Source organism: Anastrepha obliqua, chromosome 4, assembly GCF_027943255.1.
Source record: "Anastrepha obliqua isolate idAnaObli1 chromosome 4, idAnaObli1_1.0, whole genome shotgun sequence".
Lineage (NCBI taxonomy): Eukaryota > Metazoa > Arthropoda > Insecta > Diptera > Tephritidae > Anastrepha > Anastrepha obliqua.
The window spans coordinates 78939077-79227434 of NC_072895.1; the positions used below are offsets into that span (position 1 = coordinate 78939077).

The window sequence follows — 288358 nt, forward strand, 5'->3', positions numbered from 1 at the left end:
ATTTTAATGATCGGTGGAATCAGAGGATGTGCGCGCATAAATATTTGGTTGGGAAAAATGCTCTGCTAGCAAACAGAAATATGTAGCTGGCAATGCTCTACAACTTGCACAGTGGCTTCCAAACTATTTCCGCGGAGTGTGTCTTTGCTAATCATAAACTACAACTTTGATTTGGAAGTTTTGGTACAGTACGAAGAAAAACGCTAAAACAGGCGTTTCCACATAAATTAATAACATCAAGGTTTCCACATTTTATATATTATTTTATTTATTTTCTTTGTAGAAATGTAACTTAATAATAAGTACATCAACATTCATTCACTTGAAACTAACGGTATGAGTGTATTTGCAGGTGTGCGGACATGCATGGTTAGCATGGGTCGCCTTGCTTATTTTATGACTGTGTGTGTACGTTTGCTCATTAATATTACATTTAACTAGAGATTAAAAAATAAAATTTAAAAGTCATACGCTCGCATGAAGGGCATGGATTCGCTTATAACTGATACAGATGAATTTTTTCTTTTTGGAAATTTTAAGTTCTTATTATTAATGCTCTACTTAAAAGTAAATAATTAAATTCTAATGATCACATAATTAATGGACATACACTTACTATACATACATATACACATGTCTATTTACGATCTATAAGCTAAACGACTTAACTAATTGCAGATTGCGAATGAGTTCCGCACTTTTGCACTTTTACAGAAGACAATTCTCCAGCGCCACGCTCTCCATTTGCGCTAATAGTTCGACTTGGCCTATTTTAGGATATAAAGCAGGGTTATTTTTACATCGGACGTGAAAATGTGTATGCGTACGTTACTGGAACCAGTTTCAATTCAGCCGAAGCCCATCAGGTATTTGGGCAGGTACGTGATGGACGAAATGAGGCTATAACTAGACGTTGAGGATGCAAGAATATTTGTGTGGGAATATTTATTTGAATTTGTTTTTTTATTTACGATAATTTCAAATGTATATAATTCAAGAGTATATATGTATATGTACATTTTTGTATTCACATTTGTGTTCGTTTTATTTTCAAGCAACCACAAACCCGTTTAAAACGCATTAATTCATCCGATATCGGGTAATTGAATATACTTTTACATCTATAAATCGAGTAAACAAAAAAAAACATAGTAGATATGTATAAGCAAAGCATCCTCACCACGCCCCTTAGCGCGTAAATATGTAAAGTGCATCTGGCACCGTCCACTTCTCAGTGGTTGTGACTTCCTCTGCTGTGTTCTCCTCACTGGAGGGGTGTTTCGTTTTCGTTTTCATTTTCGTTATTGGTGTTATTCGTGCATTTTGTGTGCCAATTGCCGTTACACAAGCAATAATAGCAGTTCCATATTGTGTGATGTGTCGTGTGTATTTTGTCGGTCCAAACACCATTTGTAGGATATTAAAGCATTATAATTAATAAGTGAAATGTGTTAATTTTTGCTAAAATATTTCATATTTTTACTTTTTAAATGGACTTTCTTGCGCTACAAAACAGATAAGCTACGATTTTGATGAGCAAATACTTAAGGGGTAACACCACTGTAGAAATTTCAAAAAATTGATTTTTTTTTATAAGCTTAAAAAATTCTTTGAACCTTTTAAAATACAGAACAAAAAGTTTTATACGTTACCGAAGTTTATTTCATAAATATATTATTTTAAGCTTTTAACAAAGCGTTAGTGACTACTACCTAACGACTTCTCCAAATTTCCAAACTTTAAACGCGTTTTTCTCAAAACACGTTTTCTGAAATTGGCACGCAGCATAACTCAAACAATTTTAAATATTTTTAATCAGGTTTTTCACTACGTCTGTATAATAACCTTCTTAAGAGAAGAGCGTAGGGGATTTTCGATAGATTAATTTAAACGATTGTTATAATTATTTAAGTGCCGTTTTTTTAATCCAAAATAGAGTTTTTTCCTTCAAATGCTTGCTAATTCCACAAAAATAAATATTTTTTAAATCCCCTACGTGTTTCTCTAGCTATTCTTATCTATATTAAGAAAAAAAATGTTTCTTTGTTCCAGATTAAAATTTGCGCCCTCTGTGCTGCGTGCCGCGGAGCTCCTTCAAGAGAAACCACATTACAAAAATGTCTCCAATGCCGCCATTTTGTAAAATTTTTCGATCAAACTTTGTAGTTTTGTATTTTAGTATATAAGTAATAACTTCCCAAATCAGAGTGATTGTTTCCCCTTTCCTTCTATACAAAAAAATTCTTTAAAAATCGTGTTTATTTTACGCGTGTACAGTGGTGTTACCCCTTAAGGTGTAGATGATGGAGGAAATGTTATAAATTAGTTACTACATGAGCTGATTATTGCATAATCTATATGTACGTATGTATGTAGGTACTTAAGCATTCGTTCAATTTATTACATTGGAAATAGCTGCATATGTCGAAGTAACTGCTGAAACACTATAAAATAATCAAAGATCGAGAGTTGCAAATAATATTGTATATGTGTACATGTGTATGTGTACGTATATATGTACAGTGAAGAAAGACAAGCATTGGTTAGTGGCAGACTGAGAACACAAGCCAAAGTTTTTTGAAAGGTTTCCTAAGTGACAGATAAGCAGAGTTAGTATGAATATTCAAAAACGAGTACGACTACTTGGATGTATTCTAGAAACATAAAATTTTACTTGTTTGCCAATATCTAAAACTCTTTTTCCAATACACAAACGTTTAAGAGCCAATCCCAATTACAAAAAACTGACATCAGACGCAACAATTTTCGATTCTTGAAAAAGTTGTGTGTTCACACAAATATATGTACGTACGAGCTTGTTAAACCACGATACAGCCATGACTTCCATGATTTCGACGACCCGTCATCGACCTTCGCCTCGACGTCTTGGCAAAAGTGCCGTCGGTCATGCGAACGCCCACTCTTGCAATCGCACAACATTCGTTTCCGGCATTCCGCATCGCAAACCGGCCGTATAGGTGAGTTTTTCCAGTAATTTCTGCAAAGTATCAGAAGATATTGGAATGGCAAAAATGTAAATATTCTAAAATAAATATCAAATGCAAGTTTCGCTGCGGTCCTAGTTATAATTTTTAAGTGTTTATCCTTAGATCATTGGCTTAAAATTTACGTCAAACATCTCAAATCTTTCATCTCAAGGAGATATCAACTTATTACAAAATATATGTACTAGGCCGGGTCGATTTGTGGGGAGGCAAAAAAATCGCCCATTGCTCTGTGAAAATCATATTCTAGGGATCAAAATAAGAAACTTTGCCGAAGGAACCATACCTCTAAAACGAGTTCTGATGTCCTCCAATTTGGGTCGAACTTTTTAGTTTCTTTTCTCATGTAAAGGCCAAAAATGGTGATATTTTGAAATGATTGTATGGGGAACCCTCCAGGGGGTGTGCCACTGGCATGGGTGGATCGGCCGTCCAAAGTTGTGGGGGTCGTTCACACATTTGGACTCGATTGGAGCACTCTAAATGGGTCAAAGTGGGATTTTTCGTTCGACCCAAATGGGAGGACATCAGAATTCGTTTTAGAGGTATGGTTTCTTCGGAAAAGTTTCTTATTTTGATCCCCAGAATACGATTTTCACAGAGCAATAGGCGATTTTTAAATCGACCCGCCCTAATATGTATTTGATGTCAAATTTCCATTGCGTGAGCAGTGGAGCAATCCCGAGTGCATTCAAGGAAGTTTGACAGATATTTGCTTTATCGATGGGCCCAAGAATGAAATGGGTTCTGGAGCCGGATGGCACTTAAACGATGGTAATAAGTATCGTTACGCTATGGGAGGAATGGCAACTGTTTTCCAAACGAAAACTGAAAGTAGCAGAATGGATAATTAGAGGAGAGGGAACGGTAAACAGATTGGAGTCATTAGTGACAGTCAGACTGCAGCCTGGAGAACGCAAAGCAAACCTTAAAGATTGTTCGAGAATGTAATTAATTCTGTAACTAGACAAGCTTGTATCAAGACACTGCGGTGTTCAAGGAAATGAAATTGCCGATGAATTTGGCCAACTGTGGATCAGCGGTAACCCCACAGGGATGCGCCAGCCAATAATCGGAATCAGTTCTGCAGGAATCATGATAAACGATATGTATATAAAGAGGATTGAACGATTATGTATATAAAGAGGGTTGGCCCGGTCAAGAACGCTGCAGAACTGCCAAGTGTTTTGTGACAAGCCCGAACAGAAAACTGTCGAAGTTTCTTCTAAAAAGACGTTCGATTGATGGTCGGTATTATTACAGGACACAATCCATGGGTTCAGCATATGACCACCATTGGAATCATTAAAGACCCGATTTACCTGTTTTGCTTAGCAAGGCTCTAGCCTGCATTTTTGGTTCCGATGTCATGAGAACGAGTAAAATTCGTTCTCTCAAAATGGAGGATATGTTTAAATTTACCACACAGGTCTAGCTACTTCTATATCTCTATTCTAATCCTATTCTTTTGCTTCTGTTACTTCTCTCCTTTCCTCCTTAACAATTTACCCTTTCAAGCTACAATCGGTTTTTTAACTTGAGTGTTTTAGGAATTACCAAATGTCTCGGTGCTTTTTGGCTCGACTTTCCAAATTTCAATTTGAATTAGAAATTTAGAATCAAATAGAAATAAATTAGCTAATTTCATCAAGAATGACAGCATACAATATTGCGCCATTAAGTGGAAAGAAAGCGGAATTGTAGAAGTGTGCCTACTGGACATGAACAGGATTATGCCTCAATCGATATATAATTAAAGAATAATGTGGTTTTGAGTGTCATATCGGCTTGATTATGAAGAACTTAGGTTCGAACACTCCTTCTGATATTAGCCATCTTTATAGCAAACCTGGCATGTCATTTCCAGCACAAAAAAAGAAAGAAACTATTATTTTCAAAAAAAACTATATATAACTGTAGTTCATGGTAGCTGGAAGCCAGTTCCGAGCCAAATAGTAAGAAATCTCTTTATCTTTAGTGATAATCATGTTGCAAAAAGAGTTTTGGTGCTCTCATTGACATGTGCTGCTCTCCGCCGCCGAATTCGGCAGGAAATGGTTAAAACCTTAAAAAACAAAGAACACTCCGCTTAGATCCCAGGCTAAGGAACTATAATGTTTTCTGTAAAATAATTCATTCATGTGCAATGTGCCATAAGCCACTCAGAGCATGTGCATCTAAAGCTGGAGAAAAATGGAACCAACGCACGGCGCATTGAATCTTCACATAAACGTGACCGAAATGAGATCGGAAACAATAACACACCATATGCCTTTACGAATGAGAGATCGACTGTCGTCACTCGGTATCCGTTTTGCTTAAAAGCAAGTTTGAAAATTTAGAGGCAATTTCACTTAGATTAAATCAGGTGGCGAGTCTTTTTTAGAATAGCTTGTTGAGATTTAAGTGAGCCTAAGTTTGCCACTACTTTTAGCGCCTTATACTTCTACCGCCAACCTATCTAGTATTTGTAGTGACGTTATTTGGTTGACCTATTCTGTCAAGAAGACTAGTCACAAATCTATCACAAAGTAGAAGCAAGATAATCACCTGTCAAACTTACTTATAATACAAATCAAACAATTCTTGATTATTCGCCATCTCGTCAATTAAATTGCTCCAGTCCAACGGCCGGAGTGCCTTCATATTATACGTCGCACGTGTGGTATACAATTTATACCATATAGGATAATCGTACAGGTTTGCTTCCTTCAAATTCATGATCCATGACTCGTGATCTATTACCAGACGAGTGGTAGTGTCATGATCACCATCCACATAGTAGATGCGATAACCCGGATTCAGGTCATAGTAAGGAGAAACCGATGGCCCAATATACGCGATACTAGTGGGATGGCCTATAAGAGGAAATATATTAGATTCCCAAAGTGGTAGAAAAAACATTTTACTCACTGAGGTCATGTGGATCGTAGAACATTTCAAATTCATCAAAGTGGGTGTGTCCATAGAACTGAGCGGTAATAGTGCTCTCGTATCGTGAAATGATGCGATAGAAGTTGCGCGACCATACCTTCAAACAATCTGGATGACCTGGTGGTATGTGACCTATCACATGCACTTTTTCGTTTGAGAACTCAGCACTTTGTAGCTCATAAATGAACCATTGCAGTTCGGTTGCAGGATCTGTGGAGTTTAGTAGCAGCCACCTGGAAAAGAGTGAAGTGAATAAGCAATTAAAGCAAACCGGAAACGAGTAAATTCCTATTAGCACTCACCAATTCTTATTATTGCAATAATTCATATTGAGAGAAATAATACGGAAACCAGGTCGTACCAGCACTGAATAGAAAGCGCCACGTCGCACAGTATGAGAAACGCTCTGCGGCAGCCATCGACGCCATTGCACATCCAACTCGTCATATAGCCACGATATGGAGATATCCACTTGGTTCACATATGGTGGCGGAAAACTATTCACCGGCGCACTTTCGTGATTGCCCAACGCTGGAAAGATAGGCACACCAGGAAACTTCTCAGTCATTTGACGCACTGTTTCTTTAATGATTTCCAAATTCTCTTCTTTGGTTTGATTCCAAACATCGTGTGGTGGCAGATCACCCGTCCACAGTATGTAATCAATGTCCTTGTGCGTATCCGCAATGTGTTCCAACAAGTTGTCCACCGTGCGTTTCGGAGTATCACATTTACGGTAATCACCCCATTTGCCAGCCGCATCGTTTGGATTGGACGGTCGACCACTACTCAGGCGACAACATAATGGCTCGTTGCAATTGGCATTAGAGCCTTCAACATAATGGGGATCGTAATGGGTGTCTGAGATGTGTAGCACCTTGAAGAACGGGGCCGCTTCCTTTGGCATGTCCAACTCTGTGACTAGTGGTTTTGGTACCGGTGGAAATATCACCTCCCACTCGTGGTATGGATTGTATACGTCACCGCAAGCATCTCCTATCACAAAACTGCAAATCTCATCAGGCCCAAGATTGACACGCTGCAGAACGTAAATCACTTCACTGCCGAAAAGTGTGGAGACGCCTTCACAAACACGTGAACTTTGTATATTGAGATTAACACAAAACTCATAAATCAATTTGATAATCTCCGTTTCCGTCTTGCCAGCACGGATGTAGTGCTGTAAGAGGCCAGCACCAGCCTTACATGCGGTGCAAGACACTTTTGACATTACGCTATTCTCGATCTCGAATGCCACTTGCTTAAGGTTGAAAAGTTTCAGCGCCTTGTCGACGAAGGGCGGGAAATTGAGTCCATCCGGAGTGGTGTCATACCAAAGCATGCGAGCCATTGTGTCATTGCGCTTGAGCTGTCGCAATCGCTCCAAGAACACCTCATCGCTCGGACCCGGGTCAGGGTTGGTGCGGTTAGGGAACTTTTGCAGTTCTACATGTGGTGTAATGCTTCGTGGTGCCAAATGTATTTCCCAGTTGTCTTCTGGCAGAGTCCAATTGATTACCTTACGGTTTGTGTTGAAGACAAAGGGAAAGCCTACATTCAAAGAAATTAAAATAAATATCAGTTTCAATCACTAAATAAATATTTAAACTTCTGCTTTACTCCTTTCTAGAGATAGTTACCTTGTGCCACGTGCGTGAGACTCACACTCACCAATATGACCGAGATGAGGACACGCCATCGGGAAGCGTGCCAGCGTTGTGTCATATTGAAAGAACTTTTCTGACTAAAGCGACTAGGCCAAGTTTTCGCACCAATCTGCCGCTAATCTCAAACAAAATTTCAAGGAACTAATTGTTCTATAACGCTGCGTATGTGCGACCTGTAATACGGAGAAACAGAAATAGATCTCTGTTAAAGGGAATTCGTTTTAATAATAAATAAAATTTTAATATTTTTAGAACTGATAACTTTACAGCAAAGCAAAAATTTATAAAAATGTAGTTTTGCCGCTCATTCAATGTAATTACGAAAGTTTAATTGAAAACGCGAAGCAAAGAGCAATTAAAGTTCAAACGAAACTTGCTAAAGCAAGAAGAAGAAGAAGAAGATAATATACATACATACATACGTACATAAAACTAATCAAGCACCAAACGGGTGTTGAGTGCCGTTACACTTGAAAATCAGTTGCAGTTATTACTCAAGCAACGACGCTTCGCCTTTCTTCTAACCTCTTCCTTCCTATCTGCACTCGAGCCACGCTATTGCATAAGCCATCTAAACTATTGGGCTACTACTTATACTCGTACATAGTAGTTTCTGCCCCGTCATCAATTGTAGTTGACCAGGCAACGGAAGAGGCAGATAAACAGCGATTATGCACCAGATAAGCGGCGATGCCACCTCAGCTGCTGGAGCGAAGATGCTAAGGTGAGATTTCCCTAAAGTTTCGGAATATTTTCCAAACTACTTTTTGAGCTGCTTGTCAGCAATGAATTGCATAATTCTGGTGGCAAGCGAAAAGTACTTAAACGGTAAAAATTTATTTGAGAATAGTTGACCTGAATAAAATGGTTGGTTGTGTAAACTTTGTGGGTGTGAAAAGTTGTTTTGAAGGCAAATAATGTTTTTTGAAGAATATTGAGTTGTGTATTTACGTGTGCTTTGATTTGAATATCTTATGTGACATAACCAATTTTTTAATTTGTGAAAGCACCGCAACTTTTTGTGGTGAGGCATCCCAATGAGCATATATAGGGTGTTTTTTGTTTAAGTGTTTAAGAACTTAAAATGATAACACTAAACAGAATAATTCTTGGAATGAAGTTCTTTTTATTATAAGCATTTTTTGGCCGCCGTAGCCGAATGGGTTTGTGTGTGAGTACCATTCGGAATTCAGAGAGAGAACGTAGGTTCGAATCTTGGTGAAACACCAAAATTAAAAGAAAAAGAAAAACATTTTTCTAATAGCGGTCGCCCCTCGGCAGGCAATGGCAAACCTCCGAGTGTATTTCTGCCATGAAAAAGCTCCTCATAAAAAATATCTGCCGTTCGGAGTCGGCTTGAAACTGTAGGTCCCTCCATTTGTGGAACAACATCAAGACGCACGCCACAAATAGGAGGAGGAGCTCGGCCAAACACCCAAAAATGGTGTACGCGCCAATTATTTATTTTTTTTTATTTTTATTTTTTGTTTTTTGAAAATGATATCCGGAATGTCCGCAGCGGCTAGGAGTCGATTGTTAAGCGCGATGTATGGCAAGTAATGCCGTCTTGTTGGAACTCTTTTTTGTTTTTTTTTTTTTTTTTTTTTGTCGGGACAACTAGCAAGTGCAGCACTCAGACATTAATTGAGTCCATTGTACTACACTTGGATTCCCTTTTAATTTTCTTTAAATCTACCCGATCTCCTAAGAAATCTGAGAAGATCTTGTGGTGCCAAGGAGCCAAGATGGTCGCTTCTTAACACATCAGTGCCAAAGACCTCAAACCTGATTCGGGCGAAGGCGGGGCAGACACACAGGAAGTGGTCCGCCGTCTTATCCTCCTCTTCACAAGCTGGGCAGAGTACACTGTCTGAGATGCCCAACCTTTCCATGTGCTTCGCCCACAGAAAGTGGCCCGTCATCAGTCCAACCAGCCGTCTGCACTCCCCTCTGCTTAATGACAGAAGGGTTTGCGACAGTCGATCGGACATGACAGGTAACATCAGTTTTGTCCATCTGCAGCCTCTCTCAGCCTGCCAAGCTCGCTTGTGGGTAGTAGTTACCCATTTGCTAACCGTGGCCGTGATGGCCGCAGAGGGGAGTGGCAAAGTGGGCTCTGGGCCAAAGAAGTTGGCTTCAGAGCCCATCTTAGCTAAGGAGTCAGAGGTCTCGTTACCCGCGATACCCACGTGTCCCGGGACCCATGTTAGCATCAGGCTATTATGTCTACCGACATAGTTCAGCCTGGATTTACAGGACTTCACTACCCCTGATGTGGTTTGAGGGCTGTCTAAGGCCATAAGCGCTGCTTGGCGCTCGCTGCAGACACATATAGATCTGCCTCTCCATCGTTTTTCCACAACAAAGTTCATCGCTTCTTGAACTGCATACACCTCCGCTTGAAACACAGATGCATGCATTCCAAGAGCAAAGTGCAGTTTTGTCCCGCTGGATTCCACGTAGACCCCAGAGCCGGAGCCATGCTCGGTCCTGGAGCCATCCGTAAAAATGCGAAAACAGTGTTTGCCGGGCTCATTTTCTGAGTCTCCCCACAACTGAGCCTCTGGTAGCACTACACTGTATCTCTTTTCAAGTACGACTCTTGATGGCATTGAGTCAAGGGGCATGGAGAGAATCGTTGGATCGATATCCATGCCTTCTCTGTGTTCCAATGCCGGACAAGGGCCGTACCAGTTCCCACTGTGTTTCAGTCTGCAGATGGCCTTCAAGGCCTCTCCTCGGATGAAAGCATCAAGTGGTGGTAAACCAATCAGAGCATCTAGTGCCGGGCCTGAAGTAGTCGGAAATTGTTGGAACTCAATAGCATGCCTCAATAGCGCTCGCCATTCATCTTAACGGCAGCTTCTCCTCCCCGAAAGAAATTAGGGCCGATGATTCCGTCAGTGCACTATGAACTTCGAGAATAGATTTTTTTTTTTTCAAAGTAAATTGCCGCAATTTCGAAGCATTGTTCTGGCGTTAAACGATTCATGACGACTTGCCAAAGCGTACTGAACAGAAATGTCAACACCGTTTGCCATTATCAGCTGTCAAATTATAATTATTGATATCGATACTTCCCATGCAGCCTATATTAGATGCGGTTTTTTGCTAAAGTATTTAAGATCCTCCCTCGGACAGCTGAATATGAAAATAATACGGGAAAAATTAAATAAGATGGATAAAACTGAATGAGCTACACCGGAAACTGCGGTTTAAAATAAACTTCTACTATAGGTATAAGCCCTTCTTGTAGAAGAAAAAAAATATAGCTAACTACTCAGTTTTTTAATACAACTAACCCGAAAGTTATATTACTTACATGGCCTATAGTTACTATTTGACAATTTTTTTACATATTTTCAAATTTGTTTGCTAGGATTTTCCAGATAGTAATAAAAAGATAGGTAATTTAATGTTGATTTTAAAAAAGTAAAACGGTGTCAAACCGTACCACAATTGAACTAGTAAATTGGGTTTAAGTAATGCCATGTTGAGTTGAGCTCAGGTTGGACACACTTTAAGGTTTGCCGAAATTTTTAGGATATTCAAACTTACTGATTTCTCCAAGAAAAAGCGAACACTTTGCAACTTAACGCGTTGCACGTACCGATAGATAGGAAATCGGCATTTTAGCTGTCCACATCGTGCAATCGTTACTCTTGTTTTTACACTTCAGCACTTTTGAACATTTCTTTGTCATCAGTGCCTTACAGAGTAGGTTTACTTTTTCGATTAATACTATATACCCATCCCTATAGAGTTTTGGTTTCAGAATCCCCAGCTGGATGCAATCGCTTAAATATCTGTCCTCGAGCCACTGTACATCCAGCTTTCCAAAATGGTATAACTCTTTAAAATCACGAAAAATTGAAGGTTCAGCGGGGCTTGCAAAGTTTAGTGTCCCTCACAAGCACAACATCTGCTATTGCACTGAGAATCGGTTAATACAACCTTTGACTACCGAGCCGAGTCTAGTACTGACATACATACTTCAGCTTTTTTGAAGGATATGCTTCTTAATTAAAATATGCATCTATTCGAAAAGTATAAGGCTTTGCTCGAAAATATTAAGAATACGGTCAATAGTCGACATGCAACTTCAGCGCATGGTTTTATAGAAATGGGCATAAGCCAGTCGTTTGGACCATATTTTCTGCTAAAACTAAGACATGTAATATAATGTGGGCGGATATTCTATCTATGAGCGGTCGATTATACAGTGGTGGTGGTTCTTTTTCGCGGTACGAAATTAATCGCTTAACGTTTTAACAATATTGGGAAATATTCTAAATTTATTTTAAAAGTCAATGCTATGTAGCTCAAGTAGTCCGTTTATTGATAATAAGTCAAAAATCATCTTTTATAACGAAGCACATTTTCATCTCGGCGGCTAAGTCAGCAAACAAAACTGCTGCATCTGGGCATCGGAAAACCCGCATGTAATCATTGAGAAGACAATGCATCTTCAGTTTGGTGTGGATCTGAGAACCAATGATGCCATCCTATTTTTTCTGAAAATTCTGCTGGAAACGACATTTCGGTCAGCGATGAGTGCTACAGAGGCATGCCAAATGATTTCTTGTGGCCGGAAATTAAATACATGGACTAGGACGATCTTTGGATAGGGCGGAATGCCACACAGCTCATGTCACATCAGCCATATCGGCAATATTAATTGGTCATCCCGGCGGTGGGATTTGACGCCATTCGATTTTTTTGTGGGGTGCCGTGAAGTACGATGAAATGCCCAAATGTAAGCTCTAAGGATAGGATCGATCTTGTGAAATGAGTTTTTTTTTTTTGAAGAATAAGTAAATTCCTGCCTGATGCATTTTAAAAAACTATCAGTGATAACTTTTTTAGAATTGACAAGTTTTTGTTGTAAATATTTAAGGTAAACTGTTTAGCTGCTTGCCGAAGTCCCATTCACTCGATGCACTGTATCGCATCCCTCAGGTAGGATAGACTAAGCACTTCCGTGCAATTTTGATCGACCTAGAGAAGGGTGTGCATACTGTTCGCTTGGTCGCATTAGTTAATTGTTCCTGGAAAAAACAGGCACTGCTTTCATCTCGTATCTGCAGAACCAATAACACAGTCTAACTTGCGTGGCAAGGGTGACACGGAACTTTAAATGAGAGTAAGAACTATATATATATATATATATATAATTGGCGCGTACTCCTTTTCTGGGTGTTTGGCCGAGCTCCTCCTCCTATTTTTAGTATGCATCTTGATGTTGTTCGACAAATGGAGGGGCCTACAGTTTCAAGCCGACTCCGAACGGACCTTTTTCATGGCAGAAATACACTCGGAGGTTTGCCATTGCCTGCCGAGGGGCGACCGCTTTAGAAAAATGTTTTTCTTAATTTTGGTGTTTCACCGGGATTCGAACCAACGTTTTCTCTGTGAATTCCGAATGGTAGTCACGCACCAACCCATTCGGCTACGGCGGCCGCCATCTACAGGTATGTTGCTACATACGTACAGGTCACATTGTTAAGTAAATAATAAATGTTTCTAATAAAGAAGTCACAATAAGAAATATTTCAATAACAAAAAAATTTACAACAGGAGTTGCATACATAAACAATCAAATTTGCATTATTAGAAGCCAGAATGAGTGAATGAACAAAATTAATGTAACAAATGAATCGATAAGCTGACCAACGACAGACAGACCGTAATTAAAATATGCATTTACGTTGCATTTGACAGGCAATGTTATTTGATTGAATTATATTTTGATGGCTTGTTTACTTATTTGTATTTGTAATGTTTATCGGGAGGTGATAAATAAAACAATATTAAGCAGCTGAATCGCAGTTATTGATGTGAAAATAAAAGGAATGGCGAGGTATTAAATAATATCGTCTGAAGCGGAACTGTTGCTATTTTTTATATAAATTTTTTGTTGTCTCTAACAGATTTAAAATGTTTGGCCAATAGAAGTCCAAAAAAGTAAATTGAGTGCAAAACGTTTCAATTGAGTTGCGAGCCTTTACAATTTTTTTTACTGATCACTAAACTTCTGTTAAGGGTGTGAGGTTATTGAGCGCAATAAGACTTGCCCGACACAGGCATTAAATGTTATCACTCACCTGGCTACTATTGATTTGCATCTAAAAAAAGTGGCAGTGTACTCGGCAGTAAAGAACAGAGCGCCAGGCTTGTGAATCAATCTGAAATAATATACTGGGGACAGACGAGCACACGGACTATATGACAGCTACTCTAATCCAGTGAGAAGGAGGTGGTTAGACATACAAAGTATAAATTAACAAGATCGTCTCAGCAAACCTGTTGTCGAGCGAAGATAATATAGGTATCTATTAAATAGACTGAGTTGACACGTAATTAGAATTGTATCAAACAGTGAAAACATGATGGAAGAGAGAGGCGTCCCTATAAACAGCGTTGCCAAAACATTTCGGCGATCGGGGGATAAAGTCGTAGTTTTATAAAAAATTGTCCCTTTCCTTTTTTATTTTTAATTTTAAAAGTATATATCTACAAATTTTATTATGTACTAAATAGTATTACTAGTATACATATACATATGTATTTATAATAAATTAAGTAAGGTGTGTATAAAACTACATATACAAATTTCAATTCTAAATCTTAATTCTTATACTTAGATGGTTTCATATTTTCTGCGAATCGATCCAATTCAGTTTACAACAGAAACATTTATTAACCTATAGGAAGCTTTGTGTAAATATTACACCCTCTAAAGTTCCACTCTATAGCGTATTTCTGTTTTTAGATTTGCTTAAATTCACTTTTGAGAAAATTCGTTCAACATTTGCAGATTAACTGAGAAGGCACAACAAATCTGATACAATTTTTAAGGCCGAACCGAACCGAACATTTTCAAGAGATCAGGTAATAAATTATGCATATAATAATTATTTAATACTCATAATTGAATATTTATAACGTAATTTAGAAATGCATTTTCACCTTGCAAGCCACACCGTCTATCGGCGTACATAAGAGCAGATCTGACTTGCAATACTGAACAATCGCCCACTCGACAAACTCGATGGAGAGGAGATAGACAGGTATTTCAAAGCAATTTTACAACTGAAAACATGGGCTTCGATACGAGCATTCAATAATGTTGCAATTTCTTAGGAGCAGATATTCAATTCGTAATTTAATTAAATATATACAGGGTCGTCGAGGTAAATCCGGAAAACATTTCGAAAGCTCTGGAGCAGTAGCGTTAAGTCTAAAACCGCTGATAAAGGGACATATTTTTAGTGTATTGTTCCCTGATTGGCATGGGAGTGCCGGAGTAAGTGCTAGTGAAACGTTACAAAAAAACGCAAGTTGTTAAACACTGGATGGACCGCGTGGCTGCTGGAAGAGAATGTGTGATTCAGCAGGACTCCGCACCTGCTCACAAGGCAAAGAAGACTCAGGCTTGGCTCCAGCATAACCTACCCTACCACTGGTCACCAGATTTTTGGCCACCTTCAAGCCCAGACTGCAATCCTCTTGATTATTACGTGTGGGGCACAGTTGAAGCAAAAGTTAACGCGAAGCCTCTTAACACTAAGGACGCTCTGAAGACAACCATCGAGGAAGTGATGACCACAATGGACAAAGAGGAGGTAGCTCGCGCATGTGGGTGCTTCAGGTCCCGGGTGGAGCAGGTAATTGCACGAGATGGAGGTTAAATTGAATAATTTTCAAATATGATATGTGTACTCACATTATACAAAGTTAAGTGCAAATAAAATTATTTTTGAGTAAATATCCAATAGTTTTGTTTTTAAGTACAACATTCAGGATTTACCTTTCCAATGTATTCCTGAAAATAATATTGCAATCATGAATAATATTGTATATGTACATCTATAAGTATATTTGTATAACAATTTTTGTGCTATGTTGTAGGCATACATACATACATATTTAGCAAGTAAAGAGCTTTAAAAAAAGCTTTTTCAAAATAAAAATTCTGCAAAATAATTGCAGGAGCAATCATGCGAATGTAATTTCTGATTTCCAAACAATGAATTAATGTTAATTTTCTTAAAATACTTTCTACCTGATCAAACTGCGAAAATCGACTTGTGATTTATTTATTTAAAAATGTATAGGCGTTTGTTGAAAATAAAAACCAAAAAAGTTAGTTCCGAGAAGCTAACATACACACATACATATAGCGCTGCGTCGTATGATGCGAGTGCTCTCCGCGAATTTTGATGTGAATTCTGCCTCCACGGTAAAAAATACAACCAAAATTAAAACCATCGAATCCAGTTTTAGTTTCAGCGAATGAATAAGCTTATTTCTTAATTGCTTATTCATTGTCTACCAAAAGTGTATTTCTTCATTCGTTTTGTTAAACTCTTTTAAATTCGTTTTGATATTTCGCCAAAGGCCATCTGAGTTGTCTTTTGTAAGAGCCTGATAATATGATACTTTATGTATGTATATTAGGGCGGGTCGATTTAAAAATCGCTCATTGCTCTGTGAAAATCGTATTCTAGGGATCAAAATAAGAAACTTTGCCGAAGGAACCATACCTCTAAAACGAATTCTGATGTCCCCCAATTTGGGTCAAACTTTTTAGTTTCTTTTCTCATGTAAAGGCCAAAAATGGTGATATTTTGAAATGATTGTATGGGGAACCCCCTAGGGGAGTTCCAGGGGGTGTACCACTGGCATGGGTGGATCGGCCGTCCAAAGTTAGTGGGGGTCGGTCATACATTTGGACTCGATTGGACCACTCTAAATGGGACAAAGTGGGATTTTCCGTTCGACCCAAATTGGGGGACATCAGAACTCGTTTTAGAGGTATGGTTCCTTCGGCAAAGTTGCTTATTTTGATCCCTAGAATATGATTTTCACAGAGCAATGGGCGATTTTTTTGCCTCCCCACAAATCGACCCGGCCTAATGCATATGTATGTATGCACATATATGACATGCAATTTATGGAAAACTTATACTTGTGCAAATTGCTACCTACATACGCATTGTACATGTATGTGCACTTACATTTCTATCATTTTATTTGTATTCTCGCATCTTTCGAATCTCACAGCTTTATAAGCTTTTAATGTCCGAGCTGTGATTTAACAGCAAGCTGTTGTGGGATTTGTTGTGTAGTGCTAACTTTTCTAGCCTATTAGACTTACCAGCATACCTACATATACTCATATCTGTGCGTATTAATGCAAACATATGATTGCTTTTCGCTGGGGTATTATGGTGTGTAAATATATTTATATGTAAATATTTATGTATATTGCACCCTTGAAAAATTAACACTTAGCCTCTTGAGTTATTTAATGCAATGGGATTTAACTAAAACAGGTTTTTATGAACTTAAATAAGTACGCACATATTGATGCATGTATGTATATACAAAATGTATGTGTGTATATTAGGGTGTCTCATTTAACAAAAAAATGCGATTTTTCCGCCAGAGTTAAAAAAATAGTATCGGTTTTAAGACTTCTCGTCTATGCTGACTAATTTGAAATGATTAAATGTGAAATAATTAATTTTTCTCCTTACAATGAAGTTTACTTTTAACATTAAGAATGTAGCTTGCCGAAATATTTGAGCAATCATTAATTTATTAAAACAAAAAAATCATCTCCATGCAATAGAATACTTTGCCGTCGTATCTTTGGTCTCTGAATTAAAATATCAACCAAAGCTCACACAAATTTATTGCAACTTGTTATATGTAATAATTAGATATTGACATTTGGCTTGTCTTGCGGTATTTCCCACACTTGTGTGTATGTATGTGCATATAACACATTTGCATGCCAGAATTCATTTACTGCAGTTAGTCATGCCATCAAAGCGAACAATTAAAAATCAGTGAATACTTAATTACCACAGTGGCAAATAGGTCACACCAATGCCCTCTTTATCACACACATTCATAATCAGCAGAGCGTAGCATTACGAATTGCCAAACTAAGGTTTTTGAAAAAAGTTGGCACACATTTGGTCGATTTTTCCTAACAAACAAAGAGTGTTTGATCGTCTATCTTAAAGAAGTAACATCTGAGGCACTTTTAAACGTTAGTTGGAAGATTCGTAGGTATTTTATAAATTCATAAATTCCACTACTATCGCATACTTATTTTTTGAACGAGCATACAGAAGACAATTTGTCTTTGTGTGAACAAAATTCAAAACACACGAAAAAATTACTGAATATTAGAATACTACAATTAAGACGCGGTAGTCGAAGGGGTTTGGGTATGACCCCCTTTCGGTAGGGCCGGGTTCACACCCGTCTATAGGTATGCGACACATCATGATAGAAGAGGTCTTTCTGAACCGTTTTCAAATCACTGAATACATTTCTACATGAAAAAGCTATAAAAAATGAAGGTACATTCATAAAAATTAAAAATAAATAAATAAATAAATATGCGATTATATGTATTTGCAATTTAAAAAAAAGCTAAAAATAAAATAAAACAGTAGTTACTTTCGGTAGAAAGATAGCGTGAATGGAGATAGTTAAAAGATTAGAAAGTTATAACTTCCGGATGAAATTCAACTTCTTGAAGCGGGACAAAACTGCACTTTGCTCTTGGAATGTATGCATCTGTGTTTCAAGCGGAGGTGTATGCAGTTCAAGAAGCGATGAACTTTGTTGTGGAAAAGCGATGGAGAGGCAGATATATATGTGTCTGCAGCGACAGCCAAGCTGTGCTTATGGCCTTAGACAGCCCTCCAACCACATCAGGGGTAGTCAAGTCCTGTAAATCCAGGCTGAACTATGTCGCTAGATATAATAGCCTGATGCTAACATGGGTCCCGGGACACGTGGGTATCGCGGGTAACGAGACCTCTGACTCCTTAGCTAAGATGGGCTCTGAGGCCAACTTCTTTGGCTCAGAGCCCGTTTTGCCACTCCCTTCTGCGGCCATCACAGTCACGGTTAGCAAATGCGTAACTTCCACCCACAAGCGAGCTTGGCGGGCTGAGAGAGGCTGCAGATGGACTAAACTGATGTTACCTGTCATGTCCGATCGACTGTCGCAAACCCTTCTGTCATTAAGCAGAGGGAGTGCAGACGGCTGGTTGGACTGATGACGGGCCACTTTCTGTGGGCGAAGCACATGGAAAGGTTGGGCATCTCAGACAGTACTCTGCCCAGCTTGTGAAGAGGAGGATAGAGGACGGTGGACCACTTCCTGTGTGTCTGCCCCGCCTTCGCTCGAATCAGGTTTGAGGTCATCTTGGCTTCTTGGCAACACAAGATCCACTCAGATTTCTTCGGAGATCGGGTAGATTCAAAGAAAATTAAAGGGAATCCAAGTGTAGTACAATGGACTTAATTAATGTCTGAGTGCTGCACTTGCTAGTTGTCCCGACAAAAAAAAACTTTAGTTTTACTTAGTTTTTCGCCACGTCTTCATTAATAAATGTTAGCTGAATAATGGTAACTTTTTTAAAAATTTCCGGAAGAACATGAATGAACTGACAAAATTCACCTTTATATTTTGGTCCTAGATATTTATTTTTATTTACCGATATAACTACTCTTAAATTACTGTCATAATCATTTTTTATTGAGGTTCTGAAACCCAAACACCCAATATAACAATTTGTTTGTGACTACCTTGAAAGAGTTAGATTTGGGAAAATAATGCACACACAATTTTCTTCCGAACGCAATTGCAAATGCTTTCAATATTTTTACTTTCGATGTAAACTAGCACAAAAGAGACCATAGACACTTCTTTAGAGTTGCATTTTCTTATAGGCGAATAACTCAAAATTTGTAATTATTTTGTGAAACCTAAAAGCTACGCGTGCCCTAGGCATTGGAAATTTATGTAAGTATTTGGCCCCTCATATCTGTGTGATATAAAGTGAAGTGAATGAGATAAGGTAATTGGGAAAGCGGATCACATGGAGCCAGTAAAAATCAGCAATCAATATTGGCATAGCAAAGTCCATTCACATGCAGCAATCAGGTTAAGATAAGGTCTCTATAATGCCTCGATTTTAAGTGGTTTTAGATTTGCCATCCTATTAACAATATCCCAGGAAGCAACACAATGTTCGAAAAGAAAATTTCCCAGAAGATTCACGGGCAGTTGAGTATTGCAGCAGTGAGGACGACGATCGATTCGATTGCATTGATTTAGTCTTTTAAATTTAACAATTCTGCAGGATATAGAGGCTGTCCGGAATCTACATATATGGGCCTAATAAAAATGATTTAATAATATCAACAGTTTACAGCAACAAAAAGCCAAAGAACACGACCAACCAATTTCCATGTAAAATCCGTCGCTAAATCCTACTGTCATTTAAATTTTGGTACCTTCATTCTTGCTGTACTGGCAAATTTGGTTTTAAAAATATTACTAATAAGTAGTTTTATAATTAAATGTTTTTATGATAAGTAACTTCTTAGTCGAAAACCAACTGATGATACACAAAAACTTATTCTGCGTTGACCACTTAAAACTTTACTAAGTATCGACATTGCCAAAAATTATATAATATTTTAATTCTTATGTGAATAACTTTTGTATCCATTGGATGATTTTTTGTTTTCATTTACATCTTAAATTTTTGTAGGTATGTTTAGCCGCCGTAGCCGAATGGGTTGGTGCGTGACTACCATTCGGACTTCAGAAAAAACCTAGGTTCGAGTTTCGGTGAAACACCAAATTAAGAAAAAGTTTTTTCTATTTCTACCATAAAAAAGCTCTTCATAAAATTCGTTCGGAGTCGACTTGAAACTGTAGGTCCCTCCCTTTATGGAACAACATCAAGACATATGCCACAAATAGGAGAAGGAGCTTGGCTAAACAGCCAAAAAAGGTATACGCGCCAATTATATATAGAACGATAAAAAAATGGTTTTCAAAAATCATTTACTTTGTATGTTGCTTTTAATTAACTTTGGTATTAACTTGAGGTATTATTTGCTTTGGTCCGTTTGCGAATATTCTTTCCTTCTTTTCCGCAATTCACCCACCATACAAAATTTTCGCAATACTTAAAGAAGCCCTTAAAATTACCATTGAACTGATCGGAAAGTTAGTTTAAAGTCGATAGACAAGCCATTCTTCGATTTTTTGGTTTGTTCTCATAAGCAGTAATTATTATTTGTTTTTTTTTTTTCTTGAGAAAAAATATCGATTATATAATATTTTGTTTGAAATGTTTGTTCGAAAATAATATTTAATATTTCATGACTAAAAACTCCATAAGTAAGACAAGAATTTGCCATTCATTTAATCTTAGTACTGATCGACATAATAAAAGATATAACTGAAGAAAATTTAAGACTTCTTCGAATTTTGGCTTAAACTGTTTCACTTTCCAGAGATTTTTCTTTAAAAAATCTCGGAGAAATCATTAGTTTTGAACAAAAACAAAAACGAAAAAATGTTTACTGTTAAATAAATAAATAATAAGCACCAGTCTGTCTATCTATATTCTTGATTAAACAAATGGAAATTAAGAAAATAGAATACTCGTATTTTTTGAGTGCAAACATCTCAAATAAATTCAAATGAGAAAAAAATATAATAAAAGATAATTAAAAATTAAAAAAAAGTCTCATTGATAAAAAAAGTTGTGCGATCAAAAACTATTAAGTTTCAACTCATATTTTTAAATTCAGAATGATTGCGATTAATGTTATAAATACTTGCATTGTAATCGACTTAGGTGGGGTGTTGCTTTGATTCGGCGCAAGCTCCCCATGGGGCATTACAAAGGGCCATGTACCAAAGTGTATTTTATAGCGGAAAACCATCATAGCCTAACCCCACCTAATCTGTTTCGCTTCTTAACGCGTTTCTTATAGCTGCGATTAAAATGTTATATGCAGCCACTTTAATGCAATTAGTAGTTGTTTTGGGATTTGCCACCTTCTTTCAGTTACTGCACCTTTGAGTATTTACTCCACAAATTACAAACTAATGAAATTAAGTTTATTCACTCATGGCTTGGAAATCGGCTCATTCAACTGGATTGTAGGTATTTAACCAATTTAAACATATTATTATCACAATCGACATCAGGTAGACATGCAAAACACACCGCAATTACAAACTGAATAAACCGCATAAACAGCATCAGCAAGAAACATAGCATAAATACGCAACTTATGCGGGATTATACTTGTATCTACCAATTTGTTAGCTATTGCTGTGTGTGCAAGTAAACTAATATGACTTCGTGCATAGTAGATTAGTAGATACCCGGGATTCATAAGGAAATTTTCGTTTGAAAGATAAGTCCACGGTAGAAAATCGATTTTCTTTCAGTGCGTGTGGGGGCTATTAGCTACTCCGCTCGGTTAATGAAAATCCTTTAAGGCAAAGAAACAACAAATTATAGCTATAGGCTTATAACTGCTCAGCTCGTAGACAACTTGCTTAAAACAGTGCTTCGAATAAAATGTTTATGAGGATTGTATGAAAATTTAGATTATTGTGAATGCTCAATAATCACAACCGCAAATAAAAACGTATTACTTACTAAGTTGCCCATATTTATATTTTATGGTTTCTGTATTTACTAGTTTGCTTATTTATTTACATACCTGCAGGCTCTTCGTGTCTGTACATAGAAAATATTATAAAAAAATAATGGTGGATGATATAAGGATTTTATTATAATAAAAAATATTAGAACCAGTTTTAAAAACTTTGTCTGTAAGATAGTTTAAATTCAGTTATCTCCAGGAAAGATGAACCAAATTTTACGGGTTTTCACTGACAGGTGAAGCGGTTTTCAGAGCAGTTTATAGACTTGCCTACCTTTTATCCAGAAAGTATTTGAAACTACTTCCAAAAATCTTATTCACAATCTTATTCGCTTTGTATCCAAACATGTCGTTTTTAATGTATTTTAGGTTGATGCAAATAAATGAATATATCTCACTGGCCGCCTCTTACATGCATTCGTATTACAAATTATATGGTGAGGAGCACGGGCATATGAGAAAAGAGCCATTTGTGAAGAGCTGAAATATGGAGACAGCTTCGACGTAGTAGAGGGGGTTTAAAAAGGGATTCAACAAAGTAGAGTTTTAAAGTTCTCGCACGCGTTACCTTCAAATTATTGGGAGCATTATACGATACAGCAATCGAAACGTTTCCAGTTTTGACCCAAGTGCACGCGATGGAATATTACAAAAAGAAGAATTGATTTGCATTCAAAGATGTAATTAAGGGTAATCGGACTCCCAAAAAGCGAAATTCTGTGCATCTGTCTTTTTTATAGCAAAAAAATTGACTCAATTCATCAAAATTTGTCAACAAAAATATAAGCTTATTCGAATGCTTGTGAATTTAAATCAAATTAGTTTTATCCTTTTAAAAATTCAGTGCTAATTAGCTTGGCTACACTCAGTAGTTGGGCTGCCAGTTGCGGTCTCAGAGTCAACTCTGACAAAACGAAGTTGATGCTATTCACCAGAAAATACAAGCCTCCACCTCTTAAGCTTCCAAGATTAAACAACCAGTACTTTACTCTCTCATTGGAAGTAAAATATCTTGAGTATCGAGTTAAGAAGGCCAATATAGCCGTCTACGCCTGTAAATCTGTGTTCGGAAAAAATGGGGTCTCAAGCCACGTGTCGTACTTTGGATGTACAACTTAGAGGTTCTGCAAATTTTGACATACGGCTGCCTAGTTTGGTGGGTAGCTCTTCAGAAGGGCTACAACACCACAAAACTAGAGAGAGTGCAGAGAACTGCATGTGAGGGCATCACTGATGCTTGTAGAACAAGTCCCACTGCTGCGCTCAACGTTATTCTGCACTTACTTCCTGTGGATCTGGAGGCTAAATCCATTGCTGCTCAGAGCGCTATTAGGTTGAAAGAGATTGGCCTTTGGAGACAACTTCCTGTAGGACATAGTAGCATCTTGAAGCAGATCTCCCCTTCCTTCTTTGTTCTTCGCACTGATCTCTCCATCCGCAAACTGTGTTTTGAATTTCTTTACGCGCAGGCAAGATTGGAAAGAGGGGAGAGTCGGCTAGGATATAGATACCTGTTTTCACTGACGGATCCAAGATGGAGTCTGGGGTGGGAGCTGGGGTTTACTCTAAATCAGCCAGCATTTCGGTCTCCTTTAAACTACCGGATACAAGCAGCGTTTTTCAAGCAGAGGTCTTCGCGATCCTGCAAGCATGCAAAATGCTTCGGGATCGCTGTTGGGAGGGAGACACTAATATTTTTTCCGATAGTCAAGCTGCGATCAAGGCCCTGTCGTCGTTGTATTGCAGCTCTCTTCTGGTGAACTCCTGTAGGGAGGAACTCAAACGTCTCGAACGTGCAGGAAGCATTTCCCTTATATGGGTTCCTGGGCACAGGAATATAAAGGGAAATGAAATTGCCGATGAGCTTGCCAGGAAGGGGTCGACAGAACCGGTTTCAACTGCCCCCTTCTCAGACATCGGTTACCCCTTGACCGTTGTTAAAGGAAAATTACACAGTTTCTTTCTAAAAAAAGCGCAAGACAGATGGAGGTCTGTCTCATTGAGTGCTATTTCGAAAACCCTATGGCCTCAATACGATAGAAACAGTATGCTTAAGGTGATGGGAGTCCCCCGCCATTCAATTTCCAAACTCATTGCGGTGTTCACTGGTCGCTGGGTGGTCGGTACTCATGCGGAGAAGCTTGGGATTCCGCAACCCCTATTGCAGAAGGGGAGGGGATCCTGCATAGAAAGAGACTGTGGAACACTTTCTCTGTAAATGTCCGGCTCTGGCGGCTAGGCGCTTGAGATTAGCGTGCCCTTTGGGGATGACTTGAAGAAATTCTCCAGCCTAGATCCCTTTTCTCTCCTCCATCAACGGCACTGGATGGATGTAGACGGTTTTTCTCTTCCCTAAATATTTTCACAGGTAGTGGTCCACATTATGGTATCAAAACGGCACGTAAGTGCTACTTGAAGTGTACCTGCTTAGCATACCTACCTAGCTCAAAGACAAGCATCCTCGTCGGTTCGACTCGAAGAAACTACATATGAATTCTCCATACCATTCCACATTTGGTCGCGAATGAGTACCAAAGACTTTCGGCCAAAGGCAACTGGCAATGATGACTGTCTATTGAATGAATAAATTTTTTTTAAATAATTGGCCTATTAAAACAACTGTCAACATTTTTATTTTTTATTTATTGTAACTTTTCGATTTTTTAGTTCACTTCCCAAACTTATCTCAACTACAAGCGCAGTATTGGAAAACTTTAGGCTGAGCGAAATTCCTTATTTTCCTTCAGCGAAATTATAAGTGAAATACTCAAAATAAATAATTGAACGTTATATTGTAAGAACTGTTTAGCGAAGGTGAACCCTCAGCAAATCATTCCTCCGAAGATGTGCAAGAAGTATTTTAGTGGAGGTGTCTTTTATAGCAGTGAACTGCTTAGAGCAGTAAAATCATCAGTCGTCGTCCCAGGCACAAAAAACGAGAGAAGTTAAGGTATGTTCAAAGGGAATTAATGCTGCATTTTTGCTTAAACGATTAGTTTAACAAATTGAGTCAATACTACATACCAATAATTTAAAAAATGTATCGAATTTGGAAAAATCGCATTAGAAAAATATCATATTTTGATTAAACATTTCAAAGAAATCGAACTGGACAAAAATTATGTTGTACAGGCATATATAAATTAATTTGTAACACTAAGCACTTACTTCAGTTGATTATAATTTATTAAGCAAAAAAAAAAGTGAATTAAATTAAATTTTTTACGTTATATTGAATATGCATTGTGTCCATTTCGGATTCCGCATATGTGCAGTTTTCTGCTTGAGCGTAATCGATTACCAATAATTATCTTTATCTTTATCTTATCACATTCATTGAAATTAGAAACAGATCAGATAATTAAAAAAATATTAATGGGGAATTTAATGATTTCATCCGACAAGCAATATTCGATTGTTTCCAAAAAACAAAAACATGTTAATAATTCACAGTTTACAGTTGTGAAATTTCGATAAACTCAAATTATAACTTCCGCGAAAAAGAACTAAAAATCTTCCCCTTAACCTTAATAGAGCAGAGACAAAGGAAAGTGAAACTACCACTACCCAATGAAAGTGTTATTTCCAAATGTGCAGATCTTAATTGCAATTAAATTTCCTTTGCCCCACTCATTTTTATTATATTTTTCGCTTTAATTGCTTGCTATTCGATCGGAGCGCGATAATCAGCCCAGCTCTGAGAGAATTGCAAATTGCGGATGGCTTTAATTTAAATCTAATTATTGCAATTGTTGTCGTTGTATATCGCTGCTGCTGCTATTGCTGCCGACATGTTGTTTTTCGTTGTTGTTATTTTGCGCACTAGCAAATTGCTCCGCTGGTTGCCATTACAATATTGTCAATTGTGTCTGTTTATACAAAGTCAGTTCACGCTGAACAATAACAACGCCAATATCTTCTGAGCTGCATTTAATCGAATAAACGTAATTGGCAGCAATGCCAGCGGCACACTACTCGTACTTAAGCATTGTATTTGTATGTAGTTATAAACAGTTGATGCAGTAACGACAGAGGCGGGGGTGTGTGTCATGTGAGCTGTTACTGCAGCTGAAACGTGCTAGAGGCACTGTGTTTTGTTATTGTAGTTTAGCTTTTGCTCTCGATGCGGCAGGTGGGAGTGTCAGGGAAATCAATACAATCACAAGAACAAGCATAGGTGTAATTTAACGGGAGGTGTTTTTATTTACGAGATGCGAGATACTTACTTCTTGCTGGCTGGACTAGTTGTTGTTGGTAGATTAGCGTACTTACCAGTGTAAACAAAATTTGTAAATAAGAAAATGGAATCGTTTTGATTCCTGGTAAGTGTAACGGAGACAGCTAAATCAAATAGTTGATTGGCGACCATTTCGTCTACGCTAGTTTACAGCCAAAAAAAACCCAAGAATCAGACCATCCAACTCTTATGTAAATTAAGTCGCTGAGTTCGAAAATTCACTTTTTTTCTGTCATATTCTTTTCGAGATATCGGCAAATAACGGTTTTGGATTAAAGAAATAGAGGTAGATCATGAATATCGGGGCAAAAATATGGCAGCTATTTAGGGTATCGGTTAATCGATCAAATAAATTAATTGATTATTTCAAATTAAAGCGGCATAAATCTTCTATACTATAAAGGTGAATGTCTGTACGTTGTCCGCGCATCACTACGAAACGACAACACCAAATGACGTAAAAATTTTTATACATTCATATTTGCACCCAATGAAGGTTATAGGCATGTTTTTATGATGGAACTCCCTTCCCACAGCCCTCAGGCCGCGCCACCACTCTTATTCGTCACTAAAAATCGAATATTTGCTTAAATTTAATATAAAAAATCTTAGTTTTTCCTATTTTCCACTATTTATAGCACAGTCTAGACTTCATAATCCGCATAAGCTGTTCAACTATGACCCAAATGCAAAGTTCAGAAACGGTTTGAGATAGAAAATTAATAAAAATAGTTTTGCTTGATATTTTTCTGATTGGTTGTTTTGATTTTATTCAACGAGGCATAGCAATGGATGCCGGGTATTGTAATATTATGGCTATTAATAAAAAACTATTTTCTATGAAATTATTGTTTGTAATTCTTTTATATACATATCCTAAATCCCTCAAAACTACTCCTACGCGAGCGGGGCCGTGGGTTAAAGCTAGTTTACTATATTGCATTTGTGCCCAATGTTTCATTCCAATTATGTGATTTGAAGATATTTACAAAGTTAAAAAAATAGTTTCATTTTTGTAGAAATATAAAACCTTTCAAGTAATATCTAATAAACATATTTTTGTACGAAAATAATTTTCGATGTTATTAAAAATAATATTTCCAGAAGAATTTTAAGATTTAAATGTAAAAAATCCTCTGATAAATGTAGGGTGTTCTATTAAGGCTTGGGAACTCAAATTGAAATGCTGTTGGAACGAGTGGTATGGTCCATTCGATCAGTCCCATAAATCGATGTTAAGCGCGTTGGAACCAAATGTCGCCGATGTTTAGCTAATTAATTTTTGGAAACAAAAACCACAGTTATCGATATCGATAGTTCTCATGCAGCAAACTACTATTTTTTTAATTTACGGTACTTAAGTACAACTTAACAGGTGTCTAACACAGAATCGAGTTTTGTGATATCATTTGTGGGTTTGCAAACAGCGCAAAGCAAGTGGGTTTGAAAGACTTTTGTAAATGTTATGCGCGCATCAGAAAAATTTGTGATGGAAGAAAAGTTTTTTTTTAATTTTTACGAAAACCTTTTGTAATTTGTTAAATATTTTGAATTTGATACAAAACTCAAAGCTTTTATTTATAAGGTTTTTGTTATTTATTCATATATTGTCATATAGCGTTTGCTTTTTGAACCACCTATTTTTTTGAGAATGGTAACACAAATGAGATGTCAAATGTGTTCATAATTTACTTAAAGGTTTGACATTTACGAAATGGGACGCTATACGCTTGAACAAAATTGGGAAATATTGAAAACCTATTTCCAAAGTGGTGAGCCTTCTTCTTCTTTTCTGATTTTCACATCGGTGGCTACGTCAATAAGCAAAATTGTCGGATTTGGGGCTCAGGAAATCCACACGTTACTGTAGAGAAGCAAATGCATCCACAACGAGTCACTGTTTGGTGCGGGTTGTGGTCTGGCGGTATCATCGGGCCATTTTCTTCGAGGACCATTTTGAGCGAGGAGCCGCGGTTACAGTAAATGGCGAGCGTTACCGTGACATTCTCAACGAGTTGTTTCCAAAAATTGAAGAGGATGATATGGACGACATTTGGTTTCAACAGGACGGTGCAACTTATCACACTGCCAAAGTTACACTCGGACTTTTGACTACCGTTTTTGAAAACCGAAAAATCAGCCGAAATTCCGATAACAATTGGCCGCTCCGGAGCTGTGATTTAAGCCCGTTGGACTATTTTTTGTGGGGAGCCGTTAAGAAAAAATGCTATGCGAACCATCCAGAGACGATTGATGCTTTAAAACACGAAATCGAAGTTGCCATTCATGAAATTCGAGCCCAAACAATCGAAAATGTGCTTAAAAATTGCGTTGATCGAATGGCCTGTAAAGCCAGTCGTGGCAGTCATTTGAACGATATTATTTTTCATTCATAAAAGACAATGTTCAATCTTCAAAATAAAATAAAAAGTTTGAAAAAATATTGATAAGTTTTTTTTATAGCCGATTCAAAAAGCATATTTTACATGACCCACCCTATACTCGCAATTTTATTATCAAAATAATTGTTTCATGGTTGTAACTTTAAGTGCAACTTTGTCAGTTTATAGTCGAAGTAAAATAAAGTAAAATTTCAAGCGTACGTTTTCTTTGCATAATTTTTAAGTGTTAATAAGACAGTGATCCGAAGTAATGATAATATTGCTGCTGTTCAGGCAGGTACTGATAAAGACTGGAATTCCAAGGCGTTCCAAATAATTGGGACTGTCTGTAAGAAAACTTGGCAGGTTCGAAGAAGACGAGATGCCACATACCACGTGAAATAATCGAATTAACGAGGAAAAAGTTTGGCCATTCGGCCAGAAATTGTGACTTGTGAACGGTATCTGAGTGGTGGTGATATATCAAAATTCGGCTACTTTTTGTGGGACTATTTTAAGTCCGCCGTAGCCGAATGGGTTGGTACGTGATTACCATTCGGAATTCACAGAGAGGTCGTTGGTTCGAATCTCGGTGAAAGCAAAATTAATAAAAACATTTTTCTAATAGCGGTCGCCCCTCGGCAGGCAATGGCAAACCTCCGAGTATATTTCTGCCATGAAAAGGCTCCTCATAAAAATATCTGCCGTTCGGAGTCGGCTTGAAACTGTAGGTCCCTCCATTTGTGGAACAACAAGACGCACACCACAAATAGGAGGAGGAGCTCGGACAAACACCTAACAGAAGTGTACGCGCCAATTATTTATTTATTTTTTTTTTTATTTTAAGTCAATATTCTCTCAGAATAAACCAGACACTCGTCATGCTTTGAAAGCCAATATTCAACGCGCTATTGAGAACAAACGACCCCATCTAGTGGGAAAAGTGCTCCAAAATTGGGTTCATCAGATGCGCGCCTACAATAGGAACCGTGGAGGCCATTTAAATGAGTTATATTAAAGACTTAATTGTATCGATTTTGATTCACATTGTATAAAAATCATTGGTGTGTTTTGTTTTTAACACGCTTTTATTAGTTTGTTCAAAGGAAATCATATAAAGCTTTTTCACTAAGCTCCTTTACAAATGTACAACCTTAATAATACATACCTCAGGGAATGTAAAACTTTCCACATAATTTAATTCAATAGCAATTCTACTATATTTATACATGATCATAAGTTGGCTGGTATTTACTATATGAATGTAGGTACGAACACAGGTATGCTTGTATTCACTTAAAAATATATTGTAAAAAGTTCCGTGGTAAAATACAATGAATCAGGCATACACTTTGGCCACAAAACAATTGCAGAGCTTATGGTATTCCAAAGCGAAGAAAAACTGCTCACTTCGTTTTCGTTGTGTGCCTGACGTTTATGACGGCTATTTCTTTCACCGAAATTCACTCGATATAATGTTGGCGTTGTCGCTGCAAATGCTATTGTACCACCAACTAACTAGCTCCGCCGGTTGGAGGCACTAAATACACTTATAAAATTTGCACGGAGAGCTGAAGTTTATAGAAAGACCCAGAAACTTACTATTTGTGCATCGTATCGCATACGTACGTATGTATGTATGTATGTATTTTAAGTACTATTACATGAACAATTAATGTTTTGTTGACATAACAACGCAGCGCTTAAACAATGCCTCTGGAAAAACAATATGAAAACAGGTCGTATATTTTTAATTTAGCTAGTTAAATTGGCCTGGACTGCATTTTTTGTGCCCAACTGAAACTTGGATACACATTTTTAGCAAAGTTTTAACAAAATTAATTGGCTTGATTATACTGATGGTCTTCTGAGACTTGGGTATGAAATTAAAATTAACTTTAGAGCCGAGATAATATTTCTCAAAATAACTTGGTATGTTTAAAATATCATTACTTCTCCGCTCAGCGGTGGGCGTAGCCGAGTGCGTTTTAGTGCGGCAGTAGATCTAGTGTTCAATACGCACTGCCGACTAAATACCAAAAAGATACTAAAAAGTTGTATTGAGTAGAATCAATGCAGAAAGTATTAACTAATCGATGCTCAAAATAATAGGCAGCACCCGATTTTCAAAAGTATCCATACTAAGGCATCAAAAGTACTAAGTGTTATTCAAGCATTTAATTTTCGCTATTAAAAGAAATTAGTTTTTAAAACTTTACCCTGATCTCTTAAGAGCCAGGAATGGACACTTCCTTAATTTAAGTGATATTAGTTCATAAAGCCATACACTATTTTTTTGTCCAATTCTTGTGCTTTAAGTCCACACTGAATGGGTTTTCTCCACTACGTTTGCCGAGATTTTTTGCACATCTTATTTGTTATTCCCAAGCTATCCGAAAATGCGCAAATAAATAATTTCTTAAATCCTATACAACTAAGGTACATAGTAAATTTGTCAAACTCTTTATATAAAAAAAACTCCATGTGGATTGTAATTTTGTAAGTTAATATTCGAGCTTAGGCATGAAGTGAAGTATAAAATATAAATATATGTTTAAGAGAGGCACTATTACTTTTCTACCTTAAATGAATATAGATATGAGTGTAACCGAATACCGCAGACCTTCTAGTTAAGAGAAAATAGTACTGACGTCATATCAGTCCCAATTAGATCTCTATCTAGGAAATTTCTTCTAAATATTATCATTGCAGAACTGCCCTGATCTTAACATTTGCGCCTTTGGAAAGTCCATGCCTAGTAGATGGGTTTAAGGTAGTAGTTTGGTAACTTATTTTGAAAATTTCGAATTTCGGTTTTTTACATATTTTGAAAGTCCGATATATTGGTAATATACTGTACAAATTTTAGACCGAAATTCGAAATATTGAAGAAATTATAGCACATACATGAGAGCGGCTCGTACTTGCGCGCGCTAAGCCGCCAAAACTTTAAACGGGTTTTTCTCAAAATAACGTTTTTCCGGATGGCCGTCGTGAAAACAAATTTTCTATCTAACGGATTGAGCTGAAATTTAGATATGTTTTTCTACACATCAATAGTTCTGGCGGGTAGTAGATTTAATTTATTTCGTCCCAAACTTTCCATTTTTTAGTCCGATTTCCACTTTAAAAAAAGGCAATTTTCTTACGAAGACCGCCATTTTGTTATTTTTTGTCAAAATCATTTGATCTTACTACCCGCCAGAACGACAAGCACACTGATTAATAAGCAATTTGTTTTTTCACAATCACGCCGGCCAGCCGCTGTACCTCTTTTTTTTGCCGCTTGCTGCAGTGTACAAAAATAGTATCAAAACATAAAAAAAAAATTTTTTTGTACACCTTCTGATACCTTTAATAACATATCAGAAAATCAAACCGATTGAATTTTATTTTCCCTTCCAAAAAATGTCCCAAACATGGCCTCAAAAAACGTGTAAGTTACTACCTTAATGGGTAAACATTTTAGATGGCCGTTGCCGCCCTTTTTTTATTAAAAAACTAAGTAGTTTATTAAAATATAGTCATAAGTATTACACAATGGGTATCAAGGCAAATGTTTTTGAGAAAAAACAACACATTTGTTTGCTGGCGTTGCCACCTGCATTTAATTGCAGAAAAATAAATGTATCACATTTCTCAGTGGAATATTAAGATAAACTTATTATACGAAACCAGCTTCAATGAAAACGTATTTCGGTTTTTATTGGTGTTGCCATCTATTTCTTTGGAAATTAATGAATTGATTACAAAATATTAAATAATACATACAGAAAAATTCATATTAATAAGAAAGTTGTTGAGGTTTGAGCAAAATGTGTTGAAAAGAATGAACAAGTCCTTAATTAAAATTATTGGAGTATGGCGTTTCAGGTGAAAAGAGTAAGTAATAGTATAAATGAATTAAAATACGCATTTTAAATGGCGTTGCCAATTAATTTTTAACTCAAAAAGCATTGGAAATGCCTTGTTATGTAAATTCCAGAAGCTGCTTTAGACGAAAACCACAATTAATTTTAGAAATTTATAACCTCCAGAGGTTTCACGTTGGTTGTTCCTAAGTAGCTCAATCGATTTAGACGTATACATTTGGCTTTCCAATTATAAATCAAGAGCTATTGCGTACAGAGAAACACTTGAATAAATTTTAATACATGCACGCTTTAAAAGTAAAAAAGTGGGAACTAAAAACAAAAATTGTTTTCCTTCGTTTTAGGTTTTTAATACTAAAAGCATTTAGTATTTAATTTTATTTCATTTTCCACTTCCCGCGGGCACCAGCCAGTTTACTATAAAAAACTACTGGCCTGATTGATGTTACTAGAAAACTATTGTATATAATTTATACACTTCTGGCTAGTTCTTTCACATTTCTGACTAGTTCTACGTTTTTGTCGCGGTATTCATTACTTTGTAAATGGATCACTAATGCAATTTTACTATTCATAAAGGTCTCTCTACGTTGTTATTCATAAAGGTCTCCCATTTCACTCGAATACTGAATGAGGATTAAGAGAGAAAGTATTGTTGTGTTCTAATAAATTTATTATTGAGTTTATCTATCCACCATCCATTCAATTCAAAAGCAATAATTTTAAGAATTCAAAACCAGTCCATCATCAGCATTGATTGATAGCAACGTTATGGATTTTAAGGTGGGGATTTTATAAAAAAAAATGCGTTAATGACCAAGCCATTTCAGTAGTCAATGGTGACGTAAATCTATAATAATAAATAACTGTCCAGTACACTGCTTTGCAAATACATTGTGTTTCAAAGCGATAGCCATAATCAGACAATTTCAGGCACACGAAACACCTGCGCTAAATCCAAACATTTCATTTTGAAGTCAGATTTTTTCTTGAATAAATATTGTCAAATAAGTATACTAGGAAGTTGGTACATTATTGAGTGAAAATCAGATGGATTCCTTGACCATTTCTCATGTCTTCACAAGGTACTGGAGGCTATCCGCTTAGTTTTTCAATTACAAGTATTAAAAAATATAAGAATAATAATGTTAGGTGTTTGACCGAGCTCCCCCTCCTATTTGTGGTGTGCGTCTTGATGTTGTCCCACAAATGGAGAGACCTACAGTTTTAAGCCGACTCCAAACGGCAAACTTCTTAATTTCCTTTCTTATAAGGAGCTTTTCATGGCAGAAATACACTCGGTGGCTTGCATTGCCTGTCGAGGAGCGACCGCTATTAGAAACAACTTTTTCTATAATTTTGCTGTTGCAAATATTAATTAGAATAGTTTCTGCAATTTTTTATTTCCAATTAAACTTTTTACATCCAACAGAGACCCCCTGTACAACATTCGAAAATGACCTATATAAAATAATTTTTGAGGCGTGTAACTTTCGGCTTAGTTTAGCCATAAAAATGTAAAAGACAAAAAACGAAAAACGGTAAAAGAAATTCGAAGCTTAACGAAACAACAAATTTAAAAATTTTCAACAAAAACGACACGTATTGTCATTCTTGCCATTTTAACTGTTACTGCAGCAACGAGAAGTGGTTGAATCAGATGTTGCACTCATACATTTCAACGAATTACTTTACTTTTTGTTTTCTTAATTCGAAAAAAATATTATTACCCATTTTTATTGTTTCCTCATACCAAAAGCACGTTGCAGTTCGTATATTGCAATTGTTGTATTTCTTATCTCTTTCTACCAAATTGTTTTTAAAACAAACAGAAATTAAAGAAGGGTGCGCTGTTTATTGTGGCCGCCATTGAAACTTTCTTTTCATCAGTGAGGCATGCGACTGACCAACAAATGCTCACTTAACTTATTCTTTCTTCATAAGTGGCTCAAGCAATGTTTTCAGCTGGAAAAAATTTTTTTCATTTTCATAAAATTGGTTCATATACTTTGGTTATACACAGTTACATACATACATATATTCGCGTTAGTTAACAATTAGTGGCCAATTTAATCCAATTTATAAACAAACTCTATTTCCAGAAAGACAAGGATATGGTGAAAGCAGATGACGCACGCCCCTTTCGCTTGGATATGGATTTACATCTCACAGAAATTCTATCACACAAGACCGTTACAAGCGCCGTTGAATTGCTGATACTTACAAAGCGAAAACCTTATTAGTACGGCCGGGTTTTAGTTCTTCTGAGCTATTTAATGAACTAAGCTCTCATTACTAGAGTGAAGCCAATAATAAAAAGCAATACATCTAACTGATACATAAAACTAACAATTTTTTATCCCATTCATAAGAAATGTAATTACGGTGTTAGCGCCATTACGCGCGCGCTATAAGACTTCGTAATATCAAATATTATATGTGAAAGGCGCTTCAGAGCTATTCGAAACTAAACAAGGTTCTAGATAGGTCAACTAACTTGCGTGCAAGTAAAGCGTTTTTCAGTAAGAGCGCTTCAACTTTTTTTTTTAATAAAACACAAACGGTTTGACTTTTTTAACTACAATAATTTTTTTTTACATTTACATTTTGAGCATACATTAACATTTTGAACATATACATTTAAGTATGAAATTCGATTTCTTTTGCATGACCACCGCGTGCAATTCCAGCAATTTCGCGTTCAATATTGGCTCTGAGCTCATAAATCGTCACCGGCTTGTTACTGTAGACCAATGACTTCACATAACTCCAAAGAAAATAGTCTAGAGGCGTCAAATCACACGAGTGCGGCGGCCATTCGACCGGTCCATTTCTGGAAATAATGCGCTCATCGAACTTACTCTTCAACAAATCAATTGTAGCGTGTGCTGTGTGGTTTGTGGCCTCGTCCTGTTCAAACCACATGTCGTCTAAGTCCATACCATTCAATTGCGGCCAAAAATAATCGTTTATCATGTCGCGGTATCGATTTCCATTCACAGTAACGTGGCGATCGTTCTCGTCAACGAAAAAATATGGGCCAATTACGCCGCCGGCATGTAAACCGCACCAAACAGTGATTTTTTCGGGATGCAACGGTGCCTCATGAATCACGTGTGGATTGCTTTCTGCCCAGTAACGCATATTTTGCTTGTTGACAAAGCCATTGAGCCAAAAGTGAGCTTCATCACTGAAGATGATTTTTTGGAAAAAATCTGGACAATTTTCGAGTTGATCTTCAGCCCAATTTACGAATCGACGTCGCTTCAAATGGTCAAACGGCTTCAGTTCTTGTGTCAGCTTGATCTTTTACGGATGTAGGCCAAGATCTTTTCGCAAAATTCGCCACAATGACGACACAGAAAGGCCCAATTGTTGAGAACGTCGTGTGAGCGACACATTTGCGTCTTCTTGAACTGAAGCCCTGGCGGCAGTAATATTTTCAACACTTCGTGCACTTCTTGCTCTCACTGGCACCGGAACATTATGTAGCGAAAACGTAGATACAAATTTTTTCACTGGACGGTCGATTGTCGAACGGGATGGCTTGTTAAATGGACTGTAAAATGGCCGTAATGCTCTTAAAGTAGCAGCAACAGAACGATTATTTTCATAAAAAATTTGTACGATTTGCAATCGTTGCTCAAGTGTGTAGCGTTCCATGATGAAATGTATGCTAATGAAGTTTACAAATGACAAGCGAAAAATAAAAAATATTGCGTCTTTCGCTCTCCCTATCGGAAAAAAGTTGAAGCGCACCTATTGAAAAACGCATTACTTCAAGTTGATGTTAGAAAGTGTAATTTTTTATAATGGGAAGCGGCCTTAATTTCTGCATTACAATATTCTTTTGAAAAATATTATTTTTGTTCGGGAAAAAATGTGAAATAAATTGTAAAAAGATTTTGGGTAAGGATTCTGTGTATTAAAATTCTGTATGTATATTTATTTCGCCCCAATCCTGTATTTTTTTAAAGTAGTTCAAAGAAAAAAATGTATGTTGTGCTTTCAATGAAAAAATGAGTATTTAGTAAAGACTCAAGACTAGTGAAAACATTTGGAAATTACATACATACACTTGCGGGCAAAATAATAGAATCGCTATATTTTGAATAGTTTCTGACTACATTTATTTCATTTTTTTTTTAATTTACATTATTTTTCTCTAAAAATATAGCTCATTTTACAACAAATATCAAATTCAAAGTTTCAAACTTTGTAGAAGATCTATAAAAAATCGCGAAAGTTGATCAATTTTAGCATAATAAAGTTCGAGTTCTCGACCGCATCTTACTTTCGGATAATCCAAGTGTCTCCTCATTTGTTGCGCCACTGTCCAAGCTCCTGCGACCTACAATAGGGTGAGTGTGGTGACAGACTTATGAAGTATGATTTTTGTTCGTCAGCTCCATTGACTTTGCTTCTAAATATGATATAATAAAACATTAAATTTCATTTCAACTATTAGCGCCTGAAGCGCATGAAGTCTCCGGTTCGAAGTATTCTCCACAATAACAGTAGTTTCATAAATTTTAATCATATTTTAGCACAAATTCACTTAATTGGTAACGTGTAAAAAAAATAATCAAAAATGCCATTCAAACTCACAATCAAACAGCAAAAAAGAGACTCGCTCGTATGGATACACTTTCACCTTCGCTTTATGCGGTGCGTCACTGGCAACGTGTTCATAATTTACGATAACACAAACAGCAACAACACTCACATACATACCAAAAAGTCGCTTTATCGGAGAGTATGTTTCTCAACTCTTTCTTTCAGTTACTTACAGATAATTTGAATCAAAGATGGAAATGAAAAAATCGAAGAGGAAGAAGGGCGGGAGTAGGCAATGAAAAGGGAAAATGTGCTAAATGTATTTAATGGTATGAAATACTAAATATAACTGACTGCAGTTACAGCAAACAGTGATAAAGTCGTTAGGCTACTTAGTGCTATAAAAGCAACAACAGAGCTCTGATGGGGGAAGAGGCGAAGAAGAAAATGAAGTTTTCATGTTGGTGTTAAGCGTTAAGCCAGACTCAGACAAGTCGTTGTTGTGGCTATTGAATGTAACAAATTGGTGTCCGATTACACAAGGAGAATTTTTATTAGCTTTTGTATATTACATCGGATGTTGCCGTAAATCATAGTAAAGTTATGAAATTTACATAGGAAAGTAATTACCAAGACCATGATTAAGTGGAAAAATAAAACGAAATGAAAATGAAAGTTTTTGATGCGATAAGCGTTGAAAGAATTTTGGTGTTATGTGGAGACATAGCGAGACACAGCGTGCGCATGTTTGTGCTCCGTGCATTTCTAAATGTGGGAAAGAAGCAAAAAATTCGTTGAGAAAAAAGGTGCCACAAAAAATGGCGGGTGGTGTACACAAGTGAAAGGCAATTGGAAGGTATTTATGTAGAAATTATACAAACATGATCTGAGAAGGTGCTAATTTTGCGAAAATTAGCTAAAATATGCATAGTTATGCTAAAAAATAAAAACGATTTCTAAAAATGAGTATTTTTAGTATTGCTATCTATTTGCCATTAAATGACTTGTAAGGACGGATCTTTTTAGAAGGTAATAATGGCAGTTGGACGAATTGTACAAAGAACTTATAGTGGGTTTTATTTTAATACATGGTAGACCCGTGTAACACTTCTGTAACAAACCTTAAAAAATCCCTCAAGAAAACTTTCTAAGTAATTCTTTTTTAAAGTAATAAAATATTTTAGTTATTTTATACAAAATTAGCATTTCTATGACACACTATTGGTCGAATTAGTGTGCAGATCGCCAATAGGCGCAAGTTTGAGAATGCGCAATTAAATGTAAATGTGCAATGTGTATTGTGATAATATTTTGTGTGGTGTATTATTATGCTACAATTAATAAAATCATTGTTTTAATGCTTTTCAATCCTCATAACATTTGATGTTTTAACTCATTTTGACGGTAATGCCACAGCAAAATATGAGTTATATTACAAAATAATTAATTATTTTTTCAGCAAATGCAATTATTTTTTATATCCCAGATCAATCCTTTCTCATTTTTACAATTTTGGATTCCAAGGGGTTAAAATTTATAAACCTTTGTCGAAACTATCGCAGAGTTGCAGAGAATGTTACACGGAAGTTCCGGTTTTTTAATAAAAATCGCATAAAGTGTAGAGTTGTGCCTGTATTTCAAATACATATATATAAATTCAAAACAGTCACACAGAAAAGAACTTCAAATACCAATAAAAAAAAATACAAGCATATGTACATATATATTAGTTGTTTGGCCAAGCTCTTCTCCGATTTGTGGTGTGCGTCTTGATGTTTTCCATCAATAGAACAGTTTTTCCATGGCAGAAATAAATCGAAAGTTTGCCATTGCTTGTCGAGGGGTGGCCGCTTTTAGAAACAACTTTTTTGTGCTTTGGTGTTTCATGGCCATAGTGAGTTTCGATATCGGACGCTACCAAAAGGTAGTGACGCATAAAGCCATTAGAAATATCTATTAAAGAAAAAAACTTTGTATTTAAAATTGATAAGACATTATAAAAATGATCATAAATTCCATTCTCTGACCACAAATGAATTTGGACTGTACAAAGAAAAACTTACGCAAAAACTATTTTCATACATATGCGCGTTTGTATACATTTTGTAAATGACGAAGAAAATGAGTTGATAAGAAAATGCGAGATTTTTATTTTATGAGCACATTCACCTTTGCGCATAGTCGCGCACACGCACAATAAAGTAACAGTAAAACATTCGAGAGCAAATGCCAAGTTGAACGGCAGCGAATAGCCTGTACATTAACTCATATGTATGTATGTCAATATTCACCATCAATGAGCAGTATAAATATTCAATTCCCAAGTAAATCCAATATAAGAAATGAATTAATCTTTCATCACTTTAATTAATAGTTTACAGTTTTATTTATAATTAATCGGCTCAAGGTAATCACGGAAGTAGACAAATTATATTTTTAATGAACCAAATCTGAAATAGTGGTTGATATTTATTTCCTCCTAGTTTAAAATGGAATATTATAAATTCGTCATTATCGCATTATAAAATTAATGGATATTCAAATGAAAAAAGGAATAAATTATATTCGTATATGTATGCCTGCTAAGCATTCTTTTTCGCCTGTAAATAAAATCATAAAATCAGCTGTTTGGCGATGTCAGTTTAATAAAGTGAGACAATTTTAATCATAGGTATGTTGTATAGCTGATTTCTAGGCGAAAGAAAAACATACAGGATTACCAGGACAATCTACAATAAGAGTAATCCAAACTGTTATAAACAGTGTAGGAGCAGCCCAACAGGGCAGTATTCAATCCAGAAGCATAGTCCTCCTTGCTACTTTAGATGTAAGGAACGCTTTCAATAGCGTAAGATGGGCGGACATAATAAGGAATTACTTACGAGACCGCAAACTCGTTTAGCAAAGCGCAGAGGGTTCTCGTTGTATATACGTCACATCCGGAACGGCACAATGATCAATTATCGGCCCGACTTGTGGAACATTAGTTATGACGAGATACTCAATATAGAAGTGCCCGATAGTACCTTTCTAATCGGATACACAGACGACATCGCAGCCTTGAAGAAGCTCGTGGAAAACTTAACCAAGTAATGATACGAACACAAATATGGCTAGATTCACGTGGCCTCAAATTAGTCATTGAGAAAACGGAGCTAATACTTCTAACTAAAAAGCACAGCCCGTTAGAAGTTAGCATGCAAATATGCTCAAATACGCTGACCACAAAAAAGGTTTTAAAGTACCTAGGCATAACAGAAAGCCGCTAAGATGGCATCCCTACTCAGTAGATGATGGTAAACATAGGAGGTCCAACCCAAACGAAGCGGGAAATAATGATGGCTACCACGCTCTCCGTTCTCTTTTACGCTCTTAGCTCTTACATTGTTGCAACGAGACTGGTGCCCACCTATCGCACAGTATCAGGGCCAGCGGTTCAATACCGATAGACTACTAGCTTTTGAGAGGAAAAAGATATGGGCATTAAAGAAAGAGGGAATGGAAGAAACAAAACTGCAGTGCCCGAAATAAGGGATGGAGCTCTAAAGCTATGGCAAGACAGCTGGATTAACGAAACACGCGGCATATGGGCGGCTAGGCTAATAAAAGACGTCACCACATGATACAGCAGGAACTTTGGTGAGGTCAATTTTTATACAACCAAATGCTTTCGGGGAACGGGTATTTCCAGAAATACTTGTTCAAAATAAGGAAAAGTGAACACCCCACAGGCATATACGGGGATGCTACCGAAGATTACGCTGAGCACAAATTCTTCCAATGCATACGTTGGGAAAAAGAACGTCGAACGTTCCAGTTGGCCACATAACCCCTGAAAATGTAATGCTAAGCAGCAAGGAAACGTGGGAGATCATCAGTGGTTTCGCGGGAAAAATTCTCCTGATGAAAAAGCAGGACCTGGACGTAGGCAGGTAGGAAGATGGAACGCTATTCTGAAGTGCGAGGTGGAATTTTTTACTCTCCGGACATACCATTGCTGCAACCAGAGCTATGATGATGCATCAGGCATTTTAAACTGGCTCATCCAGCAAAAAAAAGTTAAATCATAAGTATGTACTGCAAAATGTTGCTATGAAAATTAGAGATCACATATTTGTGTACGAGTATATACAATACCATAACTTGTTCGATCTTTATTAAACTGAATCATTTTTATAAGAATTTCTTATTTGTCAATATGATTGAATTAATAGAAATAGTAGATTTAAATACTCCTTCGGTTAGTTATGACCTCATTCAACTAAACTTATCTTAACTTAAATAAATTTAATTTAACTTATGAAATTGGAAATCATTACTCAACAAGTCAATCATTTATTTTTATCATCACATTTTTTCATCTGTTTGTTACATCTGTTCAACAGTTATTTAAAAGAAAATTTCTATTTGAAGAATTATACAATCGAAGGTAGAGCAAGGCCGCTTCTCTCACGGCTCGCAATTCACATACGCCAAAACTTCAAAATCTAAAAAAGTTAAGTATTAACTAACCGCTAACATAGAGTTCCCTAAGTATAACAGCTTTGGCTAAATGTTAAGTTAAGTTAAGTTACTTAAATTAAATCTAAACTAGCTGAGCTCTTAATAAGCACCATTTGAAAAAAAAAACACTAGACCTTCCTTGGCAATAAAGATAACAACGAGTTCAGGCGCATTGTTTCAAATACCTTTGAAAAATTCCTCAATTCAATTGATGTATGGGCTTGTTAGTATGTCTAAATAATAGTTTGGGAACTACCATATGAATGTGCTTACGTACATGTTTCAGTGCTTCTATTCAGACTTGTACCTATAAACAAAAGATGAAATGCAAGCTACTGGGTTTTAAATTAGAATCGGTGACAATGCCAAAAGTGTACAAAACGGTAAATAAATGGGTACATACATATAAAGGGTGCTTTCTTAGAGGCGGTTACTATAAATTGAAATTTGCAAAATTGGTTTTAGTGAAAGCTGTTTTGAATGTTTTAGTGGACTTGGCAATTCGTCATGAATTGACCCCCACGGAGCAACATTTGAGCGATGAAATGTTAAGTGAGATAGATATTTTAGACATTGACCTATATTACATTTTTGTGAAAATAGATTTATTTGTATACATTTAAGAAGTAAACTAGATAAATATTTAAATTTAAAATTAACTTTTATTTAAACCCTTGTATAACATTTTTTAAAGTGAAATATCGTGGGTTATTTTAACATTTCTCTATATTTATTTTAGTTTGATAGAATGAAAACCACTTTAATAAAAAATTATGAAAAAAAGTTTACCCCAAAAAAAACTTTTTTAATTACATACATATATCTTAAAAAGCTAAAATGTTCAATGGATAAAAAAAATCAAAGATATTTCACATAACAAATTTCAAAATATTTTCAGCTTACTTTTTGTTACACGAGTATTGAAGCAAATTGTTTGTTTCATTGTTCAAATCATTGAGTACTCGGAAGCTAGTATTTGATGTGTACTGCGAAAAACGTGTGAAAATTGGTCCTCCAGATTACCAAATGCTCGAAATATTATTCAAACATTAATGCCATAAAATTATTTGACAAATCGAGCCGATTCCGTGGGTATTAAAAAAATGTATCTGTGTTTTATTTTCATTTAAGCTTAAGCTTCTCTAAAAGTACCCCTTATACGAGTACATATGTATATAATTATTTACCTAGGCGTATAAATATCTATTGAATGCCGTAGGTATTTACATAAATTGTGCATTAATGAAAGACAAAACAAAAAATTTCTTTGAGTGAATATGTAATTATGTAAATTAACGAATATGGAGCAAATCGGGTTCACTGGTCAACAGAAATTGGAATTGTTAAACCTTAAAAGATAATGTAATATTTTTATAGCGCTACAGTCAAGCCCATTTTTGGATAATGCGTGCGTGGAGTAGGAAAATTGCCGACAATCGTCACGAGGCTTTTGTGATCCTTTTACCTATTGACAAAGTCAGGGATGGGTGTTGTTTGTATACTGGAAATTAAATCAAATCTGCAGCAGGTGGCCTATGAATTGTACTTTTCCTAAAAATGCTTCATAATGCAGGTCTTTTCCGATAAACAAATTAAGATTAACGATTTGGAAGCTAACATTTGAGGCTTTATACAAAAATTTGATCGGATGGTTTTTGTATGACGTTGGAAGCTAATAAGGAAAAATATTGAAACCGATTCATCGATTTTTTATGTGCTCTTTGAAAAAAGTTTTATACCTAAATTTTTAAATTTTAATAATGAGCTGAAGTCGAATGGATTTTGTTAATGGAATGACAAAATCAAGGTTATATACACATTCTTATTTGACCATTATATGCACTCTTCTTCACTCACTCTAATTTAGTGGTGTTATGGGCCTTTCCAAGAGCTACCAATCAAACTAGGCAGCCATATGCCAAATTTGGTAGAACCACTAAGTTGTACATCCACGTGGCCAAATGAGTTGGTGCCTGACTACCATTCGGAATTCACAGAGAGAACGTTGGTTCGAATCTCGGTGAAACACCAAATTTAAGAATAACATTTTTCTAATAGCGGTCGCCCCTCGGCAGGCAATGGCAAACCTCCGAGTGTATTACTTCCATGAAAAAGCTCTTCATAAAAAATATCTGCCGTTCGGAGTCGGCTTGAAATTGTAGGTCCCTCCATTTGTGGAACCACATCAAGACGCACACCACAAATAGGAGGAGGTGCTCGGCCAAACACCCAAAAAGGTTGTACGCGCCAATTATCTATATATAAATTTATATTCTGCATAACATTCTTGGATAAAGACGATGCTAGAAATATTCACATTCGTAGCAGCGGTGACAGCTTCGCCTGCTATATTATGCTGAACAAAATACGCAAGTATTCATTAATAATTTTTTCTTATTTGCATTTATGCAAAACGACTATAACAAAAATGGCTATAAAAAGAAGTCAAACTTCCAAATAAACATCGACTACATCAAAAACAGATCTAGCAATATGTGAAAACGCTTGCCTTGCTACTCTTGTAGAACAAACGTTCTACTGTTTCCGTGGTCAACTATGTATGTACATTAGGATGGAGTATGACTTGATTGCATATGCGACACCTGATGAGAAAATTGTTCATTGCGCACTGAAGGGTTGAAGTCGGGATCGCCTCAATTATTGTTGTGATGGACTGCTTCAATTCAGTCAAATTACTTGGTTTTGCTTTATACACCTCTTGTTTGAGATAACCCCATAAAAAAAAATCTGGTGCAGTGAGGTCAGGTGACCTTGGGGGCCAGCGGAAAGTGGAATTTCTGGATATCAATTTATTTCTAAATTTTCGTTGGAGCTGCTCCATAACCGGTCTGGCTATATGTGCAGTTGCTCCATCTTGCTGGAACCAAATGCTGTTAAAAGGGATACGTCTTCGCCGCAGTTCTGGATAAAAAAACTCCTTCAACATGTTTAAATAACGGTCCCCATTTACAGTCGCTGTTACACCGTTTTCTTCGAAGAAGTATGGCCCGACAATGCACCTTGATGAAACTGCGCACCACACTGTGACTCGTTCTGGGTGCAGTTCCATCTCATGGAGTATTTGCGGATTTGATTGACTCCATATACGGCAATTTTGCTTGTTTACATTGCCGTTTAGATCAAAATGGGCCTCATCAGACATAAACAAGCAATTTATGAAGTTGTTGTCTTCTTCGGCCATTTCAATAATTTTTTGGCAAAATTCCAGGCGAATAGGCAAATCCAGAGGGTTTAATTTGCTTGTGATTTGAACTTTGTACGGAAACAAGTTTAAGTCATCATGAACTATCCGCTGCAATGACCGTCTGCTAACTCCAATTTGCGCCGACAAGTTACGAGTCGAAACTCTTGGATTTGCCTGAATTGACGATGCTACAGCCGCGATTGTGGCTTCGACCCGAACATGGGGATCTCGATGGTACGGTCTGCGTGCGATGCTTCCAGATTCAGCAAACATGTTCACCAGGACTGTTATAAGCTTACATGGCAAATTTCAGCGTGATATGTCACATAGTTTGTTTTCTGTGCTACTGTAAACAAGTCAAGCTCGAGTGTGTTCTTCGAATTTAACGATGGAAATTCAAAGAATTTGTTTGAAATTTTGTTATTCCAACAAAATTTCGGCTTCAGACGCCTTAAAAATGTTGCAGGCAACCTATGGGGACTCTGCTCTATAGCGTGCACGTGTTTTCCAGTGGTACCAATCGTTCAAAGAGTTCCGTACATCGGTTGAAAACTTGCCTCATGAACGTCGTCCAGCAACATCAGTAAACGACGAAAACATCGGAAAAGTAAAGGAAATTGTGCTTGAAAATCGCACAAATCGCAAAATCGGTTAACGCTGAATATTATTTAGACGTTTTAAAGCGTTTGCGCGAGAACATTCGTCTTAAAAGGAAGGAATTGTGGGACAACAAGTAATGGTTCTTGCATCACGATAATGCACCAGCTCACACATCACGTCTTGTTCGCGATTATTTCAACAAACATAATGTTAATATCGTTCCGCAAGCACCGTATTCGCCTGATATGGCTCCATGTAACTTTTTCCTGTTTCCCAAGCTCAAGTTGCCGCTCCGTGGAAAACATTTTCAGACAATTGAAGTCATAAAAGAGAATTCGAAGAACACACTCGAGCTTGACTTGTTTACAGTAGCACAGAAAACAAACTATGTGACATATCACGCTGAAATTTGCCATGTAAGCTTATAACAGTCCTACCAAAAAACAAAAAATTTATTTTTGCCATATGTCATCCGTTTTATTGATACCGTCTCGTTCATATTTGAGTAGAAGGTATTGTGTGAAAGGCCGTCAACCAACTGATTGGACCTTATCAGTGTGGCTTTAGACCTGGAAAGTCTACCATCGACCAAATATACACAATACGCCAAATCTTGGAAAAGACCCATGAAAGGAGAATCGACACACTCCCTCTTTTCGTCGACTTCAAAGCTGCATTCGACAGTACGGAAAGGAGTTACTTGTATGCCGCGATGTCTTAATTTGGTATCCCCGCAAAACTAATACGGCTATGTAAGATGACGTTGCTCAACACCAGCAGCGTCGTCAGAATTGGGAAGGATCTCTCCGAGCCGTTTGATACCAAACGAGGTTTCAGACAGGGTGACTCGCTGTCGGATGAGTTCTTTAACCTGATGTTGGAGAGTATCGTACGAGCCGCAGAAGAGCGTACAATTGTTGGCGTATGCCGATGATATTGACATCATCGGCCTTAACAACCGCGCTGTTAGTTCTGCCTTCTTCAAGCTCGATAAAGAGGCAAAGCGAATGGGTCCGGTAGTGAATGAGGACAAAACGAAGTACCTCCTGTCATCAAACAAACAGTCAGCGCACTCGCGTACCGGCACCCACGTCACTGTTGACAGTTATAATTTCGAGGTTGTAAAAGACTTCGTGTATTTAGGAACCAGCATTAATACCGACGTAGAATATCTCTTGCCAACAAGTGCTACTTTGGACTATGTAAAGTCCACTCTCGACTAACGAAAATACCAGTCTACAAGACTCCGGGCATGATCGTCCTTAAATATGGCGCAGAAGCGTGAACGGTGACAACATCCGATGAGGCGTGCCCTAGAGAAAGATTCTGCGTAAGATTTTTTAGTCTTTGCACATTGGGTCAATGGTACCAGCTGGTGATAGCAGAGGAAGAGGAGGCCTCCTTCGCGTTGAAAAGATCAAGTGGAGAAGGACTTAGCTTCACTTGGTGTGCCCAACGAAGAAGAAACGACTGGCGCCCTTTGTTTAACTCGGCCACAATCGCGTAAGCGGTTATCGCGCCAATTAAGAAGAAGATGGAGTCTTCGTTGCTCGGTACATCCTAGTGATGCCAATCCTGGGTTATCAATCTTATATGTGAACAATTCCACGATTTTCGAAACTTAATTTTTAATTCCTTATGAAGTTTATGGAATGGAGACTACAGTTTCTGCGGCAGTATATTCATAAGTATATACAAAAGCCGTTAGTCCCCCCTTATACGCACCCAAATAGCTTTTCATCATAATCGAATTTAATCCAATATATTCTGCACTTAATCGTCCCACTATGGCATTTTCGTTGTATAACGATTTTTGTTTGCATACTTTTCCCACCTACCTATTTCACAGTTGTAATTAATTTTCTCACAGTACTGTAGTCGTTATTCACAACCGTACACACCCCACACAACTCTTCAAATGAAGTAGAAGCAAATGACCATAAGGCTGTTTTGTGACTTGATGTGAAAAAAACAAGAACATGGAGAGAATGTTGAAATAATGATTCGAAAGTAACCAGACAATTTCTCTGCAGGGTATGTATGTTCAAGAATCTAAAAAAAATAATCTTTTAATTATGTTTGCTTGATTTACCCTACTTGAGGCGATTTTTTACAACGTATTTGCATACAATGTACATATTTGCTTTACTGACTGGATGATCTTCTTATCAGTTGTGATAAGTAAAATATTTTTTGTAAGCAACAACTTAGCTTGACTCATTAGATTGATTTACTGGCACGTTTGCATGTAGGTATGTATGTACATATGTATGTTTGGACATAGTCAATCACAGCAAATGCTATTGTGACGCTTAATCATTTGCAAACGACGACAGTAATAACATTGGGAGATTGGAATAAAATTGTTATTTTCTTAATTGTTTCAGTTCAAAATCAGGTTGAGCGAAAAGATTCCCTGGCACGTTAATGTACATATTTGTGTATATAATTCCGCTTTTCAAACGTGCATATCTCTTAATGTACGGGGGTCGTTTGAATAGTACGTGCGAAAATAAAACCTACTTAATTGTTTGGGATAAACCTTTTTATTTTTCGACATAGTCTCCTTGACTATTTTTTCGGCATAGTCTCCTTTTATACGGGGTGTAGGGCAGATCGCCTCCGCGTGGTACACCCTGGGTACCGCTAAATGATCGTCGGCCTCAACGGCCTTCCTGAACGATACACTCGGAGGGAACACTTCCCGAACTTGTTAAATAGTGACAGCTGTGCATGCCACGGAGAATGTGAAGATCCCGATACCCCAATCGTTGACGACGGAATTGTCGTTCCGCTACCTGACCATGATGAGGTGAGAGTAGCGATAGTGCGGCTAAAGAAGAACAAAGCCGCGGGAACCGATGGACTGCCGGCTGAGCTATTCTAACATGGTGGCGAGTAGCTGGTAAGGTGCATGCATCAGCTTCTATGCAAGATATGGTCGGATGAAAGCATACCTGCCGAATGGAATTTTAATGTGCTCTGCCCAATCTATAAGAAGGGTGATCCTCCAATCTGTGCGAATTATCGCGGGATTAGTCTTCTAAATATCGAATATAAGGTTCTACCGAGCAAATTGTGTGAGACTTGAAGGCTGAAGCTCATCATCAACCAACTGATTGGTCCTTACGAGTGTGGCTTTAGACCTGGAAAGTACACCATCGACCAGATATGCACAATACGTCAAGCCTTGGAAAATACCCATGAAAGCAAAATCGACACACAGCATCTTTTCGTCGACTTCGAAACTGCATTAAGAATACGAAAAGGAGTTACCTATATGCCGTGATGTCTGAATTTGATATCCCTGCAAAACTAATACGGGTATGCAAGATGATGTTGCTCAATACTAGCAGCGCCATCAGAATTGGGAGGTTTCAAAGGAGGTTTCAAACAGGGTAACTCGCTGTCGTATAACTTCTTTACCCTGATGTTGATTACCCAGAGAAAGATTCTGCGAAAGATTGTTTGGTCTTTGCACATTGGGTCAATGGTACCAGCTGGTGGTAGCGGAGGAAGAGGAAGTCCTCCTCTGCATTGGAAAGATCAAGTGCAGTAGGACTTGGCTTCACATGATGTGTCCAACTGGTGCTCGTTAGCACGAGAAAGAAACAACTGGCGCACTTTGTAAAGTCGGTCAATATCGCGTAAGCGGTTATCGCGCCAATTAAGAAGAAGAATACACTCGGAGTTTTGGCATTGCCTGCCGAGGGGCGACCACTAAAACTTTTTCTATCATTTGGTGTTTCATATACGGAGCTTCGAATCTATGCACTTCCAAATGGTAGTCATGCACCACCCGTATTCTCAATATATACTATATTTATATAATTGGCGCGTACACCCTTTTTGGGTGCTTGGCCGAGCTCCTCCTCCTATTTGTGGTGTGCGTCTTGATGTTGTTCCACAAATGGAGGGATCTATAGTTTCAAGCCGACCCCGAACAGCAGATATTTTTATGAGGAGCTTTTTCATGGAAGAAATACACTCGGAGGTTTGCCATTGCCTGCCGAGGGGCAACCGCTATTAGAAAAATGTTTTTCTTAATTTTGGTATTGCACCCGTGGTTTCAATAGTCAGGGTAAAAATGATTTATTTCTTAACAGTTCACAGTTATTGCAGGTTATCTTGAAATAAGGAAATATGGTGCGGATGCAAATAGCCTTGCATACGCTACTGGGCTTATTTCCCTGCATATTAGTTGGTCTATGGCGTCAGTCTTCACTTTTAGATAAAAAAAACTGATGTAGAAATCTAAATGTGATTTTTTTTGCTAGTATATAAATGTGCTTCCCTTTACATTGTCACCATTACATCAGTGTCTGCCAGATATTCATTTGCAGTGATGTGTAAAATTCTTTATCCTACTTGGAAACAAACTGTGTTCCATTACAATAAAATAACTTTACATACGAAGAAGTTTCCAAATGTATGTATGCATAAAATAAATTTTGTGCACTAAACAGCTGATCATAAGCTTGGCAGAACCATCAGAAAATTCAGAAAAGTGCTTAAGCTTTTTGGAACAAAGATAATATTTAGCGAATCAATCGCCTTAGAGAAATCCCGATGGCAAAGAAAAGATGGGTCACCGTTGTCCAACTGCAGCCTTGTCATCAAGTAATTTTTATCATATCCGTAAAGCAGCTATACTTAGGTCTAAATCCAAACTGCGGTGGGGACAATAAATTATATTCCTGGATAAATGATGACATTTGCTTTTCCATCAGCGACTCGCACAACTTTGGAAAGGCTGGTGAAATGCTTACAGAGCTATAATCACTAGAACTTGTAGCATTGCTCTTTTTGGTTACAGAGATGATGATAGCCCTTTTCCACTCTATTTGAAAACATGAAGTTGTGAAGCAGTGCTTCATAATATTGGTTAGAGTGCTTGAAATGATAGCACAAGCTTCACAAATATCCATCGTCTCCAATGGCATTCGACTTGATACCCTTACAGATATCAAAACTTCTGATTCCGATACCCTGAACTGTACTTTAAACGAAAGTGCTAATAAAATTTAGAGCTGGAGAATTATTGCTGCTTTTGCAGGCGCTAGTAAAATAGTCATTAAGGATTTCAGGGCAAATTCACTTCAGACTTACATTTTCCATTTGCATTATATATATATAATTGGCGCGTACACCCTTTTTGGGTGTTTGGCCGAGCTCCTCTTCCTATTTGTGGTGTGCGTCTTGATGTTGTTCCACAAAATGGAGGGACCTACAGTTTCAAGCCGACTCCGAATGGCAGATATTTTTATGAGGAGCTTTTTAATGGCAGAAATACACTCGGTGGTTTGCCATTGCCTGCCGAGGGGCGTCCGCTTTTAGAAAAATGTTTTTCTTAATTTTGGTATTTTCACTGAGATTCGAACCAACGTTCTCTCTGTGAATTGCGAATGGTAGTCACGCACCAACCCATTCGGCCACGGCGGCCGCATTTGCATTATGGTTTTTTAAATTACGCCAAACGCGTGTTCAAAAAATAAGGCGGGCTACGTACATTTAACTTTTGATTATTATTATTTTTTACTCATATGTTGGTTCAGTCGCCTCGCAGATTTGTTCACGGTTTTAGCAATACATCATGTTTGTGTTCGGCGTTTTCTGCTATCGACTTTTGGCTCCTGGACTCTTCCATTGGGATGATTGGGCTTTGGTTTCGATGTTACAACCATGTACTATACCATATAACCATCATAGAAAAATGGCTACCCTATTCTTAGTTTTGAAATGTGACCGGATCTCGTCTGAAAAGTCCGTTCAATAGAATGAAACTGATTATTTTTTCGTGCTTACTCAACTTTACAAAGACTGATCACACAAATCACGGTTGAATTTTAAATATAAAAACAACAATTACCAATATAGATATACATACAAGTATATGTATGCATGTAGGTGTGAAAAATCACTATAAATCATTCCAGCATACAATAAATTATTTAGAAACAATAAGTGAAAGACATAATTAGCAGAAAAATGCTGTTACGAATAGGTGTTAGACAATCACGTTTGCGTACCCGCCACACCAGTCACATGACTAATATTGTTTTAACTCAATCGAATTAAATATTTTATGAAACTATTTTGGTACACAGTAAACAATGATCGTTTAAAGCATTTCGTATTGCAATTCAGAAATTATACCTTGACATGTAAATTGGATTGTCACACCTGCCACCGGGCACCGGAATGAGCTAACATATTTGTTTGCACTATGGATATTCAGAAGTGAAAAGTAAAAGTTGTAGTCGTATATACATAGTACATATATAGTAGTACATAGGCGCACTAATATAATTTGGCATAAGGGATCAGCACAAGAGATCTGACGAAACTTTGTTGATAGTTTGAAAGAAGGTAGGACTAAAATTATCAGAAGAAAGATTGAACTCAAGGGAATCTATGTAATGTGGACAGACTATAGAAGGTATACTTATTTATGAAATCTTTCACTTTATTTATTTATTTATTTATTGATTGCTCTGATTGCTCTTACAGACTAAGCATTAGCTGAACAAATTTAAGCAACTTTATTTTAAAGCTACTTATTTCTAAACTAAAATTTAGATCTTCAACATATTGTTCTTCCACGGATAATCGCATTTTAATTACGGCTAAAACCTCGTTCAGAGATGTTAATTAAAATTTTTGTGTTAACAAAAAACTAGCATAGCCTACAAAAACAGTGGGCCATAAGTATGTGTAAGTACATGTTTTAGTTTTTCAAAATTTGATTATAAACATATGTACATATATGTATGTATATAATTGGCGCATACATCTACTACTAACTTTTTAGGCGAGTTCTTTCTTCAATGTGTGATGTGCGTATTGACTTTGCCCCGCAAATGGAGGACCAAGAGCGGTTTGCCGCCTCTGCATGACAGACAGTTTTCTATGAGAAGCTTTGCAGTTTGCTATTGCTTTGCAGTTTGCTATTGCTTTGCAGTTTGCTATTGCCTGTCGAGATGCGATAATTATACTGTATGGCACTAGCAAAAGAATAACAGGGTTCCGACAATGGATTCTAGTATAGAGGATTAGTGTCTCGGCGATTTGAAAGTTAATGTGAGAATTTTAATTCAAGAGGATGTTCAAATTTTTCACCCATTTGCAATTTATTATGGTAAATCGGCATGTGATCCTTACATATTAGATATTATTCCTAACACATAAATGGCACTAATCTTATTGCATTCACCTCTTTTTCAGTTAGTACTAATCTTAAAACGGCATTAGGTAAATTTTCATGATATTCTATTCAATAGTTCGTGAGTTATTGTGCTAAGAGTGACGCAACTTTTGTTATTTTCAAAACAATGGATCACAAAGAACTTCGCGTTTTAATTTTAAACTGTTCCTTGATGGCGAAAAATACCGTTCAGTCGAAGCAATGGCTTGAAAAGTGTTATGGAGACTCCGCTCCATAAGAAACAACAATAAAACGATGGTCTGCTAACTTCAAACATGGCCGTAGAGACACCGATGATGCACAACGCAGTGGACGTCAAAAATGAGACGGTAATACCAGGAAACATAAAAAAAAATCCACAAAACCGTTTTGAATGGTCGAAAGGTGAAGTTGCGTGAGTTAGCTGGCATCGTAAAGCTTTCTAAGGGACATTGGCTTTATATTGCGTACGTTGTACGTTGATGAGTAAAGCTAATTTTGAAGAAAAAAAATGTGTCTTCTTTGTTAGGCCCGGGGTTTTTAGGCCATGTGTTATGTATGTGTTGTGTTCACCAGTTCAATGGGAAAATAGCGCGTTGTGGAATATTTTAACCCTCTAACTATTCAATAGATCGGTCTTTCTGTCTATTTTGTGGGAGAGGACACAAAATACTCATAACAGAGGAAGATAGCGATTTAAAATGTACAATAAAAATATTTTCCAGAAAATTCTGCTATAAGTCTCTTAATACATCAAAGCACAAAATTCAACATAAATGCCAGAAATAAGTCGAAAACGGAACATGTGAGCATTGGCAAAACTATTCTTAACCCTTAGGGTACATTTGATAGCGGATTTGGACAAATAAATGCATGACGTTCTCATGTGTCATTGAAATGCAATAGTTAACAGGTTCATTCTTGTTTATTTGTTCATGCTCATTCTTGTTCAGCTGCAACAGAGTTCTGGTGAACCTAATTTTAGGTACACAGCCCCCTGATGGCAGAAATAGAGAATATATTTTACGAAAGTGACATTTTAGCAATCCTTTAATTCTTTCAAAAATATCACACACTTCAAAATTATTAAGAATTTGCTTTTTGTTATAGATTAGATTTATTTGTTTTAAGTTTTTTTTTTGTTATATTAATTGCGTAAAGTTACCTAAATATAATCATGAATAATATGTAATAAAAGAGTTCTGGCATAAAATCGACTGCTTTTCATTGCCCAGAAAAGTAAATGCATTCCAAAAACTCAATTTGTATAAAATGAATATGAACATTTACCCACAAATGACATGTCAAATGTGTTCATAATTTACTTAAAGATTTGACATTTACGAAATGGGACGCTATACGTTTGAACAAAATTGGGAAATATTGAAAACCTATTTCCAAAGTGGTGAGTCTTCTTCTTCTTTTCTGATTTTCACATCGGTGGCTACGTCAGTAAGCAAAATTTGGGGCTCAGAAAATCCACACGTTACTGTAGAGAAGCAAATGCATCCACAACGAGTCACTGTTTGGTTCGTTTTTTGATCTGGCGGCATCATCGGGCCATTTTTTTTTCGAAAATGAGCGAGGAGCCGCGGTTACAGTAAATGGCGACCGTTACCGTGACATGCTCAACGAGTTGTTTCCAAAAATAGAAGAGGATGACATGGACGACATTTGGTTTCAACAGGATGGTGCAACTTGTCACACTGCCAAAGTTACACTCGAACTTTTGGCTACCGTTTTTGAAAACCGAAATTCCGATATCAATTGACCGTCTCGGAGCTGTGATTTAAGCCCGTTGGACAATTTTTTCTGGGGAGGCGTTAAGGACAAATGCTATGCGAACCATCCAGAGACGATTGATGCTTTAAAACACGAAATCGAAGTTGCCATTAATGAAATTGGAGCCCAAACAATCGAAAATGTGCTTAAAAATTGCGTTGATCGAATGGCCTACTGTAAAGCCAGTCGTGGCAGTCATTTGAACGATATTATTTTTCATTCATAAATGACAATATTCAATCTTCAAAAAAAAAAAAAAAATTGAAAAAATATTGATAAGTTTTTTTTTATAGTCGATTCAAAAAGCAAATTTTACATGGCCCACCCTGTATGTAAGTTGCAGTACCCATTTTCTGTTTTGACATATTTCTGACTTATTGCATCTTAGGATAAATGAAAACCAATATGCAAATTTAAGTTTCAAAAATTGTTCAGCGCTATTCTAAAATATGTATATTTCATTCCTATCATGAAATGGCATAGTCAAGAAGGTATTCAAATTTATGGCTTATATATGTACGTATTATAGAATCTCAACCGCCGTTCATTTGAATTTACAAATTGGGCCAATACAAAACTTAACAACTATGACGACTAAGGCAAAGAAAACACGTCAATGCAGAAAAAGCTTCAATGCCCATTGACAATTATAAATTCCACACACGTTCTTTTACAAACGAATGATACGTAAATAAGTAACTGGCGTATTCGTGCAATAATTGTACAAAAAAATATAATTTAACGCGAAGAAATCTTATGGAACAAAATTAACAGTGTGAAAAACAGAAGGCAAAACATAAAACGGTAAACGAAACGAAAAGCACAAAGCGCCGGAGACCCACACTTGCGCACGTTGCACGTTATGTTAAGCAATCGACTATCGCGAGCTGTTTGCTAGCCCCGACAGACAATTAAGTAGACGCCAAAGAATGCGATTTCTTTTTCTGTTTACCAGTTTCATTCGCGTCTTCTCTTCACATTTCACTTTACGATACAATAATTTATGACAATTTTGTCACATTGAAGCTCAACAACAGCAAAGCATAGCACAAGTAAATACGAGCATTTTTCAATTTAATTCAATATCAAAATTCGCAGCATTGGCAACACTGCAGTCTATTAAGTGATACATATATTTAGTGGTGAACAGCTGGTCGACTATTAATGCCGTTGAGCGGGTGAAACCACAACTATTTACATGTCACGACAACCAACAGGTAAAAGTGAAAGATAGACACGTTAGCGGCGCAAGGACATTTAGTCTAGACAAAAACAAATAAAAACATAAAAAAATCACCGAATAGCCAAATTCAAAGTAAATGTAAGTTTTGCAAAGGAATTAACGAAGCGCGCCGACTCAAATGCAGCTCGTAGTTTTTACTATTTATTCACCGAATCGTGTGCGAAAGCTGCAAATATTATTGTATTTGATTTTGTAGATGCTTTTGCATTTCTTTCGCATTTGGCCACTTTAAAAAGTTGCTTGAAATTTGTATGGTACGAGTGTTGCATGACATGGCGAACTGCGCATGCGTGCAAGTTGTTTTTATCAAAACTTTACCTTGCATTTGATTAGCTGCGTTTATTTTCGGCTCATTAAAGGAGAATCCACTATTTGGTCGACTGCACCGTGGCTCGAATTTCGCTTTCAAAAATTGCCGTCGCTTCCAAATAAACACGCTATCAAAGGTCACTTTCTATATTCTTGTGTATTTTTTCCAGTGCCTTTTCACTTTGATTATCTCACTTGCTTAAATCACTATTTCTTTCTTTGAGACTTTATGCTAGCCTTTGTTATTGTATTCTAAGACAATTTTATGCAAAACACCTCAAATAAGTGTCACTTGTATTGGATTTTCTCTTTTGTTTCCTCATTCCTACATACATATATTCGCACGAGAGCAGACAAAACGTATTAATTTACACGCTCGCACTGGACAACAAATACGTTTGGCTGCCTCTACCCGTCCAAATCCACTACCACCGTCCACTGCAAACACGTCCGCTTGCTACAAAGTACCGCACTCAACTGACCAAATCTGTTTGACGCGTTTTGCACTCTTGCGAACGAGTAGAAGACCCAAGGAACACAATTGAGCTGCTAGAAGTGAATAGGGAGCTTTGTAGAGATTTAACTTGGAGCTTCGACTCTAGCTTATGATGGAGCTTTACATGAGGGTTATTTAAGTTTGATACATATTTTGTTCGGCTAAGAGTTGAAAGATCACTGAGCTTAGTACAGGGCGAACAACATGGAAGCCAGTTGAATATTTTAAACAATGCAGCTGATCTGCACTTTTCCGATCACTCTAAATTATCAATTTAGATAATAATTATATGAATTTTTGTAATTTATTTTAAGCTGAAAACCTTTGATTGTAGATTTTGACATTATAGGGACCAAAAGAAAAAAACAGAATACATTGATTTTGTTGTTTTTGCTTTAGTGGTACCACCTGTTCAATGTGCTTTGATAGAAATAAATTTTTTTATTCGCATTGTTTCTGAAAGCGAAGTATTTTAATTATGTAAATAGTTAAATTTCATCGATATATCTATACGTCAAAATATTAATAATAATAATTCGGTGTTTACGTTTTATGTTCGTGACTTGTTTTTTTTTGTTCTTATTTTTATTTTGATAGGCGCAACAGTAGTTTTGGTAAAGAAATTTTGTGTAAATTATATATTAAAAGCAAATACGAGATATCTTTTTCACATAATTTTGTAAATTATCTTTTTGTCTATGTGTAATTGTTTATATTATATATCGATTATACTTAGTCCTGCCATAAGTTCTGTTACAAGTTAAGGCAATGATAGATATGAAATTAGTGTACTTCTTTTAATGAAATTTGTCTTATTTAATCACGTAAATATTAAAAAAAAATATTTTTCATTCGAAATGATCGCCATTTGCTTTTGCACGAGCCTTCAAACAAGGTGATTCAGCTGTTGCAGCACGCACGGTTCGCTGCTCAAACCAAAGATTATCTCCAAATTTCTGTGAGGCCAATTCACTGGCCACAAACTGTAGTCCAATAGATTCATGTCTGGGCTTCCAGATAGCCAATCTTCGGCGGCTATGAACCCAGGAATCTGGTTTTCTAGCCACCCCAGAGGGTGGTTTTTGCCATATGGGCTGGAGTGGAATCATGATGGAAGATTTAACGTGCTCCATTGAAGAGAGTACTGCTCAACCACTTCACCACGCCTTTTAAGACATACTCCGGGTACACTTTTGCACTGGTCTTAACCCCTTTTACGCAGAAATGAAGAGATGTAACACCTCTACAAGACAATCCATTCCAATTAACACCCACCAATCCAGTACAGATGCTGGATGGTGGCCACGTTGAAACCTTGTAATAACATTTTTTGCATCTTTAGAAGTTTTAGCATCGATTTTGTCGTTTTTTTTATTAAATATGTGAAAGGATTATTTTCATGGCCGTTGACCGTGTGCCACCAAAGAAGCTGCTTGAAGCGCTGTGTCAAAAGATGATCAGTTGAGCCACGGAAGATTTCCATATGAAGGTCATCTCTAATTAGTCTTGACATGAATCTGGTCGATACATTCATTTCCTTGGACATGGTTTTCTGCTTTCTAAGGGGATTTCTGCAAGTTCTTTCTCGAGCGGCTTTTACGGCTGCACTGGTTCGAACCACCCGAGGACGACCACTTCTTTTTCTGCCTGTCACTTCACACGTTTGGGAGAAACGATTGATCGTGCGGTAAACAAGCGAAATTTGCCACGAAAACGAGTCTAATTTATGAGTAGACAATGCGAACAACGCAAAAATAACAGAACTTTTTTCTGCGAATTTGTTCTTGCCGTATGTATTCTAAAATTTGTCACAGAATTTTATTATATATTATTTTATGCATTTTGTAAAACAAATTCAAGCTGAATAAGTCTTGGGCTAAAAAATAAAAAAAAATAGTTAAATACAAGATTATTACAAACAATTCATTTTAATTTTTAATTAATTTTTTTTGAAATGTTTACTTAAATACATTCCATTCTACTACATCTAATTTACGCTATCAAGTAATCATTTTCTATTAAATGCGACAGTATTTTCATGGAATACATATATAACTTCTGACATATATAAGACTTCTGACAGAAATTTGCATTTGCTTGCCAGTCGTTAGAATTTCTGGAACAAGATCATTTGTTTTTTTCCCCCAGATTGGTATGGTTTTCGAGCCTTTCGGTATGAGCTGCAGCGATTGTTTCACAACGTCTGATACTGATGACATCTTGAGTTCACGATGTAAATCAGAATTCCTCACATGCCATGGTGCGTTTACTGCGCTTTTTATGAACTTGGTTTGAAGTTGTTGAATTTTTTTAAGATGAGTTTGTGTGGCACAGCCCCACAGCTGTATGCCATAAGCCCACACTGGTTTAAATACTTGGTTATAAATTAAAGGTTTGTTTTATATGGAAAGGGGCGAATTTTTTCCAGTAAACCAGTTAAATTTTTTTATTTTGATGTTTAATTCCGCATGTTTTATTTTAACGTGCCTTTTCCAACAGAGTTTGGCATCAAGCGTCATTCCTAAGTACTTCGCAGTATTGGAGTAAGGAATTTGCGTACTTGCAATTCATGCAATTCGTTAGTGCGTTATCGTGGTGAAACAGCACCTTCTTTTTCGCCAAATTCGGCCGTGTTTCCTTGAATTTTCGTGAAAGCGCCCCAATAACTCACTGTAGTATTACCCAGTGATCGTTCTTACTTTTTCTAAAAAATCCATGAGGATGATGCCGTTCGAATTCCAAAAAATCGTCGTTATGACCTTTCCGGTCCTGGTCGCTCCTTATCAAAAACGGTTGTTCGCCCACGTTTAAGTTCGTTGAACCAATATTTAACTGTGGTCATAGATGGCGAAGCGTTCCCATAGACAGCATCCAACTTTGCTTTTATCTCCTTGAATAAAAGCTATCGCACTTGATCCTGAAATATCTGTTGTTTAGATACGAAGTAAATATGTCCGAAATCTTCCTTGGAAGCAAGATTTTAAGCTTATGGAGTAGTTCGTCATGCCATACTTTGTCGAAAGTCTGGGAAACATCGATAAATATGGAAAAGCACACCTTCATCTTTTCGATTGATTCTTCTATCAGTTTGTGATCGTATGCACTTGAGTGCTTTGCTCGAAATCTGAACTGGTGAGTAGCATTATTTGTATTTAATGAAATTAAAAAACGAAATATTGTTTCAAAATTCAAAATTTAACCCATTCTCCACTAAATGATTTTTTAACAGTTAGTCTTAAAATGTGTAATACCTAAAAATTTGGTTTTGCACTTATCCATTTGCAGCGGTCAATTTCGTTTCGGACTTAAAGGCAATTGCCATTCCCTCCTGCCTACCATTGGATACAAAATTTTTATTGTTGTCAAAGAGTGAAATGAAAATGCCATATTTTAATGTAGTCACACAATTTCAATTAAGAATTTTTATGAAATAGATGAGATGAGATAATTGTTATTCCCAAACCTGACAAGGATCCAGCAATAGCATCATCATATAGACCAATTAGCCTACTTCCCACTATGAGTAAGATATTCGAAAAGCTGCTCATTGTGAGAATAAGACCAATTATTGACCAACACAAAGTGATCCGTGACCATCAATTTGGTTTCAGACAAAAACACTCGACAATACAACAAATACACCTAGTATCACTTAAAATATTAAATGAGCTAGACGCGAAGAAATTTTATGTGGACATTTATTTGGACATAGAAAAAGCATTTGACAAGGTTTGGCACAAAAAGGAGTGAGAAAGTTGAATATAAATTTATAATCATCACACATTCTTTAAAAGAGGGAGAAAAAATGATGTTCATAATTACGAGTATAAGCCGATTTCCAAATTATCAATCACCTCTAAATTGAATGCATTGTAAAGGACAATTGCGGTTAAATCTTTAATTAATTTAATTTGTAAATGACCGTTTTACAGTTACTAATCTTGCACATTTTAGCGTATTTTGTATGCCATCGTTTTCTAAAGGACTCCAAGTGATTGCGTTTACATTGACTTCTCTACGGCATTTGACAAAGTGGCGCATAAAATTCTTGTAAACAAGTTGGTTTGCTTGGGCTTTCAGTCCACCTTTCTGCAATGGCTTAAGTCATATTTGATGGACAGACGCTGCGTGATAAAAATTGAAGCAGTTTTATCGAACCACTTTGTTGTTACTTCAGGTGTCGCCCAAGGGAGCATCTTAGGGCCACTTTTTTCGTCGTTTTTATCAATGACAAGGAAATGTTTTACTTTTTCTAATTTCTTGCTCTTCGCAGATGATTCGAAAATTTTCTCATTTGTTGAGGGCTCAGTGAATACTCAGAAGTTTCAACTCGACTTGAACAATCTTCATCGTTGGTTCATGAGATCACGTCCATCTTTGAATATAAAAAATGTTTTCATTTAAAAATTTCGAGGCGTCAGTACATTTTTAAGACATCTTTCACCATCTCTAATAATGTACTACAAAGTGTAACAGAGTTTAACACTTATCCTGTATTCAAAAAAAGTAACGTACGTAACATAAGTGGGTCAATTTTGCCCAATGGACGAATGAATAGATTTTGATTTTATTTCAAGGTTTAAAGTATTTTTTTATTTGATAAATTATAGAATTCAACATTTTTTATTTAAAAAATTAAAAAATTCAGTTAAGTAAGTACAAAAAGGTGTTCTTATGGCGATTTTAAGCAACTAGTACATAAGATAGATGTTTCAGAATGAGTCTTACAAATAAAGTTTTCGCAGCTTCCGCATTTACTGCTATATTTCGTACTATTTAATCGACTTGGACAAATAAAGCAACGACCTCGTTTTAGATTTGTAGGTTTTGGAGTATTTTCAGTAGTTTCTGATGTTTTTTGAGTGTTTATTACGATCATTTTTGCTGCACTGCTTCGAGGGAGTACAGATCTGCGCGAAATTTCCTGTAAAATAAGTTCATTTCCGAGCTCTTCTAGGAACAAACGACGCTTAATTTTTTTATTCTTGTTCCATTCAGTGTTTATTTCTCTAAAAATTACAAAAGCATTGCATGCACTTATATCCAACATATTGTAAAACAAGGACTGTGGCCATCGATTTGTCCTTCGCTTGCAGGTGTATGTCCTAATAACTTGGTCTAGTATATCGACCCCGGATTTAGTTTTGTTGTAAAAATCTATGATTTCTGGTTTTTCAGTGTTGGGATTGATTTCAACATTATTGTGGAGAATACTGAGTGGATATACAGCTCGATTCCTTTTGGGCACATATCCAACTATTGTGGTTTTGTTCTTGTTATCAAAAAAGAAGTGTGAATAATTTTCTGGTTTATTTTTTAACTTTGTAATTTCCACAGGCAAAAACGTTTTATTCTTTCGAACCGTACCAACTAGGGTTATCTTACGTTTCAAAAGTTCAATCTTCAACTCGTGAGATGTAAAAAAATTATCGCACGTGATATTACGACCTTGTATATCCTTCACTAGATCGAGTACAACACGACGCGCCTGCTCTTTCTCAGGCTTACTATTTCGATCTTTACCTCTATACACCTGCAGCGACCATGCAAAGCTTGTTTGGCTATCACACAAGGCCCAAATTTTAATTCCGTATTTTCCAGGCTTCGATGGGATATATTGTTTGAAAGGACAACGTCCGCGAAATGTAACCATTTGTTCATCGACTGTGGTGAATTCTCCAGGATTATACATCTTTTGTATGTTACATTCCCAGCGATTCCAAACATCCCTGATTGGTGCCAGTTTATCTCGCGCTCGCCTCTTATTCCGGTCAGATTTCTTGTCGAGCCTCAGGACTCTGGAGATATTCTGAAATCTGCGTAAAGTCATTGTTGATCTGAAAATCGGACGGCCCTAAAAATCATCCCACAAACTTTCGAGTGCTTCTCCATGTGATCGAAATACACATGCTAGGAGCAAAAGTCCAAAATATACTTCCAAACTAATACTATCTATTTCGACCCAATTATTTTCAAACACTGATTGACCTGAAACAAATCCCCAGGTATTACTTTACATGCAGGTACATACTTCTACTTATATAATTATGTCTTTCAATTGCAAGTGACTAACCTTCTATATTAGTCATCTCAATGATTATTTTCATCACATCGGGCGGCATAAATAACATAAATGAAGATTTTATACCATCGGTCCGAGCAATGGCATACCGTGTAGTACCGGGTGCGGTGGTAATAACATTTTCTGCAGCCCGGCTGCCAGCTCCGCTTGCAACTGATTGATTTGAGAGGATTAGCTTTAATGTTCAACAAAGAAGTCTTCGCAATTTTTACTCTTTTTATGGGTACGAGACTAGAATTCATTATCTAATGCCAGTCGGCTTGATTTCGCTTTATCTAGATCGAATTTTGTAAAAAAAAATTTAGCTACTTAGCATTGCATTTATATTGATTGCTAATATTATAGTTTCCAAATTTGGATTGCTTTTCTTTACAATTTTATCTCTGCGTGATATGCGGTTATTTGCATTTTAAAAATGTACCATCAACTTCAAATGGGTAGTAAATAGCGTTAATTAACTGAAAGATCTAAATAAATCTTTTTGTGCTTTAAAATGAAGGACGAAATATTGAAATGCCATTTTGATTCCTCTATTAGCTAACAGTTACATTTGGCTTCAATATTTTTCAACCAACATGCTAAGCGAGAAGCGAAAATGCTCTAAAGTAAAAAACTATTCCTTATTTTCAATTTATATTGGCTTACTCTATTTATAATACTAATAATAATATTTTCCACTTTACGAAAATATCATATTATTGGGCAGAGAGCAAGCGTGCGACTTGATGCAAGATGCAAGCTTCATAAAATCCCGCTAAGTAAAATTAATCTATATGTACTTATATGTATAATCGGTTTGTGTGAGCCTTACAGAATTAACTATGCCTAAAGCAAATTAGTTTCAATTGAAATGATAAGTTCGGTATCGTGCTAGGAAAGTTTACCTCGCTAGATGGCGCTATGCCTTATCAGTTTTTATCAACGTTACTAATTCCAATCGACTCTAATTGACATGTCACTGCATTTTCTTCGCGAGTGAATATTCTTATCGGAATGAAAATTAATTCTTTTCACATCTAAGTAGAAATCTGAAACGAATAAATTCACGAAATTAAAAAATATATGTATGTATTTCCGCAGTTGAACTATTTGTATTCCAACCGTATAGCAATTTATCGGTAATAATGCCTCATACTTGGAATTTCAGTTTTTAGTGCACACTGTTTACAAAAACGGAACCCATCAATGAAATTATTCAAGAGAGGTAAAATATTATTTATTGAATGCTAATGTATGATGATTCATAAAAAGCCACCGAAACGACAGAGCATCGGTCCCAATACACGGAAAAACCGAAAACAGAATATATAACGGGTGATATTTTAGCTATTATCTTTTTAAACAGTTGGTTTAAACAGCTGACGTACTTTTCGTGTTTTGTTTCACTGTCAAACATCTTCAGTTTGGTCTATAATTTAACCATGAATCGTCTTAGAAACGAACAACGCTTGCAAATCATTGAATTTTATTATAAAATGCGTGTTCTGTTAAGAAAGTTTATCGCGCGCTTCTTCCATTTTATGGTCAATTTAATCGACCCACTGAAGCCGCTATTCGAGCTATTGTGACTAAATTTAAAACCAAATTTACATTATTGAACATCAAACCACCAACAGGCCTACGTAGAGTGCGAACTGAAGAAAATATCGCAGCTGTATAGGCCAGTGTTAATGGGGACCATCAATTATCGATTCGTCGCCGTTCGCAGCAATTCGGCCTATGTTACTCAACAACGTGGAAAATTTTGCGAAAGGATTTAGGTGTGAAGAATTTCAAAATACAGCTGGTGCAAGAATTGAAACCGACCGACCTACCGCAACGTAGAATTTTTGGTAAATGGGCTTTTGGAAAGTTGGCCGAAGATCCACTTTTTTATCGAAAAATTGTGTTCAGCGACGAAGCTCATTTTTGGATCAATGGGTACGTAAATAAGCAGAATTGTCGATTTTGGAGTGAAGATCAGCCAGAAGAATTGCAAGAGCTACCAATGTATCCAGAAAAGGTGACAGTTTGGTGCGGTTTATGGGCTGGAGGTATCATTGGACCGTACTTCTTCAAAGATGCTGCCAATCGTAAGGTAACTGTGAATGGTGAGCGTTACCGTGAAATGATATCCAACTTTTTTTGCCCCAAATACAAGAGCTTGACTTGCATGACATGTGGTTTCAGCAAGACGGTGCCACATGCCACACAGCACGCGTAACAATGGACTTGTTGAGAGGCGAGTTCGGTGAACATTTTATTTCACGTTCGGGACCTGTCAATTGGCCACCCAGATCGTGCGATATAACGCCTTTAGATTATTTTTTGTGGGGCTATGTTAAAGCTCATGTCAACTCAGGCAAGCCTGCTTCAATTAATGCATTGGAAGACAACATTAAAGCATTTATATGTGAGATACCGGCCGAAACATTGGAAAGAGTATGCCAAAATTGGACTAAGCGGATGGACCATTTGAAACGCAGTCGCGGTCAACATTTGCATGAAATAATCTTCAAATATTAAATTATATGGACTGTACTATCGATTTAAATAAAAGTTGCATGCATTTTTCTGAATTTTACTTTTTTACTTTTTTTGAAAAACTTTCCTATAGCTCTTAAAAAATCACCCTTTATATATAATTGGCGTATTTGGCTGAGCTCCTTCTTCTATTTGTGGTGTGCGTCTTGATGTTGTTCCTCAAAATGGAGTGACCTACAGTTTAAAGCTGACTCCAAACGGCAGATATTTTTTCATGAGAAGCTTTTTCATGGCAGAAATACACTCGGAGGTTGGCATGCCGAGGGGCGACCGCTATTAGAAAAAACTTTTTCTTCATTTCGGTCTTTCACCGAGATTCGAACTACGTTCTCTCTGTGAATTCCGAATGGTAGTCACGCACCAACCGATTCGACTACGGCGGACGCCGGAAACAGAATAGAGTTGAGAGAAATAATGAGAGTCAAGAAGAACCCGAAGAACGGGTTGATGTAATGAATAACATCAATGATGTGTAAAATTATGAATAATGGCATTGAAGCGATAATTTGCATTAAAGCGCCTACAGTTTCCCATTCGACCCGCAATGGCCATCAAAAAAGCGCAAGGGCAATCATTCCAAGTTTGTAGATTGAAGCTGGAAAATCCGTGTTTCTCACATGACCAACTATGTGACTTATTGCGGGTTCAGGAGTTTGTCAGGTTTGTTTGTTTATGCATCAGATAATATAACGAAAAATATTGTGCGCCCAAAGACGCGTGTTGGAATAATAAATTAATTTTGTAATAGAATATTATTGATTTGTTGAATAGACTGAGCAATTCCAATTAGTGCATCAAATTCAACAATTAGTTCGAATAAACAATGATTTTACATCTGTTAATGACAGAAAAAAAACGTAATTTTTTATATAGTATGTCCAAGCAACCCCTGGCGAACGTAAGTTAGTTTCATCATAGTAAGTTTTCTGTGTTCGAAAATCTATAGACATCCACCACTCATCATTCCTTCACTTGATTAATTTTTGCCATACTTCACCAAAGCATACATATTACGCAAGTAACTTAAATTTAAATTCAAATGTCTTTCTGTTCGTATTACTATATTATGTTAAAAAACTTCCGATTCTCAAATGTGAAAACTTTTTCTTTTGGTGCAGTAAATGCTTTAAATGTCCCATTGAACTTCCCACCTCTTTTCAGACTTCAAGTAGCTTTATTATCAGCTAGTAGTACAATTACGCCCTTGAGAAAGTGCCGAAGCGATTGACTTGAAAAATATTTTCCTCACAAGTGGCAGTTGAGAGTGCATGAGACACACAGTTAAGGCAATAAAGTTGTTTTCGTTCCCCCACTTACGAAATTCTTACACACACGTATTTACATATTTATGACTTGGCTGCATATCCCAATATTTTTGTAATACTCCGGTGACAAATGTTCGCAACATCGCATGCAACTTTTGTACATTCACTTCATATGTATGTATAATGCATATATATATATCTACAAACGCAAGCATGGTCCTGTGCGTGGCTTACTTATAACTGAAACTATTTCTACTTGTTGTGACTTGCTGAACTATTGCTCCCACAAACAGAATCGTTTTTGCTTTCCCTCCATTTCTTTGCTTTTATTTACGTACATGGTATAGTATATTTGTAAGTGCTCGCGTGTGGTAACTCGCACAGTTTGCAGTTAGCTTCTACTGCCGATAATGTCACATTGCAACACTGGCAATGGCACAAGCAGCAAACAAATGCTGCCAACAAAGGAATTTTGGCTGTACAATTTTTTGAGTCTAATTCGTTTTGTTTCTATGAGTTTTTTATCGGCATTTATGCACAAATACCTTATTAGGGTTGCCCTTATTTGCATATAGTTCCAATTTTCACTTTAAAGTTTTCCGAAAGATGATAAATATAGATTTAATCATATCTGCTTGGCCCTTCTTCCAGATCAAACATTGAAAATAAGTTTGAAGGAACTTTTATCACATTTTATTTTACCGACCCAAATTCACTCCTAAATAGCGGGCATGTGGATTTAAATAGCAAATACACAATCGACCTTATCTATAAGCATATATTCTTCTTCTTCTTAATTGGCGCGATAACCGCTAGTCGTTTCTTTCTCGTGCTAGCCGGCGCCAATTGGACACACCAAGTGAAGCCAAGTCCTTCTCCACCTGATCTTTCCAACGCAGAGGAGGCCTTCCTCTTCCTCTGCTACCGCCAGCTGGTACCGCATCGAATACTTTTAAAGCCGGAGCGTTTGTATCCATTTGGACAACATGACCCAGCCAACGTAGCCGCTGGATCTTTATTCGCTGCGCTATGTCTATGTCGTCGTAAAGCTCAAACAGCTCATCGTTCCATCGTCTGCGATATTCGCCGTTGCAACGTGCAAAGGTCCAAAAATCTTACGCAGAATCTTTCTCTCGAACACTCCAAGCGTCGCTTCATCGGATGTTGTCATCTTTCACGCTTCTGTGCCATACGTTAGAACGGGCATGATGAGAGCCTTGTAGAGCGGTGCTTTTGTTCGTCGAGAGAGGAATTTACTGTTGCCTACTTAGTCCAAAGTAGCACTTGTTGGCAAGAGAGATTCTACGTTGGATTTCAAGGCTGACATTGTTATCGGTGTTAATGCTGGTTCCTAAATAAACGAAGTCTTTTACAACCTCGAAATTATAACTGTCAACAGTGACGTGGGTGCTGATATGCGAGTGCGCCGACTGTTTGTTTGAAGACAGGAAGTACTTCGTTTTGTCCTCGTTCACCACCAGACTCATTCGCTTTACCTCTTTATCCAGTTTGGAGAAGGCAGAACTAACAGCGCGGTTGTTAAGGCCGATGAAGTCAATATCATCGGCATACGCCAACAGTTGTACGCTCTTATAAAATATTGTGCCTGAGCGATTAAGTTCTGCGGCTCGTACGATGCTCTCCAATATCAGGTTAAAGAAGTCACACGACAGCGAGTCACCCTGTCTGAAACCTCGTTTGGTATCAAACGGCTCGGAGAGGTCCTTCCCAATTCTGACGACGCTGCTGGTGTTGAGCAACGTCATCTTGCATAGCCGTATTAGTTTTGCGGGGATACCAAATTAAGACATCGCGGCATACAAGTAACTCCTTTCCATACTGTCGAATGCAGCTTTGAAATCGACGAAAAGAGGGTGCGTGTCGATTCTCCTTTCATGGGTCTTGTCCAAGATTTGGCGTATTGTGCTCCATTGCTCGTGCATGCCGGTTTGTTGGGCAGCACTCTCTGAGAACAGGAGTGAGAGTCGAGTGGCGAATCTTCTGGCTGTCTGTTGTGTTGGCCTCAGAGCCCATCCTAGCTAAGGAGACAGAGTTATCGTTACCCACGATACCCACGTGTCCCGGAACCCATGTTGGCATCAGGCTATTATGTCTAACGACATTGTTCAGCCTGGATTCGCAGGACTCGACTACCCCTGATGTGGTTGCGGGGCTGTCTAAGGCCATGAGCGCAGCTTGGCTGTCGCTGCAGACACATATAGATTTGCCACTTCATCTGTTTTCCACAACAAAGTTCATCGCTTCTTGAACAACATACACCTCCGCTTGAAACACAGATGCATGCATTCCAAGAGCGAAGTGCAGTTTTGTACCGCTGGATTCCACGTAGACCTCAGAGCTGGAGCCATGCTCGGTCCTGGAGCCATCCGTGAAAATGCGAAAACAGTGTTTGCTGGGCTCATTTTCAGAGTTTGACCACAACTGAGCCTCTGGTAGCACTACCAGTACCTGCGCCCATTGTGTTTCAGCCTGCAGATGGCCTTCAAGGCCTATCCTTGATGAAAGCATGAAGTGGTGGTAATGGGAATCGCTCCGGTGTAACAGATGGAGACAGTGCATTGTTACGCTTAGAGGAGAATTCAATGAGAAGAGAAAATAGCTTCACACTTAATTTTTCTTTTTATCTTTTTTATTGAGCATGCCTTTTGAGTCGTCTGTGTAGTGTGGTCTGCTCTGTTCTTACAGAATTACTTACCTACTGTGCTGAAATTTCTGATCATCGTATTCCGGAGATACTTTAAGGAAAATAATATTTTTCGAACACTTTTTGAATACTTTTCGAAACAATATTTGTACCAAGAATGCCAAGTCACACGAACTGGTCGTTTCTCAATCAAATCTACTGGAAATTTCATTTCCATGCCCACAACCAACGCGTAAAATGTATTTATCGAAGCAAGGTGAAGTAGTAGTACCACTCACAGAAAAGTATAGATCTCCTTGTATATAAAACTATTAAAGGAATATGATCTTATATATTACAACAACAAACTTTTATACTATCATAGCCGCTACAGTAAATACATATAACTCTAATCCACAAAACCCTGTATACAGTACAGAACTATTTGTAGGCAACGCATCAACATAACCAAAGTAAGCACATACTCGTACATACATAAAAAGCTCCATAGAGCCTTTGGAGAAGCTCTTTCGCCAGAAACATTCGGGCAACAAATGCTGTGCTCGATAGAATAGTGGAATGCGGCATGCGACTTAGTGGCCGAGACAATGAAAGAGATGAGCCGTCTGCAGCGGCGCGTAATTGCCTTCTCTCTCAGCGACGATAGAAACCGTCAACCCACGGCGAGATGTGGGAAATAAACAAGCTTAAGCTCAAAGTAGAGGTGCCACACCATAACGCCATAACCTTAACCGCAGTATTAACCATAACGATTTTTATGTCATCAATTATTGGTACCTGCTGATATTTACATATACGCCGTAGCCGAATGGGTTGGTGCCTGACTACCATTCGGAATTCACAGAGAGAACGTTGGTTCGAATCTCGGTGAAACACCAAAATTAAGAAAAATATTTTTCTAATAGCGGTCGCCCCTCGGCAGGCAATGGCAAACCTCCGAGTGTATTTCTGCCACGAAAAAGCTCCTCATAAAAATATCTGCCGTTCGGAGTCCGCTTGAAACTGTAGGTCCCTCCACTTGTGGAACAACTTCTAGACGCACACCACAAATAGGAAGAGGAGCTCGGTCAAACACCCAAAAAGAGTGTACGCGCCAATTATATGTATATATATATATCACTTATTTGTGCATTTCGAAATGAAAAAAGTAAAGAAAAGACAACAACAATGCAGCAAATCACAATGCAACACAATGCAGCTGGTTATGGTTTCGGCGAAAAAACCAAAATTCAGACTACAGAATTTGGCATTTCACCTCTAATCGATTACAGTGTTGCCCATATGTTGGTTCCATTAGCAAATTTATGGCGTTATGGTTATAGCACCTCTACTTTGGGCTTTAGTCTGGTTACAGAAGGGCACTTGAGGATAGCGAGCTACCACAACGCCTATCAAAACCAAACTACGTTTACTTTACATACTAGAGCAGAATATTTCTTCTCAGCCGTTTTCTGGGAAACATTAATTTTAAATTTTGCATAAAGCCATTGCACTAGTTTACAAATGTGAAGTTATTATATGATATAAAAACCTAATTTGTACAGAAATTTAGAACCCTATATAAATACTAAAGTATGTTAGGATAACTACTGAAACACTGTTAAGTATACATTTAATTTAGCTTTGTAAAACTTGTGCGATTCTGTGTCTCCGATCAGCTACTCTCAAAAATCAACCTGTTCAAAGAAAGTTGCGAAATTATCAGCTGCAATTATTCAAATATTTATTTATAACAGTAAAGTGCGACGCCAGCATACGTTATTAAAGTTATTAAGCATTAATTTCTATTAATTTGTAATTAATTTTTGTCGCATTTGATGGCATAAATACTTTTATCGTTCGCAACGAATCCAGATAAGGCGATATGCCCATGCAGTACCTGTTGGATATATGTATGTATGTACAATATGTATTTATTGAAATAAAGAGCAACGAATGAACCTTTTTGAGTGACAATCATGCATTATCTCCTAGATTAAGGCAAATATTTTTGGCATTGACAAACACTTTTTGACAACACTGTGCACAAAAAATTTACTTTTCTTGTTATCCAGAAAAAATTCATACGCACGTGAAACTATAGGTTTGGTGGAGGAATGTTGGATACAGTTTCTCATTTGTTTACCAATTTAATATTTGAAAGATCTTTAAAACTGCATACTTTATTTTAGTGGGGAAAAGTTGAACTATTTTTTTTTTACATTTTTATAAAACTGCTTCGTTGACACTAGCTGAGGTGTATTTTCTGTATATTTTTTTATTGTTTTACTGTATATTTTTTTTTTTCAAAATATGATAATTCTTTACAAAATATCATTGATATTTAAGGATACATTTTTTAAAGGACATCACTGCACTATATTTGCCACGGCGGGAAGTAAACTAAAATTGCTTTTCTATAGCTGAATATATTCCCGTACGTTTGATATCCATGTTAATATATGTAATAGAGAGAGAGTATAAGTATTTAAAACCATTTTTTGAAAATTTAGGCCTTTGAAACCCACAAAAAATAAATCAATAGATTCACATGCAACTGAAAGATAACCTTTACTGTCGCACGGTGTAATAGTTTTTGTGTCTATGACGTTGTACAGTATGGTTGTAATTATATATTCAATCACAGTATTTTACCATTTAAATGCTTTTACGGCACGCCAACATTATCACACCCACCAAAAGCAGGCGCTGGGCACTTAATGATGCGATTTTACTTTCGCAGTCGTAACCCGCATTCGAAAACTACATTGCTAGCAGTTCCCTTAATAATGTGGGCAATTTTTAACGTTTCTGCAAGGTAAGTGTAGAGGAAAGGATTCAACATAGAATTAGCTAAATTGAGAATACCAAAACTAAAGTACAACCGATATTTCAAATGTTGTTTGTAAGAGCCATGTATATGCGTAATGATTAAGATCCACGCAGGCAAACGGAGGAGAAGAAAAGTTGAAATTAATATAATAATAATAGTTAACATGCGAATATGGCGAATTTGGCGATTGCTTTTGCTTTTGGTTTGGTCTGAATGCTTGGCAGCACTTGTAGATCTGGGATCACTTTGGCTGGATCTTCCAACATGTGTTTCAAAAGTAACAACACTACCCGAAATGGTTGGAAAGCTGCATTGTCGTTCAACCTCTTTTGCACACTTTTTGTTAACAGATTTTCGATAAACTTCTCCAATTTTTCCGGCCCATTTCGCAAAATACTTTCGCTGTCCTTTATCAACGCTGATGGCGGTGTGACGTCGATTCCACAAATGCTTGGCAATAATTGTATTGATCCACACAAAAGCAATTATTGAGGGTAGGAAAATGATGCAGAAGACAATGAAGTAGTATGTGGCGATAGACTGCTGTAGAAACGATAAAATATATGCGTATGCAAGGGATTAGAAATAGACAATTTTATTAACGTCAGGGTATATGTACATATAGAAATTGTGAGAGTTACATTAAGGGGTTACATGGGTTTCGTTGGTACAAAAAATCGATTTATTTTTTTCTTTGCTTATTAATTTCTACAACATCTCAGGATTATTATCCTAAATTTTCAAGTCGATCCGAATAATAAATTCGGAGATACAGCCTTTGGAATGTGTGCGCTCCAAGCCACTTTTATTGTTACTCAAAACTTTAAACGCGTTTTCCTCGGAACTGTGTTTTCAAAGTTGGTTGTCATATTTAAAAAAAAACAAAATGTCAAACAAATTTGACCGAAATGTTCATTTTTTTGGAAAAATATCTGCCAAAATTCCAATTTTTACTTTTTTTTCTTTCTTTCGTTCAAGCACGAGTTTATGGTCTTAACTAAAACACTTATTTTTGTTTTTTCATTTCTGATGAGCCTGTCAGGAGTTATGCTGGCAACGCGGACGCACCTTTTTTTCGAGGTGTCACCGAAAATGACGTTACAATGGAGGAGTTTTAATTTTTTTTTGTTTAAATTTCAGAAATTATTCTTTAAATATGTATCTATAAGACAGAAAAAAGTTTAAATTAAATAAATAATTTTTTACATAGAAAAAAATATTGAAAATAGGACTTTTTTTATTCGACGAAACCCATGTAACCGCTTAAGATTGACCAAAACATATTTTTTCGCGGGGCTACCCTCAAAATGTGTTCTATGGCTAAATAAATGAATCACCTATTTTTTTATTTTGGTTTTATTTATAATAGTATTTGTTTTTGTAAATTTCCGTAAATTTTGTACACAATTTTGACAGATGGATTTCATTTCATATCCTCAACACAAACGACCAAAAAATGATACCCAATGCTTTATTTAAGGAAATAATATAAATCTAGTAAACTAATAGAGAGTCACTATACCTAAAAGCTTTCTAAGATTAAAAAAAAAATTATTTAAAGACAATTATTTAACAAAAAGTTGTCCTGAAAACCTTCTAAAATTAAAAAAAAAAAACACATTTTTAATTAAAGACAAAAATATATTTCTCGTTTTCTTTTCTAATTTCTTATTTAACAAAAAGTTGTCCTGAAAACCTTCTAAAATTAAAAAAAAAACACATTTTTAATTAAAGACAAAAATATATTTCTCGTTTTCTTTTCTAATTTCTTTGAATATTTGTGAAGAATATTAAAGAATATCAATCAGTAAAATTGTATACCAAATTTACGGAATAGTTACTTTTCCCCATGAGAATTAATTCAAAGTGTTGACGTCATGGGTAAATATTAACTACATTTTTAGAGGTAGGATGAAGAAAAATATTTTTGTTTTTGGCTATCCTAAGCTACATAATAAACACATCCTAAGTAAAAATCAAAAATCACCATTGCTGATAATTTTTTTGGTGACGCGCGGTTTTGTGTCTCATCAGTCATACTAATTAGAGTAATCGATCGAATTTGCTGTGAAAATAACAGTTGCCTTTGCAACTCAGGCATGAGGACAAACAGTGAAAGAGATAAATGCATATTTCCAGCGCAACGGTATCAACCATCACATACCTATCACCGAAAAATGCCACACCACCAGCCCCAAACCAGCCATTGCTTTGCAATTCAAAATTATTCTCACCTTTTGGGATATGCACATCATCACCAGCTCATTCTTGCTCACCAGCGTATATGACAGCGTTCCATTGATGGCCTGTTGTTCCCAAGCAGTTTTTGTAGCTGGTTTGGCAAAAGATGCAATTGTAGTTGCTGTTGCTGCTATTGTTGTGTCTGAATCTGTAATGACTTTTGCCAATGTGCCATTATCGTTGATACCAATGCTTGTTGCAACAGGGCTCTGCCCAGCTGCCGATGTAACATTCTCCACAGTAAGGATGTAAATGGGATATAAATCGTAAACGCGAAACACTGGGTATGAAATACCAATGGATGCTGTCCAAATAATGAGCATGCTGAGCACACTGAAAATGGCATCAGGATTCCAAAAACTAATTACGGCTTTCATAACGGCAAAATAACGATCCAAAGTGATGCCGACAAGAGTCATGGAGCTGACCAAAATAGCGGTGGTGGTGATGAATGGCACCAAATGACACATGCAGGGCCCAAGGAGCTGTAAGTCAGTTGGCGCCAAATGAGATACGATTAGCGGGGCGAGTATTGAATGGGTGATTACTATTGCGTACAAACATACATACATGGCAATAGTTGAAATATTTTTAAATATTGCAGTCAAGTTTCTATTTATTGTTTAGCATTAACGGATCTTAGTTATGAAGGGTTTTTCAATAAGGGCGGGTATGCATGCAGAATGTCAATCGTGGCGTTTGCTGTGTGGCACGTAGCGCCGTCCTGCTGGAACCACATGTCGTCTAGGTCCATATGGTTCAATATGAGCCATAAGAAATTGGAAGGGCTACCACGTCTACCGAAAAATGGGCGCAATGCGCGCAACGTTTGCATTAATGAACACTCATTTTGATAATAAAGTTTTATCATTTGAACGTGCTGTTCAATCGTGTAACTTGCCATGATGATTTGGCATAAACAACTGAATGATAAACAAAAGATTTGACAGATGTCACCAAAACAAAATGGCTGCGACAGGGCGCCAAAATCGACCCGCGCCAATTGAAAAACCCTTTAGTTTAGAGACAATCCATTTTTATTTTGAACTCACCAATTTCACTTACCCAAATTTGCACGAAATGCGATGAAAATTTACTCAAATACACCACTGTGAGGAAAATCGTATTAAACAAATCACTAAGCGCTAATGAGATGAGACAAGCACGGAAGAAGGGGCGTATTTTTCGTCGCAAATTCACACGCAACGAGCCAATGTTACCACAAAGCGAAATCCCCGACAAAGTTGACACAACAATCGTTAATGCAATTCGCTCGGTGTATGTGAGTGCGACCAGGTCTTTCTTCAAAATTCCTGTATAAATCGATTCGGTGGTGTTGTTGTTGTGGTCTTGAGTAGCACTATCACTTCCACTGCTGCCATTAACGCTGAATGGTAGGCTGGTTCGGTAAGTCACAGGCCGGATGAAATTCTGAGTTTCCGCAATGAGAGCCATTTGTTACTCCTAGTCAATTAAAATTTTAGAAATCGATGATTGTTGTTAAACAAATGATTTTGCTAAAATTTGAATATTTGTAACGGGTGGAAAATTCTTGTCCATAACTTATATTTAGTAAACTCCTATCCTAACACTCTTCTGATCTTATAAGCCTTAAATCTTGAGAATCGTGGATCTATTCTAAGGCCTTTATTTACTTTGCCCGTTTTTGTTAGAACGACGACGTATAGAATATAAGGGTGGCGAAATTCCCAGTACCGTTTCTGTATTCTTGGCGAGTATGAAAGAATCAACTGTGAATGAAGCCAGCAAAGAAAATAAACAATTCGTTTTGCACAAGATTCCTTACTCCTGAATGTTTTATTCCTTACTTAACTCCGTTATATGGGGTAAATGCGCGAACTAATTATTCATCTAATGCTCCTTGGCTTTTCTGGTTCAGGGGAACCTTTTTTGACTCTTTCGAGTTCCCTATTTTAATTTTTGAAAATATCGCATGCAATTAGTTTTCAGTTGCTTTGTGCCCATTGTGCTTCGTAAGATTGTAATTTCTTAAACTGAATAAATAAATAGACTTGGATAAAATTTTTGAAGGTACATCGTCCGTGCCAGAGCCGTTGCCAGGGTGAGTTTTCTTTTGCCTGCTCCTACACAATGACAAAATATTATATTTCAATGAAGGTAAGAAAGTTCAAATCAAAATGTCAGAAACATCAAATGCGGTCGCACTAATAATATAACAATTCTCCGCCTTGGCTAAATTGCACTCCGGTACCTAAAGACATTTCATCAGAGTAGAGCCAGGTTTATGTCTGCTGGTAGAACAGGTACCTTCCAGGCTCTACGCCTTCGATAATATGCATTTCTTCCTCAGTGTTTTTAGAGTAAATGGTACGTTGGAAATTCTGCAATAATGTGAAATTTACAAGTTATCGTCTTGTCATCTGTCTGATACTGTAGTAACTGCATGTTTCAAGCTTATGTTGCCTTAAGACTTTTTCTTATCCCTACACCGGTACATATTGTTATGAGGGTTGCTATTCATATATCTGGACTCGGGGTTTCTAGAGTTGTCAAGCGCCATCTGACGTTGCCATTAGAAAGTACGCCATATTTTACCATAAACGCACACAGTGGCTTTAAAAATTCATATCGGCAATCAAAAAATGGAGTTGAAACGTGAACATTTTCGAGCGATTATTTTTCATAATTTTTGATGTGGGTTAACAAGATCAGAATGCAAGGAAGGATTGAGATTGGTATACTGGGAAGGTCGTCTAAAATCATTTGATGTGCTAGAAAATATTGATGCTGTGCGCGGAAGGATTGAACAAGATCCTCACGTCACAGACCGCGAGATTAAGGCATCATTGGACATTCATACGACGAGCATCAATAAGATTATGTACGATCACTTTGTGATAAAAAGAGGAGTTCATGTTGGATCTCACGCAATTAAAAAAAGAGTTCACGTAAAAAATAAACAAAAAGTATCGAAAATTGGTTCAAACGAATGCAAAAGTGTATTGATCTTCATGCAGAATACTGTGAAACACATGAAACCTTTTTCAACCACTAATCGTCCCCTTAGTATAACAATAGCCTATGTGCTCATAGAATATTATTTTTTATTGAATTTTTGGATTCTCCATCGTCGATTTTATATGTGGTTAAAATTTTGTCAAATTCTAGTTCCACAAAGTGGGTCAAAACGTCAGTCAAAAAATAATAAATATTTACAGACATAACGAGATTTAAGTGAGAGCTACTCTCGACAAAAAGTTTGAAATTCATTTTCTCAAAACATCAAAAAATTTATATGCTATTTTAATACTAAGGGGACGTAATGTTCATTTTTCCATTGTTAGGCCAGAAATATAATTCGAAAGCCTCGTACGACTGAGTAAATAATACGATTTAATAAAAACTTCTAATAATAACTTCGACACAAATTCATTTTTACTTCCTCTTTTAGTATAAAGAAGGCACAAATTAATTACTAAAAAGAATATTTCACAAACCAAAAATTTTCATACTTTAACTCAAATATGATTCCGGTCAAAAAATGCACACTTATAATAAATATACACGGAATAAGTAAATTTTGTTGGTAAGTTCCTTCAGTAAATATATTTCCTATTTTACACTTTTGATTTAAAAACTGGGTCAATCAATTAACCTCGAAACTTTATAATGTTTGCAAATTTAGCGTGCACGTACTATGTATGAAAGTAGATTTTTCTCTTTGAAAGCGAGTTGATTATTATTTTGAGGAAATTTGTTGCTGCGAACAAAACTATTCGCTATATATTCAAGCACTACCTCAGCCAAACGACAACACTTAACTGAGATCCTAAATATCGCACTGCAGAGTTTTAGGCGCCATTTAGTTGCAGCTCCAATCTTTTTCCGAGTAATGTTCATTAGTACTGTTGTCACATTATCAGCGGAGTTTTCGAAATGCCATATAAGCGCAATTAACTTCAATTGGAATACGTCACGTTATAATCGATTCTTTGACAGGCTCGCGACTGATATATTATATAAGTACTTTAGCTGCGTGTGTATGTCTTATTGTGTGCAAGGCAATAACGAAAGTACGAAAATTTACGTGGCCGAAAATAAAATTTCGCATACGAGTACAATGAAGTGAAAAGTAGAAAAACCAAAATTTTTCAAAGTGTTGGTAAAAACGAAGTAGAACGTCTAGGCTTCTGTTCTGCTGAAGTCATGATTAGGTTAGGTTAGACAGCCGCCCTTAAAGAGGATTCTCTACTACCTGTGAGTCTTATTTAAGCTAATTGTAATCACATTGGCTGCACACATTTAGTTGTTGTGTTGTCAGGGTAATTTGCAAATCCCCCGATGCATAGAATGTTTCAAAAAAAAAGGTTATTCCTTTCTCTTCTTAATTGGCGCGATAACGGCTTACGCCGAGTTTAATAAAGCGCGTCAGTCGTTTCTTTCTCGTGCTAACTCTCAAACACTCCAAGCATCGCTTCATTGGATGTTGCCATCGTCTACGCTTCTGCGCCATACGTTATGACGGGCATGATGAGAGTCTTGTAGAGTGTTAGTTTTATTCGTCGAGAGAGGACTTTACTGCTCAATTGCCTACTTATTCTAAAGTGGCTCTTGTTGGCAAGAGAGATTCTACGTTAGATTTCAAGGCTGACATTGTTATCGGTGTTAATGCTGGTTCCTAAATAAACCAAGTCTTTTACAACCTCGAAATTATAACTGTCAACAGTGACGTGGGTGCCGATACGCGAGTGCGCTGACTGTTTGTTAGACGACAGGAGGTACTTCGTTTTGTCCTCGTTCACCACCAGACTCATTCGCTTTGACTCCTTATCCAGTCTAAAGAAGGCAGAACTAACAGCGCGGTTGTTAAGGTATCATCGGCATACGTCAGCAATTGTACGCTCTTATAAAATATTGTGCCTGAGCGATTAAGTTCTGCGGCTCGTACGATCCTCTCCAACATCAGGTTAAAGAAGTTACACGACAGGGAGTCATGCTGTCTGAAACCTCGTTGGGTATCAAACGGCTCGGAGAGATCCTTCCCAGCTATCGCTGTTTAGCAGATTCAAGAAGTGTTCCCTCCAAAACTTCAGTATGCTCTGGATGTCAGACACCAGATCTTCGTCTTTGTTCTTGCAAAACGCCCCGGTCTTGAAACCTTCTGTAAGCCACCGAACTTTCTGGTAGAATTTTCGGGCATTGTTCCTATTGGTCAGCATCTCAAGCTCCCCGCACCCACATATTGCGGCCTCTCGTTTCTTCTTTCGGATAGTAGCGATCCCACATGGTTCGTTGCGCCCGATTGCAGCGTGGCTCCACAGGCAGCATCTTTTCTTTCTGCGACAGCATGACATTCCTCGTCGTACCAACTATTTTTTCAGGCTCGCCGGAATCCGATTTCTTAAAATAAATAAACACAAAGCGCCAAAAAATTTTTGAATTGAGTCAAAATTCTAAATTTAATTTAAATTGGAAAATGTAATTTTAGATAAAATTTATAAAGTTTTATTGAAGTCATGTATTAAATAGGAAACGACCAATGATATACGAGGTATGTACTTCTTAACCACAGTCTCCATTCACCGTTGCTGTATTTTGCGAAAAACAAATCGAAAGCATTCAAGGTATATTTGGAGTTTTATGCCTATGCTTATTTGTTATTACCTAATTTGGCAATATACTCGTATATATTATATATACATACATGCATAGACGGAAGCAAGGAAAATATGAAGAAAGCTGTATTTACCACAACATCACAATTGCTAATTGAATGTTCTTCTTCTCTCTCGATGATGAAATGGAACAAACTATTGTGGACAAAAAAAAATCATGTCATTCTAAGCTCCTTATTTTGCGTTTTATTTGCTTTATTTTTTTGTTAAATATATTACGAGGTAGCTCAACTGAAAATTTGTTCACTTCTTGTGGTTTTTACCGCCAAAAATTTAACCAGCGGTTCGTGAAACTTGAAAATTGTTATTTTAATTTATTTTTATTTTTAATTTTAATAATTTTTACATGAACAGACCTATTGTATTTATATATGTATGTATACACAGTTTTTTAAATTTCTTTATTTCAATATTTGCAGTCGAAGGTGCTTAGCTACCAAATCGGGAAAATAATATGCACACTCATGTTTTTGATGCGCCGTAAAATTTCAATCTTATATGGAAGAAATAAAAAATATTTATTATTTATTTATTATGTAAAACTGTGAATATAAAAACCGAGTTTTCGAAAGAAAAAAAATATTTACCACCGATATTATGAAAAAGAAATTAGAAAAAAATGATTACACAAATTAAAAAAGCGCGTTTTTGAAACACTAACCGTTTTTGATCTTCCCCAATAAAACCATCGATTCCAGGTGTTCAGGCATATTAGTTTACTGAATATAGCCAAAATTACATCCAAACAATAACTAATATAGTTAGTGAAACAGAAGTGAGTGAACACTCATATTTCTAATGTACGATGCGTAGTAGCCGATGAGGCAGCCTTTCGAGTTTTCGAGAGAAAGATTCTTCGGATGATTTCAGAAACGTTGGGCGTTGGCGATTGCGGTATATGGAGCAATGAGCTGTATGAGCTTTACATAGTATAGCGAATAAAGATCCAGCAGCTCCGCTGGCTAGGCCATGTCGTCCGAATAGATACATGCGCTCCGTCTTTGAAAGTATTAGATGCTGTATTTGCAGGTCGTAGCAGAAAAAGAGGAAGGCATCCTTAGCGTTGGGCAGATCGAGGGGAGAAGGAGACATCTTCGTTTGGTGGGTCCAAATGGCGCCGATTAGAATGAGGAAGAAACGACTGACGCGCTTTGTTAATCTCGGCCAAAATCGTTTAGGCAGCTATTACGCCTATCAAAAAAAGATAAATGCATTTAATACGCTTTAATACAATTTCGCAAATTGAATTCTGGCCGTTGCACACCCTCAGTCAAAGCTGATGGCTTTTGACCGTTGAACATGATCGCTAGTGTGTACAGCACTTAATAGATTACGTGTTGTTACCGTTATACTGCATACTAAACCAAAATGACCCTCTTTAATTGTTATTGATGCCATCACTGTCACTAATTCATCACATCAAACATTTTGCCAGGCCTCGAAAGGCAGAGGCTCAGTCGCATTTTAATTTTAGGGTAAGGCTGTTAAGTGAATAATTATTAATTTCAAGTTATAATTTATATTTATATATATTTATTTAATTTATAGTAGTAAATTGGGGCAACTGATTTAGTATGTACAATAAAAACAGAAATAATTTTTGGTACAAAATAAAAAGAAATGATCCCTTGTGGAAGTCTGAGCCATAGCGAAAATGTTTTTGTTTTTTTGGTTAGGTTAGGTTTTCAAAATGAAATAAAACGTATATAATTTAATGTTATGGCCAAGAATTTAGCTTTATTATAAAGATAAGGGTTTGCCATTATGTTTTAAAAATGATTTCGGGTAAGTGGCCGCTGCGGCTGGCTCGAATAAATTCCAGCCGAGAGGCCCAATTTTCGACCACTTTTTGCAGCAATTGGGGCCGTATGTCAGCAATAACGCGCCGAATATTCTCTTCCAAGACGTCAATCGTCTCGGGCTTATCTGCGTAGACAAGCGACTTCACATAGCCCCACAAGAAATAGTCCAGCGGTGCTATATCGTACGATCTTGGAGGCCACGCCACAGGTCCACGGCGCGAGATAATGCGCTCACCAAAAGTTTCCTTCAATAAATCGATTGTTGCGTTGGCTGTATGGCATGTAGCGCCGTCTTGTTGGAACCAAAGGTCGTCCACATCAACATCGTCCAATTCAGGCACGAAAAAGTCATTAATCATGGTTCTATAGCGCTCTCCATTGACTGTAACATTATGGCCGGCTTCATTTTTAAAGAAATATGGACCAATGATTCCCTCTGCCCATAGAGCACACCAAACAGTGACTTTTTGAGGATGTAACGGCGTCTCAGTAATGGCTTGTGGATTATGTTCACTCCAAATGCGACAATTTTGCTCATTGACATATCCATTCAACCAAAAGTGAGCTTCATCGCTGAACAAAATTTTCTTCGATGCGTCGCGCGAAGCGAACCATTATTTTCGTAATAAATTTGCACGATTTGCAAACGTTGTTCAGGTGTAAGTCTATTCATTATGAAATGGCAAACCAAACTGAGCATAAATCAAGTGACAGCTGTCAAAAAGACCATCTACGAAAAAAGTAGTGCCAACTTGAAAATCTAACCTCTAAAAAAACACCCTTTATTTTCTACACGGTTGTTTAAATTGTTAAAACATTATTAAAGATATATGTACGCATATGGTGTTTGGCGGAGCTTTGCCTTCGATTTGTGGATGCTGCCTTATTAATGGAGAGACCAGTGGTTGTAGGCCTCCTCTTCCTTGAAGACGGTTGTGAGGCGGTTATGTGACAATGAGTTAAGGTTGTTTGAATTTGGCAGTAAGCTGCATGGATGTTATGTCATTCAGCAAAATATAAGTTAGAAGAAAGTAAGATCTAAGTATTTATAAAGTGCACGGTTACTTTAAGTTAAATTTTTTAATAAAAAAACTGGTTTTTTGAAACGAAGAATGTAGCGAGTTGTAATAACGATATTTCAGACAAGTCGGTTATAAATGAACTCTTTCTCATTCCCGTCTGATATTGCTGTGCCAAAAAAAAAAAATTAATTTCTGCCGCCGATCAAGCCATTTTCTTTCAAGTCCACAACTTTCGTGACCTTGGCGGTTTGATATTCGCCACTTCGGCAATGTGTTTTGCTGTAAACTATCCTTCTTAAAATATTTCTGTCAGCTTGATAAAGCTCTTTCGCACTAGCTGAACCATTCGCGAATCAGCTTCGCTTCACCCACTGGAAGAAAATATCCCTGAAATATCAATTTTTTTTTAAAAACAACTAACTTTTTTTCTTTACTTTTTTAATACAATATTTTAAACTTAAACTTCGCGTCTGATCATCAAATGCTAATTGTCAAACAGCTGATTGTTATTTTGCCAAGTACAGATTGAGATGACAAGTCTGCTACCGCGGCGCTTCGTCACTTGGCGCTTTTGTAGGTGCTTTCAATGGATTTTCAAAAATAAAAATATGCGTAAAACTGCCAAATTACGAAGCAAGCTGCTCGGTGCAAAGACCCCTGTTATTGTTTATTTAACAATTTGACACAAATGTTCGCAAATTTGTTTATCATTTTTATGGAGCTTTGACACTTCTCAATATCTTCTATTCGTACTGCTTTGTTTATGACGTCCGAGCAAGCTTCAGGGCGGAATCTTCTTTTGTATTCGTATAAACAGATTGACGATGACCCTTGACGGCGTAACTACAGACAATTTTTCTTGTCTGCAAATGTCGTATATAGCCAGCTTCAAAAGTATTTTCAAATTGCCAGTGACATAGCAAACAACTGGTTCAGTGTGATATTTCTTAGTGCCTGTTATCGACTGTCGTCCAAGTGTTTATACTCGTACTATGTCATTTTTGGTCAATAATGCATAACAGATTTCTGAATGCCGATGCCAACCTGCTGCTACTTGTCGCCTCCGTGCGTTGGCTGGTCTCCCACACCTACGGCTTTCTTGGGGATTCCTGTTTAGCGCTGTCTTTGCGATGTCATCCCGTCGTTTGCGGGTCTTATAATTAATAATAATTTATAATTTTTGCATATTTGGGAACTAGACAACTACCGTATACAAACAGACAAGCAATGGAGAAGGATATAGATTTCCTTCGATCAAAAATATTTTTTTATTTAGTAAAAAGTTATTCAAAAAGAAGGTTGGATGATTAATTTTGCGCCACCTTTTATTGTCATCATTAATTTAATGATTTCTTTATGACTTTGTCTGGTGAGATTTCCATGTTTCAATTATTTGTCAGATGAGGCAAACAAACAAGTGCGGCCTGAAATCAAAAATTGCGCCAGAAATATGAATTTCCTATTTAATTGTAATCCCAGTAGTTTTACCTCTATTCGTATTGTAAGATAATTTTTCTTTGTATAGTTTTATCCGCTTACATTAAGAAAAGAATTTCCGCAGAGAAAGGTGAAACCGGCAATGTACATAGCTTAGCGGCTTATAACAATTACCCGACGCTTTGAATGGGGTTTAAGGCTTGATATTGTTCATGGGACTAATTACTTTATTACTACTACTATATTTTTTCGTGGACTCATGGATTGGACTAGATGCCATGACCTTCCCTATCCGCCAACCCTATCGATGATTCTAAAAAGAATATAAAATCTTTAGCTATTTTACTCATGAACCATAAAATCGTTTTTGTAGAACTTTTGCAACTTTTCATAGTAAGAAAGAACCAATACAACACCCAGCCTCATTTACACTATACCAACCAATTGGATCCAAATATGACTACTAAAACTTTTTTAAAATATCAATCGCAATAAGTGCATACTTAGATATGCGCAAAATCCCCCCAAAAGTATTTCCATCTACGTCACTGCTTAAAACACATTCGAATTGCATGTTTTGATGTTTCCGGCGAAAATTTACGGAATTAATCACCAAATCTTTTACACCATCACAATGAGTTGACGGTAATTGGAATTTTGTTATTACTGCAAAAGTCGATGTTGCGCTCGTAAACAAATACTCGGATATTGCTGCTGTTGTGTTTGCTTTGATGCAACTCGGACGTGTAGTGAATTTTTGACAGGTAACAAAAGTGTTTTGTTGCGAGTGTCAAAAGTGTAAGTTTCCGAGTTCGGATTTTAAATGTCTATATAAGTTTGTGTTTAAGAATGAAAAACTGCACTTGAACTGAAATAATCTCTATCTCACTTTGAATTATTGATAAAAAATTATAACATTTTTTGTTCACAAGTATGAAAGTGCGTACATAAATATGTTTTTAAATGGGAGGAACTGTACGTACATACACATGTGTGCATCTGTGCATCTGTGCATGTGTGGCTTTGTTGATTTATATGTGTTTGTTGTGAAAATTTTTTAATCACATGGACTGTACTTGCAACCCGCGACAAATAATAGCATTTCAACATTTTTTATTGTTCTTTTAAAATGCATAATTTCTTTATAAAGGCATAGCTCTGGCGCGCAGTGAGAAAAAGTGCAATACCGTCAGGCAAAGATGTGATAAAAAATCAAATTTGACTTTGTTGTCCTAAATTTTAAAAATAAAACGGCATACGAAGAATCTTTCTAATCGAATTAAAAACCGTGGACTTTGGAAAAAAAGTTTGTGAATTTTCTTTTAATTTTTGTATAAATTATAAAAAACTGCGCCATTAATCCGCTTTTGTTCATTTACATAATAAGAGAGTGAAAATCGCTAAGATTTTTACCTAATCTAATTTATCCTATTGCAAAAAATTTCATATGCATGTGTCGTCATTTGTGGAAGAAACAAAACTTGATTTGCCTATTTTGCCATGGCCAGGCAGCTCTCCGATTCGTAAGTCAATTGAGCGTATCTATAGAAGGTTGTGTGATTAGAATAATTGATTTCTTCTTCTTCAATCACCTTTAATTTAGAAATGCCAGCGGAATGACGAAAAGTTGTTGTTGTGTTGTGAATGCGCGAAAAACTATTATAATTTTATCTATTTGTTATTAATTCCATTCTCCTAGGGATATGGAGCACCAAAAATTAAGGCTCAGATCAAGATCTACATAGCAACTCTCCAATCTTCCAATATCCGAATCACCAAAATGATAGAAAGAGTTGTTACCCCGCGGTAGGCAATGGCATCCAGCTGTCGAAATACTAAATAAGGTTTGCCGTTTCATTATATATCGGCTCACGCTTTCCAAATGTTTAATAATTCGTAAGAAATATTTGGATATTCACAAAGGTGCCGTAAGTGGCGTAACCTTTTAAACGGCTAAATGGCTAGTCACATTATAAATTCGCACACAGTTAAAAAATAGTTACTTGGGGCTTCAAGTCCTTTAAATATTTATTTTACTTTGTGATTAAGGCAATACAATAACTACGACGCCTTGTGAATTATCAACTATTATCAAAATGCTGCTCTGTCCATTGTTGGCATTATCACCAAGAAAAACTTCGCATTGTTAGAGCAAATATAATCTTGCCGCGGTGGACTAAACATCAATGCATCGAATGCAAAGATTGACTCACTCGAGCGATGTTAACCGTTTTTGAATAATACTAACCGGTTTAGGTAAGCAGAGCACGACAACATCGATGTATTCTAACTGTGAGTACAGCAAGGCAGCACTTCTTGCCGTAACGCCGGAAGTTGTGAAGGAAAAATTTTATCACTGGGTTACCTCATGGCGAGCCTTCGTCAATTGTTTGCTCTGATCATCTGAGTTGATACCTCTGGATTGTGTTTGCTCAGGCTGCATCAAGTCCTTAGTCTACGATACCAAGCCAATCACTTTGGTTGAGCTCGAAGCCAATATTCCAGATGCTATTGGCGGAATAACTCCGCATATATTGGACCGATAAGCGATAATTAATGGCATGAAGAGGATGAGACGAAGATGATACTTAATAGCATAAACGCAGCTTTTAAAATTGAAACAAAATCTCTTTAGATTTCTTTTTCTATCGTCCTTAACTGGCCACCCTTTATTACTATACATATCCTATTACATAATGATGTACGGAGAGTTTTGCGTTTCCATTCAATTTAAAAGTCATTTAAAGTAATTTATATTTGAAAACCGTTATTCATATGGTATTGTGCCTAGCTCAATGGAATGAAAAGCATCCCCCAAATGTATTAAAAGGCAAAAACATTGATTATTCATCTTAGTTAAATCTTCTTTATTTTGATTGAGTAGAAACACCAAAGTTTCGCATGTAATTGATCGATTATTTTAGTTATTAGCATTTTCGATAGAATGGCGCATGGAATTGTTGCGAATATACAATAAATTTGAATTTTGTGGCTATATTTGTACGCATTTGTGTACATTCAAATATATGTTTATTTATATATGTATACTTGTAATATATCAGCGAATAATATTTTTGTTCAGCTGGCAATTTGCTCTTATAGACTCATATATTTAAGTCAATGCTAGTAAATATCGCAATTCATAGTTTTATATTTGCTTTTAGACGCACATGTGCCAATTTATGAAAACCAATACTTACATTTTATTGTATTTTATTAAATTTTTTTCATCAAACAAATGTCAATATACCGAGTAAGTGTTAGCAAATATATGCAAAAGTTATTGTCAATTTATGCATTGGTAGGATTCCTATTTTCCTAATTTTCACATAAATACATACATACATACATTCCTCACTTTATTGAGCAAATAACTGCGGTTTTACAAACTATTAACCGCATTTTAACACATACAAATGCGTGTATGTATATGTATTAGGGTGCACAACTCTACATATAAGAAAAATAATTGCCTCTGTTTTCCCATCGTAATTATGAAGTTTATTTTATTTGAAGACTCACGCTGAATTATTTCGGAAAACATTAAGATTCACGTGAGGTGGAATGATTTGAAAGTATACCCGAACAACTAATTTTCTGATAAATAAAACTATTAGTTTAAAAAATTTTTTTTTTTAATCTACTCAGATGATAGAAGAGTTTAAGTATAAAAGGTCTGCATAAAAATATTTAAGTATTTCATCAACTAAATAAAAATAATGCTACTTGCGAAAAAGAAAAGACGTGAATGGGTTAGACTCCCAAGAAATAAAAAGGGTGGGAAAATGCCTTTCCAAATCGTGCCGGCAGGTTTTCTTAAACTTGTCTTCCAAAAAGATTAAGTAAAAAATTTAAAAAAAAATCTAATTATTTCGATTTCGTTTAAGTTTACTTCAGAGGCTAGTTTTTAGAAAAATTATTTCCAAAAACTGATTTTATTTAAAAAAAAGTAGATTTTTGCGGTACTTTTAAAACTTTCGAGCTCATGTGAATCTTAATATTTTTGCGAAATATTTTGGTGACGGTCTTAAAATATAATAAGCCTCATAGTCCCAGAAGAAAAACATCATTTTTTTCTGGTGAGACACCCTAATGTACATATATGAAATAGTATGCAAATGTTTTTTGAGCGATTTAGGTGCATTTTTATTGTGATTACATTTAATTAAATATTCAAAAAAAATTTGTTAAAAAATAAATGGGCAACGTAAAACATTCGTAAAATACTCACAACAACACACAATATTTGTAACAAATTTGTTCTGTACTAAAAGAGATAAACTTAACACATCACAATGAAAATCTAACACTAAATTCTTAAACATCTAGTTAAATGATTTTATATAAAAATATGTTTACTTAACTAAGACTTACAAATCAAATTTGAACTAAAGCTTGCAAAGCAGCACTCTGTCTCTGACTCCGCTGTGAACTTACGGTACCTTTTACAAAAAAAGTCGCAAGGAACCTAAAAATTCTTAAAAACCTAATAAGCAAAACATCATAACTAACTTAAGGTTTGATTTATAAGTATGTATATGTTAACATTATTAATAATTTTAATGCTTACTAACTACTTTAATAAATACCCAGTGGAAAAGCAAGAATTGAGGCAACTTTTCAGAAACGGACACTTGAGTTTCATGCGCTTTTATATCCCCAAGTTCGGTATGCATGAACATTTTTTTGTCGATGTTAACATTTTTATTTTTTGAAATTTTTAAATACAATCTAATCTGCAGTGTCGGACAAAATATATCGAGCTGATGCATAATTTTAGTTTCAAATAACCTTGAAGAACATATTAATAAATTCAATAATTCGCATTAAAAAGGGAATAAAAGTAATATTTTGTAAATTTATTAGCAAGGATTGGGTTTTGCTACAAATTTAGTTTTTGTTTAGTTCAGAATTTGTTTCTATAAAAAAAGTATACAAGACTAGGTGCTAAAGGATGTTTGACTGGAGAGTACAGGGTTTGATTGAAAAGTAATGAGCCTTCCCGCGTGGAGCGTCTGCCAAACGATTCAAGCGAATCGGCTGGTGGGGGAAAATGATCTTTGGACCTTCCCCTTCCACTAGAAACCGGTTCCAGTTCGCTGGCAACAGCGGTGCAGTCAACATCACTTCGCGCGTGGAAGCTGTTTTAAAAGTGTGTTAGGATTTTGCAGTGGCGAAAATGCGGCGATCGTTGGAGCAACGTTACTCGATCAAATTTTGCGTAAAGCTAAACAAAACGAGTACCGAAACATTTAGGCTACTCAAGGAGGCTTACGAGAACCAATCTCTGTCCAGTGCCCAAGTAAAACGGTGGCACAAGTCGTTCAAGGAAGGCCGGGAGGACGTCGTAGGCGAACAGCGATCTGGAAGGTCTTCGACGACGCAAATAGACGAAGATGTGAACCGGGTTCGTGAATTTTTGAACACTGACCATCGTGCTAGTCTACGTGAGATCAGTGAAGAGTTAAATTTAACTTATTACAATGTGCGGGAAACCGATCCAAAAAACTGTGACAGCCGAATTGAATGCGATTCCGGCAGTGGAAGGACCGCTACCAGCGATGTATTGACGCTCAAGGGTCCTATTTTGAAGAATATTAGTTGTATAAGCCAAAAGGTTTAATAAAACTGCTTAAAAAAATAAGGCTCATTACTTTTCAATCAAACCCTGTGTTTATTAATAGTTGAAGGCATTTCCTTTGCATAAAATGGGTATAAGACTCGTGCAACTATTCCAACACAAATGCCTAACAGAGCCATTAGAAGCGTTTAAAGGAGTGACTGGGGAGCTGGAGTGTTAAAGTGAATTAGCAAAAATATAAACTTGTAACATTTACGCTCAAATCTAACAAATGCCCAGCTGATTTTATTGACGTAACTATAAACAGAGGTAACAACGTTGTGTGCCTTGGTATACACTTGGATAAGCGTCTTGCCTAGAAGTACACACAATTAAAAAGTTCAAACTTACATTACTTGGTGAACCGAAACTCTTGATTAAAACTAGGCTACAAAGTGCTGTTATACAGTTCCAATATAAAGCCACTACTAACATCGACATCATACTGAGGATGCAATCCAAGATATTAGGAATATAATCAGCAGCACGAGAGAAAGTAGAGAAAAATATCTCAAAGCACCTCTCTTAATACTGAGCTCTTGTATACAATCAGCATTACGCGCTAGAATGAAGAGATCGCACATCGGTCCGTGTATCTTCCACCAAATGTGTCTTGCAAAAACTTCAACGGCCATAATATCTGATGGACGTGATAATGGATGCAGTATAACTTTTGCTCGACGATGTGCGATTTTACTACCCATTTGCCCATTCAGTCCATAGTAGCACTAATCACTGCTAATACTGATTATTTATGTTAGATTTCAAGGCATTGTTACAGTTGCGAATGCTGGCGTGCAAAGCAAACGAAGTCTTCAAAATTCTTACTGTCACCAGCGGTATAAAAGCTAACACACGAATATATCAGGAGATATTTCGGTTTCATTTCGTTCATTTGCTTTTTTATTCACTTGAAGAATTTGGCTTGGTTATTGAAACCGATGATGCGTTATTAAGATCACGTCTAAATTTGGTGTGTTTTCCATTGGTGTCAGTTTATAACTTTGTTAGAAATGCTTATTCGGAATTTTAGGCTTCTTCCAACTATATGTGTCTAAATTTATATTCCTGTTTATATATCAGCTATTTCGGAATATTAATGTTTCTGCAGGTATGCAATTTGACAAATATTTAGAGCCGTGTTTTGGATGATTTTAGTTTTGTATTCCCAATGAAAGAAGTATTGCGTGAGGAAATCGCAGCTTTTCAAGGTTGCGCTTGACCATAATTACATTATTTCTGCGAAAAGTTCCAACTTTTCTATTCTTAACAGTAGTTTGGCAGTGGTGAGGATCTTAATTTTAACTTTGCTATTTCTTCTCAATCGGTTTGGGTTTTATTAATAAATTTAATATGGTCCGTGATTTTTTCGCTTCTCGATAGTTTTATAGACAAGCTGCGCATAATCACTCTCGCACTCTTTGACCACGACTTGCCAAAATAAATGTATTAGCGATGCTCGTGGATAATTTTTAAAGTGGGTTATTTTTTAGTTTTCAGTATTCTCACCCGCGTTTCAACAACCATAATTCTATTATATTACTCTTTTAAACGTTCGAATTCGGATTTCCTGCCTTTACGTCAAGAAAGGAATCGGTTTATCCACCGGATTGTTCCAGGAGTACTTGGTAAACACAGCCACGTTTTCAAGGTAGTCTATTTACTGAGATCAAGGCGTGCAATTTAATATGAGTTAATGAAACCAGAAGAAACCAGAACTGAGAATACAGATGTGTCAAATGCCGTTAACACATATTTGTTGCTATACACAATGGAAATCTATTATATTACATAATCTTACTGCTGGTTGCTATCTACCCTGCAGAAGGATCCGTTTGAAGGAATTTCTAATTGACTCACTTCATAAATCATCTCAAATCCAATGCTTTTTTAGAACGAATCCAAAAATTTATTGAGCAATGGATGAAAGTAGTGGTGAACGATAATACTTTGAATTAAAAAAAATACTGAAACTGGTTTCGATTTTTTTCTTTCTCGATATTAAGTGAACTTGCATACACAGCCTAACTGTTTGTTTGTCCGACGCTGTATATTATATAGATTAACTCCCTTGAACGTTCAAACCGTCTCTGTAATTATTTTTTGTTTGGATTTAGAAGTTACTATCATACCCCGAATGTGGATTTGAGTCAAAGCGATTTTCTAGTGAAATCAAGTTTTCCGTTTAAGAAGTTCTGAATAAATTCGCTTCTTTGCATAATATACACAGATAACTTTTATACTTAGATAAATATATTATATTTATAGTGAAGGGATAATACAATTTTAAATGTTCTTATACGCTGAGGAGTATCAATTCGGTGGCGGCATAGTATTTTGTTATCAATACAACAAGAAATAATATAAAAAAAAACATAAAAGCACATCTATTGTACGTTTGGTACTTATGCATTAGTTATAGAGACATTAGTAACTTTTTTTGTTTTATGCTCAATAATCTTTCCACTGGATGTACGACGCTCCCAAAAATAGGCAACGAATTTTGTTCTCTACCCTCCTTTATTACAGTAGACACTTTTCATCGGCGTAGGCTTAAGTCTTTTAGCGCTTATCTTCTGGTATATACATATATACTTACATGTGGCATATTTTATGTAGATAGGTATGTATTTTACAAGCAAAAAGTTGGCATTTCCAATTGTATTCGTTGAAATTCATTGGCGAATGAATTCAAAATGCCAGAAGCTGCACACAACACAATAATACAATTTGCAATTTGAGGCACGAGCTCTGTTGCTATCTTTTAATGATTTTAGTTAGGTCCTTTCCTAAAATTGATTTCTCTTTTCGAACACTTCGCTGGGAAAATTCTTTAATAATATGCAGTTTGCTCTCGCGACTCAAGTAGATCGTTGCTGCATTGATGGCTCATTGTGATGCGCAGCGATTGGTATGGCAGAGGCTTGCCTTCGCTTAGATTGGCAGTAACGTAGATGAGGTACGTTTCACCTGGTGTCAGATTAAAAATTGTGTGTGTTTCAAGAGTTGAACTGGAAGGAAGACATAAAAGCGACAGTAAGATTTAAATTGAAAACTCATTTAAACTTTATGTATGTACATGTATATATATAAATGCGTGATCAATAATCGTAAAATCTCTGTGAGTTCGCAGAACAAAGAGAAAAAATTGCTAAAAAACTATTTTTGTAAATGTGTGTTCTTCATGAATTCAAATTGTCTCAAAATTTGTTCACTAATTATTAACCATCAGCCTAAACAAATTTGTAACTTAAATATAATTGAAATATTATCAATAAGTGCTGTTTTTCAAGCTTTTAAATTTCTTCGTCGCCTTGTAAATAGACTAACGAATTCATGACTGAAGTATTCACAAGTTTTAATTAATAAAATGGCAAAATTTTGTTTTGCTGTAAAGTTTTGAAATTTGTTTTCGCCATTGAAAAAACAAAAGGTTTCGAATACTGTATTCACAAAATAGAAACTGGAGCAGAGGTAGGTACATTACATGCAAACTTAGGGAACAGATTTCGAGATGTTAATAACAAAAGGCGTGCTGATTAGTGGACAAAACCTAGAATAATTATAAATTATATCTTGAATATATCGTCCCCTTAGTATTAAAATAGCTTATAAATTTTTTGATGTTTCTCTCTCTCTCACTCGAATCTCGTTATGTCTGTAAATATTTATTATTTTTTGACTGACGTTTTGACCCACTTTGTGGAACTAGAATTTGACAAAATTTTGACCACATATAAAATCGACGATGGAGAATCCAAAAATGCAAAAAAAAAATAATAGCCTATGAGCACATAGACTATTGTTATACTAAGGGGACGATATATAATTATAAATTATAAATTACCGATATAGAGAATGACCTTTCAGTCTTTTACAGTTGATAGAGGTAATAAATCATATCAAGGGCCTTATATCAAGAAAAGATATTAAATAATTTCAATGTTTGGTTATCTCTATTCTAGTTCCTGAATTTTTCAAACACACCCCTGCGCACATTTAAACGACTTTCATCAAAGTATAAATTACGATTGAATTCATTATTCCCTGCCAAAAAATTACTCATACGCTCCGTCGCACATAAAGCATTTCATATGGTTATTAAAGTTAGAAATGGAAAATAATTATTATAGTACGGGATCCGGCTGCAGATTTGGTGTAGTCATCGAGTACATGCTGAAATCCACATTTTTACCCACATTTATGATTAGGAGAATACAAATTCACCAAGTTGCCAGTAGAAATGTGGCCGAAAGTATTTTTAATTAAATTATTGTTAATTGATTTTGCGGGAAAAATTTCATTAACCAAGTTTTGAGATAAAATATCGTTCGGTTTACTGCAATAGGTGTAAAGACTTAAAAAAACCGTAGTTGCCGTTGCGCGCTTGGCCGCACCTCTCCGCAGCCAGGTATAAACAGGTATGATTTCGATATATTTATACATCCATAACGTATATTGATCTGTTATAGATCAAAATATAGCTAATTTTTTTCTCATTATTATGATATATGGCAACCTAATTAAATCTGGCCGCAAGTTAGGGTTGCCAGCAGTTAAAGATGGGAAAAATTGAAGGTTGAGTGAGAGGAAGCTAGCGCGTAACATCACTAGTCTAACAAGGATAGCGACATTTTAAGGCTATTGCGCATGCGTCAGATGCTGGTGTTCTCAATCACCAGTTCAAACAATAGCAAGATCGACCAAAGAAATAAATACTCCAAAAGAATAATCATTCTTTCAAAACTACAAATTTTATAAATACAACAAAAAATTAATATTGATCAAAAGTAAAGCCAAGGTTACTATGTAAAAAAAAAATTAGAAAAGAGGTTGACCCACACACACATCCACACATCCACATTTTTAATTTTTTTAACGGGAAGTTAAAAATTCTATTGTGCAAGTACTGTATGAAATAATTTTTGATTTTATTCAATAAATCAATTATTTGGTACATATAGATTAAACATTCTAGTATATGGAAAATTAAAAAAATATATCTTGTAATTCCGTGACTTATTTTTAAAAATCTGAATCATCGGAGCTTTCATTTATACTATCATCGGTGCTATCACTTTCATCGCTGGAAATATCAGAATTGCCGTCATTATTGGAGGATTTGTTTGCAGAATCACACAGAACACTCTCCACTTGCATTTGAGTTGAGTCTCCCAAGAACCATGTAGGTTTTAAGAAACCATTTGATACCAACCATTATTTTCCGCGCTGAACTTGATACAATTTGGCTCAGTAGCATTTAGCCACATCGAATTAACAAAGATCGTCCGCAATAATTTTTGTTTCAAGGATTTCCAGCATGGTGGAATATGAGTTGAGTCGAAACCTTTAATTCTTTTCATAAATTTTTCATTATTTTGTTTTGAAGCGTACATTTTGTTAAATAATAAAAATCTTGCGGCATTCACACTTTGGCACTTTGGAAGTCCATACATAAAATCAAAAATTATTTCATACAGTACTTGCACAATAGAATTTTTAACTTCCCGTTAAAAAAATTAAAAACGTGGATGTGTGGATGTGTGTGTGGGTCAACCTCTTTTCTAATTTTTTTTTTACATAGTAACCTTGGCTTTACTTTTGATCAATATTAATTTTTTGTTGTATTTATAAAATTTGTAGTTTTGAAAGAATGATTATTCTTTTGGAGTATTTATTTCTTTGGTCGATCTTGCTATTGTTTGAACTGGTGATTGAGAACACCAGCATCTGACGCATGCGCAATAGCCTTAAAATGTCGCTATCCTTGTTAGACTAGTGATGTTACGCGCTAGCTTCCTCTCACTCAACCTTCAATTTTTCCCATCTTTAACTGCTGGCAACCCTAACTTGCGGCCAGATTTAATTAGGTTGCCATATATCATAATAATGAGAAAAAAATTAGCTATATTTTGATCTATAACAGATCAATATACGTTATGGATGTATAAATATATCGAAATCATACCTGTTTATACCTGGCTGCGGAGAGGTGCGGCCAAGCGCGCAACGGCAACTACGGTTTTTTTAAGTCTTTACACCTATTGCAGTAAACCGAACGATATTTTATCTCAAAACTTGATTAATGAAATTTTTCCCGCAAAATCAATTAACAATAATTTAATTAAAAATACTTTCGGCCACATTTCTACTGGCAACTTGGTGAATTTTTATTCTCCTAATCATAAATGTGGGTAAAAATGTGGATTTCAGCATGTACTCGATGACTACACCAAATCTGCAGCCGGATCTTAGACTATTATAATCGTAATTTTTCAAAGTTAGACCAGTCATTTATTACGTCACTTTGTCTTATTTATTTTTGTTCTTGCTATCGTTTATTTGCTTAAGAAGTTAGGTTACTAAAGCTGAGGTAATACATAAGTACTTCTTGTTCCTTTCAAATGAACAATAAAATGAACTAAGAATACGAAAAAGATAGTTTATGATGCATGTTGTAGATTATATAAGAGAAGTTCTAGCGTAGAAGCTTGCTTTTGTTTTGTTTGGAGAGCGGCTGAGGGACAAATTCAAAGTTAAGAAGAAAAAATTAAAGGTCGTTCTAAAAGAGTATGTAAAAATATAAGGTATATCGAAAAACCTCATCTGCACTTCCATGCAGAATGTGTTGTTAATATTCAATTAAAAAATCCAAGTCAATTTGTTAAGATTTGTGATAGCTGTGGATTCGGTTGACTAGAAAAGGTGGGCCAAATCTGGTGAATACAGTGGCTGAAGTATGATAACGGTGTGGTTTTTGGCCAAGTAATTAAAATGAAAATACCTATCATAAATTGCTAATTCCTAGGAATATGTTTCTTTTAACTTTCAATGTAAAATTAGATTTTTTTTTCAAAAGAGGTAAAAATAATATTTTCATTTGTTTATAAAGAAATAAGCTTTAAGAAGAAAACTTGTAGCTAAATATGTTTATTATAGCTTTGGCTGTGCAGACCGTTATAATATCAAATGCTGTCAAGTCTATTATTTTGAGGCACCATCGTATGTATATAATTCGTACATATATAATTTTGCGTGTTTTTTTCTAAAAGGTTGTGTAGTATTTTTGAAGGGTATGAAAAGTGGCTATATCGTGTAGGGTTTTTTGAGATAATATTATTATATTTCAATACCCTCTCTCAATCTATATAGTTTGATCTGAGTTGATATTTTTATTTCAATTCTCAAAGTATTCTTTAAGTCGTATTGGCAGTATACTTGTATATTTGTGCGCTTTTGACAAAATGACTTGCCACCGCCTTCTTTTTCTAGTTGTAAAGCACTACCCCCGGGTTCAGTAAGTAAGCATGTTAGAAATGAAGACACTTTTTTTCAAACAATTTTTGTTTATTTTTAAACGTAGTCCCCTTTTAGAAAGACACACTTCTCCCAACGTTCCGGCCATTTTTTCAACTCCTCCAAAAAATAGGATTTGTCAAACTCTCCCCAATACGCCTCTGTCTCAGCGACGACTTCCATGTTTGAATTAAATTTTTTACCGCGAGCCATTTCTTCATGTTAGGGAACAAGAAAAAGCCGCAGGGAGCCAGATCGGTTGAATACGAAGGGTGTGGCAGTAATTAATAACAAAATTCATGCAGTTTGGTGCATTATCGTGGTAAAACAACACCTTCCACCTTTGCTTTTATCTCATCGCATTTTTGCCATCCAAAAACAAAAGGCGAATTACCGAACGATACTGCTCTTTTTCCATCTTAGCGAAAATCACAAAACACGTCTTACCCGAACAGCTGCCAAATCAAAACTAACCTATCAATCAATCCGAAATTTTTGATATGGCATCAGGCGATGCTCATAGCAACCTACCCCAGGAACGCCCTCTCTCATTAAACACGGGAACTTATCGAACCGCCCTCGTAAATTGGACGGCTCCTAAGAAATAATTCAAGTATTAAAAACTCATAGGTGTAGCTTAAGAGGCTATATGTATCAATAAAATTGTTCATCAAAATATATATTTTTTTAAGACAAGTTCCTAAAATCCATACATACACGTATATAGGTAAATATTTACTCGCTAGGAGGAGACTCACCTTTTTGAGCGTTCAATGCATTTAATGGAGTCGAAGAGCGGATGCTGTACCACACTCTTTCCAAAATCGAGGCAGTAGTTCGTGTAATCAACGGAACTGCGATTACGTTGCGGTAAATTGAACACAATTATGCAGTACCTGGATGCCACAAACGCACGCACAAGTAAAGCGATAATGCAACAGCAGCAGCAACAGCAGGAGCCACAAAGCCAAACGAAGTAAAATTAGAGCAGCAATACAATCAGCATATTGCGAACAACATTATGGCAGAAGCAAACCACAGAAACCGCCACCAAAATTAACGCAGCGTACAGGCGCACACACCCGTACGTATGTAGGTAGAGGGAAAGATGTATATCGTTGTCAATGCCACAGTTTACGGTGCATAGTTTTCGGTACCCATACATATGTGTTGTTGTTATTATTGTAAATGTAATGAAAGAGAAAATCAGAAAGCGTATAAATAATAGTTGAGATAACAAAGTGTGTATGTGAAACCGACAGGGTTGTACTGAGGAATTCCCATTGTAGAACAATTAATGCCGGTCGGCTACGGTTAATTAAACAATAAACAAAAGCAATAAAAGTAGCATCGAGGCGCTTTCAACACCAGCAAGACAAGCGCTCCCGAAAACCGGAAGCTGGCAGGCTAAAATGCTGAGTTGTTGAAAGCCGCAACTGAGCTGTATAGGTAAGCTTTCACAGACACGTGTACACACCTCATTGTCCGATTATCCGGCGAACTGTACCACGCAATGGTGGCTAAGGAGCATCGATTGTGCACTTCGAAAACCGTTATATTCTCTGGCAGTTCGGGTAGTTGTTGAAAGATGCCGGTTATTGTAACAGCCAGCTGCAAAGACATAAAAAAAGTATTATACTATGTTGTTTAAGTTTCGATATTGTAGCATGGGCGTTATTTACCCCCACTTTGTTGGCACGTAGCGTCTCGTCTTCATTGCTGGGCGTGAAACGCACAATATACCTTTGACCTTCCTGTACTTCGGAGAGCCGAATATAAGTGGGCCGATATATGCCTGACACATTGCCGATGACTCGGCGTTGGCGGAGTATCTTTGCATCGATTTCGCTGCCACCGCATGGCAGAATGAGATAGCGCAGCTGGAGTGCTGTTGACGGCAAAGCTGAAGCACGGAGTTGCTTATAAATAGCAGGAATGCTTCTAGATGGAATCTAAGCACATATTGCATATATAAAAGAGGGTATTAGAAAATTTAGTCAATATAAATTTAGTTTAAAAACTAAAGATTTAATTTAAAAATTATAAATTATTTTAAAAATTATAAATTTATTTTAAGATTTATAAATTTATTTTAAGATTTATAAATTTAATTTAAAAATTTAAATTCAACACTAAGCCCAAAATTTCGCACTCAGAATATTTAAACACTTTTTCATAGTCAATAAGTCCTTTACAAACAAACCTCGCTTTATATGAAACCATCATTCAAGAGGGAGACCGAAAAAGAACACAACATCCCAGCACACATAAAAAGCTGATATGATTAAAAAAGAAATGAAGATTGGGACAACTACTTCTTACTTGCGATGCACAATGTAAATAGAAGAGGATTTGGCCAATACCAAATGTAATATAAATCAATAAGATGACTAATCTCTGCTCAGAACTGCAAGATTTTCAGCACTGGTATATTTTCATATCAAATTGCATTAAATTATATAATATTAAATTCATACTAAAAATTTCATTCTTGGATTTTTCAAAAAAGTTTCTGTCTGCTTACAGGCTTTAATCGGCTTTTGATTTGATAAAAAACTAAAAAATAATAATCACGCTTTAACCAACACTATATACATAGGTACATTAAGCTTTAGAATTTTGAAAAAAAAAAAAATTAAAAATTTTCCCTATAAACTTGCATTGTTTAATCTGAATTTTCAGAAAAATTTTTGAGAATGCAGTAACACATCTCATGAAATTTTAGTAAATTAAGACCGAATTTTTTGTATGTTTTTTTGTTTTAATTGTTTGTTTTTTGCGGACGACCTTTTATTTATTTCTTATTTACTTATTTATTTCAAGAAGTTAAGAAAGCATAATTTGGAACTGACTACTAAATCAAAGAATAATGAAAGTTTGGGGGAAAACAAATCCGCGACTTTCTCAGGAGATGATTGTACTGGTCGATATCTCGTAACATATAGATCAAACAATTTAAAGCATATGCTCGTTGTCAAAGTGACTCTTCTCACTAAAAAATTCGTTTTCTGTTTTTTGTTTGTTCTATTCAGTTGTGAGTTACAGGGTTCTAACAATAGAAGCCAACAAAGAAAAAATGCGGTACATTTTACAGTTTTTCTTTAATAAAGGTGAAAATGCAAGCCAGACCGCTGAAATTTTGAATGGTGCTTATGGTGCCGATACTATAATAGCTAATTACGTGCAATTTAAGTTTTGTCGGTTCTGTTCAGACATTTTTGATGTTAAATATGCATCTCGCACAGGCAGGCGCGTCCTCGAAAATGTTGATAAAATCACAGAAATGATCGAAGTTTGCCGGCTTGTCAGTAATCGTAGCAGGTAGAGTTCAATAGTACAGAAAATACTTTCTCTGCAACTGATATATCTAAGATTAATACTTGCAGATCTTATTCAAATCGCGAGCACTAAGAAATAGTAGTACTACGAGCATAATATTTGTTGAACTTAGTTAAATAGAAAGCCTTAATAACATTGAATAAAAAAACGAGAGAGCAACAATTAATCTTCTACTTTCTAAAGGCTTTAAAATTTTACTAATCTAATAGACCACCCGTGCACCCGAATACCAGCGCAAAATAAATCAGAGCACACACACTACAAATATGACAAAAGCGCTGGAAGTCAAAGACGAAAGGCAGTTGGACGGCGAGATTTATACCAAACATAGATAAATGGTATGACAGACAGTTCGGAGGGGTGAACTTCCATATTACTCAGATGTTATCTGGGCATGGGCATTTTCGAAAATATCAAAACAAAATAGGGAAAACAGAAACCACTGAATACGTTTACGCAGATACACCTGTTTACGATGAAGATCACACATTTTTCAACTGTGTGAATGGAAATTTGATCGCAAAGCTGTTAAGAGCAGATAACATCGGGAAATTGGCAACTTATTGCCACGTACATAGAGCGAGTTCTGCGTGCCAAAAATTTGACATGAACAGAGATGCTTAATCGACAGGTTAACTTTAAGGGGTTAGGGGTAGTCAGAATTTTCAAAAAATCGATTTTTTTTTGCATTTTCTTAAAGTATAATGTTTTAAAAATACTGTGTAAAAATTTGAAGTGAATCCGACAAATACTTTTCAAGTTATTCAACAATTAACAAAGGGCGCTCGGCCGCTCCGGAGCCGATAGCAAAACTTTAAATGCGTTTTTCTCAAAACTATGTTTTTCAAACTGGTGAACACTGTAACTTAAAAACCGCTACGTAGATTTCAATAAAATTTATACAGCTTTTAAAAAACATAAAAAACTTGTGCCTGATCGAAGGATTTTTTTTTTTCAAAAATTTCGATTTTTTTTTTAACAATTAACTGTTGGTCTTTTTTTCTAAAATCTGGAAAAAATTTTCTGAGGCCGCCATTTTGTTCATTTTGAAAAAAAACAAAAAAGCTTCGATCAGGCACAAGATTATCTATTAATAAAACTAATTTTTCTTGTCCGATTGGTTTTAGATGAATCTGCAAGGACTTGTGATGTTCACCGCAAGGGACTTCTGGAGAAACGGGCTTCACACAAACAGCGATAACTTTTGCAATTATTAATTTTTTTTTTTTGAAATTTTGGTGAAGTCAAGTTAAAACATGATGTTTTTATACTATGTTTTTATTTTTGTTAAATAAATTAATTAAGTAGCAAAACAAAATTCGTGAAAATCATCATTTTTTCGGGCCTCTGACTACCCCTAACCCCTTAACCTACCTATCTAAGCAGAAGATGAGCCAACAGCATGGCGATGGCTTCAAAACTGGCGGCCGTGGATGCAGGGAAAGCAGAAGAGGCAGTCTTTATCTGAACGGCTTCTTAGATCTTCTCTGTCTTCGATGAAATGCTCTCGTAGAAAGGAAGAGGAGGGATGCACACCACTCGACGCAGCAGACGATGGGCGCTGTAAGGGCAAAGGCATTTTAAACCCTACCTTACCGCCACAAACGAAAAATAAAAAATTAATTATTTCTGAAGTGACAGCATGTGTACGTCAGAAAGGGTAAATATAATTTTATGTTCTGTTTTAAAATTGGTAATTGTTACTTAACCAATTTATTTGATAAAACGGTAATGTTTGCCTATCACAGAACTTCTGAGTGGAAAAGGGAACAAAACACCGTTTTATTATTTAATATAGGATCTTGTTTAACGAAAACACTGTACTCTACTCTTTCTCAATTTTTCTTTATGTTCCAAATAGCTCTGTGAAAGATTCGGACGGTTGCTGTTGTTGATCTCAACCAAACTAATTGCATTTCTTGGTATCCAGGCAAAGGAAGTTAAAGCCGAAATGAAGTTTTCTTCTCTGACGACGGTCCAACTTGACGGTTTCGATGATTTTATCAATATTCTCCATGATTACCTTGCCTGAACGCAATCTTTTGAATCAATGCATTGCTGTTGCATTCGATACTCTATTAGGTCTATAAGCAACACAAAATTTCTTGTCTAACTACCTCTTCGACTTTTCACCTTGATCGTAGTGGTGCTGAAGTGTGAATAGTTTTTATCTTTTTTATTTTTTCTTTTCTTTTCTTATAAAAGACAACTGGCTCCAACAAACACAAGCAAACAATTGTTTTAAAGTGTAATACCCGCTTTAAATTTCTGTTTATTAGTCACCGAAACTATGTGCACTTCGTCAGATACGGCTACTGAAGGCATCTAGAAGAAAATATTCAAAACATTTTACTTCATCCAATAATGTATTAAGTAAAAAAGAGGTTGTCTGTAAAGTCGGTTTGCTGACGATAGTTTAACGTGACAACGTCATAAGAAAATGTTGATAGAATGGTTGCAGTTTTCAAAACAAAATTTTAATTTTATTTGTTTGATAGATATTTTGTATGGATATAGAGACGAAACATTTATCAAATTCATGAAAGATATCTTCAATTTCGATTGTGCATCAGACGTTAATAAGTCAACAACACTAAGAGGCACCATCATCGATTTGCCTTTTTCAAGACACTTTACACTCGAAACACTACCTTTCATTTCCTACTTTTTCTATCATCGTAATATTCTCAACAGAGAAATGGTTCATTACCATACACACAGGAAGAAGGCATATGCAAATACAAGTATGTGAATTTATATATGTATATATGCGCATATACATACATATATACGCGCACTTAAGTAGGAGAGAGCAAGATGTCGAACGTTGCCGAACGCGGGGGCCGATTGTGCTTTTTGTCGTCCGTTCCGCGCTCTCGCTTGCAGCTCAAACACATTAGCTTACATTTGCTTACGTACGGAATAGATTCGTATATTTGATATGTTTATATGACTTGTATACATATAGATTTGTTCTTTTTGAAAATTGCGCGAAATTGTATATGTATATGCATGTTTATATACATATATTAGTATACAACATATCTTATAAGGTATATGGTAAATATTACCATACATTTTTTCCTTCATATATAATAAAAAAATTAATAATAATAACATTAAAACAACAGGTATTATTAACAAAATTGGTTTTATTTTAAATTCTTCAAGTAAACCAAATTAATAATAATCAATAAGAAGGTATATGCAAATACAAATACGTGAATTTATATATAATATGTATATATGCGCATATACATACATATATACGCTCACTTAAGTAACGTTTCCGTTCGTTTGCTTTGTTCGTTCCGCGCTTTCGCTTGCAGTTCATTCAAGGTAAGGGCAATGAGCAAGGTAACGACAAATGAGCAAGGTAACGACAAATGAGCAAGGTAACACTAATGAGCAAGGTAACGACACATTTTTTCGTGCGTGCAGCCCGCTAAATCGAATTATAAGACGTTATCACGTCAAAAATTAAGTAACATTTCATTTGTTTGAGAAAATTTTAATCCCTTAGCTGCTATATCATCTATCCCTTTTCTTCATGGATAAACTCAGTATAAGGCAGTCGAAGGGTTAAAAAAACATTCCACAAAATTGTAAGGAGAAAATTACACTGGGCGTGCTGAAGATGAAACACCAAAGCATAAAGATAAAGCAATAATAAATTGTTTACTCTTCGAGTTATATTCAAATACGTACGACGAACTGATGAAAAAATACCGCGTAACTTCTCAATATGTACTCGTGTGTAGTGACGCTTTGATCGATGTGCAAACGACGGTAAAAAACAAGTAGGCATGCTAGCACTTCCCCAGAGCAGTATTTTGCACTGATTTTCAGTGGTACGTATGTGAATATTACTCGAAATTATGTGGATCCCATAATGAAACCTGTAGGGATTATTGAGCATAATTTCAGCTAGTAATATAATACAAAAATTAAAAAAAAATCTGAGGGAAAAAACTATGGAAAAAGAAAAAGTAAAAAAAAAAAAGTTATGAAAATGTTTAATATCTCACTTTAAAAAGTCTTTAGTTTTAAATAAAACTCAAATTATTAAATTCTTTTGGAAAGTGTTTTCTTCTTATTACACTTAAGCCTACAAATAAACTAATTTTGAAAAGAATTTATGACAAGTGCCTTGGCCAGGGCACTTGGAGTCTCTATCAGATTAATAAATAACCTCAAAGTAAATGTAAAACTAATTTATGCATGCTTGGACGAAAATCAGCAATGCATATCTAAATTTTTAACTTTAGTTCCATTAAATTGAGAACAATGAAAACCATATAGCCGGTAACAAACCTATATATCATAATTAACCTCTTTCGGGACTCCTCATTATTTAAGGAAATATTTTCTAGAGGGACATTATATATTTAATTTCGACCGAAACCAATTTTTTGGAAATTCTCAAAATTTATTTATTTAAATTAATTTTATATTCAAGTTTCCTAAAATTTGCGGGTAGCGGTGTGCTCACCTTAAAGCTGAAGACTTGTACGCCATGCAGTCCAGATATTTTCTTCATAGTTAACATATTTGCGCGCAACGAAACTGGATGCGTGCGGTTGAAGTCCACTTGCGTAGAGGCAATGTGGAAAGTGAGATTTTGGCGGCGAGTGTGCACGCCAAACACATCCAAGTAGTACGTATGATTCGGTAGTACACCTCTTAGTAGCTGCTGAGTGTGAGCGCCTGTACAGACAATATTGGTGATGCGTGGATCTATGAAAAAAGAAGAGAATAATGAAGCATTTTCAATTCACTAGCTAGTGACCACGATTGTGTGGCGACTCACCAATTTTCTTAGCACGCTCCGGTGGTTTCAACCAGATGTAATCCATCAAGGAGCCAGGATAGCAGTTGGGCGGTGCACTCACACCTGCTCGCCCTGCTGTACTCGTGAAGTACTCGTTGATGGCGTTGCAGAAATTCAATTGACGCTGGCGAGTGCTCACAACCAAACAGTAATGTACTGCGTGGAAATCGAATTTGCTGCTCAACGACGAGGATGAAGGTAGTGAAGGAAAGTTCATTAATAGCGCATACATATATTACATATGCTGCATTCATTGATTATGCTCACCTCTTGTCCCACTTGACTATCATTTGACGTTTGCGTACCCAGTTTTGGCTGCGTATGCTGATGTGATGCGTGCGATTGAGTAGCGGCCAGCCGGATTGCGGATGTTCAGCATGCGCTTCGATTTTTATGGACCCTCGCTGACGGGCTTGTACAAAAATATCATACTGACCACGTAGCGCACAGGGCAGGATCACAGTGCGTTGATCCGATTTGAGTGAGCGCGATAAATTTACTACGAAGTGAATTTAAAGTAAAGGAATAAAAAATTAACTATACGAAAACGGAAGTCAAATGTTAATGAAAATGAGACACCGAAATGATGAAAGGGCAAACGTGGAATAACGAAAAAGTAGTGTGATGTGTAATATCGAAGTGAATGAATGCAAAAGAGACATGCAAATGAAAGGAAATTGAATTTAGTGCAAAACTGAATGCTAGCAGTGGTGTGCCCGATGGGGCGTATGAGCCGATGGCACTGTTGGTAAAGAACTCGATTTTCTACTCACTCGTTTGGTTGAAGTAAATCTTGCGCACAACCTGCTGCGAGAAATTAATGGTTAGTGGTGCCGATGCATTGATGTACAGCAAAAATCTGAAAATAATGAAGCGAAAGTTGGAATTGTGAAAAAGGAAACGTATTTCTGTGTGATGATAATGAAGAGGATATTAATGAGCGTGGGGTGTACTGTTTTAAAAAAAGTAGTGGAGAATATGCCAATTGCGAGAAATTTAATTGTGTGTTTATGTGCAGTCAACCGTACATATATTAGTAAGCTAGTCTTCCTTTGTTTACTTCCTTGGAACTGAGCAGCGAGAACGTGTTTTTAAGGTAAAATGCGCTGAATTAAAATTTTCAGTTTGTTTATTCAGTGTTGGTTCTAGTTTTTGAGAAATCCTCTAATTGAAAAGAAATATCTTTATTTACATTTTTTTCTACTTCTAACAATCATTGGCCGATTTGATCAATGAAAAGTGAAAAATCAAAAATGAAGCAGCGTTGAACTGTAAATTTTTGTAATGCTTATTCAACCGTAACAGTAGCCGTTTGTAATGCTGAAAAATCTGATATTCGTAAAATTTTCTACTCAAGTTGCGGTAAATATACTGAAGCTCACACATTCGGGCTCTAATCTGATAACAGTTCCATTACACATTTGCTCTTGATCTTGCACATCTTGTCACGCATGATTTTCGGCTCACTCCAAGTCAAAACAATGTTAATAATATTTTAGGGATCAAAATAAGAAACTTTGCCGAAGGAACCATACCTCCAAACGAGTTCTGATGCCCCCCAATTTGGGTCGAACTTTTTAGTTTCTTTTCTATAACTCACCTAAATTAATTTTTTCATTTACATATGTTCTGACTAAATAAATTTCTTAAGAGAAAAAATAGATATTATTATAAATAAATAATAAATATTATTATAAATAAATAAAAATAAAGAAGAAACATAGCCATTTAGCTGATTTTTTCATGTAAAGGGCAAAAATGGTGATATTTTGAAATGGGGGACATCAGAATTCGTTTTAGAGGTATGGTTCTTTCGGCAAAGTTTCTTATTTTGATCCCTAGAATACGATTTTCACAGAGCAATGAGTGATTTTTAAATCGACTAATGTACATACATATACAAAAACCATATGAAAAGACATGCATTACGGTCGTGCCCGTCTATTATTGCAACATACTCAGTACACCTCGGACAGGATTTTATAGACAGGATTATATAGTCCCGAAGGTAATGGAGTAATGGAGTAAGGGATTCTCACTAAACAATTTCGACACTACAGTCTACACAGACGGCTCTAAAATGGATTGTGATGTTGGAGTAGGTATATGTTCTCATAGACCTAAAATTGAAAAATCTGTACGTCTTCCTAATGCCTGCTGTGCCTTCCAGATTGAAGTATTGGCAATTGGGGAAACTTTTCTTTTGTTTGGGATAGCCAAGCTGCAATCCAGGCACTGGATTCAGTTATAACAACTTCTAATCTGGTGGAACAAAGTAGAAAAAGCCTTTCCACCTTGAGTGAAAACCATAATCTGGGTCATGTGATATCGGAACGTTGAAGGTAACGAAAATGCAGATAAACTGGCAAGAAGATTCTTGCATTATCGATATTCATACCATTGAGTGCAATTAAGAATGCATTTTCCACAAAATATCTCCGAATCGCGGATTGTACATGGAGAGACCAGGCAACATGCAAAACTAGCAGAACGTTATGGCTCACCCACAACCTCAAACAAACGTCAGCAGTGATAAACAAGAAACGACGGGACGCCTGGAGACTCATAGCGGTCACATCTGGCTTTTGGTAAGTCGGCATCCCTCGGCAACACCCACTGTCACAGTTGTAAACAACCAAAGAAAAAGGAAACGATTTTGCATTTCCTCTGTGAATACCCTGCCCTATGGAGGGAGAGAACGTCTATCCTCGGCAAACCACTGTTCGCGAGTCTTGCACACGTCTGGCTTAGATGTGAACAACCTAATAAGGTTCTTAAACCGCACAGACAGGATATAGTCATACCATAAATAACTGGTAAACAAGTTGGTACTGAGGATCTGGTAACAAAATGGTTCGGCAGCGCGATGTTGCGACTTTAATATGCAATTAAAAATAAGCTTCAAGAAATGCTATGGTTAGTTCTGCTATATGGCATGGAAATATGGGTGATAAAATTGTTAGACATGAACAGACTTTGAGATTTTGCTTCTTAGGAATTTACTTAATATACCCTGGAACGAACACGTTCCCATTTAATAAGTAATGCGAAGAGTTCACGGTGACAGACAACTACTCAAGTGTTCAAACGTAGAAAAATATTGTATCTGGGCCATATCCTGCGAAACCCGAAATATGAACTGCTGGAACTCATATTGCAGGTCAAAATCGAAGGAAGAAGAGTTATCGGGCTTAAGCAGTTTTCTTGGTTGAGTAACCTAAAGCAGTGGATTGGCTTGCAACATGTTGATTACCTCGTGAAGCAGCTAGAGACCGCCAATTATTTTCAAATATAGATCAAAATTATTGTACTATTAAAAAAAATATTAATAACATATTATTTTTAAATCCTACAATCGTTCACATTCGAATAAAAAAAAGAGGTGTTACCATTTGTGGGACCCGATCAAAGCGTGCACTTCAGATTGTCGCAGCAGGCTGACAAGCATTTGTAAGGGAATGTAGCCGGAAATATATTCCACATGGTAATTGTATTCATCAAGTACCTGTACGAGCATATTTGAAATTTTTATTTATCCAAGTTTCAACTGATTTTTTCTCCAAATTCCTTTTATTATTGAATCTTTTTAAATTAACAGTTACTTCGTTATTAGAAAAACTATTCTCTTTTTCAGCTTCGTATTCTATTTAGGCAGTTCAAAGTACGTAATTGGCTAATGAATCCACGTAAAAAAATGTTCAATTGCTAACAAAATTTAATTAGATGATTTAAATAATTCGGTAAATCTTCAAAAGTTTACAAAAGTAAAATAAAATAAAGTAAAGAACTTAAATAAATTTATGTGCAGCTTTCGAATGGAGGCAGGAGAAACACAAAAAAATATTTGTACGAGTATGTTCATCCTATCCTTGCGAATGTGTCTAACATTTCGTTGAGTGGCTACTTACTATTCTTAGAGAAAGATATAATTTACATTTATTTTAAGTAGCCATCAACTTTATTCCGACGTTTGCATTAGCCTGACCAGTATCAACATTGTTGCCGGAAATTGCTGGCTAAGTAACTTTTTTCATGGGAAAATGAAGTAAAGACTTTTGGATTCTGTTTAACTGTTATTTTAATACTTTAAATTAAATAGAAAGAAAGTAGCCAAAAGTAAGCGTACAATTTCTAAACAACTTTAGACAACTACAAACTCGAGTGATGTTTATTCTTTTGTTTTTATTAATTTTGGTATTTGTAAGTCATTTGCGTGACGACTTTGTGTTTGTTCGCAATTTGTTACCTTTGAGGCGTTGAAAAGTTAGGCGCAACAGAACACGGCTAAATGTCGGCGGGCTTGTTTTAATAAAACACAAACAACAGCAAATCTTCGGTCTGTCATTTGTCCCCTTCTCCACTCTTTGGAGTAAAGTTTGGGTAGTACTCATCACCAAACTGCAGTATGAGGCATATATGTGAAGGCCAACAAATTCAGATCAGTCAGTCTGACATCCTTAACGCAGAAAAGTCATGAATGTATAGTTGAAAAGTGCATTAGCTAAAAGACTTTGGTGGGCAGCCTCCATAGCCTTCACTTCAAACGAAACACGACCAAAGCAAAAAGTCATGAGAGTAAGCTCCACACGACCTTGGGACAAAGTTCGGCGTGAAGCTGGAAGCAGGTGAGTGCCCAATGGGAGTTTTTACTGATATTGAGTGGGCTTTAATTCGGTGTGCTTTGCGGTCAAAAAGCATGTCCTTTACAAGTAATCATAAGGTGGATTCACTTCATACTATTTAGAAGATTGCTGACTTTAGGGGAAAGAACTGGTGTTTATACCATGTCAGAGATGGAGAGAAAACGCTTTCAGGGTGGGGTACCCTCCCCACTCTTATGGCGTTAGATAGTGAACTCCCTTAACCTAAATGCAAAACTTCGTTAGCATCCAAGATTACGCGAATGATATTTCTGCACCAAGGAAGTAAGATTGTTAAACGGTGCACTTTATAGGGTCTTGCCGTCAATCCCAACAATACAACCATGGTCTGCAAGTGCTTCGAAGCGTAACCTAAGCTTTTCCGTGGAAGTGAAATAATATGGGTAATTTTAGATGTAAAGATGATATGTACAACTTACGTTGAGTGAAAGTTGAATCCAGTGTTTAGACTTTTCGGACAGTGTCGAAGAACATTTAGCAAGACATGGTATCACAGACTGGCTATGGTATTCTGGATATACTTAGCTTTGATCAGATAAATCGCACGTATTCTTCTACACAACTGATCCAAGAATTAAGTTAAGACTAAACGCCGTTACAAAATGGAAAAAGCCTCAACTGGTGTGTGTTCCAGGTGGTGTTCAAGATGATACACGTTTGGGTGGAATGTACTTAGATTGGATGGGCTACTCTCTCTTTTCCTCTCCTAACTACTCAAATTTTTTAAAAAGTACGAAAAGTGTGCGGAGAATTTATAAATTCTATACAATAACTACAGGCTTTTAAACCCTTATAAAACAAACATACATACCAAGAGATTTACAGCAACTATTCTGGAGCTCTAAAGCAATTTTTAAACTTGCTGCCTGACTTAACCTAACCTAGCTGCCTGACAAAATACTAATGGTTTTATAATTTTTGTTGTATTTCCTTAGAAACGTCTTATTCTTTTGATCAGAGATTTGCAACAAAGCAGCCCCGTTTGAAGGAAAATACGATGAGCTCCGTCTTGGAGGATTAACAGATAACTCATAGTAAGAGGCTCTTACGATTGCAAAGTTTTGGTACCCCTATATCAATTCAAATAATTTCACAACTTTCCTGCGGAGTCGTCTGCATAAGTAATCGTCCGACAGACGTTTCTTTCTACCTACTCTTTACTTTATCGCTTACTACAAAACAACATCTTGCAGGATGTTCTATTCACCTGCTTCCGTAGCCGTAAAGGGGAAACACATAAGCACTTTGATTTTGCTTCAGGGAATATAAAAGCTAATGTTGTGTAACACTGCAAGTTAAATCATTCGGCTCAAAAACAAAAAACACTGAAATAAACGCAAAGAACCGGCCACTTACCCGGGACAAGTAACTAGTCGTGGTAAGCTTTAAGTAGAAAGTTGTACATCATTAAGTACACCTCCATGCCAGCCAGATGAAGAAATTAACAAAACAAACAGCAAAGAGGCTGATGGCATCATCAATTTTGCAGCAACATTAGTCAATGTACGCAAAGTGCAATAAGGTCTCCACCTACTAGCATAACTTCAAAACCAAAAAGAAACTTTGAAGTGAAACCTATCAGCATACGCTGTCCGCTGCCGTTTTAATGATTCAATTTACACTCGAAACTGGTAAATTTATCTATGTAACTAACATTTCTTCTTCGCCTCATATTATGTTTGTCTTCCTTACATGCGCCCATACATATGTACACACTCGTATGTGCATACATATTTCGAAGCAAAAAAGAGGCACATGAACAACGCAATAAATTGAAATATTATAATTTTATATATAGTTTTGCAACAAATTTGCAAGTTGACGGAGCGTAGAGAACTCAATCATCGGCGTCACTGCACTTTTTATGTACTCGTCTAGTCTCATTATGTCACATTTTACACAGCTAAAGGGTGATTTTTTAAGAGCTATAGGAAAGTTTTTCAAAAAACGCACGTAAAATTAAGAAAAATTCATGAAATTTTTATTTAAATCGATAGTACAGTCCATATAATTTAATGTTTATATTTCATGCAAATGTTGACCGCGACTGCGCTTCAAATGGCCCATCCGCTTAGTCCAATTTTGGCATACTCTTTCCAATGTTTCGGCCGGTATCTCACATATAAATGCTTTAATGTTGTCTTCCAATGCGTTAATTGAAGCAGGCTTGCCTGAGTTGACATGAGCTTTAACATAGCCCCAAAAAATAATCTAAAGGCGTTATATCGCACGATCTGGGTGGCCAATTGACAGGTCCCGAACGTGAAATAAAATGTTCACCGAACTCACCTCTCAACAAGTCCATTGTTACGCGTGCTGTGTGGCATGTGGCACCGTCTTGCTGAAACCACATGCCAAGCAAGTCAAGCTCTTGCATTTTGGGCAAAAAAAAGTTTGATATCATTTCACGGTAACGCTCACCATTCACAGTTACTTTACGATTGGCAGCATCTTTGAAGAAGTACGGTCCAATGATACCTCCAGCCCATAAATCGCACCAAACTGTGACATTTTCTGGGTACATTGGTAGCTCTTGCAATTCTTCTGGCTGATCCTCACTCCAAAATCGACAATTCTGCTTATTTACGTACCCATTGATCCAAAAACGAGCTTCGTAGCTAAACACAATTTTTCGATAAAAAAGTGGATCTTAAACTTTCTTATCAGACACGCATTTTTATAATAAAATTCAATGATTTGCAAGCGTTGTTCGTTTGTAAGATGATTCATGATTAAATTATAGACCAAACTGAAGATGTTTGACAGTGAAACAAAACACCAAACGTGCGTCAGCTGTTTAAACCAACTGTTTAAAAAGATAATAGCTAAAAAATCATCCTTTAGTTACAAGCCTTGTCGGCTGCTTGATGAGTTTGTGCCAAAGAGTTTGATAGGCGCGGAGAATACTCCGTCGTTGGCAAAAGATGCAGAGGATCTAGAATGAATGATGTAACTGTTCGCATGGGATAATAAGTTGAGAGCCATCAGACGGAGTAAAAAAGTGTACTCAGCAAGCCTGTCAAACTGAAGAATTTCAAGAAGTGATTACAGGATAGGCCACACTAAGTTTGTAAAGTACTTTTCGAGAGTTAAGTTTTATTTTCGAAAACTAACTTTCAAGTTAACTTTTTGTACGGGTTATTTATAGCACTTTTCCGCATACTTTTTCAAATTGAATTGTGACTGTGTGAGTGAACTTTTTACTGTTGTGAATAACCAAAATTTATTATTAAAAACGAGAAACGATCGTATTGAAGAGCCTATTTATGCGATACAGAAAATGTTCGGTTGTACAAATCAATTATGATGAAAAAAAAAATGCTGGGAATAAAATTGAACCCAGTGGAACTGCGCACAGAGTCAGTTTCTAGTAATTCAAAAGTTAAGATTATTTTAAACTTATAAAACGAGTTACTACCTTAATGAAATAATTCGACTTGTTGTCTGATGGCCTTCATTGTTTGCAAACTTGTTCGTTCGGTTAGCTTACTAATTGTTCATGAAAGATGCGGATTCCATGATTTTGTATCCTCTGTACAGTTTCCAATGCTAACAAACATTCCTGTGTGGTTTCACGGCATTCGATGTGGATACGCATGATGTACGATCGACTATTTTCTTTAAATGTTTTTACTATTATACTTTTGTTGTCGTAGCGCGCTTAAAGCAGATTTCATGCTGGAATGTGACTGGTTAAATTAGCTACTTCTCTACTTGTGTGTGTGATTTGACCTTTGCTGATTCAGCGACATAAGGAAGTCTGATTGCGAAGTCGGTTGGTCATTGGTATTAAATCCATACTAAATCAAGAGAAACTATTTTTTTTCAAAATGTTGCATACACTTATCAGAAGCTCTCTTTATGTGACCGCCCTCCAAACGTTAGTCTCTGAGGAAGCAAGTTCTTGTTACATTTTTGCACCAATATTGATTTTGCAGTCGTTGGTCTAGGTGAATAAACCAGGCTCTCTTTATATTTAAAAGTCAATATTCAAAGTGCTATTCATGGCGTAGGACCAGATTTAGTGATAAAGCGCTCGAGAACTGGGATCATCAGATTCGTTCCGGCAATAGAAATCGTTGAGGCCATTCGAATGACGTTCCAATCAAAAGTTAATTATATCGATTGTAAACGGTTTTCCAATAATAGATGTTATTCCCGTTGATTGGTTAGTTGGTTAAAGTGGTGATTCTTCCAGAATCCAACTAGCGCTTCCGCACCATTTTGTTGTCACATCCTCGTTACCAACTTGTTTAATGGTTATTTACAGCATGACTATATCCACTCTGTGCGGTTTAAGAACCTTATTAGGTTGTTGACGTCTGAACCAGACAGTTGTTCGAGATTCTCGAACAGCGGGAGGCCCAGGGTTAACATTCTGCCCATCCATAGGGCAGGGCATTCACAGAGGAAGTGGAAGATTGCCTCTTTTTTCTCCGGCTGCTTACAACTGTGACAGTATGTATTATGAGGGATACCCATTTTGGCTGCTTGTTCTCCGATAGACCAAAAGCCAGTTATGACTGCCGTTAGTCTCCAGGCGTCCGGCTGTTTAATTCTTATTAATGTCGACTATTGCTTGAGGTTGTAGGTGGGCCATAACGTTCTGCTTATTTTGCGATTCGTCTGGGCTCTCTATCTACAATCTGCGATTCGAAGGTATTTTTGGGAAATTGCATTCTAGACTGCACCTAATGGTGTGAGTACCGATTCTGCAAGAGCATTGTTCATGGCAGATCCCCCTCTTGCCAGTTCATCTGCTTTTTCGTTACCTTCAATGTTCCGATGTCCCGGGACCCAGATTAAGGTAACTTTATGGTTTTCACTCAAGATGGTGAGGCTACTCCTGCTTTGTTCCACCACTTTAGAGGTTGTAGTAGCCAAACCCAGTGCCTGGATTGCAGTTTGGCTATTCGAATGAATAGCGATATTACCCTTAAAAGAGAAATCTGTGATTAGTAGCCTACAGGCTTCCCCAATTGCCAGTACTTAGGGAGGCGCACAGATTTCTCAATTTTAAGTCTGTGAGAATATATACCAGCTCCAAAACCGCCCATTTTACTGCCATCCATATAGACTGTAGTGTCGAAATTGTTTAGAGAGAATCCCTTATTCCATTCTTCCTTAGATGGAAAGTGAGTGGCAAAATTCCTATTGAATGTTACCGTCGGGACGATGATTAACTGAGTTTGTCGCAATAGTAGACGGGCATGAGCATAAGTTTTTTCTCTCAGCGACCCGCTTCATTTAACCTAAATGCCCTCATGGTTGCTGCCTTCTTAATATGTAGGACAATTGGAATAACGTATGTCAGTGCATTGAGAGCCTCTCTAGGACATGATCGGATTGCACCGACCGTTAATCCACAGGTTGATCTTTGTCGAGTAATTTAGTATTGTACTCTCTCCCTAGAGCTTTCCACCAAACTACCGAACCATACGATAAAATAGGTCATATAACTTCTTCCAAGCATACGTTTACAGGCATATAAAGCAATTTTTGGCTTTCTTACCCGTTCTTCAACATTTAATTTTCAGCTTAGTTTGGAATCCAGAATTACCCCTAAGTACTTTGCGCTGAGTGATAGTAAGAGAGTTTGTCTGTTAATATTTGGTAGGGTAAAAGTTGGTACCTTATATCTGGTGGTGAAAAGCATAAGTTCTATTTTACGGGCGTTTAAACCTAGGCCACAGCCTGTGACCCAAGAGTTAAGCTCGACTAACGCCCTTTGGATGATCCCACTGATCGTATTAGGACACAGTCCTGACGCCATTAACACCACATCATCCTCATCATGTTGGTCTCCTTGCCGCGGGGATGAGGCTTAAGTGTTGGTGTAACTCCCATATCATGGAGGTTGACCCACCAAGACTAAGAGGGAATACGCTATGGGTATTGGCTAGCCACCCATCTGCTAAACGGTGGCGGTGGATTACTGTACCATGCGGAGATTACTCTACCGACGATCCCACTGTTACTCCTTAGCCTGGTATCCTATAATTTCCTTCCCACAGCAACGTCGGCAGCCCCGGACCACATGGTTCAGCCAATGGCTCCTGGTGCCTGCTCTTCTGACACTATCACTGCCCGGGGTAGTACCCACCCCCGGAAGCAAATAAGTGCCTCAGAAAGGTACTATCGTACTAGGCGATCCGCCTTCAGAATCCTGAAGAGACTGAAGCACATCAGACTAGAGGACCTGACTGAGGAACAGTCTGGGGCTGAAGCTTTCATCACCGAACACCGGGAGAAGGCCAAAATAGACTCTGTGAAAGACAAACGCAAACGATCGAGTGAAGGGGCATCGGCTGTAGCCAAAAGAACCAAGATGCTCGCCTCTCAGACGATCAATGTCACGGCAAAGAAGTCCTTCGCGGATAAAGCGAAAGAAATCTACATACGGGCGGTGATTGATCGTAGTTCCCACGATTGTGCGATCTCTCAAGAAAACTGGGACGTGAGAAACAGGAGTCTTTGGAAGGTGGGCCCAGAGGAAGTACTGGAACTGATTAAACTAGGCAACCCTGAGTTACCTACCAGCGATTGGAAGATAGCAAAGATTGGCGAAGTGGATGGCAACAGAAGACTAGCCGTGATAATCCTAAACGAGGAATCATTAGACCCCTCGCCAACAGCAAATGGAAGATAAACTATGGCTTCCAAGCACAAACTCTCCATGTCTACAGACAGGATGTAGCTAGCAAGAACACCTCCACAGAAAATACGACCACATCTGCAGAAGCGAACGAGGTTGTCACAGACAACGATGAGGTGGCATCCAAGTCCGAACTCTTTGAAAGGGTTACCTTAGAGGATATGGGGGAATACTCTGATCTCTCCGCTATGGAGGAGAACGGCAACCGGACAACTAGCAGTGCAGAAACACTAGAATTACTAATGCGGACACACTTTCCAGGTTGTCTCTGCAACGAAGACAGTAGAACTCAACCTATAGTTCACAACGGGAATCCCCCAACAGATTTCATAACGGAGGATAACATAAACTTTGGCATTGACAGCTTCAGACCTTACAAATTGCCAGGTCCAGACGGAATCATCCCCGCTGATCTGCAACATACAAGAGACATGATCGCACTTATACTCGCCTTAATCTTCAAGGCGGCGATACGACTCAATTATTTCCCCAAAAAATGGGCGGAAGTAAAAGCGGTATTCATTTCCGAGAGAGGGAAAATCACACATACGAAACCGAAGGACTTCAGGCCGATTAACCTATCATCCTTTATGTTAAAAGCCCTAGAACGTTTACTAGATATGCATATCAAAGGAGACATTTGCAATAAGCTATCACCGTCCCAACACGCATACAACAAAGGCAAAGCAGTGGAAACAGCGCTCCATGCGCTGGTTGGCACGGTTAAGAAATCACTTCACTATAAGGAAGACAGTGAGGGTTCTTTCTAGACATCGAGGGTGCCTTCAATAATATATTATATATCCGGAGGCTATTACAACATCGCTAACGGAAATGGGTGTAAACAGGGCACTAGTCTCGTTTATAGAACGAATGCTAACTGGGCAAACGATAATCGCAAATCTGGGTGACACATCTACCAAGAAATTCCCGATCAGGGGTACACCCCAAGGTGGGGTAATCTCTCCACTTCTGTGGAACTTTTTTTTTTTTTTTTTTTTTTTTAACTTTTTATTTGTTTATTGAATCTGCCTTTTCAAAGGCCTCACAATAAGTATTCAAATCTTAGAACTAAAAAGAAAAATTTTATTTTATCTCATTTTCTACAATAAAGAATTATCAAATGGCCCTCTACTCATCGGGGTGGTAGGTCATTTCTTCGAAGCCTGGTCGTATGTTGCGTACTCAGGAGTTGACGTGCGAACGGGTTCGGGTGATCTTGCAATTTCAACTGATAGTTTTCACGAACTTTTTTGAATACTTCCTTCACCATCGGTACATCTAGGTCCCTATGGATGTTGCCGTTTCTTATATACCACGGCGCTCCAGTTATGGTTCTTAAAATTTTCGACTGTGCTCTCTGTATAAGATCGATACTGGAACTGCTGGCCGTTCCCCACAATTGGATTCCATAAGTCCAAATTGGTTTCAAAATTGCCTTGTACAAGAGGACTTTACAGTCAAGGCTCAATCTTGATTGCTCATTAATTAGCCAGTGAAGGTTTGAAGCTTTGATTCTCATATTAAGCCGCTTTGCCTCGATGTGGCGTCTCCATGTTAAACGCCTATCTAGGTGAACGCCAAGGTATGTGACGTGATCAGACTGTGGTATGCGTACGTTGTTAAGGGTAACCGAGGGACAGTCTCCTCTTCTAAGCGAAAATGTGACGTGTTTACTTTTTATTTCGTTCACTTTTATTCTCCATTTTTTCAGCCACTTTTCTAAAAGTCTGAGATATTTATTTAGCTCTCTAGATGCCAGAGACGGATCATTTTGAGAACTAAGCACAGCGGTGTCGTCAGCGAATGTAGATATAGTCAAACTATCGCACTCGGGCAGATCAGAAGTATAAATTAAATACAAAATTGGGCCTAGTACACTGCCTTGAGGGACACCAGCTTCAATTTCATATTCATGAGTCACATAATCGTTGCATTTTACTCTGAATTGTCTGTTTGTTAAGTACGATTCCAGAACTTTGTGTGTAATAGGTGGCAAACAGCGTTTTATTTTATGTATGAGACCCTCATGCCAAACTTTGTCAAATGCCTGTGCCACATCTATAAAAATTGCTGAACAGTATTTTTTAAGTTCAAAACATTTTCTTATTTCCGCAGTTAACCGATTTACTTGCTCGATTGTCCCATGTTGTTCTCGAAAACCAAACTGATGTGGAGGGATTATATTACGTTCGTTTAAAAACGGCATCATTTTGTTTCTCAAAACTTTTTCAAATAATTTTGACAAACACGGCAACAAACTGATTGGTCGATAGGACGATGGCACATTTAAGTCTTTGCCCGGCTTAGGAATCATTATTATTAAAGACGTTTTCCAGCTCTTTGGAAAAATGCCTACCTCGATGATTGCATTAAATATTACAGACAGCACAATTATAGCGACTTGCGGTAGATTTTTTATCATTAATGGTGTTATTGCGTCATAACCTGGCGCCTTTTTCACCTTAAGATTCTTGTTAATAACTGCCTGAATATCTTCAGGAGCTATGTTGATTGGTTCTGAGTTTAACGATGCGTTGCCACTACTTTCTTCTAGTATTTGTTCATTTGCAGAAGAATTGGGTTGGAAAACATTACTCAGATGATCGGCGAATAACTGTGGAACTTAACTATCAATAATCTTCTTCAACAACTTGAAAAAATGGGAGGGAAAATAATCTCATATGCCGATGATATTGTTATAGCAATCTCGGGAAAACACCTTCCAACATCTTCAACAATGTCAATCAACTTTTTGGCATGCAAGACCATGCGTTATGTTACATATTCAGCAAAGCAATCAACATTAACATAAACAAATTTTGGGAATAGCGACCGAAATTTTAAAAATAAGAAATTAGAGCCTTTTAAATATATTTTGTGGGATATGCAGATAATTAAACTAAAGCTCTCTTTGACTTTCAAGCTTTTGACTACCTTTCAGCTATGGAGATAGAAAGTTCTGCTTCTTTGAGTTGCTCTGTCGGCTTGGGACCTCGCGAGCATTACAATATCTTCTGTGCATTTGTCCGGATGTTTATAGGCATTTTGCTAGCTATGACGCAGATTGCATTGTCATACACCGTCCTATAAGCACATGCGGACTTCAACTCAGTTCTTCTACTGACCTGCAGTACTTCTTCAAACGATAAAATAAAATGCTATTACGATTGGGGCAAAACTAATAGATACTACACTAATTCGCCATCACCTCTTCCAACATTCAATTTGAAATCAAAAATGTTGATTAGCATTCAAGCGAATGGCAAATAAATTTTGTTAAGTTTGTTAATTTACTCCTTTTACATGTGCACCTACTCCCAAAGACAAATAAATATGTTAATTCAATTAGAGTGTCAAAAAAGAGAGAAAATACTCATTCACAGTACACCGAAATGTGATTCATACCTAAATACCCAATTAAAATAGTTTATAAGTAAGCAAGTGGGCATAGAATTATAGTCATTTGCGGCATGCCACAACATGCAATAGTCACAACAGCGTTGATGCGTCCCTCAACTCTCAGCAATGGTAAGCTTTTTCCGACCATTGCCTGCCATTTGCCAGACCAGGACATTTCCCACCTAACAACGCCATAATTCACCATTCCGTCGTGGTGCTCTGGAGCTGACATTTTTGCTAGTACTGTAATCACATTTCGCTCGTTTTATAATCTCTGAACAGAATTTTTGCAAAATAAATTGCAAATTTCATTGCATTTCTACTTTTCAGTTATAATGAAATAAGAAGAACGCACAAACAACGAGGCTAAACGTATTTGCTTCTTTATCTTGGTAGGTCATTTCCTGGAGGTATTTGCATAAGTTGAGCATTTTATTTGAAGCTGTGTATGTTTTGTTGGAGCAAAGCGGCTGGCCAAGCGAAGCAATCTTAAGCCACTAGGTGTACTTTTGTGTGTGCATACAAACTTATTATGAATATAACAGGTAACTTAGAAGAGAAAAAATTTAAATGGTCTGGGCTTACTATAACAGGAAGACGTTTTGCTTTGAGAATAGAAAATAAGGAACAGAGATTCAATATGGAGGATATTTAATATTTATCAAGGAAGTGAGAAAAATCCAGCAAAAAATCTGCCAATTAATTTATTTTATTTCTTAATAAAGAAAGCAAAATAGTGGCACATTTTTCAAATTTCTGCCCAATGCATACTCATAGTTCGTCTCATTCATTATAAAAATTTAAAAACATCTGAGAAGTTATGAAAACGCCTTGAAGAATGGCATACTACTAGTAGAAGCACCCGAGTGCGAGATCCTGCTTGATCCACCACCCAATGTCACTTTCCGAACGCCAATATTATTGTCCTTTGGCTTGTTTACTGCTACGCCAACGGCAATGTACTTATACAAGCAGCCGTCACATCAACAATTATGTAGCACTAGACTAACAAAAATAATTCCAACAACCGACTCTGCTGAAGTAATTTAATTCCGTAGAATTTCCCTGCCTTCTCTCTCCTCCCCAAAGGAATTCGAGGTAGTCACATAGAGTTTGCGGAAATGAAGTAGACAAACTAAGTATGCGGGCATCCATGCCGTCAAACTACCAAGCTAAGGATATACTTACATACACACATACATATGTACATCATACAATGAAGGAGCGCAGAAGTTATGATTATGTTTTGAAGTGAAAATATTTTGATATGAAATTTTCCAATCAATCGACAATATTTATGCGAACTGCTGGATTATGCTGTGCTTTCATGCTGACAGAGCCGTTTTCCTGCCTTTATACTTGTTCAAGGCGTATGCTAATGAATGGACAACGTTAATAGGAGTTTTGTTCATCCCCAATGTTCCGTTTAACTAACACAAAATTCGTATTTGTATTGCTAGTGGGGGATTTAAATAAGTAAATGTTAGGCGAGCATTGCCTTCTAATTCTACATGCAGCTTTTCGGGAAGAGGTGCGGCTTAGCCCGAAAATATTCCTGTGATATTCAGAGAAATGTGACTGACGCCGCAAATCAATGAGGCAGCTGTGCGCATGAAAAAGTAAAACATGCAGTTGGATAAATTCTGTGGAGGTTTCATATTTCTTATAGAATCGGAAGATAACCCTTGAACATTTGAGCACACACCTCCACAGGATTTTTCATTTCACACAATTTTTTTATTTCACTTTTTAATCGATATACTAGTCCAGCATTGCCATCCAATTAAATAAGTATGTTTGGATGTAAATTGCTTTGGTTATTTGTTAAAATTGTTAAAATTGTTAAATTGTATGTATTGCTGGCACAAAAACTTTTTCAAATGAAGGACTGTCATTGACTTTTGTGTCAGACTTGGTAAATCTTTTACCGAAACGCACCAACTGCCCCACAAAAATTTGGTGATAATTGTTTCTCCTGTAGGCCCGATCTCGATCGAGTAGAGAAACGATTAGTGGGATGAAATACTAGGTCGAGAAATTGCATGGTGACATTAAATAATAGTAAAAGGTCTTTCAAAAGTAAAGCCTAGATGTCAGTGAATAATTCCTAGACTGTAGCTTTTTGTATGTCTTCTCTGACGTTTGGCAGGTTAACAGATCACAAAATCTAAATTTTTTTTCTTCACTCATCTTATAGTAAATCATTTCAAGAATGTTGTGTCAAAATTTTAAGTGGATCGGAGCAGAACTCTCAAAGTTATAGCCTTTGTAGGCACTCTACCTCGAATGCGGAGCATGGATAATTTCTCAGAGTCATTTTTTCAAACGCGTTTTTCCCGAAACGACTTCTTAAAAGTCGATGCCAATCACAACTCCGAAACTATTCAACTGATTCTTTTCAAATTTGGCACACGTTTTCTAAATCAAAAATACCTCCCTCCTACACTGTTTTTTTTCATTTTTTTTTTTTAAGGTTGTTTTTCACTTACAAATATGGCGAAATTTTTCGCCAAAAATGCTCGTTTTACGTTTTTTTGCCACCAAAACTACAAAAATGAAAAAAAAAAATTTTATTAATATAGGGGGGAGCATTACGTCATACTTTAACTGAAAAATTCGACTTTTTTTAGTTTCAGATGATTCTACGACGAATGCCGATTGGCACCGCAGAGCACCTCCAAAAAAACTCTGTCATGGGCTTATTTGTCAATATTTCTTTATTAATATTTTTTAAAAACTTATTGAAAAGATGTACAATAACATGCAACTGATTTTATTAAAGTATCTTTAGCCATATTTCTGTAAAAAATTAAAAAAAAAAGTGTTTTTTTTTAGCGCTAAACCCCCCTTAACACAGTTGTTAAAAGTCGTATTTTGAATGAAAATAGTGAAACCTAAAAGAAGTTAGTTGCTTTTCTTTAAAACAACATATTGGCGCGTCTTATGAAATACCCTTTATATGATCACAGACAACTATGTATTCACAGAAGCTGACAGACAACCAAAAAAATCGAAAATGCTTCTTCATAAACGTCCGATCTGTATTACCTATTCCCATTCCAACCGCCAGGATCGCCAAACAACATTTCGTTTGATGACTGGAAAAAGTATGCAGAGTTATGTATAGGAGGATTTTTGTTTTAAAAAACAATTGGTCACAATGTTAAAATTGTCAAAATATAAACTTATTGGCGTATAATCGTAGACCCGCGTTAAACCTATGTTAAGTTCTACTGGGATTTAATATTTACAACTGGGTTTATTTTCTTCGCAACCATAGTCAGTTTAGTACTATGTTTTGGTAAGAACCAGCTTCGATAAAAATCTTTTTTTTTTTTTTTTTTTTTTTTTTGTTTTTGTATTCATTTTTATTGTAACTAGTTAACAAAAACAAACTAACGACCAATTTTCTTCGGCTTTTGTATAATACAATTAATACGATGGTGCTTTGCACAAAACTTGCAAAGGAGTTGATTACTGCACGAGGTGGTGCGGCTTTTTGCGTTTCAGCCTTACAAACTATTTATGTGGGTCAGTGAGGGCTGAGGCTTCGCTGTTGATATGATGAAATAGCCTTTTTATATGAGATAGGGCATTTTTTTTAATTACGACGGCAACTGGTTCTATGCCGAGATCGCGTTCGAGATCGCTGATGCGTACATACCAGGGCGCGTTAGTACCGCATCGCAAAATTTTATTCTGGAACCTTTGGATTTGAGGTATGTTGCTGGAGCTTGAGCAACCCCATAGTTGTATCCCATACGTCCAAATTGGTTTTAGTATTTGCTTGTAGAGAAGTACTTTATTGTACATGTATAAAGCAGATCTTTTACCCATAAGCCAATACATGTTTCTGAATTTAATATCGAGTTCTTCTCTTTTCTTCTTTACGTGAGAACTTCATCTCAGTTTAGTCTCAAGAGTCATACCCAGGTATTTAGCCGTGTTATGATACGGGACTTGAACTCCATTTATATATAGTGGAAGATGTCTTATTTTATTGTATGTAAAATCAATATGAACGGATTTGGTTTCATTTAGTTTTATACGCCAAGTAACTGTCCACTCATATATTCTGTTTAAATGTTTTTGAAGATTTGCAGTTGACTCAATTTGTGTATTTCCAACTGACAAGATAGCGGTGTCGTCTGCAAACGTTGCTATGACGCAGTTCTGATTGGTAGGCAAATCGGATGTGAAAACTAGATAAAGGATGGGCCGCAGAACGCTACCCTGTGGGGCACCAGCTTTAATTTCTTTCAGGTCAGAATACGTGTCGTCGTATTTAATTCGAAAGAAACGATCGGATAGATAGGATTTTAAAATGTTATAATATTGAATTGGTAATATCTGTTATATTGTATATAATTTTTATAATTTTATATTCAAATATTTTTGTTTTCTGCTAACTTTGAAAATTAAAACCCCCCGGGATTATGAATTCAGTAATACAGGAATTCAACACGACATCTTAGATATAACATGCTCTAACACGATAAGAAAATTGCAAAAACCTTTGTAAAATACTGTACTTCTACAGCCACGGTGAGGCTTGCCGATACGATAAGGATACATCGTTACCACTGGGATGTATACATCTCTATCTCTATCTGCAAACAAAAGTGCCTATCTAAAAATAAATGTGCCTCTGGTCGGCAGTCTTCGTCGAGCCGCGGCGCGTCAAACAAAAAGCATTAAAAATTTTCAAACAATTTAAGAACAAGGAGAATCCCTGCCAATTTGTACAAATAAAGGCTGGTGTGGAAAATTTAAAAAGCGTTTTGCAAATCATGGCATAAGAATTCAAAAAGAATCCGGATCGGCTGAACATGAAGCCGCTAGGACGTATCCAGAAAAAAATTAAAACCATTATAGAAGAGCAAGGGTATACAGCAGATCAAGTTTTCAATGCCGACGAAACTGGGCTTTGGTGGAAAAGAATGCCCAGTAGAACCCTTATATCGAAAAAAGAAAAAACAGCACTCGGATTTAAGTTGTCTAAAGATCGTCTAATGCTCTTTTTGTGCAATAGTGTGTTTTGTTTTTTGTTGAACATACATTTATATTTTGAATAAAAATTAAGTTTTTTATGTAGAATTAAAAAAAAATTTGTTTTTATTAAAACTGTTTTTATAGTTTTTAATATATTTTCGGTTCTTTTCTTCTGACACCGACTATATAGTACGAAGCATAAAGCTCAGATATTTCAAAAGTGCTGGAATGAGAGCCCAAAAATCTGTTTGTAACAAAAACCTTTCTTCGAACAAAGCGTATGGCTTAAAAGTGTTATCAATATTTTATGACAGTAGCCAGAAAATAATTATTGCAAGGTATATATGTATCTATCCTAGCGAAACGTCAATTGCGTTGGATATGTAATTTTTAAAAATTTCACTTAGAACTCAAAGTCATCAGAGGAAGGAAGATATCCAAGAGGAGCCAACATTGAAGACCAAAAAGCTCGAGTTTATAAATCAGAAATTAGTGACATATGAGCATACAGCTAACTGATTTACTAATCAGTGTTTCGTACTTCAATCAAGAATTTAAAAAAGTAGAACTGACCATCCCGATCGCACTGAAATAAAATTAAGGACTTAAATGAAAATAGGTAAGGAAATGCGAAAAGCCAAACGGCAAGCGCTGAGGAGTCCGGAAGGAGACACAGATATGTGGATCCACATGTGAATATGTGCGCCTTTACAAAGAGCTAAAATTGGGAATCGCATCAAATCTTTATTGTTATCTATGAATTGTCGACAATAGTAAAACGTTTATTGCAAGTAGACATAGCAAACTACGCACTCGATTTTTTGCGATTTAAACAGCGACCGAACAAAAATTACGACGGGGAAAAGATGAATGTTATGACACCGACACCATTAGCTGGACGGCTATTAAACTACTAACAGTAACAATTGAAATACTGAGTGCTGATGTTGGTTGTAACTTCTCATTTTGGCGGTCATCGCCACCAAGTGGCTGTGAATGAGTCATATCTGGCGTTGGCTTTGGCTTTATCGCGCCACACTTACCAACAACGCATGAATAACAGCTAAGACAATGAAATGGGCAAACAGCAAAACACCAAAAATTTTGTCATATAAAAGCACTTTCGAATGTTGGAAAGAAGTGGTAACTGCCTTGGCCAAATATTTTGATAGCATTTGTGCAAGAGTTTGTTGTTGGTTGCGTTTAAGCGTTAGCCAGTTTTTGATGACTTAGTTGGGATTCTTCCTGCACACACGCACAAAGGCACACATGCAAGGACATAGCTCGGCCTTATCCGGAGTATACGAAATGGTCGGTGGGATGGTCAAATTGTAGCGCACTTGATTTACGCCTTGAGTATTTTATTTATTTTCTGAAGGACGTGTTTGCGTCTGGGCGGCTATCTTCAACTATTGGCAGTGGTGTCTCAGCTAACTCTTAACTTGTGTTGATGGTCGGAGCGAATGCTTTTGTATGGTCCTTCCTTTGACAATTGCTCGTAAATTTCAATTTAATTACAACAGTGGCAGAATGTGTGGAATAAACGGGAAATGTAATAAGTTAACGCGTTTGTTTTATAAATTCCGCGATTGGCAGACATTTTAGCTTTTTAATGGGGCAGACAGTAGACGATGAAGTCGATGGGTTTGATACAAAGCAGCAAATATTTTCTACTGCCAATTTTCACTCATCACATACAAAGTGGAATGAGCTTTATCTTATTAAAGAAATATTGAAATATTTAGGCTCATTTTTATATAAGAGTAAAAGTTTTAAATTATTTATTTATTTATTTAGACAAAAAAAGAATACAAAATGGTATTAAAACTATTCAAAATACATTAAACTAAAAGAAAGAATTTAGAAGTCTTAAAAAAGCTGTGTTTGAGTTAGAAAAGGCAGCCGGAACAACATTATTAATTTCACGGAGATCTGAGATAGAACGAAAATCGGCGTGATACTGGCGTATTGCATTCTAACATTACAACCATAAAACGGAGAAAAACTTCGTCATTTTATTTGGATAGGGTATGACATTTTGCAGGCGTTTTCCAGGCCCTTTCCATATGTATAATTGGCGTTTCCGCACTTTAGTTCCTCCTTCTATTTGTGGCGTGCGTCTTGCTGTTGTTCCAAAAATGGAGGGGCCTACAGTTTTAAATCGACTTCGAACGGCAGATGGTTTTTTATGATGACCTTTTTCTTAGCAGAAATACACACGGAGGTTTGCCATTGTCTGCCGAGGGGCGACCGCTATTTGAAAAAAACTTGTTAATATCATTTGATATTTCATACACGGAGACTAGAGCCTGGGCTCTTTCAAATGGTAGTCACATACTCATTCTTATATCGTATCACATATAGTTGTGCGCTTTCAACTCAAATGGGCTATGTAACTCAAGAAGAATTTTTGTGCTGTTGCTATCCACATACTTCTCTAAATACCCTAGTGTTATTTTACAGGTCGGATGCAAAAAGAATACAGCTACTATTAATAGCATTGAACATAAACGATAGGCACACGACGAATAGGCAACTTTTAAGAAACTTAAATTTAAGAGCACGGGTCGAGAAGAATATGAGAGTATGAAGTGCGAAAAGTTCGAAGAACGAAAAGAACTTAAGAATAATTTTCTGTTCACGTTCAACCATATTTATACAGGCATCTCCATTTGCGATTTGCTATCGCATTCGAATTGTGAATTTCATGTCATGCGGAACCATTATCGTAGATATAATTTTACGTACAAAGCTCTCCTTGTATTTTCAAACAAAAGAAAGCAATTTAATAAACGAAAAATTCCAAAAAAATTTCGCTAAATCAATCAATCTGTCTTTTTATGCGCTAAAAATGTTACATATATATATGTATATATAATTGGCGCGTACACCCTTTTTGGGTGTTTGGCCGAGCTCCTCCTCCTATTTGGGGTGTGCGTCTTGATGTTGTTCCACAAATGGAGGGGCCTACAGTTTCAAGCCGACTCCGAACGGACCTTTTTCATGGCAGAAATACACTCGGAGGTTTGCCATTGCCTGCCGAGGGGCGAACGCTATTAGAAAAATGTTTTTATTAATTTTGGTTTCACCGAGATTCGAACCAACGTCATCTCTGTGAATTCCGAATGGCAATCACGCACCAACCCATTTGGCTACGGCGGCCGCCATAGGGGATGGAAATTAGATGAAACATTTCATTTTTAAAACGTATCAGAAAACTTTGTTGCATTACGTCTTACAAAGCCTAGGACAGAATACGCCTTTGACGTTATATAGCTAAAACACTACTAAAAGAAAATCATTCACCAATCACTACAGATAATTGAAAATTTGACATTTTGTTATCAGAAAGTACCTGCAAGTGTTCAAGGAGAATCGTGATTTCCAGCTTCATCAAAGATGAAGCCTAAGAGTCACTTGAATCCCAATAAAATAACTGTGTTTTTAATTACAAAGAATTTCAAATCGTCTATATAAAGCAGGAAATTTCCAAAAGAAAAACGACCGTTAATATCATTAATGAAATTTATGAAAAGAAGTGCGCCTGAGACCCCACTTTGTGGCATCGCCGGAAATAGAACGAACAGACAGGAAATAACGCCATGAATTGCACAATACTCAAGAGCGTTGCGAAGAGCGTCTTGGGGAATCGTATCAAAAGCTTTACGAAAGTCGATATATATAAGGTATAATGGCGCTCTGAAATATATTAACCGACTTTTCGAAAGCGTTCGCTAGAGTCAGCCCTACTTAAAAAGTTGAGTTCAATTGGTCTTCATCCTAGCTTGCTTCTGTGGTGATGCGTGAGGTTTGCACCTTATCTCACAGATAGAACTCAATTCATTCGTATAAACAACACAAAATCTGATGCCATCGAAGTTACCTCAGGTATACCTCAAAGTAGCCATCTGGGGTCACTATTGTTCTTAATACTCGTATTTGTTAATGATATTCCAAACGTTTTTGTGACATCACGTTGTCTAATGTATGCAGATTTTCTGAAGATTAACGATCGTGAAGTAGCGTATAGAGGGCATAAAACTTCAACAGGATTTAGCAAGATTGGTAGCTTGGTTTCATAATAACTCCTTACCTCTTAATGTTGGTAAATGCCAGCACCTGTCCTTTAGTAGATGCGATTGATTTTGACTACAAGTTGGGCACTACCATCCTCATAAAAATTTATGAAAAGAATGACCTGGGGTTCATATTTATTTATATTATATCTATTTACATATAGACTTTATGATCGCCAAGTTTAGATCTATGCTTGGCTTTGTTATAAGGAAATCAAAGGAGTTCCTGGATACTTCTACGCTGAAGAATTTGTATTTTTCTCTTGTTAGATCAAATCTCGAATATTGCAGCATTATCTGGGATCCATTCCATATGGATTCATCTTTAAGAAATGAGAAGTTTCAGAAACGTTTTACTAGATTTGTTATTCATTCCCTTCGTTGGCCTTGTAGTTTGCTTGCATATAAATGAGATATCTTTTATTAGAATTGCCAACTTTAGATATGCAAAGCGGCCGCCGTAGCCGAATGGGTTGGAGCGTAACTACCATTCGGAATTCACAAAGAGAACGTAGGTTCGATTCTCGGTGAAACACCAAAATTATGAAAAAGTGTTTTCTAATAGCGGTCGGCCCTCGGCAGGCAATGGCAAACCTCCAAGTGTATTTCTGCCATGAAAAAGCTCCTCATAAAAATATCTGCCGGTCGGAGTCAGCTTGAAACTGTAGGTCCCTCCATTTGTGGAACAACATCAAGACGCACACCAGAAATAGGAGGAGGAGCTGGGCCAAACACCCAAAAAAGGTGTACGGTTATATATATAGCTATGCAAAGAAAAATGTTATCGGTAAGGTTTATAAGAGACAGAGCCACGAATCATATCAAATGCCACATCTTACTGCAGCTAATACTTTTTAATTGCCCTATTCGTAACCTTAGACTCAGCAATATGTTCCATTTACCTTATCATAAGACCAATTTTATTCGTAATGAACCGCTCACACGTTGTATAAGACAGTGTAACCAATTTTATCAAAATTTAGATATTTTCTCTGACTCACGGGAGACATTCAAGTTAGAACTTAATCTGGAGATACTCTTTTTGAATTGTGACTAATTAACTCAACGTATTTTTTACTATATATTATAGTTAATCTGTAGTATTAGTAATCTATTTGTAATCTATTTACTTTAAAAGATGAAAGAATGAGTAAATAAGTAAAATGAATAAATACAATTTTTTTCCACCTAACTTTTACTAGACGTCCTAATCTCTTAGGTTTTTTTTTAGGTAATGGTTACTATACTCAAAAAAAATTATTACAGATTGATTTCAATGTATCTTTTACTACGAGATCAAAAATAGTTCCATTCAAATTTACTTCAGAAAAATTAGTTATATATACATTTTTGCAATTTATATGTGGTATAACCAGGAGCGACCATTTATCTTTACATACATTTTATAATCCAAATACCTTATATCATTTAGCTGTTGATAAAAGAAGAGGCCTCTGACGTCCTTTGCACTTCCTTCTGACCTCCTCAATTTAAAGTGCCACGCCCATACCTGGGACTATCTAGGTTTGAGTTTTAGGTTTTTGTGGCAGTCGGTTTAGAGTAGCCAACTCACTTAGACCATGCAGGTCCGTTGTTGTACCACTGTGTAACACGGGAACCTTACTATTTACTTTTCATGAAACCAGTTAGACCCTCTTATGAACGTTAGATAGGTTTTATCCCAACACTGGGTAGTTCCGTAAGAGAGTCATAATGGTACTTCCATAACAACCTGGCTCTACTCATAGCTAAGGCTGGACAATTACAGAAACAGTGTTCCACTGTTTCTTCCTCCTCCTCGTCTCTAGAACTTCTGCAGTATTCATGCGAAAATATTCCTAGTCTAGAAGGGGCTTACCTAACAGCCAATGACCGGTAACACAAGCCACGCCCTTCGAGATATTCTCTCTTGAGAGGTTAAGAAATTCTTCTGATCTTTTCTTTTCTATTTGCGGCCAAATTAGTCTGGTTGTAAGGCACGTATTTTCTTCTCCATGACCTATTGACCTCTTGGAGAATATTATTTTGTATCCTTAATTTGCAAGCTGCCAAAGGAATTCCAGTATTGCCTCTGTTTTTAAGTAGTGGAATATTAGTACCCTTTCTGGTTAGCTCATCAGCCATGCAATTTCCTTCAATATCTCTACGTCCCAGAACCATTATAAGGACGACCTTGAGGACGGTGCTAATATCATTTAGAGCTGCCAGGCATTCCTGAACAACCTTTGATCGCAGTACCTATAACTGCCTCCATTGATTTGATGCCCACTTGACTATCCGAAAAGCTATTTATCGAAGTTTTTGTTACGGGGTGTATGTTAAGATATACAGTTACCGGGACTATAACTACTCAGAGTATGCACTTATAGTATAGAAGCGTGGCCGAACAGCCGGGTTTCCATAGCACCATGCCATTAAGTCTGAGCGCGGCAGCCACATGTTTTCCTTGGAGCAGCCTAACAGCTCGAGCGCTTTATTACGGGTGGTCCTTAAAGCGCCGGTGATGCATGAAAACGCAGTTCTTTTAGACTTTCAGCAGTTATATAACTTGCCTTTTGAGTTGACGGCCACCACACAAGTATTCAATATAGCAAAATAGGCCGAACTACCGAAGTGTAAAGCCGATGTGCAATCCGACGTTGTTGGTGAACAGACATTCTGTCCGAATGGATAATAAAATCTTTATTTTCTCAACTTTAATTCTCAATCTCCAACGTTCATTGCTATGAATATATATAAGTAGTATAACCTTAAGAAATTTGTAATCGATTTTCTCTTCTGAGTCAATACCCATCATATCTTATATAGGTTTATTGAATGGTTAGCAATTTAGTACAATACATTTAGACAAAACTTTTTCGAAAATTTACATTCTTTCAGTAAAATCCCTTGTTCTTTTCAGCTTGCTTATTTTTAAAATTAGCTACTCTCTGCCTTTGGGATTATGATTCAGGTGATACTACCTAAAGTATTCGCAGTCGAGGCCGTAGTTGAGAATAGGTGGAGCGGAATGAGTTTAAGTATGTACCGTTAGTTAACACCAAGCCTTGTTATTCTGCTCTACTTTCACTTCCGAAAAGTCAGGCATTGAACTACTCAGGTAGTTATTATTGGAAGCTTTGTTACGACGGGACGGCATCGAAGGTCTGCCAATAGGTAAAGCTTGTGGCACCCTCAAGGCTAGCTGAGCACCTGCCCACAACTTGTGAAATTGCTAGCTGCTAATATTTTACAGCTAAAATGCTAATGTGAGGATTCTTCTTCTTCTGGATTTGCACGATAGCAGCTGTGATTTTCACCGAGTTTAACAAAGAGCGCATAATATAATTTTAATAAATTTAACAAATCAAAATATAATTTTCCGTATCTCATGATTGAAAATTAAAAGAATGTCATGCATTTGTTAAATGCAGAAAATGCGCAGTATCTCAGCGGATTTTTTTTTATTAAATGTTTGAAACTTTGATTTGTATGGCATTTGTTGCAGAGTGAACCATAGTTTTATAAAAACTTAATACAATTAAAAAGGCGAAAGGAAAGTAGTCAGAACTGATCTGAATATTTTTTTGGCCATGATATATGTAAATGCTTATACATTAGGCGGGTCGATTTAAAAATCGCTCATTGCTCTGTGAAAATCGTATTCTAGGGATCAAAATAAGAAACTTTGCCAAAGAAACCATAGCTCTAAAACGAATTCTGATGTCCCCCAATTTGGGTCGAACTTTTGGGTAGGGGCAAATTTTGGAAAATCCCACTTTGACAAATTTAGAGTGCTCCAATCGAGTCCAAATGTATGACCGACCCCCGCTAACTTTGGACGGCCGATCCACCCATGCCAGTGGCACACCCCCTGGAACTCCCCTGGTGGGTTCCCCATACAATCATTTTAAAATATCACCATTTTTGGCCTTTACATGAGAAAATAAACAAAAAAGTTCGACCCAAATGGGAGGACATCAGAATTCGTTTTAGAGGTATGGTTCATTCGGCAAAGTTCCTTATTTTGATCGCTAGAATATGATTTTAAAGAACAATGGGCGATTTGTTTGCCTCCCCACAAATCGACCCGGCCTAATATACATATATTGTTATTATTATTATTATTACTACTGGTATTATTCCTATATTTTTCATAAATGGCTTAACTCAATTTGCACATGAATCTCCAACTTGCGCTCATTTGAGAAGGGTATAAAACCTATGATGGCGTTCCAATAATAAATGTGAAGAATTTGTGCTTTATTTGTGTAATGCAGACTTTTTTAGGCCATTTTCGTTTCAGCTCAACCAGCTCCTAAAGTCAACAACATTGCATGCAACACACCGCTACATATAATAGTTGCATGCAACAATGGTAGCAGACGACACAACATTTCTGCAATAAATCTCTCGTTCTGAGCCTTTTCATGACAGTTGAAATTTGCAATGACAATAGTGCGGAAGATGAGAAGGTACGAGAATTGCGCGCTTATAGTACTTCAGCTTTTTAGCCACAGTTTCAGTTGCCAGGCGCTCTTAAATGAGTACCAAGAGACGGCTAGAAGTGTAATATTTTTACGTTCGCAAGTGGAAATGGGACCGGAGCCATGGACTTCTGGCATGTATTGTCTGGAAGAGTTCGTCAAAATAGTCTTCACATCCCGCGAACGTCTCACCCGTTCTTACAATATGCTTTTGACTAATAGCTACAACTTAACCTCACCGGCTTTGGAGATACAGGATGGTTTCGCTAAGATAATTAACGAAGCTATAAGTCGTAGTAAAGAAAAAGGGCGTCGCTTCTTTCAGATTCGCACAATCTTCGACAATAAGCAATATGCGAGGCTGAAGTTCGGTGATAGCGCAGTTATTTACACTGATTACTATATTATTATCGTGGACAGCGTAGATCGGCTCCAGGCGCTTATGAGGGACTACGTTAGTCGTATGGTTTCTTGGAATCCGGGTGCTCGTTTCTTGGTATTGTTCAATAACGCATTAAATCGGCATAGCGAAGACCAGGTCGCGCTGGATATTTTCTCTCTATTGCAAAAGCAATACTATGTCCATCAAATCGGACTGCTATACGCAACTAGTGAGATCGATTATTCATTTTCAGTGATGGACTATTACAACAATGCGAATTGTCGCACCATAAGGATGTCAAAAATCGGCGAGTGCAAAAATGGACAACCACAACCAAATACGGCTGAGATAAAACGGAGGTTGCGAAAATTTGAAAGAGAGATCAGGATAAAAAATTGCACATTCCAAATGTGTGCAGCTATATCGGCGCCTTTTGTGGAGGAGGACTGCCAAACTGGATTAGAGTTGCGTATAGTAGATTTTATGCGTAATCATCTAAACTTCAAGGTAAAGCTGATACTTCCATGCCATATTCTTATTTACTTAAATCAATCTAATATAAATTTGACAGATCAAACAATTATGTGACGAGGAAACCAGAGGAGTGCGAGAAGAGAATGGCACATGGACTGGTCTACTTGGAAAACTGTTCGATCGCGACTGTGATTTCATAATTGGCGGATTCTTTCCCGATAACGAAGTTATTGAAAATTTTTGGGGATCTGACTGTTACCTTTATGATAGTTACACCTGGTTTGTCAAACTTGCTGATCCGAGACCTGCCTGGATGGCGATTTATCACATATTTCAAGACGAAACTTGGCTTTGCTTCATAATTCTGCTGCTTATCACTTGGATATTTTGGTACTTCTTTGTAAACATGCTTCCTGAGCCGCCAAACCACAAAGACTTTTCGCTCACAGGCATTAACGCCATGGCTGTTTCCATATGTGTCGCTGTCGAAGAGCGGCCCGAATGTTTTTCCTCGCGCATTTTCTTTCTTGCCTTGACTATTTACGGCATGAACGTTGTGGCAATTTACACTTCGCAGCTAATTACTGTTTTCACTGACCCTGGATACCTACACCAGATGCACAATCTCCTTGAGGTATTTGACGCGGGTATACCCTTTGGCGGACCAGATGAGAATCAGGACTGGTTTGAAAATGATGAAGATATGTGGATCTTTGAAAATTATAACGACACGGACTTGTTTATACCAAACTCGCATAATCTTCGTACAGTGAAAACCGGCCAGCGCGTTTTACTAGCGAGCCGCATGTATGTGTTGCAAGATCGACTTGCCGATGAAATTTTTGCGTTTCCCCAGAGCGTTTTTTCTAGCCCCCTGCATATAATAATGAAAGTAGGATTTCCATTGTTAACAGATTTCAATTGGCTCATAAGGGCAATGCGAGACCATGGCATATTCCAAAAGATTGATAGTGATTTTCGCTACAACAACACATATCTCAATCGAATAGCGCGAATGAGACCAGAATTCAAAGGTACGCATGACAAGATTTTATATATTTTTTGTTTAAACTTATCTCTCCTTACAGAGTCGGCAATTGTTCTCACAACAGATCACCTAAAAGGATCTTTCTCCATTTTGTTTATGGGCGTCGTTGGTAGCGTATTCTTGTTCATTGGTGAGCTTTTTTACTTCTGGCTTTTGACGCCATATTCGCAGAAATATGCCAAGTGGAAGAGCGCTAACAAAACCGTTTCGAAGAAATCTCTTAAGAAACAAAATAAAAGGAATAAAATCTCAAAAAAGAAACGAGGTTGTTGGCCATTTAGGAACATAACTTTTAAAGCAGAAAGCAGAAATGGTAAAGTGAAGAAAAAGAAAGCTAAAGTTAATAATAGTAAGCGATTCGGTGCAGAAACCTACAAAGTGGATACTATAAGGAGCATTCGATTTACGCCAGTCAAACGCAGGTGTGTCGATTTACATAAATTTTATTGAATTTTTTTATCTAAACTAAGTTATGTTTGCGTGCATCGTAATCAGAAAATGATGGTAATAAATGAATTAATGTGCATATATTTATTAGCATATTTACTAAAAATTTGTATTTCTTCATTGTCAATAAAAATAACATCATTTACTCTCCTATTTAAAGGTCTCATTGATACCACTTCTTTACAGATTTCCAAATTTCGATCTGGATTTGAATGCGCTTACATTGTTTTAGCCTTTCACATCAAATTTCGACTCAACGCCCTAGTAAAATGAATTGACCGGTACACACGTCAAATTTTCGAGAAAATCGATTTTTACCATTCCTCAGCTATAAAAACGAAAACCGGTTTAAGCCCCACGCAGTACAATTATGTGGGTATCAGGCGATAGAAGAAAGCCATTAAATCTCAAATATTTCCACCGACAAAAAATGCATTTTAGGTTAGGTTAGGTTGACCTGGCTGCCTGAAAGCCATCACATAGACCTATTGCTCCTTAGTGTTACCAGGTTGAGCTAGACCTTTATATACAATATCTTTGTAAATGCCCAGAGGGCATTCTAACTTCTCATGTTGTTAAGCTCCTAAGCATTTCAATCTGGTTTTAGCTAACATTTTAATTTTGACTAGTGGTGTGCAAAGCAAAGCTCTTAAAGCCTTACTCTATTTTAAAAAAGTTATATAATTTCATCCGACCATTCCATTTTAAGCGCAACAAAGAAGTGCGAACAATTTGCGAGTATAGTCGGTTCCACCCTTCCCTGAGCTTTTCGAATGCGGCGATATCTTAGTGGTTGCGTTCAGGTTTGCCACTAACTGAATTAATGCCTGTAGCAAAATGCTGAACTTTGAGTAAGGCAAATGTAATTTTAACGGAATTTTACATCCCGATTTAAGATAGTAAAAAGGTATGCGCTATTATTTGTTTTCGATACAACAACATACGTGAAAAAAATACGGATCTCCGCGTCCACATTTGAAATCCATATGAAATATATACAGATATTTATTATTACTCAACCTAATTATGATATAATTTGAACCATCTCAGATAATTATTTAGCGTTGAGTAGTGTAGAAAGGCGTCTGGTCAAGATCGGATTGCAACCACGCGTCTAAATATTTACTATTCGAATTGTTGTCCGTGTGTAATCTGATATCCCTAAGGAAACAAAATTTGCAGTCCTTCAAGATTGGCTTGTGGTATGTACGAAGTGCCCTTCGCTCTCCTTTATGACAATCTTCCAATCTTCCAATCTTGCAAAAACTTTTCGATCTGAGTCAGCATAAAACTGAGTTCACTGAAGGAGAAGCTCGGCTTAAGCTGCTCGATTACAATGAAATTCGTTAAGTTATTCTGGGCTTGTGTGGAAAAGTATTTGAGTTTGTTGGGTGCCGCTAGATGTCGTTAGGGTAGGAATATTTATAGAAATTGTAATTATGATCCGATCTAGTTCACACTCGGAATATAAGCAAACTACTAAACTACTGCAATCTACCTACCGGTTGTGCGCACTACGCTTGTGTAACGTAATATTTGGCATGTACTAAATAGCGAGAATACAGAGGCCTATAAGCTCGTCTTCTCATGCGGGTTGACGAGAAAACGGCATCGATGAGTTTCAAACGAGGTGGGATAACTCTATAAAAGGGCGTTGGGCGCACAAATGCATTCCACATGGAAAAGCGGGCGTTTACCTGAACCAGTACACGAGTGACTTACTTCACCCAAAACATTTGTTCAACATAGTAAACATTCGTTCAACGCAGCAGATTCTGAAGAAATGTCTGGTTTATTGAGGAAGAGGACTTCCATGGTATTTTTTGTATTTGTCAATGTTACCACATTCAGAAACATATTCTGCTATTCTTAACTTTTTGGTTCGAATTTCGAAGCTCCCTACGCTTTTGCATGCTTTTATTGGATATTTCATCTTCTATCGGGATAACTATCACTTTTCCCCCCCTCATACTACAATCTAAGAAAATGGAAATATTCTTTTATTTTTAACCAAAAGTAAAAACCACCGTAATTTGTATGAGCCTGTCGCTAACTATGAGTAAGAACCATCCGCAGAAATATTTTTCCATTACCACTTATGAGTAAAATTTACTTACATCGCTAGTTGCAGCAATGATGCTATTATTAAATTATATGAAAGGTATGGGTTAAATGTTTCAAGGTTAGTATTCTAGGGTTACATAAATCAATCCAATTAGATCTCGCAGCCGACCGCTGTAGCCGAATGGATTGGTGCGAGACTATCATTCGGAGTCCATAGGTTCGAATCTCCGTACATTTTTTCTAATAGCGATCGTAGGCAGGCAATGGCAAACTTCCGAGTGTATTTCTGCCATAAAAAGCCCATTTGGCGTTCGGAGTCGGCTTAAAACTGTAGGTCCCTCCATTTGTGGAACAACATCAAGACACACGCAACAAATAGGAGGAGGAGCTCGACCAAACACCTAAGAGAAGTCTACGCACAATTATTATTATTTTTTTTTTTTACTTAGATCTCGCTGGAGTCGATATATTTATAGAAATTTTATTTACTTATAGTATCAGGGATTCGTTTTGCCTTTTCCAGACTTCAAAACTCTGTAATATTTTATCGATTTCGTTCTCACTTGAATACGATATGTGATTTGAAAGAGCAGTTATGATTATATGACGGGACAGCTCCTCTATACTCGGGCATACTTTTGACATAACCTGAACTATAAAGCCCAAAATCACAAAATCACGAATTGCATGTCGATCTCGATGAAAGTATTCCGTTTAGCCCAAGAGGAAGTGTAATACATCTTTTTCAGGGGATATATGAGAGGGGATTTTTGTAACATAGTTATTGGAATTTTGTAGAAATTTTTTACATATAATAAATATATATACATTTTTCTTATCTAAAACAGGAGATATCCGAATGCGTAGTCAAAGAGGGACAATTCCAGATTATTTTTCTGTCCGTAGGTTTAGCTCCAAAAACAATTAGACTTTCCTATTTATGTAGTTACTAGCAAACCCGGCCCCCTTCGCTGGGCACACTAAAATAGAATAGATATGGTTTAGAACAGAAAATATATGATTTTCATATTATTTATTTCTTTATTCTTTATTCAAGCGCTTTGGCATTAACAATATTTTTTGTTTTTCTATTTGTTTTTGAGTAAATATAAAATATAAATTGAAAATCAGGAAAAAAGAAGATTGTTTTTAAATTTCAAATCAACGCATATGATCATCCATGAATTTTTCGTTTCAATTTATATGTTTTATTAAGCATTGGAGCTTTTTTAACCATTATCCATTTATATTTTTCAAAAAAAAAAAACGAAAAAAATTTTTTTTCCACGAACACATAATTTCATTCGGATTTCACATTAAATTCTCAAATTTCGTAAGAAATTATTCACTGTTCCAAAATCCACTCCAAAAAAATTCACAAACAATTTTTACATGTTGCACTTACTTTTTCCTTATGGCATCCAAATCAGAAAGAAATATTGACACATTGTAACTCACACTGTCAATTTGACAGTTCAGTTCCGCCCCAAGCGTTAAAAAAGTAAGCGACATTATGGCTGGTTCAAAAGAACGATGTACCCGTTGCCAGTGCTCCGAATTACAACCACATTTTACGAAACCCATTTTCAATACTTACTTAACAATGTGCGTAAGTTTGGTTTAATTCGGTGCAAAGACACGGCGGGTCCACGTTTTGGCATATATTTCGAGACCCTAGTCATCAATAGGTATGAAAATTACCCCGTATTAAAGCACTTATCAACAGCTTTCATTTGATACCCATATTGTACATACACAACCAAAGGTTACCCGGGTCCACGTTTTGACCTATATCTCGAGACCCCAGTCACGTAGCGGCATGAAAAATACTTTGTACTAAAGTAGTCACCAACAGCTTTCATTTGATACCCATATTGTACATACACGTCCGAAGGTTACCCGGGTCCACGTTTTGACCTATATCTCGGGACCCTATCTACCAATAGGTATTCAAACTATACGGAAATCATCTTCAATACCTACTTAACAATGTGTGTAAGTTTGGTTTAATTCGGTTCAAAGACACGGCGAGTCCACGTTTTGGCATATATTTCGAGACCCTAGTCATCAATAGGTATGAAAATTACCCCGTATTAAAGCACTTATCAACAGCTTTCATTTGATACCCATATTGTACATACACAACCAAAGGTTACCCGGGTCCACGTTTTGACCTATATCTCGAGACCCCAGTCACGTAGCGGCATGAAAAATACCTTGTACTAAAGTAGTCACCAACAGCTTTCATTTGATACCCATATTGTACATACACGTCCGAAGGTTACCCGGGTCCACGTTTTGACCTATATCTCGGGACCCTATCTACCAATAGGTATTCAAACTATACGGAAATCATCTTCAATACCTACTTAACGATGTGTGTAAGTTTGGTTTAATTCGGTTCAAAGACACGGCGAGTCCACGTTTTGGCATATATTTCGAGACCCTAGTCATCAATAGGTATGAAAATTACCCCGTATTAAAGCACTTATCAACAGCTTTCATTTGATACCCATATTGTACATATACAACCAAAGGTTACCCGGGTCCACGTTTTGACCTATATCTCGAGACCCCAGTCACAGAGCGGCATGAAAAATACTCTGGACTAAAGCATTCACCAACAGCTTCCATTTGATACCCATATTGTACATACACAACCAAAGGTTACTCGGGTCCACGTTTTGACCTATATCTCGAGACCCCAGTCACAGAGCGGCATGAAAAATACTCTGGACTAAAGCATTCACCAACAGCTTCCATTTGATACCCATATTGTACATACACATCCGAAGGTTACTCGGGTCCACGTTTTGACCTATATCTCGAGCCCTATTTCCAAAATAAAATATAATCCATGTTACTCGTGGATGATGTAGCTTTCGAATGGTGAAAGAATTTTTAAAATCGGTCCAGTAGTTTTTGAGCCTATTCGTAACAAACAAACAAACAAAGTTTTCCTCTTTATAATATTAGTATAGATAATAGAATTGTTCCTAGTTTTTGTACAGATTATTTATACACTCGCACTATAATTAAATACATAGTAAATATGGTAGGTGAGGACATGCATATATGCGGCTATAACTTCGCGAAACCATTATTTATCTTTTCCCTCTTTTTCAGAATCTCTAATTTTCTTAAGAGTACTGGTTCATTCTTTCATAAAGTTTGCCGTAATTTGTAAGAATTTGAATGAACGTTCTGACACTGTCCGACCTGCAGAATTTATTCAACAGGCACAAGCAATCACTAATAAGGACCTTTTAAATCAATGAGGGCCCCTGCGAGGAAGCTTCATGTTTCTGAAGATCTTATCCTTCGAATTGTCCATGACAATCACCGGTATAAATCCTACATTAAGCGCACTAAACAGTTTATGGCGAAGTAAGCAGGAAACAGCGAGTTATCCAATCAAAGTGCCTGAGATATACGGTTTTTTTCTGACGAAACAGGTTTTTACCCAAACCAAAATGACAAATGGCTCGGAACATAATACACTAATTCCATCATTGCTCGCAAATGCCGGGCGTCTCTTAACGAGATGGTGAAATATTTCCGCATCCATTTCAAATGGGTGCCAGGGCAAAGTGACATACCAGGGTATTGTAAGGCAGACCAATTATTGTAGGTTAGGTGTAGATTGTAGGTTTACCCCTCTCAACCCCTACATACTGCATGGCGCAAGTAGTATTGTCATGGCAGCCAACATGAGATTGATTGATAGTCTGACATGTAATGCTATAAAAAGATTTTGGTCAAAATATGAAGTCAGGCGCTCAAAGGTGCCACTTAATCGAACAATGAAGAAAGGTTCTATGTTAGTAGCTTTTATCACTGGAGACTATTTCCTAGGTCGGTATGCTCAAAGACTGAACGTACCTCATTTCACCTATTGCAGAAGCTGCAAGAATGAGGAGGAGGAAGGCTCCGGTAGACACCTTCTCTGTTATTGTCCCGCATGGCATGTCACTAGGTTTAGATAATTTAGGTCATCGTTTCTAAATAATACTGATAACCTTATCGATATAAGAGTCAGCCAGATCGATCCACTTTGCACTTAAAGCAAAATGGTTTAGCGTGCAGTAGCAGTCTAAGTGACTTGGTTTATATACCAACTGCCACTTCTAATGCTAATAAGTTTTATTTTCAAGCTATCCTCAAATACCGTACACACCCTATATGAAACGTTTTAAGCCAGAGAGCGAGAAAACAGGTTTGCATACTCAGAGAACAATGGTGGAATTACCGTTTTTTTGAGTTTTAAGGAAAATTCTAATTAGCCTAAAAATTCGTCCATTCCGGTTATGTTGTGCTAACAAGAAATACTTTGCAAGCGGAGTAAAATAAAGTAAAAACAGAAGTTCAAAGTGGCTCCTCAATTATTCGTACTGCGAATTCCAATTACGTAACTCAGATTCTCCCACTCTGAGTATAGAGAAATAGTTTTGTACTTTATCAATAAAAATCTACACACTTACTTGTATTTGCTATAATTCTTCTTCAAATTCCCGATAGTGTCATAAATACGTAAAATGTATATATAACTGAAAAGTCACATCACACCCCTCTCCTTTTCGCCTCATCTAGAACATTGTGCAGCATAATTTTTCGAATGAGGGGGGCATCATGTGCCCTAGAATATGGAATACGTGAACTGAAGCAAATTTGGCAAAAGCGGAAAACCTTTTTACTGTCGACTCAGTTGGAATGCAAATGATGTGGTAGTATTTGGAAACTTGAATCAAAGAAATATGACTGACATTAAGGGCAGCGACAAACAGTTACGGCAGAATTGGAACAAACTTCACGTAATTTAAGATTTTTTACGCTATTTTGTATGTACATACGTCAATTTTAACCCGTAACTAGTAACATTTAGTCGGTCAGACTCCACAAAAATTTCCAATAATTACATTTTTCAAAGCTTTTAATTATTCCTCTGTTTGCAAAAAGTAGTTTTAAGAACTATATTTGAAATGAATTGAGTTACTAGACAAGCAAAAAATTTTGTTTTCTACTAAATGCTATTAAGTTTTGATAAATATAAAACTAAGTCTTGTCAGCCTCCGTATCACCTTTCGTATAAAATGTGTCCGTGGTACTAGTTATGGATTAAGGATGCGTGAGTACTAATAATTTTTTCGGTCATGTTAAAGAGCTAACTCTTTCCAATAAACCGTCCATCATTTGAAAAGGAAAAGAAGAACGTCATAGCGACAAATGTTGGCTAGTCTTTGAGTGGCGTATTAAGAAAACCAATTTTAGTTAACCGTAAATGCTCATCCCATAAGTCTATGTCCCGGTTGGGCAACTGACAACAACAACATTTTACAGAGAATGTTCACTGAAAGAGGCTAGAATTTTGCACTGACTCATTTGTCTTGTATTTTATATGACTATTTGATAAAAAACGGCAGCAAAACTGTGGGCAAAAAGTAAGTAATTTATTTGTCAAACTTCGCGGGATTAAAATTTCGCTCTAGTTATTCTTTGCATGAGTTGGCAGCACTGTTAATAACATCTGGGCCAACTTTCATGTGAATGTCAGTATCAGTAATATATTTACGCTTGATTGAGCAGAGAAGTGCCATCAAATTTTGTTTGCGGAATGAAATTTCGGCTGCGGAAACGCCATCGACGTCAACAGATGACCAACACGTCAATAAAGTGAAGGAGTTAGTGCTCAAAAATCGTCGGTTGACTGTTAAAGACCTTACTGATATGATCGGAATATCAGAAGGATCTGTGAAAACAATTTTGAAAGACCATTTGGGCCTACGAAAAGTCAAATCTCGTTTGGTACCGAAAACTCTCAATTTCTTGGAAAAAAGTCGTCGCGTTGATGTGTGTGAAACAATTCTTTCAGACTATCAGGACAAGCTCAAATGCATCATTACGGGAGATGAGACTTGGATTTATGCTTACGACCAATCAAGTGAATATCGTGCTAAAGGCGAGGCCAGACCGAAAAGAGCACGTCAAAGTCGTTCAAAAATAAAGGTCATGATGACAGTTTTTTTCGATTTTCGTGGTGTGGTGCACTATGAATTCCTTCCACCTGGCCAATGTTATTCCTGATAATAAGGAATATTATTTGAGCGTTATGCGTCGTTTACGTGAAGCAATTCGTCTAAAAAGACCAGAATTATGGGCCAACAACTTTTGGTGTTTGCATCACAATAATGCACCGTCTCACACTGCACTCGTTCTTCGTGACCATTTCGCCAAAAATTCCAGGCATATCGTTCCGCAACCACCGTATTCGCCTGATTTGGCTCCGTGTGACTTCTGCCTATTCCCAAAACTCAAGAGACCACTCCGGGGAACGCGTTTCGAGTCGATTGAGGAGATAAAAGCTGAATCGAAGAAGGGGCTGATGGCTATACCGGAAATGGACTATTTGGCATGTTTCGGGGATTGGAAAAATCGTTGGCATAAGTGTATTTCATCGAGAGGGGATTATTTTGAAGGGGCTGAAATTGATTTACAAGAATAAATAAAGATTTTTCATTTTACAACCAAATTCACCTTACTTTTTGCCCACAGTAGTATTGCTGATGTGGACCCCTGACTATTTCCTGTTTGACTTCCATAAATGAAAAATCTTTTAGAGATTGAAAGAAGTGATGCGACTGTTTTGGGAATAAGGGAATAAATGAGTATCAGTAGATAATGAAAGCGCTTTCACTTATTTGATAAATTCCGAAAAGTGGAAGAATACAGGGAGGGCCATGTAAAATTTGCTTTTTGAATCGGCTATAAAAAAAAACTAATAAATATTTTTTCAAACCTTGTTTTTATTTTGAAGATTGAACATTGTCATTTATGAATGAAAAATAATATCGTTCAAATGACTGCCAGTAGGCCATTCGATCAACCCAATTTTTAAGCACATTTTCGATTGTTTGGGCTCCAATTTCATGAATGGCAACTTAGATTTCGTGTTTTAAAGCATCAATCGTCTCTGGATGGTTCGCATAGCATTTGGCCTTAACGGCTCGCCACAAGAAATAGTCCAACGGGCTTAAATCACAGCTCCGAGGCGGCCAAGTGATATGGGAATTCAAAAACGGTAGCCAAAAGTTCGAGTGTAACTTTGGCAGTGTGACAAGTTGCACCGTCCTGTTGAAACCAAATGTCGTCCATGTCATCCTCTTCAATTTATGGAAACAACTCGTTGAGCATATCACGGTAACGCTCGCCATTTACTGTAAACGCGGCTCCTCGCTCATTTTCGAAAAAAAATGACCCGATGATGCCGCCAGACCAAAAACCGCAGCAAACAGTGACTCGTTGTGGATGCATTTGCTTCTCTACAGTAACGTGTGGATTTTCTGAGCCCCAAATCCGACAATTTTGCTTATTGACGTAGCCACCGATGTGAAAATCAGAAAAGAAGAAGAAGACTCACCACTTTGGAAATAGGTTTTCAATATTTCCCAATTTTGTTCAAGCGTATAGCGTCCCATTTCGTAAATGTCAAACCTTTAAGTAAATTATGAACACATTTGACATGTCATTTGTGTTACCATTCTCAAAAAAATAGGTGGTTCAAAAAGCAAACGCTATATGACCCACCCTGTATAATTAATGTCATTTTCATTGCATACCAAATCATCTTGTAATGACATTCGGTATTATCTTTACAAAAATCGGTAATTAAGTTAAATCTGTTGACCTCTCGCCGGTTTTATGACTATTCTCAAAAGGCCAACAACGAGAGTTTGATGCTTAGAACTTTGTTACTCTGTCAACAGTGACCGCTACAGGAATCTGATTATCGATCTATTTGAGAAGTCTGCCAATAAGCCGCTTAAGAGTTCAAATAGCAGCTCGAGTTTTTTTGTTGGATATAGAATTCAATGCTATACACACAATTTATGCACGATTTGCTAGTAACGAATTGTGGAGAAAAATGGAGTAAGGAATTCCTCAGATAGAACCAAAAACCATAAAATTACTGCCCAAGAGAGTTGCGCTAATAAAATTAACACATGGGCTGAAGAGTCAGGTCTAACACATAGATGGCACTAGTTTTATTGCATTCCCTCTTTTCCGGATAGTACTAACCTTAAAAAGACAGACGTTAAAATTCCATGATATTTTATTCATTAGTTCGTGAGTTTTTGTGCTAAGAGTGAAACAACTTTTGTTATTTTCAAAACAATGGATCAAAAAGAGTTTCGCGTTTTAATTCTGCACTGCTTCTTGATGGGGAAAAAATACCGTTCAAGCGAAGCAATGGCTAGAAAAGTGTTATGGGGACTCCGCTCTGTCAGAAACAACAATAAAAGAATGGTTTGCTGACTTGAACGTGGTCGTAGAGACATCGATGATGCACAACGAATGATCGAAAAGTTAAGTTGCGTGAGTTAGCTAATATCGTAAAGATATCAAAAACGTGTTAGCTTTACAATTCATGAGCATTTGACTATGAGAAATGTGGTTGCCTGGTTTGCTCACTGTTGATCAAAAACAAGAACGTGTTGATGGTTCTGAGTAGTGGAAAAACTAAAAGAATTAAACTTCAAATTGCTCCCACATCCACCGTATTCGCCAGATTTGGCTCCCAGGGACTACTACTAGGCTGTTCGCAAGCCTAAGGAAATGCTCGCCAGTAAGAAATTTCGTTCGATTGAAGGGGTCATTCGCTGAAACTGAGACCAACTTTGAAGCCAAAGATAAATCGTTCTACAAAAGTGGTATTGAAATGTTAGAATGGGACTGGAATGATTGCGTTGTTCTTTATGGAAGTTATGTTGAAGAATAAAGCTAATTCTGAACAAAAAAAAGCGCGTTATCTTTGTTACGCCCGGGACTTTTCAGCCCATGTGTTATGTTATTTAAAGCACTCGGATTAAATTTGTATTTCTTATTTCTATGTCTTATGAAAATAAAGTCCCAAAATGTGTACATATGTACGTAAATAGGCATCCATAGAATGTTTCGATTTGCACCGTATTTATATTTTGAAGCCAGTCTCTCTTGAACGGTTTTATCGATACAAATTACATGAAATTCGAACTTGTGAGCCAAAAAAAAGTTAAATCATTAATTTTATTTTCAAATGGCAACAAAGAAATACCCGACCGATTGTTTTATGGAAAGGATAATAGACTAGATAATAGACAAGAACTGGCTGATGACACAAAAACGCAAGCGACCCTCTAAAATTACGTTGATTCTGTCAAATTGGGAGCCTACTAAAGGTACTGAGTTTTGCGCAACCTTCCGTGTTTTCTCAATCACAGTAATAAATTATATTTTGGGATAAATGGAAACCCGCCGTAGTTGAATGGGATAGTGCGTGACTACAATTTGGGAGAGCGTAGGTTCGGAACTCCGTGTATGAAACATCAAACGTTTTTTCTAATAGCGGTCACCCTCGGCAGCTAATGGCAAATCTCCGAGTGTATTTCTTCCATGAAAAAGCTGTCGTTTGGAGTAGGCCTAGAGGTCCCTCCATTTGTGGAACAACATCAGGACGCACGCCACAAATATGAGGAGGAGCTCAAGCACCTAACAGAAGTGTACGAGTCAATTATTATTATTTTGTTTTAATTTTAAATGGAAACCCAAAGAAAAAGTGGATAAAAACCAAATTGTTGCTCTTGTAAAGGAACGAGCAACACACATACATATGCACTCGTTGTTGCACAATAACCGATCACGATTTGCAATACAAAAGTCAAATGTGGAATGTTTTGTAAACAAATCGTAAACTTAAATTTTACGACTTCATTAGTAGCAACGCTAATCGGGATAGCTTTATTAGGTCTGACTTGAAACGTGCTCTTAAACGTGTTAGCAATCGTGAAGCCCACTCCATTCATGCCTTCAAAAAGTTTATAGAGTAGTAGGTCTTACATGAGCTTATGCACTCACGACCACACAAATGTCGGCTTATTTTGATCTTCATATTGTTGGTTTTGTATTTGTTCTGATCGCCAGTGAAGGCAACTCAAAATACAACTCGAAATCGCCGGTTTGGTAGAGGTCCACAATGGTCGCAATGTGTGACTTCTGCGTGTACTAAACACATACATATATACATGCATGCATACATACACATGCATATAGGTATATAAACAAATATTTCATGTTTGTTGTTATTGAATGCTTACTTTTTTAATGGCAAAAAATCGTGTTATTGTGCGCGGGAAGTTTTTCAATGATCTTGAACGTATTGTACATATTTATACTGGCTTAGACGATGGGCAGCTTAGCGATTCGCCACTCAGGCATTTGTTTTGGTTTTGCAATACGCGCTAAAGCTGCTGCTGCTGCTGCTGTTGCTCTTTTACACCAGCGAAAATCGTGAACTGCGAGTGGTTGAATCTGGTAAAGTGTTATTGTGTCATTTGAGCCGATACAATTAGTGCACAACAAAATTCTATTTGCAATAAAAGATGTGAGAATTATATTTCATATTTTACGCACCAATTCAAACGTACGGTGTGCAACACGAACATACACAGGCAAACATTTTTTGACAAATATACGCCTGAGTTCTTGCTCGAAATATTTATTTGGTTCCTGGAAACCATTGGTGAGGCAAGTAAGCAGGAGGGGACACTAAGAGGCGCAAATGGAATCAGAAAAAAACGTTTTGTAAAGAATTATAAATAAAGAAAAAAGTAACTGGGAACTTGCCCACATATGTACATGCATATGTATGCGTAATTGCTTGTAACAAAGTGCGAATACGAAACGCGGAAATTGTCGCTAAACGCTCGACGTGAATACATTTGTACACACATACATATACACCTATGTAAGTGTTGGGCTGCATGTGATGCACATGCTTTGCCACCATCTCAACTACCACCGCAGATGCTGCGCCCGTGTAGCACAAACTGCACAAACAACATCAAAAGCATCGACATACCGTTAAAATGCGTCGCATTGCATTTTACTTTTGTGTCATTAGTTCTAAAATTTCTTTTAATTCTCTACAATTTTTGTACCACCTTATGTGAATTTTTCATCTTTTATATTGGGCATTCCTTTTATTTTAGCAGCCTTTTCGATGGCAATTACGTGGCAATACTAAAATTACACATCACAGACAGATGGGCGTCAGTGTACTGCATCCACCCGTTGCCTCTTGAAGCGATGTGCTGGCGCTTTTACCCAATAACTACACACATACATATATGTCATAGAATATATGTGTGTGTGAGTGTAATTCTAAATATGTGAATATGCATATTCAATTCTTTTGTTATTATTGTTGTTGGCGCTACTGTTTCGGCCACTCATTAAACTTGCAATTTTATTTGGCGCATTTTTATTATTGGCATCTATTTTATTTTGGTATTTTTCAAATACATACCTACATTCCTACATGAAAATAAAGCGCAATTTTTAAGAGCATATTCGCATTTGCTGATTGTTGTGATTTCATTCACTACGCACTTGATGTGTAAACCTCAGCTGACTATACCACCAGTTACAGTGGTGAAAAGGACGCAAAACGGTATGCTAAATTTTATAAAATATAAAGAGCAACCGAGTAGAGGGGAGGGCCACAAAATACCAACAAATTTGGACAAATGGGGCTGGTGGCGAATATATAGCCTATCCCTCCCAAATGTCAACCTCACCTTCACACGGAACTCCCCGTTTCAAAACTAACGAGGTTTTGACGACCGCGTATAAGCGGTGTATCCTAGCCATCCGTGACAGAGGAAGAGATATTACAAAAAAAGCTGGCAGCACGTCGGGGGAATACGAGGGGTGCCTTTTATATGTCGGGATTTGGCAACCCTGGTGTTGCAATCTGGCAACTGACAGCTGTATCGCAAAGTTTAACATTTTTTGGCTTTTACGTACTCAGAACGTTTTGAAATACCAGCGCTATTTGTGTTGTTTACAGTAACTTAAAAGATTCATCTCGGTCCAAAAATGGAATTAAATCGTGAACATTTTCGTGCGATTATTTTTTACAAGTTTCGACGTGGATTAACTCAGCAACATTGCATGGATGAACTTAATTCATTTTTTGGCGATGAAGCTCCATCAAGACCAGTGTTTATCGATGGTATGGTGAATTCAATCGTGGTCGTAGTTCACTCCAAGACGAATTTCGTGAAGGTCGTCCAAAATCAGTTGTTGTTCCGAAAACCATTGATTCTGTGCGCGAACTGATATTGCAAGATCGTCATGTGACCTATCATGAGATTAAGACAATCTTAGGCATTAGTGGAACCAGCATACATTCAATATTGCATAAACATTTGACTGTCAAAAAAATTTGTTCGCACACAATTTGTCAATCGTCTATGACATCGTGACAGGTGATGAATCATGGATTTACACGTATGAGCCCGAAAGTAGGCAGCAGTCGACTGTATGGGTGTATCAAGGTGAGCCAAATCCAACAAAAGTTGTTCGCGCACGAAGCACTTCCAAGCAAATGGTCACCTGTTTTTTCGGAAAAACTGGACATGTCGCAACCGTACCACTAGAACAACGCAGTACAGTAAATTCTGAGTGGTACACAACCATTTGCTTGCCAGTTGTCTTCCAAGAAATTAGGAAAACCAATCGCCAAAGACGGATCACTCTTCACCAGAACAATGCGAGCTCTCACACATCGGCTCAAACAACTGCATTTTTGAGCACCCAAAACATCGAATTAATGGGTCATCCGCCGTATAGTCCTGACTTGGCACCGAATGACTTCTTTTTATTCCCGTACGTAAAAAACAAAATGAGAAGTCATCGTTTTTCGACACCTGAAGAAGCGGTTGCGGCATTCAGAATGCATGTTTTGGAGGTACCTCATTCAGAGTGGCAAAACTGCTTCGACAATTGGTTCAAACGCATGCAAAAGTGTATAGATCTTCATGGAGAATATTTTGAAAAACAATAAAGTGATTTTCGATGATTAAAATTTGTTTTTGTTCTCTAATCCTGAAATATAAAAGGCACCCCTCGTAAAGCCGACATCTCAGTACCTGAATCGGAGAAGTAGACTGATAACCTGTCAATCTTAAAATCAAATCTATCAACGAAACCACAACAAATGTGGCTTTTTGTGCCCTCGTGGAACCATAGGAACTTATATAGTCAGACCTATTAGTCTTCAAAAGAGTGATGCGTTGATCTGTTTTAGTTAACAACCCCGATTTTTGTTTGTATTCAAACTTTTGTATTCAAGTTATAAACCTTGGACAGCTAAAGTTTTGATACCTGAAACAAGTTTGTTTTATGCAGAGCAAAAGTTACTTGTATGACAATGTCACATTTTACACTTATGCATTTACATAATTATGCAACATTTGTGTGCATTTCGATATACAGTCGTCTCTCGTTAATTCAAACCTGCGATATTTCGAACCTCTCATTAATTCAAAGTTATCACGAGTCCCCTACAAAATCTCTTTATATTTCGAACTATATCCATACAATTTTATGCACTCGGTAATTCGAACGAAAAAAACATCATATGGTCAAACACTCGACAATTCAAATTTGCAAATTTTCTTGGTGTGTTAGTAAGAACTTCGAAGTTTGGGACTTCCCTGACAATACCTTAACTGTGCCTGGTTGCGTGTTACGCATAAAACATAGGCACATTTTGACGCACGCTGCCCAACTGCTGGAGCACGGAAAAGAACAACTAAAGGTGAATTTCCTCGCCTGGAAGAAAGCCTGGTAATTTAGCTTGGACAGTGTAGAGGACAAAAAGTATCTATTAGCGGAACTTTGTTAAGGGAAAAAGCAAAAGAGTTCGCGTCTATTCTAAACATGCAAAACTTTGTGGCAAGTGAAGGCTGGCTTACGAATTTCAAAAAGAGGAATGGATTCGTGTTTAAAAAAGTTTGTGGAGAAAGTGGAACTCTTAATAGTGCTGTTTGCTCAGATTGGCATGGTAAATTGAAGACACTGATTGAAAACTATGATGCCCGAGATTTTTTTTAATACTAATGAAACTGCCCTATTTATTAAATGCTTACCGGACAAGACGCTTAATTTTAAAGATGAAAAATGTCATGGGGGAAAACATAGTAAAGAGAGGTTGACAGTTCTACTTGCAATAAATATGAATGGATCGAAAAATTTAAGCCCTTAGTGAAATTGTTTCCTCCTGATTACTGTGCTAACAAAAAAGCTTGGATGACAACTGAACTTTAACAATTGGCTTTCAACAGTTAATAGAAACATGAAACGACAAAAGAAACAAATTTTACTATTTTTAGACAATTGCACTATCCACAACAGTGCTCCTACATTTTACAACGAAGAACTCTACTTCTTTCCGCTAAATATTATATAACTTCCAAACTGCAACCATTGAACCAAGGGATCATCTATAATTTAAATACGTTGTATCGCAAAGAAATTGTTAAGGTCGTTTTGGAATCTCTCGGCAAGCAGCTAACATCGAATATCACGGTTCTGACAGCTATTTTACTGATTGACAGGGAATGGAGTGCTGTGGCACCCTTAACGATTCTCAACTGCTTCAAAAAATCGGGTTTCGTAAAAGAAGATCAAGACAATTCGTAAATAATTATAAACCATCAGTGGTACCAGTAGTTGACAGCGGTGTGAGTTTTTCTTAATATGTTCAAGTGGATGACGCTGTCTCAGGATCACTAACCGATGGCGAAATTTTATCTGCGACAGATACGAATGAAAAGAGATGAAGACGACACATCAGAATCTTTGGCAGAGTTGTCAGTTAAGGTAGCAAGAGCCTCATTTGATAACTTACAAAGCTTTTGCTACAAAACGAAACTGATGAAATCGACTAGTTTGGAGAGAGGAACTAGAACAGCTTAGTCATTGGCTTCAAAATACTCTGATATGGGCTCCCGGACGTAGGAATATAGAGGCTTATGAGATAGCAGATGAACACTCAAGAAAAAGTTCGGCATTAGACATAGCAGAGACGCTGGCTGTTGCTATCCCTTTGAATACAATAAAAACATCCATGCTTCACGCGACTATGCTCTATGTACTACAAAAAAGAAAACTTGGCCATCGTATAACATCTAGAGGACGAATTGCCTTATGGACGCTCTCGCTCAAACATTTCACGTATTACTGCAACCTTTACAGGTCACTGGAAGGTAGGGTAATGATGCAGCCATACTTAACCTTCCTTTCAATCCCATCTGCAGAAATGGACATAAAAGTGGTAGTAAAACGGCGCTAGTCGCTAATTAAAATTATTCCAGTAGAAACACTCAACTAAATACTTCAACAACAACATTTCTATTTTAGCCAAACAATTTGTAAAGTATCCCACTGTGTGCCGTCGCGCATTGACTAGTTCGATTCTCTAGAAAGTCAATACGTATGATACATAGCTACAATGCATGTATATATATATGTAAATGTTTATTTGCCAACATGTTCAGGATTTTATTCGCACAATTATTTGTACGCAACTAACCATGCACTATATATTATATGTATGTAGGTATTTGGTTGTAAATTAGTTGTTGTCACGAAAATAGATTTGCGGCTGGTTTTGTTGACACGTTTTAGTTGGGCGTCTGAATCGATTCTTTTTGGTCTGGTGAACAGTAAAAGCGCAAAAATGTGCATTCGTCATGACGAGTTGGTAAAATGGTTTTGCATACCAATGAAATATGTAATATTTTGATGAGCAATCCTAATTTAAATTTGGATTTTAATATGATTTACAAAAACATGCAATGCTGCTGATTTAACATACGAGTACATGTGTGGGTATGTATGTACTTACAGTTAAGCGTTAAAGACTTGGTTATTTTGCTGTTTTATTTAGAATTGTAACTTACATATTTATTAGAGTTATTAAAATTTTGTGCGCAGAAATCATAAAAAAGCTATTCCTGTAAAATTTGCTTACATTTGCTTCAGAATTTTAATCACATTTTAAAAAGTCTTAAATAAATTACCCCAACAATATAGTTTAACATATAGAAAGTGGGGTGCCGGTAGAGGGGAGTGTTAAGAACTTATGAGTGTCGTAGTGATAATTTACGGAGTGCAGCGGCTCCAACATGGGCGTATATGAGCTGGATCATTGAGAAACAGACATTAGTAGTCGTTGAGCTTTTAGTGGCCAAAAAGTTTGCTTGAATAGGAAGCTCGGCAAGAGCCTGAGTTTAACGAGCACACATCGCGCGTTATTTGATAAGTATTTTGAGAATTGCTGACATTTTTTCCGAGCGATTGAAATAATAAGCACATGGCGTAATTTTTTTAAACAAATGCAAAGGCATTGACGCAGAAGCTCACTTTTAGCCGCATATCCTTACTTGGCCAAACTGAATGAGCCACATGATGGCTGTACGACGAGTCGCACAGTGTAAGGCGTGTGGCCAAATATACAAAAATGAAAGCGGTAACTTTAATACAATTGTTTGAGGAATAAATAAATCAGTAATCTAATTTAAAGGAGACTGAAAGCTTTTTACATTTTTTTTATTGCGCTTGCTAAATATTACCATTTATTAGAGCCAGTATCTAATTGAAGTAATTTCCAATGGCTAATAATGTGCGAACCCTTAATTTCTAATAATTTTTTTAGTGGCATCTGCTTTAAACATTTTCTAATTGCTGAAGAATTTGTTAGTTGTTTACTATTGTAATATTTGAATAAATTATGTTTATATTATTTTGTTATGACGCCGTTGCAGGAGCCCCTTCACGTGGTACCCTGCGACGTCAAAGTATCTGGGACGTCCTTAAGTGACGGAGAGTCCCAGATAAAATCTCTAGTAATATTCAAGCCAAGGTGACCGCCGTAGCCGAATGGTGAACCGAGTCTCGGTGAAAGACCAATAGCCAGAAAAAGTATTTTTAAATAGCGGTCGCTCCTCGGTAGACAATGGCAAGCTTCCGAGTGTATTTCTGCCATGAAAAAGCTCCTCAGAAAAAATATCTGCCGTTCGGAGTCGGCTTGGAACTGTGCAAGGTCCGGTACTCGAAGAGTAACCAACTTCAGACCGCTCGCGCAGGTGTCTGTTAGTTAGTTAAATGACATCCCAAAGTATTGTTAACAAGTGCGCGGAATCATTTTGCCGAAAAAACAAAATCAGTAATAGATTTCAAACACAATAGTGTGATTGCATTATATTTGGCTTAAAAATCACAACCAGCGATTGTTTGTGAGCTAGAGCATCTTAAGTAAATAAAGTTTTTGTTTATCGCACCATTACTCGTTACAATGATACTGGTAGCGAAACATCACCGAGGTGGTCATCAAAAGACTGCAACGTCACATGAAATGGTTCAAAACGTGAAGACGCGACTTGAGCGAAATCTCCGACGAAGTGCCAATCAAATGGCGAAAGAACTGAAAATATCTGACCGTAGCATCCGCCGCATACAGAAAAATGATCTCAAAGTCAAGCCTTACAAGATTCAAAAGAGACATGATCTCACACCAAAGCAGCAACAAGTCAGACCTGAGAGAGCGAAGAAATTGCTTCGCTTCGACGAAAGCGGTCAATTTCCGACGAGAAAATTTTTCAAACTGAGCAATTCGTAAACTCCCAAAACGATAGGGTTTATTTGACCGACCGTTCATACGAGAATATGAGTCATCGATTGGCCACCAGGAGGCAGCACCCGCCACAGGTAATGGTTTGGGCCGCTGTAACCGCAGATGAACGCTCTTTAATCGTTTTTATCGAGCCTGGCGCCAAGGTAAATGCGAAATATTATCGAAAAGTATTCTGGAGGTTGCTTTGAAGCCATGGGCACACAAACATTTCGGTGGACATTTCAACAGGACTCGGCACCGTCTCACAAAGCTCGAGTGAACCAAGATACAGCGCTCTCGATACCAGCTCAGGTAGGGGAACTCTCTGGAATCCTATCAGTACAGAACATTTAAACGACCTTGACTACGCCGGAAAACAAACTTAATGACCTAAGCTCCCAAGCCAAAAACGCTGGAATACAAATCTATGTCGGGAAAACTAAGTCCATGGAAATCAGCACCTTACTACTAAACTAGTTCACAACTTATGGGGAACCCATTCATAGTGTAAACAGCTTCACCCTTCTAGGAAGCCACATTACCCTGGACGGTGGAGCAAAAGACGATATCGATGCGAGAATAAAAAACCCAAAGCAGCTTTTGGAAGCCTCAAACAGATTTGATTTTCCAAACAACTTACAACGCAACAATCCGTCCTACTACAAGTGGCGCAAAAATAACCTTGCGATGTTTTTTGGCTCTAATTAAAAAAAAAATGAAAAACTTTGATTCTTCTTGTGGATTGTTTTTATTTGGTCTTTTCATTTTTTTTACATCTAGTCGAGAATATGATGTCATGTAAATGGCCGCTGTCACAGTTGTTTGCCATTTGAGCCCTTTTTATGGCATTTTCCATCACTTTGGCCAAAACTTCCGGCGATAGGTCCTCACATTCTTGACGGATATTGTCTTTAAGAGCTGCAAGAGTCTGAGGCTTGCTGACATAAGCCTGCGACTTCAAAAAGCCCCACAAAAAGAAGTCTGGAGCGGTCAAATTATCCGATCTTGCTGGCCAGTTCAAATCGCCAAAACGGGAGATTAGGCACCCGGAAAATGCACAGTGGCACGTGCAGTGTGTGCCATTGCACCGTCCTGTTGGGACCACATGTTTTCCAATCCCAATTCATCAAGTTGCGGCAAAAAGAACTCGTTAATCATTGCTCTGTAGCGCTCACCATTCACAGTAACCGTTTGGCCCGCGACGTCTTCGAAGAAAAAAGGCCCGATGACTCCTCCAGCGAAAACAGCACACCATACAGTGACTTTGAGCGGGTGTAATGGCACTTCGTGGGTTACACGCGGATTTTCAGTGCCCCAGAAGCGTAAATTTTGCTTGTTTACATACCCGCTAAGATGGAAATGGGCCTCATCACTCATGATTATATTTGATGAAAAATCATCTTCCTCTTGGTGATGATTAAGGATGGCTTGAGCGTATGTTAGACGCGATTGGCGGTCAGCAGCTAACATCTGATGAACCGTCTGGACTTTGTACGGAAACATCTTCAAATCCTGTACCAAAATTCGCTGTAAAGACCGTCGACTGATACCCATTTGCGTGGCACGTCGTCTGGTCGATGTCGACGGCGCTTCCATGACATCCTCGGCTACAGCAGCAATATTCTCTGCTACTCCGGGGTCTGCCACGCCTGGCAGCATCTCGTGTTGTGCCAGTCTCTTCGAGGCGAGCGACTAAACGTCGCAGTGTTTCAACAGTAGGCGTTGGACGGCGAGGAAATCTGCGACGAAATTAACGTTGCGCCAAAGTCACCGACCGATTATTGGTCAAATAAATAGTCAGCAATATTCCGTGTTCTGGAGCAGTGTAGCGTAACATTGTTTATTAACGTGTTTTTCGCATGTGTTTACTACTCAAATGTCAAAACAGAACTGACATTAGGGGCCAATCGCAAAATTTATAGCATTTTCTGATAGGAGGATTAATTTAGCGCCACCTGTTATATGGTTGTGAAACGTAGTTGGTGTCTGTATCTGCAACGCGGAAGCTGCAGACGTTTGTAAATCGATGTCTAAAAACAATTATCCATATCTGATGGTCCGATAAATGGATGTCAAACGAACAACTCTTCAATCGAAGCAGACAAAAACCAATTGACATTGAAATACGAGAGCGCAAATGGAATTGGCCATACGTTGCGCAAGCCAGCGACCGACGTAAGGTAGAATGGCACTGGAGTGAAACCCACTAGGGTCGCGCCGCATGGGGCACCCTAAAGGATTTTTAGAAATTGACGGATCTCTGTAATGGGCCCAAATTAAGACGAAAGCGAGAAGTAGACACCATTGGAAAAAAGTTTGTGTCGGCACTATGCGCCCTAAAGCGGAGAGATATCAACTAATAATAATAATATCGCCGTTATTAATATAAAATGCGGGAGTAGCGATTTTTATAAATATTTTACGTGAAGAAGTAGGCCAATCTTAATGATTGAAATTCTAAGCTTTTTACAATACACAAACTTTTATTTTTCACATAATTTAAGATGATGTGAACTATGATGTATCTCACATTAAAAATCTTAGATTTGAAAAAAACAGGCAATTGTTGTCGAAAATTGGCTGTATATTGGGAATTATAAATGGATCCCCTAAGGAAAATAATATATTTGCTGTATGCGAGACTTATTTTATAGGCGTCTAACAAAGACGAAGTTAATCAACAGAATGTATAAAAAATACCATTATGGTGCTAACTACAAATTAGAAAAAAAATTATGCCTTCTAGGCATACAAATCAATGTTTCTATTTCGTTATTTAATTCAATTCATTTCAGTCAAACGAATGTCCACTCGAAATAACTAACTATTCATATTTCAAGAGAAGAACCAACTCAATCAGCTAATTTATGTAATTCCGAAGGGGCTCTCATGAAGTCAACACTTTTTGTTTCTACATGCCGTAAGTTAGGCAGTGGGATATTGGAAGATAACCTTTTCAAGAGGCAAGAGCAATATACTGATATATTTAGAGCATTAGCTATGAAAGTCAAGCAATAAAATGACGTCATTTTAATGTAAAAACTTGCAAAGTGATTCACAAGAGGTTACCTAGGAATATATATCAACCTAAGATAGGCTAAGAGTGTCTCTCTATTATTTAAATACAGTATCCTGATCAAGCCGCAGCGAGACTCATATGGCGCTTTAGAGCATCTAAAGCGAAACGGAGGGAAATTTGCTGAACACTTTTCAACTATTTATGGCCTTTCTAACAAAGTATGACCTCCAAATAAACGCTGCTTCTTAATTCTATGTGGCTCCGAGTAATAAGAATAGGTTTTCTTACAACTTACAACAAGCGAGTTAGTTATTGCCGTTTCCATGATCGGTTCTACGTTACCTGAACAGCCCGGACTTGTATCCGGCCAAACACTGTCGCTGTTCCGTAAATAATATGAGGAAGGTTTATGTTGTTACAACAACAACAGTTAGTTATTGTATGATTAATATACAGGGTTGGCCATATTAAACTGACCCATTGAGTAACCCTATAACTTTTTACTGTAATTTGAAATCTAAGGTTTACGTCAACAAGCCAAAGACACTAGGCGCACTTAAGGCCAATATCCGACGGGAAATAGCCGCCATATCGGCCGAGACGCTGGCCAAAACTATGGAAAACGCCGAAAAACGGGCACATTACGCTATACGAGCTAAGGGCGACCACTTGCGCGATATCATATTCAAAAAGTGATGTAAACGAATCTCCTTGAACTAAATTAAATGTTTTTCACAATGAAACACAAAAAAATGTTTCTTTTCCATATTTTTTTAATAATCACATGGGTCAGTTTAATATGGCCAACCCTGCACATGACAAAGAAGAACTTAGCATCAAAATGACTCCCAAATCTTTAAATTCGCTAATAGAATCAAGCGCAGAGTTAATAATCTTTTGCGATGTATGAAGGGAATTAATCAGTTTAGAGATGGATATCTTGCAACGTTTATTAATGTTGATTTCTGACAAACCAATTACATGAATAGCTTATTAAGATCCTATTAAAGAGCTTCGGCATCAGAGTATATTTCAATTTTAAGAAAGTACTAAAAATTTAGTATAATAAAGTCGACAATCCAAAGGAAATGATAAAGGATGCATTAATGCATTAAGTAAAACTACAGTGCAACAAAGTGAAAACCAAATTTAGGCCCACGGGTGTCATAGTATTTTTCAAATAGCAAACACCACCGTGATCAAAAAGTTCCCGGAGCAATCACCAGGTGACGCTCTAATTCAACTGATTTGAGTTCTGTTTGTTTGCTAAGTTGCCACATCAGCGATTAGCAGTCTTACCAAAATTTTATTGCCTTTGCTTGAGTAAATCTATCTCTGTTCTGTTTTCGTTTTTATTAAAGTTTTAAAAAGAAAACGAGTGGCAAGAACGTTTTAAAAGAGATCGTGAGTCCATCGAAGATAACGAACGCAGTGACAGGTCGTCAACATCGAAAACTGTTTAGGTGAAAGAAAAGTGGATCAACAACCGCAAATTAACCATCACAGACATGATTTCCAAGGCCGAATCCGACCCAACATTCATCCTACGCTTCATTACTGGAGACGAGACGTAGATACGTGGGTTTATGAGTAGGGCACGCAATCCAGACATGAGGCGTGAGAGTGGAGAGCTCCAAAGAAACATGACCAAACATTCACCTGATATGGCTCACTGCGATTTTTTTGATCGAGTCAAAAAACCACTATGAGGATATGTTTTAACAGTTGAAAGGAAATAATGGAAAAGCGAAGGTAGCTCTGATGGTTATACCTAAAATATAGCTCCAGAAATATTTCGAGGGCTGGATCAGCCGCTGGCTGAAGATGTGGAGTGCTTGCAGACTATATCACTTTGAGTTGTATTTTGAATTTTCTGAACATTGAAAGTTGTTTACCAATTATTATATTTGTATAAGTAAATTTTCTTTTATTTTATGGCACCAATAAGTTTACGAGTTTTATAAGCAATTTTGATATTTCCACGGATTCTTAATTAGTGCGATAACCGCTTACGCGATTTTGGCCGAGCTTAACAAAGAGCGCCAGTCGATTCTTTCTCGTGCTAACCGGCGCCAATTGGATACACCAAGTGAAGCCAAGTCCTTCTCCACCTGATCTTTCCAACGCAGAGGAGGCCTTCCTCTTTCTCTGCTACCACCAGCTGGTACCGTATCGAATACTTTCAAAGCCGGAGCGCTTGTATCATCGGACGACATGACTCAGCCAACGTAGCCGCTGGATCTTTATTCGCTGCGCTATGTCGATGTCGTCGTAAAGCTCATACAGCTCATCGTTCCATCGTCTGCGATATTCGCCGTTGCCAACGTGCAAAGATCCAAAAACCTTCTATAGAATCTTTCTCACAAATAGCGTCGCTTTATCGGATGTTGTCATCGTCCAACCTTCTGCGCCATAAGTTAGGACGGGCATGATGAGAGTCTTGTAGAGTGTTAGTTTTGTTCGTCGAGAGAGGACTTTACTGCTCAGTTACCTACTTAGTCCAAAGTAGCACCTGTTGGCAAGAGAGATTCTACGTTGGATTTCAAGGCTGACATTGTTATCGGTGTTAATGCTGGTTCCTAAATAAACGAAGTCTTTTACAACCTCGAAATTATAACTGTCAACAGTGACGTTTTGCCCTCGTTCACCACCAAACCCATTCGCTTTGCCTCTTTATCCAGTTTGGAGAAGGCAGAACTAACAGCACGGTTGTTAAGGCCGATGATATCGATATCATTGAGCTCCTCCTCTTAGCTGTGGTGTACGTCTTTAAGTTGCCACAAATAGAGAGACCTACAGCTTTATGCCGCCTCCAAACGGCAGATGTTTTTATGAAACGATTTTTTATGGCGGAAATACACTCTGAGGTTTGCCATTGCTTGCCAAAGGGCGACCGCTGTTAGAAAAAAAATTGTCTAACATTTAGGTGTTCTGTGCCTCCCGTGGGTTTCAAAACCGGGCCAGACTGAAGGCTAATCACTCATAAACCCATTCGGCTACAGCAGACGCCGTTAGTAGTTATCACTATATGTTAATTTAAACTTTTAACCAACTATTTTAGTTGAAAGTTAGCATTTTCTATTGGTCAAATATCAGTAGAAAGGAGCTGTTATTTACTCAGATCGACGCGACGCCTGTGTGCACTCTTACGTGTATATTGCGTGAATGAATTTACACAAATTGCAAACGTACACTGATACCCATAGATTCTTTGCTATATTTTTAAAGCGTCAACAATTATTTTGCGATATTTTATTATTTGCTACAACTATGTATAAATACTTAACAACCTTTTCAGACGAGAAGTTAAAATATAAGTTTAAGGCTTGAATTAAATCAGAAGATTGAAGCAAATATTATTTTGGTTTACTGTTGCCTTTTAAAATCATTTTACTATTGGTCCATTTTATTGAGCTCCTCGTCAACTTTTTATTATTTACATTTGATACTTTTTATTAGTCCTCGTTTGCTGTTATTACTCGTACCAACTTTATAACCTCATCGGCGTTTCATAGTATCATTGCATGGAAAAATTAACAATATAAAAAAATGGAATAGAGTAATAGGCAAAATCCTCACACGTACCGGAAAGATCATAAAAGATTATTTGTCGAAGGCGCTTCCGATTGTTTGAGAGTGTCTGGCGACGCAAAAACCTTCGACGAAACTGCAACACACATACAACAGACAATGTATGCGCAATAAAAGAGCGGACAAAAGTGTAATAGCGGTGGTGGTCGCAAAATACGTGCTCCACATCATATAATTCTTCTTTTTTCTGTTTTTTTTTAAGAAAGCATAACAGGAGTGACGGTAGAATTTGGAGCTATTGCCGTAAACATTTTGGCAGCTGGATACAATGCCTCTGTAATTGCGACTACCAGCGCAAGGCAGTCAACTATTTTTCCAATTCCATCAGTAGTGGCAGGAATGTGGCAGCTAATAAAAAGTGGCTCACGCCAGTGAATGCTACCAAATGAGTCGCAATATGTATATGTCAAAGTTGAAGAAGAAGTTTGTTTAAGTATAAAATTGAATAAGAATTAAAGCTAGTAGAAATCCGTACCTCGTACTAAAGGTGTGCAGGTAATCAACAATTTACTTATTTGCAGGGCGAGACCGCGTAGGTCTCCAGTAGGGAGTGTTAGGTCTTACATACGGTTACACAGGAAACTATAAGTATCCCTAATAAAAATGTGGTTTTATGTGAACTGTTCATTTATAATAGATGTTATCTTTATATTATATTTATATTTGCTTCAGGCTACAGTTCCGTTTCGATTGACGAAGTTCGCGGCTATCTAAAATATTATATATTATTGGGAAAATGAGCCCGAAAAAGAAAGAAATTTCCATTGAAACATGTTTATATAGTTCCATTCCACTTCTTACTCAATCTGAGGTTTTATAAGGCGTAATAGCCCTTACAGTCTCAAATTACTTTTCACTTCTTTTGTTCGCTTTAGATTAGAATATGCAAGAGATAAATCTTGAACATCTACATTTTGAGGTCTTGAACACCTACAAAAGACGTTCCTTAAATATACTCTCAGATCGTTAAAATTCTCAAATCCTACCCCTTCCTTATGCGTTTAATTTTAGTTAACTTGAAATCTCTAGAAACTAAAAGGTATATACTCTCACTCTCACTTCAGTGTAATTAATTGCTCATTTCTACTACGGAGTATTCTCTTTCATACCCCTACTAGATCCCTACGCAGCCCTTATCCATTCTTCTTAAATTGCTTAACACGAATTATGCGCGGAATGCTCCTATTGCCCGCGTCCTAACAGAATTCACTGAAAGCTCGAGTTCTGTTCCGCTTAACTTTTCGGTATAAAAGAAGGAATTTTATTAATTTCTGAAAGTTTTTCTCTTATATTTTTTAATTTATGTATTTATTTAAGCTCATATCAGTTTTAAGTGATCTGTAAAAACTATAATATTATTCTATTTTAGACATGAAATAAACGAAATTAATTGAAATGAATTTACTACAGGGTACTTTCTTGCATCCATACCTGTATAAAAATTTATTTAGTTTAAAAAATCAAAGCATGTGCAAATAAACGAAAATTTGCTGGTAATCTACCCTCGTCAAATATTTAGTGACACAAAAGCAAATATTTAGCAATAACAATGCATGTGTTTTCGCCACATTGATGGCCGAATTTGTTGCATAGTAGAATGTCTTTTCTTCGTTGTCAGAGCAACCAAAGAATGCCTTCAAAAGTTTAAGATTCCTTAAGTTACTTTACTTTATGTATGTATTTCCTACGTTATATCGATTATCACCCGCAGGCGCGTCCTTCAATACATAACTGTTTTTATACACACCCAGCAAAGGAATCGGTAGTACTAAACATGTGTGACAGGATCACGACAAAGTCCTATTTCTTCTAAGCACAAATAAGTAGTGGATTATTAGTCAGCAGTAGACAGCATTAAGGAGTTTAGTTTGCCGCTGGAAAGTTGTGAACTGAATATTTATCCATAAAAGTCTGAACTGTATTCAGCATCCAGCTTTAAGTAGCTGCAGTTATTCTAAAAAATTCAGCGGAGTATCTCTCTTGCCTCGGTAGGCAATGGCAAGCGTTCGAGTGCATTTCTGCCATGAAAAAACCTTCTCACAAAACATCAACACGCGCACCACAAATTGGAAAAAGAGGAGCTTGGCCACCAACCAACAAATGACATAAGCGCCAGTTATATATAACTATATATATATTTGTAAATATTATATATCTCTCTCGCCAGTAAGTACTACATTGCACCCTCCGTTGAGAGTATTCGCTGTTGTGTCTGGTGTTGATGGCAGAGCAAGAAAAAGTCTTTCTTTGCATCGAGTAGATTAAATGGCGAAATAAGTAGAAGGGAGGGATTCAATTTTTTTTTTATTTAAAATATGCTTGCTCCAGGGACAGGGAAAATATACCTAAATCGAATTATTTCTGAAATAAGTATGACTATGTCTACTTTCAATTAAGAAGTTGAAAGCTGGATTTTTAGATTGTAGCTGTTGTCCACTAGGGGTTTCACCTAGACTCATAGCCCCCGTGGGAAACTTGTCCAATGGATTCTTGGGCAACTAATTTTTTGCGAAAACTTTATGAAGTGACTGCAATTTACTTGCCGGCGATGACGCACACAATTCCGACCCAGTAGAAGATGACCCGATACCGCCAATCGACGATAATTTGGACGTTTCACCACCTAGTCATGCCGAAGTCAGAGTTGCCATTCAGCGGCTCAAGAATAACAAAGCGGCTGGCGCTGACGGCTTGCCCGCTGAATTGTTCAAGACTGGCGGCGATGTGCTGATAGGGAGCATGCATCAGCTCATCTGCAAAATATGGCTAGCAGAAAGCATGCCCGACGATTGGAATCTCAGTTTCCTTTGTCCTGTACTGAAGAAGGGTGACCCGACGATCTGCACCAACTACCGGGGCATCAGTCTTCTAACCATCGCTTCTGTCTAGCATCCTATGTGGAAGACTTAAGCCGGTTGCCAACACACTGATCGGGCCTTATCAGTGCGGCTTCAGAAGTGCTAAGTCCACCATCAACCAGATTTTCACATTACGCCAAATCCTGGAAAAGACCCATGAAAAGCAAGTCGACACCCATCATCTCTTTGTCGACTATAAAGCTGCGTTCGATAGCCCGATAAGGGATTGCCTGTACGCCACCATGTCTGAGTTCGGTATACCAGCGAAGCTCATACGGCTTTGCAGAATGACGTTGAGCAACACAACCAGCTCCGTCAAGGTAGGAAATAACCTCTCCAAGCCATTCAGTACCGTTCGAGGTTTCAGACAAGGTGATCCACTGTCATGCAACCTCTTCAACTTCGTGATGGAAGGGGTGCTCCGAAAAGCAAATGTGTCCAGCTCCTTGCGTACTCCGATGACATTGACATTATCGGCCGCTGTAAGCGAGATGTCACGATTGCGCTTTCTGCTATCGAAAAGGAATCATCCCGAGTGGGTCTGGCAGTGAACGAGGGTAAAACGAAGTATATGCTGTCTACAACGCGGAACACACGGCTTGTAGGAACGCACGTCATTGCGGACAACTATACTTTCGAAGTTGTGCCAGAATTTATTTATCTTGGCACCGCCGTTAACAGCAACAACGATATCAGCCTGGAGATCAAAAGGAGAATCACTCTTGCTAATAGGTGTTACTATGGGCTAAGTAAGCAATTGAGTAGTCGAGCCCTCTCTCGCATGACCAAGCTGACACTTTAAAAGACGCTCATCATACCCATGTTGCTTTATGGCGCAGAGGCATGGGTAGTGTCACAAAGCGATGCAGCCGCTCTTGAGGTGTTCGAGAGAAAAGTTCTTCGTAAGATCTTCGGTCCTGTGCTCGTTGGCGAAGACTACCGTTCAAGAATGAACCACGAGCTGTATGACCTCTACGCCGACATTGACGTAGTTCAACGCATCGCCATCCAACGCTTGCGTCGGCTAGGGCATGTCGTGCGTATGGATGAAGAAGCTCCAGCAAAGAAGGTGTTCGAGGGCGAAGTCCAAGGGAGCCGACGCAGAGGAAGACCATTGCTCCGGTGGAAAGACCAGGTGGAGGAAACCCTATGCTCGCTTGGTGTACAGAATTGGAGAAGGCGCGCGCGGAGCAGAGGCGCCTGGAGAGAGCTAGTGAGGTCGGCCGTAACTCGGTAACGGGTTGTTATGGCCACCTACATAAGTAAAGTAAGTTACGAAGTGACGGATATCTTTCTATCATTTCTCTATTTCCAAATGCTTTCTAAACTCTTAAGATGATTCTCTATGGGCTACATTCCATTGCATTGCATCAGCGTTTACTAAGTACTTGTACATATATTATGCCCTCCCTCGATAATAACCTGAGAGCTCTGAAAGTGAATTGCCAATTTTTGCTGGGTTCATACCTCTTCCACTTACTTTCCACGTTATTGGCGCACGTATTTCGGCAGTTTTTCAAATTCAATTGCTTTTAATGTCGGCGTCAGCACAGCTGCATGTTTTTCTAACCCAGCTGAGTTTCAGTAAATAAGGCAAATAAGTACTTTCTGCTCAGTGTGCCTCCCTTTACGTGCTCACATGTGCGCCCGCTCATGTGTCAAAACGAAAACTGGTCGAAAAGAGCAGCAACCGCTCGATTTATGTTTCACGTTACAAAAATTATTAGTTTCGGTTTCAAGTTGCGGTAAAAGTTTTTACTGTCTAAAGTTTTTATTACATTTTTTCAGGACACTGCGCTGTTTGTAAGAAACCTTGGAACGTGTGCAGCGTAAATGAAAAACTTTCATTTGTTGAAGCTTTAATGTGTTGCATGTCAAAAAACCAATATATACTACATACAAACATACTTATATTATGTGAGAAATCAATGGAAGTGCTCCAAAATAAATGAGAGCCAAGATGGCCCATACTTTAATAATAAAAATATGATTGCCCACTTACGAGCCCGCCGCATTCGGTCCGGGTGAAATTAAAAGCAAAATTAGTTGAAAATTTACTCTCTCTTAGAATGTCCTTACCGCACCTAAGCTGTGGGTATCTTATAAGACAGGAGCATGGAAGAGGTGGGCAGAAAGATTCCGTTAAAAATATTCTGCAAGCCCATCATTTTTTATTACATCTTTTAAAAAAGTGCTGCAAAGTCAAATGAGATATATGAAAGAAATTATGCCAATAATAAAAAAAAATTTCAAGCAACCACAGATGAAATTTCTTATCCAGTTTTGAGGCGGAGATCTTTATTACTTATCTAAAAATAAAATAAGCACTTCATAACATTAGTCTTCACAGCAAATTTTCCAATGAGGGATCCACTGAATTGGGAATTTTTAGACGCAGTATAGAGAGAGATACCACAAAGTTATCTTCCAGTAACCGTGAAGTGCGAGGTCTTAACTCCGTCGCTGTACTTTCAGGCGTTGCTCCTTCCAACTAATATTTGCTGCCATGGATGAAATTTACTCTGGCTGATCAGCATTTTTACTCTTATGAAGAAGTAAAACGAATAATCGATTCGTGAATCTCGCCAAAGGAGTTACTTCGGTGCGGAATTCGTGTACTGCCCAAAATATGTTGAAAAGGGGCGGCAACCGACGTACAGCATTATGAAGCGCTAATATGTAAAACGATTTAAAAGAACGACTTAGATGTTGGGGGAAAAACGGTGCAGCAAAGTTGTACACCAACATATTTTTTATAGATGCCTACAGTTAATATGAAGGTCAAAATAAGACCAATCCATGTTAGGCACGAGTAGCTTTTTTATACTCATTTTTATTATTTATGTTTTTATTTTTACAAGCAATACATACAATTGTTTTTTTCTTTCTTTTGTTTTTTGTTCCGTTTGCAGGTTATTTGAATTCTTTGACATTCATAATGGATACAAATAACACACAACAGCGCGTTAAACTGTACTTGTCAACGATCAAATATTATGTAGTGAATTATGGCACGGTGCACTAGACAGGGCTAGTTTATTACTGACAGACATGCCAAAACATTGCTATTCGGAGAGCCACGGGATGCCTCCTGATGTTCCCCCCCCGACACCTACATAATTAAGCACAGATGCTCCCAGTCAAGGAGTACAACCAAATGCTCAGCAAACAGTTTCTACTCAGGTGCTACCGTAGGTTTCCCCCCTGTATACACCTGCTAAAACCTGAGCTGCCTCCCAGGCATGTCAGGAGGCATCTCTTCAACTATTCAACAAGATCCAGGACAAAACTAACCGACAACTACTGCACCGGACAGTGCTTAGACATACGCTCAAAATGCATTCATCGGGAGACACATACCATCTTCCTAAACTCCCGACCTCTGAATACCGTAATCGGAGTCCAACCACCACCCACAGCAGATGAAGAGCTTAAGCTACTCCGGAAGAGCTTAATCTACTCCGGAAGAGCTTAATCTACTCCGGAACTTTCGCACAATTACTGGATAGTGTAACAGACCAAACTCCTACCTATCCAAAATTTACCCCGACATGCCCAACATATGTGTATGTCCAGCTTGTGAAAGCACTCCGCACGATACTAACCACCTTTTCACATACCCCATCAAACTTATTCACTTAACACCTCTTTCCCTTTGAACCCAACCTGTCGAAACAGCAAGTTTCCTGGGCCTACCGTTAGATGAGCGAGACGAAGACGACCGGTAACTACATTGCCCTGAGTTTAGTAAGCTGTTACAACAACAACATACAGTGAATTATTGCCAATATTTTAGTTCAAGATCAGCTCCGACAGCTTTCTGAATTAGGCGTTTGATTGATCAGTTTGGGAAACAAGGTTCAGTACTATCAGGTGTTTTGAAGTGAAAACTTCTTTAGAATCGTTGGGAGTAATTTGAGACTCGATGAAACGAAAAAGCGACACTCTTGGCTACGAAGCGTTATATGTTGATATACATATATATATGTGTGTGGCTGCGTACTGCTGAGCCACGCTAGTATAGTGAGTATTGTAGTATGTATACTACACTGCCTATTACTTGCTTTGGTGTTTAGTTCAAGCGTCATACGTATGTATGTTTGTATGTATGCTAGTACGTATGTGTGCGCGCCTGCGTATTACGGAGCCACGGTGAGCGAGAAGGCATTATGTATACCTATACTACACTACCTAATACTTGCTTAGACCAAGCGTCCTACGAATGTTTGTGTGTATGTTAGTACGTCTGTGTAATATACGCGTTACGACGCTCATAATAGCAACCGCGTGTGCTGTATTGCTTTCGTATTTTTATATTCGTAAATATTTTAATTTTTTAATATTTACCGCAATTGCAGGCGGTATTGCAATATACCACAATCAAAATGACGGTGCTCGTATTGTAACTCCACAGATAGATCTCAATGCACAGCAACTAGAATCACTGTCTGTTCAGCTCTCTAAAGTGGGAGAAATATGTGCAAGCGAAACCAGATTGAGCAATGGAAAAACAGTTTTCATTGTGGCAATTTATATTTCACCGAATCAATCAATAAATAGCATCACGGAATTCATTCACGAAAATTTAATAAAGTATACACCAGAAGTATCGCGGATACTTAGAAAAGATTACGATAAAGTTCCAATGATTTTAAGTGGCGATTTTAACGTAAATTTTGCATTGGACACAGCGGTTCCTTTAATTGACTTTCTCAATACAACATTCAATTTAAAAATGTGTAACAATCGCACTGAATCGACAATACGATCGAAAACAACAACTGACGCGGTATTTCAAAGATATGTGGACAACATCGAAACCAAAGCATTTGTATCATATTTTAGCTATCATAAGCCACTCGTATGATTTGTTGAAATTGAAAACATTGAGGATGAATAATAATAAAATGAAGAAAATAAAATATGAACTTTATAGCAATATTATAATGAACCTATAATTATCCCGCTCTTAATGCTGCTTTCGTCTCATTCTCTCTCAGTTTGTTTTACGGAAGGTTTCACTTCTATCGCGTCTAACCGTTAGACTGGTATTTTTTTTTTAAGAGCTTGAGAACTTAAAATGATAATGCAAAACAGAAATAATGTTGAAATGAATTTTTTTTATCTGTATTGCAAGTTCCGCCGTCTTGATGGAACCAAATGGCGTCGATTTCTAGCTGATTAATTTTTGGAAACAAACATTCAGTCAGCATGGCTCGATAGCGTTTACCATTCACCGTAACGGCAGTTGCTTCTTCATTTCGAAAGAAATGAAGACTGTTGATGCAGATTTATTTAGTTCAAAGTAAATTTTCACAATTGGGAATATGTAGCCTCTAAATGTATTTTCTTCTGCCTTCTTGAGGACATATATTCCGCAATTTATATAAGAACTAAATGTCAAAGAATTCTCGGTATTTTTAAACTCAGCGAAAAAATCACGATCTCACGATTTGTATCCTGGTGCATTACTTACAACATCAACTATTTCAGTAACGACTTGTGAATTGTCTGCTTATGCAATAAGTTTGATCTTTCATGCTATGGAAAGGCTCCTTAATCTAAATGCAAGGCCTTTTAAAAAAGTAACTTCTACTTTTGTCCAGTTTGTAATTTGAATGGCCCAGGAAATATTCAGCACGTCATTACCTGCCCTGTCTATACAAATTGTCGTTGTGAACATTTTGGTGAAAAGCATTGGATCCCTTAAATATAAACATGATTTTGAATGGTAGTGATTATAAAGCTCTGTGCGAATTCTTAGATAGCTGCCTCAAATACATTTTATTAGCTTAGCTTTTGATTAGTAATGTTGAAAAAAAAATGAAAAATTATAATAAGAACTATTAAATAACTATGTTCCAAAATAATCTTTTTGTTTATTCCACCGACTGGCAACATATGTTATAGTCGTACGTTCTGTTATTTATTATTATGCCATTGTATTTATTTACTTATTTGAATTTAATATGAAATAAAGGACATGAAACAACAACAATTTGGGTTTTCTGGCGGTGATTGATTTCTGGTGATACGTAAAGCCTTACTGGACAGAAGTGTTAAAATTTTTTTCAATCTCAGCTGTCAAACCATAGTTATCGATGTCTATAGTTCTCAAGCAGCTAAAAAACCGTCGATACAATTACTCCCTTGTAGCCATAACCAAGTTCGTACTGGTAAATATTATAGAAAATCGATTTTTATTTCAACTCTTTAATAAAAAGTTTCACTACCCGATACCTGCTTTAAATACAATATTAACAATATTTATGTTCAGGCTAGATAAAAATCTGTCCAAATGGCATGAGAAATAAGTGCGCTATAATATAAAATAACACACAAAATTCGAATTATAAATATTATTGTGATAAAATAATTATTCATGATAAAATAAGAATTAAGTTAAATATTAATTACTAAACGCTCAATGTAACTCTAATCTATGTCCACCAGTGTCATCTAAAAGTATGCGTACAGCTAAGCATACAACTGTACTCGTCCACCAACACTCTTACGTACAATTCAAAATTGTGTATATATGTATGCATAAGTAAAGGTGAGCTTTAAAAATTCTGTACTTACCTTTTCTTCTGATGGCTGTCAAAGGCGATATTAACCGGCACATCCAATTCCAGATCCTCAACATCATCGATAGCTTTGGCAATCGTTTGGAACTTGCGTGCGGAACAACGATTGCCTCCGTTGCCAACCCCGAACCTACTCTCCGCTAAACTATTAGTTAACACTCCGTCAAAGGCGTCTGCGGCAGTGGCAATTTCCGCACCAACAAAATCACCCGACAATACTGCGCTCACAACGAGCAGGAGGAAAGTGGGTCGTGTCACTACAACCCGTGGGGTGTACGCAGTTCTAACTGACGGCATTTTGGACGGATACGACCTTCGTAATTTCAGTGCGAATGTTCAAATTAGTGCAATGCTTCGTTCGCAAGTGTAATTTATGCGCTTTGTGAATCGGTAAAATTGCATTTAGTCACTGGTTGTACAAAAAGGCAGATTAAAAAAATCGAATTGTTCCGCATCAACAAGCAAAAAAGGCAAGTTTCTGCCGGATTAGGACTGCCAATTTCAAGCCCAGCATTTGTCGTCAATTAGATTTGTCAAACATAGTGTGTGTGTGTGTGAGTACGTGTGAGTGTGCCAATCGCTTTTAATTGCCAACAATTGATTGGGCGGCTGTCAAATGGTGGCATTGTCCAGTTTTTGACAACTTCTTTTGTTAGCATTGAATTGCTGCCAATCAGCGAAAATCGAATGCATTTCCACAAGCTCCCTCTGTTACTCTTAGCTCTTTTAAAATCAAGCTTTGAAACGTTTTGGTTTTTTTTTTGTATTCTAGAAAGTGGGCAACTGATGATAATTCCCCGAATTGTTAGATTAACTAATTGGCTCCACATGCAAATTGGCTTCCGAAATTCGAATTGCTCGAAATATTTAATTGGCCCTTTTACGTTTTAACTGGCAAATGGCAAACTTTGCTGCAGCGAGCAGAGATGCAGAACGGTATCAAAAAACCAAAAAACGGTATAATAAAAAACAGAAAAAAGTGTGAGGGCGGAATACCAATCTGCAGTTCCACAAACTGAGCAAGCTCAATTCGGAATTCGATTTGAATTAATTTACTAAACTTGCGAGCAATAAATTTTCCACTGAATTTAAAAGTTTTTAACAAATTTGATGCGATCCACTAGGGCTCTGTGCTGCGCGCACTTGCAACCGTTGATTTTATTAATACAGTCTGTACATAAAAACGTGCACTTGTACAGGGTATCCGGTACCAGAATTAGCTTTTAAATTTAAAGTTTTCCCAACAGCTGAGTGTATGAGGGGTGGGCACCACGTTAGCTTAGTTATTGGTCCGGGTCATTTAGTCAAAGGACGGGTGAATAACGCGCTTTAGCAATCGAAGCGTATTTCTAGCCCAATGATTCGTGTGCAATTCACTCAAGTTACAATATTCGTCGCTTATATACCACAAGTGAAGATTTCATTCGTTCAAGCGTGTGAAAGTTCTAGGCAACAAGCCGACGGCCGGGGCTCAGCTGAATATCGAGAACAAACACAAATATTGTACTCGTCAGTCCGTGCGTAAGAAGCGAGACTTCCAAAACCTATTGTTCATGAAATATAAAAGCTTCGCGTCTTGAAAATTCAAATCGTTCAAGCGCTGGCGCCTAACAATTACAATTTGCGTAAAAAGTTCTGCGAGGTAATATTGAGGCAATTTCGTACGGTAAACACCATCTTTTAGAGTGATGAAGCCCATTTTTGTTTAAATGGAAGTGTAAATAAGCAAAATTGCCGTTATTGGTCACCTAATAGTGACCTAAACCCACTATTAAAATATCAACAGTCTCTTCAAAGAGACTGCCTTGTCAAGAAGTGGAATAATTGGACCATATTTTTCTGAACATCGTCGAGGGCAAGCAATTTCTGTAGGCGCAGTATGTTATCGGCGCTTCTTGAACGAATATTTTTGGCCCATAATGAGAAAACATCTTTCCCACATCCATGGCTTCAGCAAGACGGCGTCACGCCGCACACTGCCAAAGACACAATGCCGATATTGCGTGATTTCTAAGAACTGATTTCCTAAGAACTTTTTTCTGTAACTCAGAAGTAAAGTCTATGAAACCAAGGGACCATCTCTAGCGAGTGGCACGGAGTACGGATACCAGATTCCAAAAGTATATCCGACATAACGGCCAACATTTAGTGGAAATAATTGAAAAAAAGTTCCATTTGTCTTCTTTACAATAGTTTTTGAAATAAACTTTTATAATCACTAATTATTTTTTAATTTATCTCTTAATTCATAATACTACTACCAGACACCCATGTAGACACATATGTAGATAACTTTCGTAAAGGAGGGTTCTTTGCTTCATTTGGAACAATAAATTAATCAAAATGTATCAGTATTTGAAATTTGATTTGAAGGCAATTCATACTTCCAAGAGAATTATGAAACTAATTTCCTAAACATTAATTTTTTTTTACAACTTGAAATAATTTCACTCAAGCTCAAGAAATGTATTTTACTTGTACTTACATAGTTTAAGAGATATCAACTATTTAATGCATATGCACATGTACACTTTAAAATAACAATACTGAAATAATGGACAATTAAGATAAGCTCCTTGTCTAAGCAGCGGCGCACCTGAAGCTCAGACAAACGTCCAACGAAGGAAGTGTTCGCCAATTGTAGTACAAGAAAAGTATAATTATTTATTAATTATTGAAAAGTATTTGAATCTGAACTGTGTAATTTATTTTTTAATCGAGAACATTGAGATGTTGTACTCTTCAAAATGCGTTCAGAATTAAAATATAATAATAAACACAAGTCTTGCAAGGCAAAGCAAATGGAAATGCTGAGCAGACTAATTGCGAACATCGGTGGATCAACCCACAGTAAAATAAGGCTGATCATGGCCATCACAAACACACTACTTCTGTACAGCTGCGAAATATGGGGAGATGCGCTAAACTGTAAAACCAAGCGCAAAGCACTGGAGGCTGTACAACGAACAGCGACACTCAGAGTAGCTTCAGCCAACCGCACTTTTTCAGGAGCTGTTTCTGTTATCAACGGGGCGATACCTATCGATCTCATGGTCCGGAAACGAGTGGATGCGTGGAGTTCTAAGGAAAAACACTACACCACTAACGCCGCTTAACGGAAATGCCAAACCATGCAGGAGTGGCAAAGCCGATGCGATACTAAATCGAGTGGCAGATGGACGCCGTAATGGGTAAATGGATTCAAACTAACTTCGGGGAAGTGGGCTATTTCATGACTCAGTTATTCTCAAACCACGGACACTCCCGGAAATACCTATACCGCAGCCGCTGTAGCCGAATGGCTTGGTGCGTGACTACCATTCGGAATTCAGAGAGAATATAGGTTCAAATCTCGGTGAAAACACCAAAATTAAGAAAAACATTTTTCTTATAGCGGCAGGCAGTGGCAAGCCCCCAAGTATATTTTTGTCATGAAAAAGCTCCTCTTAAAAAAAACATCGGCCGTTCGGAGTCGGCTTGAAACTGTAGGTCCCTCCATTTGTGGAACAACATCAAGACGCACACCACAAATAGGAGGAGGAGCTCGGTCAAACACCCAAAAAGGATGCAGGCGCCAATTATATATATCTTAGCCATATATATATACAATATATATGGGTAAGATAAGGGACTCCAGGTGCATTTATTGCGAAGCACCGAACGATGACGCCGAACACACGTTCTTTAATTGCGACAGATGGCTGGTGGGGAGAGATGCTCTGAGGGAGCAAATTGGCAACATCGCGCCAACCAATGTGATCTGCAAGATGCTTGAACGCGACGATAACTGGAATGCGGTTAAAATACACGTTGAAGGCGTATTACAGAGAAAAAAGGAAGACCTGGACGCAGTACAACAAAGCAAAGCAGACAGAGACATAAGAAGACGAGCCCAAAGCATGAAACTGTCTACAAGCATGGTGTAAGTAATGCAGAACGTGGTCCCGGGAAAAGAGTCTCCCCAGAAGAGGATGAGGAATTGTTTTAGTGGCCACACCACCCGACTCAATAGACGACGCTCGCTGTAACTGCGAAAGCATTTTGAAGTAACTCAAACAATGTTGCGCTATGTTTATGTCGTCGTAAAGCTCATTCAGCTCGTTCCATCGTCTGCGATATTCGCCGTTGCCAAAGTGCAAAGGTCTAAAAATCTTCCATAGAATCTTTCTCTCAAATACTCCAAGCGTGGCTTCATCGGATCTTGTCATCGTGCAACCTTCTGCGCCATACGTTAGGACGGGCATGATGAGAGTCTTGTAGAGTGTTAATTTTGTTCGTCGAGAGAGGACTTTACGGCTCAGTTGCCTACTTAGCCCAAGGTAGCACTTGTTGGCAAGTGAGATCCTACGTTGGATTTCCAGGCTGACATTGTTATCGGTGTTAATGCTGATTCCTAAGTATACGAAGTCTTTTACAACCTCGAAATCATAACTGTCAACAATGACGTGGGTGCCGATATGCAAGTGCGCCGACTTTTTGTTTGATGACACCATCCTCGTTCAATACCAAATTCATTCGCTTTACCTCTTTATCCAATTTAAAAAGGCAGAACTAACAGCACGGCTGTTACGGCTGATGATGTCAATATGTTGAAAGTTGATCAGTAACTACAAATTAACCATCAGGGAGCTGGCAGAGTGCTTGACCATCACTTATGGATCGGTTCAGGGTATTTCAATTTGGATATGTGGGCAAAAGTTGGTTTCTGCAAAGTTGGTTCCAAGGGACCTGAATATCATTCACAAACGGGAATGTGTTGATATCTCCAATGACATGATTTCCATGGCTGAGTTCGCTCAAACATTAATATCATCCTTACCTGCACGAGACGTGCAGGAAGGATGTGAAAGGAAGTAATGGAGAAATCGTAGACGATTCTGATGACTATACCAAAAATGGAGTTCGAGAAATGTTTCGAGAGCTGAATCAAACGCTAGCATAAGTGCGTTGCAGTTTACGGGGTGTACTTTGAAGGCGTTAATATCACTTTTGAGGAATAAACTTGTATTATGAATTCCGGGAACTTTATGAACAGGATTAAAATTTTATTTTGTTTGACGTATTGTTGAAAAAAAATAAGAGAGTCAAGGGCATTTTAGATTTGGTTAGTAAGACATATTCTGTTGGTAAGATGAAAAAACGATCCTTAGTGTTATGACGTAGTGAAATTACCACTAAGAATTTTTTTTCTTGAAAAGACTATCTTTCAGCAAGACTTTTTAAATGAATGGCTGGGAGTTTTAATCGGTACAATTTGTACGCCCCTAGTGGCAGCCCGCTATTTTGCGTTGCTTTAAGCCCTTTTAACCTTTAAAGTATTCAAGGGAATTTAAAACTTTCTATCGGCATCGACATTGTGGCTAATTGGTGGGTTAAAAGTAAGGTCAGGCAAAGAACGAGCAAGTTTTCTGTGTGCTGATATGTATTATTATTATTAGAAGGCCATTACGCACTGCGACCAGAGCTGATCTATTGTGAAAGGCCTATTTTGTAACCCTAGAGTTTTAGGCTTTTTAGAAATTTTAGCACAGTTTTGGGTTTGTTGTTCCAAAGATTGCATGGAGATACTACGATACCACCAAGGAGGTGAAGTCTTTGTCTGCCCAACGCAGGACATTCACAAAGCACATGTTCTCAGCTTTCTATGTCCATTTCGCAAAAGCGGCAGACATTGGTCTCGGATAGACCAATATTGTGCAGATGGTACCTCAGGCTGCAGTGACCTGTAAGGTATCCGGTTAAAAGACGCAGATATACTCTGTTTAGTGAGAGAAGTTTGTCAGATATTCCTTTGTTGGGACTTAGGAATAGTTTGGCTTGACGCTGATCGGCACAGTTTAGCCAGTGTGCGGCAAGTTTTCTTTCCTCCCATTTCCTAAGGAATTCATTAATGTGGCCTTTTGTCAGTCTACAGAAATGCTCAGGACCAGTAAGTTGCATATTTGCTCTTTGTTTTGCAAGGTCGTCAGCCATTTCATTTCCCTCATGTCCTTCATGTCCCGGAATCCAACATAGTGTTACTGTGTTGAGGTTTCCTAACGTGTTTAGGAGGTTTAGGCAATCGTTTATGTATATGTAAATACAAACCTGCTGGATTCTCATTCAATTACCCTGAATTCCTGCCGTGCTGGCGTAATTTTAGAGCCTTACCTCCTGTATGTATTTATGTATTTTGTTTTTTCCATTTTAACGTAACCTAATTTTGTATTTCTGTTAATAAAATTTCACTCTTCTGACACTTTCCTCCCAGTTCTTTCCCACAGCTTTTCTAAAATTTAGTTACGGCAAAATTACTTTCCAAACTTTATTTGGTGCAGATCTTTAGAGGAGTACTACTTTATAACGCAATATTTGCCGCTTTCGAAATTTTTGTTTTATCCACTACTCGCTAGGCGTTGGTGAATCGAAAGCAGCTGTAAATAACAGGCTGAGCCAGAAGTCCTGCTAGCGTTCCTTTTCCCTATAAAATAATAGATTTATTGTTATTTCTCGTTTAAGGGGGGCCTTTAAAAAAGGTGTTTTTTCTCAATGAAGAGTAATAAACAATTTTTTAAAATAAATAAAAAAACAAAATGGCGGACATATGAGGGATCTCGCACAGCTTCTCGTTGCGCGCTAGTAAAACGGCGTGTAAGATTGCGGTCGTAGTTTTCACCTGAAACACAAAAGAAAAATATTGTCTTATTCAGACGGCCTTCCTGCATATAATAGACTACTCTTGTATAAAAATATGAAAAAATTAACACACAATTAATTATTGAAAAAAGTGCTTTTTTCGCTATTTTTTTTTGACAAAAAAGATGTTAAATAACATTAAAAGCTTATTTTTTTTTGTATTTTGTTAGTTAATTAGTTGCGCATTTTAATTATCTTTATATAGATTATCGGTTTGAAACGATAACTTTCGTCGTTTTTTTTAATCTTAAATTACTTTGAATTCCGCTATAAAATTGTGAGGGCATATTCTCATAAAATATATCTATCAATTTCAGTAAAAGAAACGATGTTTTGAAGCCCCCTTAATAAATAAATTATCAAGACATACAATCTTTAAAATGGTTTGGCCAAATTTCCCCCAAAATTTGTATTATGCGTCTTCATAGTGTAGTAAAATACAGGAACATATAGTTTTGTGTCCCCTCCAAATAGCAGAAGCCTCTGATAACACCCCTTTTCATGGCAGAAATAAGCTTGGGGGCTTACCATTTTTTGCGTAAGAACAAGGAACAAAAAACAATTTTCTGCAATTTAATCACTCTTTTGCGCAGTGATCATCGAGTCAGGGGTCATCACACAACCAACTTGGCTTTTGAATAAGAAAATATGAATCATCTAATTTTAATTTTTTTTACGTTCTTTTACGAGTTTTGTCCATTTGGCAAGATGGGACTAATGCACCTCGTCTGGAGAAAACGGAAAATGACACATAATTTCATATCTTAAAAATTGTGGTTTTTAGTCATCTAGGGGGGCTATGGTGAAGTATACAGCATGAATTGGGTTATCAGCGCGCTTGACTAGTTTATCGCTAGACAAGAATAAGGCAAATTATCACCAGGCAACATAATTGTAAATACTTTGACTAACCAGAATCCAACATTGGCACCGTAAACAATGCCAGGCTGGATAGCAAACGAAGAATAACTCTTACTCTTACTTCGGACCCAGCAGGCAATTGAAAAGCAGAGACCTCTCACTACGCACAAATATCACGCTACACACAACTCTTACTATGTCCATTTTTATTATAGACAAGAAAACGTTGACCATTTCTAATAAAAATGAGAAGACTTTGAATGGGCCAACGAATATGGGACAATGAACTGTACGAGCTTTGTAATGGCATGAACGTAGTCTGGCTAGACGTGTCATACATGTGGACGATGAAACCATGGGTATAGAGCGCACATGAACACAATGAAAAGATCTTGGTCCAAACAGAAGAGGGGAAGAAGAGGGGAAGAGGTTCACTTGCTTATTCAATCAAAAAGTACTTTCCAACTTGAAAGAGTTGTGATATTTTATAATGCCATTTCCCGGCCGCCGTAGCCGAATGTGTTGGTGCGTGATTACCATTCGGAATTCACAGAGAGAACGTTGGTTCGAATCTCGGTGAAACACCAAAATTAAGAAAAACATTTTTCTAATAGCGGTCGCCCCTCGGCAGGCAATGGCAAACCTCCGAGTGTATTTCTGCCATGAAAAAGCTCCTCATAAAAACTACCGTTCGGAGTCGGCTTGAAACAGTAGGTCCCTCCATTTGTGGAACAACATCAAGACGCACACCACAAATAGGAAGAGGAGCTCGGCCAAACACCCAAAAAGGGTGTACGCGCCAGTTATATATATATATATACCTACATTTCCCATAGATATTGCAAGTTGTTTCATGCTATCCAAATCGACTTTAAAATCGTACAAACGTCCACAATAAATATTTGTCCATGCATCCATGAGTCCATCAATTGCGTGAAATTTGTGGTTTGGCGGTGCGGTTTGGCTAACTGTGATAGTTGGCAAAAACTAAAAATTGTGCGAAGTAAAGTCTGCTCTTTACTAATAATAAAAATTCAACATTCTTATATAGAAAAGCAAAAAAAAAAAAAAAAAAAATTACATACAAGTATAGTTCTGCTCCTAAAAAGTAAGTAATACAAGGAACATTTTTATAAATATTTGAATGGCTACATTCAAAATAAAATGGATGATCAAGTTACAATCTCAAACTTTAAAAAACAAGTTTGAAATGCGTAATTCGTAAAAACTGCAAAACTGCAAAACTATTGTATCAACCATGAAATTGACGAGCATCAGCGCCATTCCAAACAGAGAATGGAATATAAGCAAAGAGTAAGCGTCGGTAAATGGAACCATTTAGAGTCCATTAAAGTTATTTGTCCAACACAATGCAGCGTTCCTTCAGCTCTTCCTCACTGAACGCAACATAAAATATTCCTGATTTCAAGCCAACAGCGGTGGCATACTCGTAGTTGTAACATCTGCTCTGATTCCTGCATTGACTTTGCTCCTGAGGCGAATAGGTTGATGAGTTGGTAAGCCTTCTTCCCCACACCTCATCCTACAAAGTGGCAACCCTTTGCTCCTTGGGGCGTGTAGGGCGAGTCTACCGCCCATTGTGTGCCTTCAATGGATGTAATTGTGTAAACGCATACCTACATACATATGTACATAATCACATACATGGCTGGTGCATGCATGTTTTTCGCCATAGAAACCAGTTTTTGAATCGTCAAACATGCATTCGCTAACACTTGTATTACTGATTCACTTGCTAACATCAGCCCCACCACACTCCGCCGTTTCCTCCTGAAAAATTTGTTCGTTTTTGCGTCAATGCAGCCAAAAACTTTTCAAAAAATCCAATTCGTGAAAAAGTTGCATCCGCTTCTGGCTTTTAGCGTTTCCACAGGCTACACATACTCGTTCACATGACTACATCCATATGAGTGTACATACATACACAGATATGTGCCCATACACATATGATTTTGCCCGCGGTAATGTTTTAATGTACGACTATGTGTGCTTATGTAATTGATAATGGAAATTACCAAAATTTTTTAATGGCGTAGTGTCGTTGCTGATGCGTTAAATTTGGGGTTTTTCTTTTCAAATCACTGAAAAAAGTTGTTTGTCCTAATGCTTGCTAAAACAAAGATATATTCACATGCCCTGCAGGCAAAATGCGAACACGTACAACGAATTACTAATCCACAACTAGTTTTTCAAAATAAACTGAAAAATATTATCGCTTGAAAGCAGCTATTGAACTTTAAATATTGTCGTATTTTGTAATTTAGCCTAAAATACAATATTTGATTTTCTTATGTGCGCAGCAGGATAAGCAAGTTTCTTGATGCTGCACTAAATTCTAAATTTTTTTCTATGGCTATAAAGATGAGAAAATAATTTTTTATTTATTTTTTAACTAATATTTACCCGTGCCCCCAACGCTTTGAAAATTACCATTGAATTCCCATGGGACATATGCTCTTTTCTGTAAATATGGCACAAAATGTTTACAGATCAATATTATTTAATGTCCTCCTTTAATTTGTCTTCACAAATATCCAAAAAACTAAACCAAAAATAAAAAAAAAAACAAGATAAATAATTTCTTTTTTTAATCTCTAAAATGTGTTCAACTTTGGGGGCTTTTATTTTCTTTATTAAATAAAGCATAATTTTGTTGGTGATTGTGAAGAGAAATCAAAAGAGGATATTAAATAATATCGATCTGTAAATATTTCATGCCATATTTAGGAAAAGTGCATACTTCACGAGGGAATTTTCAAAACTTTGTTGGCACAGGTACTCATTAAAAAAATTGAAGCTGTTCCACTAAAAAACTAGAGAAAAACAGGCCGAGTAATAAGAAAACATCGATTTGAAATTTCACTTGTTATTAGAACTGAGTTAGGGCATTTCAAATCGATAACCGTTTGGTCAAAAAGTACCCAGAGTTTTTTTAATAACATGAAAGCGTTTCAATTATACATTGATAATTATTGATAATAACCATAATAACCATAATAACCAAGGAATATATACCAACGCTTCTTCAAACCTCCAAAACAAATTTTTCAGGCATAGGAATTGTCTTCAAAATTGGCTTGTTTCTGCACAGTTCCCTTCGTGGCTTCAATAATCTCCAAAAGGTTTCCACGAAGTGATAATTTAGGACTTCGGAACAGAAAAAAGTCAAATATATTTTTAGCAAAATAAAAACAAAAAAATAATTTGCGCGTACACTTCAGATAGGTGTTTGACCGAGCTCCTCCTCCTAATTGAGCTGTGCGTCTGGATGTTGTTCCACAAATGAAGGTACCTACTATTTTAAGCCGACTCTGAACAGTAAATGGTTTTTATGAGGAGCTTTTTCATAGCAGAAATACACTAAGAGCTCTGTCATTGCCTTCCGAGGGCGACCACTATTAGAAAAAAACTTTTGCAAAATCGTCACGTACAAACAAGATGTGTAATGATGAAACCACGTTTTGTTTTGCTACAATTGTGGATTCTTACAAAGAATATTCTCCCTCAAATGCTTCAATACGCTCCCAAACAGCCAAGAAAACTTTGATTGTGAATCTTTGTCGGATATCGTTAGCATTTGTAACAGGCGTGCACTAATATTCACTATCCTTTTGTTCATGGGATACTCCTTTTTTCAGTTTCTAAAAAGCCACCGCGCGAAAATTATGTTACCTGTATATTACAATATATAAATCTTGTCTTTTATGTAGATAGTCCACCATATGCCAGAAGCATGAATATACAAATTTGCCATTTCTGAGTTAATGGGTTGACCTGATTAACCCTTTGATGTTCTATGTACCATATGTACAAACACAACCACAACACATTTTTTTATCAGACACCAAACCTTCTAATTGTCTTTAATTTTGACTCAATCATCTTTTTTGCATAAGGGGGACGATGAGCAAATATTTTTTTCAGCGTCTTCAGATCGCGTTTCTTAAGTTTAGCGTATTTCGACATTACAAGCCCACTCTAGGGCTGCCCGAACAAAATTAAAAGAGGATAAGGTTTCAGTTCCAAATCGATAGCAGAAATCTTTAACATGCACGAGGGTTTTCAAGTGTCAACAAATCAAGGATAGAAGAAAAGTCACAATGAAAAGTTGATACGTTGAAACCTCTTCTCATGGTGAAATGTAATTTTGTATATTCGTATACGGAGTAGGCGTAACACCACCCGACCTTAAAGAGGTTTGCATCAGATGAAAGCATGCCGAACGTCTGGAACCTAGGCGTACTCTGCTCAATCCTCAAGAAGTCTTAATAACGTCGGATACGAGACCTTATCAAGCGTATTATGTGAGAGACTAAAGCCCATCATCAAAGAACTAATTGGACCTTATCAGTGCGGCTTCAGGCCTGGTAAGTCTAGTAGATCTTCACGATACGCCAAATACTGGAGAAACCCCACGAACGACAAATCGACACACACTACCTTTTTGCCGATTTCAAAGCTGTTTTCGATAGCACAAACAGGAACGGCCACTATGCCGCTATGCCTCACTTTGGTATCCCCACAAAACTTATACGGCTGTGTAAAATGTCGTTGAGATCGGAAAGAACCTCTCCGAGCCGCTCGATATCAAGCGAGGTTTAGAAAAGGCGATTCCCTTTCGTGTAATTTCTTTAATTTTCTATTGGAAACAATGTTACGTGCTGCTAGTTAAACCGCTTTGGGACTATCTTCTACAAAAGTGTCACGCTATTGGCGTATGCTGACGATATTGGTATGGTTCTAAAGAACCACGCCGTATGTTCAGAGGACTCCAGTCTGCAGAAGGAAGCAGAGAAAGTGGGTCTTGCGGTGAACGAGAATAAAACAAAGTATCTGCTGCCAACATTCAACGAGTCTTTGCATCTTGAACAACACGTAACTGTTGGCAACCATGAATTTGAGGTTGTGAACTACTTTGTTTATCCAGGAACCAATGTTAAAGCCAGAACTACATCAGCCTAAAGATTAAACGAAATATAACTCTTGCCAACAGGTGTTACTTTGTGCTCAGTAGGCAATTGAGAAGTAGATCCCTCTCTCGAAAACGAAAACCACGCTGTACAAAAGCCTAATTATCAGTGTCCTTGTAAATATATGGCGCAGAAGCTTGGACAATGACGACAACTGATGAGAAAGCACTGGGAGCGTGCGAGACAAAAATTCTCCGACAATTCTTTGGTCCTCTTCGCGGAGGCGAGAATGAATTCCGTATCCTATGGAACAGCCACCTGTATGAGATATACCGAGATGTCGACATAATGAAGCGTATTAAAATACCGCGGCTGCGCTGGCTTGGCTAACAAGCATTAAATGGATGCTTGCTTCTGCAAAAAAGACCGGTAAATAGCACCGGTGTAGGAACAGTCGATTTCCGAGTTGGGCATACACGTACTTGTATATTTGTCTCTAGGTGTGTACGTGGCTATATAAAGTATGTGGAGTTTTGCCATAACTGCACATTTTCTGATGCGATTAGAGCGTCATTTTTGACTGTCTCGCCAGTTTTATTATATGTATATATTTTTTCTTTTTTCCATTTCCATTTAGTTAAGTTGGTTGATTTCATTGAAAAAGTTTTAAATGGGAATTATTGCATAAAATTTAGTTTTGAGAGCATTAAGCAGAGAGTTTGGTTTTTTTAATCAGGATAAAGCACACTTATGTTTGACACTGAGTCCGATTTACAATCACATTCATGTTTATTTTTGGATCAATAAATATTTGGGTAGGGGAAATGGACAATTAGGAAATTAAGATTAGTCTTCCGTTTGAACTATGATGAAAAAAATCAGCGCTAATGGAGTATGAGGGGGTAACCGTTCTTAGAAAATACATTTCTATAATATTTAATATTCCATATCTGATGAATGGGGACTTTGTTTTTGGTATAAAGACAGTTTTTAAACAAATAGCGTCTATTTTTTAAGCGTCTAGCATACGCACTTGCAATAAGAAGCAGGATTGCGAAGGAATTTTAAACAGATTCGTAGCACATAAACCAGAGTGCTTATCCCAATAAATCACCATATAATAAAAAAGCCGCATTTATTGCCTGCCCTATGACAGGCTCAAAAAGTTCTCATGAGACACCAAGAGGTTTCGAATTTGAAAAGTTTCACGGGTACTTAATCCGTCTTTGCTATGATGGTATCCACAAACCAATTGATCACCGGCAGCTACTGTCCAACATTTCCTCCGATGAAGAGGAATTCTTTCGAGAATTAGGTGGTCGTTCCTGTACTCGGTTCTTGTTTGGAACCCTGATATTAATACGACTTATCAGGGGAAAATACCCTTGGTTTTCCAAAACAGGATGGGAATTCAATAACGTCTTGCACAAATTTGAAAAGGAAAATTACTTATAGATTTCGAATTCACATTAAGCCTGATTGCACTGGTTTTAAACTCCTTTAGCAATTAGAACAGAATTTTGAGTAACTCCAACTCAACTGAATTTTTGGTACTCTAAGGCGGCTTCATATATACTATAATTTCGATGCCTGTGAAACTCGCAGATAGAGGTACTATTTATACAGATGCCCCATATAGCTGTATTTTAAGATTCTATTTGTGGAACAACATCAAGACGCACGCCACAAATAGGAGGAGGAGCTCGGCCAAACACCCACAAAGGGTGTACGCGCCAATTATATATAAGGTTGTCAAAAAAGTAGATAAACTTTGAAATCATAATTCCGGAGAGATATGAAACTCGTCCTGTCAGTTGAGAGAGTGCGGCTTGCATTAGAATATCGATAATTGAAATTGTATGGATAAGGAAAAAGGCATACTTCATTTTAAAATAATTTGCAGAATAATTGCCAAGCAAAGCTTGACTATTATTGAAAAATACCAAACTCAAATTTTATTGATGGCTTTTATTAGGGGACTAACTAAACGTAAAAAAGTCGGACCCTTGAACAAAATTAAAAAAAAAAGTGAACGTACAGCAAACACAAATTTCATTTTTTAAATAATCTTTAAAATCGAATATCTCGAAAATGTTTACATTTTGGACATTGTGTGATATATCCACAATAATCATGAATTACGTAACTACATAGTAATGCCCATAAGTATCTAGGACGACTTGCCGGCAGACCTACCATACTTTTATGCCCAAAAGTTTTTATTTTCTTCAGATTATCTGGTGACATCTTAACAAATTCTTTTACCGCAAAGCATGTGCAGAAGTATAACGGCGAGCTATAACCACTTGTTAAGTTAACCACAAGTTGGTGCATGATCCGGCGATATTTTTTTGGTAGATTGTTTGCAGCTCCCGGAGCATATGTGCATATACTTAGTCCTGCCATAAATTCAAATTTTACAATACATACTGGAAGAACAAATTCGCAGAAAAAACTACCGGTTTTTGTGCTTTTGTTTGTATGCATTCTACTCATAAATTTTTCTTAGTTTTGTGGCAAATTTCGCTTGTTAACAATGGAGAGGAGACCTAATGAAAATCGCACTGCAGGGATTGCATTATCAAAGGGTGCTAAAAGCGCAAGTGAGATTAACGAATTGCTGAAAAAACTTAATATTTCAATTTACTGCACCATCAATCGTTTTCCCCAAGCGTCTGAAGTGCCAGACATAAAAAGAAGTGATTGTCTTAGCGTGGTGTGAACCAGTGCAGCCATAAAAGCCGTTCGACAAAGAATGCGCAGAAATCCCATTAGAAAGCAGAAAATCATGTCCAGGGAAATGAATGCATCGACCAGATCCATGTCAAGACTAATTAAAAATGATCTCCACAAAATATTATTTTCACAGATGAGAAAATGTTCACTGTTGAAGAAGTTTTTAATAAACAAAACCACAAAATCTCTGGTGGGGAGAGAATTGTAAAGGCATTACATCTCTTCATTTCGGCAAAAAAGGGTTAAGACCGGACCAAATGTGTACCAGAAGGATAGCTTAGAAGGCGTGGTGAAGCAGTCTCTCTTCGATAGAGAGCGTTGGATCTTTCACCAAGATTCCGCTCCGGCCAATAGGGCGAAAACCACCCAGCAGTGATCACCTGTCGAAGGCGTGTTGCAATAACTGAATGACCTAATCGTTTGAAGGCTTTTGTAAAAGCGAATGCTGACCATCTCAAATGAAAATTAAAAAAAAAAAATATTATTATTTATATATATATATAATTGCCGCGTACACCCCTTTTGGGTGTTTGGCCGAGCTCCTCCTCCTATTTGTGGTGTTCGTTTTGATGTTGTTTCACAAATGGAGAAACCTACAGTTTCAAGCCGACTACATACGGCAAATGGTTTTTTATGAGGAGCTTTTTCATGGCAGAAATACACTCGGAAGTTTGCCTGCCGACCGCTATTAGAAAAAAACGTTTTCTTCATTTTGGTCTTTCACCGAGATTCGAACCTATGTTATCTCTGAATTCCGAATGATAGTCACACACCAAACCATTCGCCTACGGCGGTCGCCATGATTCCATGATTAAATAAAACCAACTTCACTAAAAAACGTATTATAACTTCATATCTATAACGGACTTAAATTGTAATATAACAGAATTTGAGGCAGGGCTAAGTACCTATGTACGATCGCAGCGATTTTCTTGATACTTTTGTATTTTAATTATTATTATTACCTACAAATAATTTGTTTTTATGTTTTTAGCTAGTTATATTTCGATGTAACGTTAACTAATTACACTGTTTTCAAGCTTTGGTAATGGAAGTACTCGTTTTGATGGTGAGAAACATGACAGAGCTGCAGCTATTACTGGTGTATTTTTATTTTATTCCAAAATTCAGGTCGTAACTATAAGCCACACTATAGATGAACAACTTGACTTGGGTAGACCAAAACACATTTTACAATTGGTGGTATATTTTATATTGGCAAACATTCAATAGGAGTTCAAACCCATGGTCAAGGTGATAATATTCTTATGAAGAGCGCAAACTCCTGAGGACCATGTCGCTCAAATAAAACGTGCGTTTCACAAGAATTTGTAAAGCATTTCAACAAACTGGCAGGAGAATTGGCAGACTACGCACCACCTGGCTGCGCTCAACAGAAACTGAAATGAAGTCTATTGTCATGGAACGAACTAAGATCGCTAGCACAAAACTGTGTCCGTTAGCGAAGAGAAGTGGTTGACGCCCTATGCTCCAAATAGGAGTTAGAAGATCAAATATGCACAAATAGTAAAAGGCTGCATCCATTTACAACAAATACAAAATTGGTGGTGATGCAATGGACCAAAAAGTGCTTAGGTATAGTATAGCAAAAAGGTAGCGTTTGCCTTTTTTTATAAAACGGTCGATGTTACGGCGCTGGTAACATTCAGTTACTGCAACAAGAACTTCGTATTCAGAACAACTGATGGTCGTTAGTTTTTTTATAACGTAATGGTTGAATCTCTTGTAGCACCAAATATTGTAGAGAGAATGAGCAGCCCACAATTTATTATAGAAAAATGTTTCTACCAGATCTTTTTCTAAATCTCTTTTTTTGTGGTTAGTACTAATTTTCTTAGTTTACATATTCTTTTAATTAATTTTTTGTTTTTAGTAATGCGTTTGTTTGACTTACGAGGTTCCGATAGGTTCAGATACTTCAGAAAACATAAACACCAAATTGTACGTTATGTCCGCGCAGGTTGTAGATAAATGATACAGAAAAACGCGTTTCTCATGTGTTGATTGCCTGAATTTTGGATGCATTAAACAATCAAGACAATTTCAATACTGCCTAAAGTAATAATTTTATGTTGCTCTGTATATTTTTAAATGCATTATTACCCAGAAAAATGTATTTATATAAAATTAAAAATATAAAATACGCAACCGGCAGCTTTTACCTTATTTCTTCATATTTTATACTATGGTCTGGCCATTCCATGCGAGGTACGAATTAGTTTATGCAAGGTGGTGCCCTCTCAAGAATTAATATTTAAAACTAGGTTGCCACATGAATGTTTGTTGTATGAATGTTATTTGTGCCATTATTTTGGCACCAACTCAATATATTAATTGGGAAGTTGTTTAGTTGGTTGTCGAGAGTGACTCATTTTTTACATCAGCGAATATTTAAAGATAATCGCCGTAACATGCATAAACATGTATTTGTGTTCTTGTATAATTAAACTAAGGCAATTGTGTTTCAGCCATAAGACTGTGACGGAGTACTCCATTTACTTTTCTATTTAGAGGAAATGTTTTATGTAGTTTATTACCTTTGGACCAACGGTCCATGCAGCTATTTGCTCTATTACTGGAAGTAATCCTACCCAGTCAAAAGATGTTTTATATCTAAAGAAAGAATTTAGTCAGTCTGCCGTCACAGCCATTTATAATAGTGAGTGTGCCCAATGATATAAAAGGTTCAGAGGTGGCATAAAACTGTGGAAAAGCACCCATCAAATAGGAAAGGCCCATGAAATGGTGTCAGTGCCAATTGTTATTAATATTAATATTAATATTATTTGTTTCGGTTTCAGTGAGAGATTCAATTCAGGAGCAATTGGTCGTTAGCCTAGGGGCGCCGATGGGGTGGTCATCTTAAATTTATCTGGTGGGAGCAGCATTTCTATTTTCAGCCGCTTGCTACCAGACACACGCTGTTTTGGGCTAAGTGCTTATATAAAGACGCCACTTTCTTGCTTTGTCGATGAAGGATTTGACCTTGTAGTTTTGTTTAAGATTGTACGGAGCCCACTGTCCATCCTTCCACGTCCGTATCCACCACCCCATCTGACGAAGACCAATTGACATATGAATTCGAGAACGCAAATGGAACTGGATTAGCCATTCGTTGCGCAAGCTAGCGACCGACATAAGTAGAATGGCCCATAACTGGAACCCACAATGATCGCGCAGCAAGGGGCGCCCAAAAGGAGCTTGGCGACGTAGCATTAATGAAGAATTTTCACAAATAGACGAATCTCTCTCAAGGACACAAATTAAGACGTAAGTAAACAACAAGCGGGAAGTAAACACAATACGTTCAAAGATGGCGCGATAGGAACTAATAATATATATGTATATATATAATAATTATATATATATATAATTGGCGCGTACACCCTTTTGGGTGTTTGGCCGAGCTCCTCCTCGTATTTGTGGTGTGCGCCTTGTTATTGTTCCATAAATGGGGGACCTACAGTTTCAAGCCGACTCCGAACGGCAGATATTTTTTATGAGGAGCTTTTTCATGGCAGAAATACACTCGGAGGTTTGCTATTGCCTGCCGAGGGGCGACCGCTATTAGGAAAATGTTTTTTTTTTAATTTTGATGTTTTCACCGAGATTTGAACCGACGTTCTCTCTGTGAATTGCGAATGGTAGTCGCGCAGCAACCCATTCGGCTACGGCCGCCGCCTATAAAAATTAATATTATACAATAAAAAGAATCAAAAAGCGGTTTCTCGAAGAGATAGAATATTCTATTGACAGATAATTAGATAGAATCCTATTAACAATGAAAGGCGAAATATTTGCACTAAAACAGCCCTAATGCGAACAATTAAGCAAACAAATTTTGGGTTCAAATTTCATGTGCGTTTTTTTTTTAATTGTATGCAGCAGTTATTAGAGCCCCTGCTAAATATTTTCATACCGAATGCATTTTATGAAATGTTTTTAACAATCAGATTATATCAGAAAAAGGTTCTTTAGTCAAGTACTCGCATGTAATTAATTGTACGCAGGTTTTCAAAGTAGATTGCTAGGTTCTGTGAACTGTGTATAGTCCATGCAATAATAATAAATACAAAAGAAGAGAACTAAAAACAAAACACTAAAAAAATAAAAATAGACCAGAATCCACTGATAGCCAAGCGATCACAAACGTTTTACGCGCCCAATTAGTTGCCACGAAACTCATGTAAAATACGTACATACAAATATCCATACATACATACGTACTAGGCATTGTACATACATATAATTGGATGTAAATTTTTAAGGAAAGTGCCGCGAAGAGAACAAAATAATGTGGCGAATTGTTTAAGAAGGGACTACGCAGTGAATTCGCACACACATAGCTATAAATAGGCAGATGCATATGTAAGTATGAACATTCACATATTCGCCAGAATAAGTTTCGTCACAAATATATACGTGGCACGTAGGCACTTATTGTATTATATGTAATGCAAGAAACGAACAACAATATCCACCTGTGGCTGCTGCAACTTAAACTAATTAACCTCAATTACGTTGTCACACATGCAGCATTTGCCACATGTAAACGACGCCCCTGACAATCGGTGCGATAACAGTGTTTGTGTGCTACAACAAACGCTGACTAACAAAAACAACGCCAACCCACCATCAAGAATAACTGTCACTTTATCACGAACCTAATGCTAGAGAGTATGTGCATGTGTGTGTGAACGCGGACACTTGGTCCAGTCAGCATCTAGGTGTAAATGGTGCGAATGAATTGGCGAAAGTGCGGCTAATAGGCAGACATTATAACTTGACACGCACATACACACTCACAGACAAATAGTATAAAAAAACCTAATCAATTAGTGGCAACAAATGCGTGGCTGATGTCTGTCTTCTATTTTGATGAAATCCTCATCGCTCGCATTTTGATTTTTGCTCCAAATACTTGTGTTACAAACTTTTCCGCTAGACGTCAAATGTCTCACTTTCGGGTAGGTGACACAGATTCCCCAACACTGACGGGGCGCTTAAAGCGTAGCACGCGCATACATAGCACCTTTCTGCACATTCACAGATTCACACGCGCCACAAAGTTTACCTTTCACCACTGCGCTGCTTGTATGCAGGCCTCAGTGTATACCTTTTCAATTTGACAGCTTAAAGTAAGTCACAAATGCATACGATTTTGTGATTGACTTTTATTCACTTTTTAATAAATATATGCGGCTTATGCGATATTCGGATAGGCCAAAAGCAAAATGTCGCAAAACAACGGAAATCACAAAAACACGTTACACACACTTCCGACTCGTCAAAAATTCAGTTCGACTGACGCGTTTGTGACTGTGCGACTACAAGACAGCAGCAGCCAATCCGATTTGCGAGGCGACGGTACAACGATAAGACTATACGACGATGCGACAACAATACGAAATTGTCGACTAACTGTTCGCCTGAATTTGTCGAGTGACGAATGTCGAGTTCGCGCTGAGGGAAAACGTGCGACCAGTTGCTGTGAGCGGCACGTTGCATCTGTTTGCGTTCGAAATCTTTTTGATTTCTGCTCCTCGACGACGACGACGGCTACGACTACAACACCATCTACACCACCATCGCCATCGCCGTCGCCAGCGCCAGCGCTGCGACATCAACGACGACGATGACGCCGGCGACGTTTATAGTCAGCACACAAACAAATATTCAAACAAACGATTAGAGTACGCATCCAGTCACACGCTGACAACGACACGAAAGTGGCACAGTGGCATGTTCTTTCGTATGCCGTACACTAATAAAATATAAAGAAACTCATAAGGTAAGACCGACTACAAAGTTATTTTGTATCTTAGCACAGCCCGGCTACGAATTGCATACTCGGTCGAAACCTACTTGGGAATGCTCGGTATGGTAAGTCCCTCCGTACGGCAGATGATTTTTTTGAGACGATTTTTTATGTCAAATATGCACTCAGAGGTATATATATACATATGTCAGTGTCGACCGAGGATCGATTGTCATTAAGAAAAATATTTCTATAACTTGATGCTTGACGTTCGAATGAGTTTGTACATGAAGACCATTCGGCAGGGCCCGGACTTGAAACACATTGTGGCCATGAGACATTAAATGAAAGAAAAGGTTGCTTCAAATTGTGCTCGCCCATCGATAACAATGGAAGATCTCCGAGTGTATATCTGACATGAAACAGATTCTCATAAAAACAGGCTTCAATTCGGAGGCGGCATAAAACTGTAGATCCGTTACTTGGTGGAAAAACATTAAGACGCACACCACTCGGCCAAATACGCACCAATGGCAATTTATATTTATTTATTTATTTACTCGTTCAGTCTACAGAGGAGTGTTCTTACAGCCTACCTATCTGTAATTTATTGACATATTTAAACTTAAAATAAAATCGATTATGCAGCAATATATATAACATAATCTGTTTCACCTTGCAATTGCCTCATTTTTAGCGTAGTTTGAAATGCTCACTGACCCTACCTTTATTCTGCTTAGCCGAAAGTTACGTAGGTTGAGAAAGTTAGTTGGATCGGATTCAATTTTTATTGCTTACTAATATGCTGTATTTAAACAATAAGGGCCAGTAATTTTTTCTATCCCACAAAGATTGCAGAGTTTTCATCTGGCAATATAGAATGGAAGATAACCTCGTCAGGGCAATTTACACATAGCGATTTTCGTAAATATTTTTTAACGCTTTCTATTTTGTTAGATTATTCATCATAGTAAGGGTTTCTTATCAACAAAAAATGCTAATATACTCGATGTATATACTTCTTTAAGTTTTACTCTTTTAATTCCAGAAAAATTTATATCGTCAATGTTATTAGGATACCATTCGGTTCCTCCAGAACTTTTGATTGTATATATTTTAAATTGGAACTATTTTGTGAAACTAAGAACTTACCGATAGCCAATGGCTTACAAAAATTCATTCAAAAGAATTAAAATAATAATAATTACAATATTAATAATGTCGGATATGTACCACTGTGTGACTGAATAATTCAAGGAATACCATGTTGGCTACTTGTAGTAGTAGCAAAAACAGAGAAAAAACTTATAACAAAAGCGCAAACACTTGTACAGTATTGAAACACAAGTAGATCAGACAAAACAATAGACGAAGTCCCACACAAAGAGGAAGCAGAGGACCCGACAACAGCAAAATTGTCGTCAACTTTGACAGAGCAGCAACTGAAGCACATGAAACATGCGACGACATACATACAGACCGACTTATATGACAAACGACGTTCGCTTCGCTGCTGGTGTTGCCGTGCCTGTGTTTATTGGCTTCGCGCACGAAAAAACAACGATGCATGGTAAAAATCAAAAGAACAATAACAATAATAATAAAAAAATGGCGAACGGCAACAATCGACAAAATCGAACAAATTCGGCAAAGTATAAAACAAATGAAAAAATAAGCACACCATCCATACAAACGTACACATATACATACATATGTGTATGCGGTTTTTCTTTTATAAAAAGAAAAAACTTTAAATTATGCCGCAATCGGAAAATGTGAGCGCTGTGACAAAAGAGTCGTCGAGTAAAATGTCAAAAAAGAGAAAAGGAAGTTGCGAGTGAGGTCCGGCGACAAAGTCAGGAAAAAGGAAACAAACAGTATGTACGATAGGAATGTGAGTGTGTGAGTGCGTAGTAAGTTTATGTGGTTTTTGCTTCTGGTAGATGTAGAAACATGTGTAAGCAAGTGTAAGTCAGTGTTACAACAGCGTCATCTGACGTTAGAAAAACTGAAAAACTGCCAAAATTACAAGGCAACAAAGATTGAGAAAGAAGTTAGCAAAACAAAATCACTTAAACATTTTCTCAAATGTGAAGTTTTTTAAGCACATTTTTATTTATTTACATATAAATTAAGTATTACTTGTATAATTGTAGAATAGTTACGTGCCCCTAGAGCAATTCCTATAAAATTTCCTATTCGACGACTAATTTGTTTACCTGGCGGAGATTAATAAATTATCGCCCTCGAAGCCCAGAAAAACGTAAAAAATAGAATATATTTCATGTAAGAAAGTATGGAAAGAAATAAGTAAATATATTTATCTGCTGTTGAAAAGGTGTGTGTGTGCGTATTTGAGAAAAGGATACACGAAAGCTTTAACTCCGTGTGGAGTGGAGTGTGGAGTTATATTAAATTTCTTACAGTTCTCTGCTGTTTTACCGTAGTTGTGTCCAAAATGATGTATGTACGAGTGGCATTGCTTTCATTTGCGATACTGTTCTCGAAGCTAATTTAAAGTTTCTTCCAATGGCATTTTAAGTAAGCTAAAAATTAAAGGTAACTTCACAGCATAAAATTAAGGACTCACAATACATCCTTATGTCAAAAAAAAAAAACATAAGGCGGCATATTTTCCATATGTTTAGATTTACTGTTCTTTCTGAAACAAAGTTATAAAACCCCCAAATATTTATTACTAAACTCTATTAGATCGAAATTCTAAATTTGTTCCAACCATAACGTGACATTTAAAAAATCGGAAAGATGTTTGCTTTATTGCCTGGCAAATCCGAATCCAACTTCGAATCACAGATCAGCCTCTCCTCCAATAAATGTGGCAATTCTTAAGTATCCCACAAAATGAATCACATATTACCATATTTGAGCTAAATAGATATTAAATATAATTAATAAGTGCGTACTCTTAGAGCCAAAGTGTTTAGAGTGGTGCGGTTATTTGAAAAAAAAAAATAGTATGAGTAATATTAGTCAAAAATGAAATATCATCCTCCCATAAACATACATGTATTAAAAAGTTAAGTAAATGTTTATAGGTTTTCTAGGTTACTTGATTTATAAAAAGTGAGAAAATTAAAAATAAACGGCTACATACTTATCGTAGCCCGCGAAATTTGAAACCTTCGCCTTATTTTTGAGCATGGAAGGAAATAAAAAGCACGTGCAATGTTCTACAATAAAATTAAAAAAAAATAGTCATAAAGGAATAAAAATTATTTTAAAGAAGACCAGCTAAATACAAATCACAATGGAACAAATAAAAATATTCGCGGCAGTATTTGGCGAATGTGTCGATATGCGTAAACTGAGAAAAATGTAACGTTTCTTTTATATTACATTTTTGAAAATGACAGTCATAGTGGGTAAACTTAAAAGTTTCTGGAATCTACCCGTAGATGGAATTTGCCAGTTGTGTCATTTTGAAAATGTAAAATTTGATATTTTAAGTGCAAAAAGGATTGACAGCTCAAAAATTTGTCAAGGAATTTAGTTTTAACATCGGCTTAAGAAAGTAAATGTTGTGGAAAATTTAAATTTCTCGTGAACATTTTCGGTGATAATATTTTCCGATTTTTAATCAATGTATGGATCGGCAGTCTCTACCTTTGGCAATGTAGCACCACATAAAACTACGGTGCTGACAAGTGGTTTGCAAAACCAAAGCAGGGCCATGCTAGTATCAGTGACGTATTCCGTGAAAGTCGTTGATCAATTTCTGTTACACTAGCAGACATCGACACTACTTCAGAGTAGAATAAATGTTTCGATAACTGGTTTCTTCGAATGCGTTTATGCAGTAACACTCTAGGCTACGTTGAAGATCAAGAGAAGGCCGAAAATAGATTTTTCGAAGCAATTGTTAAATTCAGCATATAATAGCATTATAAAGCCAATTTTGCTTGATGGATTCCCGCACTGGATTCAAAACTCCTACTCTAGCGCTTAACGCAATATTAAATGTGTAGACATCGCAGGCAAAACTGCCAGTGTACGTGTTACGCTCAGACTGAGGAAGGGTTACCGAAACACTGCAGTGTGTTGCAAGCGGAGGCAGCTGCAATCAAAGAAGCAGCTGATTGACTACTCAGGCTACGAGGGCTGCTCGTGCACTCGAAATTGATCATCGATTAATCTACCTCCAGGAAAATTTAGGCATAATGGCTCTCATTTCTTTGCTATGCTTACTAATATAGCAGTCCTTGATATTACAAACCTGATGAACTTCATATTCAACCCTCCTTTACCGCCCCCTTCTCCTTCTGTGCTATTAGTTCCCTCCGCCTTACTTCCCTTGCAATGGTATCACAAAGGATGAATTTGATATCTTTGTCCAAGTGTGCACACTCTTTGGGCAGCCATTTTAACCTGACCTAAGCTAGGTTTAGCATCATCAAAAATAGATGCCGGCCTATGAAGCACTTCTCATTAGTTACTTTTAAACCGGAGCCACTCGAAGATATGATTAATGGCCCTTCCATTTTCACTTGGTATTTCCTCTGTCTACTCTAAAATCTTCAATCCGTGAATCATCACTCTAATGAGATAAAAATGCATATGGCTTGCATATGCAAGCGATCTCGTTAGCAACTACATAGCTGCTTAAAATGTCACGATTTATTAAATATGTATGAAAATTAGAGACACACATACATATATATATATACGTACATATGTGCATATAATTATTTCATTAGAGCGTGGAGAACACGGTGTTATAGAAGACACAACACAAAATTTTGAAGACTTGTCTAATCACCAACCACTTGTCACCAACCACGCGAACGTGTAAGGTGATACCTTCGTGCTCATACATGATGATCAAAAAATAAAAATAAATAATTGCATCCTATTATTTCAAGATCTAAACATATTTCACCACGAAATCATAATACCTTCTTTAAATTTTTGCTCTGAAAGAAAGTTTCATACAACCGCACATACATATGCATTAGGGTGGGTCGATTTAAAAATCGAACGAAAAATCCCACTTTGACCCATTTAGAGTGCTCCAATCGAGTCCAACTGTATGACCGACCGCCACTAACTTTGGACGGCCGACCCACCCATGCCAGTGGCACACCCCCTGGAACTCCCCTGGGGGGTTCCCCATACAATCATTTCAAAATATCACCATTTTTGGCCTTTACATGAGAAAAGAAACTAAAAAGTTCGACCCGAATTGGGGGACATCAGAATTCGTTTTAGAGGTATGGTTCCTTCGGCAAAGTTTCTTATTTTGATCCCTAGAATATGATTTTCACAGAGCAATGGGCGATTTTTTTGCCTCCTCACAAATCGACCCGGCCTAATATGCATGTATGTTTGTATTATTAATATGGGAGATACATGGGAAATGCTCGAGAATGGCATGTATTTTTTCAATTTACATTTCAGCTTTTTCGACTGACTCCGATGCAGTTATGCAATAAAATGGTATTTCCCAGTTAATTATTGTACACACATATATTTACACATACTCGTGCACACATAAGACTATTTAAGTTTTTGCCCAATTAAAATTTGGCTTGGTAAAGTAGAACCGACTCCCGTTTTCAAACATCACCTTCGATAATAGATAACAGTAAAAGTTCCAAGCTTTTGCAAGTACTTTTTAAAGAAAAACTTTCATTCGCTACTAAGCGCCTATTGGAATCTCATCAGCATGGCTTTGTTTGTGGTCGGTCAACTATTACTTATTTAGCAGGATTTTCTAAATACTGTGTCCCATTTTTCAGTAGTGGGTTTCAGGTAGACAGCATCAACATTGACTTCTCAAAAGCTTTCTCAAAGTTTCTCATTCTATTTGCACTCGGCTTCTTCATCCTGGTTGAAACATTGTCTCTATAACACAATCTTATTTGTTGAAATCGAAACTCACAAATCTAATAAATTCATTGCATTGCACTTGGCAGTGGCCTGGAGTTTTTTTTACTTGTTTTTTTTATATTTTAAATGGCATTAACAACTGTTCTTTGCGGATGATCTTAAACTATTTCACAGACTTACCTATGCAGCCAACACACGTTCAGTCGGAGAAATAATTTATCTTTAAATATTAATACATGTTTTCATATACCTCATTCATAAAATTTATAATGTTATAAGCCACCAGTTCACCTCAGTTCAAGATTTGGTCGATATGGGTGTTGTGTTTGACTCTGAGTTCACTATTGTTAATCGTATTTGTTATATTAATTCAGTATTTATGTGAAGATATCCGAAATATTTAATGAATCTCAATAATACCCTTGGATCCTTCAGACCCTGAGTTCGATAATATGAAAACGTAAACTTATTCGTTTCGTTTATCAATGGCTTTAATTTGCAGAACCTTTAACTGCTTGTAATGCTCGTTGTTAGTTTAACAAAGTGAAAGCGATTGGAAATAGAAGAACTTATGTTTGTCTACGATTTACTCTGTGGTTATATTGATAGACCCGATTTACTTAAACAGATATGTATCAATGTGCCCAACAAAGTCTTGCCTTTTCTACCTCCTTTCTATCTATTAAAGCAAACTATTTTTCTCTTGCTCCGATCTGTAAAATCTCAAAACTAACTAACTAATATTAAGTTTTGAACTCATTGATCGCTATTTACATATATAAATATGTAAGTTATTTAATAATTTTGTTTATAGTTTAATTTATATTACTCTCATTCTCGAAAGGAGATATAAGGCAGCCACTCGCTTTCATCGAGAATGAACTGGATTTCGAATTCACAACGATGGTAAAATACATTGGATAACGAAGCAGGGATTTGAAAATGAAATTCGTTTTTCAATCATTTTCGAATTCTTTACCAAGCCTAATGTTTATTGGGTAACGTAATGTATTTATTTATTTCTGGACCGTGATTGTGAGGCAAAAATAAAATTTTGTTTTGACTTGTGCATCGAATGCAGAAAGTGTAGAATATCTTTACTTGATGACTGATGTCCTATCGTCTTTAGAAATTTAATACTAACTGTGCACGTTAGCCCATATGCGTATACATATTTGGGCAAACAGAGTATTTTATGGTTCGTACAGTAGAAAGAGAGTCCGAAAGTTTGCTTAGGTGTTTCTTCTATGTATATCGGCAAATCTACACCAGTTGTTTCAAGATAATTAACTATAGCTACTAAATAACTAGACTGGCACTGCCACAGAAAAATTAGTAATTAGCGTGAAACTTTCCTCTTTTTCGAATCCAGCTACTTACTATATAGCTTCTAACACGAGTGAGTATATCCATAGCCTGCGTTCGCTTATGTATAGCGGCTTTTTTGTCTCACCGCCTTATCCACTAGATCTAACGCGAGCTGTGCAGTGAAAAACGAAGAGAGCGGAAAGTGTCCTGAGGTCGATAGAAGAAGACTGTTTCGAAAAATTTAAGACTTCGGTGCAATGTTGGAAGGATAGAAAAGTGCTGTAATGTGGTAGCCTCTCGTCATGAGATGTCAAATCACTGAGTGAGTTTTGGGGAAACATTGTTTTTATGAAAAACATTTCGTAGCATAACTGCATCTGCATTGTCTTTCGAGCGACGACAGCTATTAGGGAAAAGATTGTATGCCATTTTGATGTTTTATGTCCACAAGGAAACCAACCACTTCGTATGTTAGTTACCCAAAAACTTCAATTTCTAAGGCGTCTAATATATATAATTTATATTTAATAATGAATTATATGTGATATAATACAAAAATTTATAATCAACTTTCCAACCTAATTAATGAACAAATACAAATGGAAAATAATAAAACGGAGGTAAAAAACAATCAAAATGACGTTGTTATGCGAAAAAAAAGAAAGTATCAAAAAATTGCTATTTGAAAAATATAATTGTTCCGAAGATGAATTTTTAAAATATTTAGCTGCACATTCTTACCTAATAACGTCATGGAAGTAAATAATAATATAAGCAATATAGAATGGTTGTAAAAAATAATCTTGAAATCTTGCATAGTATTTTATCGAATCTCCAATATTCTTTCAAGTTTTGTTCCAAGAAATTGCCTAAGCAGAATAAACTCCCGGTTTAATTCAAGATTATGCCACTGAAAAATGCGAAGAATAAAGATTACAAAAAATACAAGCAATCAAATTTAGATTTCGCATTAACACTTTATTCTGATTTATTGAAAAAAGTAGTCAAAAATTGGACCGACCATATAACTCGTAGCCGCGTTGGACATATGCCGGATATCATATTCAAAAAATAAATGCTATGAAATTATCCACCAGATTATAAAAATATAAATAAAAAAATCATTCCAACAAGCTCTATGTTTTACTATGTATACGGCCCTCGAGTAGCCAAAAAGCGAAGATTCTGCGAGTCAAGTTTTTGAGTCAGATACATTCAAAAAGGCTGTTGTAACCACAACTGTTCTGGAACTGCAATCAGCTTTAAGATATTTTTTCAACTGTTGTCATACCTGTGCGTACATACTTTGGGCATACCAATAGATATACGAGGTGTGTTCAAAAAGTATTGCGAATTTTGAATTCGTCGGCCATTTGAATTCGAAGTTCGGCCATTTTGAATGTTCAGTTAATTGTTGACAGCTGCTTTGCTTGCTCGTCTTCGATGTTTACCTATTCAAAAAAATAGATCAAAGAACCTGTATCAATTTTTGTGTGAAAAACGAAATTAGGTGCGCGGATGCATTCCGAATGTTGACTGTGTCATACGGAGAAGCTACTTTGGACCAAAGCAATGTTTATCGGTGGTACAAAATGTTCTTAGAAGGCCGAGAAGATATGAACGACGAAAAGCGTGCCGGACGCCCAAGCACTTCAACAACAACAACGAAAAAATTAATGAAGTGAAGAAAATGGTATTGGCCAATCGTCGAATCACCATTAGAGAAGTTGCTGATGACCTAGACACATCGATTAGCTCCAGGCATTCGATTTTTTTTAATGATATGCCCATGAGACGGGTCGCCGCAAAATTCATACCGAAACTGCACAATTTCGACCAAAAGCAGCATCGCATGAGCATTGCTAATAAGATGTTGGACTCTGTCCGCGACGACCCAAATATGCTCCAGAAGGTCTTAACTGGTGACGTGGGTTTATGGTGATGACGTGGAAACCAAAGCTCAGTTATCTCAATGGAAGCTGCCGCACGAACCAAGACCAAAAAAGCGCGCCAAGTTAGGTCGAATGTAAAAGTTTTGCTTACCGTTTTCTTTGATTGCAGAGGCTTTGTACATCATGAGTTCTTGGCACAGGGTAAAACGATCAATAAGGAATAATACCTGCAAGTTAAACGCCCGGATTTTTGGAAGAACAGAAATTGGCTCTTGCATCACGATAACGCCCCTGCTCACACATTTTTGCTTGTGCGCGATTTTTTGGCCAAAAACAACACAGCCACCGTATTGCCCAGATCTGGCCACCTGTGACTTTTTCTTGTTCCCGAAACTGAAGAGACCCATGAAAGGACGAGGCTAAGCTACGATTGACGAGATGAAGTCGGCATCGAAGGAGGAGTTGAACAAGATAAAAAAGAAAATATTTTTGAAGTGCTTCGAAGATTGGAAAAAACGTTGGCACAAGTGCATAATATCTCATGGGGACTACTTTGAAAGGGACAAAATAGATATTAATGAATAAATAAATAAAACGGAAAATTCGCGATACTTTTTGAACGCATCTATGTACATACCTATAAGCTTATAAGTTTCCGATGTTCTATATTACTTGCCAAATTTGCCAAATATTTTTGTAGCTTCAATTTTGCAGAAATTATTCATGTCGAAAATCTCTAGAAATTGTTCATTCTCACGTAAATATTATATTATAAGCACTTATGGACTCACGAGTATACATGTGTGTGACATGTATGTGTGTCTACAATTTCTAATCATGTTCAGAGTTCGCTTACATGTCGTCTTCTCATTTTACGGTTCAGTTGATACGAAGGAGCGTCTATCACACACGATTCCGCTATACTCGTATTTGCCACCTTCAGAGACGTTTTGTTTTATTTTTATTTTTGAACAGCTATCATTTTCTTGGGCGTTGTTGCATAAGGGATTTCCTGGAATTTCAACGTGCACATTCAGCAGTTCTTTGCCTTCGTTGCCCAGTTTTGTCTCGCATTTTTTCCAACACAATGATTACATTGCAGGTGAATTTTTGAGCACATAAACACGTGCACATGCATACATTGCAAAAGTGTTCAAAAATACATGAAGACACTACATTTGGCCCACGTATATTGAGAACTTCTGTGCAAATGTGTGTATGTATATATGTCTATGTATATGGCTTTTAATGTATGTAGATGGGTTGGCGAAATATTTTAGGCTGTTTTTTCACCTACTTTTGTGCACCCATCCGCACGGCTTTTTTGTTTTGTGTTTGTTGCGGTTGCTCTGAATTATAGTGATTTCGTTATTATTGTTAGCGCTTTCCTAACTTGGCCATCAGCAGCGCGTCAATGCCCGGCCACTGTCATTTTCCGACTACCCCAATTTGTTTGGTTGTGGCACAAGTCAAAATTCAGGTCCGTCATTGCTGGTGTCAATTACAATTTTCATTTTGGAAGATTCAAAAAACCCCAAATAGTCATCTGCTGCACAACTATTTGCCTGTATATGACATGTATGCGCAAATGTGTATGAATGAATATGGAAGTGTGTTTGTGACAAAGTGTGCGTATTGCGGATTTTGCTGATGATGCGGTCACGCATTGATTATGCCACTGCGAGGTGGAGCAAGGGGGAAATGGCAAAATTTCAACGGAAACCAATCAATCCAAGTGGTTTCCATTTGGTCAAAAGTGATTGCATTTGTTGATGACATTTCGAACATTGCCCATTCGGCATGTCGGCAAAGCAAATACACTCACATATGTGTGTGTTATATTGCATGCCTGCCCATGTGCCGATACATTAAAAGGCATGAAAATTGCAATGCGAAAATCATTCCCCATCAACATTATTTTCTCGACTTTTTAAATTGTGTTTGCTGAAATATACATAACACCAATCGGACACAGTTAGTGGTTGGGCTAAGGGTATGCCTATTTACTCTGAATTGCACCTACTATTGCAGGTCAAGTAATAAAAAAACGTATACTACCACAACAATATTCGGCGGCGGATTAAATAAGCCCCACATTTCAATTTTTAATTTTAGTTTTTTAATGAAGAGAAAGGTCAAATAGAATTATTATCGCTTTGTGCTGAAGTCCTTATCTGAGTGCAACCAATAATTTAAATATATATTTGTAGGGATCCCACTAATATGCATTGCCTCATTTTGAGACAACTAGGAATGGAAGATTATTTTCATGAGAACCCTTGTTATACCCAAATCAAAGTAATGAGCAATAAAATAAGAGTAGAAATAAATTTTTAATCAGGAAAGTTGATAGTTGTATCCCTTATGATGACATATTGGTTACTAAATTCATCAAAATTATATTATTCATTCATAAATGAAGGTTTTCTGTAACTAGCAAATCCATGCCTTGCGATCCAAGTATTTTGAGAATGGTCTTAGGTTTTTCTGATATAAGATTGTTTTGTGGTTTATTTACAGTCTTGAGTATAATAAAACGTAAGCTGAAAAAATTAAAAAAAAAGTCAGTAACTTTCAGATTTATTCAGTGTTGAAATTTCTTTAAGATGTTCATATCTTGTTTATGATTATTTTGAAATAAATTTTTGTTTTGGAAATCGTATGAACCAATTTTCGAAGCCCTTTTTACACGAACGTCATCAGCACCACGTTTAAGTTAAAATATTTTTCAATATATTGGAAAACAGCGGAAATCATTATGTTTAAACAGCAAAGCAAAGCCGCCCACGACGTGGCATCATACAAACCTATCTCACTTCTCCCAATACTATCGAAAATGGTGGAAAAATTGTTGATCAAACGGATTGATATAATAACTGAAAATTAAAAAAATTATACCGACGCACCAATTTGGATTCCACACGAAACATTCGACTATTGATCTAGATAGTTCGAATAATTGAAAACGCTTTAGAAGAAAGAAAAACTTGCCCCGCCGTATTCCTTGCTATCTCCAAGGCGTTCGACAAAGTATGTTACTATGGGCTACTGAAGAAAATGACATCTTAATTTTAACCATTTCCTTATATCATTTTTCTTGAAAAAAAACGAAGGTTTTCTATTGGGTGTTTTTTAAGAGCTTGATAATTGAAAATGATCATATGAAACAGAAATATTGTGGGAATGGATTTTTTATTCCAATCTGGTGGATAATTTCATGGCATTTACTTTTTGAATATGATATCCGGCGGCTACGAGTTACATAGCCCATTCGATCAGTCCAACTTTTGACTACTCTTTCCAATAAATCTGGCCGAAAGGCGTCAATGGCGGCTTGAATATTGTAATAAATCTATTGTTGAGCGTGCCGTATGGTAAGTTGCGCCGTCTTGTTGGAGCCAAATATCGTCGATATTTAGCTGATAATCTTGAAATAAGTAAGGATCGCTGATATTGCCAGTGCTCTATGCGCTTCGCGAACAGATTTTTCTTTTTTTTTTCAAATAAAAATTTCAGAATTTGGAAACGTTGTTCTGGCGTTAAACGATTCATGATAGCTCGCCAAGCCTTACGGAACAGAAGTGTCCACACATTTGCCATTCTCAGCTGTCAAACCATAATTATCGATATCGATAGTTCTCATGCAGCTAAAAATCAACCGATATATTAAAGCAAAAACGCACACTTCGAGTGTGAAATCAGCTCCTATCCTCAGGCCTACTTCATTTTTCAGCGCGATGATGTGCGTGTTACGAGTATTGAGAGCACTCGTGAGTTAAAAATATTGGATATGAAACAAATTTTTACTGAAATTTCACTTGAGAAATAAAGAGGTGGAAAGTTATTCCAACAGAATTGTTACGGAAAAAAATTAGAGACACAATCTTATTCTCCTCTGAGCTGTCTATACGCGCATATTGAAAAAATCACTGTTCGCCGATATACTATAAGCTTAGATATAAACCATTTGCTCCATTTGCTCAGAATTCTATAGCTCAGGTAAGATGACCTCATGTTTAGTGCAGCAGAGCCTTAAAGTATTCCCCTTAGCTCGCCATTTTCTAAATTATATCTGGGTTGGTGCGTGATTACCATTCGGAATTCACAGAGAGGTCGTTAGTTCGAATCTCGGTGAAAGCAAAATTAATAAAAACATTTTTCTAATAGCGGTCGCCCCTCGGCAGGCAATAGCAAACCTCCGAGTGTATTTCTGCCATGAAAAAGCTCCTCATAAAGGTATCTGCCGTTCGGAGTCGGCTTGAAACTGTAGGTCCCTCCATTTGTGGATCAACATCAAGACGCACACCACAAATAGGAGGAGGAGCTCGGCCAAACACCTAACAGAAGTGTACGCGCCAATTATTTATTTATTTTTTTTTTAAGGAAACCAAACAGGCAATGCCAGGAAATCTTATCAAAAAATGAGCCCGATAGTTACAATTTTGAGGTGATTACAAACAGGCTTTAAGATATAAATAATGTTCAGTCTTTAAATCATGTTTGGCTGGGTCACACAACTAATTAAGCGCTTTAAGTGGATATTAGGGAGACTTAAGGGGTTATGTGCGCTGAATGTACAAACTTTTCGGTGGCATACCATAGTCAAGGCCATAGTTTGTCAATGTGGAACGGAAAGAAAAGCCTATAGGGCCTATAACTAGGCTTCAGTTTTTTTTTCTTATGAATGGTGTTTGTGAAAGAACTTTCATGCTAATTGTTAATTTATATTTTTGTACACCATAATTTTTTATTTGACCATAATTCTTTCGTGAATTGTAAAACCTGATTTAAGCTGTTTCTACTGTAAGAGGAATTAGCTTAAAAATAATCTAAATTTATACACACACTTATATATATCTGAGTATGTAGAATGCTGTCATTGGAAAGAGATCCACATATAAAAAGCTTTATTGCAAAACGGGTTATAATAATTCTTTTAAAAAGCAACATACCCTTAAGTACACTTCTCTCTCAATCTATCACTTTGAGCAGCATTTCCAAACATGTTAATTATGCCTCCACGTCAATTCGGATTTGCATTGTCAGAACGCCCTTTGCCAAACACGTACCAAATGTGGTTTGAAAATTAAACAGCGGCCAACATGAAATTCGGCTGCTTGATTGTTAACCGTTAAGCTTCGTAATTTAACACCAGCATCTATAATTTGTGTGCCGTTTTGATAGAAGTTTTTCACAGCCTAAGAAAAAGTTAAACTAATTTTTTGAGAGCTCTTTCTTTTTTGTTCTCTTAAAGCCAGGCAATTTGACTCCACCGAGCATGGATGTAATTGGATGGTAAAGAGCTATTATCATCTCATTGAACATTAAAAACATCTACAGCATTAATCACACTGAAGTTTCATGCACTAGCGGTAGTTGTTAGTGTTTCTTCACCTTTCGTATGCGTATCGGCCTGCGCTAAAGATAATTATATATGCATACATACACACAGACACACAGATACATGAATTTATTCATATTAGACTGGTCAAAGCAGAAGACTTGTTTTTGGTTCGCCACTTATTACCTGAAGGGTGAAGAAGTAAGTATCACAAAAAGCTTCAAAAGGGCTCATACATATATTTTGAAGAAAACAAGATCAGTGGCGCTTACACTTATAAACTTTCTTATGCATGAAAACCACCTTTGTTCCTCAAAGCCCACAAAAGTGAAATGTTGTGTGCCAAAGCTTTGAATCACATCACATAGGATTTTATGAAAATTACTGTGTCACATATATATATTTATCGATCTACCAGCTGATAATTTTGCAACAAAAAAGTGAAACTGTTCGGTTATGAACAAAATGAGGAAAGTGTAAGTTTACTTATATGAATTCTTGATTTTTTAAGAAACAATAAGTCTGTACAAAACAAATCCTAGCTCAAAACAAAACAGCATATTACCTAATAAAAATAGAAACATGAACGTCAAATTATTGCCGAAATATAATTTTTTATATTCAGAAAAAAATGTTTTATTGTTCTAGGCTAGTTTAACCCTTTCGCCACGGCTTTCGAATAGGGGAGTTTTTATATAAATTTTAACAGGTTAATATGGGACCAAATATGGGACCAAATATGGGAATATATTTCAGCTGAAACAGGGCGTAGAGTGGGGCCCATAGTACACATAACACATGAGCTGAAAAATTCCTGGGCCTAACACATAGATAGTGCTAGTTTTATTTTGTTCACCTGTTTTTCAGTTAGTACTAACCTTAAAATGAGAGCTGTTAAATTTTCAAAATATTTTATTCATTGGTTCATGAGTTATTGTGGTAAGAGTGACGCTACTATTGTTACTTTCAAAACAATGGGTCAAAAATAATTAATTTAATTCCTCATTGTTGCCCAAATACAAGAACATGTTCGTGTTTCTGAGCAGTGTTTGAATAGCATGAACAGAATTTCGAATTGCTCCCACATCCAACGTATTCTCCAGATTTGGCTAACAGGGACTAAATCTAAAAATAATACTGGTCGGTAAGAAATTTCGCTCGAATGAAGATGTTATCCCTGAAACTGACGCCTACAAAAGTACATCAATACCACTTAGAGCGGTGCTGGAATGATTGTGTTGTTATTGATGAAAATTACGTTGTGAAAAAGCTAATTTTGAAAAAAAACGTATTTTGCTTGTTAGGGCCGGCACTATGGAATAGTAATCACGCACCAACCCACTCGGCTATGGCGACCATATGTAAAAAATAAAAAAAAAATAATAAATAATTGGCGCGTACACTTCTGTTAGGTGTTTGGCCGAGCTCCTCCTCCTATTTGTGGTGTGCGTCTTGGTGTTGTTCCACAAATGGAGGGACCTACAGTTTCAAGCCGACTCCGAACGGCAGATATTTTTATGAGGAGCTTTTTCATGGCAGAAATACACTCGGAGGTTTGCCATTGCCTGCCGAGGGGCGACCGCTATTAGAAAAATGTTTTTATTAATTTTACTTTCACCGAGATTCGAACCAACGACCTCTCAGTGAATTCCGAATGGTGATCACGCACCAACCCATTCGGCTACGGCGGCCGCCTGGCGACCATATGTACCATCCATATATTTATTTGGTACTCATCTGCACCAGCAGCGCGCATCAAAATCGAATTTTGGCGTACATTTCTATTATTATTATATACGGCTGTTACAAATGTGTAATATACATATATAATATACATATACATTTGTAACAGCCGTAACGAAAGAGGTCAATCCCATATACTATTTAAAAAACTCCACTTTGCCAGAAATAATAAATAATAATTTTGTGATAGGACCTCAAAGTTGAATAACATTTGTCTTGTAGTTTGATGGCAATGTCATCAAGAAAAAATAACACGATACCAGACCTAGAAACTTACTTTTCTATGTTATGGACTGGGACATGGCGAGTGGGTGAGCACTGATACTACAGTTGTGGCTCTCTCCTGATTTAAACAGTTGGTGGTAACAAGCAGATACTACTTTCGACGTGCTGCATCAGGACAGCAACAGATGTTGAATCTAGGGGCCAAACTGCCTGCTGACAAAATACTTAACGGTAGTACCAGTGGGATTGCAATTCGACGGTAGGAGGTTTAGTTTGGGTAGTACTATAGTACTTTAAGATCCAACTGTAAATGCCGAAGATATAAGGAAAAATGTAAATGCCAACTCGTACGTTCGGCCAACAAAAATTGTGTTGCGTTATTTTTCTGTACGGTCTATTGTGCATAAATACTTAGATTAGATTAGATTTGTGAGGGGTTAGACAAGTCCAAACGCTCAGTCAAGAAGACCATTGTATATACTACACCCAGATAGATTACATTGGAAGGATAGATATTATATGGACGAGCTAATTAGTTGGAGGTCGCTCTTCCGCGAATTTTTTGTATTCATTGATGAATCTTAAGAGCTACGGAAGAGTATGAACTTTATCCCTGCTCAGAACATTGCACCCCAACAGCCTAAGTCTGGTTCTAGAGAACGCCGGGCAGCTACAGAGAAAGTGTTCTGCAGTGCCTTCGTTTTCACGACAATACAGGCATGTTGGGTCGTTGGTGATTCCCATTGTAGCCATATGCTGACCACAGGCGTTGTGCCCTGTGATTACACCTCCAGTACTTTCAGATCCTTTCTGCGAATTTTGGGAAGAAAGGTCGCTAATTTCCTGTTTGGTTCTTTCACAAAACACTTAGCCACTCTGCAAGAGCCCAATTTAGACCAACATCTTCTAAGGGTAGACCTTATGAAGACGTCAATTCATAATTAAACCGATGCAGAATTCACCCCTAGGAAGGGTTCAGGGCCTTCATTAGCCAGTTTATCAGCCAACTCGATCCCTATAATATCGCAGTGTCCAGGCACTCAAATAAGACAAACTTTGTTGTATTTTGAACACTTTCCGATTTTGTCACCGGCCAATTTCGAAGAGCAGCGTGGGTTAGCAAGGGCTCTTAGTGCAGCTAGACTGTCACTACAAATTCTAATACTACTACCCCACCACTTTTTCTCAATTAGCAGGTATGCTACATTTAAGATGGTATAGACTTCCGTTAAGAATACCGTAGCCATCTGCCTTTTAGCGTAAGAGTACTTAGTGTCTTCGTCTAAGTACCATCCAGATCCGCTACCATTGCTGGTTTTGGATCCGTCGGTGTAGAAAGTGTCGTGAAATCCCGTTAATAAGTTCTCTGGACTTAATCATTGATCTCTATCTGGGATTAAAACGTCATACTTCCTAGCGAAGCAAACGTAAGGCACCCGATTGTCGCTGGCATTGAGAATAGTCACTCCGACAGCTGGTAGCAAATCTGACAGTGGCCAGTGTTTTCTTCTTGAATATGTACGCCGCCTTCGCTGCTTCCTTCCGAAGTTGAAGATTTAGAGGTGGCAAGTTCAGGATGGCATTTAGAGCATAGCCAGATGTTGCACCCTGTGATACCTAATCGCACACTTATCTGTATTTTATTTCGGGTGATGTACAAGCAGTACACTATCGTCGGTCTTAGACCCTATGTCGTGCCAAAGGTGCAACTAGTGACGGTCCTGAGATTAGTACACATACACTGTCCGCGTAAGCTCGATGTATCCAATTTCCTACAGATTATTAAGAAGAGAATCCACAACAAAGCACCAACGCAGGGGACAGAGTACACCGCCTTGTGGGCAGTCCTTCTTAAAATCCACCTTGACTCCATCATCGCTTCCTCCTTCTGTGATAAGCTGTCTCTAGAATAGCATTGAGTGAATCCATCTAATAGAAGAGCACTTAGATAGCATAAAAGATAGCATTGTTCAAAGCTCCTTCAATGTCCACAAGCACACCAAAAGTGTATTCTCTTGTTTCCAACCCCTTTCGATGATGCTGACGCCCTCATGCAAAGGCGGTTCACAAGATTTTCCACTTTGGTAAGCGTATTGTCTGACATTGAGAGGGTTGCGACTAAGAACAGCTTAGCCGCCCGGTCCCTTTGGAAGACCTTGCACAACCTCGTTGAACTCTTCCGATCATCCAGTTCCCTGCAGAAGGTTCTAAAAGAGTCAAATTTAGATGATCTAATTTTCTTCTCATATTCCTTCCACAGTTAACCGTAGGCAGTCCAGACCGCTTCCAACTGAGTTTTAAGAGCTTTGTTGAGAAGTTTTCTGGAAGTTTTTCGGAGTTTTGAAAGTTGAGCATTCCACAGAGGGACTGCCTTAGCCTCTCTTCTCCTATGTTCCGGGCACACCTTCTCATAACTCTCAATTGAAATTCGCCCTACTGAGTTTGTGGCTTCATCAATTTCAAATATTGTCCAGAGTTTGGGAACATCGAGAATTAACTCTTTAATGAGATCATCATATTGAGTTCAATCCGCTTTTCGAGGATTTCGGCCTACTGGTGTCAAGGTTTTCTCGGTCGCAAGGTTAAACTCTGTATAACGATGGTCCAACAAGGAATCTTTAACTTTCCATTCAATGATATGATCTGATATTTTGTAGTTTGATAGTGTCATATCAATCCCTTCCTGTCTCCTGCTGGTTACGAAAGTCGGGCTGGTGCAAGCGTTCTGTATAACTTAGCGAGATGACAGAATGAAGTCCAAGAGCTTATGCCCCCAGAAGTTACATTTCGTGTGTTTGTGAATTTGCATCACATCCCACAACAAGACCTAATCCGATGGACTCAGCGTATCTTACGACTTCCATAGCCTCCCTTGTAGGGTAAGGCAGAATAGAGTCGCAGGGAAAATAGGCCGAGACAACTATTGTATCTACCGCTTTGCCCTCTAGTCGATACTTCACCTTAGCTGCAACTAAGGCATATATACTGGTATAAGTCAAAAATTTTAAAAATCTAGTTTAACAGCTATTTCATATCAAATCCTAACAAAATAATTAAATATGAAGAGTTAGCAGCATGCCCTCAAAATTAACTCGATAAAATGTGTTTATTTTTTGGTTGGTAAACAAAATACGGTTACTGTTTTTTTTGATAGTGGTATAAGTCTGTTCACAAAGTTTGGCAAAATAATTAGTAATTTGTCATGTCTTCAGATATCGGTTCAGGTATGATCAAGTAATCATTTTAATGTAAAAACGTACTATTTATAGTTAATTGTAGACATTATACGGCGAAGAAGTATAAGTAATGCTCCCAAGAAATGGAAACGAATAAGAATAATATCGTCTTCAGATGAATCAGTTCATACTTTAAAAGTGACTTCGGAACCCTTTACAACATGAAATCTAGAAAGAGGACACGAAATCAACGTAATTATGCACAAAATATAAGAAAAATGGAGAGAAATGGTGGAGACGAATATGAAACAAAAGAGTCTAAGAATGTGAGTGGTAAACTTTTCGAAAATAAAGATTGCCTTTGTTCCAAAAAATGTATAAATGGAATCAGATAGGAAGATAGGACAGCTAATTTTGATTCTTTTTGGAAATTAGCAAGTTTCGAAAAACAAAATTTGTTTGTGTATAGTTTGGTTCGAAAACAATCAATAAAACAAAGACGACCCAGAAATTACGACGGATATATGAGAAAATGTAGTTTTAAGTTTCATCTAAACTTACGGAATTCAGAAGTTTCTGTTTGCAAAGCTTTTTTTTTGGATACTTTCAAAATATCTAACGGAAGATTAAGCCGTGTCTTAAATGCTAAAACACCTGGAACGGATGGTCGTGGCAAAATGGCTAGTTCATCTAGAAAAACAGATGAAGAAAAAATTAAAGTGGTACGAGAACATATTCTGAGCTTTCCAGCATGTGAGAGCCATTACACGAGATCACATCAGGTCGAAAGTATCTAAGTAAAATAAATAAATAATTGGCGCGTACACTTCTGTTAGGTGTTTGGCCGAGCTCCTCCTCCTATTTGTGGTGTGCGTCTTGATGTTGTTCCACAAATGGAGGGACCTTCAGTTTCAAGCCGACTCCGAACGGCAGATATTTTTATGAGGAGCTTTTTCATGGCAGAAATACACTCGGAGGTTTGCCATTGCCTGCCGAGGGGCGACCGCTATTAGAAAAATGTTTTTTATTAATTTTGCCTTCACCGAGATTCGAACCAACGACCTCTCTGCGAATTCCGAATGGTAATCACGCACCAACCCATTCGGCTACGGCGGCCGCCTGAAAATATCTAAGTGCTGAAAAATGCATGAGCTGTATGTGAAAAAATGTGATGGCAATAATACATCACGTGTAAAGGAGTGCACTTATAGGAAAATATTCCATACGTAGTTCAACTTAAATTTTCATACGCTTCGAAAAAACGCGTGCCAAAAGTGTGATTCACTAAAACTAAAAATTTAATCATCCAGTAATGAAGACAAGAAGTTGCGTCTTATGGAAATTTATCATTCACATTTAACAGTGCCGAACAGGCGTTTCGCACAGTTTTAGGTTTATTTGACTAGTTTATTTTTCTAATAAATCTCAATCTTCAAACAAATGCATACAAAAGTTGATTGAAGATGAAAAGCACAGTAAAAACATTTAAACATCAGTGAAAGTAATATATTGGTAAAATCATAGTAGTGACGAAGACTTTGTTTTTGAAATGATGGTCACCCTGTTTTACAACGAGAAACATTTAAAATAACTTACTGGCAGCAAAACAACAACTGCACTGGAATTTATCAAACATGACATTTTGCTTACAGAAATCGAACACCATTCCCTACTCGTATTGTTGTACATACACACACCCATACATACTCACGTAAGTAGATAGTTGAGTTGCTGTGTGCACCTTCCGCCGTTGCATTCACTGATCTTTAACTAATCTTCGAAATCTCTTAAGTTCATTTGCTTTAGGCAGCTTTTGCTCTAGATTCACTCACAACCGCCGACTCAGCAGAAGGTGGTGGCAGGTATGCCTGGTGCAACATTAAGGTGTTGCAAAGTGCCCAAGGTCCAAGGATGATAGATTTGCAACCATTTAAGGCATCAATGATGGGTGCTTAACATGCAAGTAAACAAATAATCACAAGATATGTACATGTTCACCGCCGACCACCGGCTGCTCAGGGATAAAAAAACAAATATAAAAAAGCCAATGAGAAAAAGGTAGTTAAAATGCACTGGTCGTATGTATGTGTCTACAAAGCATTATTCCCCGATCACTCTCACTGATCTGCTGATGTATGTATGTGCGGTGATGTAGCGCCAGTCACTGATTTCGGTTCCCAAGGGAAGACTCTGATGAGTGATCTTTACAAGCCACCAAGCCACAAGGCAAACATATCTACCATTAAATCGATGCTTACACATTTACGTGCACATACAGAAATATTTCTTTTTTTTTTGTTACTTACTTTTTTAGCTATAATGTGTTGCATAGTGGAACATTTTAAAAATCATCGAAACTTTGTACTCATTATACAACTTAAAATCGGAAAATTATAATCAGTGGCCAAATTGTTGTGGTTTGATAATAATAAGGGACTGTCAGCAACTAAGCTTCACATTTTCGGCTGGCTTAGTCTACGTGGGTCTGTAGCCCATGAATCTTAAGATGGATGTACATCATGATAATAAGACCAATGATGGCATATGGAGCTGGCGCTTGGGCATCGAGAGTCACTCTGTCGACAGTGAGGGCAGTGCTTAGCATGAGTATGCATCACGGGGGCGATGCGGACCTGCCTTACAGCTGCAATGGAGGTAATGCTTGAGCTGACATCGCTTCATATATTTATTCAGCAATCAGCCAAGCGTACCCTGCTAAATATTACCAGGGAAGGCTTCGGGAGAGGAAAAGTGATATCATCTAAGCACATGGAAGTGCTAGGGCTGCAGTTCCCATATACCAAGCTATACAGAGATGATATTACTATATTAAATTCATCAAATCCGAAAATAAGTTCAGAATTGAATTGAACGATAAGTAAAAATGGAGAAGAGCTACATTTAAAAAGAAAGAAGTGTACCCTGCACTGGTACACAGATGGCTCGAAGACCCCAGAGGGTATAGGCGCTGGGATCTACGGCCCCACAACCAAGCGCACTGTGCCGATGCGTAGACTTCTAAGCGGAGTTGTATGCCACCTGTCTATGCGAATTCTGAGCGGCACTCATGACCCTATCGTCTTGTGAGATCAAGTCCTCACTGGTGCTTGAATGTATCGAGAAACTTAATCTACTAGGAACGCACCGTCACAGCCCTTCCTTGCTATGTGACAAAACACAAAACAAGGAGATACTTAGAAGTGGAGTTCTAGGGCTAAGGAAGGTTTATGGTACCAAATTATGGGAGGGTACAATCAAAATAAACTCATAACCTTCCCCAAGGATAAACTGAGAATGATTACCAGTCTACTAGGCCTATGGACTCCACTCGTTTCTGTGACTTATTTCAGGAGACTCCAATGCACCTTCTCCCGGAATGCAGCCCTACAGCGCGCAGCGTATGTGCCGCTCAATCTAACCCAGCTCTATTCTGAGTTTAATAGGCGAACTCGATCCTAATTTTTAGAATATGTGTGTTCATATCGATAAACATACGTAAGTATTATAGCGTTCGCATGGAAAACTCTATACGATTAGCACAAAAGTTTTCACATCTTGTTTGAAAATAATATAAAATTTTCAAATTATGATACCAATGCGAATGACATAAAATGATTGCCTTTTTGTAAATTTAGTTATGGTAGAGAATGAATTCTCCTTGTGAAAACTATAAAAGAGATAAACGATGAACAATAATAACAAGCACATGTTGTTAAAGAGGACTTTTTAAACGGACGACGAGCTAGAAACGTACTTGCCAAAATTATGGCAAACACCGCTGTAGTGACATCACCGTTTTTGTTACGCCATGATGCAAATAAAATACAACTATAGGTGTTGCCATTTATTTAGATACTAGAGCTTCTCGAATGTAAAGTGTTCTGACAAGGATACTATGATAAAACTGTGAAATTGTGTTTTTTTCATATACTTTTCAGATCTTTCATAAACTTATTTATAGTATCCAAAATGTTTTTTCTTCATCCGCTTCATTCGAACCCGTCAATTATTTTTTTTTTTCTTAAAGCTTGTTTGTTAAATTTTAGACATATAGTAATAAAAGTTATTTAATTAATTTTCAGTTATTTATTTAGATTATAATCCGAAGCAGCTAAACGTAGACCACAGGACTAAGTGTTTAAAAGCCAGTGTAAGGTATTGATCGTTAACGGGAGCTTTGTCATGTCAAAGAAGCCTTAGGTCATTTTCAATTTCCTTTTTCTTTAGTGGCATCCTTTAGTTCGCCTAACTATAAGCTTTTTATAAGAAAGCTGAGGAATGCATTTGGCTTTTCGTCTCCAAGGCAGGCATCGCCAATCTTTTTGCTTAATTTTTAAGTTAAATTTTACTCGGGACAATTTCATGTTCTCAACAGACTTCAACTTTGAGGCAAATTCATCGTTTTGTTTTGTATTCCTAAGTTTATCATTTAATGATGTTCCCATCGTATTTGCAAGTTAAAAGTGTCTGTTAAGACAGATATGAGGCTTTTCAGCCATGCTGTGTAAAAACTAGTCTGCTTCAGTGCTCCCTTTGAAACTTTTTTTTCACATGTATTTAGCTTCCGAGACCTGGGGTCGAATCGTGACAGTCGTTAACGAAACTACAATCGTTCGAACACAAATAACGTGAGTCGATAATCGAATGAACGAGTTGGGATCGTAACAGTCGGAAGAAGATGTATCGTAATTGTAATTTTGTTTATCGATTATTTTTCTCATCTTCTTCGTTTTTTTAAGTCACAATAGAATTTGAAGTGTCAAAATAAACCGCAGAAAGTAACGAAAATATAAAAAGTTTAAATGGATCCGAGTATTTTCTTTTATTTAAGTTCCAGCGATGAAGAAAATAATGAAAGAGTTGTGCGAAAACAACTTCGAGACAAAAGCAATCCGCTAGCATTATCAAACAATGCGTAAGTACTTAATATATGACGAAAAATAGGTAATAAAATATCCTTCGCTTACAGGTTTATCCAAAGGTTTCGCTTAAGCAAAGAAGCATTTAATTATGTTTTAAATAACATAAATATAAATTGCCAAGACACAAAAGCTGTTCCGGCGGTGCTCCAACTGGCTGCGTGTCTCAGCCTACTCGCAAGTGGTGGCTATCAGCATGCAATAGGCAATGACTATTTGATAGGAATGTGCCAGAGCACTGTCTCGAAATTAACGGGCAATGTTTTGGAAGAAATTGAAGCCAAATTGTGTCCTAAACATATTAAATTTGAGCCAGATGATTCGAGAAGGTGCAAAGAGTGGTTTGTTGAGAACTATCAAATTCCAGGAGGTAAATTCAATCCATGTTTTAGCTGTGAAAAATTTATTTAATGTTCGTTTTTTAATAATAGTGGTTGGATGCATTGATGGCACCCACATTGGACTACAAAAGCCCACGGTCAACGAGCATATGTAATATATTTCAACAGGAAGGGTTTTCATAGCATAAATGCGATGTTGGTGAGTTTTTTAATAAAGAGATGGAATGTTACTTTAAGGTTGTTTTTGTTAGATTTGCGACCACACTACGAAAATTCTCGCAATAAACTGCCAATATGGGGGTGCAGCCCACGACTCATTCATATGGAAGCATTCAAACGAACGAATGGTTATGGAACATCGTTTTTTGCACAATAGGAGTGACAATGCCTGGCTGCTAGGTATGTGTTATACATATATAATTACAATTGACTTAGATTGTGCTAAATTACGTGTTGTTTGTTTTTAATAGGGGACTCTGGATATCCACTTGAGCCGTGGTGCATAACACCGTACAGAAATCCATCGGACGGATCAGGTGAAGCAAGGTTCAATGAAATTCATTCCAAGGCACGGTGCATCATTGAACGAACTAATGGTGTACTGAAAGGTCGGTGGAGAATCCTAGAATACAACAAAAGAGGAAGATATGATCCTATAAAAGTGGCTAGGTTTGCGAATGTGTGTGCAGCGCTTCACAACATTTGTATACAATTTAATGTGAGCTTTACAGCAACAAATTCAGAGAGTCAAACCGCATCTGACATGGTGTCTGGAGAAGGCCAGTATACTAGAATCGGCCAAACAATCAGAGATCAAATTAAAATCTCGTTGATGAACTCGACATAACCATCTTGTTAACCATCTGCTTTTGAAGTATAATGCTAACCGACCTAAATAAAATAAAATAACTCGAAACACTAATGGATACTTATTCAAAATCAATTTCATTTAATCCATTTAAAAACGTAAAATTTAGTTAATTTAAACTTGAACAAAACTTCAGGCATAGTTATTTAAAAAGAACTGAAATAAATATTCAAATGCATATATATGTACATATTTACAAAAACCTTAAATAAAACTTAAATATATACAGACTTACAAAAACTTAAATAAAACTTCAATTACATATATACTTATTTACATAAAACTTGAATAAAAATTTGGAATATAATGGATTTTAATTCAGAAGGAGGGACACTATTTTTTTTCTTTGACCTTCAATTGGTTTAATTCAATGCTCTTTATTTTTAAGTCAATTTCTTTAACAGCTATTATAGCTCGGTGCTTCTCCTCCTTCATCGCCAAAATCCTGCTAGAGACAGCTAGCTGTCGTTCGCTTATTTCAAGCTGCCTCTCGTCAATCTCTAATTGCCTCTCCTTAATTTGAAGCAGCCTATCTATTTTCTGCCCCATATCTTTATGGTGATCTGCTGTCAATTTAATATTTTCTTCCAGCAGCGAAGCTTTATTTGTTGTCCTTCTTCGTGGAGTTGGAACGACTAGACGAGAAGGCGTACAGGAAGCAGGGCTGTTGGAGGAGGAACGACTTGGAACACTCCTGCTTGAGGCCGAAGCACTTGATGCTGGTCTTGAAGCAACTGCGACTGGTGCAGGTTGTGAACTACCGTATGTTTGCACCATGCGGTTTCCTGAAACAGATGCTTCAAGACCAGCAGCTTCAACTATTAGCTCCTCAGCTGGAGTTAAAGCCCTCTGCTGGTAAGGTCCTCCGCCTGTCTGCCTTTTTGAACTTTTGTTGAAGGACAACTTTCTTTTCGCATTATACTTCTGATCTGCGTACACCTAGAAAGAAACTAATAAGTTTCATTTTGATAACATGATTATAATATATGTACTAACTTTTTTCCACAACTTCGCATTTTTTATTGGCGGTCCTTCCGCATTTAACTGCTTGCTGAGCTCTTCCCAAAGTCGGTTGGCAGTCGACCTTCCTTGTGCACAATTCGGCAAGGAATTTTTGGCCAAATCTGTGTGCTCACTCATGAAATGAGCCATTATATCCTTCTGCTTGCTGTTTAATTTATTACAGTTTGTCCTGAAATTATAAAACTTCATTTAAAGTTACACAATTTACATATATTTTAGTTATTCTTACATTTTTCGTTAATGCTTTGAAATTCTGCGGAATTACGTTTATAAATAACCGATCGAATGACAATTCGAACGAACGAGTTGTTCGATTACTCGATGACGTTTGTCATCATACCGAATAACGATAGCGATGACACGTTCACGATAGTTATAATCCGATTTGCGTGACGAATTGCTCGTTCACGACTGTTACGATTCGGCCCCTGCTTAGATTACTGGAAAGTGGATATTAACCCTCTTTTTAAAAGTTTGCATAAAAATGAAGTTTGCAATTGTAGGCCTATGACGAAGTTATCTTCAGTTTCCAAACTCTTTGAAATTATTGTAGTGGAAAAATTAAATTTTGCAACAAAGTTGACGGTTTTGCCAATGAATCTATGTGTACTAACCTTGCAGTGTTGAGTGAGTATTGCATCTGCGAAAATAGAAGCTGTAACGTTTGCAAACTTCTCAGAAGAGGCTATCTGAGGTCCCAAAAGCGAGTATATGAGGGACTTTGATTTTTATATTATTTATTAACGGTACAAGTAATTGCTTTTCTGTTGCTATAATAATTTTTTGCTATAAGTTGACAATTTGAAAGCTTTTTCTACAATAAAAGGACCCGTCGATGAAGTGTAGCTTCAGATTGAAAAAGATGGCCTATATTTTTGGTGCATTAAAAATTATCTGACTTTAAACGTTCAAAGTTACGTACACAAAAAATCGCCAAATTATGCCAACGAGTTATAAAATATCTACAATATTTTCGCTTTATAATCAATTTACGAAATTAAAAATCTTGGAGTTACCTTTTCTTCGAATTTTTATTCCAGTAGTCATATTTCTAGTCACAAATAAAGGGACCTACAGTTTTAAGATGACTCCGAACCGCAAACCATTTTCATGGCGGAAATACACTCGGAAGCTTGCCATTGTCTGCCGGGGCGCGACCGCTATTAGAAAAAAACTTTTCCTGTTATTAGGTGTTTCATACAAAAGTTTTAAATAACTTGTATTTATTTGGAGCCCTGCCCAAGCAAACTTAATTAGTCAAATTCAACGTGCTCAACGCACTACGTACCCTATATTTTGCGGAACCTCTGCCATCATATACATCCCGGTTGCTCTTAATAAATTTGAAACTACTAGAAGCAAGAAGAACTGTACTTTCTCTGTCTTTTACCTTCAATTTAGTTAAAGGTTTTATAGATGTCATCTTCTTCAAGAAAAAACGTATTTTAATATTCCTTCCCGAAATCTGTGTAATTTTCTGTCATTCTGTGGCTGAAAGTCCCTTAATGTCCCTATTACCCTTGCCTTAGACGAACTTAACATGATTCTGAAAAACATATCATTTGATTTTACTTTTTCGGGAGATATTTTTAAAAATTCATTGTACTCCATTTGCCAGCCCTTATACATTATTAATTAGTAACTAAGCTAGATTTTGTAATTAGTCTGCAGGAATCTTTGTTTGTTCACACACTAAATAAATAAATAAATAAATAAATATTTGAGTTCCTTTGGGACGATCAACCACACACATTTGACTCAAGGCTTATATCTACAACTATTTGTCAATGCCTGCGCCGCTCAGCCATACAATTTACTCGTCGGCACTTCTTGATTTCAGTCAGCGTTTCATCGATTCGATGCTCAATTATTGTGATAGTGTTCGAAGATTGTGTACATTTAGTTAAAGCGCTTGTATGCAATTACATATCTGTGTTTCGTACCTTTATACAAAAAAAAAATGCAGTAGCAAACTGCGCGCTTGCCACACTCCTCTTATTCATCATTCAAAAATTATCTGAATCACAACGAGCAGCTGCTCTTGAGGGCATCGATTGATCGTTCAATGGTCTGATCATTCATGTAATCGGTTGTCAGGGGGAAGCGATGGATTGAATGATCCTTCATGCCCGCCGGCGAGTTGTTCAATCAATCAGCAAGGAATGTCAATCATGTATGTCAATTTTTGTTGTGACAGCTACCGTTGTTTTTGCTCTTGTTCTTGTTGTAGCAAGCAGATGTTGGAAGTGGTAGAGGTGGTGACGCTGTTGGTGACATGATGACGTGCGATGAAATGCAATAAGGCGATGCAATGAAAATGCGGCGGCATTACTGCAATTTTATGGATTTCTGTTCGCGCAAATAAATATAAATTACTTGAAACTTAAAAAGTAACAAATAAATTTATTTCTTCTACATACAAGTAAGGAGTCTATCACAAAAAAGGAGACTATCAACCCTTTATCATTTATAATATTATATTTTCTTTTGTCCGAATAATTGTCTGTAACTCTAAGCGAGAGAATTTCTTGATAAAGTGAATGAGTTCTTGAGGATATTGAATATTCGGTGTATTCTGGATGAATTATAGTTCAGTGAAAGCACAGGATCGCTGTTTTGATAAGAAAAAGTTCACTACCGCAATGGAAAAACGGTTTTTAAGATAAATGCCACTAGACCAACATAAAACTTCAGAACAGATGTACCGAAATCATATAATTTGATATTATGAGCAAATTGGTCAGAAAATCTATGAAATCCCTTAACCTTATCTCCCCTTGACCAGCTAAATAATAGTAAAAAAAACATAAAAATTTACTATCAAGCAATCGCCTTAAAACTCTCGTGAAGTTAGAAAATGAACTTGAACCAATAAAGCAAATACATAATCGAGGTGTTTGTACCGTTTGTTTTTGGCGAATAAGCGCCAAGTAGCTAAGCGTCGCAGTGGCAAACTTGGCAATTTGATCGGAAGTTTGTAAAATAACTAGCAGCTGGTTGTCAATTGACACTTGATGGTTAGGCGCGAAATTTAAGTTTCAAATATCAAAAAGTGAAGAAAAAAAGTAGTAGATAGTAGGAAAAAAGTTGTTTTTACAGCAAAAAATTTGATATTTCGGGTATTTTTTCTGCCAGTGGATGAAGCGAAGCTGATTCGCAAGTGATTCAGCTGGCGAGAATGGACAAAAAACTGTTTCATTTTGCTTGAAAATGTACTAATTGCATATAGGTACTTCCTCCATCATTTAATGCATTGGCAAGTTAACTAAAAAAATGTAGCAGTAATTAAACCATGCCGGCTTAGCCAACTAATATAAAAGAATTATACTGGCTCTTTTATTTTAATAATTTTTCAATTTTACGGGTTTAGCCCAATTCAAAAGACTCAATAGAATTCAGTACTGAAAGAATAACAAGGAAGTAGTGAAACAGAAATACAATGGAACGAATGTTGCATGCCACTTATTATTAAATTATGCAATCGCTTGTTTAAGTTCAAATACGCTTCAAACACATACAAACTTACATATATTCATATATATACGAGTATAGGTATTAGAGATAACTGATTGACACTGAATCCCGGAATATTGGTGAATACATTCGCTGCACTGCTGGTTTTCATCGATATTGCAATAGAAGGCAGACTGGGGCGAAGCTGTCCCTATCTGAGCAAACCCTATAACTTTAATTTTTTGGAAATGGGATATGAGAAACTTTATCACGAACGGAGTAAGAACAAATTTTAAGAATGAAACTCCTGAGAATACGCTTTATAATAATCTGACTGAGAGAAGACCAAATTTTACAGTACAGAAAAATTTTGGATGATCGATAACATAAACCGCGTTTTTAAGAATTCAGACCACGGAACTGTTTGTCGTGGCACAACACGCCACAGCTTAAATCATTTAGCTGTACATGCAAGCTTATTTCCTAATTGTGAACAGATAACATGCAGCGGGTAAAAATGTTTAAGTGATAAGTACGCCTTCGAAGGACAACATGGAATGTACAACAAATTTTTAATTCCGAACAACCAAGGAAAAAGCAAGTTGTAACTCAGTGCTGTATACGGCGCATAGATAAGCACCCTGCATTACAGGGTTTGATTGAAAAGTAATGAGCCTTCCCGCGCGGAGCGTCTGCCAAACGATTCAAGCGAATCGGTTGGTGGGGGAAAATGATCGTTGGACCTTCCTCTTCCACTAGAAACCGGTTCCAGTTCGCTGGCAACAGCGGTGCAGTCAACATCGCTCCGCGCGTGAAAGCTGTTTTAAAAGTGTGTTAGGATTTTGCAGTGGCGAAAATGCAGCGATCGTTGGAGCAACGTTACTCGATCAATTTTTGCGTAAAGCTAAACAGTTTGTACCTCCATGAAGCACTGTAAGCGCGGCATTTTACAAAGAAGTGCTCCTTCGGCTGAAATACCGCGTCGCCCGGGCTCGCCCGACCTCGTCAACATCGACAATGCCTCGGCGCACACCACCTTCCTCTGCACCTCTGCATTGGCCAAGATGCAGGTTCCGGTGCTTCCCCACCCTCTCTACAGGAGGGACTTCTTTTTGTTCCCGCGCCTGAAAAGAAAGCTGAAGGGGAGGCGTTTCGACTCCATCGAGACGATCCAAAAAACTGTGACAGCCGAATTGAACGCGATTCCGGCGGATGAGCTTAAAAAATGTTTCCTGCAGTGGAAGGACCGCTACCAACGGTGTATTGACGCTCAAGGGTCCTATTTTGAAGAATATTAGTTGTATAAGCCAAAAGATGTAATAAAACTGCTTAAAAAAAATAAGGCTCATTACTTTTCAATAAAACCCTGTATATAGTATATTTACTGCATTGCAAATAGCAGTGAATTTTACTGAAATTTAATTTGCATTACCAGTAAACTTTTACTGATTACTCAAAAAATTCCAGTCAACATATTTTCTCACTGATTACTGGAAAAAAATTTCAGTAAAAGTGTTATATTTTGCTTCTGATTACTGCAACAAATTGAAATTTCTTTCAGTATTTTTACTGAAATTAAAAAAAAATCCTTTTACTGATTACTGACGAAAATTGCAGAAAAATATTTTTACTGCAATTTTTTCAGTAATCTGTAAAAGTTTACTGTAATGCAATTGTTTTCCAGTCATCAGTAAAAAATTATATTGACTGCATTTTTACTGCTACTGCAAAGTGCCCATCTAAATAACGCGCATTGATTTAAGAATATATTCATATTAAATTTAATGCTGCTGCTCCTATTATTGAAATCGCAAGAAGCTTCATAATAAAAAAAACATCCTGAGTGATGAAGTGCATCTCGTATGAAGTAATGCCGTGAGCAAACAATTTCTAAGCCACTGAAAATTCGATGACTATCAAAGATCTAACGTCCCCTGACATGTTGGCTGCCAGTGCATGACCGATGATCACGAAAATCTAACCCCGGGTAGCAATAATATAACACCGGTGATACATTTCTGATCTCCGTAATTTCAGTTCACACATACGAGTATTACTTCACATAAACAAATAAGCAATTGGCCCATATTATTTAAAATTAACAAAAAGTAGTCAATTGCTACTGATTATGGCTGGCACCTGTGGATAAATTTTCGATATGGTCACCGGTGATATACTGACATATGGAGAACGATTTTTGCCAACGTGTTAAGATCAAAAATTCCTTGTGTAGTGCGGCATTTGTGTTGACATACAAGGAGCGTGGTAAAAATTATATTAGGCAAGTTTTCAGCGAGGCGAATAAGAGTAACTAATGGTTTTTTATTGAAATTTTGACATTTAAGCCTCCAGATTGAAAAAACAAAATACATGTAAATGTTATTGTTGCCCTTCTTCTTCTTCTTTTTCTGAATTGGACCTTTGCACTTTGGCGACGGCGAATATCGCAGGCGATGGAACGATGAGCTTTACGACGACATAGACATAGCGCAGCGAATAAAGATCCAGCGGCTATGTTGGCTGGGTCATGTCGTCCGAATGGATACAAATGTTCCGGCTCTGAAAGTATTCGATGCGGTACCAGCTGGCGGTAGCAGAGGAAGAGGAAAGCCTCCTTTGCGTTGGAAAGATCAGGTGGTGAAGGACTTGGCTTCACTTGGTGTGTCCAACTGGCGCCGGTTAGCGAGAGAAAGAAACAACTGGCGCGCTTTGTTAAACTCGGAAAAAATTGCGTAAGCGGTCTGAAAATTTGAAAACATTTAGCAATATTTCTTTAAAATGTCACACTTTTTATTCAAGATTTCTAAACGAAAATTCGAGCGTGGCTCGAAAATCGCCTTGATTTTTAGAAATTCTTGTTTGGCTGGCGGTCTTGTGGATTTTCTCTACATAACGAATCCTCGAAATTTTTGTATATTGGGGAAGACACCCAACAGCAGCAGAGAAAAAAGAAAGGCAAAAATCTACACGATTTTAAAGCTATTTCAGAGTTGCACTTTGTCTAAAAACTCTGACGAGAATGAACTAAATTTTCTTAAAAATTTTTTTTTTTTTTTTATTAAATCAGAAAAACATATATTGTCAGAACAGGTCAATAGCCCCGTGCGATCACTTCTTTATGAGACAGAATTTTGTACTATACTCTTGTACTGTTCATGGATATATTTGGAAAGCACACGATCAAATAACCCACTCTATAACACTTAGTTTTCGGGATTGCCATCGCTAGTGTGATAGTAAATAGTTCAGAGACGTCTAACTGGAGATTATATAAAACAGTCACGTAGCACTTTTTATACATAGAATTGGCTTTTTGCTTATACTTATATACATGCGTACTACATACACAAATATTATATAAGTATGTGTGCACAAAAGGAAAAACTGAATGAAAGTTAAACAAAGTGGCGAACAAATACTACCAGAATGCAGCAATGCGAAAAGCGAATGCATGAAACTTTTAGGTGACTAAGCTGATTAAGGCTATGCAGAGCTATGCTGCACTAGTCACTGTATCCCATCGACCCCTAACGCCTCTTGGGACTTTTCCTTTGTGGCAAGTTGCAGTCGTTTGATGGTTGCAGCGCCAACTTCGTAACTCCTGTATTATTTTGTCAGTACATCCCCTCCAATGACTCACCTGTACCCCCTTCTGACATTTTGTTTACGAAAGCTGTGCGTTGTGCGAGATTTCCGTACATATGTATCTCCTCAACGCCCTTCTCTTGCTCCATGGCACAATAGCTTTGCTTATCAATTTCAAAGTTGCATTCGAAATACACAACAAGCGAGCATTAAATTAACAACAAAATGCTTTCTAAGTTTCGCAATCGCACCCTATGTAGAAAGTAAGTAAGTATGTCGACTAACGGCGCTTGCCTCTTATAATTTGGCATATCCTGCCGTGCTTGCCTCTATTGTCATTTTTACACATTTTGTAAAGCGTGATTTGGTCTTTGTGTTTATATTTGTTGCGATCATTACAATTTGTTATGCATACACTGCGGTAACACCCGGTTCCCCCAAAGAATTTGCAGATGTTATTGTTTCCCTTTGTCAAATAATTTTATCTCACAAGTAGCGTAGCTTCGACCATGATGTGCTGTCGCTGCCGCTTTCCAGTTACCGCATTGCACTTCACTCCCTAGCATTTGCCCACTTTCACTTTGACTTGCTAACTGAAGCCACAACAAACAAAGAAATGGCGAAAGCGCGCGTCCAGATGGTGGCAGATTAAGATGCGCCACTCAACTCAGCAGAGATTTAGTACAAAGGAGATATTTTTGGTAATAAAAACTTTGCTACACTAATATTCCTTGCTACACCTCTAGAGCATGGGAAAATTACATTTTTCACAATATTTTAACAGCAATAATTTTCTTGTGTTTGTGCTCGAAGGATATTCCACTAACGAGAGCATTCTCACCACCAGACCCTCTGGCGAAAAAAGGAGGCGAGTTGTTAATAGGCTGCGGAAGCTGTCTGTTGGATGAGAAGGGAAGATCTCAGCATCTTCTCTTCAGCTGGCCTGCTCTTGTCGGACTAAGATTCAGATATGCGGGCTCTAACTTTTTTGCTGCACCTCCAGACATGACAGGTTTAAATATTACACGCCTGGTGAATTTCATCAACAGTTTGGGGTGGTTAACGCAAACGTAATTAGCTATCGTTAGTTTATCATCCTCCAACTCAAAGTCCCTCCTTTCTCTTCCTACTCTGTATGGCATCACACAAGAACGAATTTGATTCTTTGTCCAAGTGGGCTTTCACTTGGGCAGCCATTTATCATAACCTGTTAATAGGGTCTGGGGTAAGAACAAAATAAATATTATTGTATACAGCTGGAATTATTATTTATTATAATATTATACATATTTCTTTAGTTTTAGTATACTTTGATGCTAGTGCCATCTTACTATCAAGCCAACAATACCCAACAGCGGCTAAAGTAATTTATCGGGGTTTCTGAAATTTCATTGTGCGCTATGTCTCCCATACAGTGAGTTTAAAGAAAATTTGTAATTTGAAGGAATCCAATGAAGAAACATTAAAAAAAAACATATTGAAATTGTGCTACGGCTCGATCCAGGATTCAATTATTAAAGGTTTGCTCACTTGTGATAGAATATAGAGTTTGAAAATGGTCGTGTTTACGAAGGGTAGAGATCGTGGGAAAAAATAAATCCCTTTTAGTAAAAATTGTAGCAAAAAAGTATTTTTTATACTTTTATGCTTTAATCTAAGCATACTGCGAGTGATTTAAAAATAAATTTAAATTAATATCTGAATGTAAGTACGGCGGCCGTCGTAGCCAAATGGGTTGGTGCGTGACTATCATTCGGAATTCACAGAGAGGACGTAGGTTCGAATCTCGGTGAAACACCAAAATTAATAAAACCATTTTTCTAATAGCGGTCGCCCCTCGGCAGGCAATGGCAAACCTCCGAGTGTATTTCTGCCATGAAAAAGCTTCTCTTAAAAATATCTGCCGTTCGGAGTCGGCTTGAAACTGTAGGTCCCTCCATTCCTCCATTTGTGGAACAACATCAAGACGCACACCACAAATAGGAGGAAGAGCTCGGCCAAACACCCAAAAAGGTTGTAACCGCCAATTATATATATATAATATATATACATAAGTAAAATATTTTATAGACAATGAAAATATATTTCATATATGTATGTACAGTTTTATGTGTATGAATAAATGTATGGTAACAGTAAGAGTTATTAGCAGAAATTGTCGAGTGCGCTTTTAAGGCAAGCTAATAAAAGGACTAGATTTTGCAAACTAATTTTTTAAATTTAAAACAGTTCACGAAGTGGTGAAAAATCACCATTATTGGGTTACCTGGGCAAAAATGAACTCTTTCAGAGGAGAATATTCATCATAAATCTAGTTGAAACTTCGAATATACTTACACCTTACTTTCCTTACGTTGAAACTGAGTTATAGATTACAGCAACCTCATTTTAAAGTTACAAATTCAGTTAAACATTTGGAGTCATTAATGAAGCACAAGCTTGCAGGAAAAAAATATCAACAACAAAACAGTCCATTTTGGCTTTGAAATGGATTTGGAGAGAGTTTACGTAGGAATTTGCTTAAGATTTAAACGAAGGTTGTACCAGAAGGTGGCATTTTATTAATAGTCGCCGCAGCCGCAAGCGAATGGGTTGGTGCATGACTTCCGTGCATGAAACACCAAATGACAGAACAAGTTTTTTCTAATAGCGGTCGCCCTTCAGCAGGCAATGGCAAGCCTCCGAGTGTATTTCTATCATGAAGAAGATCCTCGTAAAAAACCATTTGCCGTTCGGAAGCATAAAATTATAGATGCCTTAATTTGTGCAAAAACATCAAGGGGCACGCCACATATAGGAGGAGGAGCTTGGCCAAACAGTGAGTCTTATTAACAAGACCATCTTTTTAGACGCATTATACATAAAACAAAGTCTTCTCCTTAACTGTATGTCGCCAATATGAGGCAATTAATTAATCCACTCATTTTACATTACCTCGAAGCATAGATTATTAGTAAACACATGTGAATACATGCATATGAATACTATAAAATATACTTATAATATAATTTTGTATGCAGCTAAACTGTTTTAGAAATTTTATCTGCGAATATGTAAGTGCAAGTAAATGTGTCTCATATTTACCACCTGATCGAAGCAAATTTATGTTATCAAAATTGACATCGGCTGTCTTAAACTAGGCCATTTGTCCATATACTGAACGATGGCAATTATAATTTCCTGACTAATTTAATGCATGTCAACATTGCATAAATACATATTTACCTGCAAATTGCTGTGACCTCCCAAATCGTGCTGTGACAATAGCTACTGCCAAAAATAAATTGAGTCGCAGCCCGCAGTAAATTCCCATTCTCTACTACCGCACGTGCACATACGTGTATCTACATATATTATATGCGGATATGTATAAGAATGTCTGCAGTAAATCCAATAAACATTAGACAAGCTCTGAACTAACCCATTTAGGAGTGATAGTGGTTTACCTTAAATTTTGAAATTGACTTGAAATGGCTGAATTTAAGTTGGGATTCCATTGGCTGCAGAAGTTTCCACATTGTTCAACCACAATGAATTAATTTTAAGCTAGTTAAATTAACAAATTTTGTACCCCAATTGAGTACTACCCATCTGGAGTTTATTTCAAGAATTGGGTGCAAAGTCCATTTGATGAGCGAGAGTCTGATTCTACCATCGTGAGAAATTGTGCCTTGACACTTTTTAAGGGCATGGCAATGCATAAGAACGGTTTTCCAAAAAGTTTGGGATGGTAAACTTAAATTAAACACAAAGCCAAGGGAAACAAGAATTACATATCATTTAAACAAAACGCACACTGGTCAACGCTCCGTGGTACGTGACAAATGCCCAAATTCATTGTGATTTAACCATCCCTTCAATGAAAGAGCAAATACAAAATTTATCGAAATCAACTTCAATCTACCCTCATGTCACCAGCTCGTCTAAAAGCTACCTATGAAATATCGAATTTATTTACTAGAAAGGATATTTCACAGGAAATATACCTTTAACAATACAATCAAAGTCACTTTTAAATGTAATCAAATATTTGTAAAATGTCTTCGGAATGATAAGTATAGACAGAATACAAAATAAAGCTTAAAAAATAATTCAAGCAAATGCCGCGCGTCAATAATAGAGTGCTGCATATGATTTACAAGGCCGCAATAGTTGTTGGCTCACGCAAATCATTTGCTCGTTGCAGCAAATCACCTAATCTAAAATAACTGTGAAGAGGCCTGTTTCTGGATATAATATTAATCACCGCCAAGCATTTTTTTCAATAACTCAATAAATTCATGATTTCGCAGACAGTGTTACGCGGCGACTGACCTGTTACCGTCCAAACACTTAGATAACTTGAGCATAATCTTATGGCAATCGATATTCACAAAGGGGTAGATGTGGGTCTAAGCGATATCGTATATTTAGTAAAGTACTCTGGTAATATTTTTACTAACCCCATTGTGAGTATTTGAGCGACATCTATAAAAATGATTACAAAGAATCACATTTCGATTTTTAAATATTCGCTTAGAAAATAATTATATGTACGTATAATTCTGGAAGAACAAATATATGAATGTAGAAAGTAAAACGCGTGTATATAAAACAATCGTAAGACCGATATTAACATACGGTGCAGAAGCTTGTGCGGAGAACACAAAAACGAAACAATAATTGCGCTCTACAGAAATGCACACATTAAGGACGATAGCAGGAAAAACGAGGTGGGATTGCTGTAGAAACCATGATATTAGAATCCAGACGAACACCGATGACATTGTCAAATTTATATTGTAAGATCAAGAAGACGCGCATGGAACGAGCTTGTTTCAAGAGCCTCCAACAACCGATTAATTAAGATCGCACGTGACGGAATTCCAGTGGGAAGGCGACGTCCTGGAAGACCACCGAAAAGATGGGCACAAAGCTGGATATCATCCTCAATAGAAAATTAATATCAGTTATGTATTTAAATATTACATATACTATATAATTCAGTATTATTAATATGATAAATTATAAAATTTTGTATCTAAGAAACTGTGTAAAGAAAAACAGGCATGTCCTAAATAAAAGAAGAAGAAGAATAAGTATATTGGAATGCAACCATGCTGCTCCAACTCGTCCATCCTGACAAATGAGACCTCCCGATCTCTTCAGATAACGTTTGTGCGCTCATTGAACCAATGCCGTATATTCGCTACTATACACACGAACCCGTAAGGTATTGCTCTCGACACTTGGAAGCTCTCTACAGCTTCTAGCGGTCGTTTCGTTATCGTTTTACTACTTTGAGGGACCTTTCAAATTCGCAAGCAGTTTCTTTGACGTACCCGTATTTGAATCAACATTTCTTACAACAGCAAAAATCGCCGTCTTTGTAAACGCTGCATTGTTTTGCATTAAAATAGATATTTTTAGAAAGAGTGGACTTAGGTTAGTCTGTTGGTACATATACATATATTAATGTAAATGTAAACTCAGAGGTGTATGTGGAACAGTTTTCGTTTCGGTAATATATTTTCTTCAGTGCTCTGTTTACAAATATAAAAGTAAACTTATCAATTCAAAAATAAAATTTATTTGTGGTTTGCTTCTTGAGCTAAGTTGATGTAAATGAAAGTGAGTTGAGGTGCGGTGAGTTCAGACGTTTTGAATTATTCGATCTGACAAGACATTTATATAATATAGACAGAAAAAATAACGCTCAATAAATGATAAATCATATAATATTCAAAAAAAGATACCAGTCTAACGGTTAGACGGGATAGAAGTGAAACCTTCCGTAAGACAAACTGAGAGAGAATGAGACGAAAGCAGCATTAGGGGCGGGATAATTATAGGTTCATTATAACATCCTCAATGTTTTCAATTTCAACAAATGATACGAGTGGCTTATGATAGCTAAAATATGATACAAATGCTTTGGTTTCGATGTTGTCAACATATCTTTGAAATACCGCGTCAATTGTTGTTTTTGATCGTGTTGTCGGTTCAGTGCGATTGTTACACATTTTTAAATTGAATGTTGTATTGAGAAAGTCAATTGAAGGAACCGCTGTGTCTAATGCAAAATTTACGTTAAAATCGCCACTTAAAATCATTAGAACTTTATCGTAATCTTTTCTAAGTATCCGCGATACTTCTGGTGTATACTTTATTAAATTTTCGTGAATGAATTCCGTGATGCTATTTATTGATTTTTTTTTCTGTCGATATTCACGACACTTTTCTGCATTGTTTTTCGGCATAATTGCGGTAAATATTTAAAAATGAAAATATTTACGAATATAAAAATACACACGCGGTTGCTATTATGAGTGTCCCCAGCAAAACCTGCGTGACCGAAACTCTAACACAATTACATTTTTTTGAATGTTACAAACACATATGCACGCAGGTTTTGCTGGGGTGTGACCGAAACTCTAACACAATTACACATATGCACTCGTATTTGTTTGAAAATCGACTTTTTTTTGGTTCTCCGTCACCTTTGGAAAATGTGTAAACAGTAAGCAAACTTGATTCAAATATTTTCCCTCATTTTTGCATCAGTAAAATTAAACAAACGCCGTAGCCGAATGGGTTGGTGCGTGACTACTATTCAGAATTCACAGAGAGAACGTCAGTTCGAATCTCGGTGAAAACACCAAAATTAAGGAAAACTATTTTTCTAATAGCGCTCACCCCTCAGCAGGCAATGGCAAAACACCGAGTGTATTTCTGCCATGAAAAAAAGCTCCTCATAAACATATCATAAAATAAAATAAAATATCTGTTTAAAAAAATTTTTTTTCTTGTGATTCGAACCAACGATTTTGGATCGGAAGCTCACATTGCTAGTCGCTCGGCTACCGCGCCATGCTGTCGGCGCTGGCCTAAAAGTTATTTAGTTCGTCGCTACGTTTATATCAACATATAATATAACGCTTCGTAACTAAATAACTTTTAGGCCAGCACCTACAGCATGACGCGGTAGCCGAGCGACTAGCAATGTGAGCTTCCGATCCAAAATCCTTGGTTCGAATCACAAGAAAAAATAAAAGTTATTTTTATTTAGTTCGTCGCTACGTTTATATCAACATATAATATAACGCTTCGTAGCCAAGTTGGTCGCTTTTTTCGTTTCACTTTTTCCCAAATCACTCCCAACGATTCTAAAGAAGTTTTCACTTCAAAAATAAAAATAACACTCGGATAATGCGTTTTATTCAATCGAAAAAATAAAACTCCATTTGTGATTGTAAAGGGTGATTTTTTAGATACTATTTTTTTAAACAGTTTGTCTAAACAGCTGACGCACGTTTTGTGTTTTGTTTCACTGTCAAGCATCTTCAGTTTGGTCTATAATTTAACCATGAATCGTCTTACAAACGAACAACGCTTACAAATCATTGAATTTTATTATAAAAATGCGTGTTCTGTTAAGAAAGTTTAAAGTCGAAAAATTGTGTTCAGTGACGAAGCTAATTTTTTGTTCAATGGGTACGTAAATAAGCAGAATTGTCGATTTTGGAGTGAAAGTCAGCCAGAAAAATTGCAAGAGCTACCAATGTACCCAGAAAAGGTCACAATTTGGTGCGGTTTATGGGCTGGAGGTATCATTGGACCGCACTTCTTCAAAGATGCTGCGAATCGTAACGTAACTGTGAATGGTGAGCGCTACCATGAAATGATATCCAACTTTTTTTTGCCCAAAATGCAAGAGCTTGACTTGCATGACATGTGGTTTCAGCAAGACGGTGCCACATGCCACACAGCACGCGTAACAATGGACTTGTTGAGAGGCGAGTTCGGTGAACATTTTATTTCACGTTCGGAACCTGTCAATTGGCCACCCAGATCGTGCGATATAACGCATTTAGATTATTTTTTGTGGGGCCATGTTAAAGCTCATGACTATTCAGACAAGCCTGCTTGAATTAACGCATTGGAAGACAACATTAAAGCATTTATATGTGAGATACCGGCCGAAACATTGGAAAGAGTATGCCAAAATTGAACTAAGCGGATGGACCATTTGAAGCGCTGTCACGGTCAACATTTGCATGAAATAATCTTCAAATATTAAATTATATGGACTTTACTATCGATTTAAATAAAAATTTCATGCATTTGTCTAAATTTTACGTGTGTTTTTGAAAAACTTTGAATGTTTTTTTTTTTGTATATTTTTTTTATTGGCGGGAGCCTAATGTCCCGTCTCTTGGTACTGCCTTTATCTCTTATGAAGATGAGGCCATATTGAACGCTGAAAAGGATGAGATTCGGTTGCCTTTATGGACGGACCTTTGTGTGAGATGAGATAATTAAGATAGTGCGGACTCTTTTTCTCAATCGCGTATGGCCTTCATTTAGAAGTAGTTATTTGGATGGTCTAGTTTATTGTGACCGTACTATTTAATTGGCTACATTTCCATTATTGATATATTTTTAGCTTTTTTTGCTGCTAATAGCCATCATCGACTGATAACTGTTAAAATCGATATGTCCGCTTTTCACCAGTTTGGAGGTAGTCACGTAAAGGCTAGTGTTCATATTTGATAATTTTCATTCGTTACTGTAGGTCATGTAAAAAATTTAAAGCGTTATTTACGTTGTCGATTTCATGATAAAACACATAACTGTTTTGTACGTTTTGCTCCTCAACGCTACACCGCATCCACCTCCTCAACCGACTTCTTCTCCCAACTTACTATGGTCTCTATGTTAGTTTTGTTGTGGCATTCAGCTCGTCGGAAGTCAATCGAAGGGATCCAATATATTTACCGCAGTTATACTGTATTTTAAATTTTTTCTTTTAATTGGAAATAATGGTAAACTGTCTTGCGATGTATCATACGGCATGTTAAAGTGTGATACGCGGCGCCACCCAGAAGCTCAAGTTTAAATGTCGAAGATGACGCCACTGAACGATAAGCAAAAACAAGCACAGCTTCAACCAAAATTACGAAGTAGTCAGCGGCAGCAGGGGTGGGAGTGCAAAAAGTAGTTCATCATCGACATCATTGACAAGCGGGCAGGTGAAGAGCGAAACGCAGCGGTCAAAATGAAGCTTGTAACAAAAAATTGCCATGATGCGCCAAGAAACGGTACCAAAACGAAAGTTAAAACTTAGCCGAAAAGGTTAAAATAGCCTCCAGCTAAGCGTTCGTGACACAAAAAGGCGATTCACCGACCGACCAACGGAATCGCCAACGGCCACCAATGAATTCAGCAAACCATCAGCAGCCGATGACTGAACACACTCTGCGCTACACTTCTTCTGTGCGGCCTGTGTGCCTACGCCCATTTAAAGTACAATGACCACGACTGTCGAATAGTTAACACAAACAACATCATCATCAACAACAGAAGCAGAAGTAACAAAAAAAGCTTAACAACAACCACATCATAAATAACAATAACGGTGGACCAAAGAAATATTGAAGTTGGTATACATATGTATGAACATACGTATATATGTATAAGCATCTACATATATATATATACTCGTAAAATAAAGAATACGCTGCAGTGGCGAAAAAACGAAATCAAAACCAAACTGAGATGAAAGCGAAATTTTCAATACACTCGGAATTGAGATTCACCGGCCCCCAATAAATATACGTAAACAAACACACATACCTACAAATATATGCATATAAACAAACTATAAAAATGACTACTAATGATGCCAAATCGCCGCAACGTTATTTATTTCTTTTCAAAAATCTGACCATTATTGGATCAAAGGCGACCTCTTCGTTATTTAAAACCCCAATCTATTTATGAGTGCCCAATTATTGTCGGTACTGTCATTTGAAATGAAAAAAAAATTACTGACGCGATCGCTAACTTACTAATTCCAATCGAAGGGGTCCATGCCATGGGCAACAATAACAATAACATTAGCAGGTAGTCTAATTTAGCAGGAGTGAAATCAATCGCAATCATTTGTTTGCAAACTAATTGGACGTTTCCTAACGGCATTCACATCAAAAGAAATATTTTGAAGTCAAATTCTATTCACCTCTGAAGAATACACAGCCCTATTAAACATACACACCCTCTATTACAAACAAAACCCAACCTTTTACAAATCGAAATAATCAGTATATATTTTGTGATAAACATTCCTTTATTAATCAATACATACATTCGGCTTCTGCTACAAAACAATCCTTGATTTCGACAGAACTAAGATCCTCCAATTCATTAAAGAATTGTCTACCTAAAATGGTGAGTCTACAGCTGGATAGAACTGGCCAGCCTGTTACTTTTAGGTGAAATGGCTCAGTCATCTTGTTAAGAGATTTGCGGCATTTCATGGCTAACCTACAAAGGTAGGTTGTATTGCCTTGTAAGGGATTTTATCACGGCCTGGTGATCAGTGACGGCGTACTTAGATATCATCTCCAGGTATCGCATCATTATTGCCATCAGTTTAGCCTGCAAGACACTACATTTTCACCAAATTCAACAAAAGAGTCAAGCGCTGCTCTTTCTCTGAAACTCAATCGCCGACCGCCCTTTAAAATATCATAAACCAACAAAGATAACGCAATGAGTAAATTTATTTACATCCAAATGTTTTATTTTTGGGCACACACTATTGGACCAGTACAAGGAGTTCCAAGATTTCCTAAAAATAAATTACACCACAAGCTCGTTTTATGTACTCAAAGTTGTGCGTTTTTTCAAATAGAGGGTGCATTGTTGCTTAAGGGAAGCGAGAGTTGTGGCAATTCATTACATTGCTCGATTTTGGCTGTTACGCGCTCTAAATTTGTGGATGGTAGATATGAATATTTCAGGAAATTTACTCTTATTTACGAAACGGCCTTTCTTGGTTTCCTCTCTTGGAAATAATCTTACAAGGAATCAATATAATAACTACAATACGCTATGGAGGCAAATTAAGAAGCTGCAACATTCAGATGTGTTACATGGTTTACATATACATATATATCGAAAGATTCATGCTTTTTGCAAATGACGTCATGCGTCAATAGTGTTTGGCACTTGTAAACTAGACAGCTGCAGTAAACAAGCAATGAACCACATAAAGGTCAAAATAAATTTTTCCATTACTCAAAATCATTTTCTTATTTAGTAAAAAAGTTATTCAAATTAACACACGTAAAATTCAGAAAAATTCATGAAATTTTTATTTAAATCGATAGTACAGTCCATATAATTTAATGTTTGAAGATTATTTCATGCAAATGTTGACCGCGACTGCGCTTCAAATGGTCCATCCGCTTAGTTCAATTTTGGCATACTCTTTCCAATGTTTCGGCCGGTATCTCACATAAAAATTCTTTAATGTTGTCTTCCAATGCGTTAATTGAAGCAGGCTTGTCTGAATACACATGAGCTTTGATATAGCCCCACAAAAAATAATCTAAAGGCGTTATATCGCACGATCTAGGTGGCCAATTGACAGGTCCCGAACGTGAAATAAAATGTTCACCGAACTCGACTCTCAACAAGTCCATTGTTGCGCGTGCTGTGTGGCATGTGGCACCGTCTTTCTGAAGCCACATGTCATGCAAGTCAAGTTCTTGCATTTTGGGCAAAACAGTTGGATATCATTTCACGGTAGCGCTCACCATTCACAGTTACGTTACGATTCGCAGCATCTTTGAAGAAGTACGGTCCAATGATACCTCCAGCCCATAAACCGCACCAAACTGTGACCTTTTCTGAATACATTGGTAGCTCTTGAAATTCTTCTGGCTGATCTTCACTCCAAAATCGAAAATTCTGCTTATTTACGTACCCATTGATCCAAAAACGAGCTTCGTCGATTAAACTGATCATAAAATGGAAGAAGCGCGCGATAAACTTTCTTAACAGAACACGCATTTTTATAATTAAATTCAATGATTTGCAAGCGTTGTTCATTTGTAAGACGATTCATGGGTAAATTATAGACCAAACTGAAGATGTTTGACAGTGAAACAAAACACGAAACGTGCGTCAGCTTTTTAGACCAACTGTTTAAAAAAAAAATAGCTAAAAAATCACCCGTTATAAATGCAGAAATGAAAATTAAAAAAAATTAAAATTTTCCAACCGATTTTGAAGATTTATGGAATATTTAAGGAGTGTAAAAAACCAACTAATACAACTTTTTTATTTAACACTACATTTTTACGAATATACCTGTTTAAAGACATTGGAATAAATGCTTCAATCACTATCTTTTATCACATCAAATTCAAATTTTTTTAGGTAATTTTGAAAATAAGCTCAACAAAAAGATATAAAATTTGTATCCATCAATTACTTGTTAATACGGGGTTACCGGGAAAGTCGTCATAGATATTTGAAGACATTATTAATCAGAGCATTTCTGAAGATTATTTTGGTTTATGATCTGATGTTCAAAATTTTTCCATTTCCGAGATATTCCATTTAAATAATTATTTAAAAACATTTTTTTTTTAGTTAGTTCAAAGGTTCGAGTCTCTGTTTTTAATTAAAAAGTATGTAAATTAAGAAAAGTCATCAATTAAATATTGGCTAAGCCCTGACAATTAAAAATGGCTGCGTAACACTTTTTTAAATAAATAATTTTTTTCCTTTACGCCGTTTATTGAAAACGCCTGAAGCCATCTGATATTTATTTTAGGACTAGCATGAAATCTTGAACTTCATGTTTACAATTTTAGGAGCTTTACTTGCTTGCAAAGTTCCTTAAGGTTGCGAATTATGTGAAAATAGGCTGCAAAGATAAATATATTTATGTCTATTAAGATGCATGCAGAAACATACCCACTCTAATTTAATGAGTAAGGCGCAGAGAACAACGGAATTAGCAATATGTGGCATCATGAGAACCACTCCATCCATGGCTTTGTACATCATGTCACAACTGCCACCCCTTGATCTCTTTTTGCAACTAAGGCTCAGAGCGAGCTCACAATGGAAGACTTTCACACATCGGAATTCAACTCTTACACGGATATACCCAGAGATTGTGATTATCGCCCTCCTATTCTCTGCTTCGAAAAAAATTTCTCAGTGAAAATCGCTCGTAGACAGGAATGACTTCAAGAAAATCCATCTCTCAATACACCCGTTAAGATCTAAATGGAAGGATCTAAAATGGATATCGGTGTAGGATCAGGGTTATATTGCGAAAAGTTATTTATCAGTGAACCCTTTTAACTATCGGATTGCTGTAGTGTTTTTCAAGCGGAAATAATTATTATTCATGAAGCCTTAAGATGGTTAGAGATAAACAGAATATCATCAACAGATATCTTCCTTCTATCAGACAGCCAAGCTGCCTGCCCTACGGGCTCTAGATGCATTCAAAATAATATCAAGGAGTGTCTTACATTGTCGGCAATATCTTAATGAGATGGCTAAACAGTATCGTATTATCTCATGCCGGGTTCCGGATCACAGAGATATACCAGGGAACTGTAAGGCTGACCAACTTTCAAAACATAATTATCCAAAACATTACTTTTATGGGGGTACCTCTCGCAACTTTTATACTTCTTGCAAGTAGATTAGGCGATTACATGCGTGATTTCTATCGAAAATGTAGTAATGAAGAAGAGTTGGAAACATTTCTACACCTTTTTTGGGCGTGCCCGGCTCTAGCCAGAAGCAGGAACGCGATATTTAAGATCCGACTTCTAAATAACTTTAGATAATCTATACACTTTAGTTATCAACAACCTTTTACGCTTTGTTCAAAACTCAGTATGGCTCAAGCTGGAAGGGGAAATGTAGCCCAGCGCCTGCGGCGGAACAACAAATTTATTATATTTTAAGATTCCAAGGGAAATATTTCGGAAAATTTGCAAGTATCTCCGAAAACCGGTTTTCAATGAAAAAATTTGCTTTTAAAAACACTTTCCAAATCATAACATAAGAAATAGAAACTAAACTTAACTTAAATAACTTAAGTTTGAATGTATAAGTATTCATAAAAAATTGTAAAAGCTTTATCTGCCAAAAAAGTTAAAACCTCAAAAATATCAACAATTCCAATGGAATTCCAACAATGGAAAGCCTGCACCTGTTTTTGGCGCTCTAATGTATGCCAAGGATCCTCCAAAATGACGTCTAGCTGTTCGTAGTGAATTATTTCTAGAGGGTGGCTTTCTCTATGTCATCTTTGGCATTTGTCAAGTAGAGATATGTACAATTTAGAAACTATTGGAACTTAGTTCCTAGGAGGAACAAAGGGCCTCAAGGGACAACTCTTGTTAGAAAATTCTTTTTTAACACTAATGTTCGCAGTGGGGATAGTTTAATATTTTAAGCACTTGTGCCGAATATATTCGTCAGATCCATTGTAATAAACATTAAAATTAATTTTATTGATCAGATACGGACAATCTATTGAGCCCGCACAAATATCAAAGATAAAACACATCGACAACAGAACACACCTCTCTAAAGGCATTAAATTTATTAATAAGCAACGAGAGCGGCGGAATAGGACGGAATGGGATCAACGAATTTCATTGAGCGCAAAGCAAAGCGCAAAAAAGCTCTCTAATCCATGAAGCGGTCTCCCAACGAATGTCGCCTATTCTTACCTGGACCGAAATAAGGACGAATACAACAGTTTGAGAGTATAGGGATCAGAAAACGAGGAACTATTTCGACGAATAAAGGCTAAAATTGCGAACGATTTAGAAATAAAAAAGTTTATGTGGGTGGTGAAGTTGAGTTTGAAGTCAAAATAAACACTCAGGCCTTTTAAGGCACCTTTCTGGTCTAGAGACGTGAAAATTGAAGGCGTTGAAAATTTAAGAAAAAAATCGATATCAATTAAAATCGTTTTTATTCATTAGATCAATTCTTTATTTACAAAAAATATATATTATATATATTTTTTTTCAATGACCATACTAAAAAAAATTGCTTTTCCTGCCGTAACACTGATTGGGCTGCTCTGAAAAAAAAAATTTGGTCGATTATTCATCAGGAGATATGTCGTTACGGTGGGTAGCATATTTACAAAAACAAAACAAAACATTTCTAGATATTTTATCTATTTATTGGAAAAACAAAAAAAAAAAAAAGAATTTTTTTCACGTTCTCACTCTTAAAAAAAATAGAAAAATTGATTATGAAATTATAATTCCGCTGCCCGCGAGAGCCTAGACTTGTGGCTCAATGACATATTAAAAATTCAATTCAATCGGCTTAGTACATTTTAAGAAATTACCAACGCCAACTCGGAAAAAATAGTTTCGAGAAAAACACGGTTAACGCGCTTATACCTGGACGTCGTACTCCAAACAGGTCTCGTTTTAAAGGACTATACATCTAACATACAACGAATTTCAATATAAAAATTTGCAACTATATTTTTGAAATAAGAAAGGTGCCTTAATTCACTAATTGTCTTTAGTGCCGAGTTTGCGATGTAGGTTACTAATATATGTATGTATATTAAATATGTAATATTAAAAACTTTCGCATATGAAGTATAGTGATATTTATTAATCTTAAGGAACAAACGATTACGCACACGCTAACCATATAAATTATTCAACTCACGCCGGAGAGTGGATGAATCTTCTGGACATTTAATTTCATAATAGATTTTCAGATCATCCGCGTATAGATAAATAGGAGCAGACCTAGAACACTACCTTGGGGAACATCAGACGAAGCAACACGAAAAAAAATAAGACGATACATTATCAAGTCGAACGACACAGTTCCTATTATTAAGATGGGGAATTAAACACTTAAGAAATTGAGAGTGAAAGCCGAAACCCTCAAGTTTTGCTATTAATATTGGGTGAGATGCCTCATCAAAAGTCTTAGAAAAAACTGTTTAGATTGCATCCAATAGGAAACCTCTTGGAAATGTACCCAAACAATCTTTTGTAAAAACAGCTAAATTCGTAGACCTGCCAGGAACAAACCCATGTTGATTGGGAGATAACAAATGTTTTATGGGAACGTATATTTTGTCTTTGACTATATACTCAAATAATTGCGAAAATATGACTAGCTGGGAAATCGGGCTATAATTTTCGATATTATTTTTATTGCCGCTTTTAAGGGTAGGCGTAATAAAAGTTAATTTCCAGTTATCAATGAAGACTCCAGTAGAAAGTGACATGTTGAAAATATGCTTTAAAGCAGGACAACTTTTAATTAGAATAGCCGATAAGCCATCAACATCGGTATTAGTGGATGGCTAAAGCTGATTTATTCCAACAGTAATATCCTCGTCAATTAAATTTAATTTCCCAAAAGTTGACGAAAATATCTAAATTAAACAAAATATATTTATGACCAAAGTCAAAATCGGTATTGTCTGTAATAGAATTCGAAGAAAAAAATTTAGCAAAGAGATTTATAGCAACAGAAATGAAGTTAGCTGGTGCGTTCATCTTAAAGGGGTCTGAGCTTGAGCAGTTTTTTATTTGAGCAGTTTTTCTTAGATTTTTTGTAACTCAAAAAGGACTTGGAATTACATTTAATATTACCCTCTACATTACGAATATAGCTTTCATAACCACTATTTTTGTAAAAGTTATAACTTAAATTACAAAATCGAGAATAAATTTCAATTTCTAAGTTATTTCCTCATTAATTTTATAAATAATTTTCGTCTGAAGTTTGTTTTTCTTTTTGGTAACTAAGAATAGCGAAATAAACATATTTATTTATAAACAATTCATAGCCCTCCTGGTTAAAAAAAAAAACTAAAACAACCTTTACCTTCAACGCTGTGGTATGTTATCCTTCACCCCGAAATATGGTTTAAGTTCTCCGTGGCATGTTTTATTAAAAACATAAACCAATTCCACCTGATACGAAGTGCAAAATCGGATGCGCTGTTACTGTAATTCATATCAACCAAAATTACTTCCGAGTTGATTTCATTGAAATTTTGTGGCAATCGCATTGAATGTTCACTCGGAAGTGAATGGCATAACCTGTCCGATTAAAAGCAGAAAGTTCACTCAACTTTATATCCTTTTATTATCCTGCTTTTAATTCTGATATCCTACGAAATTATTGACCAGTGGATTTTGCCTTCTTTCCAATCAAAAACTATGGCATGCTTAGGTATGCCGTTTACACTCGCACACGGTCACAACTTGCCTCCATTGTGGAGTGCACTTTGTGTTCGGACGCGCGCTACTTAAGAAGTTAAAGGTAGATCAAGCTGTTCAAATCACATTAGGATGTGGATTATAGAGTAAGTCAGTTTCAGTAGCTCGCTGAGAAACTTACGTAGCATAAGAAAGCTTATTTTTGGGTGGATTTGTGCATCCCTGCAGGGAAAGGCCAGACTTGATATGGAATTATTCTAGTTCAGATTCTAGCAGAAATAATAGTAGTTCGTCTTTGACCAGAATAAATTACCAGCAGTAAATTAGTTAATTTTTTTAGATATGAAAATTAAGAAATCTTTTATGGACGTTCCAATACAACGCGATGGTTAGAGGACTACATACAGTGGTCGTCCAATTTATTCGTACATCCTGCGTAGCTTTGCGCAAAATATTTGCTGTGACAATATATTTATTTTGGGATATTATTGCTGCAAAAGTAACAGTAAAAATCGTTTGTGTTTTTACTATATTAATATTGCTGAAAACGAAACAAGATTGGTTTTTCTTAGTTTTTCTCGCCGATTCAGTTTCAGTTGCGCGTAATATTTCGATTGAAAGCGGCAAACTGGGACGAAGTTGGGACTTACCATTAGAAATGCATAAAACTGTTATTAAACTGTACTTGGAAATCAAGTCTTTGCGCAAAATCGGCAAAAAAATTGGCAAATCGCATTCTACGATGCAAAGTGTTATTGCTAATTACATTAATACTGGCAAATTGGAAGCTAATCACCACCAAGCCGGAAGGGGAAAATATTGACTCCACGTGAGGAACGCAACAAAGTTGCATCAGTCGCACAAAATACAAAAATAACCTCCCGATACTATGCCGAAATATTCAAGAACCTTTGCATAAAAAATTAAGCTCACAAACAGTCCGTAATTGGCTGTATAACGCTGGTTATCAGATATTAGCAGAAAGAAGAGATTGGAGCTCGCTAAACACCACATAATGGAGTCAGATTATTTTTGGGAAAACGTCGGGACAACTAGCAAGTGCAGCACTCAGACATTCATTAAGTCCATTGTACTACACTTGGATTCCCTTTTAATTTTCTTTAAATCTACCCGATAACCGAAGAAATCTGAGTAGATCTTGTGGTGCCAAGGAGCCAAGATGGTCGCTTCTTAACACATCAGTGACAAAGACCTCAAACCTGATTCGAGCGAAGGCGGGGCAGACACACAGGAAGTGGTCCGCCGTCTCATCCTCCTCTTCACAAGCTGGGCAGAGTACACTGTCTGAGATGCCCAACCTTTCCATGTGCTTTGCCCACAGAAAGTGGCCCGTCATCAGTCCAACTAGCCGTCTGCACTCCCCTCTGCTTAATGACAGAAGGGTTTGCGACAGTCGATCGGACATGACAGGTAACATCAGTTTAGTCCATCTGCAGCCTCTCTCAGCCTGCCAAGTTCGCTTGTGGGCCTGCCGTGGCTGTGATGGCCGCAGAAAGGAGTGGCAAAACGGGCTCTGGGCCAAAGAAGTTGGCCTCAGAGCCCATCTTAGCTAAGGAGTCAGAGGTCTCGTTACCCGCGATACCCACGTGTCCCGGGACCCATGTTAGCATCAGGCTATTATGTCTACCGACATAGTTCAGCCTGGATTTACAGGTCTTGACTGAACTGAACCCCTGATGTGGTTGGAGGGCTGTCTAAGGCCATAAGCGCAGCTTGGCTGTCGCTGCAGACACATATAGATCTGCTTCTCCATCGTTTTTCGACAACAAGGTTCATCGCTTCTTGAACTGCATACACCTCCGCTTGAAACACAGATGCATGCATTCCAAGAACAAAGTGCAGTTTTGTCCCGCTGGATTCCACGTAGACCCCAGAGCCAGAGCCATGCTCGGTCCTGGAGCCATCCGTAAAAATGCGAAAACAGTGTTTGCCGGGCTCATTTTCTGAGTCTTCCCACAGCTGAGCCTCTGGTAGCACTACACTGTATCTCTTTTCAAGTACGACTCTTGATGGCATGACGTCAAGGGGCATGGAGAGAATCGTTGTATCGACGTCCATGCCTTCTCTGTGTTCCAATGCCGGACAGGGGCCGTACCAGTTCCCATTGTGTTTCAGTCTGCGGGTGGCCTTCAAGGCCTCTCCTTGGATGAAAGCATCAAGTGGTGGTAAACCAATTAGAGCATCTAATGCCGGGCCTGAAGTAGTCGGAAAAGCTCCGGTGCAACAGATGGACACAGTGCGTTGTAGTCTCGATAAGGTCCTCCTGACTCCCACTAGAGAGAGTCTACTCATCCAGACCACTGATGCATAGGTGATAATGGGTCTTATCATAGCCGTGTAGATCCATAGCACCAAGTGTCAATCCGATCCAGAGTTTTCTGCACTTTCCTGCAGATGTTCATAAGCGAAGGGCCTGTTACCAAACAAGCAACATCGTCCGCATATGCTTGTGCGTAGTAAAGTAAGGTGGTGAGTAGAGTAAATATTGAATACAAATGTTATTTTTTACGAATATATTAAAATTTTGTTCTTTTGTATAAATCGTGCTAAGTATCAGATGTATTATATATATTTACAAACTGTGAGTATACGATATATTATTTATGTATACGGTAAATGGGCACCGAATACATTTGTTCAAAAAACACTATATCCGAATCTATCAGATAAAGGCAATAATTAATTAATAATTGCATAAAATATATTCACTTTGTATGGAGGCTATCACAAGGAGGACTTTTACCCACAACTTAAGTTTTTTTGCGACCATTCCAAGCTATTAGATTGGAGAATAAGTTCGTTGCGTTTTTATCGAAGACTTTTATTCAAACAAAAACCTATAAATTATATCATTAAGTTAATCAATCGCCATTGCTGTTTACAAGCTTTTCCTACCTCTCGTCTAATTTGTTGATACCGTTCCGCCAAAAATCGCATATGTAGTCTTAGTTATGGAAGATAACGCTCTTCATATGGTTTGACAGGGAGCGGAAAATATGGTAATTGGTCGGTGCAAGGTTAGGAGAATACGGCGGATGCTGAAGACCCTCCCATTCGAGCTCTTGGAGTGCGGCTTTGACGACTTGCGCAACATGGGGCCTGGCGCTGTCGTAAAAGGAGTATGATTTGACTATGTCGATCAGATCGTTTCAATCGAATGAAAAGCTCATTGTTGACCATGGCATTCTTTTCGAGCATTTCTCAGTGCACCATGCTCTCCCAGTTCCACCAAAGCATATCACGATCTTCTTTGGATAAAAATCCGGCTGGACTCTCGGTTTTGGCGTATCCCTTGGAGCAACTCCTTTCTTTACTTCATATTAATGTATAGGCACGATTTTTCATCTCCCGATTCCCGACGATTCGGGAAAATCGACGAAAAGCCCTTTTTATGACCGCGTGTTGTCCGATGGCGGGCTAGATGCTGAGAAGCAATTTGAAGGTTAATTTCTTTGTTTTTTTGTTGAGCTCGTGAGGCACCCAGATTTCCAATTTTTCGGTAAATCTCATTGAATGAGGGGGATTGAGAATGGTGATTATTATGATCCCAGTTCATTTTTTCCGCCAATTCACGACTGGTTTGATAACCGTTCTCCTTCAAAAGTGATTTGAGACGTTCTTCACCAAATTCAGAAGGCCTGCCGCTGCGAGACACCATTTTTGAACTTCGCAAACCATTTCCGTGTTGTAGACTCACCTATGACACATTCTTCATACACTGATTTTTTTATTGTATATTATAAATGGTCTAATACTGGTTATTCTAGAAACATATTGGATAGGATTTTTTTCCTAGTTTGATTTGGTATCTCAACTGTTATTTCGCAGATAAATGACCGAACGATTGACATTTCTAAACGTGGATAAAAGGTGGAACACGAACCAGTTGAGCTGAAAGGTGAACTGGTAGTATTCTAGTTCACAACTAATACTTTTTCCTTGCAGGGATAATATTATATAACTGCTTACACTCACATACAACTAGAATTGTATGATTGTGAGACATTTCACTACCTCCGAGCACTTCATCAAAGAGCAATCGAAAGCTATTAAAAATTCAAATGGTGTTCGCCAGTGGTGTGAAAGTTGATTACAACAAATTTCACTCCTTTTATACAATACGGGTTGCGAAAACTGTGCACACAAAAAGCAAAAAATGGCAAACTGTTTGTAAACTAATTAAAATGCATTTAGTGTTTGTAACATGCCACCGATACGTCCGTGCTATGTGGCGCCTACAACGAAATGCGAGAAAAATAATACAAAATTTGCTGTCTCTGCCCAAAGTTGCCGTTGCATCGAAAATATCCATATTTTTGCGACTGCACTTGCGCTCGTGTAAGTTTTTATGCTGCAACGCCACAAAAGGGGCAAGTACGGGAGTGTTAACCTTAATTGCAAAAGTGCCGACGGTTATTTCGCGCGAATTCTACCACAGCGATACAACGCTCAAACAAATTGCAACTTAGCCCTTGCAGCTGTAACTCGAAACTTGCACTGAAATGCAAACAAGCAAGAAAAGATGGAGCGAAGCAATTGCTGAACTACTCCGCCCTCGCAATTCGAATGGGCAGCTACCCAGTAACAGGCAATTTGGCGACGAATAGCAAACGAATTCGCACGGGATTTGCCTATGCCACTGCCAGAGGGCCGCCAACTGTCAACTTTTATATATGTGCCATATGTATTCAAAAGCGGAGCACTGGTGAAATGCTCACAAAACACGCCAAAAATGCAAAAAGTGTAAATAGATTTCTTTATTACATTGTGCAATAATTTCTCTATTATATCTTCTACGCGTTTCGTATTTTGACGATTTTTTTTTTTTATTTGGTGCAAGTCCCAACACGGTTGTGCATAAAATTTTATTGCTGCAGCCGCAAAAACCGAAAACTTTTTCCATTTTGAGTTGAAAGAGCTTTTGCACGTAAATATACATATGTATAAGTATGTAAGTTTGTATATATTATTACAATTTGTTGTGTCATATGTTACGCTTGATGTCGTTATGAAATCCGCGTTGCAATAGGATGTGGCATATGGCCTCATATAAAAATGCAGTGCCGCTTAGGCGCATCACAACTTTTTTTAAAGCGCAAGCACTTATTACAGGAGAATTTAAATTTAAGTTGTCTGTATTTGATTGACACCTTATTATATTTTTAAACAATTTTTTTAATATGTTTTTGTAAAATAAAGCGACTTGACCACAGCAAAATTTCTCTGCCTTACTGAGTCGTTGTGTGTGATTTCATTTTATACAAGAAGGAATTACTCCTGATAGTTTTACTTCCTTGTATCTGCTATCTTAGCTAAATCGAGTTTTACCAATGTTTTGTCCAGAGTTGGGCCTAGTACACTAAATAATTAGTGAAATAAGCGGATTCAGTGAACTGAAGATTTAGTAATAATGATACCCTTATTTTAACTACAACTAAAAAATTAGTGATGCAATTTAGTGGTAGTGCAAAATGCCCAACTCAATTATGTAGAATAAAAAATTCTTGAAAATTTACAAATTAGTCCTACTATGCTCCAAGAAGACATTAGGACTTAATAAGTGCGTGCGTGCGTGACATTTCGCACACAAATAGCTTATGACTTGAATTGAAAAATAAGATACTTTTTTAAGAGAGTTGCCAACTGTTAAAAAAGTTAAATTAATAAGTTCAATCACATATTATATTACAATACAGGTGTCAAACGAAAAATATTTCATAAATTCAAATATTTTTGAGAAGGGTTGCCAAAGGTTTGAAAAATGAAGTACAAGCCAATGAAATAAATGAAATGTAACAATATGGGTGTCAAAGGAAAGGGAATTGCAAAATCCTAGTTTCAAATATATTTTCAAGTAGGACTGCCAACTTTAAAAAAATAAATTTAATTAATTAACTAATTACACTAAAATAACTAAATTAATTCAGTAATGGCATCAAATGAAATAAATTTAAGAAAGCTTGTTTGGAAAATTTTGTCGGGATATTATAGCCACCTTTTTAAAGGGTTAACACGATACTACGATACTGATGTCAATCGAAACAGGTATGAAAAGTCTTTAATTGAAGTCTCTATATTTTGCGGCCACCGTAGCCGAATGGGTTGGTGCGCGACTACCATTCGGAATTCACAGAGAGAACGTCGGTTCGAATCTCGGTGAAAACACCAAAATTAAGAAAAATATTTTTCTAATAGCGGCCGCCCCTTGGCAGGCAATGGCAAACCTCCGAGTGTATTTCTGCCATGAAAAAGCTCCTCATAAAAATATCTGCCGTTCGGAGTCGGCTTGAAACTGTAGGTCCCTTCATTTGTGGAACAACATCAAGGCGCACACCACAAATACGAGGAGGAGCTCGGCCAAATACCCAAAAAGGGTGTACGCGCCAATTATATATATATATATACATATTTTTGAATAGGACTACCACCTGTTAACAAACTTAATTCGGTAAAATGAGTACTCAAAGCTTTTCATATATTTTTTTTTATGAAGTAACATATTTCTGTAATATATATGGAGCAACTCTTTTTTTTATATCCCCTTTATTTATTACAATCTGTTATATACTAACAATATGTAATTTTTGTACAATTAGGGTATATTATGTTCTTTTACCAATGTAGGAACAATCAATGTTTTTTTTTTTTGGTTTAGTAATTCCACTGTAAATCTTATAGTTAGATCAGTCGGTGTGAGTGACTTTAATTCTCGTTTGTTATTTTCTGCCGATACTATTTTACGCATTTGTTCGTTTTGGTGGACTGACAGTCGCTGTATATGTTTAGTACTGATGCTTTCCATTCAAATTCAACCGGGCTATTCGGGTCATGTTCTTCGATTTCGATGTAACTTAAATATGTTGCTCTCTGATCAAAATAATGAGACACGTATTTTTTTGTTCGCCCGAAAAAAATGTTTTTCAAGAGTTATCGGCAATTTTGTTTTTCGCCTCAAACTCGATATTTTTTAATTATATAAGAAAATTTTTTTTTAAATGCCCATAACTTAGTCAAAAATGAACCGATTTTAATAATTTTGGGTTCAAAATGATCGTCATTACTTACACGAGCGATTTCATGTAGAAATAGTTGCAAAAAAGTAGTTAAACATTTTTTATTTTGCAAAAAACAAAAAGTGCGAAACAGGGTGTTTACTCAAAAAATCATTACTCAAAAACAACTCATTTTAGCTACTAGGCATGCAGCTCAATTAAAGTTTGAGATGTTTTTTTGATTTGGAAAAAGTTATAAACAAAAAAAAATACACTTTTTGAAATATTGAATTTTGAAAAAATTTCAATTTTTTTTCTTTTTTGCTAAATAAAAAATTTTCAACTACTTTTTTGCAATTGTTTCTACATGAAGTCGCTTGTGTAAGTAATTACGATCATTTTGAACCCAGAATTATTAAAATCGGTTCATTTTTGACTAAGTTATGGGCATTTAAAAAAAAAATTTTCTTATATAATTAAAAAATATCGAGTTTGAGGCGAAAAACAAAATTGCCGATAACTCTTGAAAAAAATTTTTTTCGGGCGAACAAAAAAATACGTGTCTCATTATTTTGATCAGAGAGCAACATATTTAAGTTACATCGAAATCGAAGAACATGACCCGAATAGCCCGGTTGAATTTGAATGGAAAGCATCTACTACATTTTGTGACTGTTTCTTGGATTGTGTGTACGTTTAAGTCACGATGTATGGCTTAATTGGAAATTTGTTATATTTCGTAATATTTTGGATTGTGTTCGCTGTATGAGCTGAAGATTTGGATTATTAAGTTGTCATAATAGTTTTGTTTGATATTATATTTTTTGAATATGACATTTTTACTTTATTTGTTGAAGCGTAGCAACGCCAGCCCGGTATTAACCAATAACAAAATTATTTAAAAGTTAAAATCTTTGCCATATATACCTATATTTTGTCTTTTTTTTAAATGCATGTAAGTAATAATGTGTAGTGTCAACTTCCTGAAAGGTTTTTTCTCGATGCGACTTTTTCAAGAATGTAAGGCATTTTTTGATTTACTATATTTACAGAAACTTGGAAAACGTAGTGCTCTTAATAAAACACTTAGGCTAATAGGGAAACGGTTTATGAAAAACTCAAGCTGTCCGGAATATATTAAAGAAAATTTCATTTTGTGGAAACTCCGAAATAACCCAAAAAAATATTGCAACACAAATTTGGATTGACCCATACATATAATTTTACACATAACACGTAGGCTAAAAAGTCCCGGGGCTAACATATATGCATATTCACTAGTTCGATAGTTATTGCGCTAAGAGTGACGCTATTTTTGTTATTTTCAAAACAATGGGTCAAAAAGAGTTTCGTTTTTGAATTTTGCACTGCTTCTTGATGGGAAAAAATACCCTTCATGTGAAGTAGTGGCTAAAAAAGTGTTATGGGGACTCCGCTCCATCAGAAACAGCAATAGAGACATCGTAGAGAGACCAAATGAGGTGGTAACACCGGAAGACATAAGAAAATCAAGTAGTTTTAAATGATCGAAAAGTGAAGTTAGCTGACATCGTAAAGATATTGGCTTTATATTGCATGAGCATTTGACTAAGAGAAAGCTCTGTTCAAAGTGAGTGCCGCGTTAGCTCACTGCTTTGCTTCATCAAGACAATACACCGTGTCTCAAGTCAAGCAAAACTATGGCAAAACTACATGAATTGGCCTTCGAATTGCTCCCACATCCACCATATTCGGCAGATTCGGCTCGCGGCGACTGCTGGCTGTTCGGAGGCTTACAAAAATGCTCACCGCTAAGAAATTTCACTCGAATGAAAAGGTTATCGCTAAAACTGAGGCCTATTTTGAGGCAAAAGTTAAGTTGGTGTACAAAAGTGGTATGGAAATGTTAGAGCGGCGCAGAAATGATTGATTCTTCTTGATAAAAATGACGTTGATAAATAAAGCTAATTTTGACCCAAAAATTTGTTTTCTTTGTTAGGCCCGGCTCTTTTCAACCCTTGTATTACATACATATAGATTGATGTATTTATCATTAATTACTTAAACAGCTATTATAGATCAGCCTTTTGTTGAAATTTCAGGAAATTCTTGTTCAGCGGCCTAGGCTAAAAGCTTTGGCTTCTGATTTCATTGCTCTAATTAACTCAACTTGAATATATGTACTTTAAATACTGGAGATAGTGAAACCTCTTTAATTATATACTCCTATGGCGTTTTGTTTGTTGAAATCGATTCCAAAGCGGCACATCCTTCTCGAAATACATACAAACCTGCTGAAGATATTTTTAAAGATGAAATGTTCAACATTTAAAGCACTTTTGGTTACAGCTTTTAGCTGCCTGTCTCTGAAATTCCTATATATTATTTCTTTTTTTGTTCTTGCTTCACTTACGTTCAGACTTTTTTCTTGCTTATGCAAATGTACGCACAGCTATGCAACAGCAGCTGCAACAACAATAACAAATGTATAACTGCTTGTGCTCGTATGCCATTTTGATGTTTAAGAAAGGAACAACAAATAAATGAATTTTTGAAAGGATAACAACTCACAATACTACCAAGCAAGGAATAGTTGAGCAAGGAGTCAGGGGAAACGACAATACAGACGACAAATAAAATAACCGTAGACAGAAAAAACTACAACACAATACTGTAAAAAATAGAAATGAAAAAACATACTTAGAGAAATAAAATTATGCAGTACAAATAAGTTGAACGGATAATAACCAGCGACAATTCGTATATCCTGGACGGAGCCTAACCTCCAAAGCGTGCAAACTGTACGCGCAATAAGAAAAAGGAAAATAAAAAAATTAATCGGTAGCCTTTCTTTGATTGATTGGTCTGATTGATCGAATGCGAAATGAGCGAACACATATTAATACAATAAAAGTTTGGCGAATGCAATCTTGGCAATCTTAAGTCAAGCTTCTTCTCAGATTTGCGGTAAGGCCTAGATTTTGCATACAAACTGTCAGATTTTTTCATTTGTAATTCTTTCGAACAATAAAGAAGATGAAATGCTTTTCCCAGGCAGAAATACACTCCGACGATGGCCATTGCTCGATAAGCAATCCGAGCGGCCGTATTTTTTTTTCTATAACTTAATATTTCATATCCAGTCCATAGTCAAGAGGCTTTTTCTTCGTAAGAGTCCTCGATTTTCGTTATCTCTTCTTGTAAGCAAAAATTCGATTTCCTTCCTTAAGGGGGCAGATACCTGTAAACGGCGATATTTTCCCTGATTTTCATTAAAATTATTTAAAATGAAGAAGTCAATATATTTTTTTCAAAATTGGCATACAGTTTATTTATACATTAAAATAATAAACAATGGGTTGGTGCGTGATTACCATTCGGAATTCACCGAGAGGTCGTTGGTTCGAATCTCGGTGAAGGCAAAATTAATTAAAACATTTTTCTAATAGCGGTCGCCCCTCGGCAGGCAATGGCAAACCTCCGGGTGTATTTCTGCCATGAAAAAGCTCCTCATAAAAAAATATCTGCCGTTCGGAGTCGGCTTGAAACTGTAGGTCCCTCCATTTGTGGAACAACATCAAGACGCACACCACAAATAGGAGGAGGAGCTCGGCCAAACACCTAACAGAAGTATACGCGCCAATTATATATATATAATAATTTAAAATGACGGATGTACACTCAATTCTTCCAGGAAGGGCGCAGCGGGGCTTCTCAATCAGCGGGCATTATAGCATCGGCGTCAGTGACCTGAATACAAAAAACCAAAAATTTTTTTGTTTATTAATGTCATAATTTCTATATGAATTAAAAAAATGGAACAAAAAAAAAAATCGCGGATTAAATGCTTCAAAAAAATTAATTTTGTAAACTCACATACAGGGTGGGCCATATAGCGTTTGCTTTGTGAACCACCTATTTTTTTGAGAATGGTAACACAAATGGCATGTCAAATGTGTTCATAATTTACTTAAAGGGTTGACATTTACGAAATGGGACGCTATACGCTTGAACAAAATTGGGAAATATTGAAAACCTATTTCCAAAGTGGTGAGTCTTCTTCTTCTTCGGTGGCTACGTCAATAAGCAAAATTGTCGGATTTGGGGCTCAGAAAATCCACACGTTACTGTAGAGAAGCAAATGCATCCACAACGAGTCACTGTTTGGTGCGGTTTTTGGTCTGGCGGCATCATCGGGCCATTTTTGATCGAAAATGAGCGAGGAGCCGCGGTTACAGTAAATGGCGAGCGTTACCGTGGCATGCTCAACGAGTTGTTTCCAAAAATTGAAGAGGATGACATGGACGACATTTGGTTTCAACAGGACGATGCAACTTGTCACACTGCCAAAGTTACACCCGAACTTTTGGCTACCAGTTTTGAACGTTTTTTACCGAATAATCAGCCAAAATTCCGATATCAATTGGCCGCCTCGGAGCTGTGATTTAATCCCGTTGGACTATTTTTTGTGGGGAGCCGTTAAGGACAAATGCTATGCGAACCATCCAGGGACGATTGATGCTTTAATACACGAAATTGAAGTTGCCATTCATGAAATTGGAGCCCAAACAATCGAAAATGTGCTTAAAAATTGGGTTGATCGAATGGCCTACTGTAAAGCCAGTCGTAGCAGTCATTTAAACGATATTATTTTTTATTCATAAATGGCAATGTTCAATCTTCAAAATAAAAAAAAAGTTTGAAAAAATATTGATTCGTTTTTTTTATAGCCGATTCAAAAAGCAAATTTTACATGGCCCACCCTATACAAAGTAATATCATAAAAAATGGAGATCGGTCAATAACTTTTCGAGTTATCGTGTACGCCAATTCGAAAAATCTAGTTTTGAGAAAAACGCTTCTAAGTTTGAATACATGAAAGAATAGAGTTGTCACGGTTGACGATATATAATATAAGAAATACGTAAATTTATGTTCTAAAAACGGTTTGACCTATTCTTAAAGGATTATGTTAACATTATATGAAAAAAAATGTTTGCTTTCGAAATTTTACCTAGTCCCCTTAACCAAATCCTTACAACGCTCTCATATATCTCTCGTGACCGGCAGGCCACTTTCCGATGAAATCCATTGCCTGTAGCATGCCAACTTATTGTGTTCCCAGAGAGTATAAGTGAAGCCCGAGTGTTCAATATTTCGGCTATCACAGCGGAGCTTTTGGACGTTGAAAAGAAGAAAAAACTTAGCCGCACTACATTGATGTGCGCTAATAAATCTTATGAGCTCTCAAGCGCAAATAAATAAAGCCGTAAACGAGCTCACCCAGAAGTTCAGGTTAGATTCTTCGGAAAGAGTGTTGGGTCACTAAGCTAATCAACTTTGTTTTACAGAGTGTGAGAGTCCTAAATAAAGCGTAGTATTGTACTGATCCGATGTTAGATTTGATCTGATAATACTCAAGCGCAAGGAAGTAGGACATTCCTTCCAACGATCACAACACTCCCTTTTTGTCTTCGGTTTTCCTTACTTAGGCAGCGTCATATGCACACTTAAACTATTTTTACACAGGCACTAACTACATACTAAATTTTGTACTTGACGAAGTCAATTAGACCGCGTTTCCTTCTTATCCCAACATTTGAGGCTGCATAAACAGACTCTTTATACACTACAGGACTTGAATTGTAAAATTAGTTTCACATAAAAACGAATTGTTTCTGATTATTTCCAGGTAATTAAAACATGTTTCTCACTTACATGAACTTCTACGCAAAATAACTGCAAGCAAAACGTATGGCCTCGGAGCGATAAAATTTCACCGAAGAGATTTTCTTAATTTATTTTATTTACATTACCTTTTTGCAATTCAATTTACTCAATTCTATAGTCTTTCTAGGAAATATTTAGCATATGCATGCATATATATAAATGTGCGTTTTTATTTATGTTCTAACGAAGGAATTAGGCAGATTTGCTTGCGGTTATTATTATGAACGATTGCCTCTTGTCAACCTGACAGCCAGCAGCCAAAGCTTGAAATGCAATTTGCATCAGCACACTTTTTATTAACTTCCTTTACTCTTTTACTAATTCGTTACATTACTTATGCATGAATGCGCATACATATGTATGCATGTATGTATGTGTAAAAACAGTACTTATTAAAGGATGAGCTGCATAAAATGAAGAGAAAATTTCCTGACAAATTACAGTAGAGTTGTGACTCAACAATTCTTTAAAGTTTCCAGAAATAACAGTAACGGCAACAATAACTCACAACAGTGTGTCAATGTTAGAATAAGCAAATATTCGCAAAAGTACGGCAACCATTGCTCGCTCGTGCATGCATGACTGCGTACACTGTTGCAATGATGTGAATTTTTCATTCTCTCCTAAGACCAACTAACAGCCGTTTGTTGGAGTTGTTCTTGCTGCTCCATCTTGCATGTGAATTCAATTAAAAACACTCATGCATAAGCTCACTCATACATGCAGACTGCATTAAGTACCTACTATACCAACCTAACAAGCCACAAAATCTCGATTCAGCAACCTTTAAAATATTTATACGAGGGCATAAAAGGTCAGTATAATTTATAATATATCTATATATATAAAAAGAAGTTACATTTCCTTGGTAATCTTATAACTCAAGAACCGCCGAACCGATTAACACAAAAATTTCAGAATTCTTTTCTATCTTTGATGAGGTGGTTTGTGTGAAGTTTGATTGAAATCGGTGCAGCCGTTCCTGAGTTATGACATTTTATGTGAGTAATGGTTTCCTCTCATACGAAATGCCTGTATGGGAAAAACAACAACAAATACACAGCCGCTTATGAGCGTTTCTGTTGTACTGTTGTGGTTGTAAGTGTTGTATTATGTTAATATTAATTTTGGACGAAAATATAATAAAAACTGGAGCATTCAAGGAACTGGAAAAACATTTTTAACTTTATTTATTTTAGCATAATTTATTTAGCGTAAAAAATTGAAATGGAAATTAAAGAATCAAAGTTTAATTACAAGTTTTTATCGGCTCTTTCACCTTACCTGTATATAGGTGACCACCACAATCAAATTTTTAAAAAGTACAGAAAAGGCTATTGTGACATCTTTAGAAAGTATGTTGAATGAAAAAAATCAACTAATTAACTGTTTAAACATTTTACGAGTTCTATAAAGAAAACTTAATATGAAAAATTTCTTGCGATATAAAGAAAACATTTTATGTATGGTGGTGCGAAGCCCACTGGGAAATGCTAGTATATATATATATAAAGGTCAATTATAATTTTGAATTGTAATATCAATTATACACAATTCGATTTTTATTATTGCATTAAGTTGTAAGCAAACACTTAAGGTTAAACTAGACGTGTCATAATCATACCCACATAAATCTGCTGATCGAACTAACCTATGAGTAACACCGTAATCGATTAGAGATGACATGCCATAATGTCATAGTCGTAACCGTAATCGTTCAGGCAAATTGCATTTCTCGTCGCCGTAACCGTAAGCAGCTGATTTCTTGCATTGTCATGCCTTTATATTAATGAAGAAATTACTAAAATCCTTATCTCTGCTCATGTTGTTATCGTCTCTTTAATTTCTGCACTTTCGAATTGAACAAACAAGTGACAATGTATTATATATGTATACATATGTAAATATCAGCTGTTTATGGCTTTGGCAACAATCATAGGTGACAGTAAATATCGGCGTTATGGCGTTATGGTATGGCACCTCTAAATTAACTTTTATAATCAACTTATTTGCAATAAATTCCCATTATATATATATGTATATATAATTCCATTCACAAACTTAATGCAGTTACAGCGTTGTAAATACAAGTAAATATGTACGTTACGCTGTCAATAAAGAAAAAAAAATGAGGTAAAGGGTTTTTAAAAACATAAAGCATAAGTCGCTTCCTGTTGTTTATTGTGTATTTATACACACGATGGGTCAAATAACGCCTACGAATAACATTTTCTTTCTCTATTTGTAATATAATTGCTTCTTTTTTCTTGTAGGTTATAATTAAATTCTTGGAAAATAATAATGGATACATACCTTTTTAAAATAATCGAATTTTTCTATTTTTGGCAATGATCAATGGTTATAACGCCCAAAGCCTTGCAGATTAAGAGTTTGGCGGTCGTTTTGCTCATCGAAATATTCGCACTGAAGACAACGAGGAAGCTGCGTGCCAGAATTTTGCAGCTGATCCATCTGCCTGAACTCGTTCTCGTTCATTTATATTTCTTTCCATTAAATATATCAAATATTTAAAAGAGTAGTGTGCTGTACAAATACCTTTCAATCGCTTAGTACCTAAGGACACAGTGTGCAGTAATCCGGTAGTGCAATTCACTAACTTAAAGCGATTTGAAAATTGTAATTTTTGCCTACAATATTTGCCGTTTGCGCTAAATATAGTTCTATTCAGAAACTCTAACTAACACTAAACAGCTCTCTCTTCCCTGTATTCAAACTGATAGGGAGTGGCATCTCCGTCAAATTAAAAATCAAAATGAGCGAATAACGCAAAGACGAATTGCAAGAACGGCTAACGTATGCATACTAGCCAAGCTGTTAAACTCAAAAGTAAACTGAACTATTTATTTAAAGTTAATACCCACTTAATACTTTTTGTATATTGCTTTAAGGTAACATCGACAACTACTGTAAGAAGCAGCGCAACTCATGTCAACATTTTTTTGTAGCTCGCCGCTCCACTTTTGGTTTAGGAAAGCTCACTTATTCGCAAAACATGGAGCGGTTGATTGCATCGGTTACATAATGTACTACTGTGGGCAAAAAGTAAGGTGAATTTGGTTGTAAAATGAAAAATTTTTATTTATTCTCGTAAATCAATTTCATCCCCTTCAAAATAGTCCCCTCTCGATGAAATACACTTATGCCAACGATTTTTCCAATCCCCGAAACATGCCAAATAGTCCATTTCCGGTATAGCCATCAGCACCTTCTTCGATTCAGCTTTTATCTCCTCAATCGACTCGAAACGCGTTCCCCGGAGTGATCTCTTGAGTTTTGGGAATAGCCAGAAGTCACACGGAGCCAAATCAGGCGAATACGGTGGTTGCGGAACGATATGCGTGGAATTTTTGGCGAAATGGTCACGAAGAACGAGTGCAGTGTGAGACGGTGCATTATCGTGATGCAAAAACTAAGAGTTGTTGGCCCATAATTCTGGTCTTTTTAGACGAATTGCTTCACGTAAACGACGCATAACGCTCAAATAATATTCCTTATTAACAGTTTGGCCAGGTGGAAGGAATTCATAGTGCAACACACCACGAAAATCGAAAAAACTGCCATCATGACCTTTATTTTTGAACGACTTTGACGTGCTCTTTTCGGTCTGGGCTCGCCTTTAGCACGATATTCGCTTGATTGGTCGGTTGTTTCAGGATCGTAAGCATAACTCCAAGTCTCATCTCCCGTAATGATGCATTTGAGCTGACATTTGAGCTCCTGACAGTCTGAAAGCATTGTTTCACACACATCAACGCGACGACTTTTTTCCAAGAATTTGAGAGTTTTCGGTACCAAACGAGATTTGACTTTTCGTAGGCCCAAATGGTCTTTCAAAATGGTTTTCACAGATCCTTCTGATATTCCGATCATATCAGTAAGGTCTTTAACAGTCAACCGACGATTTTTGAGCACTAACTCCTTCACTTTATTGACGTGTTGGCCATCTGTTGACGTCGATGGTCATCCGGAGCGCTCCAAGTCATCAACACGTTCTCGACCCTCTTTGAAGTCTTTGTACCACTTATAAACATTTTTCTGCGACATGATCGAATCACCAAATGCCTTCTGCAACATGCTAAGCGTTTCCGCAGCCGAAATTTCATTCCGCAAACAAAATTTGATGGCACTTCTCTGCTCAATCAGACATTGTAAAAATCGAAAAATGCACTCTTGGTCGTTTGGTAAACACAAGCGTAAATATATTACTGATAATGACATTCACATGAAAGTTGGCCCAGATATTATTAACAGTGCTGCCAACTCATGAAAAAAATAACTATAGCGAAATTTTAGTCGTGCGAAGTTTAACAAATAAATTCACCTTACTTTTTGCCCATAGTAGTATGCTCGCCGTAGAGTCCAGTAATAGGCTTGCCCAATAAAAACATTAATGCCGTCAACTAATTTCTCCTTGCCTATTTAACAATCTACTAATTCTATTTTGATGTTTCTAAACTGCTTGTTTTTAAATTTGGGCACTGGCAAAATGTTAGCACAGATAGTAGGTACAACAATCGCTTTTATTTTTTGCACTTCATCATTGTATCGGCTGCGTATGAAATTTCTACGCTTTTCAATTGAGTTGCTTTTTTTGATTTGTTGTCACCAAATGCAATAATTTGAACGTTCTCAAAACCACAGGTGGGAAGCTTAAGCACCTCCGCCATTTTTTCGCTTAAATAGGTTCTTTGACTCCCATTATTCATAATAATTCTGGAGATTACGCTATGAACGCTATTCACTTTGCTAATTATTGCTTTTGCGGTTTGGAGAAAAATACCAGTCTCTTTTAATTCAATTGCATTTAATGTTGTTGCGTCCGCTGCATTCTTTATTTCTGTAGACTCCTCGTTATGTTAACTTTTTGGTTGTTTTTCATTTCGCTCTTTGTCATTTCGTTGTTGTTGATCGCCCTCTGCTGATATATGTCTACCGCTACATCTGTCGCATTTCACCCATTGCGTATTACAATATTTGGAATTATGGTTACGGTTTGTACTTCGAAAGCATCTACCTTCTTTTCTCAATACAAGCTTCTTCTCTTTGAAAGGTAGGTCGCTCTTACAGCTTTTCGTGGTATGCGTATTTGTTTTGCAAAGAATACATTGATAGTGCTGACTGTTGTCTACGAAGAATTCTGCTGCAGTACCGCCATCACGAAACCATGTTTCTCTTCTTTCCTTCACATTTAATTTTTTGTCTCACTCAGACAGTTGCGCCTTTTCTAAGGCTTCTATTTCGGTCTTTAAAAATTTCAGTTACTTGTGCTCTCTTTAACTGTATCAATGCTGGAATTTAGTATTGTACTGCAAGTTGCATTTCTTTCCAATGAACGGTAAAATTGCGCACGCAATGTTGTTGGTATAGATTTCAATAAAATTGATTTTACCATTATATCGTACTGAGGCGATGATATGTGAAATGCTACAAGCGATCGCATAGTCGAAGTAACCTCGTTGTACGGTGCCGTAATTCATATATATCTACTGTAGACTGCACCATTCTAATATTCATTAAATTCTGAACAAATTTTTGGACGATTTTTTCACTGTTTCCATATTCTTCTTGCAAGAGAGATATGGCTTCGCTGTAACACTTTTCGGTGGGTGTAAAACCGGCTATGGAAGCAGCGGCCTTGTGTACTAACGCTTCTTTCAAAAAATTATATTTTGTAATTGTAGGCAATTTTGGACTTTCGTGCACTGCTCTTTTAAACTGCTCCCAGAAAGGAAGCCCTTTTTAACTCAAAAGGCTTAAGTTTTATATCACTACAGCCATTATTTCCCTCCGTCTCTTGATGCTTGTGTACGTGCTTTGAAATTAACCCGTTACCGCCTTATCATCATATTCAATTATCGTATCGCATTCCTTTCCAAAATCGTCTTGTCTGAAAAAGACTTTCATGGCTTCATCTGCGGCTTTTAGAGCGGCTTTGAGCCTCTCTAATATAACAATCAGCGCGGACTCGACACTCGATGCATCGCTATGGTCTGCTAATTTAGCATTTTTAAAAGATTTTAAATATTCGCTTACGCTGTTGCACAATTTAGTGATTTGTGCTCGGCACATAGACCTATACACCGCTTCCATTTCTACACGCTTTTCGCTGAACGCATGAATTTCACTTTCGAATTTATAGTTTCTACTATGACTTTTCGCTTCTAATATATAGTAATTAAAACAAACCGCACGCTAGTGAAAATCTGATTACACAACTGTCGTCCCTGGTTTCGGCACCATGTGAAAAAATATTAAATAAAACACGCTATTTTTGTCCCGGCGGTCAGATTCTTACTTTATTTTAAATCGTTATAAAAGATAATATAAGGTATGGTTTAGATTTTTACTGTGTTGAGCTTTTCTCTCTCATTAAATAACGGATATTTCTAAGTAAATAAAGAGTAACTTGTTGGTATTTAATTTTTGACAGTCCCGACGTTTCAATTAAAATCACTAATTCTTAATTTCTCGTTTCAGTTAACCGCACCAAAATGGTTGTCGTCCAGTTTGCGATAATCGGCTTGTTAACACTTAAAAACCGCATACTATCATATTTCTCGTAGGTTTAATCTAAGACCGGCGATTTTCTCGTTCGAAAATGAAAAATAAATACATACAGGAAATTAAAAATCCATATATTTATTAACCTTAAAACTAATACATATTAATCTAGCTTTTAAAATAAGTTTAATTATTCCTCAGGGTATGTTATATTTTGAAAGCAGGATTCTTTTTGCAAAGGTACGGCACAAAAGTTCCAACCATACATTGTTTCACTCCCTTTTTATTGGTTGCACTGACACGACATGCCCGTATTCGAAATCTTTCTTAGCGAAGTATGGAGTTGCTTTCAGTATATGCGTATTTATGTCACCTGATAATCGCCCAGGCGGATCCGTTTTTCGAGGATGTTTAGCCTGATGAATGTCGACACGAATTCATCAAAAATATAGGGTGGGCCATGTAAAATTTGCTTTATGAATCGGCAATAAAAAAAAAACCTAATCAATATTTTTTCAAAACTTTTTTTTTATTTTGAAGATTAAATATTGTCATTTATGAATGTAAAATAATATCGTTCAAATGACTGCCACGACTGGCTTTACAGTAGGCCATTCGATCAACCCAACTTTTAAGCACATTTTCGATTGTTTGGGCTTCAATTTCATGAATGGGAACTTCGATTTCGTGTTTTAAAGCATCAATCGCCTCTGGATGGTTCGCATAATATTTGTCCTTAACGGCTCCCCACAAAAAATAGTCCAACGGGCTTAAATCACAGCTCCGAGGCGGCCAATTGGTATCGGAATTTCGGCTGATTATTCGGTTTTCAAAAACGGTAGCCAAAAGTTCGAGTGTAACTTTGGCAGTGTGACAAGTTGCACCGTCCTGTTGAAATCAAATGTCGTCCATGTCATCCTCTTCAATTTTTGGAAACAAAAACTCGTTGAGCAAGTCACAGTAACGCTCGCCATTTACTGTAACCGCGGTAGAAGAAGAAGACTCACCACTTTGGAAATAGGTTTTCAATATTTCCCAATTTTGTTCAAGCATATAGCGTCCCATTTCGTAAATGTCAAACCTTTAAGTAAATTATGAACACATTTGCCATGTCATTTGTGTTACCATTCTCAAAAAAATAGGTGGTTCTAAAAGCAAACGCCATATGGCCCACCCTGTAGTATCTCCTCTTTTGTCCATGTGAAGTCGTTCCAATATTTTGTAGTATTTACTAATTACCGCAAGGTCAGATAATTTTCCGGGAAAAGAGATGAAAACGAAAAATGTCGTCACCGGTATTTTACGTTTCGGCACTGAAACACGAGAAATCTCGTGAACGGTCGTTTAAGTGTTAACCGAAACAGCTTATTTTGTCTCATCGATTTTTGTTATGAGACGGTCTACCGAATAGAAAAATCGTTTAAATTGAGGTTAAAGAAATATAGAAATCGCAATGCGAATATCGTTAGAATATGTTCCACTACACAGAGGCAAAACAAAAATGTAATTAACTGATATCTGTTCACAAATGAATTTCATTTTCCATACTTAGTTACTCAATTCACTTAAAATAAAATTATGGAAAAACAAAATGCCAGGCGATTTGTTTCCTTTTTTTTTTTTTGCTAGAGCTAGAGAGCTAGATGCGCTGACTCAGTCTCGTGAGACAACTTAAAGAACAAAACAAAAACCACAGTAGGAAATCGCATGCGGAACCTCATTGCCACCCACAGCTTGATTTTTCTGCTTCAGGCGTGAATCGTAAACGACCAGCTATGTTCTGCTGCAGGAAGTGGAGTAATGTGGGGTAGGTTTTGGAAAAATTTTGTAGGTTCCTGGTCATGCTGAAATCAAAGGCAACGCAATCGCTGATGAACCTGCAAATAAAGCACGGATGAAGTCATTACATTTTTTAAACCCCTGACTCCAAAAGATCTACGGATGATTGCGTCAAATTACTTAGCCGGCAAGCTCACTCATGCTTGGGCCACCTATCAACACTACTACAAATTAAGTAATCTCCGTGGAACTAAACCTATTTTCCCATCCGACTCTCCTTGCAGGTGTATCAGAACCTTTGTGCGTCTAAGAATTGGACATTCAATTCCCACTCATAGTCATTTACTTAATGGAGCCTTGAAGCCGCTCTGCTCATATTGCAAAGGACCAAATTTATCAGTGCAACATCTCCTGGGCGCGCTTGCAAAATTCATTGCGAGAAGGCTTAATATTTTCGAGGATCTTATCCGTCGAGTTGTTCATGAAAATCTCCGGTATAAATCCTACGTTATGAGCAAAAGACAGTTTATGTCGGAGTAAATGCGAGAACAGCGAATTACCAAATCAAAATGCCTTCTCAACAAAATTAAACAACCTGAAGCGTCTGAGATGTTATTGTGTCTTTATGTTGACTAAGGTTTTTGAGCAGTGCTTGAAGCACATTCCTATTTATCATAAGAAAGTATATAAGACACCTTGGCATACCAAACAGCTAAGGCATCTAAATAATATAAAAAAAAAAATTTTGCAAACCGTATAAAAGGTCTTTTGACCCAGTGCATTACTTTAAATTTCAGTGACATTTAAAGGAATTTAACTGTTTGAACAATTTCTTACAATATTATTTCGAACGCGAAAGCCTTTGGGCAATTCATCAAATCAAAAAAGGCTTGCTCGACGGTGCCATACAATGTTTTTTATAATAGTATATATGCAAGTTCTGCCATAAAATCTGCCAATTTATTTGCTGACTTTTTTTACTCTAATTTTGCACCCGACTTGGACTTCGATTCTAGTTTACCCTCTAATAGTATAGATGAGCTGATTGAGTCTTGCTGAGCCTCTTACACTTATATTTAATAAATCGTTGTCTTGTGGGGTCTTTGTTGATGACTGGAAATTCACATACGTTACCCCTATATTTAAGAGCGGAAATAAGAACGATGTTAGTAATTAGACCGATTTCGAAGCTATCGTCTATCTCAAAACTTTTTGAGATAACTGTGAATGTTAAGTTATATTTTGCTGTCAAAGTACTAATATCTACCAACCAGCATGGCTTTGTTTCAAGCCGCTCTACTGTCACTAATTTGTATATTTTCAACGATTACTGCATTTCAGCCTTCCAGAACAGACCTCGAGTTGATACAATTTATACAGACTTCTCTAAAGCGTTTGACAAAGTCACCAAATACTCTTGTCGAGGCTTGCGACCACGTTTTTGTCGTGGATCAAATCATAGTCAAAAGGCACTGTGTTATAGCCGTTGATAATGCAACATCCCGTGCATTTATTACACCCTCTGGTGGTTTCCGCAGAAAAGTATTCTAGAACCCCTTCGTTTTATTCTCTTTATTAACGATATCGGTTCATGCGTTTTATTTGCTGATCACTTGTTATATGATGATGGCGTTATTTTCGACTTTATGCTGAATTTCTCTAGCCACGTGAACCACGTCATAACACGGCCATATTCGATGTTAGTATTCGTACGCCAAAATTGTTGTGGATTTACTAACCCACTCTCTCGTAAAACATTGTATTGTGCTTTTGTTAGATCGAGATTAGAGCATTCCGCTGTTATTTGGAGACCGTTCTTTGGAATTAGGTACTCCACAAACGTCATTACACTGTATTTTGCATAAAGATTTGGGTCTTAGGGCTTATAAAGTCCAGTTAACACAAGAACTCAAGCCGGCCGATCATCAACAACGTCGTGGCTTTGCTGATTGGGTCGTTGAAATGCATGAAAACGATCCGGAATTCCATCGAAAAATCATCTTGAGTGATGAGGCCCATTTCCACCTCGGCGGCTTCGTCAACAAGCAAAATTGTCGGATCTGGGGCTCAGAAAATCCAAGAGTTATTGTTGAAAAGCCTCTCTATCCTCAACGTGTGACTCTTTGGTTTATGGTCCGGCGCAGTCATTGGATGTTACTTTTTCGAAAATGAAGCTGGAGTAACAGTTACGTTGAATGGATTGCGCTATCGAGAGATGATTAACTATTTTTTATGGCCGGAATTGGATGGTATTGATCTGGACAATGTTTATTTTCAACAAGACGGCGCTACGTGCCAGACAAGCAACGAAACCATTGATATTTTACCAAAATAACACCTCTTATTGGAAAACCCTTTACAATAAAATATTCCCAGTTTGAATAAAAATTGTTCAAAAACTAATTAGTTTTATTCTCAAGCTGTCCTCAAATACTCTACGCACCCAGTTTTTTTTCATGAGTTGGCAGCACTGTTAATAACATCTGGGCCAACTTTCATGTGAATATCATTATCAGTAATATACAATATTTACGCTTGTGTTTACCAAACGACCAAGAGTGAATTTTCGATTTTTACAATGTCTGATTTGATTGAGCAGAGAAGTGCCATCAAATTTTGTTTGCGGACTGAAATTCCAGCTGCGGAAACGTTTAGCATGTTGCAGAAGGCATTTGGTGATTCGACCATGTCGCAGAAAAATATTTATAAGTGGTACAAAGACTTCAAAGAGGGTCGAGAACGTGTTGATGACTTGGAGCGCTCCGGAGGACCATCGACGTCAACAGATGGCCAACACGTCAATAAAGTGAAGGAGTTAGTGCTCAAAAATCGTCGGTTGACTGTGAAAGACCTTACTGGTATGATCGGAATATCAGAAGGATCTGTGAAAACCATTTCAAAAGACCATTTAGGCCCACGAAAAGTCAAATCTCGTTTGGTACCGAAAACTCTCAATTTCTTGGAAAAAAGTCGTCGCGTTGATGTGTGTGAAACAATGCCTTCAGACTATCAGGACAAGCTCAAATGCATCACTACGGGAGATGAGACTTGGATTTATGCTTGCGACCCTGAAACAACCGACCAATCAAGCGAATATCGTGCTAAAGGCGAGGCCAAACCGAAAAGAGCACGTCAAAGTCGTTCAAAAATAAAGGTCATGATGACAGTGTTTTTCGATTTTCGTGGTGGGGTCGCCTATGAATTCCTTCCACCTGGCCAAGCTGTTAATAAGGAATATTATTTGAGCGTTATGCGTCGTTTACGTGAAGCAATTCGTCTAAAAAGACCAGAATTATGGGCCAACATTTCTTGGTTTTTGCATCACGATAATGCACCGTCTCACACTGCACTCGTTCTTCGTGACCATTTCGCCAAAAATTCCATGCATATCGTTCCGCAACCACCGTATTCGCTTGATTTGGCTCCGTGTGACTTCTGGCTATTCCCAAAACTCAAGAGACCACTCCGGGGAACGCGTTTCGAGGAGATAAAAGCTGAATCGAAGAAGCTGCTGATGGCTGTACCGGAAATGGACTACGAGTATTTGACATGTTTCGGAGATTGGAAAAATCGTTGGCATAAGTGTATTTCATCGAGAGGGGATTATTTTGAAGGGGGTGAAATTGATTTACAAGAATAAATAAAGGTTTTTCATTTTGCAACCAAATTCACCTTACTTTTTGCCCACAGTAGTATGTATATGCATGCATATGTATACCTATGTATGTATATGTATATACTCGTATGTATGTACACTCTTCATAAACTTTTCTTTCCTTGTTTTTTTTTTTCCTTTCCAGAGATATCGCCATGAACTATTAATTACTATACCTATGCCTTTGTTTGGTTTATTGATTCCCTCTTGACTATCAGATAAAATATGTACCAGCTTAAAAACCTTGCACTAGGAAACGGTCTTTAGATTGGTTCTTTGGTAATGAAACAATATGGAAACAGTAATATCCTCACATCAGGGATAAATTCAAAGTTTTCAAGTTTTAAGAACTCAAGTCATAGTATGGTTGAGGAAATTTAAAAAACAAGTTGAATAAGTTGAACTAAAAGCTTTATGTTTACTGGGAATATACATCGTATGTATGTGCGTAATACGTGTTTGTAAGAGTATGCGTACAAATACAGAGGTATGCGTGTTAGAGATTTGCAACCAAATTATTTTGTCCTTATTATCCCACCTTGCCACATGCCCTACCTTTGGTGACACATAAGCCAACTTTACATCAACATTTCAATTAAAATGCCTACAAATGCTCTTCTATGCTCTTAACTACTTGTTTAGATGTGCTATGTACAACAAGAAAATATACGCACACATATACATATACACCTACAGTAGGCTCACCTCCACATAAGATAGTATGCCACTTGTCCATTATTAGAAGACATAATGGCTTAAATGATGTCTATAATGAATGACTACCGGTCTCTCGCCACACAACAGGGAGCTTTACTCACGGTCGCATATAAATGGGTTGGCGTGTATGCGTGGGAGAGTAGGCAAGCCGAGAAATGTGTTGTGTAAATTATCGTCATCGTAATTCTCTTTCCCAACAAGAATGCTGAGAGTTGCAAGCTCAGATGTGGGAAATACAAAAAACAAATCACGTGTAATTTGTAAAACTTTAACTTTAAGCTGCAAATGATATGTGTATTGAATAAACTGAAAATTTGTACAGCTACTCTCACCTGGCGACAGTGACTAAGAAATCTACAAGCATTTCACCTTACCGATGTGAATAAGACAAGAAAATTAAAAGCTATTTTCTACTAAATGCAACTACATATTAGGTTCATTATGGTGATAACCAGAACAATTCTCTATAGAAACTCCTGGGTAACTTTCTCTTCCTTGTCCGGGAGTTGTTAGGGAATTTGTACCGTGACATCAACATTCATGATAATCGTTTCCAAACATACATATATACATTTCCATAGATACATATATGTATCTCGCTGGTGCGGGCAGCGCTAACTATCTTCAGCGCTTGTGTGTGCATCACGGAGGCGATGCGAGCCTGGCCTACAGCTGCTATGGATACTTGAGCTGACACCGATTCATATATTTATTCATCAATCAGGCAAGCGTATCCTGTTGAATTTCACCACTGAGGCTGCAGCTCCCAATTACCCAGCTACCCAGAGACAATATCACTAAAGTCATGAAAAAAGAACTTCAGAATTTAACTGAACGATAAGTTAAACTGGAGTCGACCTGCATTTCAAAAGAAACTCCAGGAGTGGGCCAAACATTTTCCAGGAGGAGGCGTATGCCACCTGCCTATGTGCAGAGATAAACTTAGACAGAAATTTAAGCTAAGGGAAGTTAGCTAATGCCAAGCTATGGGCTTATGCCAGGCGAAATCCTTACTGGGGTATACAACCAAAAGAGGCTTAAAAATCACATAACTCTAAACCGATAATGCTCACGAGCATTGGAATGGTAGTCACACACCAACCCTTTCGACTACAGCGACGGCCCATTATCAATTCATAAGATGCCTTCACTGAGAACCAAATATTTATAAAATTTGTGAAACAGGGAATGTCGTACCTGGCAACGCAGCATTCTCCACGAATGCAAATAAAGTCTACAGCTCTCGAAAAAGTTGTGTTTTAGAAATCCAAATGAAAAAAAAATAAAGCCCTAACAACCCTTACATCTTTGGTTTCTGCTAGTTATTAACACTACACCAACTAACTAAACTATTAACATCAGCTTGCAGTTTATATAAATCCGCCGAGTTTGAAATAATAGAATAAATTTTTAAATCATCCGCTTACGGAAGTAGGAACAGTTGGCAAAAGAGAAACAACTGCTTTTCATATATCATTGATAAATAAAACAAAAAGCAAGGGGCTTCCGTAAGGTACACCAAGGGGCGCAGAAAAAGATGCTGAGGGAGCACTATACAGCGTCTATTACTTAATTGAGATCGCAGCCGATCTAGAAAAACTGAGGGAAGCCGCAGATATAGAAGTTTATCAAATAAAATTGTATGCGATACTTTATAGAATGCTTTTGAAGTCAGTATATAGTAGATACAGACGACGCATTGCCCTGCTCCGAAAGCTGCAATGCGGTATTCAGTGAAAACGGCTACATTGGAGACTGTGGATCTACCACCAATAAAACCATGCTGTTGTGGTGAAAAGATACCTCCAGTTCCAAAATGCATATTCTCTTTGACAATATTTTCAAATAATTTAAATATACTGACGAGAGCTTCGATATTGGTTTGTAATTATGGATATCATTTTTTTACCACTTTTCAAAATTGGAGTTACAAAATGTAATTTTCCAGTCGTTGATAAAGAAACCAGAGGCTAACGATTTATTGAAAATTAATTTTAGGGGCAACGCAGGAGCTGAAAAATGTTTCAAAAGAGCAACTGAAAGATCATCAGCATCCGTTTTTGTCGAGAGCTTTAGGGCTAAAATACCCTTCTCAACTTCTTCCAATGACAGATTCAAACATCCAAAGTTAAGAGACGAGGTAGCATCTAAAGGACAGACCCAATTTGAAACAGGTTTATCACTTATAAATATGACAGTTGACTGGCCATTACTCTTAGAGCGCATTCATTTTCACATACCTCAAACAAATTTTCGAAGCAGTGATTTGATTTGATGTAAGCGGCTTAGAGCTGTTGATTAGAACATATGGTGCGATGATGCCACATTTTAGCCTGAGTGTGCTACAAGAATGTAAATATTTTCACAAAACTTCCAATTTTAATTAATTTAATTAAATCATTTTTGAAGTGAAACTTCTTTAGCGGCGGTCTGATATTTAAGCGAGAATGGAGAGTGAATTGGAAAAAATGTAGCCTTTAGAGATTTCGTTACGCGAGAGAGGAAAAAAGATACAACGTAGGAGAAGGAGAAAGAGAGCTATACATTTTCTATACCTAAGACATAGGCTTCGTTGTAAGACAGAGTATACAGACATATAACATAAAGAGAAAGAGAAGGAGAGCTATACATCATAATGTTACGCGACAGAGAAAAAAAGTTGCTGGTCATGTTGCAGCGCATAATATCAGTAAAACAGCGGTACCAATCGGAGGACGCACATCAACAATCCCGCTTAACAACAACAAAACGATTAATACTAAATGATCACATTTACCATTAGTTTGTGCTTGTGCGACGACCATTCACAAGTCTCAGGGAAGCACGTATTCTGAAGTTGTTTACGAATATGATAAAAAACATTCGCAATCATTAGTTTACGTTGCTTTATCACGAGTCACTTGTATTGAAGGCTTGTGGATTATAACGAACGGAAATGATTTTAGATTCTACCATGATCGACGAGCATCAGTCAGTATGTCTCATTTACAAGATGAATTCCGGAGACTATCGTTAAATAGACTGGAAACTGTAGATAAACAAATACTCGATTTCATGACTCAGAGAAGAGGGCTATCTGTATATACTTTTAATTGTCAGAGCCTATGAGCACATTCCGCAGATTTAACAGACTCTGTCATCCGCAAATCGAGTATAGTACTTTTGTCCGAAACTTGGTTAAACGATAACGAGGGTATTAGTATACCAAATTTCAATTGCGTCATCAAATATAAGCGACTAAATGTTAGAGCCAGCGGTGTGGCAATCTACCACAATCAAGATGATAGCGTAAATATCGTCACACCATGGAAATGACTGCAAGGCAGTCTCAGTCATATTCATCAACAGTCACACCAGTTGGCGATGTTTGCATTGCAGAATGTCAAACGCTGAATGGAAAAACTATTGTCATAGCCGCCATCTATATCTCACCGAACCAAAATCTTGATGACATAATATATTTCATTCACCGCTCACTACTGGTTTACAGCCACGCAGGTGCAAATGCACTTGGAAGAGGCGAAGACAAAATTCCATTGATTCTCGGGGGAGATTTCAACGTAAATTTCGGATCCAATGATTCTTTGCCGTTGATTCAATTTCTTCGAGAAACATTTGGTTTGCAGATTAACAATAACCCTAAAGAATCAACAACAAAATCCGGAACTACACTAGATGCAATTTTCACACGTTATCTAGAAAATATTGAATCACGTATATATATTTCATATTTCAGCTATCACAAACCAATTATATCAGTATTACCAATTGAATCACCAACAGATGATAGCATAATGCATATATAGTTAATAAAATCGAATTTTGGTTACACAAATTTTATACTGTTGTATTTCTTTTGAAATTATCCCTGTCTCCTTCTCTTCCTCTCTCGCTCTTTCTCTCTCTCTCTCTCTCTCTCTCTCTCTTATTCACACTCATTCACACACAGAAGTTTCACTTCTACCACGTGCACGATGCTGCTCATGAGTTTTTTTTTTTTTATATCTTTTAGTTCAAAATCATTAGACTGCTGTATAAAATCTTTTCCTTTGCCCGAGAATAGTCCAGACCTCAATCATATTGATAACTTATGCTACCTTAAACGCAAGAAAATACGAAAAACTGTCTGTAACATTAAAGTATCTGGAAGATTCCATTCTGCAGTATTATTTTTTCTTCTGAAGATGTTTCTTATAAATATTAGGTCTTAACTCTTCGGCTTTAATATCTGGCCCACTCTGAGTTGGAGAATGTTTTCATATTTGCTAAATTGCTTAGTTATATCAAAATCAATAAATGGAATGTGTGAGCAAATTTTTAAACATGTACTCGCACGAATTCAATTCAGATTTACAAAAACTAAGAGAATCGCAATTATCAGTGTCAAAATAAGCCAAAACCAATTAAAATGGCTCTAAAAAACGCAAGCGGAGAAAACAATAGAATTAGAGGACTAAAAGGATTTGGCGACAACCTCAGTGAGGGCTGGGCAGAATTTGAAGTAAGTCAAACCAATTAGATAGCCCGCCTGCATCCTAATGTGTTACTATGGTATACACCGAACTGCCGGACAGGCGTTGCATTTAGTGTGTGTGTGCATAGGTATACATTTCATCAATTCCAGACGGCATTGTCCCCACCTAGAGGACATACATATGTATATGAGCATAGGTACATTGGGTAAGTGAACATTCCTCATTGTAGCGCACTGCTCATTAACGCTTACAAAGTTGTACTGCAGTAGGATTAGACCAATGACCGAAACTAAAAAGCCAAAACGTGGAAGTCGGTTATCGGTTTCTATAGGTAAACTATTTGCTGTTTGTCTGACTAACTGACTGCCCAACTGAATGATGAACAAATAGACTGCTTTATCACATTTACTGTCGTCAGTCTTACAGACCAATGAAATTTTCGTATTCCTGGTTTTAGCTTAGCGGCTTTAAATGAGACTGAACATAGGCATGAAAAACACAAAATGAAAACACAAATAGCAAAATACCTAAACAAGCGAAGGAAACAAAACAAGAGCATACTTGTGTGCGTGCATGTATGCAACTCAAAATGGCCATATAAACACAAACAAGTCTCAATGCTACAAAAGGAAGATAACTAGTCGAGAGAGATTATGAAAACTGCAGTTAAAACGGACTATAACTTACAGACTCATTTCTTGCCCCTAAAGCTCAGTTAGTCTAGACTTAAATTAACTTAACTTAATTTAATTTTACTTAATTTAACTTAACTTAAGAATATGGCAACACGTCAATGTTTTATTTCTGTATATTTTCAGTTCACAGTTTGTATAGGCGATGCCCTTTTAACAATTAGGTCAAATAAAAGTTTTGATAATCCCATTTAGATCAATAACTTTTATTAATTTTGAAGGTTGTTTCGTAAACCCGAGATTAAAGTTCTCATCCCTTTAATAAAAAAAACTTGAGCACCTAATTTTTACAATCCTTTCTGAGGCTAGTTTTATTTATTTTCAAATACAAGAAAAGGTAGTAATCGCTTAGTGTTAAGTCTGGGCTATACGGCTGTACTATACAAGTTTCCGGAGCTTATGACATGTGCGGTCTGGCGTGATATTGATGAAATAAAACACCTTTCTCATACACCATAACGGAAAAAGTGAAGCCACCAATTTTCCAGCTACATTTTATACTGTGTCGTTGTAAACAGTATATATTTTTTGACCCCCTGCTTCGATTTTTCAGCAGGCATTGTGATACTGAAGAATGCATGAAATTTTCTCTTTATTATCATTCGAGTGGTTCGGCTTTGATGGTCGTGTGGACATAAAACACCAATGACTGAAAACAATTTTTTCAAGAGCTGTTTCCTATTGGCCGGCAATGGCACATCGCCGAATAGGTGTGTGCTATGAAAACTTGTCATAAACCTCATCAGCCGTTCGCGAGCGATATGTCCGCCATTTGGAGGTCATTGTGGTCAAGGGTCATGCAACTAATCGGGGGAGAATATCTCGCAACTATTATAGTCGAATACAATTATTTAGAATTCTTATATCTTCGAATTTTTATTATTCGAATTCTTTTATTATCTACACTCCCCCAATTCAGTCACAGACCATTCAGTGGCTTTAAAGTTTATCTCTATCAATCATAACCAAAGAGTTTCATGTACTAGGTTAGAATGGAATGGAATTGTGGGTGGCCGTAATGTTTTTTTCAAGTACTGAGGCCAAGAGATAGGATTTAATAGTTAGAGGGGGACCTATGCGGCGATGATTTGTTTCTCCTCTGCAAACTTCTTAATTTTTTATGAGTCTGAGCAGTTTTTCGAGGAAAAGAAAATATATCTCAACCAATCTCAATACAAAAATGTACCGTCTAATATTGGCGAAAAACGGACAACACCAGAGGAAGTATTGTATTATCCCCTTTCTGCAAACAAGATTTACACAGTGGGCCGTCGATAATGGCTATAGTGATAATATGTCGCCTTCAGTGATTGTGTTCCATCATATGTCCAATCAGGGCTCGTTGCTCATTCATTATCTGTCTGAAAAGAAATTTGTCACCTTCTCAGGCCTCTTCTGCAATCACTCAGTTGTTTGCAAGTATTAATACTAGACCCGCTATTCCTTGTCCTAAAATTGGTTCCGTACCAATTGAGCACTTGAAAAAACAGCTGTTAATCAATTCATCCCAGTTCCCCAATTCACCCAGTTCGCTGTCTTGAACACCATAGTGTCCCGGCACCCACACAAGTTCAAGCTCATTCCGCCTTGCAACAAAGTTAAACTTCAACTTAGATTCCTAAAAATTGTTTGAAGAGGCGCCAGCGGTTTCTAAAGCCTTTAGAGCAGCTTGGCTGCTACTAGAAAGATGTGGCCCATCTTGCCTAGTCTCAATATAATCGATAAGGTTTCAGAGGAATTGTCCAGATAAAGATTGTCCACAAAGGTGAAGTTTTTCGGAACACGAATGCACTGAGAGAAGGTCTTAAAATCGAATCATACAATATTTTACCAGACATATATAAAAAATTTGCCCAGACGCTTAAATGCTATAACAAAGGTCAAAGTATTAGCCTCTAAATGCTGGTCAGGTAGTTTTGTATAATCATGAATTCTTCAGTTATTGTTTTGGACATAAATTTTATGGATTCGTTTGCTTTTATTCTCTACTATAAAAATTCTGAATATAAATATAATTTATTTATATACAGGTAAATAAATGGAGTAGACTCTGAATAAATAACAAATATTCTTTCTTAACAAATTAATTACGTATTTCATAGTTTCGAAATTTTGTTTTGTATGCATATACATATATGTTTAGTTAGTGGCAAATCTTGGACGAACACCCGCCAAGTTTCAGCCAGTTGGGTATATTTCTCTGTGTTTAGAATGAATCGTGGAAGTCAAATGATTTCTCTTTTCCATAAGACAACGCTCACATCTCAGCAGTAGCGAACGCGAAATCAATGGAAATAGGATTCCGACTCATTTCACATACCCCTGTTACCAAACTTTAATCCGTCGGACTACTATTTATTCCCCAATTTGAAAAAATGGCGAGCGGGAAAAAGATTTCATACAAACGAGGAGATGATGGCAGGAACGAATGGCTATTTTTCAAACGTGGACAAATCCTATTATTCAAAAGGTATCAACAAACTAGAAAAGTGTTGAACGAAGTTTATAATAAGAAAAGGAGACTATGACGGTAAATAAAAACGTTTACCCCAAACAATTAAGTGGTTTTTATTTTTGCACGGCCTTTCTGAACGACTCTCGTAGATATATATTAGGATGAGCCCACCCAATAAACAAATACAATCACTAAGAGGCACACTCACTGGGACTACAGTATAACTAATACAGCCATCTTACTGATATATTAACTCTACATTTGGTTTCCAGCAGCTGGCCTTCACTCTATTCATGCTAAGCAGTACTCGTGACCAATTGTTAAATTGGAAGTAGATTTCGAATTGTATGTGGCCAATGTTGTAATCAGCAAGGTCTTTGGAAAATTACAGCACGGGTGAAAGCTAATGAAAGGCATTGAGGTGCAAAATTTTACTACACAATTTTTTTGTTTTCTTTTTTTATTTAAACTTGATTTTGTTTTAGAGTCTATCTTTATATATAATTTATAGAAGACCTTTCACAAATATAATATTTCAATTCATTGATTTTAAATAATATTAAAATAATTTTTCATGTGAAATATTCTTTCTAGTAAACAAATTTAACATTTTATAGGTGGCTCTTAGATGAGCTGGATCGGTGTTTTCCTATTCAACCTAAAAAAAAATCACGCAAGGGTGGTTAAAGACGGTCTCGGTATTTGCTGGTTACATTTTTTTACAAACGTTTACGTGGGTGCGTAAGGTCTCGGACTAGAAACCTTGAAAAATTTCTAAATTAAAATTTGTTGCTGTGCCCCAGTTTTGGATTGCATAAGTCCGGACTGGTTTGTGCACAGATTAGTAGAGGATAAGCTTGTTGCTGTGTTGTGAAAGGGCGGGTTTACGGTTTAACAACCAATACGTGCTTCGAAATAATAATTCTAAGGCTTTCATTTTGGCATATGCGCTTTCCACGTCAGTCGTTTACTCAATAATATTAGAAAGGGCTTCTGTGAGATCTGCTGCTGTCGTCATGATAGCACCATATTAATTTCTGCCACATTTCTGTGAAGTAAAAATATTTTTTAGCTACTCAAATCATAAAAACCTTCTATATTTCTACAATAACGGCCGCATCTCATCTTTCTACTGTTATTGACTATTTGTCCAACACGACAACTCAATTATTCCCTATTTTCTCCTCAACGTATTTATAAACAGAATCGCGCATTTGTGAACCCACAGAACGCACACTGACACAAGTTGACTTTCCGGGAGGCACTTTTGCTAGCACGCTCTCTTTTTCTAACTTTTATTTTATGTAAAAAGTTATATTATTTGAAACTATATGAGCGCATGTCCTTTCATGATTGGCACTTATCACAGGCATTGGGGCAGGCAGTCGACGAGCACACACGCGCTTAAATACACTTACAAGAGTATGCCATAAAACAATAAATTACTTTATAATCCGTTAGACAATCTTCTCTGTGGGCTTTTAAAACAAACCAAATCCGGCACTAAATGGTCACTAGATACTCGAATAAACAAACAGGCGAAAACACCCTTAAGGCAAAGGAAATCTGCAACTAGACACCCCCGAAAAGGGCAATGAACAGCAAATAACCCAAGTGAATGGTGAGGAGGCTGACAAAGAGGCCGTTAAATAGACAGTCACGCACATAGAAATACCAACGCTCACATTCAAAATGCCTACTTTCGCCATGGGTCACATACGGTATCGTCAAATGGACGAGGCCCAGACACTTAATGCGGCTCATGTGGCACGCAATCACCAGAACATCCAACGCACTCACATACTCACATGCATATGTAGGATAAAAGAGCAAAGAAATTGGGTAATAAATGAAAAGCATTCAATGTCAGCCATATCCTTCGTCAGCTGACATATGTATGTATGTAGATATGGATGGATAGAATGGAACATGTATGTATACATGTCGCTATGGCAGGATAATCAAATCAAAAGTTATAGCAAACAAACCGAATGTAGAGGAACTCGCTCAGGAAGCGCTGCATGCATGATATATGCTCAAATATGTACGTGCGTATGTGTGTATATATGTATATAAAACGAGCGTCAAATTATTAAGAATTTCAGCAGCTTCATCACGATCGCTCTTCCCAACTTCAAGGCAATCATGCCCTAAGCGCTCATAAAAAACTAACTAAGCATTTAGTATTAGAAAGGCAAGCCTCCCAAGTGGTTTCATACTTATATGTATATATGAATTAGTATATATCTTAATACATTTAAAATGTAAGCAATTTTATAAAGGAAATCTAGCGCGTGACAGGAATAGTGCCGTAGATGGGAAGATATTCCCTAAAATGAAACGCCTGATGGTCTCTAATGTCTTTATCTGTTCAGAAAAATTATTCAAGTATGCAGTTGGGCATGGTAATCATTTCTGTGAGAACATTAAGGCTACACTTGGGGACTGTGTACAGTTTTAACTGTATTTAATGTTTATGTAAACATTTGTTTAGAAATTAAGGACATGATGAAAAGTGTGTGCAAGCAAAAAATTATGTAGTAAAAAACGAAGATAAAAATAGAGAATTTTTAAAGATACTCATTGGTTTATTTGTTCTTTCCGGTAATCTCTGGAAGACATACCTGAAACTAAAATGGCGCTCAAATAGTTAAAGCGGTAAAGACCAGTATATAAAGCGTAATCAATTTAGAGGTATTGAATTTTAAATAAAGACAACGAAATTTCAAATTGATTGGGCTATCCTCATTATTTTTGTGTAGAACCATTCATGACATTTATTTTTTAAGGATACCGATTTTGAAAGACTCGCTGGAGGACTTCGGTCGGTTTTCAATGCCTCAATCGAAGCTGGTCTATCCACAAAGCATTTTACTTTACAAATAAAAGTCCGAGCTGCTCCTCCTATTTGTGGCGTGCGTCTTGATGTTGTTCCACAAATGGAGGGGCCTACAGTTGGAACATGTAAATGCAGGAACCAAAAAATCTGCGTTCACTTTAAAAACATATGGAAACAGTTGTAGAAATAATATATAAAACCGAAAATTAGGGTTTTGTTGGACAACCACGATATTTCAGGACTCCGCTCAGTCTATTCAACATTGAGTTTACTCATTTCTCTGCTTCCTCGGTTGTAATATTCGCCCATTCTGCCAGCATAACACTTCTCAAGCCACCTTTCTGCTGTGGAAATGTTTTCTAACAGATGCTCAATAGGGTTAAGATTCGATGACTATAGGGTTTTGACGATAGCATAACGATCTCGGCTGTGTGATTTTGGCCATGGCCAAAAACGTTCTTGATAAGCAAAGTTTTGCCCCTATTTATCCATCGTCGATTCAATAAATTTACCACCTACCGCTATGCAAACCCACACCATAACTCCCCCATCACCGTATTTGACTGTACCAAGATTTTGTTTCTCAAGAGAACTTCCTAATTTGCTCCAAACAATTTGACGATCTCTTTCCCAAATATACACTTATTTTTCGAAATTGAGTTCGCAGTCAATTATATGTAGTAGCAAAGAATGAATAAAAGAAAAATGTCTAAAAATGTTTGTGAATTTTGAAACTCGTTTTTTAAATTAGCAACAGAAAGTTGATATTTTAAGACTAATGTAAACGATTTTGAAATTTTTCAACATAATTGCAATTGTTGCAGCAGTGTAAGCAATTTAAGCCTGAAATTATCAATTTATCAATCATTTAAAATACAAATTATTAAGTGCAAGTACTGCCAATAATACTTAAATGACAATCAATTTGTGTCATATTCTGTTTGCAACCCTGTGAAATCTGTTAACAAATAATATAATGAAAAAAGCAAAGCGAGGGTCAATAAGAAAGTAAGGCATCATAAAAATGGGATAACATAAAAATCAAGTAGAGAAAAAAAACAACGGAGTTTTTTCATTAAAAGTTTTAATAATCAATTTCTTAGAATAAAAAAAAACTCTATATAAACCAAATCACAAAAGGAAAAGACTGAGGTGGAAAGAGGATGGAAGTCGTTGAAAAAAAGATTGCCTATTCTATATAAACCGTTATTGTTTGGAACAAAACTTATTTTAATTTCTTTTACCAGCTTCCGCAATGGCTTTTGAGTTGCATTTGGTTCTAATGCTCCAATCAGCAATAGCTGATATCTACTTAACCTTTGAAGAATTAGAAAGTTAAACAAAGCCAAACGACAATGAAAGCTCGATTGTATTGACCGGATAATTCAATATACATATCTAGTATAAACTAATAAAATTCCTTAATTAAAGTTAAGCTTTACACCATTTTTCCTTAAGCCGAGCAACAAACAATATCAAAGCACTTTCAGCTTACAAATACTAATTATGTATAAATATAAATATAATTATGTATGATAAATGACGAAATGTATTTATTTAACTAAGTAATACAAATATATTATTACTAGCTATGCACTTACAAGCAGGATCTAAGTTTTTCAATGCCGCTCCATTAAATGACAAGCCGATATCTTTATGGAGGTCACTGAAGGTTCGCGCAATGGGTGCCTTCATAGCATAACTGAATTTGTTCAATTGCACATAAGACAGTGCAAATTCCTTATACGATAGAAATGTTAAAACTGTTATACGAAGACATTACAAATCGTTTTTGGCTCCTTTTTACGCAAACCAAGCGGTAAGACAAGTTTGTCTACTAAGCTCAACCTTGTTCTTTCCACATTTAAATGATTTAAACGATTTCCTAACTGGTGGAGTTAAAGTGACTAATCTTCGTATCAAACATTTAATGTACGTCGATGACTCTTTGCCGAGTATCCGAATGAATTGTCGCTTACTGATTCTAAAGTCGCTATCAAATCACTTGGATTAAATACCTACATACATTAATAATCCTCGAATCTGCATTTAAAATAAACTAAAAATCTATGATGCGTGCTCAAGGTCGATCATATTTTATGGGGCGCACGTTTGATGTGGCGGTGAATACGAGTCAGTTGAAAGACTTCTACGTTTCTTTATAAAAAAAAATAATTTTTTTACCACCAAATACTCCAAATTATATGATTCCCATCAAAACAGATTTGGTTCCGCAATATCTACATATACTCCGAGCACATATGTACTTTGTCTTGCGGTAACAGGCTTCCGCGCATGCTTACTGCGAAGACTGTACGCCTCGGGGTTCATTGGGTAAAACAGTGCACTATGGTCTGAAATTCAAATTTTTTGGCATAAATTAGAAGGAATGGTACTAGGGCATTGAAATTTCGCATACAGGTTATATATGACTTAGTTAAGAAAAATTTCAAGAATGGATGAAATCGGTCATTCCCCAGGGGTACCTCCCTTGGACCTATAGTAAAAATTTTTGAATTTCAGCTCCAAAAATTGCGATATCTTAACGAAAATTGGTAAATATGTTATTCTCGTAATACGCATCGACGATACCAAAAATAGTTGAAATCGGCCAGTCCCTAGGAGAACCTCTCTTGGACCTATAGTAAAAATTTGGTTTCATAAAATGAAAAATTTGCATATGATAGGCAAAAGTGGTCAAATAATTTTATTATCCAAATATTTGTACATAAAGTAGCTTGCATTTAATTACTTCCTCATAGCTTGGATATATATTGCAATTCCTTTCTTTATTTAACAACCTCATGTTGATATATTGTCTTTTGCTTAAATCATTTTCAAGTAAAAATGCGAGAGCTTCTTCCGGAGTTAGTGGAACTGCTTCGGGTTTTTTGGAGGTAACAGCTTTTCTTATTGCTTAAAATAAATGCTAAATCACTTTGTTTTGATTTTTTTGCCGCAACAGTAGCTGTATGAATCAAAAAATCAACATCGTCATTGTTTTCACAAGAAAGATCACTTGCCAGCTTCCTCTTAAGCCGATCTTTTGCATCTGTGTAGCTAACCTTTGGTCGTCCTGCTTTACTTGAACAGGGTTTTTCCAAATCATTCTCAGAAATTTCAATAATAGTTGTTGCGGAAACCCACTGGGGGTAATTCTCTTTAAATCTATTAACCATACGATTATATTTTGATCATTTTCCGCTAACATATGCTAATAAATTTTGTATTTTTTCCTTATTTCATCTTTTTTCTTTAAACTTAACTTATTAGTATTAATTTTTTTAAAAACCCAATCCAAAACAACATTAGTTTTGCGATCGTCCTCCATCCAAACTCCAAGCATTTATTCGTGTTGGAATTTAAAGGTTGCTGAAAATTACATATATACTTAAATGGGGCAAATGTTATATACATGATTTTAAAGAACATACCCCAAACTTCCACCGAACATAAAACTCTGGAACAATACGGGACAATACACACAACTTTCACTCCACAGAACACAGGTTAATACGAAATTTTCGGTTAAAAAAGCTATTAAACAAAACTCTACACTATACAGATATGACACAATAACCCAAATTTTTTTTCATTAAGTTACAATAAAAAATAGATACCTTCCTTATATTCTTTCATTATAAATTTATTTCTTTTTTTCCTTTTTGACTATTATCGAATAGCTGTTTTTTTACAATATTTTACTGAACTGTTTACAAGTTTGTTGTTGCTTCAGAAGCATCATGTTTTACAGCTCATATTTAGAACAGAGTTGTCATATCCAAATAATTTTTTGCATATTTTAGACCACTGAAATGTCTCAATTAATACTGCGTACCTATTTTTTTGAAATAAGAAAAAAAAAATTTGGATTTATGCCAAAATATTTGAATTTCAGACCATTGTGTAGTGGAAGGACATTTCGCTAATATTAAATAGGAAGCCCCTTACTGCTTTTTCTGGACTCTGCAGTTAAATCAGAATCACTCGATTTGTATGCTAACTTAGCACTTACAGATATTAAATATTGCAGTGAGAATTTTTCTTAACCTAAATGCGAGACCTTTTGAGAATGTATTGTACTTTTTACCGCCTGTACAGTTTGTAACTTGGGCGATCACCAAAAAATCCAACACATTACAGGCATCTATCCAATTTATAAAAAAATATAGATCTATCTAATATTATAAATATCTTAAATGTCTGGGATTTTAGAGACGTATACTCGTATAAATATTTATCCTGTTGTCTCAAGTATAGGGAAATGATTTTAAACGAATGTTCATACCTATACTTTTGAGTTTAAATAACAATAATTTGTTCGTATTGTTTGCATTTTGTAAAAATACACTTGAACCAGAATCCTTTGAATTCAAAATGCAGTAAATGTGCCGTCACATATTATATTTATTTTAAGTTATTCCGACTGACAACATATCAATGTTATAGTCGTACGTTCTACTATTTATAGGTACCCAATCTACACAGGTACATTCAGAGGTAATCTTCTTAAGATATTAGTACAATCAATTTCACTAGTTAGCACATTTACTATAGTACAAGAGATCACGACAAAATTGTTCTTCTACCTTGTATCATAGTTATATTAAATTCAAAAGAATATTATGAAGGCAAAAGCTTTGGACAGTTCATCGGCCGTAACGCCAATTTTATAAAATCTTTTTTATACGCTCAATTCTTTTTATGTAGGTGGCTTGAAAGGGACGCCAGATAAAAGTGGCATATGCTAGACGGGTCCTAACAAATGCCATGTATAAGGATCTGAGAAATGTTAACAATACCGCCGCACAAAGGCTAACATAGTGTAAGCATCCGGAATTAAAGTTATTTAATTAAATCTACTTATACTCGTAAAGTGAGCATAGAGTCGAAAAATATCCCTAGATTTTTAATTTGGTCTTCAGTTTTCAATTTAGACCCCGAAATTTTATAGGTATAATCTATGGTACTTGATTTTCTTGAAAAAACTACTTGAAAACATTCGTCTGTATTAAAATTATAACCAAGAATAAACTCCATCTATGTCAGATTGCAATAAAACTGGAAAATACGGGAAGTTGTGTTTTTTAATGCAGCTGAGTAGGTCCTGCCAGATAAATAAGATGCTATCTAAGTAAGGAAAAAAGAATCCGAAATACGCTAATTTACTTACCAAAATTTTATGAGAGACCCTATCAAAAGACTTTCAGGAGTCAATGTAGATGGCATCTCCTTAATAGCCAACCTTAAAGCTATCAACACAAGTCCTCAGAAAAAATTGCACGATTTGAAACAACAGTCTCAAATAATATCGAAATTGTTCTCAAATTCGTAATACGTCTAAAGTTTGTATCGTCATTCTTATTCCCAGTTTTAAATATTGGAGTTATATGAGCTATTTTCCAATCCAGTAGCGAGGGATTTATTAAAAATTGAAATTAATAGCTTTGTAAGCGAGAGACATCTTTTGAGGAAAACAGGTGAAAGACCATCAGCATCGGTTATGGATGAAGGTTACAGAGTTACAATCACTTCTTGAATGTTTTCTTTTATCGAGGGTAATGCGACAAAGAAAAATCTGAAAGTCTTGAATAGCTGGTCAATATCGAATCACTCAAGAAATTTGGACTAAAAAATGCAGGAATTTAAAACTCCTTAATTGCCCCAGCTAATTGGTATGTTTGAACATAGTCTGATACTATATATGGAATTTTTTTCGTAAAATGGAAAAAAATAAAAAAGTATGTCGTTGTTGTTGTTGTTGTTGAGATGGTTGAACATTTCTGAGCTGAAAATGCTCCTAATTAGTGACCAGCACCGTTTTACTACCACTATCTCGTGTAAAGATGATGTTGTTATTGTTTTTTTTTTTTTTTTTTTTTCTAAGTCAGATCCGATTTAGTGAGGTCCAAGTATAGCAGCAAATCCTTTATCTCTATGTCTGAGATTTCTTTAATTTGCAGTAAGAAAAGCTTACTAGAATCGGAGTCGTGCCCTGGCTAGTCCCGGACATTCACATAAATAGTGGAACAGACTCTCCTTCGCCCCTTCCGATTGACAGCTTCTACAGATAGGGTTGAAGGGTAGATTGAGTCTAGCTGCATGATCTCCTACTTTCCAATGTCCTGTAAGGGTTGCAGTGATACGTGAAATGTTTGGCCGAGAACATCCTAGGAGGTCATTCGTCCTTTGGATTTTGTATGACGGCCATGTGTTTTTTGTTGTAATACATGTAGGTATTTGCTTCCATCTTCTTCCGGCTAAAGCATGATAGTATGAAGCAATGGATGCTTTTAGTGTGTTCAGTGGGGTGGAGACTGCCACCGCCTCTGCTATGTCTAGTGTCGAGCCCTTTCTTGCTAGCTCATCCGCTATCTCATTGCCCCGTATGTTCCTATGACCGGGAACCCATATCAGGGTAATTTCAAGCCAATGGCTGAGTAGTTTCAGTTCCTCTCTACACTGTAAGACCAGTTTGGATGAAATGTAGTTGGAGTCTAAGGCCTTAATAGCTGCTTGACTGTCTGAGAAGATAGCTACTCTTGCACCAACTTCCTTGTAGAGTATTAGTGGACTTGATTTATTGCGAAGATCGTGAAAGCCTTTTTGTAAAAGTTTACATCATTTTATTTTGTCATCAAATATGGAAAGTTTAATATGAAAATTAAATACAAATATTTTGTAGAGAGGTATCACTTTTTATTCATTTTAATTAGCAATATATCTACTTATGTCTCAATTTCACTTGATTTATTGAAAACAAGCAAGCATAACTTAATCAAGTCCTCTCTGTGCACTGAACAATTTGCCCTTGCATGAATAATGCCAATGCATGAATTATATATTTGTGTACTTGTGTACGCCTTGTGTACGCCTTGTGTACTAGTGGTGACTCCAGCAGCACAAAAAAAACAAACGAAATAGGAAATATCAGATCATCAATAGAAATTTATTTATTACTCATTAATTCCTATGCTCCAAGAAAAACTTCTACTCTTGGAAAAGGTAGATATTCCTAAATGTAAAATTAGAGACAAATAAAAATATTCTTCCGACTTAAAGTAAATTTTTATTTATTTACAAGTGCGAAGCGTGAATTAAAAATGTTGACTGCGAGTGAAATTTCACCAAAGGCCAACCACAAAAATAAAGCTTGATTGTTCGACACAATTCTCGACTTTACTTTGGTTGCAATTGTTGTTTGCGAAGTCAAAAGTGTTGGAGCGAAAGGTTATTAATGTCATTTTGGGCGAATAAAATTTATAGCAACATTCGTGTAAGTAAGGGAATCTCTAATACATACCAGTACATTCCCATGCAAACACACTTGCAAACACACACATATGTAAGTACGCATGTACTCATGTGAATGTTGATGGCCGACCGAAACCACCCATTACATTACTATATACTACAATATTACTATTCGAGGCGCTAGCGTACAAATCGCTGCGCTGAAGCACTGCACTTGTAGTGCCCACCTGCCTCTTTATGATTCATTCATAAAATCACCAAAAAACGAATATTTTTCGAATGCACTGTCGCACGAGTCGGCGCATTTGGTTACATTCTCTCGTATGTCGAGCTTCCAAGGCAATTGAGAGTAAATAAACCAAAACCAAAAACCTCTACATCCAAACTTTGCACATCGTATCTCTTCGACTCTTCGAGTGACGAGGATTCGCAGAACATTGGCGTTGTCGTAGTTTTTGTCGTTAGTTGCTCAACAAAGGTGTTCGCTGACGGCGCGCAGTAACGGTATAAGCCACACGTCCAGTTATATTTTTTACGCTGTCGCGGTCGGGTGCGTATTTAGCTGTGGTCTGAGCCCGATTGTGGCCTGGCTCTTATCAGCGTGCAAGTGAAAACGGCGGGAAAATTGTAAATTGTGCAAATTGATTGGTTTTTGTTTTTCTCTTTCAAACGCAATGTACTTTTATGTATTTTCGAGTGTTCGAATGTTGTGTAGAAATTAAAGGAAGATGTTAAGCAAAAATTTTAAAAAGAGTGTCAATTTAAACAAATCAACTCGTGTGCTTTGTAATCTATCGTCTACCCTTTCGAATTTTCCTTTGCTCTAAAGTAAATATTGACTGTCGCCTGTACTGTTATATGGATATGTACGTGAACATGGGTATATACATAATTGGGTAAAGCTAAGATCAAAGGAAAAAAAAAAACAACATGTTCGGTTTAATTTGAAACTCTCACCATTTAAACGAATCCTCAAACCTACACTTAAATATAACCATTAATGTGTACATACATACATATGCGGACATATACGAGTACATATCTATTTTATATAGCTAGAAGTTTTTATTCGTATACGTCGATTGTTAGTACATATAATCACATACGTATGTATTTGTGAGGAGAAATATGCATATAAATTCATATATGTATGTACATATGTATGCATGAGTGTATAAAATAACTTCTTTTTGTATTTTGTGGTATTTATTGTTGTGCCCACAGTGCCAACATTGAAAGAGCAAATATTCGGAGTTCAACTAGACATAAATTTCACAATGATACGAGAAACATTTTTGAACAAAGTTGCAAGCGTCGCAGCAGCATTACCTTCTCAACTTCATTAGCTTTAACGATATCATTATTGCTTGTGCACTAGTTTTCTAATCTTTTACCGAGTGAATGCCTGAATGGCTTGAATACTACATGAAAGTTAATTCAAATATTTGTCAGTATTAAAAAAATTAGGCAAAACAAATTAGAATTTTTTCAATGGATTTTTTTTTTTTGAGTGGATGTAGCAAAAAATTTCAAAGATTATACAAATAATTAATTAAGTCTCATTATCTGATTTACTACTTTTTTTAAATTGTGATATACGTATCTGTATATGTACTTATATACATATGTCCCATATATACATATATCCCGTAAACACCTTTCAGTATCCCTCGGCAAAATAGTAACGCCAACATCAAACGTTCTGACATTTTTGCAAAAACGAGAAGAAATATAAGAAGTGAGAAATTAAAAGAATAACTAAACCACAAATGTCAAAATTAAACAATTAACAAGACCGACAAATATCTTGAACCCAAGTTTTTAGAATTATTTCAAATATAATAACACATGGGCGGAAGAGTCTCGGACCTAACACATAGATGGCACTAGTTTTATTGCATTCACCTTTTTCCGAAAGTACTAACCTTAAAAAGACAGAGGTTAAAATTTCATTATATTCTATTCATTAGTTCGTGAGTTATTGTGCTAAGAGGGACGCGACTTTTGTTATTTTCAATTCAATGGATCAAAACAAATTTCGTGTTTTAATTTTACTCTCCATCAGAAACAACAATAAATCTATGGCTTGCTGACTTCAAACGCGGTTGTAGAGACACCGATGATGCACAACGCAGTGAACGTCCAAATGAGGCTGTAACACCAGAAAACATCAAAAAATTCACAAAATCGTTTTCAATGATCGAAAAGTGAGTTTGCGAAAGTTA

General features: G+C 37.0%; 6 protein-coding genes across 11 annotated transcripts; 2 read left to right on the top strand and 4 right to left on the bottom strand.

Annotated features, from left to right (window-relative positions):
* Positions 1-242: 242 nt before the first annotated feature.
* On the bottom strand, positions 243-56484 carry LOC129243943 (sphingomyelin phosphodiesterase). 4 transcript variants are annotated; one of them, XM_054881429.1, is made up of 8 exons: positions 56002-56484; positions 7580-7779; positions 6242-7490; positions 5919-6172; positions 5569-5863; positions 2813-2998; positions 828-906; positions 243-767 (listed from the first exon to the last, which is right to left on the bottom strand). In XM_054881429.1, exons 2-7 carry the CDS (start codon positions 7662-7664, stop codon positions 849-851), a joined length of 2127 nt encoding a protein of 708 aa, XP_054737404.1. In that variant the 5' UTR covers positions 7665-7779; positions 56002-56484; the 3' UTR covers positions 243-767; positions 828-848. The 4 variants fall into 4 exon arrangements, with proteins under 4 accessions (XP_054737404.1, XP_054737403.1, XP_054737405.1 ...); XM_054881430.1 differs by lacking the exons at positions 243-767; positions 828-906 and adding exons at positions 931-1267; positions 2405-2444; XM_054881428.1 differs by having other exon boundaries at positions 243-906.
* Positions 56485-71733: 15249 nt separating this feature from the next.
* On the bottom strand, positions 71734-75531 carry LOC129244233 (5-hydroxytryptamine receptor 2A). Its single transcript, XM_054881846.1, has 3 exons — positions 75142-75531; positions 74070-74561; positions 71734-72378 (listed from the first exon to the last, which is right to left on the bottom strand). Exons 1-3 carry the CDS (start codon positions 75529-75531, stop codon positions 71734-71736), a joined length of 1527 nt encoding a protein of 508 aa, XP_054737821.1.
* Positions 75532-91347: 15816 nt separating this feature from the next.
* LOC129245517 (uncharacterized) lies at positions 91348-192005 on the bottom strand. Of its 3 annotated transcripts, none has more exons than XM_054883715.1 (10): positions 191637-192005; positions 171292-171705; positions 105854-105939; positions 105348-105579; positions 105060-105256; positions 104742-104986; positions 98593-98862; positions 98388-98521; positions 97669-97806; positions 91348-92625 (listed from the first exon to the last, which is right to left on the bottom strand). In XM_054883715.1, exons 2-10 carry the CDS (start codon positions 171591-171593, stop codon positions 92448-92450), a joined length of 1782 nt encoding a protein of 593 aa, XP_054739690.1. In that variant the 5' UTR covers positions 171594-171705; positions 191637-192005; the 3' UTR covers positions 91348-92447. The 3 variants fall into 3 exon arrangements, with proteins under 3 accessions (XP_054739690.1, XP_054739688.1, XP_054739689.1); XM_054883713.1 differs by having other exon boundaries at positions 191595-192005; XM_054883714.1 differs by lacking the exon at positions 191637-192005 and adding an exon at positions 191455-191561.
* LOC129246347 (uncharacterized) lies at positions 133313-135915 on the top strand. Its single transcript, XM_054885095.1, has 4 exons — positions 133313-134221; positions 134286-135222; positions 135277-135658; positions 135870-135915. Exons 1-4 carry the CDS (start codon positions 133313-133315, stop codon positions 135913-135915), a joined length of 2274 nt encoding a protein of 757 aa, XP_054741070.1.
* A 24537-nt stretch (positions 192006-216542) lies between the features above and the next one.
* On the top strand, positions 216543-217225 carry LOC129244234 (uncharacterized). Its single transcript, XM_054881848.1, has 3 exons — positions 216543-216725; positions 216780-217099; positions 217161-217225. Exons 1-3 carry the CDS (start codon positions 216613-216615, stop codon positions 217223-217225), a joined length of 498 nt encoding a protein of 165 aa, XP_054737823.1. The 5' UTR covers positions 216543-216612.
* Positions 217226-218271: 1046 nt separating this feature from the next.
* Positions 218272-219216, bottom strand: LOC129244235 (uncharacterized). The gene is made up of 3 exons (XM_054881849.1): positions 219191-219216; positions 218935-219130; positions 218272-218877 (listed from the first exon to the last, which is right to left on the bottom strand). Coding segments are annotated over exons 1-3 (804 nt in total). The 5' UTR covers positions 219193-219216.
* Between the last annotated feature and the right edge of the window lie 69142 nt (positions 219217-288358).

Coding starts and splice junctions, on each gene's coding strand:
- LOC129245517 (XM_054883715.1), bottom strand. CDS start 171,593: ATGCCGTCAGTTAGAACTGCGTACACCCCACGGGTTGTAGTGACACGA. Junction 98,863..104,741: donor TACAAGTCTTCAGCTTTAAG/GTGAGCACACCG, acceptor ATATGTGCTTAG/ATTCCATCTAGAAGCATTCC. Junction 92,626..97,668: donor TGCATTGAACGCTCAAAAAG/GTGAGTCTCCTC, acceptor TCTTCCTTCCAG/TTCAACTCTTGAAACACACA.
- LOC129243943 (XM_054881427.1), bottom strand. CDS start 7,664: ATGACACAACGCTGGCACGCTTCCCGATGGCGTGTCCTCATCTCGGTC. Junction 6,173..6,241: donor TATTGCAATAATAAGAATTG/GTGAGTGCTAAT, acceptor ACTCTTTTCCAG/GTGGCTGCTACTAAACTCCA. Junction 2,999..5,568: donor TTGTTTGATTTGTATTATAA/GTAAGTTTGACA, acceptor GATACTTTGCAG/AAATTACTGGAAAAACTCAC.
- LOC129244233 (XM_054881846.1), bottom strand. CDS start 75,531: ATGGCTCTCATTGCGGAAACTCAGAATTTCATCCGGCCTGTGACTTAC. Junction 74,562..75,141: donor CGCATTTCGTGCAAATTTGG/GTAAGTGAAATT, acceptor ACTGACTTACAG/CTCCTTGGGCCCTGCATGTG. Junction 72,379..74,069: donor TGATGTGCATATCCCAAAAG/GTGAGAATAATT, acceptor TCGTTTCTACAG/CAGTCTATCGCCACATACTA.
- LOC129244235 (XM_054881849.1), bottom strand. Junction 218,878..218,934: donor ATGCGAAGTTGTGGAAAAAA/GTTAGTACATAT, acceptor GTTTCTTTCTAG/GTGTACGCAGATCAGAAGTA.
- LOC129244234 (XM_054881848.1), top strand. CDS start 216,613: ATGGATCCGAGTATTTTCTTTTATTTAAGTTCCAGCGATGAAGAAAAT. Junction 216,726..216,779: donor CTAGCATTATCAAACAATGC/GTAAGTACTTAA, acceptor CTTCGCTTACAG/GTTTATCCAAAGGTTTCGCT. Junction 217,100..217,160: donor GAACTATCAAATTCCAGGAG/GTAAATTCAATC, acceptor TTTTAATAATAG/TGGTTGGATGCATTGATGGC.
- LOC129246347 (XM_054885095.1), top strand. CDS start 133,313: ATGAGAAGGTACGAGAATTGCGCGCTTATAGTACTTCAGCTTTTTAGC. Junction 134,222..134,285: donor GTAATCATCTAAACTTCAAG/GTAAAGCTGATA, acceptor TAAATTTGACAG/ATCAAACAATTATGTGACGA. Junction 135,659..135,869: donor TTTACGCCAGTCAAACGCAG/GTGTGTCGATTT, acceptor ACTTCTTTACAG/ATTTCCAAATTTCGATCTGG.